Source organism: Neovison vison, chromosome 3 (genome assembly GCF_020171115.1).
Source record: "Neovison vison isolate M4711 chromosome 3, ASM_NN_V1, whole genome shotgun sequence".
Taxonomy (NCBI): Eukaryota; Metazoa; Chordata; class Mammalia; order Carnivora; family Mustelidae; genus Neogale; species Neogale vison.
In genome coordinates, this window is record NC_058093.1 from 212,638,333 (window position 1) to 212,918,896 (window position 280,564).

General features: G+C 50.2%; 10 protein-coding genes across 23 annotated transcripts in view; 4 read left to right on the top strand and 6 right to left on the bottom strand.

Moving 5' to 3' along the window:
- The window catches only part of LOC122902001 (carbonic anhydrase 15-like), a 3,081-nt gene extending 2,275 nt beyond the window's left edge, over positions 1-806 (top strand). For all 4 annotated transcript variants that reach the window (XM_044241050.1, XM_044241047.1, XM_044241049.1 and 1 more), the window contains 3 exons: positions 85-151; positions 268-434; positions 539-806. In XM_044241050.1, the coding sequence (XP_044096985.1) occupies positions 85-151; positions 268-434; positions 539-763 (459 nt within the window). In that variant the 3' untranslated portion in view covers positions 764-806. The remainder of the gene's footprint in view (positions 1-84; positions 152-267; positions 435-538) is intronic.
- A 1,118-nt stretch (positions 807-1,924) lies between these two features.
- On the bottom strand, positions 1,925-2,635 carry LOC122903620 (protein FAM246A-like). Its single transcript, XM_044244410.1, has one exon. It carries the CDS (start codon positions 2,633-2,635, stop codon positions 1,925-1,927), a length of 711 nt encoding a protein of 236 aa, XP_044100345.1.
- A 39,525-nt stretch (positions 2,636-42,160) lies between these two features.
- On the top strand, positions 42,161-57,493 carry ZNF74 (zinc finger protein 74). Of its 2 annotated transcripts, none has more exons than XM_044243741.1 (5): positions 42,161-42,646; positions 42,990-43,075; positions 53,644-53,770; positions 54,201-54,299; positions 55,448-57,493. In XM_044243741.1, exons 1-5 carry the CDS (start codon positions 42,613-42,615, stop codon positions 57,088-57,090), a joined length of 1,989 nt encoding a protein of 662 aa, XP_044099676.1. In that variant the 5' UTR covers positions 42,161-42,612; the 3' UTR covers positions 57,091-57,493. The 2 variants fall into 2 exon arrangements, with proteins under 2 accessions (XP_044099676.1, XP_044099677.1); XM_044243742.1 differs by having other exon boundaries at positions 54,204-54,299.
- Positions 57,494-76,959: 19,466 nt separating this feature from the next.
- Positions 76,960-88,908, bottom strand: SCARF2 (scavenger receptor class F member 2). The gene is made up of 11 exons (XM_044241051.1): positions 88,739-88,908; positions 83,806-83,864; positions 83,600-83,701; positions 82,884-83,403; positions 82,536-82,754; positions 82,254-82,382; positions 81,530-81,633; positions 81,334-81,451; positions 81,005-81,120; positions 79,492-79,644; positions 76,960-78,676 (listed from the first exon to the last, which is right to left on the bottom strand). Exons 1-11 carry the CDS (start codon positions 88,906-88,908, stop codon positions 77,769-77,771), a joined length of 2,598 nt encoding a protein of 865 aa, XP_044096986.1. The 3' UTR covers positions 76,960-77,768.
- Positions 88,909-92,700: 3,792 nt separating this feature from the next.
- KLHL22 (kelch like family member 22) lies at positions 92,701-128,458 on the bottom strand. Of its 4 annotated transcripts, none has more exons than XM_044243744.1 (7): positions 128,430-128,458; positions 122,485-122,750; positions 112,622-112,787; positions 108,790-109,508; positions 102,638-102,830; positions 95,684-95,917; positions 92,701-93,654 (listed from the first exon to the last, which is right to left on the bottom strand). In XM_044243744.1, exons 2-7 carry the CDS (start codon positions 122,709-122,711, stop codon positions 93,289-93,291), a joined length of 1,905 nt encoding a protein of 634 aa, XP_044099679.1. In that variant the 5' UTR covers positions 122,712-122,750; positions 128,430-128,458; the 3' UTR covers positions 92,701-93,288. The 4 variants fall into 4 exon arrangements, with proteins under 4 accessions (XP_044099679.1, XP_044099678.1, XP_044099681.1 ...); XM_044243743.1 differs by lacking the exon at positions 128,430-128,458 and adding an exon at positions 123,761-124,015; XM_044243746.1 differs by lacking the exon at positions 128,430-128,458 and adding an exon at positions 123,024-123,203.
- An 11,988-nt stretch (positions 128,459-140,446) lies between these two features.
- Positions 140,447-208,279, top strand: MED15 (mediator complex subunit 15). 2 transcript variants are annotated; one of them, XM_044243747.1, is made up of 17 exons: positions 140,447-140,574; positions 164,811-164,898; positions 177,335-177,386; positions 179,121-179,150; positions 180,744-180,956; positions 188,901-189,142; positions 190,233-190,559; positions 191,657-191,785; positions 203,290-203,426; positions 203,524-203,651; positions 203,864-203,998; positions 204,085-204,148; positions 205,026-205,092; positions 205,595-205,755; positions 205,861-206,027; positions 206,509-206,607; positions 207,282-208,279. In XM_044243747.1, exons 1-17 carry the CDS (start codon positions 140,507-140,509, stop codon positions 207,416-207,418), a joined length of 2,244 nt encoding a protein of 747 aa, XP_044099682.1. In that variant the 5' UTR covers positions 140,447-140,506; the 3' UTR covers positions 207,419-208,279. The 2 variants fall into 2 exon arrangements, with proteins under 2 accessions (XP_044099682.1, XP_044099683.1); XM_044243748.1 differs by lacking the exons at positions 140,447-140,574; positions 164,811-164,898 and adding an exon at positions 177,005-177,096.
- Positions 208,280-208,903: 624 nt separating this feature from the next.
- Positions 208,904-214,402, bottom strand: LOC122903180 (coiled-coil domain-containing protein 74B-like). The gene is made up of 8 exons (XM_044243749.1): positions 214,144-214,402; positions 213,247-213,288; positions 212,168-212,224; positions 211,238-211,418; positions 209,813-210,002; positions 209,655-209,734; positions 209,491-209,562; positions 208,904-209,331 (listed from the first exon to the last, which is right to left on the bottom strand). The coding sequence occupies exons 1-8, from the start codon at positions 214,400-214,402 to the stop codon at positions 209,193-209,195; spliced, it is 1,020 nt and encodes a 339-aa protein (XP_044099684.1). The 3' UTR covers positions 208,904-209,192.
- Positions 214,403-234,173: 19,771 nt separating this feature from the next.
- Positions 234,174-256,399, bottom strand: SMPD4 (sphingomyelin phosphodiesterase 4). 4 transcript variants are annotated; one of them, XM_044243750.1, is made up of 20 exons: positions 256,269-256,399; positions 253,862-253,945; positions 252,351-252,437; positions 251,589-251,731; positions 251,373-251,448; positions 250,697-250,805; positions 250,537-250,589; positions 249,879-250,030; positions 248,020-248,152; positions 245,454-245,525; positions 242,143-242,229; positions 239,472-239,617; positions 238,655-238,745; positions 237,871-237,971; positions 237,347-237,510; positions 236,723-236,928; positions 236,184-236,417; positions 235,815-235,946; positions 235,556-235,684; positions 234,174-235,460 (listed from the first exon to the last, which is right to left on the bottom strand). In XM_044243750.1, exons 1-20 carry the CDS (start codon positions 256,341-256,343, stop codon positions 235,131-235,133), a joined length of 2,604 nt encoding a protein of 867 aa, XP_044099685.1. In that variant the 5' UTR covers positions 256,344-256,399; the 3' UTR covers positions 234,174-235,130. The 4 variants fall into 4 exon arrangements, with proteins under 4 accessions (XP_044099685.1, XP_044099688.1, XP_044099686.1 ...); XM_044243753.1 differs by lacking the exon at positions 256,269-256,399 and adding an exon at positions 253,621-253,691 and having other exon boundaries at positions 253,862-253,926; XM_044243751.1 differs by lacking the exon at positions 242,143-242,229.
- Positions 256,400-257,348: 949 nt separating this feature from the next.
- MZT2B (mitotic spindle organizing protein 2B) lies at positions 257,349-265,166 on the top strand. Of its 2 annotated transcripts, XM_044243756.1 has the most exons (4): positions 257,349-257,552; positions 257,764-257,912; positions 258,831-259,010; positions 264,905-265,166. In XM_044243756.1, exons 1-4 carry the CDS (start codon positions 257,389-257,391, stop codon positions 265,060-265,062), a joined length of 651 nt encoding a protein of 216 aa, XP_044099691.1. In that variant the 5' UTR covers positions 257,349-257,388; the 3' UTR covers positions 265,063-265,166. The 2 variants fall into 2 exon arrangements, with proteins under 2 accessions (XP_044099691.1, XP_044099690.1); XM_044243755.1 differs by lacking the exon at positions 258,831-259,010.
- A 1,373-nt stretch (positions 265,167-266,539) lies between these two features.
- LOC122903183 (tubulin alpha-3 chain) lies at positions 266,540-270,915 on the bottom strand. 2 transcript variants are annotated; one of them, XM_044243758.1, is made up of 4 exons: positions 270,689-270,915; positions 269,652-269,828; positions 268,663-269,343; positions 266,540-266,894 (listed from the first exon to the last, which is right to left on the bottom strand). In XM_044243758.1, the coding sequence occupies exons 1-4, from the start codon at positions 270,803-270,805 to the stop codon at positions 266,598-266,600; spliced, it is 1,272 nt and encodes a 423-aa protein (XP_044099693.1). In that variant the 5' UTR covers positions 270,806-270,915; the 3' UTR covers positions 266,540-266,597. The 2 variants fall into 2 exon arrangements, with proteins under 2 accessions (XP_044099693.1, XP_044099692.1); XM_044243757.1 differs by having other exon boundaries at positions 269,652-269,800; positions 270,685-270,915.
- Between the last annotated feature and the right edge of the window lie 9,649 nt (positions 270,916-280,564).

Consider the following 280,564-nt stretch of genomic DNA (forward strand, 5'->3'; position numbering starts at 1 on the left):
TACAGTCTCCCCTAGATCCCTTTGGAGTTCCCCCTTTGAGACCCGTCTACTTGGAGCCCCTCTCACTTGGAGTCTCCTCCCCAGGAGCAGGACACTGATAATGCCAACTTTTCCGCCCTTGTGTCGGGCCTGAAGAACGTGTCTCAGCGCGGTGAGGAGCCACAGGGTCACGGGCGGCAGGGGGGGATGGGGGGCGGTGGTGGTGTCTCAGGGGTGCTGGAGGTGGGGACTGGCTGCCTCCAATCCCACCTCCCCTCCCCTGCCCAGGGGCCTCGGTGAATCTGACATCCACCTTTCCACTGGCCTCGCTGCTGCCGGGTGCCTCCGGCCTCTTGCGCTACTACCGCTACGCAGGGTCACTGACCACACCTGGCTGCCAACCCGCGGTTGTCTGGACCGTCTTCGAGGACCCGGTCCCCATTGGGCGTGCGCAGGTGGGGCCTCAACCTCTTCCCTGGGCAGTGCTACCCTCCTCCTCCCTGCCTCCTGAAACCCCAGGCCACCCACGTCTTGATCTGTCTCTGCCCCAAAACCCCAGGTGGCCCAGTTCCAGACTGTGCCCCAGGCCGGGCTCCCTGGCTCAAGCCCCACACCACTCAGGGAGAATTTCCGCCCACAGCAACCTCTAGGGGGGCGCAGGGTATCAGCCTCTTTCGGTGCCTCCATCCGTGCAGCAGCCTCGGTCCCCACTGCGTTCCTAGCCCCTGTGCATGGGGCTCTGCTGAGCCTGGGCCTCAATTTGTGGCTCCGGCAGGACCCCTAGGAGCCAGATTCAACCCCTTCCCACAATAAACGATGCAGAGTGACCTTGCCCTCACGTACCTTGCGGGGGGTGGGGTGGGAGAGCACTGCCTCTCCCACGGAGCCGGCATTCCTACCCTAAGCCCACTGAGGCCTTGGTGTGCTGCACAACAGGGAGACCCCTCAACACCCCGACTCTACCCCATCACAGCCAGTCCCAGCCAGCCACCCAGAACGTGGAGACCTCCTCTGATTCCTCTAGAGGGAGAAGCTGCCCCCATTTCCATGGAGAAAAACTAGCAGGTCCTAGAAACACCACCTGCTAAAGTCTTTAGACTACACATTTTATTTTAAAAAACAAGCTGGCTGACCGACCCCTCTGTACGGGTTAAACAGTGACTTAAACGTACAATTCCCTGAGGCCAGGAGATGAGAAGCTTCTGCTGCAGACTGTGGTAGGTGAGTGGGTCCTGGTAACAAGGACAGCTAGTGAAACTGAGCCTAGCTGATAATGGGAGGTTAGGTTGTAGAGACTGAGCGTAGGGCGACACTTTCTGGAGAGCCTGTGGCGAGACTAGGTGAAGGGTTAAGTGTCCTTGGCATCACCATCCACAGCGAAGCTGAGTCGCCACTGTGTCCAGGCACTACTGTGCAGTGACAAGCTGGGTACACCAGTAGAGTGAAGCTGGCCAGGGTCGGGCTGCCCTCCAGCTCATGGCCTGTGGACTGCGGCTGCACATCTGCGCAGCATTGTCCTGAGTGAGGCTGTGTCCAGGTGATAATGTCCCAGCCACCCACGTGCCCCTAATGTCTGCTGAGTTAAGTGTGGGTCACACATTATCTCAGTGCTTGGAGGCCCAGCCTTGGGCCCAAGACCCTTAAGAAAAACAAACAAAAAACAAAAACCCCAGAACTGAAAAAACCGGCACCCTCCCCTGAGGCAGACCCTTCTGCAGGTTTAAGGCCAAAAGGGCCTCCGCCCCTCCTCCAGCCCGGACTGGGTCTCAGGCGCAAAGCCGTCTGCACTCCCCAGACCTGATCCCCGGGAGTCCCCAGGCTCTTCGCGTCCGGATAGCTACATCCCAAGGCCGGAGCTCTAGCAGACGGCGTCTGAGGCTCCTTCTCCATCCACGAGGTGCGTGGATCTGTCCCGGGTCCCGGTGACCCCCGGCGGGGTCCGCCCTCAATCCCCGCTGCCCTGCGCGGCCCCGGGCGGTACCGGCGTCTTCTTGAAGTTCTTCCTGGCCGGGGCCCTGTTCGCGCCGCCGTCCGCGGGGCCGTCCGGGGTGTCGTTGGCGGGTCTCGCGGCCGCGGCCAAGGCATTCATGGTTCCGAGCGCCCGCAGCAGGGCTGGGCCGCGGGGCACGGCGCGGGGGGCGGCGCGGGGCTCCCGGCGGGCGGGCGGCGGCGGGGGCGGCAGCAGCTCGCGCAGGGCGTCCAGCTCCGCACGCAGCTCCGCGCGCAGCGCCTCGAGCCCCGCGCCCAGTTCGGCGCGCACAGCCGCCAGGCCCTCCTGCAGCCGTCGCTCGCTCACCTCCAGGACCCCCGCCGGGTAGGTGGCCCCGCCGCGCGGCTCTCCGCACACCGAGCACACCGAGCCGCTGCTGCGCGCATCCGCTCGCCCCGCGGCCCCAGGCGCCCGGGCCTCCCCCGCCGCGGCCCCCGCGCGCTCCACCAGCCTCAGCAGCCGAGGCTCGTCGGCCCGCGCCGCCGCCTCGGCCCGGAGCTGACCCCGCAGGCGAGCCAGGCGACCCGGGGCGCGGGTTTCTTCAGGGCCCGGCCCGTTGGCCTGCGGCCCGTGGTCCCGCCGGCGGCCAACGGCCCGTCGCAGCGCCTCGCTAGCGCCGTATGCGGTGCGCGCCTGGACCCACGGGCGCCCGGGTTCCGCCGCCATCTGCGCTGCAGCCGCCACCGCCAGCGGAGCCGGGCCTGGTCGGGAGCCCCAGCCCGCAGCCTAGCGACCGCTGGGGCCCCGGCGACGCTCCGTGGAGAGGGGCCCCCGGGACGGGTGTGGGAACGACCGAGGCCTCCGGGGATCTGGCCTGGCCCGGGGAACTCCGGTAGGGCGGGGGTGGAGGGGGCGGGTGGATGGAGACCCAGGGGACCCCGGCGGGGCAATGCAGGCAGGCTAGAGTGTGCTGGCCTTGCTCACGGGGACTGCACTTCGCTGGGTTGAGCCCCTAGGACTGGTCTCTGGGCGGGGGGGGGGGGGGGGGGTGGACAGGACGTGGAATGAGGCTGCAGAGAAGTCCAGAAGACCATAGTCAGGAACCGGGCTCTCACGCTCTACTCCAAACCACTGACCCCATCGCAGTCAGGGGACGGCAGCAGCGGTTATGGTTACCCAGTCCTCCTCACTCCCTAGAGCCCCACTTCCATATCTTAGTCCAGGCGGATATTATCCCTGCCACCGCCACACCCCCACAGCTGCAGGAACCCATCCTCCTGGAGGGCACCCCCACTCAAGCTCTTCAGGGGTTTGGGTGGCTCTCTGCTGTGCCCCAGTCCTCAGGGACCCGCTGGATATCCCACCCCACCCCCACTGTGTTCTAGCCATGTTGTCTTTACCCAACAACCTCAACCCCTCTGGGCCTTTGCTCAGGCAGTTTCTCCTGCTGGGAATGTCCCTACTCCACACCATTTCCCTGGTGGCTCCCACTCATTCCCCCCCTTCGGGACAGCCTTCCTTGGCCACCCCAGCCCCCAGCAGGTGACTCAGGACCCTTGCCCCCAACTTTAAATGGCTCTGTTTTCTGTCCACCTGAATCCACAGTAGGGTCCCTGAGCACCGGGTGACTGGGTCACTGAGTTCTCAGAGGTACCAAACACACGGGATGTTGGATGCCAGAGTAGATGAGTGAATGAGCCTGGGGTTGTGGGTCCTGGGTAGGGCAGGGCCTCTGCCCTTCACCCTAATCAGCCCATGCACCTCCTCAGCCTGGCATTCAAGACCCTCGTAGCCATCCGTGCTGACTTTCTTGTCTCTGCCACCTTCCCCCCTTGTGCGGGCAACTCCTCACTGCTGTACTCCGCCCTTCTTCACTCCAGTGCCTTCACCCCTGCACCTGCCTGGGTCCATCACAGGGTCATGGACAGGGTCATGGATACCGTGGGTGGTATCCCTCTGCCCAGCATGTTGTTCTCACCAAACCCTAGGGGCTAGTTAGCAAATTGTGGGGAGGAAGGGCCTGGCATGAATCCAGGCTGGGCTGGGAGGGAGATGGCAAAGTAACCACTGGGACCTGTGTCCCCAGAGCCCACAGGGGCCTCGCCACTATGTAGCTCTGTGCCCATGTGTGTGTGATTGAGCCAGCCAACCCTGTTCTTTTACAGCCCTGGCCCCAGGCCACCATGAAGACTTCTGGATCCCCTCTGTTGATTGATTGATTGATTCATTCATTCATTCATTGCAGCCTCTCTCGAAGGTACATATGGAGTTGAGAATGTGGCACTCCATCAAACCCCACAGGACCCACCCATTCCTGCTGAGTCACTTGATCCCCTGGGACCTCCAGCATCTGGTTCTGCTGGTCCCTAAAGCCTCATTAACCATGCTCCTGCTCCCCTCTCCTCAGTAATTAAAATACTGCAGACAAAAATGCCCTGGATTTCTTCCCCACGCATGCTGGAGTTAGGCTGTGTGACCCAGGGGCTCTGCCTCCTCTGAGCCTCACTACAAAATGAAGGAGGCAAAAAAAAAAAAAAAAAGAAAGAAATGAAGGAGGCCCCTACGACCCGATCCGTGGTGGGGGCACAGCAGGGAGGCTGGGAAAGGCTGGGGCGGGCCGGCGGAGGGTGGGAGGTGGAGTGGTGATCATGGACAGTCTTCAGATTTGTGATGGGGTGTGGAAGGGGTGTGAAGGCTGGGCCTGGGCTGCCAAGGCACACAGGGGCTGCAAAGTTTTCTGAGTGTTGAGGCTAGTGGAGGGATGTGATAGGAACAGAGCCTTTGCTGTGAAGAGCCGATGATCCTGCAGGTGGTCCAGATGTGAGGTCATGGCTGGTGGCAGAATCTCCCAAAGTCATGGCTATGGGGCAAACAGATTGCACAGGAGCAAATGCAGACTGGGAAGGGAGGCCCCGGGGACCCTGACCAGCCCTGAAGAGGGCTGCAGAGGTAGGTGTTGGTGAGGGTTGAACAGGCAGCTGTGGTCAACATGACCCTGAGCCCCTGAGGTCAAGTGCAGCAATAGTCAAGAAATGGGTTGCAGTGACCCTACCCTGAGCTTCACAGGTGGAGGGGCCAGCAGAAGCTGAGGAGTGGAGGGGAGGGGATAGACTGGGGAGTCCTTGCCTAGGCTAGTTGGTCAGAACAGAAGCAGCTTCAGAAGGAATGGGGCAGGAAGCAGGAACAGAGCTACTGACTGGGCCAGGGGGACTGGCACACAGGCCTGTTTTCTGGTTCTTCTGCTTTCTAGAATATCCTCACAGCCCAAACCTGCCCGGCCCCCTGCACAGAGGAACTGAGCGGGACCCAGGGCAGGGCCCAACTCCTTCCCCACTCCAGCCCCCTCTCTGTGCCCAAGGCCAGGGCCAGGTCTGCTGGGGGTGGGGAGGCTGGCTATGACTGTGAGAAGCCACCAGCTCTGGGAGCTGTCCCCATCTGGGCTCTGTGCCTTCAGGTGGCCCCTCTGCACAGGCGCGTTAGGAGATTAGCAGGCTTGACCACTGATTAACTCAGGGCCTGGGAGGAGGGAAAACCCTGGGGCTCTGCCTCTGTCTAGACAAGGAGGGGCAGCTGAACTACCTCACCTTTGTCCTCTGTTGCCATTAAATCCTGGCAGCCACCCAGAGAGGAGGTCTTATTGTCTAAAGCCCAAGGGCAGTGGGATCCAGGAAAGACTTCAGTGGGCAGGGCCAGGTGGGCTTTGTATGTTGGAGGGGGCAGGGGAGCCTCACAGTCGTCATGGGAGCGTCTGGCAATGCAGATGCCCAGGTCACCTCCTCGCCAACCCTGCAAGATAGAACTGAGTGTGACCTTTCAGGGCATGGTGGTCTTTGTCTTCTTCCACGACTGTCTGCACACCAAATTCCGGCCCAGCCTCATTCTCAGTGAAGGGGGGCACATGGAGATACAGATGGGGGTCCCTCTGCATTGGCCCTGAGGGTCTCTGTGGGGAGGGGGACCCCCCAGGAGAGCGAGAAGTGTGTTCTTCCTGAGCCACCAGCCCTGCTGGGAGGAGAAGAGGCTAGCCTTGGGACTGGGCCAGGAGTGGGCTGCCACTCGCCTTTCTGGTCACGGACCCTGGCCCTCGTCATGGACTCGAGAGCCTAGGTGCCCACCCGTTCTCTGGGCCAGCTGGGCTGCTTGCTGTGGGAGCCTGACTGACGAGACCCCCCCCATCTTGGCTGGGGTCTGGGCCTCAGCCCCAGGGCTCTTCGGAAGGGAAGGCTGTGGTCCCTTTGGGGTCCTGAAGTATGGGCCACGTGGTGGAGCTTTGGGAGACTAAGGCCACAGCTCTGGCTTGGGTTGTTGCTCACGACACCATTCCGGGCTAGTTCGTTCTGCCTCGCAGAGCTCTGGTGGGCCCTGTTGCCTTGCTTCCATGTCCCCAGCCGTCAGCGCCCAGAAGCAGTCTTTGCTGGCCAAGAGATGGTGAGGGGGGCCGTGGTGACGGACCCTGGGAGGTAAGCAGGGTACATGGGACACCTGTGGCCTAAAGGGCAGGTCTGAGCTGCCGGTGGCTCCTCCTTTTAAGAAAGGGCCAGAGGGTCCGGGGCTTCCTGTGGAGACTGGATTTGGGCACACTGCCCCTGAATGCCCCTTGGCTACGAGGCACTGGAACTGTTCTCTGGCCTCCAGGTGGCTCTGGCTACCCAGGCGTTCCCTAGGAACGGTCTTGGGGGGCAAGGGGCTCTACAGGGGACAGCCCATTACCCAGTAATGACCTTGCCTGACCTCAGTAATGAGCTCATTACCTGATAATGACCTTGTTTGCCTCACCCTGGCGTCAGCAGCCCTGGAGTGTCTGGTCTGGGGTGGCTCTGACCAGTCCAGACCGTGGCCTTCCACCTCCCAGCCCGCCCCAGATGGGGCGTCAGGCCTGCCAGCATCTGTGTGGCCTGCAGGCCCAGCCTGGGCTCCCAGTTGGACCAGTCTGGCTTCGTGACCATCCCCAGCTGCACAACCTGGGCGAGTGAACGCTTTAACCTCTGTGCCTCACTGCCTCACTCACAGGTGGGACAAGAGGGTCTGTGTGGAACAGAGTGAGGAGAGCCGCTCTGAGGGACACAGGGTTTTTCAGAGGCTGTCCTTCTGCCCGCTGGCTGGGTTCTCCACATCAGGACCATGTGACCAACCTCTGGTCCCTGGGATGGCCCCTTCTCTCATCATTCCTAGTAGAGAGGAGTATGAGGACATCTGAGGGCTGGGTCCCCTCACCTCCCTGTGGCCAGAGGGCATTTCTCTGTCCTCCTATCTCTTCTCTTAGCAGCACCGAAACAGCCGGCTATGCTCTCCTCACACTTCCTGGTGACCCCAGACCCTGGCAGACACTTCTCACTCCCATGCCCCGCATCTCCAGACCCCCAGACCCCCACTTGCCTCACTTCTCCAGGCCTTGGGTTTTGCCATTGTCTTCTCAGGGGGAACCTGATCAACCCAATTCTGATTAGGACCCACCACTACCTGACATCCTCCCCGAACTCCCACCTCACTCCTGCGAGAGCCTGGGATCTTGCATGCCCCCAGGGTTTGGACCTGCCCCTTCAGTGACGTGCTTTTCCTTGTTCCCCATGCCAGCACCCCCTCTCCCCACCCCACCCTGGGCCTGTGCACATCCAGCTCCCTCCGCCTCAGGGCAGAGTTTACACGGCCTCCTAGAAAGGCCTGTCCTGACCCAGGGTCCCTTCTCCATGCTATCCTTGCAACTGCTTACCAGGCCCTCGGCAAGCTTTGCATTTCCTCCCAGAATGTGGGGTCTCTGGCCTCTGTCCTTCTTTGGGGTTGACTTCCAATAGGGCAGGGACACCCCTGCACCTTCCAGAAAAGTGCCTGGCACAGAGTAGGCACGGCATAAATCTACTCTCATTGAGTAAAGCTGTCTGCACTGGGTTTGGCACTGAGTAAGCACTGAGTGTGGGCCTGGTTGTTTCCAGGCCTGCAGGGCTGGGAGTGCTCATGGCAGGCCCAGCTGGCAGGGCTGGCTGTGTCCCTAGGGTCCTTTGCCTGGGATGGCCTGAGGAAGAGCAGGGTTGTCGCTCAGCTCAATCCTAGGGTTTCCCCACCCCACCTGGAGTTGGCCCTGGCCAGGCTCTCTGCCCTCAAACTCGACGTGCCCCAGTGTGGGGAGCTGACAGGGGAGGGGATGAAGAGTATACAGGTGATGGGGAGGCTGGTGTCAAGAAGCAGGCCTGGGCTGCATAGTGGGGATGAAGTTGGGAGTGATATCCATGCAGGGAGGGGGTGTCAGGACTAGGAGAGGATGGACTGGGGGCCCTACGGGAGCGCCCATGTCACAGGAGGGGAGGACTTACCACTCCCCACCCACCCTACTGAGCCGCCTTTGAGTCCTTTCACGACTCTGGCGTGAGGGAGGGAAAGAAGGGAATGCGAGTATAGACCGCTTCCCAGGACTCAAACCAGGTCATATCAGACATCTGTGTACACCTGTAACTAACACACACATCAAGATCTTTCTCTTCCACCTTCCTGTCTCAACATTGTTTGAAGGAGATCAATTTTCTCTTTATTATATGTGTAATGTCATGAACAACATACAAGATACCCTGTAACATGCGTGTCTGCTAAAGGCATCACAGCAGAACAGCCATGAATCAACTACCCAACCCAGGAACGGCTCCAGTGCCAATGACTCCTCTCCTTCTGTCCAAAGGCAACTGCTGGGCTGAATTGTGTATTTCCCTGGCTTTTATTTATAGATATATCTTTTCACGTATGGAGGTATCTCTACACAGTGTGTCATCTGGTTTCGCTTATCTTCGAGGGAAGTAACAATGGCCTGATACTGCGTGTGCTCCTGTGGGTCTGGCCTTCTACACATAACATCACTTCTGACATTCATCAGTTTGCTGGGATGGAGGTGATGGTCATTCTTTTTCACTGCTGTATAATACCCCACTTGGTTCATGCATTCTCCTGTCAGTGGCTATTTGGATCATTCATGTTTTTTGCTGTTACTAACTGCTTCTGGGCACATTTTTGTACCTGTCCCTTGGGACCCATAGGCAAGAATGGCTCTGTGAAATGTTTGTTCATGGCTTTTGCCCATTTTCCTGTTAAGTTGTTTTGGCTTTTTTCTTATTGAATTGTAAGGGTCTTAATTTGTAGCATAGAGCACATATTTTATATGGACAGGTGGATTTTTATATTCGTGTTCACTCCTTATCTTGGCCTGTTCAGGCTGCTATAACAAAATGCCATAGACTGGGTGGCTTATAAATAATGGAAATTTTTTAAAAATTATTTTTATTAACATATAATGTATTATTTACCCCAGGGGTACAGGTCTGTGAATCATCAGGCTTACACATTTCATAGCACTCACCATAGCCCATACCCTTCCCAGTATCCATAACCCAACCACCCTCTCCCTACCCTCCCACCCCCAGCAAGCCTCAGTTTGTTTTGTGAGATTTAGAGTCTCTTATGGTTTGTCTCCCTCCCGATCCCATCTTGTATCATTCTTTGATTCTCTATCCCCCACAATCCTCCACCCTGCCTCTCAAACTCTTCATATCAGAGAGATTATATGATAATTGTCTTTCTCTGATTGACTTATTTTGCTCAGCATAATACCCTCTAGTTCCATCCACATCATTACAAATGGCAAGATTTCATTTATTTTGGTGGCTGCATAATATTCCATTGTATATATATACCACATCTTCTTTATCCATTCATCTGTTGATGGACATCTAGGTTCTTTCCATAGTTTGGCTATTGTGGTCATTGCTGCTATAAACCGTCAGGTGCATATGCCCCTTCGGATCATTACATTTGTCTTTTTAGGGTAAATACCCAGTAGTGTGATTGCTGGGCCATAGGGTAGCTCTCTTTTCAACTTATTGAGTAACCTCCATGTTGTTTTCCAGGGTGCCTGCACCACCTTGCATTCCCACCAACAGTGTAGGAGGGTTCCCCTTTCTCTGCATCCTCACTAACATCTGTCATTTCCTGACTTGTTAATTTTAGCCATTCTGACTGGTGTGATGTGGTATCTCATTGTGGTTTTGATTTGTATTTCCCTGATACCAAGTGATGTGGAGTACTTTTTCATGTGTCTGTGGGCCATCTGAATATCTTCTTTGCAGAAATCTCTGTTCATGTTTTCTGCCCATTTCTTTTTTTTTTTAAAGATTTTATTTATTTGTCAGAGAGAGAGAGGGAGAGAGAGCGAGCACAGGCAGACAGAATGGCAGGCAGAGGCAGAGGGAGGAGCAGGCTCGCCGCCAAGCAAGGAGCCCGATGCGGGACTCGATCCCAGGACGCCGGGATCATGACCTGAGCCGAAGGCAGCTGCCCAACCAACTGAGCCACCCAGGCGTCCCTCTGCCCATTTCTTGATTGGATTATTTGTTCTTTGGGTGTTGAGTTTGATAAGTTCTTTATAAATTTTGGATATATCCCTTTATCTGATATGTCATTTGCAAATATCTTCTCCCATTCTGTCAGTTGGCTTTTGGATTTGTTGACTGTTTCCCTAAAAGCTTTTTATCCTTATGAAGTTCCAATAGTTCAATTTTGCCCTTGCTTCCCTTGCCTTTTGCGATGTTCCTAGAAAGAAGTTGCTGCAGCTGAGGTTGAAGAGGTTGCTGCCCATGTTCTCCTCAAGGATTTTGATGGATTCCTTTCTCACACTGAGGTCTTTCATCAATTTTGAGTCTATTTTTGTGTGTAATGTAAGGAAATGGTCCAGTTTCATTCTTCTACATGTGGCTGTCCAATTTTCCCAACACCATTTGTTGAAGCGACTGTCTTTTTTCCATTGGACATTCTTTCCTGCTTTGTCAAAGATTAGTTGACCATAGAGTTGAGGGTCTATTTCTGGGCTCTGTATTCTGTTCCATTGATCTGTGTGTTTTTGTGCCACTACCATACTGTCTTGATGATGACAGCTTTGTAATAGAGCTTGAAATCTGGAATTGTGATGCCACCAACTTTGACTTTCTTTTTCAACATTCCTCTGGCTATTCAGGGTCTTTTCTGGTTTCATAAAAAATTTTAGGATTATTTGTTCCATTTCTTTGAAAAAAATTGATGGTATTTTGATAGAGATTATATTAAATGTGTAGATTGCTTTAGGTAGCATAGACATTTTCACAATATTTCCTCTTCCAATCCATGAGCATGGAACCTTTTTCCACTTCTTTGTGTCTTCCTCAGTTTCCTTCGTGAGTACTTTATAGTTTTCTGAGTACAGATTCTTTGCCTCTTTGGTTAGGTTTATTCCTAAGTATCTTATGGTTTTGGGTGCAATTGTGAATGGGATTAACTCCTTAATTTCTCTTTCTTCTGTCTTGCTGTTGGTATATAGAAATGCAACTGATTTCTGTGCATTAGTTTTTTTTTTCCAATTTATTTATTTTCAGAAAAACAGTATTCATTATTTTTTCACCACACCCAGTGCTCCATGCAAGCTGTGCCCTCTATAATACCCACCACCTGGTACCCCAACCTCCCACCCCCCCGCCACTTCAAACCCCTCAGATTGTTTTTCAGAGTCCATAGTCTCTCATGGTTCATCTCCCCTTCCAATTTACCCCAAAGCACATACCCTCCCCAATGTCCATAACCCTACCCCCCTTCTCCCAACCCCCCTCCCCCCAGCAACCCACAGTTTGTTTCGTGAGATTAAGAGTCACTTATGGTTTGTCTCCCTCCCTATCCCATCTTGTTTCATGGATTCTTCTCCTACCCACTTAAGCCCCCATGTTGCATCACCACTCCCTCATATTAGGGAGATCATATGATAGTTGTCTTTCTCCGCTTGACTTATTTCGCTAAGCATGATACGCTCTAGTTCCATCCATGTTGTTGCAAATGGCAAGATTTCATTTCTTTTGATGGCTGCATAGTATTCCATTGTGTATATATACCACATCTTCTTGATCCATTCATCTGTTGATGGACATCTAGGTTCTTTCCATAGTTTGGCTATTGTGGACATTGCTGCTATAAACATTCGGGTGCACGTGCCCCTTTGGATCACTACGTTTGTATCTTTAGGGTAAATTCCCAGTAGTTGTGCATTAGTTTTATATCCTGAATTCTTGTATGAGTTCTCGGATTTTTAAAGTGGAGTCTTTTGGGTTTTCCACATAAAATATCTGCAAAGAGTGAGAGTTTGATTCCTTCTTTGCCGATTCAGATACTTTTTATTTCTTTTGTTGTCTGATTGCCGAGGCTCAGACTTCTAGTACTATGTTGAATAGCAGTGGTCATAGTGGAAAACCCTGCCATGTTACTGACCTTAGGGGAAAAGCTCTCAGTTTTCCCCCATTCAGAATGGTATTCACTGTGGGTTTTTCATAGATGGCTTTGATGATATCGAGGTATGTACCCTTTATACCTACACTTTGAGGAGTTTTGATCAAGAAAGGATGCGGTACTTTGTTAAATGCTTCTTCAGCATAAATTGAGTTATCATATAGTTCTTGTTCTTTCGTTTATTCATGTATTGTATCACATTGATTGATTTGTGGATGTTGAACCAATCTTGCAGCCCAGGAATAAATCCCACTCGGTTGTGGTGAATAATCCTTTTAATGTACTGTTGGATCCTATTGGCTAGTATTTTGGTAAGAATTTTTGCAACCCTGTTCATCAAGGATATTGGTCTGTAATTCTCCTTTATGAGGGGATGTTTGTCTGGTTTGGGGATCAAGGTAATGCTGGCCTCATAAAATGAGTTTGGAAGTTTTCCTTCCATTTCTATTTTTTGGAACAATTTCAGGAGAATAGGTATTATTTAATTATTTAATTAAATTATTTAAAGAAGTTTAAATGTTTGGTAGAATTCCCCTGGGAAGCTGTCTGGCCCTGGGCTCTTGTTTGTTGGGAGATTTTTGATGACTGCTTCAATCTCCTTACTGGTTATGGGTCTGTTCAGGTTTTCTATTTCTTCCTGCTTCAGTTTTGGTAGTCTATAGGTCTCTAGGAATGCATCCATTTCTTCCAGATTGTCAAATTTGTTGGTGTATAGCTGTTCATAATATGTTCTTATAATTGTTTGTATTTCTTTGGTGTTGGTTGTGATCTCTCCTCTTTCATTCATGATTTTATTGATTTGGGTCCTTTCCCTTTTCTTTTTGATAAGTCTGGCCAGGGGTTCATCAGTCTTATTAATTCTTTCAAAGAACCAGCTCCTAGTTTTGTCGATTTGTTCTACTGTTCTTTTGGTTTCTATTTTATTGATTTCTGCTCTGATCTTTTTTTATTTTTTTTATAAATCTTTTTTTTTAAGATTTTATTTATTTATTTGACAGAGAGAGATCACAAGTAGGCAGAGAGGCAGGCAGAGAGAGAGGAGGAAGCAGGCTCCCCACTGAGCAGAGAGCCCGATGCGGGACTCGATCCCAGGACTCCGAGATCATGACCTGAGCCGAAGGCAGCGGCTTAACCCACTGAGCCACTCAGGCGCCCATTCTGCTCTGATCTTTATTATTTCTCTTCTCCTGCTGGGTTTAGGCTTTCTTTGCTCTTCTTTCTTCAGTTCCTTTAGGTGTAGGATTAGATTGTGTACTTGAGAACTTTCTTATTTCTTGAGAAAGTCTTGTATCACTATATACTTTCCTCTCAGGACTGCCTTTGCTGTGTCCCAAAGATTTTGAACAGTTGTGTTTTCATTTTCATTTGTTTCCAATAATTTTTTCAATTCTTCTTTAGTTTCCTGGTTGAGCCATTCATTCTCTAGTAGGATGCTCTTTAGCCTCCATGTATTTGAGTTCTTTCCAACTTTCATCTTGTATTTGAGTTCTAGCTTCAGAGCATTGTGGTCTGAAAATTTGCAGGCAATTATCCCAATCTTTTGGTATCAGTTGAGACCTCATTTGTGACCCAGGATATAATCTATTCTGAATTATGTTCCATATGCACTAGAGAAGAATGTGTATTCTGCTGCTTTGGGATGGAATGTTCTGAATATATTTGTGATGTCCATCTGGTCCAGTGTATTATTTAAAGCCTTTATTTCCTTGTTGATCTTTTGCTTAGATGATCTGTCCATTTCAGTGAGAGGGGTGTTAAAGTTCCCTATTATTATTGTATTATTGTCAGTGTTTTTCCTTGGTTTTGATATTAATTGGTTTATATAATTGGCTGCTCCCATGTTAAGGGCATAGATATTTTAAATTGTTAGATCTTCTTGTTGGACAGATCCTTTAAGCATGATTTAGTGTCCTTTCTCATCTATTCTTATAGTCTTTGGCTTAAAACCTAATTTATCTGATATGAGGATTGCCACCCCAGCTTTCTTTTGATGTCCATTAGCATGGTAAATTGTTTTCCACCCCCTCACTTTAAATCTGGAGGTGTCTTTGGGTCTAAAATGAGTTTCTTGTAGACAGCATATCGATGGATCTTGTTTTTTTATCCATTCTGACACCCTATGTCTTTTGATTGGGGCATTTAGCCCATTTTACATTCAGGGTAACTATTGAAAGATATGAATTTAGTGCCATTGTATTGACTGTAAGGTGACTGTTACTGTATATTGTTTCTGCTCCTTTCTCGTCTATTACTTTTAGGCTCTCTCTTTGCTTAGATGATACCTTTCAATATTTCCTGTAGTTTGGTTTGTAGTTGTGTGTTTGCACCTTCTTTTAATTTTTGTTTGTCCTGGGAGCTTTTTATCTCTCCTTCTATTTCCAATGACAACCTAGCTGGATATAGTATTCTTGGCTACATATTTTTCTCATTTAGTACTCTGAATATATCTTGTCAGTCCATTCTGGGCTACCAGGTCTCTGTGGATAAGTATGCTGCCAATCTAATATTTCTACTATTGTATGTTACAGACCTCTTGTCCCAAGCTGCTTTAAGATTTTCTTTTTTTAATATTTTTAATTAACATATAATGTATTATTAGCCCCAAGGGTACAGGTCTGTGAATTGCCAGGTTTACACACTTCACAGCATTCACCATAGCACATACCCTCCCCAATGTCCATAACCCCACCACCCTCTCCCTACCCCCCTACCCCCAGCAACCCTCAGTTTGTTTTGTGAGATTAAGAGTCTCTTATGGTTTGTCTCCCTCCTGATCCCATCTTGTTTCATTTGTTCTTTTCCTACCCCCCAAGCCCCCAACGTTGCATCTCCACTTCCTTATTTCAAGGAGATCATATGATAATTGTCTTTCTCCGATTGACTTATTTCGCTAAGCATAATACCCTCTAGTTCCATCCATATAATCGTAAATGGCAAGATTTCATTTCTTTTGATGGCTGCATAGTATTCCATTTTATACACACACACATATGTGTGTATATATATGTATATACATATATATATACCACGTCTTCTTTATCCATTCATCTGTTGATGGACATGTAGGTTCTTTCCATAGTTTGGCTCTTGTGGACATTGCTGCTATAAACATTCGGGTGCACAGGCCCCTTCGGATCACTACATTTGTATCTTTAGGGTAAATACCTGGTAGTGCAATTGCTGGGTCATAGGGTAGCTCTATTTTCAATTCTTTGAGGAACCTCCATACTGTTTTCCGGAGTGGTTGCACCAGCTTGCATTCCCACCAACAATGTAGGAGGGTTCCCCTTTCTCCGCATCCTCGCCAGCATCTGTCATTTCCTGACTTCTTAATTTTAGCCATTCTGACTGGTGTGAGGTGGTATCTTATTGTGGTTTTTATTTGTATTTCCCTGATGCCGAGTGATGTGGAGCACTTTTTTATGTGTCTGTTTGCCACAGGATTTTCTTTTTGTCACTAAGACTTTTAAGTTTTACTATTAGATGATGGGGTGTGGACCTACTTTTATTGATTTTGAGGGGGATTCTCTGTGCCCCTGTATTTTTGATGCTTGTTCCCTTTACCATATTAGGGAAATTCTCTACTATAATTTGCTCCAATATACCTTCTTCTCCTCTGTCTCTTTCTTCTTCTTCTGGGATCCCAATTATTCTAATATTGTTTCATCTTATGGTATCATTTATTTCTCGAATTCTCCCCTTGACGTCCAATAGTTGTTTGTCTCTCTTTTGCTCAGCTTCTTTATTCTCTGTCATTTGGTCTTCTATGTCACTAATTCTCTCTTCTGCCTCATTTATCCTAGCACTAAGAGCCTCCATTTTTTATTGCACCTTATTAATAGCTTTTTTAAATTTCAACTTGGTTAGATTTTAGTTCTTTTATTTCTCCAAAAGGGGATTCTGTTTCTCCAGAAAGGGATTCTCTAATATCTTCCATGCCTTTTTTTTTTAAAGATTTTATTTATTTATTTGACATATAGAGATCACAATTAGGCAGAGAGGCAGGCAGAGAGAGAGGAAGGGAAGCAGGCTCTCTGCTCAGCAGAGATTCCGATGTGGGGTTCGACCCCAGGACCCTGGTATCATGACCTGAGCCGAAGGCAGAGGCCTTAACCCACTGAGCCACCCAGGCGCCCCATTCCATGCCTTTTTTGAGCCCAGCTAGCACCTTGATAATCATCATTCTGAACTCTAGTTCTGACATATTACCAATGTCCATATTGATTAGGTTCCCCAGCCATCAGTACTGTCTCTTGTTCTTTTTTTTTTTTTTTGTGGTGTGTTTTTCCACCTTGTCATTTTATCCAGATAAGAATATATGAATGAGGGGCCCAGGTGCCCCAGTTATTAGTTAGTTAGTTATGAGACAGAGAACACACAGGCAGTGGGGAGGGCAGAATGAGAAGCAGACCTTCCCTCCCCTGAGCAGGGAGCTTGATGGGAAGCTTGATCCCAGGACCCTGAGATCAGGACCTGAGCTGAAGGCAGAGGTTTAACCAAATGAGCGACACAGGTGCCCTATGTAGAATGGATTTAAAAACACGATCCAACTATGAGTTGTCTATAAAGGACTCAATTTTGGTTCAAAGACACAAATAGGTTGCAAGGAAAAGTAGGGAAAAAGATATTCCCTGCAAGGGTATAACCAAAAGATAGCTATGTGACTACACTAACATCAGATAAAATATACCTGAAAACAAAAACAAAAATTGTTACTAGAGACAGGACATTATATAATGGTAAGAGAGTCAATCCATCGAAATTATGTAACAATTATAAACATATAGGCAATATATATATATATACCTAACAATAGGGTCTCAAAATACATGAAGCAAAAACTGACACAGTTGAAGGCAGAAATAGACAATTCAACAATAAGACTTGGAGGTTTCAACACCCCACTTTTACTAATGGGCAGAACAGGGGCACCTGGGTGGCTCGGTGGGTTAAAGCCTCTGCCTTTGGCTCAGGTCATGATCCCAGGGTCCTGGGATCAAGACCCACATCGGGCTCTCTGCTCAGCAGGGAGCCTACTTCCCTTCCTCTCTCTCTGCCTGCTTCTCTGCTTCTGGCTGTCAAATAAATAAATAAACTCTTTAGAAAAAATAATGGGCAGAACAACTGGACAGAAGTTCAGCAATGAAATGGGACACTTGAAGAAGACTAGAAAGTAACTAACCCTCATAGAAAGCTATAGAATGCCCTGCTCAGTAACAAAGACCTGTCTTCTCATGTGGACATAGAACGGTTTCCAGGATAGACCATAAAACAAGGAAAACAAGGTTTCATACATTTAAAAGAAATGAAGTAATAGAAAGTGTGTTCTCTGAGCACAAAGAAATGGAATTAGAAATAATGGAAAATTTGGAAAATCCACAAATATGTGGAAACTAACCAACTGCTAAATACCCAGTTGTTCAGAGAAGAAATCACAAGGAAAAGTAGAAAATATTTTGAGGGGCGCCTGAGTGGCTCAGTTGGTTAAGCATCTACCTTCAGCTCAGGTCGTGATCCCACGTCAGGCTCCCTGTTTGTCGGGGAGCCTACTTCTCCCTCTCCTTTTTTCTTTTTTTTTTTTTTAAGATTTTATTTATTTATTTGACAGACAGAGATCACAAGTAGGCAGAGAGGCAGGCAGAGAGAAGAAGGAAGCAGGCTCCCCACTGAGCAGAGGGCCCAGTGCACGGCTCAATCCCAGGACCCTGGGATCATGACTCCAGCCAAAGGCAGAGTCTTCAACCCACTGAGCCACCCAGGCACCCCTCTCGCTCTCCTTCTTGATCGTGCTTTCTCTCACTATCTCTTTCTCTCATATAAATAATAACATTTTTAAAAAGGAATATTTTGAGGTTAATTAAAATGAAAGTTTGGGATGCCTGAGTGGCTCAGTCAAGTTTCTGCTTTCAGCTCAGGTGATGATCCCAGGGTCCTGGGATAGAGTCCCCTTTTGGGCTCCTTTCTCAACAGGGAGCTTCTTCTCCCTCTGCCTGCCACTTCCCCTGCTTGTGCTCACTCTCTCTCTCTCTCTCTCTGACAAATAAAATCTCTAAAAAAATGAAAATTCAGGACACCTAGGTGGCTCAGTAGGTTGGGCCTCTGCTTTCGGCTTGGGTCATGATCTCGGGGTCTTGGGATCAAGCCCCACATCGGGCTCTCTGCTCGGAGGGGAGCCTGCTTCCCCCTCTCTCTCTGCCTGCCTCTCTGCCTACATGTGGTCTCTGTCTGTCAAATAAATAAAATCTTTTAAAAAAAATGAATGAAAATTCAACATATCAAGATTTAATCAATGCACCAAAAGCACTGCTAGAGAGAAATTTTTAGCTATAAGCACCTACACTAAAACAGAAGAAAGCTCTTTTTTAAAAAATATTTTATTTATTAATTTGACAGAGACACAGCGAGAGAGGGAACACAAGTAAGGGGAGTGGGAGAGAGAGAAGCAGTCTCCCTGACCAGGGAGACTGATGCAAGGCTTGATCCCAGGACACCAGGATCATAAACTGAGCCAAAGGCAGACACTTAAGCCTGAGCCACCCAGGCACCCCTCTTTTCTGTTTTTTTAAGGAGTCTCCATGCACATCATGGAGCCCAATGCGGGGCCTAACTCATGACTCAAGACCTGAGCTGAGATCCAGAGTTGGATGCTTAACCAACTGAGCTACTCAGGTGCTCCAAAAGCTCTTCCTTTTTAAGATTTTATTTTTTGAAAGATTTTCATTTATTTATTTGGCAGACAGAGATCACAGTAGGCAGAGAGCGGGGGGAGGGAAGCAGGCTCCCTACTGAGCAGAGAACCTGATGTGGGGCTCAATCCCAGGATCCTGGGATCCTGACCTGAGCCGAAGGCAGAGACTTTAACTCACTGAGCCACCCAGGCGCCCCGAAGATTTTATTTTTAAGTAATCCCTACACCCAGAGTGGGGCTTAAACTTACAACTCTATGATCGAGAGTCACATGCAGACTTTTAAATCAGCAGCATAAACTTCTATCTTATGAAACTAGAGAAATAAATGCCAACTAGAACCCAAAAGCAAGCAAAAACAAGAAAATAATATGTATTACGGTGAAAATAAATGAAATAGAAAATGGGAAAACAATAGAGAAATTAATGAACCCCAAACTGGGGTCTTTGAAAAGATCAACAGAATTGGCTAAGAAAAAAGAACACTCAAGTGACTAAAATCCTCAAAATGAAAAAGGGTACATTAATACTGGCCAATAATCAAATAACTTAAATGAAATAGACTAATTTCTAGAAAGACACAAACTACCAAAACTGACTCAAGGAGAAATAGATAATCTGAATAGACCTAAAATAAGAGGTTGATTTAGTGATCCAAAAACTTCTTTCAAAGAGTACACTTATCATGAGCACCGAGTAATGTAGAGAAATCTTGAATCATATTATACACTGATACGAATATAACACTGTATGTTAATTATACTGCAATACAAAAAAGTAATAAAAAAAAATTAAAAACTGGAGAAGAAAACGTGTCCTGCAAACATAAGCCCAAGACAAGATGACTTCACTGGTGAATTCTACCAAACGTTTAAAGCATTAATACCTACACAGTCTCTTCCAAGAAATACAGGGGAGGGAAACGTTTATCAATTCATTGTATGAGACCAATATCATCCTGATACCAAAGTCATCACAAAAAAGAAAACTATAGATCAATATCTCTTAATGAGTATGACGAGGGGTGAGAGGAACAGGGCACTATCTTCCCAGAATGTCTCTTAGCTGATGGAGGGAGGGAGAGATGTTTAGTTTAACTGGTAAATGAGTATATTTATATTAAGTAAGTATGGATGTGTTATATATTATAAGGAAATGTGTATGATTTTAAAAGAGGCAACAGCACTGGAAAGAGGTTTTGAACTTGCAAGGACACATTGTCAATGGATCCGTAGAGGGCTTTGTGCAGCTTTCTTTGACAATAGGGGTAAACAAGTGAGGAATCAACTTTCTCTTCTCTCCAAAACTTGAATACTGAAACCTTGAGGCCTCTGACTCCTGATACTGTATTTGGATGTCCAGAGGTCAGAGTCTCCTACTCCTTGGGGCCTATCCTCCTTCATTCATGTTGTAAAGGACCCAAGGGCAGAAGAACGGAGGCAGAGCCCTGGGCTCACACATGCCACCAGCCCTAACACTTGAGCCTCTTGTCTTTCCTGAGCAAGGTGTCAGGATTCCAGGCCTGATGTGATCACCTGGTTGGAGCAAGGCTGGTTGTCGTGGATGGTATGAGGGACATCCATAGGGGACTCTCTCCAGGTGGGAAGGAGTCCTGGGTCCTCACACACAAGGCTGTCCAGCAAGCCAGTGGCTTCTAGACATGTGGCCACAGAACCTTCTCCCAGGGGAAGTCGGGGCTGCTTCAGGAACACTGAATTGGCTCAGTCTTGCCTCTGGGTGCCGCTTTCAAGCATGAAGCTTCTCATGCTATTTTCTCTTGTTCTTCAGTGCACATCCTATGCTCCCTAATGGTGCCTCTTCTAGACTGCATGTTGCTTCTCTTGCATTTCTATCAAGTGCCTGCTGTCATACATTTGCTCACTCATTTAACTATGCTCTCATCTCTTGGTTTTTGTGTTGAGTTGGGCTGTGCCATTCTCTCTGCCTTCTCTTAGTTCTTCCTCGTACAATTCTCCTTTCCACTATCTATCTCTTCAGTTTCCATGGCCCCAGTTGTCACCCTTCAATCCTCCATGAAGAACTGTTTTTTTTAAGATTTTATTTGTTTATTTGACAGAGAGAGATCACAAGTAGGAAGAGAAGCAGGCAGAGAAAGGGGGCAGGAAGCAGGCTCCCTGCTGAGCAGAGATCCCGATTCAGGGCTCGATCCTAGGACCCTGGGATCATGACCTGAGCCAAAGGCAGAAACTTTAACCCACTGAGCGACCAAGGCACCCCCATGAAGGGCTGTTTTTAGTCTTTGCCCCCATCTATTAAACTTATTGGACCCTCTGTAACCACTTTTTATCCCTGGCTTACTCCTTGTGCATACATCACAATGGCTTTCATTCTCTGTGGTTAAAGTTCCATAAGTAACTCATATAGATTATTATTTGAAAGCTATTATTAAACTTACACATTTTACAATTGCTTTATGCTTCAGTTTCTCCATAGAAGTTTCTTCCATTACAGAGATTCTGCATTTATAATTTCTTTCAGACCAAGAAATAAGAACTCAAACCAAATATTCAAATCTGAAGCAAATTATTTCTGAAGATTTTCCTCCATGAGATAGCAAAAAACTCAAGTTAGATGGCACTTTGTATTCCCCATGTGAAATCTCAGATCTTAGTGACTACTTAGGGTGTTGCTGGAGATTTCACGTGGTAAGTGATTGTCATCCGTAAGAAAAAGCCTCATTCAGGAAAATGTACTTAAATGTAATGACTTTTGGGGGAGACTTTAGTCTGAAACCAAACCTTATTTCAGGGGAGCATATTCCTAAAGGTTACATGGTGCTTAACTGTAACATGACAGAATAACTTCATACAACCCAGAACCTAATTAATCAAAAGAGAAGCTATAGAAGTGAAAAGCCTTACAAATATAACAAATGTGGAAAACACCTCAACTGCATCACATATCTTACTCAAATTCAGAGGCATATTGGAACTTCAGAGACATACTGTCTCATAGCAGAGATAAAGTCTACAGTTGTAATGAATATAGGTAGACATTCAGTGATAGTACACCTATGTATATACATATACTTATGTGTGTATGTATTTTGTTATTGAAGTATAATTAACATATAGTGTTACATTGGTTTCAGATGTACAACCTATGGACTCCACAATTCTATACATTACTGTGCTCACAATAAATGTAGTCCAATCTGTCTTAACCGTGTTATTACAGTATTACTGACTATATTCTCTATGTTGTACTTTTCATCTCCATGACTTATTTATTTTACAGCTGTGTTATCATGATATTACTGACTATATTCTCTATGCTGTGCTTTTCATCTCCATGACTTATTTGTTTCATAGCTGGAAGTTTGTATGTCTTAATCCCCTTCACCTACTTTGCCCATCCGCCTACATCCCATCTCTCTAGGAACCACCAGTTTATTTTCTATATTTATGAGTCTATTTCTGTTTTTTTTCTTTGTTTTATTTTTAGATTCTACATATAGATGAAATCATATGGTATTTATATCTCTTTGTCTGACTTATTTCACTTAGCTTAATACTCTCTAGGTTCATCCATGTTGTCTTAAATGGCAAGATCTCATTCTTTTTGATGGCTGAGTAATATTGCATCATATATATATGTCATATATATATATATATTTCCTTCATCCATTCATCTGTTGTTTCCATGTCTTGGCTATTGTAAACAATGCTGTAATAAACATAGAGGTGTGTACATCTTTTTGAGTTACTGTTTTGTTTTTTGTTTTAATTTTTTCAGTCTAGTCAACACATGACATTACATTAGTTTCAGGTGTAGGTGTGAAATCTTAAAGAATTAAAGTTAAAGAATGTGAGAAGGCCTTTAGTCATACCTTTACACCTAATTAACATCAGAGAATTTGCATTGGGGAAAAGTTCTACAAATGCATAAATTGTGGGAGATCATTCATAGGGATCATACCTTATACAACACACATTCAGAGAGACACCATATGAGTATAACGTAAATGAACATCATTCAGCTGGGACTTATCTCTCATCCTACTTCAGTGAGTCCTACTGGGGAGAAACCCTATGAATGTAATGAATGTGAAAAAGCTTATAGTCAAAGTACTTACATCATGTGACATCAGAAGATTCACACAGAATTGAAAGGCTATTATTGTTATTATTATTAAAGAGAGTGTGCACACTTGGATGCAAGTGGGTGGGGGGCGCTAAGGGAGAGGAAAAGAGAGAGTCTTAAGTAGGCTCCATGCCCAGCATGGAGCCTGAGGTGGGGCTTGATCTCATGACCCTGAGATCATGCCCTGAGCCGAAATCAAGAGTCAGATGTACAACCAACTGAGTCACCCAGGCACCCTGAAAGCTTATTAATACAATCAGCATGGGAAGGCTCTTAACTAAAGTACATATCTCACTCTACACCACAGAGTTCATACTGAGGTAAAACTCTATCAGTGCCCTAATGTGGCAAAGTCTAAAAATTGTAGATCATCCTTTATTCAACATAAGAGGATTCATAGTGGAGAAAAACTATTTGGATAAAAAAAAATAGGAAAACTTTTACTCAGAGCATTCAGCTTATTTTATATCTGAGAATAAATGTGGGAGAGAAATCCTATGAATGTACTGAATACAACTAAGCCTATAAACATAGGTCATAGCATCCTCAACTTAAGAGGATCCATACTGGAGAAAAACCCTTTGAATGTAATGAATGTGGGAAAATTTTATGATGGAATACACATCTTACTCAACACCAAGAATTCATACCAAGAAAAACCTTATAAATGCAATATGTGATACGTGGTAAACCTTTTAGTAGAAGTATACATCTTAATCAACATGAAAGAACTCATACTGAAGAGAAAACCTACAAATGTAATGTCTGTTGTAAATTCTTTGGTCAGAGCGCATATGTGACTCAACATCAGAGGATGCATACCCAGGGTTGGGGAGACCCTATGAATGTATGAAATGTGGGAAAGACTTCATCATTAAGTGCTACCTTATTCAACATCAAGGATTCATAAAAGAGGAAGATGGGGGGGAATGGGATAACTAGGTGATGGGCATTAAGGAGGGCATGTGATGTGATGAGTACTGGGTGTCATAAGCAACATGAATCATTGAACACTACATCAAAATCTAATGATGTACTATGTTAGCTAATTGAATTTAATTTTTTTAAAAGGGGTAAAACGGACTTAATATGAAAAAATATGAGAAAAAAGTCTTAATATGCCAAACATAAAGAAATTCAGACAAGAGAAATTCAATAAATACATTTAACATGAAAAATATTTCAGCTACAATGCAAACTTTTCAACATCAGTAGAAGATCAGTTCAAGAGAGATATTCTATGAATAACAATCATGAGAAATACTTTAGCCGTAGTACGTTATTTACATGACATTATCTCTTTCTATAAATTTATAAAATATTGCAGTGAATGTTTATCTCTTACTAAATATTAGGTAATAAACACTGGAAGAAAGTACAAATAGCATATTTTCACCACAAAATTAATCAATAAAGTGAGCCCTCTCTCCCAATACTTATAATTAACGTTCTAGAAAAATGTAAAAATAATGTATATGTACCTTGATATTATCTAGAAACAACATTGCAAAGGAGGAGGTAGTTTAATATTACAAATCTGATGCCCAACTTTTTATAGAAGTAACTTTGGTAAATATTAAAACTGGCATGTCAGAGACCTATACCATACACCTCTCTAACATTAATCTAAAATTAATTACTCTAGTCACTACAGTGATCAATCCAATTGTCTTGAATTTTCCTCAAAATTACACTGTACTACATTAGGTTCTTTCCTATTCAGTAATTCCCAAATTATGCTGCAAAAATTAGAGAAGGGATTTTTTGAGACAATTTAATTTGGATATTTTTCTTTGAAATTGTCCTTTTGATTTGATACATCGGGAATTGCCCCTTCTGTTTTTAAATGTTTACTATTATGTTTAACAAACACAGGAATTAAAAATCAAACATCTGAGGCACCTGGGTGGCTCATTTGGTTAAGTGTGTGCTTTCAGCTCAGGTCATGATCCTGGAGTCCCAGGATAGAGCCCAACTCCGGGCTCCCAGCTTAGTGGGGAGCCTGCTATTCCCTTTCCTTTTGTGCCTCCCCTGCTCCTTCTCTCTTTTTCTCTCTCTTTTTCTCATAAATAAATAAATCTTTAAAAAATAATAAAAATAAAACTTCCTCTTTTCCAGCTGTTTGAAGGATGGGATGAGTTTCTTTTCTTTTCTTTTTTTTTTAAGCTAATCAGGTTAGTATTAGTAAGTGCAGCTCCAAGAAATCATTATGCAAATTTAATGAGACTTAATAGCTAAGATTCCTTTACTGCCCTTATTGGTTCCCTTATTACTTGTTATTTAATAAAATCAAAACCCTTACATCTACATTCAGGAAAAACAGTTCTCTTACTCATCGGAGGACTTTTGTCTTTTTTTTTCCCAAGATTTTATTTATTTATTTGACAGACAAAGAGAAAGAACAAGGAGGAGGAGCAGTAGAACAAGAGGGAGACGCAGGCTCCCCACAGAGCAGGAGCCCCATGTGGGACTCGATCCCAGGAACCCAGGATCATCTGGGACTCGATCCCAGGAACCCAGGATCATGTCCTGAGCTGAAGGCAGTCAGTTAACCAACTGAGCCACCCAGGCACCCCTGACTTTTATCTTAAAAGTAACATACTACATGGTTGTTTTTCCTTTATCAGCTTTTAAAAATTAATGACTATGAGTTACATAAGAGAAATTGATAAGACCAATTTTCTTAACTCATACCCTGGATTTTATGCATCCAAATGGACGGTATCCTTCCAAATAGCCAACATTAAAGGTTCTGTGCTAAATCCTGGGTTATTTCCATTGTTCAAAATGCCTGAAATTCTCTTTATTTTGAAATATCCCTGAAGTAGTTTCCTGGCCATGCAGGGAAGCTAATGACACTTAGTGCTCTGGATGCTTTCCAGTGGTGCTTTCAGGCTTTGCTCTGCATGAGTCTCCTACACTTTAGCTACTCAGCTGAGGACACTTGAAAAGTTTCATTTTTTTGGTATGAGTAACAAATGAATTCCCCCCAAAGAGTTAAGCATGACCCATGGTGAACCCCTGGTAGAGTTGCCTCAGTCATCTCAGGCAGCCCTAACAAAATAACACAGATTGTGTGGCTTAAACAACAGAAATTGCTTTTTCTTACAGACTTGGAGGCTGGAAGTCCAGGATCAGGATGCCAGCACAGTCAGATTCTGGTGAAAGAGCTCTTTCTGGCCTGCAGACAGCTGCCTTTGTACCATGTCCTCACATATTGGAGAAAGAGAAAGCTTTGATGTTCTTTCCTCTACTAATAAGGGCACTAATCCCATCATAGAACCCCAACCCATGATTTCTTCTAAACCTAATTATCTCCCAAGGACCCCACTATCAAATGCCATCATACTATTGGCGAGGCCTTTGACATATGACTTTTGGAGAGAACACAAACGCACAGTCCATAGCTGGAGTGCTTCATCTTGTCCATGTCAGAGATGATTAGCCCAGATACATAGATTCTTAGTGACTTGTTGACATCACAGGCACAGGTGGCTGGGCCCCGAGGGTGTACACCACCATAAATCAGATTGCCACGTGTCCTGAATAAATGAATAACTAACGGACAAGATTTCACTAAGCCCACATCTTCCAGGCACTGGATGCATATTGTCACTTCCTTTTGGCCATAAATTACAGGGCGAATATAGTCTTTTCCAAACAGTATGACATAGGGCTTATCATTTTACTATGAAAGTGTTTCTAAAATTTGATAAGTAAGTAGTGAGGGAAAATGGTGGTAGAGTAGGAGGACTTTAGGCTTACCTCATCCCACATATACAACTGGATAACTACCAAGTCATCCTAAATACCCCCAGAAATCAACAAGAAGTCTGGCAGAACAAACTCCACAACTAAAGGTGGAGAAGAGGCCACATTGAAGAAGGCAAGAAGAAGTGCACAGTCATGGTTTGGGAGGAGAACAGATCATGACTCCGTGGTGGGGAGCGAGCTGTGGTCATGGAGAAGGGTGGAAGAGAGACTAGCCCATGGGAACGCAGTGGGAAAATGAATCCCCATAACAATTGTCTTGGAAAGCTAGAGGGGCTGATTTCATGACTTCTAGCAAGCAGTGGGACTTAAAGGTTGGAGTTTTTAAAGATCAATGGGCTTGGCAGGGTTAGATCCTTGAAGGCATTGCACTGCTCTTGGGGAGAAGGCAAGCAGACAACCCACAGATATACAGCATGGAAACAGTGATTGGAAGGGCACCTGGGGCACAGAGTGGGAAGGTTAGTTGCTTATCTCAGAATGTGTCCCAGAGAGACCATGTTCATAAAGAGACCCCTCTTGGAACAAAGGAACTGTCCCATACCAGTTCCCTCCCCTGCCTCTCAGCGTAAACACAGGGCTACCTGCAGGAACCAGTGCATCACCAACACTTGCTACCTCACTTACTTACACCAAGCCCCGCCCCCCCAAGTGGAATCATGCTTCCCACTCATGTTTGCCTCAGTCCCAGTTTGGTGGGCCCCCTCCACCAGAAGACTGGCCCAAACCCCTGTCTACACCATTCCCAACCAGGGAGTTTTGTAAGGTCTCGGTTCTGGTGGCAGTAGCAATAGACCAGCACAAGCAGATCAGAACACACCTAGCTAAATGCACCATATTCAGGCCAGGGACAAAACACTGCCTACAACAGGCAAAGAGAACCTCTGTAGATGACTGGCTGAAGGAAAAATTGGCCAGGGCCAAAGAGCAGAGCACACACAGCACACATTGGAGATACTGCCTAAAGTGCCAGACCCTGGAGAACAGGCGACATTACACAGCAGGGTACTACAGGACCTCTCCCTCTTCTTGTGTTCCCTCTCTTGCTGTCTCTCTCTCTCTCTCTCTCTGTCAAATAAATAAATAAATAATCTTAAAAAAAAAAAAAAGACATTGCCCTCAAGAACAGTAGCTATAACTGATTTTCCTAACACAGAGAAATAGGCACAGAGGTTAGACAAAAGAAAGACAGAAGAATTAGTCCCAAATGAAAGAACAGGACCAGAGATTTATGTGAAACAGACGTAAGTAACATACCTGATAGAAAATTTAGAGTAATGATTATAAAGATATTCACTGGACTTGGAAAAAAAAAGAGTGGAAGACACAAGTGAGACCCTTAACATAGAGTTAAGGAATAACATAGCAGAAATAAAGGGCTCAATAAGTGAAATAAGAAACACATTTTTTAAAGAATTTTTTAAGAGATTTTATTTATTTGTCAGAGAGAGAGCACAAGCAGGCAGAGTGGCAGGCAGAGGCAGAGAGAGAAGCAGGCTCCCTGCTGGACAAGGAGCCCGATGTGAGATTCAATCCCAGGACCCTGGGATCATGACCTGAGCAGAAGGCAGAGGCTTAACCCACTGAGCCTCCCAGGCGCCCCTAAGAAACACATCTGATGGCATGAACAACAGGCTGGGAGAAGCAGAGAAAGGACTTAATCACCTAGAAGACTGAGTAATGGAAGATAATGAAGCTGAACAAAAGAAAGGAGAATTATGCAAAACAAGAATAGTCTTAAAGAGCTCAATGACTCCATCAAGTATAATCACATTCACATTAGAGGAGTCCCAGAAGAAGAGAGAGAAAAGGGGGCAGAAAATTTATTTGAAGAGATAATACCTAAAAAATTCCCTAATTAAGGAAGGAAGCATATCCAGATCCAGGGTGTACAGAGAACCCCCAACAATATCAGCAGAAGCAGATCCACACCAAGACATATTATAAATAAAAGAGCAAAATATACTCATAAAGAAAAAATTTTAAAGCAGCAAGATGAAAGAAGACAGTTACATACAAGGGAAATGCCATAAGGCTATCAGGGAATTTTCAGCAGAAAATTTCCAAGTCAGAAGGGAGCCAGTCAAGGAACTCACAAAATAAAAGGATGTAAAACATGACAGCATATACCTAAAATGTGGGGAAGAGAAGAGTAAAGAATGGATTTGCACTCAAATGACCATCAGTTTAATATAGACTATTATATGCAGAAAATGTTACATACAAAACTAATGGTACCCACAAATCAAAACCCACTAAAAATATGCAAAGAATAAAGAGAAAGAAATCCAAATATATAACTAAAGAAAATGAGCAAACCATGAAAGAGAGAATGACAAGAAATGATTGGAGAAAATCTTCAGAAATAACCACAAAACAGGTAAGATAATGGCAATAAATACATATCTATCAATAATAACTTTGAATGTAAGTGGACTAAATACTCCAATCAAACAAACAAACAAAAAAACACAGGGTGACAGAATGGATAAAAAACCAAGACCCATCTATATGCTGCTTACAAGAGACCCATTTTAGACCTGAAGTCACCTGCAGATTGAAAGTGAGGGGATGGAGAACTATTTATCATACAAATGGATATCAGAAGAAAGCTGGACTATGGACTCTGAAAAACAGTCTGAGGGGTTTGAAGTGGCAGGGGGTGGGAGGTTGGGGTACCAGGTGGTGGGTATTAGAGAGGGCACAGCTTGCATGGAGCACTGGGTGTGGTGAAAAAAATAATGAATGTTTTTCTGAAAATAAATAAATTGGAAAAAAAAAAGATGATTAAAGACAAAGGAAAATTAAAAAGAAAAGGCCCATTTTAAAGAATGTTTTAAAACATTATTTGGACAGCAATAGAAGCGAAAGCAGAATGACATAATGGAACGGCAGATAGTTTATATGGCAGCCCTTTGTGTACTCGGGTGGATGAATGTTTTTAAATTAGTTTTTCGTGGACATGGGGAGTTAGAGAGGAGAAGGGAGGTGGGGGAAATTGGAAGGGGAGGTGAACCATGAGAGACAATGGACTCTGAAAAACAATCTGAGGGGTTTGAAGGGGCAGGGGGTGGGGTTGGGAGGTCGGGGTACCAGGTGGTGGGTATCATAGAGGGCACTGCTTGCATGGAGCACTGGGTGTGGTGCAAAAAGAATGAATACTGTTATGCTGAAAATAAATAAAAAATAAATTAAAAAAAAACAAAAAAGAAGAAAGCTGGAATAGCAATGCTTATATCAGACAAAATAGACTTTATTTTTTGAATATTACTTATTTATTTTAGAGAAAGAGAGCATGTGAGTCAAGGGAGGAGCAGAGGGAGAGGGAGAGAATCTCAAGTAGACTCCCTGCTGAGCACAGAGCCCAATGCAGGGCTCTGTCTCACCACCCTGAGATCACAACCTGAGCTGAAATCAAGATTCAGAATGGCTAAAATAAAAAACTCAAGAAAAAACAGGTGTTGGTAAGGATGTGGAGAATGCAAACTGGTGCAGCCCCTGTGGAGAATGGTATGGAGGTTCCTCAAAAACGTTAAAATAGAATTACCCTGGGTGCCTGGGTGGCTCAGTGGGTTAAGCCTCTGCGTTTGGCTTAGGTCATGATCTCAGGGTCCTGGGATCAAGGCCTGCATTGGGCTCTGTGCTCAGCAGGGAGCCTGCTTCCTTCTCTCTCTCTCTGCCTGCTTCTCTGCCTACTTGTGATTTCTGTCTGTCAAATAAATAAATAAAATCTTAAAAAAAAAATACACATTCTGTTAAAAAAAAAAAAAAGAATTACCCTATGATCCAGCAATCCTGCTACTGGATATTTACTCAAAGAATACAAAAACATTAATTCAGCAGATACACGCAACCCTCTGTTTATAGCAGCATTATTTACAATAGCCAAGATATGGAAGCAGCCCAAGTGTCCATGGATTGGCGAATGGTTAAAGAAGACGTAGTATATATACACAATGGGATATTATTCAGCCATTTGCAATGACATGGATGTAGCTGGAGAGTATTATGATAAGCAAAATAAGTCAGAGAAAGACAAATACTATATGATTTCACTCATATGTGGAATTTAAGAAACAAAACAAATGAACAAAGGGGAAAAAGAGAGACAAACCAAGAAACAGACTCTTAGCTATAGAGAACAAACTGATGGTTATGGGGGGAGGGGGTATTTGGGAGGAATGGGTTAAACAGGGGATGGGGGTTAAGGAGTGCCCTTGTTGTGATGACTACCGGGTGATGTGTAGAACTGTTGATTCACTATATTGTACACTTGAAACTAATATAACACTGTACGTTAACTAACTGGAATTAAAATAAAAAACTTAAAATAAAATTTAGTAAGAAAAATCACCAGTAGATAAATGGGAAATTCATAATGTGAGCAGAATTCACAAAAGGGACAACTTGAGTGGATATCAAACATGATTATGGGGCATTAGTGAGAGTGTTGTAAAAGGGTCAAATAAACCGATATTCTCTATCCAAAAAGTGTTTCTCTGAAACGCAAAAATGATTTATGCAAAAGCTATTCATCGGAGCCCTATTTACGGTAGTTCAAAATTGGATCTAACAATTTGGATCTAACACTAAGAGCACATCTAACTGTAAGAGAGTGGTTAATATATGTATTAAACCTTCGGACATACAGATATTAGAATGTCCTAAGGCTGTCACTAGAAATTACATTTAGGGACCCCTGGATGGCTCAGTCATTAAGCATCTGCCTTCGACTCAGGTCATGATCCCAGGGTCCTGGGATCGAGCCCCGCATCGGGCTCCCTGCTTGTTGGGAAGCCTGTATCTCCCTCTCCCACTCCCTGTGCTTTTGTTCCCTCTCTTACTGTCCCTTTCTCTGTCAAATAAATAAATAGAATCTTTAAAAAAAAAAAAAGAAATTACATTTACTAAGAGTAGGAAATGACAAAAAATGGCTTCTAGGCCAAATTGATAGATTATATCATTGGACTCTGTTTACCTCTTCAGTCTTCTGTCTGCCTTGCCAGACTGGCTTTCTTTTCCTAGAACATGCCCCCCTCATCCTCTGAGGATCTGCATCCCTCTCCTTCATTTTATTTAGGCCTCCGTTTTGCCCACCCCGACTAACACCTCCTCCCTCCATCAACTCTTTTGTTCCTCTCTTAAGTTCCCCTTACCTTGTTTTTCTTTCCTTGATAGCACTTATTTAACCTGACGCTAAATTGTTATATTTGTGTTTATTTGTTGTCTCTCCCAGGCAAGAAGCTAAGCACATGAAGACAGACAGTTGACCAACTCGTGTCTGCCATGCACATCACAGGTGTTTGGCGGGTCCTTGTTCTGTGCCCTTTTCTTGCTGAGTTAGGAGTTCTTCACAGGTTCAGGATATTAATCTTTTCTCCTGTGCTGTGATATTCCCCAGTTTATCATTTGACTTTTAAATTTCTGTATGGTTCTTTTAGATCCGCATACATTTTAAGTTCAAAAGAGTCTTTTATTCAAGAAATTCCTGTTTCATCTGAAGATAACATAAATAGAGGTGCCTGGGTGGCTCAGTCCTTAAGCATCTGACCCTGGCTCAGGGCATGATCCCAGCATCCTGGGATGGAGCCCTGCATTGTGCTTCCCCCTCAGCGGGGATCCTGCTTCTCCCTCTCCAGCTCCCCTGTGCTTTTGTTCCATCTCTATCTCTCTCTAAATCTTTTAAAAAATAAAGGTAACATAAATATTTGTCATTTGTCCATTTAACACATATACTTTCTTTTGTCCATTTAACTTTTTCATCCGTGTGTGCTTATAATGTCAGATACAGAGTTTCCCCCTGAAAATATAACACTTCTCATTTATGTTCTGTTTGAGAAATTCTTCCTGTCTGTTCACCCATCTATGCACCCATCCAGTGTGGCTCTTATTACCACTATCTTTGATGAATTAAAATACCACCATACTCTTTTCATTTATTCTTCTCAAAAATTTTAGAATCAAATTATGCATCATGACAAAAACATTCCTATGAATTTTATTGGAATTGCTTTATATTAAATTTTAAATTAGGAAGAATGATGACCTTTTCTACAGATTTATTGCTACTGTTTATTTGGCTTCTCTTTAGAGTTTGTTAGTAAGGTTTTGTAGTTTTCTTCCTATAGGTCTTGCTCATTTTTTGGTTAAGATTTCTATTACTTTGTGTGATAAAGATGCCTGAAGATGTTAGTTTCACTCCTCCTGTTATCGCTGTTTTTCTTGCTGTCTTTGGACTCACTTGACCAATACAATGCGGTGGAAGTAATTGTTTTTGGACTTCAGAGATTAGGTTTTTAGAAGACTTGCGGGGGGAGTCTTTTGGAATGGTCGCTCTTTAGCGCCCCCTCTTGGAAACCAGCCATCATGCGAGGAGCCCTGCCTCCCGGAGAAGCTCTGAGGTGATGAGCGACCTGCCCACAGTCTCCACGGAACTGCAAGCTGACAGCAGCATCAATCACCAGTAACGTGGATGCGCCATCTGGGAGGTTCCAGCCCCGTAGAAGCCCCAGAATCTGCGAGCTGACGTCGTGTAGAGCAGAGACCTGCACGGTCCACCACAATTTTGTCAGAAATAATGAATCGTCGCCTTGAGCTGCTAAGCTTTTGGCATGATTTGTTACACATTAGTAGAGTACTAATAGAGTTAGGGGTTTTGTTGTTGTTGTTTTTTACATTTTTGGTGCTATCGCAAATGAAAATACTTTTCTGCAATGTTTTACAACAGGCATTGCTGGAATATATATATATTTTAAAACCTGTTGTTTTAGGTATTTCTTTACTAACTGGCAAACTCAAAGAGTTATCCAACTAGGCGCGCCTGGGTGGCTCAGTGGGTTAAAGCCTCTACCTTCCGCTGGGGTCATGATCCCAGGGTCCTGGGATCCAGCCCCATGTCAGGCTCTCTCCTCCGCGGGGAGCCTGCTTCCTTCTCTCTCTCTGCCTGCCTCTCTGCCTACTTGTGATCTGTCTGTCAAATAAATAAATAAAATCTTTAAAAATATACAAATAAATTTTTAAAAACTATCTATATGTAATCATTTTAAGATCATCATCTTGGAGTTTCTAGTTACATAGTCACATATTTGAAAGCATAATTCTGCTTCCATCTTTCCCAACATTAAACTTCATTGTTGTGTGTTTGAGTTTTATTGTGGGCATTTGAAACTTCCAAATAATAGAAAATGATAAGGATTTTATCCAGATTTTCTAATTTACAGCTTTCATGGAAATTCCTCTAGTGTTTTATCATTAGGATAATACTATCTGCTGGGTTTTTTTTTAAGCTCCTTATTTTTTTTAAGATTTTATTTATTTATTTGACAGAGAGAGACAGCAAGAGAGAGAACACAAGCAGGGGGAGCAGCAGAGGGAGAGGGAGAAGCAGGCTCTCCACTGAGCAGAGAGCCCAATGTGGGGCTCGATCCCAGGATCCTGGGATCATAACCTGAGACAAAGGCAGACGCTTAATGACTGAGCTGTCCAGGCGCCCCCAGCTGCTGGTTTAAAATAGATATTCTTGGGGTGCCTAGGTAACTCAGTTGGTTAAGGTTCTGATTCTTTTTTTTTTTAAGATTTCTATTTATTTGAGAGAGAGAGAGAGAAAGTGCATGGGCAGGGGGAGGGGCAGAGGGAGAAGCAGTCTCCCCTCTGAGTGGGGGCTGGATATGGGCCTTGATCCCAGGACCCTGGGATCATGACCTGAGTCGAATGCAGATGCTTAACCAACTGAGCCACCCAGATGCCCCATAAGCATCTGATTCTTGATTTTGGGTCAGGTCATGATCTCAGGGTTGTGAGATTGAGCCCCAAGTCGGGCTCACGTGCTAGGCATGGAGCCTACTTAAAATTCTTTCTCCCTCCCCCTCTGCCCCTCTCAGCCCTTTCAAAAAAAATAGATATTCTTTTTCAAGTTAATAAAACATCCTTCAATGCCTGGCTTACTAAGAGGTAGTCTTTTTTTTTTTTTTTAAGAGAGGTAGAGTGCAAACAGGGTGGGGCAGAAGAAGAGTGAGAGAATCCCAAGCCGACTTGCACTGAGCACAGAGCCCAACCCAGGCTGATCCCAGGACACTGAGATCATGACCTGAGCCAAAATCAAGAACGAGATCAACCTACTGAGCCACCCAGACACCCCTACAAACCAGTCTTTTAAAATCAGGATTGGATGTTCAATTTTATCAAATTCTTTTCTAGAATTTATTGAGATGATTTAGAAATCAAAATAGAGAAAACAGAATACCAAATGATGCTACACTATTTGAATTATCCAAACATTAGTGGCTGAAAACAGATGGCATTTTTTTAACCTATGAATCTGTGGGTCAGAAATTTGAGCAGGACTCAGCGGGAATGGTTTGGCTGCATTCAGCCAACAGGTGGGTAGAGATAGAAGGGCTAAGTCATCTCATTCACATGCTGGAGCCCAGACTAGTTATTGGCTAGGACTCTAGTTCTCCTCCATTGGCCTCTCTTTTTCCATGTACTCTCTCTCTCTCTTTAAGTGGTTTTTTTTTTTTAAGATTTTATTTATTTATTTGACAGACAGAGATCACAAGTAGGCAGAGAGGCGGGCAGAGAGAGAGAAGGGGGAAGCAGGCTCCCTGCTGAGCAGAGAGCCCGATGCAGGGCTCGATCCCAGGACCCTGAGATCATGACCTGAGCTGAAGGCAGAGGCTTTAACTCACTGAGCCACCCAGGCGCCCCTGTACTCTCTCTCTTAATATGTGGTCTTTCTTGAGCAATATACCCTGCACTCTATAAATTTAGAGCTGAACATTCTGTTGATCAAAGGAAGTCACAAAGCCAACACAGGTTCAATAGAAGAGGACATAGCCTTCACCTGTGTAGAAGTTTAAAGATGGCTACAAATTCTTTGAGACCATTCCCTTTGAGAGTTGAAGTCTCTGTGCCCTCCTTTTGCATCTGGAGGGCTTCAGTGCGTAGATATAGTAGAAGGGATGCTATGTGATTTTGAAGGTGCCATCCACCTTCTGCCTTGTTCTCTTAGAATGTTCTCAGTTCTGATGCTTCCTGTCATGTTACTTCCTCTCACGCTGTGAGAAGCACAAGCCCAGGAAGAGATCCTGCATAAATTCTCAATTGGGAATTCCAGCTGAATCCAGCCATTGAGGCATTCCATCCCAGACTTCAGCTACATGTGTGAGGAAGCCTCCAGCCCTCCGCTCCTTCTTTGCTTGAGTCACTGCAGCCATCTGAGTCATGCTTACTGAAACTCCAGGAGTTGTGGGTGGAGACAAGCCAGCCTTCCCATGCTCAGTCCAAATTCCTGACCCAGAGAATGCATAAGTCTCCTTCATTGACGGTTTTACACCAAGAAATTGAGGGTGGAGTGTCCCTGTAGCACAAGGAAGCAGAACAGGATTTGGTATCGGCAAGCAGAGTGCTCTCTTAACGCATGAGACAGAGAACATGTGACATTAAGCTGGGGATTGAGCAGTAGGCAGAAGCATGGTGGACCTGGAAGGAGCTACAGCTCAGGACTTGAAGGAAAGCAAAGAATGTGTAATTGGAAGCTGGAGGAAAAGGTATCTTTATTATGTAGCGGTAGGACATGTAGGAAAACTGTCACCTTGGCAAAGTGGAAAATAGTAAATATACTGTTTTGTATAAAATGAAATAAAATAAAATGAGTTCATAAGATGGACTCATGGATCTGGCTAAGGCAGTTTTCAGGAAGTGTTGGAGGTGCTGCCTGGCTTCTCGCTGTGCACAACAAAAGGAGAGAGGACAGAGTTGGTAAAGGAGCCACTTGGTTTTCAAGTAGCCATTAAGAGGAGACATAAGTGTCCCAGCCAGTTTTTCCACATCAAAAGTGTCTCAAGGTAAGAAAGATCCTCAGATCAAATCCTCAGATCAAATCCATTGGGGCGCCTGGGTGTGGCAGTCACTAAGCGTCTGCTTTCGGCTCAGGTCATCATCCCAGGATCCTGGGTTAGAGTCTCACATTGGGCTCCCTGCTCCGCGGGGAGTCTGCGTCTCCCTCTCCCACGCCCCCTGCTTGTGTTCCCTCTCTCGCTGTGTCTCTCTCTGTCAAATAAAACAAATATATTTATATTTATTTATATATTAATATTAATATAGTAATGATATATTAATATAACATATAATTGTATAATATTAATATATTAAATATATTTATAGTATCTCTCTGCAAATAAATAAAATCTTTTTTAAAAATAGGAGTCATGTTGAGATTTCTAGGTGTTTGGATTTTATCTAAAAAGTGGATTTAGGGGCACCTGGGTGGCTCAGTGGGTTAAGCCTCTGCCTTCAGCTCAGGTCATGATCTCACAGTCCTGGGATCAAGCCCTGCATCGGGCTCTCTGCTCATCGGGGAGCCTGCTTCCTCCTCTCTCTCTGCCTGCCTCTCTGCCTACTTTGTGATATCTCTCTCTCTCTCAAATAAATAAATAAATTTTTTTAAAAAGTGGATTTATTAGTTGATACATAAGACACCCATGAGGTTTTTTTAAAAAATGATGTAATTCTGATAGTGGTTTGGACTTAACAGGACATAGAAAGAACAAAATGAAAAGATGTTTTTGGATCCCCAAACTTCTATGGATAGAAAGCAGGCTGAGAGAACAGCTGTGACCTGAGGCTATTTCCTATGGCAAAGGAAGGATGACTCAGGACAGAACCCAAGCTGCAGGGAATCAGTCCCAGGGAACAGGATTGGACCCTAATCAAGAAACGACAACATGTGTTCAGCTGGATGTCAGAATCCTTATGGTCCTCTGGTCACTATGGTGAGTGTCACATCCCATTCTTTATCAGAATGGTACTGTTGACTGCATTTAACCCGTGCCTGTTCCTCCATCAAATGCCGGGTGGTAGAGTACAGCTAATGCATCTCCTCCATTTGTAGGTCTTCAGAACAAGAGAAATCACAAAGTCAAACCAAGACCTGCACCTGAAGAACTTACCTGCCCCAGTACCTGATTTGGATACTGGATTTAGATTCTGGATCTTGAACCTGAGCCCAGTGCCATAATAGGATAAGACTTGGTGGGGGGGATTTGCAAGGCGGGGAGTGTATTTTGCATATGGGAAGAATGAATGTAAATACTTTGGTCTGAGAGTAAACTGTGGTTTTTAAAAAATGGCCACAGGCTTTCTGACAAACCTCACACTGAGAGGTGGATTCCATCATTCCCTTTGAATCTAGAATGGTTCATGACTGCTTTGACCAACAGAATATGGTGGGAGTGATTGGGTGGCTCCCAAGATTGAGTCATAAGAGTCTGTGTGGCTTCTTGGGACACTTGCTCTCTTGCAGGACACTCTCCAGAACCTGGCCACCATCCTGGGAGGAGCCCACACCACATGAAGAGACCATGATTAGATTCTCAGGTTGAGGGTCCAGACTGAGCCCCAACTTTGAGTCTTCCCACCAAGGTGCCAATCATGCCAGTGATAAAGCCTCCAGATAATTCCAACCCTCAACCATGAAGTCACCTCGATCTATGATCGTCTACCTGCCTGAGACCTCAGTCTGCTCACAGTGGAGCAGAGATGAGCCACCAGGCGCCAGCTTAATTCCTGGCTCACAGAATCCATGAACACAATAAAATGGTAGTTGTTTTACATCACTGAATTTGGGGTGGTTTTCTTATAGCAACAGAACGCCCTCCTGCAGGGGGGTGTAGCCTCTACATACGGAGATAGGAGGAATTGTTGGGAGCCGTCTTACTGCTAATCACCCACAGAGCTCTTTGGGGCTCAGGCTAGTTTAAGACAGACGCAGTTTACTGTGGGGGTTCAAGAGAGACTTGCAGAATTCAAAGGCAGGAAGTAGAGTCAAGGTGCTTGAGGGCTAGAGCTGAAAATGGGGCCTGCAGGAATTCGGGCTGTGCTGACCTGCTCTCTCTGGCACTGTACAGGTCCTCCTTCTCCAAGTGCCCTCCTTGTGGGAGCCTCTAATGAGTCCTGGCCCCACAGTCCTCTAGGACCCTCAGTCCAGCTGGGCACACTGGCTGCTCCCATCAGAATTCCCAGCTCATGGAGGATTAGCTTGGGAACCAGGCCTGGCTGCCTTTGGCTCCCAAAGGCAAGGCCAGGCAAGGGAGGGTTCCTCTGGTGGGGCAGGCATTCTATAGAAGTGCTCTCTATATCAGTCATCTGGATGGGCAGGGATATTTTTGATCAGGAAGAAATAAAAATAGGCATTGTTAGCTGGTAATTACTTTTTTGGGCCTTTCCTGCATGTCTTAGATAACTAACCCTTTTGTCCAATCTTTATTCCTTCCTCCCTTCCTTCCTTCCTTTCTTCTCCCCTCTCTCTCTTTCTTTGTTCTCAAGTTGCTCCCAGGGAGAAGGGGAGTAGAGGATGAGTTTCTGACACTTTCACTGGACTTCACTGGTCCTTGGTCAGCAAAGCACTGGTCACCATACTGGGAGGAGCCCACACCCAGCATCTGGAACCACACAGCACCACTGGGAGACCCACAGTCAGTCACACAGGCACACATGAATGCACACATTCACAAGTGCACACAGATGGTCACACACAGAGGCACACTTTCATCACAGAGGCACACTTTCATACTTAGACATACACACACACACACAAACACACATAAACACACCTGCCATCCAGGCAGTTGCTTCTTTTTTTTTTTTTTAAGATTTTATTTATTTATTTATTTGCCAGAGAGAGAGAGAGAGAGAGAGAGCACAGGCAGACCGAGTGGCAGCAGAGGCAGAGGGAGAAGCAGGCTCCCCGCTGAGCAAGGAGCCCGATGTGGGACTCGATCCCAGGACGCTGGGATCATGACCTGAGCCGAAGGCAGCTGCTTAACCAACTGAGCCACCCAGGCGTCCCCAGGAAGTTGCTTCTGATGAACACTGGTTCTGCCCTTGGCAGGAGTATAAATCATCTATAGCCATGTAACAAATTAACTCCAAACTCAGCGACTTAAAACAATTAACAGTTATTATTTCACACAGTTTCTGTGAATCAGAAATTTGAGGGTGAATGATCCTGTGAGATCTTGGCTTTAGGCTTTTCTAAGGGAGTTCTATTTTGGTTTTGCCCCATAGCCCTTAACATTGGGCTATATCTTAACCTCTAAGCCCTGCACCCTCTGGGATTCCAATGGAAATCTCCAGGTATTTAATAAATTCTTTGGTGAGAATTAAATACCAGACTCTGTTGAACTCTTCACTCAGCTTTTTAGCCCTCCAAATGATACTTAGAGGAAAGCATCCTGGGAATTGTATGCAGTTAAGGAGTGACTCAAGAATTTAAGGGGAATCTTTATGCAGATTTTGAGGTTTATCCCTATTTGGCTATCCCCAAATTTCTGGATTTTTTTCTCTCAATTTAGAACTATTCTCCAAGGCCTGAAGCTCTGGCCTCTGTATCATCAGCCCATTATCTGCCTGAGATCTATCCCTCTGTGCAAGTTTGTAATTATTACTGGCAAGAGGATTAGTCTGATACAGGCTACCTGTAGAGATACTTGGAATAGGTATTTGGGTTCTAACATCAAACAGTAATATAATAAGACATTACCTTAAAGTCTTTAATATGTTTTGGTCTTTAAAATCTTCCAATCTTAAGTGCTTTTTATTTTTTGTTGAGGTATAATTGACATATTATAATATATTAGCTCCAGGCATATAACATAGTAAGTCGACATTTGTACATTTGTACACACTGTGAGCTTTCTGCTTTTAAAATGGTATATAGGGGCACCTGGTTGGATCAGTGGGTTAAAGTCTCTGCCTTCGGCTCAGGTCATGATTTCAGGGTCCTGGGATCAAGCCCTTAATCTGACTCTTTGCTCAGCAGGGAGCCTGCTTCCTCCCTCTCTCTCTGCCTGCCTCTCTGCCTACTTGTGATCTCTGTCTGTCAAATAAATAAATAAAATCTTTTTTAAAATGGTATGTATACCCATATTTCTCTGGAACTCCACATGGCCCTGCTAATCAGCTCTCAGGATTTTACATGGATGACCCTAAGGAGTCAGAAAGTAACCTAGGACATCTCTTTATCTAGTGAGAGTCTTACACTACCTGTTCTCAATTAAATGCCTTTCACAGTTCCAGAATTCTGCCTGTACCCTGTCATCCACCTTCTTTTTTTTTTTTTTTTTAAGATTTTATTTATTTATTTGACTGACAGAGATCACAAGTAGGCAGAGAGAGAGGAAGGGAAGCAGACTCCCTGCTGAGCAGAGAACCCGAGGCGGGGCTCCATCCCAGGACCCTGAGATCATGACCTGAGCTGAAGGCAGAGGCTTTAACCCACTGAGCCACCCAGGCGCCCCTTCTTATTTTAGTGGGGACACATCCATGTAGCTACTGTCTTGTTACTTTTCAGGACTGGTAGGCAGAGATATGGGTGGACAGAGCACTCAATACAGTGTTCCTGGGATTGTACTCATTTACATACATTCCTGGGATTGTACTCATTTACATACATTCACCCAACCAGATTCATGAGACCCACAGTGACATAAATATGTATACAGGGGCATAGACTCACAAATATGCACACACTGATGAGCACTGTGGGTATACACAGACACACTGAGTGACATACAGTGGAACATGCACAGTCATACTGGACCTGTGATACCCAAACACAAACCAGAACTGTGAAGAGAACAGACACACACACACACACACACACACACACAGGTTTTCAGATTCACCTGCACAAGACATGTACACACTGCCACACACAGATACAAACAAACACACCTAGATCTGTAAGACCCATAGAGACACAAATACATACACAGGTTCAAATACATACACAAGGTGTATACTCGCATATTATCCAGCCCCGTAGTGCAACAGCCACTCACCGCTACCTTCACAGATTCACAACCAGGTCTGTGAGATTGAGGTGCACACAATCCCACAACCACTCAGTTTCCTGCCCTGGGGTTGCTATTGAATGCCTTTCCTGCACTGGGCACAATTTGCTGGTACTAAGCGAGAAAACTGTGGCCAAGCCTACGTTGGGTGTCAAGGTGGGGGTTTGAAAGTTGCCAGTCTGCATCCCCTCTGCCCCATCCCAAACAAGCTCTCAGTAAGAACCTGGTAATGAACTTTCTCTTTGAGTTACTCGACGGGGTTTAAAGCCCCGTTCCGTCCCACATAAACACACACACACTGAGATACAAGCACCTTTCGCAGCAATGGGTGCGAAGGAGAGTGCGGCACAGCCCGAGCCCTTGATAACTGTACCGGGAACTACATTTCCCAGAAGGCTCTGCCACGCGGCCATTTACGTCCGGGCGAAAGGGCGTCTCCGGGACCCCGCCCCCCTCTGGAAAATGGAATCCGCGCCGGCGCGACGCAAAGGCTACCGGAAGTTGTAGTTCGCATCCGGTCCGCGCAGACGCACTTTCCCGCGGCGTTTGCCGGGGTTATCCTTTGTGGCAATCGGTCGGCTTTTGTGGGAGGCTGGTCTGCTTGCTCGCGCGTCCTTCCGACCGTCCGTCGGTCTGTCCGTCCGCCTCGGGGCCTGTCTGCCGGCCACCCTGTGCGGCCGCTGCTCCTGATGGCTGAGTCTGAGGCCGGCCCGGGTCCCGGCCCACAGTGTCCCGGGCGGAGTAGGTTACGGGCTGCGTGGGGCGCGGGCGGTGGGGCGTGAGCGCAGCCTGGAGTGTGGGGCGCTTGCTGAGCCTGCCTGACCCCGACCTTGGAGTGGGGGGCCGCGCGCGGTGACCGTGCAGCAGGGAGTGCGTGTGCGACCCCCCGAGACTCCCCTTCAGGCTGTCCCTGAGCCCCAGGAGCAGGACCCGCGCCTCTGGGCCTGGCCTGGGGCCCAGGGGGCTGCAGAGCCGCCCACGCATCCGGGGAACGCTTCCGAGGGGCGCCATGGAGACTTCTGCCCGGAAGTCCCAGGAGACAGGTACAGTTGGCTCTTCTAGTCACTGGGGCTGTGGACTTGCACTTGAGACTGACAGAGAGGTCAGGCTGGTTTCCCTAGCCGAGTCAGGCCTCCTGCCTCTTCACCGTGCACACCCGGTTGTTTCCACTGCTCCAGCATCCTAAAGAGGAAGGGAATGGCAGTTGTTCCTTCAGATTGTGCCCGATATTGGGGCTCGCTTCCCACCCAACCTTGCGGGGGGAGGGGGCGGTTCCTGACTCCTCTCTGGTCCAAGCCAGGGGTGGAGTGGGCTTTAGCTCGGGCATGCACCTGGTGGCTATAGGCTATGGCTAACAGCCCCTTTGACTCAATTTCTCCTCCCCAGCTCTGTCCTCTCAGGAGCCTGCTCTTACCCACAGAAAAAATGTAGAGGATAAATTGGGTCAGGGTCTCCCGGAAGCCAGGTCCAAGGTGAGTGGTTGTCTTTTCTTCCTGCTGAACATCTCGTTCTTTATGAAGAGGGTTGGCATTTTCCCCCTGCCCCGGATCTTCAGTCATCCAAAGACCCCTTCGCCAGGGCTTCTAAGCTGGGGGCCTGCTGTCCCTTCCTCAGGAAGTTCTGGGCATGGGAAGAGCTCCAACTGAAGAGAGTCCAGGTGTGCCCTTAAAGTGAGTGTCCCTTCCAGCCTCCTTCAGCCCAGAGTGGGTGGGTCATTTGCCCAGCACTATAGCAGGAGCTCTGAGGAGTGGTTTTAATGGAACCCAAGCACGTAGGTGACAGCTCACATGAAATCACTTCTGTCATCTCCCATCCAGACCTAGGGGATGGTCCTCATCTGGGGGAGTTTTCTGGGATGGAATCAGGTAGGGGAGTGAAAGTGCTGAAGGAAGGCTGTGTTGCAGCACCAGGGTAAGAGCAATGGCAGGTGGTGCATCCCCGTGTCCTTTTCCTCTGTGCAGTGACCCTGTAATGGGGCTGTCAAGGAAAAACCTGGAATTTTAGAGGATCTGGGAGCCCAGCAAGGAGCCCACTTCCACAGCTAAGTAGGGCCCAAATCCCTCTTTTCACAGACTTTGGGTTTTGTTTCTCATTTTGTTGACCACCTACACCATCCTCATCCCTCACAGTATTTAAAAGGATACAGATGATAAGAGGAGTTTGCAGTATTGAAAAAGTCTGGGGTGAGGGTCCTTTGACTCAAGATTTTGTGATTCTGTTTACCGCCCATTTGAAAGGGGTCTGATTACAGAAAAATAGGAATAACTATAAAACACATTATGAGATATGGCTAGTTTCTGTAATGTGTTAGAATGCTCTGTGTTCTAGCGAACACTCAGGAGACATGTCAGTCAGATGTGGAACATGATCTTTGACAGACCATAGATCAAAAAACTCAAAGGCGGTTTGGGACAACTGAGGAAACTTGAAAATGGATTTATCTTAGATCATCACTAAATTTTTTGGGTGTGATGATTCCACTGTAATTGGGCAAAAGAATAAGATATTCAAGTGTGAGATGTCATGATGTCTGCAACCTACCTTCAAATGGTTCAGCAAAAAGTGCATGTGCATGTCTGTGCATGTGCTTGTGAGTGACTACCTCAAGGTATTACCCTTCTTGTGCACAGGTGTTATTCCTAAAAGATCAGCTTCCTAGATCCTTGAGTAACTGGTCCTCGTCTCCTAAGTACTCTTCTCCCATGGCAGTCCCACTCAGACTCACAGTCAAGTGTTCTGCTTTCCTGGGACATCCCACGCAATCTGTCTGACTTCCCCACTAGTTTTATTTATTTATTTATTTTTAAAGATTTTATTTATTTATTCGACAGAGGGAGAGAGATCACAAGTAGGCAGAGAGGGTGGGGGGGGGAAGCAGGCTCCCTGCTGAGCAGAGAGCCCCATGTGGGGCTCAATCCCAGGACCCTGAGACCATGTGACCTGAGCCAAAGGCAGTGACTTAACCCACTGAGCCACCCAGGCGCCCCTTCCCCACTAGTTTTATTCCCACAGATCTGCATTTGATTCCCATACCTACCTGCCCCTGGGATTTCTTTCCTATCCTACAGAATGAAGATGCACGGGACATGGGCTTCTCACAGGGGGAAGTGAGAAATGAGAAGGCCAGTGCAAGGCTTAGATCCTACCCGGCCCTTGCCACTTGACACCCCCCACACTGAAGCCATGTAGCCTCTGATAGCCCTCTTTCTCCAACCACATTCCGACACCTCTGGAGCTTTGTTTCTGCCCATGTTTTTCCTTTCCTCTGCCAATGCCATGACCATGATGCTTCATTCTTGCATGCCTCAGTCACGGCATGTTCTCAGCATGGGTCATCACCCCCACCTCCTCATCTCCCTGAAATCCAGTGGGGTTTTTGGATCACATTTATTGAGGTATAATTTGTATACAGTAAAGTTCTCCGATTTTAAGTAGAGGATTTGATGAGTTTTGGCAAATGTGTACAGTTGTGTAATCAGCACCACAATCATAGCCTAGAATGTTTCCATCACCCAAAAAGTTCCCTCATGCCCCTTTGGAGTCAGCCCTCTCCCCCAACTCCTTGGCAACCACAATTTTGTCTTTTTAAGAATTTCTTATGGAAATATATCGTATGTAGTCTTTGGTTTCTTTCTTTCTTTCTTTCTTTTTTTTAATTTTTTTTTTTAAATTTATTTTCAGCGTAACAGTATTCATTGTTTTTGCACCACACCCAGTGCTCTATGCAATCCGTGCCCTCTCCAATACCCACCACCTGGTTCCCCCAACCTCCGACCCCCCGCCTCTTCAAAACCCTCAGATTGATTTTCTTTTTTTAAAGATTTTATATTTAAGTAATCTCTACACCCAATGTGCGACTCGAACCCACAACCCGGAGATCAAGAGTCACTTGCTCTTCTAACTGAACCAGCCAGGTGCCCCACATGGTCTTTGGTTTCAAATTTCATTCAGTGTAATGCTTTTGAGTTCATGTCTTTATGTGAATCAGTAGTTTGTTCCTTCCTTTTTATTGGTGAGTAATATACTACTTGTATTAAGTTTACAAAGGTTGCCTTGCCAAAGTCCGATAGATGGCTTAAACAACAGAAATTTATTGTCTGGAAGTTCAAGATCAAGATGTCAGCAGGTTTGGTTTCTTCTGAGGCCTCTCTTCTTGGTTTGTGAAAGTACCTTCTCCCAGTGTCTTCACATGGTCTTTCTCTGTACATGTCTGGCTCCAAATTTCCTTTTTCTCAATAAGGACATCAGTCCTGTTGGTTGATGGCTCATCATAATGACGTCATTTTACCTTAATTATCTCTTTGAAGACCCTATCTCCAAGTATAGTCATTTTTCTGAGGTCCTGTGAGCTAGGACTTCAGCATGTGAATTTGGAGGGGTCACAGCTCAGCACAACACACCACAGTAAATGGGTATTTACAGTTTGTTCATTAGGGGACATTAGGTTGTTTCCAAGTTTTGGCTATTACAACTAGCCAAAATTAAATGTTTGAGTACAAGGATAGACATGTGTTTTAATTTCTCTTGAATGAATATCTAAGTGGAATTGCTGAGTCAAATAGTAAATGTATATTTAATTAGCAATTTTATTGATCATTTCCAAGAGCCATCTTTTGATTTCATTGATTTTCTCTATTGCTTTTCTATTCCTATTTCATTTATTTCAGATCCTTATTATTTCTTTACTTTTTTTGGTTTCTTAAAGTTGAAACTCAGATACTGATCTTGATCTCAGATTTGTCTAAAGACACCTTTCTTCTTTTTTCATGTAGCATCCAGTGCTATAAATTTTCCTTCTAAGCACTGCCTTCTACATCCCACAAATTTTGTATTGTATTTTCATTTTTATTCAGTTCAAAATAGTTCCAGTTTGGGGTTGTGATTTCTTCTTCAACCACCTATGTTTTAGGAATGTGTTGTTTGATTTCCAGATATTTGGAGGATATTTTCTAGGTATCTTTCTATTACAGATTTCTAATTTAATTCTGTTGTAGGTAGAGAAGGAATGTTCTATGATTTGAATTTTTTCAAATCTGCTAAGATTTATTTTATTGCCCAGAATGTGGTTTATTTTTGTAAATGTTCTGTATGCACTTGAAAAGAATGTACCTTCTGCTTTTGTCAGCTAGAGTGTTCTGCAAATGTCAATTAAGTCAAGTTGAGTGATGTGTTAATCAATTGTTCTGTAACCTTACATATTTTCTGCTTATGTGTTGTTTCAATTATTGAGAGAAATTACTGTTGAAATTACCAAGTATAACCATGAGTTTGTCTATTTCTCTTTAGTTCTATCAAGTTTTTGCTTTATTTATCTTGAAGCTCTGTTAGTAGGAACATCTATATCTAAGATAGTTGTGAGCTCTTAATGAATTGCTATTGTGATTATGACCGTCACATAACTATGTAATGATTATTATATAACAGCTTTTTTTGTCTCTGATGACGTCCTTTGCTTTGAAATCTGTTTTGTCTAATGTTCATACTGCCGCTTCAGCTTTCTTTCGATTAGTATTTGCAGAGTATATCTTTTCCCATTCTCCCACTTCTTTAACAGTTTTTTTTTTTTTTTTAAGATTTTATTTGTTTATTTGACAGACAGAGATCACAAGTAGACAGAGAGGCAGGCAGAGAGAGAGAGAGGGAAGCAGGCTCCCCGCTGAGCAGAGAGCCCGATGCGGGACTCGATCCCAGGACCCTGAGATCATGACCTGAGCCGAAGGCAGCGGCTTAACCCACTGAGCCACCCAGGCGCCCCATTCTCCCACTTCTAATCTACCTTTCTCTTTGTTTTAAAAGTTGATTTCTGATCCCAGAAATCAACTGAGTTGGTTGGGCATCTTCCTTTGGCTTGGGTCGTGATCCCAGGATCCTGGGATTGAGTTCCACATCGGACTCCTTGCTCGATGGGGAGCCTGCTTCTTCCTGTGCCTGCTCCACCACTGCTACCCTCCCTGTTCGTACTCTCTTTCTGACAAATAAATAAGTAAGATCCTAAAAAATTAATTTAAAAGTAGGTTTCTGTACCTGATGTATGGTTGGGTGTTAATTTTTAAATTCAATTTGACAATCTCTAATTTCCAATTGGAGTATTGAGACCATTCATATTTAATATAATTACTGATATGGCTGGATTTACATCTGCAATTTTGTTACTTATTTTCTAAATGTCTTGTGTCTCTTCTGTTCATTTCTCCCTTAATGCAGTCTTTTGAGGTAAACAAATACTATTTTTTTTAAGGATTTTATTTATTTATTTGACAGACAGAGAACACAAGTAGGCAGAGAGGCAGGCAGGGGGGTGGGGAAGCAGGCCTCCTGCTGAGCAGAGAGCCTGATGTGGGGCTCCATCCCAGCACCCTGGGATCACGACCTGAGCCGAAGGCAGAGTCTTTAACCCACTGAGCCACCCAGGCGCCCCCACAAATACTATTTTAGTATACTCTTAATTTCTCTGATTTTATTAACTTGTTTTTTTCCTTTTAGTTGCTTTATTAGATGCTGGAGTGAATTTTACTTTGTTGGGGAATTTCTTAAATATTTCAGGAATTTGTTCTGGGATGCAGTGAAATTACTTAGTATCAGTTGGATCCTTTCAAAGCTTGCTCTTTTTAGGTTTTGTTCATGTAGGGCCAGAGGGGCCACCTGAGTGGATCAGTTGGTTAAGTATCTGCCTTCAACTCAGGTCATGATCCCAGGGTCCTTGGATTGAGCCCCACATTGGGCTCTCTGCTCATGGGGAGCCTGCTTCTCCTTCTACCTGCTGCTCCCCCTGCTTGTGCTCTCTCTCTCTCTCTCTCTCTCTGTGTGTGTCAAATAAAATCTTTTTAAAAAGGTGGAGCCAGAGAAATCTTTAGTCTTGGGCTAATTTTGTCAGACCACTGATGCGCTCCTCTCCTGGGGACTTTACTCAGTGCCGAAAAGCAGGAGGATATTCCTCTCTGGCTGGTCCGAACATAAACTACTCCCATACTTGTGTGAGTTTTAATGGTTGTTCTGCCTTCTTCTTTCTCATGTTTCTTTTCCTGATTTGGGGTTGTTTCTTCCCAGGCACATGCCTGTCGGTCCGCAGTATCAAGTGGATCCAGAGATCTGAGTCTGTGAAACTCCCTCTCCTCTGGCATGTTGCCCTAGAGATTTAATCTCCTGGACTCTCTGAACCCTGTTCTTCTTCAGCTTGGTGAGACCACAGGCTCATCTGGGTTCCACCTGCTCACACAGCAGTCTGGAAACTGCTTTCGGGTGGGCAGGGGTTGGTTGTAGGGCTCATTTTGTTTCCCTTCTGTCAGCGGTCTATGTTCTGAGCTGCAGCTTGTCCGGTGTCTTGAAATCAATCGTTGTTTTATATGTTTGGCCCAGTTTACTAGTTGTTTGAGGTAAGAGGGCAAATGTGGTCCTTGTTACTATTTTGTGTCTGGAAGCGGAACAGGAAACCCAGTTTTGACCAGGCTGCTGCTTCAGTCCTCCAGCCCACACTCAGGAGCTGTTGCCCCTCTCTCCCGCCTTCCCTCTGTCCATCCTGCTGCAGAATACAAGGATCCGGACCTTGGACCTGTCTTCCCAGTCTGGCCCACAGCGGCACCCCATACCGCTCCTCCTGGGACGCCAGAGCTCCGAGAGCATGAAGTCTCAGGACACACACCTCAGCCACCTCGGTTCACTGTACTGCTGAAGCCCAACTCACCCCATTTCTGTGCCCTTGGCCTCTCTGCTGTGGTCCACCCCTCCTCTAATGCCTGAGACCACAGACATCCCTGTCACGATTCTGGACGCGGCCCAGTCTGCTCTTTGTTTTCTCCTGACTCATGGGGTGGGGGCGGGTTTCCAGCCTCTTGGTATGCGCAGCCAGTGGGTAGGAGATGGTAAAGTGCGGACTGACAGATGCTGGGTCCTTTCCTTGGTACCCAAGACTGGCATACTTCTACCCCACTTCCTTTTCTTCTCGACATCAGGGGGCCCCACTGCTCCCAGTCCTTTCGCTAGCTGGAGAAACTGAGGCTTGGGCAAACTAGGTGTCTAGACCAAAATGGTACAGCTAACCGCTGCTCTGCTTTTAATTCCTTCTAATTCGAAAAGTAATTTTTTAAAAATTTATCAAGCCGGTATTTGCTTTGTAACAAAGTCTCACAGTACAGTCTATCACTAATCTCCTCCCTTCCCCGCACCTGTGGTCACAGTCCCCTGAGGCAGCCAGTGTCCCCAGTTTTGACATTGACTCCCATACCTCTCCCCTTGTTCTCATACTCAGACTCCAGCATACATAGGCTTAAGCATGTTGTTTTAAAAATGGGATCATACTGTATACATTCCAGTGCTGTCCTGTGTTCAAGTTGACATGTAATTCACATACCATAAAATCCACCCTTGGCAAGCATCCTGTTCGGTGGTTTTGAGTGCATTCATGTAGAGCAGCTGTCACCACAGTCCATTTCCTTACCCAAAAAGAACCCCCGTGCCCATCAGCAATCACTCTAGCTCTCAGCAACCACTCATTTGCTTTTTGTCTCTATTTGCTTATTCTGGGCATTGCACATAAATGAGATCATATAGTACGTGGCCACCTTCTTCTGGCCTCCTTCACTTAGTGTAACATACAACGCATGTCTTTGGCTTTGTTGGTTGGTTGGTTTGGGGTAAGTACAGTGCTGCGATATCCTACCTTGCCTTGGCTTCCTTATGTGCAGGAACTTTTGTTTCTGTAGTATAAGTACCCAAAGGAGTGTAACAGTTCCCACTCCTGACAAAAATGCTTCCTCATGGCCGAGATCCCAGGTTTTAATTGGTGCTACTCTGATGGGAACAACGCATAACCTTATTTTTGTTTTGATTTCCATTTTCCTGACAAGAAATCATTAGTCCTTGTATAGTCTGTCGGAAATTTGCATTTCTTCCTCTTTGAGTGGCTTTTTCTTTTTTTAAAAATGTTGAAACATTTTAACAGAATAACAACTTTCTGTGCACCTGTTTTGCAAAATTAATGTCTACCTTTTGTCATATTTGTTCCAAATCCTTTTAAAAAACAAAACATTGTGGGTGCCTGGGTGGCCCAGTGGGCCCCTGCCTTCAGCTCAGGTCATGATCTCAGGGTCCTGGGATCGAGCCCCACATTGGACTCTCTGCTCAGCAGGAAGCCTGCTTCCCCCCACCCTCTCTGCCTGCCTCTCTGCCTACTTGTGATCTCTGTCTGTCAAATAAATAAAATCCTAAAACAAAACAAAACATAACATTGCAGGTAAAGGGAGGATCTCCCTCCTCTCCCGCCCTCCTCAGTCTGTGACAGTTTCAGAGGATGGTGACTAACAGCAAACACCATAGGGCACCTGCTGTCTGCCAGGCCCTTGGATAAGCACTTCACACGTAGTAGTAATTCGTTGAATCCTCACTGTGATGCAATGACATGGACGATTAGCAGATGAGGCAACTGAGGCACCCCCAACTCATAGCTAGTAAGAACAAGATGGGGAGCCCACCTGGGCCACTAGGCTCAGAACCTGTGCCCTTATCCAGCAGACAGCGGAACTAGATGCACATCGGAGTATTTGTAATCTCCACGCGGGACTGCCGGGCATCACGCCGGGCATGGTTCCCCTCAGGCTGCCTTTGTAACCACTCCTGTGCTCCCAAGAGCTCCCCATGGACAGGTTCCTCTGCCATGCTCATTTTCACTGCTGCACGCTGTCCTGTTGTATATTCATCCCTCCTGATGGACATTCAGCACGTTTCCAGTGTTTTCTCAACCACCCTAGGCTGGGTAGGAATCTCACAGTGGCCTTTCAAGGTGCAGGGAATACATACTGTCAGCTTTTGCTAGCCATAGTAGAATATGTTTTGCTTTCCAAAATGGATGTCCCCCTTACACCTGCCCAGAGGTGTAAGACCATCCCATCTCCCTGTGGACCAGCCCACACTTGGTATTTGCAGGCTTGAAACATTTTGCCTCTCTTCTGTGTGCAGAACGGTATCTTTCTGTTTCATTCCGTATTTCGGGATGTCTGGTATGATTGAGTGTCGCCTCACGGGCTTAGTGATTTGCCAGTCTTCTGTGAATTGTCTGCTTATATGCTAGGCCCATTTTCTTTTTTTCTTTGTAGTGATTTGTCAGTGTTGCCTGCAGAAAACATGAACTTTCAGGGCACTGGGGTGGTTCAGTCAGTTAAGCAGCTGCCTTTGGCTCGGGTCATGATCCGAAGGTCCTGGGATCGAGTCCCACATTGGGCTCTGTGCTCAGTGAGGAGTCCCCTTCTCCCTCTCACTCTGCCCCTCTGCTCACTCGTGCTCTCCCTCAAATAAATAAATAAAATCTTAAAAAAAGAAAAGAAAAGAAAATGTAAACTTTCGTGGAGCAAATGTAAATCTTCCCCTCCTGGTTTCCACGTTTGCTATCATGCCAGCCAGGGACTTGGAATTGTCTCCCAGAAGCCTCCACATTTAGATCCTTGCTGTAGCTGGAGTTGTATTTTGTGTGTAGTACAAAAAGGGGCTTTATCTTTCCTCCTGTTTTAGGTTGGCATTTGTCTTAGCTCGGGTTGCTCTAACAAAATGCCAGTGACTTGGCAGCTTCAACAGAAATTGATTTCCTCACAGTTCCGGGGGCCAGAAGTCTGAGATCAGGGTGCTTTCGGGGTGCGGTTTGCCGCAGCTCTCCACCTGGCTCTCACCGTGCTCTCGGGTGGTCTGTCCTCAGAACTTGCCGTGGGGAGAGAGATCTCCTTTGTCCTCTTCTCAGAGACCACCAGGCTTGTCAGATCAGGGCCCACCTTTATGACCCCACATAGCCTCATTTACCTCCTAAAGACCCTGTCTCCAAACACAATCACGCCGGAAGGGAGGGCTTCCACATAGGAATTTCAACGGGACACAGTTTAGTCTACGGCAACATTGAGAGCTATCTAAAAGAACACTTTTAGAGCTAAAGGTCAAAGCTCTTGTGACCCCAGAGGATGTCCCCTCTCTTCCCAAGACTGTCTGATAGCCATCTCAGGGCTTGAAATTCCACACCCCGGTGTATAACCATGGGTGCTGATGCAGACCCAGGGTTTCCAGAGAAATGTGGTGACCCCTGGGAGTTTGGCCGCATGCCAGTCACTCCCAACAAACAGGGAGATGGGAGCCAGGCCTCCCCTGTTTGATTTATTCTTCATTCTTATGTCTAATGTCGTGCCCTGTCTACGATTTAAGCCAGACTCCCAGGGCGCCCACATCTTTGAAGAGCGAACCACCCTTGCCACCTTAGGTCGGCACCCTGATAGGCTTTGAGAGCTTATTTGCTGGCAAGGGGGACCCAGGGTGGGATTGGAGTGTGGAGACCAAGAGGAGCATTGGGGATGACAACCTGGGGACTCTAGAGTGGGTGAGGAGCCCTATCAGCAGAAGAGCCTGGGGTTCTAGAACAGGAGTGCATGCAAGTGTCAGTGACCCAACAGGAGTGCATGCAAGTGTCAGTGACCCCTGCCGGGGAAGGTGGAAGCAGGTCAGTACCTGGGTTCAGGGAGGGCAGGGGAGCAGGGTTCCCGTGGGAAGGTGTGGGAGGCAGACAAGAAGAACCGAGAGTGGCTCCCTTGGTCTCTTGTTTACAGAACTTGCTGATAAGTATGGTTTCCTTCCTTAGGGTGTGATAATGGCTTCCTCTCCAGAGTAGGGTCCTCTTGTGATGGTGAGATTTCAAGAGGACTTCTGGGTTCTTTGGACTATTCTTTCAGGTTCTTAAGTTTGACATTCTTAGCCATGGGAAGCATAACATTTTACCCAGAACTTAACAGCAGCCTCCAGCCCAACAGGCACCTGGACCCAGGCTGGCCAGGTCGCTTGGCCCTCCCAGTCCAGAAGGCCAGGTCTGCTTGGCGATTCCTGGCCCAGGCATGCTGTGTATGTAGGGCTATATGATAGATGGGGCCCCATAGCACCTTCCATCCTCAAGAGAGGGTCCTCAGAGGTTAACCCTTCATCCCTAAGGTCCTCAATTGACATGTGGCTTGCTTGGAACCATGAACACAGTCCAAATCATTCCTGTCCTGGGTGAATGAGAATGTGCTTGTTCTTCCAGGAATCAGTGACTTTCAAGGATGTGGCTGTGGACTTCACCCAGGAGGAGTGGGGCCAGCTAGACTCCCCTCAGAGGGCCTTGTACCGTGACGTGATGCTGGAGAACTACCAGAACCTTCTTGCCCTGGGTAAGACAGTTCCTTGAAGCCCAGTGCAGTCTGGCCACTCTGCCATGCCACAGGTATTACCAAGCCTCCCTGTGATACCAGCCCTGGTGCTAGCCCTGCAGGATGTGGGGGGTGTGGCCGCTACACTCGTGTTGGGGCTGGACAGTGCATGTCACTGTCAACGTCTTTGCCTGAGGTGGGGCTGGTCCCTGAGTGGGCCAGAAGAGAGGGAGGGGGCGGACAGGGGCCTGAGAGCCCAGCCTGCCTGGAACTTTCCAAGAGAGACTTGGCGGGGGGGTTTCAGTACCCATGGGGTCCTCAGAGCACACACATGAGTTTGGATTCTGTGTGTAAGAGGCCCCCATCCCTGGGGATGGCACACATCTCGCGGTGCTGGGTCACGGACAGCCATGCCCCGGGGAACTACTGCACAACTCTTTCTCCCTGCAAGCAGGACCCCCAGTCTGCAAGCCGGATGTGATCTCCCACCTAGAACGAGGCGAGGAGCCTTGGTGGATGCCCAGAGAAGTCCCTGGAGGGTCTTGTCTAGGTGAGTGGGGGACACAGTCGGAAGGATGTGTAGACTCCTGCCTCCCAGGACTACCCCCCACCCCGCCTCCTTGTGGTCCTGCTTCCCTTCCTTCCTTCAACACACACAGAGGACCAACTGTGTTGGGGGGAACCATGCTGGGAATACAGTAGTGAGCAAAACAGGCAAAGACATCTGCCTTCGACTGGTGGGAAACAGAAATCATGTCCATGTCTCTGGAAACATCTCACAAGTGGCACTTGTTGGATGGACAGAGGTGGGGAGTCTGCTTGGAACTGGGGTTCAGGGCCTCCAAGAAGAGGGCAGAGTCAGCGTGGGAGTATGGGGAGGTGGGGATCACCATTCACAGAGGTGGCTCTGAGGGGGACGGCCCTCCAGGGATGTGAAGCTGACAAGAGACAATTGAGCTTTTATTTTTTTTATTTTTTATTTTTTTTTTTTTAAAGATTTTATTTATTTATTTGACAGAGAGAGATCACAAGTAGGCAGAGAGGCAGGCAGAGAGAGAGAGAGGAGGAAGCAGGCTCCCTGCTGAGCAGAGAGCCCGATGCGGGACTCGATCCCAGGACCCTGAGATCATGACCTGAGCCGAAGGCAGCGGCTTAACCCACTGAGCCACCCAGGCGCCCGAGACAATTGAGCTTTTAAAGAAACATACATATGTGTCAGGGCCAGAGCACACACTTACAGTGGAAGCGTTCAAAGGAAAAACCAAAGAGAGACAGTCTGAGGGCATTCTTTTCCCTTCTGGCACTAGGGAGAATTTAGATGTAATTACCATTTCTGGATTGTGTTTACCCCGTGTTCACACCTAGCCCCAACCTGATTCCAACACACAGCAGTATCAGTCCATGTCTCAATAAGTGAGTTCTGTCCAACTGCCAGACCCCGTGAGCCCTGCTCTGTCCCTCGCCCCCTGGCTTGATATGGAGCTCCCCATCTCCTTTTCCTCCTCCCCGTTCGTGGGCTTATGGCCCATCTCACTCAGATGCATGCCCCTGGGCTCTGCCTCTCAGGTTCTCATTCGCTCTGGCAGTGGCGTGCCCTCTTCTCTCTGTGTTTATCCAAACCCCCATCAGACCTCAGTCTGGACTCTAGTGCATCGCCTCCGCCAGCTTACAGAAGATTGCATTTCCCATTTCTTATAGAGGGGGAGCCCGGGCCTGGGGTGAAGGACAAGTCATGTCAACAGCAGGGTGTTTACAAGGAAGAGCCTTGCCAGGAGCCGATCACCAAACCACTGGGGAGGTCCAGCGTCCTCAGCTCCAGCGGCAGCGAGTGGGCCAGCGAGGGCCTGGCGGCTGCTCCAGGAAGAGGCGAGGCTATGCTGCGGAGGCTAGCACCGGGCAGCTCGGGGCACATTCCCCCAGAGGGGCGCTGGCACAGCTGCAAGGCATCTGAGGATTTCCCCGCTGGGTGCACTCTCTTCACCCCTCAGACCATTCCTGCAGAAGGAGGCCCTCCTGACAGGCCCACCGCAAGCTTCCAGTCTGGTGGACGGAGAGGGGGCCCGGGGAGAGGCCCTAGCAAGTCCAGTGACCACGGCGAACACCCACCCTCGAGCGGGCGGCGGGGAGTGGCGGCGGGGGACGGCGTGTTCGTGTGCGGCGAGTGCGGGAAGGCCTTCCGCCAGAGCTCATCACTGACGCTGCACCGGCGGTGGCACGCCCGGGAGAAAGCCTACAAGTGCCACGAATGCGGCAAGGCCTTCACGTGGAGCACCAACCTCATCGAGCACCAGCGCATTCACACTGGGGAGAAGCCATTCTTCTGCAGCGAGTGCGGCAAGGCCTTCAGCTGCCACTCGTCGCTGAACGTGCACCACCGGATCCACACGGGGGAGCGGCCCTACAAGTGCAGCGCCTGCGAGAAGGCCTTCAGCTGCAGCTCGCTGCTCAACATGCACCTGCGTGTGCACACGGGCGAGAAGCCCTACCAGTGCAGCGCCTGCGGCAAGGCCTTCAACCAGAGGACGCACCTGACGCGCCACCAGCGCATCCACACCGGCGAGAAGCCCTACCAGTGCGGCGCGTGCGGCAAGGCCTTCACCTGCCACTCGTCCCTGACCGTGCACGAGAAGATCCACAACGGGGACAAGCCGTTCAAGTGCGGCGAGTGCGGCAAGGCCTTCAGCAGCCGCTCGCGCCTCACCCTGCACCAGCGCATCCACACGGGCGAGAAACCCTTCAAGTGTGGCGAGTGCGGCAAGGCCTTCAGCTGCCACTCCTACCTCGTCGTGCACCAGCGCATCCACAGTGGGGAGAAGCCCTTCAAGTGCAACGAGTGCGGCAAGGCCTTCAGCTCCCACTCCTACCTCATCGTGCACCAGCGCATCCACACCGGGGAGAAGCCCTTCGACTGCAGCCGATGCTGGAAGGCCTTCAGCTGCCACTCGTCGCTCATTGTGCACCAGCGCATCCACACCGGGGAGAAGCCCTACAAGTGCGGCGAGTGCGGCAAGGCCTTCAGCCAGAATCACTGTCTCATCAAACATCAGAAAGTCCACTCCGGGGAGAAGTCGTTCCGATGTAACGAGTGCGGAGAGATGTTCGGCTGGAGCGCCCACCTTGCGGAACACCGGAGAAGACACAGTGAGGAGAAACCCTTCAGCATCGAGTTTAACAAGCACTTACTGAGCACCTACTATGTGCCGGGAGGCCTGCTGGGCACAGGGGACGCGGGTGTGAGCAACGTGGACACGATGGATGCCCTAGACGTGGCAGAGCTCCTGTGTGCCGTGCAGCCCCCAGCCGGCAGGACATCCCCGCTGGGCAGCAAGCCTGGAAATTAGCGTGGCATGCCTGCCCCTTGGCCTTGCTCCTTCCCCAGAAAGGGGAAAGCACAGCAGCTGAGATACATACAGCCCACTCAGGCCTCTGGTTTAGAGACTGGCCCTGCTGCCTGTGCCGATGACCCATGCACTGGTACCACTCTCTCAGAAGTCATCACCACCCCAGGAAGCGCTGCACTGTAGGAAAGAGGAGCTGAGGGCCATCTGAGGGTGTCCCATTGGCCTGCTTTCCTTAATGGGCTTGCAAGACACTGGGTCTCTCCTGCAGGCAGAAAGAAGGTGTATTGATCATTGTGTCCTCAGACGGGCTCCTGGTATGATCTCGATCAGGAATTTCCTTTGTATGTTATGTTTAGAAGGATAATGATAATAATAAAAACAAACAGAAGAATTATTAACAGTATTCCAAGTGGACAGTAGTATATTCCAGGAGGGGAGAATGATCTCAAATGGTAGGGGTTTAGGAAAAGGCAGATTTCCTGGACTCACCTCGCTGCAGCAGCTCTACAACAGAGTCTTCTGGTAGCGACAGCTCTCCGTCTCAGGAGCACAGCCCAGGTTCGGAGTAGCCAAGTCCTGACGTGCCAGCATCGGGCCTGGCCATCTGGTCCCCACTGGGAAATGGTGAGCACACAGATGGATGCTCGGCGTCCATCCAGGGCCTGGTGCTGGGATAGATGTGTCTAGAAGCGCACCTACTCCTCGAAGGGCCTTCCTCTGCTCCAGGGAGTTCAACTCGCTGGCTCAGTCCTGCGGGAGGAAGCCCTCCACGGGACCTGTGCCCGTGCTCTCTGCAGAGGTGAGTGGGCTTCATCTGGAATTAATGTTCCTTCCGCTCAGTCCTAAGCAAGTCTAAGCTGCTTTCTCAGTGATAATACTTTACATTTATATAGAGAGCTATAGTTTATGAAGTGCTTTTTAGTATACTTTTTAAATTATGGCAGCAAAATAACCACATTTCGGGAAATGTGGAAGTCAGGAAAAAGGCCCCCCGTAATTCCTAATAAACTGCATTTCGCACTTTGATACATTACCTTCTGCTTGTTTCAAAGTGGATTTTTACATTACTGCAAACATAGTGTATATATCATTTTAATCTTTTTTTTTTTTCCACCTTAGCTGCATAGCAGACTTTTTTCCTCACATCACTGAACTGTCTGGAGTTGTAATTCCCAATGGAGGCATAGGATTCTATTATATGTTCTTTTGTTGGATGTTGAAGTTATTTCCATGTTTTCACTATTATAGATCATTTCACTGTTCTGAACCATTCTTCACAGAGCATCTTTTAGCATTTTCTTAGATTTCTAAAAGTGAAAGTTTTGTGATAAGGAAATAACCTCAGGAACCATTTTTTATATGGTTTTGGTGGTGTGTAAAGTCACACCATTTCATTATGAAGAGATCAGCCAGCAATAGTGCTCAGGTGGGAGTGTCCCCTGTGCCGGGGAGACTCCAGCTCAAAGCTGGGTGTCCAGACAGTCTTCATTCAGGTCACGGTGACCACACAGTGGTGCTCCCGGACCCCTGCCACTCCACCGCAGCCCTCCAGAGTGTGCAAGCGGACTCCCAGGGCTGCATCGTGGCCATCATAGACCCTACATGACAAGTAGGAAAAGTCCTATTGTACAGCTGCATTTGTAAAAGACAAATACAATCTGGGCTTAGTTCGTCATCATCACACTCTCCTTCTAATTTCAAAAGAACTTACAGTGAAAACATCTCTGCAGGGCCCCGGACACCGCAGCTGCTGTCAGCCCTGCAGTGAGTGCTTCTGTGTACTCAGCTAAGTGGCGGCTTATCATCTCCGTACTTTGCACCTTCAATGGTGACTGAGGCTGAATATTGAACATGCTGTGATTCTTGGTCTTTCATCTTAAAAATGATTTGAAAATACCCTTCCCCCTCTTCATTGGAGACTTGATGTTTTTCTTTCATTTACATGTAAACTTTTTTTTTCCTGACTATATAAGCAATACGTAAGTGCTGAAGAAATTTGGAAAAATAGAAAATTGTAAGAAAATACCCCTTGGTATCAGTTCATAGGCCACTGCCAGAGGTACACTTACTTCTGTTTTTTTTCTGTGCTCATATAATACGCCTTTGCTTGTAAAGCAAAACTAGATTCATTCTTTGGGTGTTATTTCTATCTTTTTCCATTTAATGTTTTATGATGAGCATTTTCCACACTACAGAATATTTTTCAGAAACATTGATGTTCCCATTGTGGCATGATCGATCTATTCCTTTATTGTTGAACATCATTATCTGTACTTATAAATAATTCTGGAACATAAGCCCATTTGGCCCTTCAATCATTTCCTCAAAATAAATTCTGAGAAGTGGAGTTCATGGGCAGAGTTCACAAACCTTGCAAAGCTGTTTCTAGGTCGAACCCAGCATGACATTCTTAATTCTCCCACATGGACCCCAAGAGCATCCTTTTCCCTGCACCCGTGTACACACTTGGCATCATGTCCACTTTTTATATTTACCATTTTGATACATCAAGAGTGTTATTGGTTCATGTTTTTTTACCTTTTTCTTTTCTTCATATGAATTGTCTAATTCCAGTCTTTGTTCTTTACACCACACACACAAAGCACATTGGCACATACCTTTTTATCTTTGTTACCACATTTTTAATGCACAGAAATGTTCAGATCCTGTGCAATTGGTCTTTTTGTCTTTTTCTTAGTATTTTTTCCTTGGCCCTTAAAAAGCCCCTTCTTTAGATCCTTTTTTGGTTCCATGTTTTGCATTTAACTCTTAAATCTGTCTGTTTGGGATGTAACTTCCAGGGTCCCTGCATCATTCTAGAATGGCATTCTTCACTGTCCCTTAGACTTCTCTTTTCTGTTTGTAGCTTCATAGTTCACTTTATATGTAGTCAAACTGACCAGGACAGTATTTTCAGTAATTTTTTTTAAAAAGTTTAAAAAAAATCTGTTCTTCCAGATGACCCAGGATTCTTTTTCTCAGAGCTCAACCTCTTCTTTTCCCTGCATACCTCACTGGGATCTTTTTTTTTTTTAATGATTTTATTTATTTATTTGGCAGAAAGAGAGCAATCACAAGTAGGCAGAGAGGCAGGCAGAGGGCGGGGGGGAAGCAGGCTCCCCACTGAGCAGAGAGCCCGATGTGGGGCTCGACCCCGAGACCATGACCTGAGCCAAAGGCAGAGGTTTAACCCACTGAGCCACCCAGGTGCCCCTCCTCACTGGGATATTGATTAGAATTAACTAATGTGAGCGCCTGAGTGGCTCAGTGGGTTAAGCCTCTGCCTTCAGCTAAAGTCAAGATCTCAGGGTCCTGGGATCGAGTCCTGCATTGGGTTCTGGGCTGGGCGGGGAGCCTGCTTCCCCCTCTCTCTGCCTGCCTCTCTGCCTATTTGTGATCTCTCTTTCTGCCAAGTAAATAAATTTTTTAAAAAGAATTAACTAATGTGTGAAGAATTCCTAAGTTCTATGTAATACTCAACCTTCATATCAAAGCCCCAGTCATTCAAATCTGCCTCTAACCATCAGGAAGGCTGTATAGATTTTCTTTGTAGGTCTTCTTACATACATATTCAATACATATGTTTATTCTTCAGTTCATTCTGATTTTGTGGGATTTTTAAGTGGAGCCTTTCTGTTTTATATAGGACAACTATTGATTGTATGTATCTTTTTGTATATTTATTTTATATCTAGCAACTTCATTGAATTAATCTAGGTTTCTAACAACTTACTATTTTATTGGACTTAATCTGTCATATAACCTGGAAATAAAAAGCTTGCCTCTCCTTTTCATATAGATAGACTTTTATTTTCTTTCTTTTTAAAACCCATGTTGGCTAGCACTTTCAGAGCAGCACTCAGTGCTGGTGGCAGTAGTCATCTGTGGCAGATGCTATTTGGGGTAGGGGCCAATGTGTGTCACCCCAAAACATTTTGGTCTCTAAAGACTCTGTTACAGCTGGGGTGACCACATGGCCCAATTCTGAACAGCAAGGCTCAAGTGGAAATCTGCTAAGATTTGGGAAAAGTCTTTGCATTCCTCCCTCTCCCCTGCTTCCTGCCTGGAACTTGGATACAATGCCTGGAGGTGTTGTAGCCATCTTGTAACCATGAGACAATTGAGGACAAAAGTCACATGTAGTGGAATGGAAAGATAGAAGGATTCTAGACCTTGGATGAAATTTTTGAGCAGCTGTTTCAACCCCCAACTTCCAACTTCCTAAATTCCTGTTGTGTAAGAAAAAACTATTTCAGTCAATTTGTCATTCCTCATAGCTGTTTCATTCCTCACTGGCACGGCATCTGGGTCTTTATTTTGACTTGAAGGGAGACAGATCTCCTCTTTCACTATTAGGTGAAATGCCAACCGTTGGCTTTGACTGCTTGTTTACCATGTTAATGAACTATCTTTATAGACCTGATCTGCTAAGACTTAAAAAAAATCAGGACTGGATACTGATTTTTACCAAACTCCTTCTTGGCATACCTCAAAAATGATTATATGGGTTTCCTACCTTATTATGGAGATATAATTGGATTTATAAAAAGACTTTTTAATGGGCACCTGGGTGGCTCAGTTGGTTAAGCAACTGTCTTCAGCTCAGGTCACGATCCCAGAGTCCCGGGATCAAGTCCTGCATCGGGCTACCAGCTCCACAGGAAGTCTGCTTCTCCCTCTGGCCTTCTTGCCTCTCATGCTCTCTCTCACTGTCTCTCTCTCTCGAATAGGTAAATAAAATCTTTTTTTAAAAAAAGGCTTTTAACATTCTATCTTCTCTACTAAAACCCCTTTCTCCAAGAGTGCATTACCATTTGCTACACATGAACTCACTTCTCTAGGGCTTTGGGTGCAACAAGCAGAATTGTTCAACAGGGAGCCCAAGATTTCTTTGACAGACAGAGATCACAAGTAGGCAGAGAGTTCAGACAGAGAGAGAGAGAGGAGGAAGCAGGCTCCATGCTGAGCAGAGAGCCCGATGCGAGACTCGATCCCGGGACCCTGGGATCATGACCTGAGCTGAAGGCAGAGGATTTAACCCACTGAGCCAGCCACCCAGGCGTCCCCAAGATTTCATTCAGATCTCGCCTAGCAGTGAACAACCTGGGATAGGAATTCCTCCTGCCCTCCGCAGGAAGCGTTGCCCCCAAATTCAGCCCCTCTCAGTGGCTAGGCACCACTGCTAGGATTGTTCTCCTGCTTGCTCAAAAAAGAAAAAGATAAAGTGGAGATAGGGTGCCTCCTGGAGAACATGGCATGGTGACTGGGATGGAACCCAGGAAAACCCAATTTACAGGGTGTCTGCAAGGAGATGCACCAGATGCTATCAATTTGTGGATGATGTTAGGGCTTACTTTTAACCTGAATTCGTTAGAACAACAGATACTTATTTTGTAACTAGGACAATGAGCAATTTCCGCTTTGAACAAGAAAATATAGGGTCCATAGCTCTTCATGTAGCTCCTCTCCAGAAAGACACTGTTGTTCCTATCCTGACCAAAGCTGTGACGTGACCAACAAAAACAGGAGGGAGAGCCCAGGAGCACCCATTTGGTCCCAGTGGAGCCCAGCCCTCCAACCCCGCGCTGGCAGCAAGCCTTGCTCCTTGCAGGTCTACCTCCAGGGAGGCAGTGCCAGTGGGAGCCCCAGGCAGAGACCACCAGCTAAGAGTGAGGGTAGTGGAACAAAAGACAGAGTCCGTCTTCACGCCACAATGGCACCAGAGGTCCAAGAGGCTGTGCTATTCAGGATGAAGGCCATGAAAGGTGACAGGAGACCCCAGGTAGGGTTGTGGTTCAGGTTGCATTTGAGGGGTTAGGAATAGGATTAAGTTTAGGGCTGGGGTGGGAGTTGGGGTTAGAATGAGGGTAGGCTGGAATGCCTGGGTGGCTCAGTCAGTTAAGTGGCTGCCTTCGGCTCAGGTCATGATCCCAGAGCCCTGGGAACAAGTCCCACATCAGACTCCTTGCACAGAGGGGAGTCTGCCTCTCCATCTGCTTGCCACTCCCTTGCTTCTGCACTCTCTCTCTCTGACAAATAAATACATCTTAAAAAAAAAAAAAGAAAGAAAGAAAGAACTAGGGTAGGCTATTTTTCATGCCACAAATATGTTTTAGAACAAGAAAAAGGATGCCTTGCTCATGCCTCCGAGTGTGGGAGACCACTCAAATTGCACCGCCAGGTCCGTAAGTCCCATGGACCCATAATTACTCATTTGAGGACTACAGATGTACAGCCAATCAGCCCATCTCAGCAGAAGTTAAAGTTAATTCCAAGCCAGTATCACTTAGGCACAAAAGCCAACTGGCACCTTTTCATACTCTAATTGTGTACATTCTTTCAATAAAATTTTGAATTTCCAATTGAGTCAAGTCAGAAATGTCTGTTTCCATTTCAGTTTCCTCGCCTTACAGAATCATTTTGGGGTGGTTATGGGGTGTGCTCCGGGGGTCCTCTCCCCTGATGCTGGTAGCCTATACCATCCTACAGAGAGTCTAATCAACATCACCAGTATTAGGGTGCACCCAACGGCAATAATCACCCCATGGCTTAATTGGCCCTGGGGTGAACCTGGGAGCAGAGAAGCCCTTTCGCATGTTTATCTGCAGCTGTAAGAGGACTCATAGTCACTGTGCGTCCATTTGCAATGATCCCCATCAAGTTATGTCAGGGTCCCCAGGACCCGCTCAGGCTTGATGATATGAAAGAAGGATGCACGAGACTCAAAAGCAGTTGCCATTGATTATCGTGGAAGGATACGGACTTAAATCCGCAAAGGAAAAATGCAGGTGGAGGCAACAGCTAGGAGAAACCAGGCACGCAGTGGAGTTGCATCGGGGCTATGCTTCTTTCCCAGCAACCCCGTGACCACATGGGCAAAGGCTGCCAACCAGGGAAGCACAGCAAAGCCTTAGCGGCCAAAGGCACACAGCCACCCACATGACGGACTCCTGCCTCTTGGACTCCAGCTCCTGCCTTCCCCTCCCGCTCCAGAGCAAAAATACACATTGACAATAAATTGCATTCTTGGCGTAAACTTCTCTGATCAAACCAGGACACGGAGCCCAAGGCCTCAGGCACACACGAACACTTTGACCCGCAGAATAGTCTAAGGGCTCAGAGGTGATCTGAAAAGAGGCCTTTCTGTGGGATATGCAGGGTCTGAGCAACCCAGGCCCACGAGGTCAATGCTTTCCTGCCCAGGTATCCTCGGGCCCTGTAGGAAGACCCAGGGGAAAACACGTGGGGCCATTTTTCCTAAGAGTTTGTGCCCTGGAATGCCTTGCCCATTTTCACCTGTGGTACTAAGAATCGGGATCTCCACACATAGAGCAAAGGAATTTCGACCTCGAAGCGTCACAACGAGCCAACTTCTCTTAAGACTGCGGCCCCTAGCACATCATCTGGGGACCGCTTGTCCTCACAGTGCCCTCTGTATGGTCCCAGGTCGCCCAGGGTATCAGCACCTTATGGGAATGGGAGTCACTGCCCCTTGAGTCACACACCCAATGCTCACAGAGGAAGAGACCTTCCCCTGACCCTTTCTACTAGAGGAGAAACCCTCCCCAACCCAATCCTACATGGAGGGCCCCAATCTTGTACCCTTCCCCCCAAATGTGACTCAGGTCATAAATCTATAATAAAGACTCTGTGGGAGGAACCCCTGGTGGAGCCACGTGCCACCAGCTGCGGTTTGTACTCCATGACCAAGAGCATGAGAAGAAGGATCTAAGAAGGTGCCAGCCACTCCAGCCTCAACCATCCTGGCCGTGAGGCAAATATTTCGGGGTCACCCACAAAAGCGTGATAGACTGACCCGAGATCAATAGGCCAGATGTGGATACTGGTGACATCACACACAACAGGAACATTTGAAAGAAAGCTTGTTCATCACGCAAGGGATTCGTGGAGAAGAGGTAGGCAGGCATAAGCCCCTCCCACCGAGGGAGCATGGGACCTTCATACTGGCTGGGGCAGGGGCACTAGGGCAAGTTCCCAAGTGGGGGTGTGGGGGGTGGTCCTGAGGTTTAATGTTCCACGGGGACAGGAGGGAACGGGAGGGCCTTTGTATCAGCGGGCCCTGATGTAGGGCAGAAGGGAGGGTGAGTCTTGACCGCCGTCAGCAGCAAGACATCAAAAATGGAGTCAGGCTCTATTTCAATTCACTTCTGATGATACTGTAATTTTTTTAAATGATTTATTTATTTGAGACAGAGTGTGTGAGCAAGGGATGGGGAGGGACAGAGGGAGAGAGAGAGTCCTGAAGGTTCTCAGTTGAACTCAGAGCCCAAAGAGGGGCTCGATCCCAGGACCCCAAGATCATGACCTGGGCTGAAATCAAGAGTCAGCCGCTTAACCCGCTGAGCCACCTAAGCGCCACAAGTGATTTATAGTAAGAAATACATAGTCGGTCTTTGTTCCCTTTCCAGGTACAAGGCTCCTAAAGCTGTGTTTCTAGGAATTTCCTAAGAAATGAGGACCATAAAGGTGTCTTATGTTATTGAGGTGATCTGAAGATGAGGGCTGGTTGCCAGGGGAACCAACCATAAGACGACAGGGCTGGAACTTTCCATCCCACCTCCCAGCCTTCTGGGAGGGAAGAGAACCTGGAGATTGAGTTCAATCACCAAAGGCCCATGATTTAATAAATCATGCTTAGTTTATAAAACCGTTATAAAAACCTCAAAGGACGGGATTCAGAGAGCTTCCAGCTGAGGAAGCCATAGAGATTCGGGAGAGAGCAGCACAGTCCAAAGGGCCTGGAGGCTCTATGACCTTTCCCCATATCTCGCCCTGTGCATCTCTTCCATCTAGCTGTCCCCGAGTTATATCCATTTATAATAAACCAGTAATCTAGAAAAGAAACTGTTTTCCTGAGTCCTGTAAGCCGCTCTAGCAAATTGACCCAACCCAGGGAAGGGGCTGCAGCAACCTCGATCAGAAGTCCAGGTAATAACCGGATTCATGATTGGCATCTGAGATAAGGGCAGGGGGCAGGACTGAGCCCCCTGATAGGACTGAGCCCCTAACCTGTGGGATCTGACACTACTTCCAGGGAGAGAGTGTCAGAACCAAGGTCATTGCTTGACAGAGTTGGAAAAAACACTCAGAAGCTTCATGTCTCATCAATGAATGCATATGCCATCTCTCGTTATTGACTGAGGCTGAATTTGTTCAAATATAAAGAGCCATAAGCTTATACAGAAAACTGGAGTGAGGATGAAAAGGCCTTGTAAGACTTTGTATATTCCCTCCCCGAGACCAGCAGCAGCAGCCAGGAGAAATGTTGGTGGGTGTTCTTGGCTCAAATATCTGAGTGATGTTATTAAAAATATTTTTTAAAAGATTTTATTTATTCATTAGAGAGATGGCAGGCACAAAAGCAGGAGCAAAGGCAAAGGGAGAGGGAGACGCAGACCTCCCACTGAGCCGGGACCCTGACTCAGAGCTCGATCCCAGGGCCTGGAGATCATGACCTGAGCCGAAGGCAGATGCTTAACCATCAGAGCCTCCCAGGCACCCCTAAAAATATTTGTTAAAGATGTATTTATTTATTTGAGAGAGAGCAGGGGGAGGGGCAGAGGGAGAGAATCTCAAACAGCCTCCAAGCCAAGCACAGAGCCTGACCCAGAGAGGCCGTGGGGCTCAATCCCACAACCCTGAGATCAAGACATAAAATCTTTAATAAAATAAAATAAATTCTATTTTGGGGCACCTGAGTGGCTCAGTGGGTTAAAGCCTCTGCCTTCAGCTCGGGTCATGATCCTGGTGTCCTGGGATCGAGCCCTGCATTGGGCTCTCTGCTCAGCGCAGAGTCTGCTTCTCCCTTTCTCTCTCTGCCTGCCTCTCTGCCTACTTGTGATCTCTGTCAAATAAATAAATAAAATCTTTTTTAAAAATTCTATTTTTTAAAAAAACTTCCCCTGATGCCTTTCTAAAGGGCCTGATGACACCATAACCCAATGGAGATCATTGTAAAACGGACCAACATTTATCAATCGTGCTAAAGAGCATCTCGGTTCCCAGGTTAGGCCTGGGCCCTTAAAGTCAACAAGGAAGGAATCACCATTGGTGGAGGGAGTGTCCTGCCACTGGTGATACTGCCTGCAAGAGGCAGCCCACAACCATGAGCACATCCTAAGGGAACTGTAGAAGCTACAGGGTATGCCTTAAGTATATCCTAAGACCACACACACACTGTGCAAGGGGAGAAGTTTTGCCAGCAGGCTGGGTCCAAGAACCCACAGGGGGACCCTTGGACCAGCCGCCGAGAGGGTCCTGGCTTCACGCAGGATGGAAATCAAATACAAGCCAGCAGGAGGTAAGAGCCAAATTTATTGAAGATAAAGAGAGCGCACATAGAGACTGAGCATCTGGGAGACGAGGGACGGAAAGAAGCACAAGCCTCATCTTTCTTTGGGGTCTGGGACCTTTTTTTTTTGCAAATCATGGTCCGAAGCGTGAGTCTTCTCAGGCATCCAGGAACTTGTTAGAACAAACACAAGGGCCCAGGTGTTATTTCTCAGATCTAGGGGGTCTTGGCGACGAGATGTCGAGCACTGGATGTCTGGGACGCACGGGTGATGGCTTTGTCTGGTCATTCTCACCTGGTCCATCCTTAGACATTATCTGTTCTGGAGAAATCGTGAACGCCTTGTCCCTTACAAGGACATACACTATTTGTATTCTGAGGCCTGTGTCAAGTGCAGTTGCAGGTCCCAGCAAGAATAGAAGCAGGAACTGGGAGCAAAAAGCAGGTTCTTATGGAGTCCTTCAGTTTCCCTGTCACAGAAGGAGGAACTGAAACAGAGGTCTGTGATTGGGTTCCATCCAATTTTCAACATTTAATAAACAATTTTGGGATTTAGACCAAGAAAAGAGCACTGCCTGGCTTCTGCACTTGCTTATATTTTTTTAAAGATTTTATTTGTTTATTTGAGAGAGAATGAGCATGAGAGGGGGAAGGTCAGAGGGAGAAGCAGACCCCCTGCTCAGCAGGGAGCCTGATGCAGGGCTCAATCCCAGGACTCCAGGATCATGACCTGAGCTGAAGGCTGCCACTCAACCAACTGAGCCACCCATGAGCCCAGCACCTGCATTTTATACTGGTAGTAACTTTTTTTTAAAATTTATTTATTTGACAGAGAGAGATCACAAGTAGGCAGAGAGGCAGGCAGAGAGAGAGGAGGAAGCAGGCTCCCCGCTGAGCAGAGAGCCCAACGCGGGACTCGATCCCAGGACCCCGAGATCATGACCCGAGCCGAAGGCAGCGGCCTAACCCACTGAGCCACCCAGGCGCCCCACTGGTAGTAACTTTAACCGCAGCCAAGGTGCCCTGACTGGCCAGCAAATCTCATGACCACCCCCCAAACTAGTAATTTGTTATATGGGATCCACTAGACTCACAGAAACGGACGCATCTTGGCCACCCTTCCCAGCGTTTGTGGCCATGACCTTGGCACTTCCCTTGCTTGATCAAGTGGGTGCATCCCGGAAACCGGCCCGCCCTACTGTTGCAACCATTGATGCGCGTGTCCTCACCCTGTGGGTACTTTGGGGAGGGGATGCCAATTATTGAAACAACCCAGCATATTTCAAGGGGTACATGATTTTACTGGGAGCCCAAGCACTGTTGAGCAGATATTGTGTGTGTATGTGTGCATGTGTGTGCATGTGTGTGTGCATGTGCATACGCACATGTGCGTTCAGTCAACCTCTATTTATGAAAATGTGCAACCAGCCCGATTTGGCCCCTGGACTGCAGCCTGACAAATCCCCCTCTGGACCAACGGCTTACATTTGGAGGTCAAGATGGGAAAGTATGGCGGATAAAATGGACCGATCCCAAAGATGCTGGAGAAGAAATGTTCTCAACACAGATGCCTAGCAGTTATTTCTCAAGGAAGGGTCTCGAAGGTCTCAGAGCTCCTGTTGCTGAGTCAATGACCACTCCTAATGAGGCCCCAAGCAGCCTGGGGTCATTGAAGAATGCCCCAAGACTTGGTCTTCTCATCCCATGGCACCAAACCCTCCAACCAAGGAAAGAGTCCATTTCAGAATTTCTATGCCTGACCCAAAGTACCACACCTGGTACTGGCAACTTTCCAACATAGGTTTCCCCAATAATCAGATTTCAGACAAGACGCCAGGATGAGGGTGCCTGGCTGGCTCAGACAGTTAAGCATCCAACTCTCGATCTCTGTACTCGGATGTTGATCTCAGGGTCATGAGTTCAGGCCCTGAGCTGGGCTCCACTCAGGGCATGGAGCCTACTTAAAAAAAGAAAAGGTCTTTATTTTAAAAAAACAAAACAAGAAAAAGACCCCAGGAGCTCCAGGCTCTCTCTCTCTTTTTTTTTTTTTTCAAAGATTTTTTTCATTTATTTGACAGGCAGGGATCACAAGCAGGCAGAGAGGCAGGCAGAGACAGGAGGAAGCAGGCTCCCCGCTGAGCAGAGAGCCCAATGCGGGGCTCAATCCCAGGACCCTGGGAACATGACCTGAGCCGAAGGCAGAGGCTTTAACCCACTGAGCCACCCAGGTGCCCCCAGATTCTCTTAAAACAAGTTATAAAGACATCTGTTTTTCTCTCCCCAAACCTAAATCTTCAAGGAGTAGGACCCCCACTGTGGCCCCTGAATCAGGCAACCACTCCAGCCTTGTTAGGGACACAGCAAGCCCCTGGGCCCTGGCCACCACAGGAGAAAATTTTGCCATACAAACATGGTGGCCTGTTGCTCTGCGCGCACCAAGCATTTTTTTTGGTCTTAACTGCTACTGTTCCTGCAGATCCCACTGAATTTAAAGCCGAAATTCCTTATGTCCTCTAGGACATTATCACACATGAAACGGAAGGTGAACAAGCTACCTTATTATTCCAGTGATTCCGGCTTCCTTTCCCCCAGGATTCCCCACTATGGGATGGAAGTTCTAATTGGAATAAAATAGAAAATTTGCCCTTACTAGTAACCTTACCAGATTGGACCTGAGGATTTGCCTGGACCCTTAAAATTGCTTAATATGGCCCAGTCTTCTTCAAAACAGGGACTTCAAGGATGAGACACATTACATAAGGTGTATTGAGAGAAAGTCCCGCTCTTTCTCCATTTAACAGCCCAATTTAGTAATAATCTGGGCCCAGGACACAGCATCTCATTGTGGGGGCCCCACCTGGCAACACCACAGCAGCTGCACTTAGTCAACCTGTTTGGGCTTGTCACTGGGCTGCCACAGTCAGCCACTAGGTGGCACCATCGGTCCATTTCCACCTCCACCCCTTAGCAGCCTGGAAGCTGGTCCCAATGGTTGTTCTAAATTCACCTAGGAGTCCACCTGACAGAATATGGCAACACATGTCCTTGGAATGGCCATTGTTAGGTCTCTTGAATGAATGCCCCAGGCTCACACTTCACCTCTCAAAATGCATGTCAGACCATTAACAAAAAGCCATGAGAAGCAACCAAGATGTGCTCCAGTAGGAGAATGGGCAAGTAAACTGCTGTACCTCCAGCAATGGAATATTATTCAGCACTAAATTAAAAAAAAAGAAAAAGGAGCTACCAAGCCATGAAAAGACATGGAGGAATCTTAAATGCATATTACTAAGCGAAAGAAGACAACCTGAAAAGATTAACTAACTATAGGACATTCTGGAAAAGGCAAAACTGTGGAGACAGTTAAAAGACCAGTGGTTGTCAGGGGTTAGGGGGAGGCAGGATGAAGAGCCAGAGCACAGGGGATTTTGAGGGCAGTGAAAAATACTCTATGTGATACTCTAGTGGCGAATATATGTCATTATACTTTTGTCCACAGCCATACAATGTGCAACATCAAGAGGGAGCCCAAGGGGCGCCTGGGGGCTCAGTCGTTAAGTGACTGCCTTCAGCTCAGGTCATGATCCCAGGGCCCCCCCCCCATCAGGCTTCCTGCTCAGCAGGACCCTGCTTTCCCTCTCCTCCCTGCTTGTGCTATTTCTTGCTATCTCTATCACTCTCTCTCTCTCAAATAAATAAATAAAATCTTTAAAAATAAATAAATAAATCTTAAAGAAAAAAAAAAAAGAGGGGCGCCTGGGTGGCTCAGTGGGTTAAAGCCTCTGCCTTCAGCTCAGGTCATGATCCCAGGATCCCGGGATCGAGCCCCACATTGGAGCAGAGATGCTCCACGGTGAGCCTGTTTCTCTCTACCCCACCCTGACTGCCTCTGTGTCTACTTGTGATTTCTGTCTGTCAAATAAATAGATAAATAATCTTTAAAAAAAAATAGTGAGCCCTAACATAAAGCGTGGTCTCTGGGTGTCAGTGTAGGTCTATCATTATAACACATGTCCTATTTAGTGGGGGATGTTGCTATTGGAGGAGGCTGGGGGGCAGGGAATATATGGGAAATCTCTGTACTTCCTGCTCAGTTTTGCTGTGAACCTAAAACTGCTCTAAAAAATAAAGTCTATTTTTTTAAATTTTTTTTTAAAGATTTTATTTATTTATTTGATAGAGAGAAATCACAAGTAGGCAGAGAGGCAGGCAGATAGAGAGAGAGGGAAGCAGGCTCCCTGCTGAGCAGAGAGCCCGATGTGGGACTAGATCCCAGGACTCCGAGATCATGACCTGAGCCAAAGGCAGCGGCCCAACCCACTGAGCCACCCAGGCGCCCCAAATAAAGTCTATTTTTAAAAGATGGCAAATCAAGGTGGAAAGGAAAACCCTCTGAAATATTTGACCACTAAAATATTAACTTTAATCTATTATGGTATACAGAAAACTGAAGGACTAAGTCTGTACTTCGTCTTTCTATTATTAAACCATGTTCTACCACTTAGCTCTGAACTTGGTCTTGGAAGGCCAAAATGCTGAACATCTAATTCAACATAATTTCTGGCATCCTTGAATTCCTGACTGAATGAAAGTTCCATGGCTGTAAGAAATTATCATTAACTCTAATCAGCTGAACTCTGTCAATAATATTCTTAAGCAAATGCATTGGCTTTTTTTGTTTGTTTGTTAATACTGGCATAGTCACAAATAGATGAACATCGAAGTTTTAACTCAAAGTGGAACAGGGGCATGTGGCTGGCCCAGTCAGTGGAGTGTGTGACTCTTGATCTTGGGGTTGTGGGTTCGAGCCCCACATTGGGTGTGACTACTTAAAAATTTTAAAAAATATTTTAAAAGAATGAAGTGGAATAAAAAGCCACTGGAAGGCACCTGGGAGGCTTAGTAGGTTAAGCATCTGCCTTCTGTGGAGGCCATGATCTTAGGGTTCCAGGGATGGAGCCCCACATCGTGCTCCCTGCTCAGCCAAGAGTCTGATTTTCCCTCTTCCGCTGCCCCTCCCCCTGCCCATGCTCTCTTTCACACATAAATAAATAAATAAATACCAAAAGAACTGTGGAACTCTGTCCCCACGAAACAACTCCTTATTCCCCTTTCTCCAGCCCCTGGCACCACCGTATTCTAGCTTTATGAATTTGACTACTCTTGGTGCCTCATATAGATTTTATTTATTTATTTGACAGACAGAGATCACAGTTAGGCAGAGGCAGGCAGAGAGAGAGGAAGGAAAGCAGGCTCTCTGCTGAGCAGAGAGCCTGATGCAGGACTTGATCTCAGGACCCTGAGATCACGACCTAAGCCGAAGGCAGAGGCTTTAACCCACTGAGCCACCCAGGTGCCCTAGAACTTCCGTTTTTATTTACTTATTTTTTATGAAGATTTTATTTATTTGACAGAGAGATCACAAGTAGGCAGAGAGACAGGCAAAGAGAGAGAGAAGCAGGCTCTCTGCTGAGCAGAGAGCCCAATGCGGGGTCAATCACAAAACCCTGAGATTATGACCTAGGCCAAAGGCAGAGGCCCAACCCACTGAGCCACCCAGGGGCCCCAAGAACTTCCGCTTTTAAAGCCAAATAACTTTCTGTTGTGTGGCTGGAACACGTTTTGTTTATTCACTTACCCATCGATGGACACTCGGGTCGTTCCCACGTTAACTGTAGTGACACTGACCCCCTTCTTGACTAAACCAGGTGACCTCAGCTCTGCAGCTGCACTCCTCCTACACTGATGTCACCCAAAGATGGACTGTGCCTGATGATGACTCCAAGTGTCCCATCCATGCTTCCCTGTGCCCCATCAGATGTCTCCTCCCCCTAAATGCTCTTCCTCCCCGCCCCTCCTCTGCGTAGGCCCTGACCTCTGCAGACACCTTCACCTACTTTTCAACTCTTGCTGTGCCAAGCCTCTACTCTCCTCACCCCACCCTGCCCACCTCTGACCTCTTGGGAGGCATTGCCAAGCATGTGGGCAAGCCTCCCAAAAGCACACTAGCTGCTGGGTGTGTCAAAAGCACCTGTTCGCTTACCTCTTCCTATCACAGCCTCTCTGACTGCCCTTAAGAAAACCTTCAAGACAACTCTCTCCATCTATGACTGGCCACATCTCTAAACTGTCTTCCCAGAGGATACAAACTTTTAATTGACTTCGGCTCAAAACAAATAGACAAACAGGAAAAAGTAGCAGAAACCAAACCAACTGGTCAGATCATGAAACAGAAGGAATCTGGCACCCCAAATCAATGAAGTCCTCAAAAAGGAATCAAAATCAAATTCTTGGTGTGCTTCCAATAGACCTGAGCCCAGAGAGCGTGAGACCAGAGCGGGGGTCCCTTTGGCATCTGGACTGCTGGTCAACAGTGGCACACGAGGGATCCTAAGGTCTCTCCAGTCTGCACCAGTCAGGGCACCAGAACCTCGAGAGTCGGGGGGAATGTCTCAGACCATGAGGGAGACAATTTCATTCAAGCTACAGCAACAAGAAGAAAGTTCATTGACGAGGAATGTCCACAGGGAATGGACGGGGCTTGGGTTTTTCTAGAAGCAGGTAGACAAGGGAGTCATGAGGAAGAGTGGGAGGGTGTTGCATGTACAAGGGCAAAGTGGACTTTTAGAGTAAGCCATTTCTTGGAGTACAGAAGGATGGGATTTCTCAAACATCCTTGCTTTTCTGGAGCCGGGGCTCAGTCTGTCCTGATGTTCTGTGTGTCTGATTGTGTGCTTGCGTGTTTGCCGGATGTGAGCGGGCCTCATATCTGTTTCTAGAGGAGCGGGCTTTTGTGCATGAGTGTTTGTGTGTCTGTGTGTGTGGTGTCTGGTTGGGGCTGGGGGGCTATGTATGGCTGTTAGAGGCTCTCTGTATACTCCCGTATATCTGTTTGCTGTCGGGTGTGTGTTTTTCTTGGTGGGTCTGTCTCTGTGTTTGCCGGTATCTAGTGATGTGTGTGTTTATAAGGTGTACCTCTCATTGGTTGTGTGAATTGCGTGTGTGAATGCATGTGTGTTGCAATTTGTGTGTGTGTCACCGTGTTTCTGTTTGGTGGTGGTGTGTGTGTCTGTGTCTTGGCACGCGTCCCCCTGGGTGTTGCTGGTGGAGGCTGTATGCCATTGCTGAGGGAGTGTCTCTCGGTGCTTCTGTGGGTCTGGCAGGGTGTGTCTCTCTCAACGCTTCCATAAGTTGGTGGCGAGTGTTTTGGTGTTACAGGGTTGTGTGCCTGGTAGTTTCTTAGGATGTATGTGTGAGTTGCGGTGTCTCTGTCTTGGTGCTCCCGTTTCTCATGGTGTATACATTGTGGACTGAGTCTCTTTCTACTTCTGTGCCTTGGCTGGATTTCATGGTTGGGACTTCCAGGGGGAGTATGCTTCCTTGTCTTCCTGTGGGCTGTGTGTGTGTCTCTGTGTGTGTGTGTACTGGCAGATGAATGTCTCTCTGTTACTTCGGGTCTTGCTGTGTGTGCATATGTGTCACGATGTGCGTGTTTGTCTTGGTATTTGTGTGTGTGTGGCGGGGTGTGTGTTTGTAGCTTGGTCTCTCTGTGATGTGAACTGCGTCCCCATCTGAAACCCAGCCTGGCTCGGGCCTTCTCCAGACCCACATTCCTCCCGCTCCTTTGTGCTCTGTGCTACAAAAAATATTTGCGTTTTCCACGACTCATAATTTTTCCTCCTCAATCGCTACCAGATGTGGGTCCTGTGGTCCCCATCCCCATGGCAACAGAGGTTCCAGCAGCCGCGGTTCCCTTCTGTGGCGCCTTCCTTGGAAGCTGGCACTGCCGGCAGGCCTGAGGGGGTGGGGAGGAAACGGCTGTGTGTGTGTGTGTGTGTTGGGGGGCTGTTTGTTGAGGGGTCCTGGCAGTTTTCTCCCCCAGCAGCTACCAGGATCATCCTGGTAACTTTCTTGGCCTGGTTCCTGCCTGGCCTCCAGGCCACAGCATCCTGCCCGCAGTGGGGGGCGGGTGGCAGAGGCTGGCTGCTGTATGGGGGATGACCCTTCTCTGTGAGGCACCCACTCTGAGGGGCTCCCGTCTTGGGCCCCTGGAGGGTTCCTGTGGCCCCAGGAAAGACCCCATCTATGTGACCACTCAGGTCACCCCCACACTGTGCTGACCCAGACTGCTGGGAGGGGGAGGGCTAAGAGCTACATTTTGGGGGCCAGGGAGTATCAACGTGGGCTTCCCTGGGGGGTAGGGGGTACAGAGCAAGCCTGTGGCCTCAACCCTGCACCACCCTCCCCCACCATCCTCGGTCACTGCTCTGTGTTTGCTGGGCCCAGCTGGGCATCAGTCCCTCCTGGGCAACCTTAAGCCCGTGTTCTCAACCCCAGCAGCAATAGAGGCAGCCAGCCACAGGGCCACGGCTGGAAGGGTGCCTGGCTGGCTAGAGGGAAGCCTGTGTTCCATGTGCAGCCCGACCAGGCCAAATGCCAGGACGATGTCCATGCAAGCCACATCAGATGTCCCGCCCATGGCATGAGGCCATCTCCACTCAGGTGGCTGAGCCACTGTATGGGTCACCGAAGTTGACATTAGTGTGGTATCTGGCCAGAAGTCAAAAGACTTGCAGGGCAAGATCCCTGAGCTGCTAGCGTGGTCAGACCCTACGCTACGCTGGGGGTTGCAGGGGAGGGGGCCAGGGAGTTTGGGGAGATGATTGGAGGATCTTCGCATTATCTCCTGATTGAAACTGCTGGGCATCCAGATGGAAAGAGACCTACTGGGCAGAGGCAGGGGGATGGGAGGAACCCAGATGGACAGAAGCCAGTGGGTACCCTAGAAAGATAAGGCTTTGTAGCCCAGGAAGGTCACTTGGGAGACCTGCTGGAGGGCCAGAAGCCATGAAGACCTGGGGGTGGGGGTGTGCAAATGGTCACAGATAGAAGGCTGGGCCAGAGTAGGGACTGCCTGCCAGGCCAGCTAGGGCTCGGGGCCAGGCATGCTCCCTCCTCTCTTCCCCCCCCCCCCCCCCCCCCGCCCCCTCAGCCTCCCTCAGCCCTGCAGGGAGGGCGGGTGAGAGTTTCCGGCTGAGGACAAGGAGCCCATTGAGGCAGACAGCGGGGCTCTGTGCAGGGCCAGACCATCTTGTTTGTGCCTGAGGAAACCGGCTGGAGCTGTGCCTGTGGCCCACTGCCCCCTGGCCCTAGCCTCTGACCTGCATCAGCCACACCAAACGCTTGGAGCCCCCAAGTGTAATAGCAGTGGCCCGGGGGAGAAACACGGGTCAGAAGCAGCCCCAGACACAAGCTCCCTGTAGCCAAGGGACTCCACCCTGTCTGTTCTGGCCCATCCTTCATCCTGGGCTGCCGGTGGAGAATGGGCCGAGGTGGGTGTCTACTAAAGCTGATAAATAAATGATGGGCCAATGGACACAACCCGCCTCCAGCGCAGTCCCAAGAGCCCCACACCTGGGCTTCCAGGATCTGCTTAGGTAGAGGACTCTGGTGTGTGAGCGCCCACTGGAAGAGGTGACAGGAATTCTTGGAAGGAAGATCCTTCCTTGCCCGTGAAAGGGCAGATAGGAAGCAAGCAAAGCACAGGAGGGGAAAAAAAAAAAAAAAAAAAAAAGGCACTTTAATAAGAAAGCTTTGGCCAAGCCCCTGCCGGGAGGAGCCCATCCTGGGGCACCCGGATGGGGCGGGAGCAGCCCTACCGGGGGCCTATAAATACATCTCCTCAGACCTCTGGAGTCGCCCCTCGGATTCCCGCGGCATGTGGGGCGGTGGGAGGCCATCAAAACCAGCTCGACAGCTGAGGGGCCAGGGCTAGGGAGGCTGGGGTTGGGGGCGCAGGGAGGGGAAGTGGGAAGGGGGACAGGCCGGGCCCAGGGGACGCTGAGCCCCCTGAGGAGCAGAGACCAGCCCTCCTCCCCAGGCTCCAGTCAATCAGATGCCCTGGGGCCTGGCCAGTGCAAGTAGCCTTCGGCTACGGTCAAGGAAAGAGGCCACTAGCCAGAGGCACCAGGCCCTGGCCAATGAGAGGCAGCCGAGGAAGAAGTGCTTCTGGCCTCAACCAATGAGGAGGTACCCCAGCACAAGTGCACTCTGGGCCAGTTCTTACTGGTCTCTCGGCCTTCGAGACCCTGGGTAGTCGGAGCTCTCCGCCAGTGGGAAGGGAATCGCCTGCTAAGCGCCTGTCAGGCCTCAAAGAATAGAATGGGGTCTTCCCGCCAATGGAGGAGCCGCCGCTGGAGCCTGAGCCAATGAGACGCAGCCTCCCGCCAGGCTGCTCCCGGCGAGGTCCCGGGAGGCCGTCGTGGCCGGGTCGCCGCGGGGCTCGTCGGGCGGGCGCGGAACGCGGGGTGGCAAGCAGCGCTGCTAAGCCTGGGGGACCTGCGGGCGCGGCCGGGGCCGTCGCCTGCTACAGGGTGGGTGCGCCCGCCCTGCCCAGCTCGCCCGCCGCTTCCCGGCTCTTCTTACGCGGCGGCTTCTGGATGGGGGTCTTTTTCCGGGGGGTGTCGGGCGCGGGCACGGCGGCCGCCACCTTCTCCGGCCCCGCGGCCTCGGGCGCAGGGGACGCGCGGGCCGGCGAGGCAGGCAGCACCGAGCGCTTGGCTTTCTGTGGCGGCGCCGGCTTCTCTCGCGGACCCTGCGCGCCGGGAGCCCCTTCGGCGCGGCCCAGGCTTCGAGTCTTGTCGCGCAGCTCCGCGGCGAGCATGGAGGCGGCCTCGGGCGCGCTGCGCGGGGGACTGCCAGCGTCCGTGGGCTCCGAGAGGCCAGGGCCGCGACCCCGCGCCCGAGCCCTAGGCGGCGATGGGGAGGCGAGGGCTGGCCCCTCCTCCGCCAGCCCAGGGGGCCGTGGCGTGGGGTCGCGGGCCCTGGGGCTGCCAGGCTCCTCCGGCCGCGCCGACGTGTCGCTGGGCGTCCGTTTCCTCTTGCTGGGACTGGGCGCGGCCTCGGGTCCCGAGAGTGGCGGTGAGGGCGCACGGGCAGCAGCAGCGGCGCCGTGCTTGCCGTGGATCCAGGACACCTTGGGCTTGGTGGCAGGGTCGGGTGGAGGCGGCTTCCTGCGCTCGGGAGACGGCGAAAGCGACATGCCCCCGGCTTCGCCCCGGGCCCGGGCCGGCCGGGCCTCGCGCCGAGCCACCCGCGCATACAGCGCCCCGCCAGGCCCTTCCACGCTCGACGCGGACCGCTCGCTGTCAGAGGACGCGGGGAGGGGAGTCGCCTCCTCTGCGGACGTCGGTGTGGTCACCGGCGCCGGGGATGACGCCAGCGCCTCGGTAGGGCCCGTGGGGGCCTCCGCATCCCGGCTCTCGGTTGTGGTCTCTGAGGAAGGAAGAAGAGCTGACGATCAGGGCCTCCACAGGGAGCTCAAAGTCCAGCCTTAAGGCAAAACCCTCACCTTCCTCCTCCTCTTCCCCACCCCAACTGATGCTCGGTTGCCCTGGCATCTATACAAGCTTTCAAAAGTCATACCAACCACAAACTTAGTAAGCCCCCAGGGTGTGCTGCCGAGTGCTGAGGGGTAAGGGGGAACATTCCTGGGGCTGAAGCCACAACCTTGGCCTGGCCTCATACCCTTCCCCCACCACATTCCCAACCTGGGGGCCGCATCATCAAATATGACCCTGGAACACCTCCAATGGGATTCATTATTCTTCATTAAGAGATAAGGGCTTTTAAGGCTCAGAGAGTTTAGTCACCTGCCCAAGGTCACCCAGAGGGATAGCCAGGGGAGAAGAGAAGCCACAGCCAGAAAACCAGCCAGCCAGGCTCCTTCCAGATGACTGTGGGCCAAAACTTCAGGCAAAAGTGTGCCCCATATCCCATAGGCCATCAGCTCCTATCACGTTTGCCATCTCCCACCCAGGCCCAGAAACTCCTCTAGGGATGGCCTCCCCAAGAAGTGACTCTGGGCTGTGGCTAGAGACAGGAGAGCCCACCCACCTCCCCAGACCCTAGCCCAGTCTAGCTCTGAGCAGCACAGAACCCCACTCAGTAGTCTCAGCTGTGTCCAACCCCCAATTATGAGCATCGCCACATCCTTCCTCCCCATGCCGCCTGTCCCTCAGAGCACGGAGATCTTTTCAAATGGAACATTTCACTTGCCTGGAGGGAGGCCCAAGGAGAGCCGTACTCACCCTCATGGGGTACGCAGTACACCGGGCCCTCATCAGTGGTGTCAAAGGAGGAGAAGGAGGCCCGGGAGGACCATGATGGCGAGGGCTGCTCCAGCCCTGACGGTGGCTCCAAGAAGCTACAGTTGAGTGTATTATCCAGGTCGTGATGGGCCACTGGGAAAGGAGGGAGGCACAGCTGCCAGGGGTCCCCACCCTGTCCCAGCCTGCACCCTCACTAGCTCTGCAACAAATGCTGGAATAACTAAGACCAGCCCTACCCTAAGACTGGGGGTGGAACAGGCAATTCAACAGGCAGAGGGACACTAGACCAGGATGGGAGAATGGTGGAAGTGGGCTAGTAAAAAAAAGAGAAGGGGGAACAACGTAGTCAGTGGTGCCAGACTAGGGTGTGCAGCCAGGCAACTGAACAAGGATGGGCTGAAGTGTTGGAAATAGAGGGCCAGAGAGAAACCGTGGCTGGGACAGATCATCAGGGCCTCTGAGCCATGTTCAGACCCTGCCCTGTAGGATCCAGGGAACCTCAAAGCACTTTTTCAGCCCAAATGTGCAGTGGCAAGGCCCCCCTTGGCTCAGCCCATCTCAGCAGGCTGAACCTTCAGGCCTAGCCTCCATGAACACAGACCCCCACAAAGGAGGAATCTCAGAGGCTGGCTGGCCTGTCCCCTTTTATGCTTGGGATGTGGGGTCCAGCCCCCACACTTTTGTCCATAGATCCCACTCTGCTGAGTGGGCCAAGGAGTTTTCTCAGCTGTCTCCATCTTTTTTTTCCCAACAGAGAGAGAGCACAAGCAGGGAGAGCAGCAGGCAGAGGGAAGGGAGAAGCAGGCTCCTTGTTGAGCAGAGAGCCAATGATTCCAGGACCCCAGGATCATGACCTGAGTGGAAAGCAGACACTTAACTGGCTCCCCAGCTAGTTCCATCTTTACCTCTCAGGAGATGAGACTCCCCTTCATCATCAGAAACAAGATGAAGAGGGAGAGTCCACTCCTGGTATGGATCAGTGCAGAAAGAGGGAGAGAAGCACCTTCCTCCCATCTGGAGTCCTGACCAGGGTGCAGGAGCCAAGGAACCAGCCTGCCCACCATCCAGAAAGCACTGCAGGGGATCCAGGCGGCGGGGGTGGGGGGGTGCTCCTTGTAGCAGGGTTTCCATGCACAGGTCCCACCCACCACCACCGCCGCCGCCCCCGCCGCCCCCGCCCCCCACCCCCAGCCGGCATTCACCTGCAGCTACCCACCAGGATTTACAGTGCACTCCTACAGATCGAAGGGGCTTTGCCCACCAGGATGTCTACACACTCCAGATGCAATCACTCCCACCCACGGAAACAGGGCCCAAACCTTCTCCCCACACCTGCCTCTACACCTAGGACTCCCGCCTTCCTTCCCCCGGCTCGCCCGCATCAGAAGCTCCTCTTTGCGTTCCTCCCCAGCCCACCCACGTCAGCACCCAAGGCCCCGTATGTCCTGCATCGGGAGGTGCTCCCCCAGAGACCCCGTGCCGATATCCTTACCTACGACCTTGGGCAGCTTCTGCCTCCGGAGCGGGATCCGTGGCAGCTTCATGCTGATGCGGCTGAAGCGACCGCACAGTCGCTGCGGCGCCTTCTTCCTCCCGAGCGTGAGCTCCCTGCGGGGGCGGGGCCTGAGTAAGGGGGCGGGGCCAGGATGGGGCTGTGGGACCTCCGCGGGAGCCCTGACTCAGGAAGGGCGGGGCCTGGGCTAAAGTTAGGCTTGCCACACTCCCGGGCGGGGTGGGGCGGGGTCCTGGAGGAGGGCGCGCGGCGCCACCGACAGGGTGCGGCCCGAACTCTCAGAAGAGCCGGACCGCTTCTGTCCTCACCGGCGCGCCGGGTCCTTGCCGCGGCAGGCGCAGCAGCAGCCGAGCAGCGAGAGCAGCAGGCCGAGGAGCAGAGCAAGCAACGCACCCGCTCCCATCACGCCCTTGCGCTGGTTGGTCTCTGTGGGAAGGCACCGGGGTCAGCGCGGTTGCCGACACCCCTGGCATCCCCCTCAATGGGATGCCCCCCACGACTCACCTAAGCGGCAGGCACCAGTGACTGGGTCGCACGAGTCCTCGTGGCAACTGCAGGCCTGGGCGCAGTCCACGCCGTGAAGTCCAGGCGGGCATGTCAGGTTACAGCTATGGGGGCACGGGGGTCAGGGAGGGCCACAGCAGCCCTCCGTGATGCCCCTCGCCCTCGCCCCTGCTGCCAGCCAGCCCCGGTCCCAGAACCGAGCTCTCCACCTCTATTCTCTAGGGTTCTCTAGGGTTTGATGCCCACCACCACCACCGGGCATACACTGGATGATCAGTGTTTTGGAAAAGAATGTGCAACAGCACAACCAGTAGGATGGGATCCGGGGGACAGGACCTGGGGTCACTCGGCCTCAGCGTCCATTTCTGGGGCTGACTCTTGGGTGGGTGAGAAGACGGGCTGCCAGACCACTCATGACTGTAAGTGGAGGTCTCTGCACTTTCTGCACTAGCTGGGGGTCACCTCAACCCTGCGGTCCTCCGAAGCCCATTGACCACAGGCTGAACTGGTTGCCAGATCCCGCCAAACGAGCCGGCTCCACACCACGGCAAGAAACTGCCCCCAAAGAGCCTGACGGCTCTCCCTTGCTGCGGTAAGAAGACCTGGGCTGAAGGGCAAGCCTGGGTCTCAACCAGTCGGCCACCATTAGCAGCACCTGGGGGTCTGGCTGGATCCCTGGGACGTGTACTAACTCCTAACCCCCAAAGGGGTCTCTGGCACTCACTGGGGCCCGTGGACGCCGGGGCTGCACAGGCAACGCCCCGACTGGAAGTCGCAGTGGCCGCTGCCGCAGTCGGCGCACACAAATGCACAGTCCTCGCCGTAAGTGCCATTGCTGCACTTGGTCTCGCACCTCGGAAACGCGGAGGAGGGGGAATCAGCGGAAATGGCAAACGAACCCAAAGCTCGTAGTGCCCTCCGCGGACAGCATTCGGGGATTGGCCGGGCGTTCGGGGAAGGGGAGCTGCATGCCTGGGACACATTCGGGCACGGGCGGGTTGCTCACCGGTCGCCGATCCAGCCCGCGTTGCAGCGCGTGCATTTGCCAGTGACGTGGTTGCAGGCATGCCCGTCGCGGCAGGGCGGGCAGCGGTGGCTGCAGCCCTCGCCATAGAAGCCGGTGGCGCACGGCTGGTCGCACTTGGTGCCGTTCCAGCCGGGCTCACAAGTCAGGCAGCGGCCCTCGGCCACCGTGCAAGGCTGCTGGCCTTTGCACTGGCCGCATCTGGGGAAGGGGCGGAAGGCTAGGCGGGGCCCAGAGCCGCCTCACCCGCCCCGCCCCCCCTTCGGCGCCTCTCCCCGCCCCCTTCGTCCCCCCCCCCCCAGTCTTCCCAGGTCGGGGGCCCGCGCTTACCGGCGGCGGCAGCCCAGGCCGTAGAAGCCGGCTGGGCACGGCTCCCGGCAGTACTTGCCCCGGTAGCCCGGCTCGCAGGCGCACGTGCCGTCCACAGGGTGGCAGCGGCCGCGAAAGCACTGGCAGTAGCGCTCGCAGCGCGCGCCAAACGTGCGCTCGCGACACTGGCAGCGGCCGCTCTGTTGCTCGCACGGCGACGTGTTGCAGGCGCACTGATTGTTGCAGCTGCGGCCCCACCAGCCTGCGTGGCACAGGCACGCGCCCGTTTGTGGGTCACAGCGCGACGTGGCGCTGCAGTAGCACGCGCTGGCGCACTGCGCGCCCCACCAGCCGGGCTCACAGCGACACGCGCCGCTCCGCGGGTGGCACACGCCATGCTGGCACTGGCACGCATGCTCGCAGCGTGCGCCCCAGCGCCGCGCGTGACACGTACACTGGCCTGTCACGTCCTCGCACTGCCCATGCGGGTGGCAGATACACAGCTCTTTGCAGTCGGGGCCCCAGAACTGGCGCGGGCACTCTGCAGGGGCGGGCAGAGAGGGGTGTCAGGCCAGGGTGCTGGCGAGGGAGAGAGGATCCCGTCAGAACCTTTCCCCAGTCCTGCTCTCCGCCTTTTGGGGCCCCTTCCCCATGCTGGATCGCGTCTCCGGGTCAGATCCCTCCCCATTCAACGGCCCCGCCCCACTTCCCAGCCCCCACCGGGGTCCTCTGCTCACTCGTGTCGCAGTTGGCACCAAAGTAGCCATGGCGGCAGCGGCACTCGCCCGGGCGCACGCACACTTCGTTCTCCGAGCACGTGGAGTTGCCCTCGCACACCGCTGCGGGCAAGAGGGGCCTGAGCTGCCGCGTGCCCTGCCCCCACACTGTTCCCTCCTCTCCGTGTCCCTGCCCGCTGCCCAGGTCCCCAGGGTGCCCCACTCACCGACCCCACACTCGTCGCCCTGCTGCCTCCAGCCAGCGCAGCACGCAGGCTCCTGGGAGCTGCAGACAGAGAAAGGACTCCTGAGCCCTAGCTCCAAGCCCCTGTCCCTGCTAGGACTCACCGGCAACCTCTTCCCCACCCCCCACAGGAGGTGGTTATGGAGGCCCTGCCACACCAGGCACTGATGGAAGTTCAGGAGACTCCCAGCAAATAAGACAGACTCCAGCCCTGCCCAGCAGACACTGGGAGGCAGCAGAGGGCACACCACTGAGGGATCTAACCTCCAAGAACTTCTCAGCCCCCTCTAGGAGGGGTCTTCCCTCCCCTCCCCATTCCACCAGACTCCTCTGTGACACCACCCCTCCCCAACTAGGCCTGAGGAAAGAGCCCAGGTGTCTCAGAAGGGACTGGTGAGAGATCCTTGAGTCTCCAGGAGCTGCTTAAAGGTGGCATTGGTGGTGGTGGGGACCCTGCCAGATGGGTGTCAGGATCTAGATGTGACATGACCTGGCCAGCAGGGACAGGTAGAGCCAGAGGGCACATATGGGTACCCAGTTGGCACGATGGGCAGCGTCTGATAGAGGTGTCCATTCGGTGGAGGGGCAGGGCACACCCAGGGAGTCCTTCATGACAGCAAGGAAAGCAAAACGTGAGGGGTCCAGCGCACCAGGGCAAGACTTGGGATGGAGGGAGGAGATTAGAACACCTACTTATGTGTTTGAAAAATCTTGTTTTAATTTTATTTGGTTTTACAAGGTACGTGGTGTTATCTCTGCAGGAGGTAAATAACTTATGACTCTTGCATTTCAGGGTAGTATTTGTGCCCAAATTCTGGGCACAAAAGTCTGCAGGCCCTGTCAGAGTGGTGCCTACCACTGGAGAGTGTGTGCGGGGCCGGGGGAGCCAGTGGTTTGAGATGGAGTGTGCCCGGATTTGGGGAGCAAAGGAGCCTGAGAAGGAAGAGACAGACACTCAGGCTGCAGATTCAAGGGTCCCATCAGACCTAGAACTTCGCCCAGATCCTAAAGGCACATAGCAGCCATTCATGGTTCAAAGGAAAAGGAATGTGTTCCTTCAGAAGGGTCTGATCTGAACACCTGAATGTGGTATTGGAAGGATGTTGGAAAGAGGCCTGAGACCCTGGTGGGTGGAACTGACTGGGAAGGGAAAGACGGCAGGTGCCCATATCATGCCCCTCAAAATGCCGCCTGCCCGGCCCCCCAGCCCCCAGCAGAGAGCATCACCACACCCTGGATGGGCCCCACCCAAACAGTTTGATTCTCCTTCAGGCCAAAGATGAGGAACCTAGGTAATAGGACCCATGAAATTCCAAACTGCAAGAGGGTGGACCCATCTTCTTTTCTACAAATCAAACAGGAAACCAGGCGCGAGAACACAAAGCAGGCTTGGCCCCCACTGTTGATTCCAGCCACCGGACTCGTGGGTGCCAATCTGTGGGTAGAGCCAGATCTGCCAGCCTATCACCCTCCCGCCCTTTCTGCCTGTTCTGAACCCAGGTCTCTGCGTGGAGAGCCTCTGCTGCTGTCCCTCCTGTAGGCAGTCTTGCCAGATGGCCAGCTGGGATGATCCTAGAAGCACTGACCACTTTCTGCCCTGGTGACATGGCTCTGTGGTTGGGCGTCTGCTTTTAGGGCCCCACAAAGTTGGATTTGATTCCTGTGTGACTTTGGGCCCAGAACTTAACCTCTTTGACTTTCAGACTCCTTGTTTGTAGAATGGGGTCCAAGGGTTTGGAGGGAGGATTAAGAAAGCGAAGATGTCAAGTGTTTGGCTCGAACTAAGAGCTCAGCCCAAGGCTGTACCCTGCTCTCCAGCCCATGCTGTGCAGGTTCCCTGGTCCCACCTCCCCGCCAGCATGGCTGGCACCTAGGCCCCACCCAGCAGAGCAAACACCCTCTACCCTGGGCAGGACAGAACTCATGTGGGTTCAACAAGAACACGAGGATGAGACTGTGGGATGGCTGCCTTTCCTTCTGGAAGGGCTGACAGAGGGGGCCAGGCTGGGGTCGCAAGCCTACCTACCCTCTTAAGAGCTTATAGAAGTAGATGAGGAGAAAAATGGCCTGGCCCAGGGGACAGTTCCCACACTTGAGCTCTAAGTTAGCAAGACCCAGGGGAGCCAAACCACAGGCTGGGCCAGGTCCCTTAGCAAGCATGCCTTGCTTTGGGCTGTCCCCTCTAGAGATCATTGTCATTGTGAACACAACTGCCCTGATTCAAACCGTGTGACCTTGAACCTGACCATGCCAATGCAGCAAAGCAGCCTGGGAGAACTGCTCACTGTGCCAAAGTCCCCATTCTCTCTCCGATCCAGCCCAGAGGCCCCCGGCCTACCATACCACTTGGGATCCCATACTTCCCTGTTCTCCTCCTTCACCCCTGCCCCTGGACACCCCTCCTCTGGTTTCTGTCCCCCTCCTTGGCTCTGTCGTCTCCTCTCCTCTTGCCACTCCATCAGGAAGCTCCCCAGGGCCCATCTAAATGAGGTGCTGAAAATGCTCAGAGCCCCCCAGTGAGGCCCACCTCCTCAGCCTGAATGCCTAGCCTCCCCCACCTGTAGCCTTCCCACCTCAGGGAATACCATCCTTCCAGGCTGGGAGCCTGAAACCCCAGAGGCCTCAGCTCTGCAGTGACTGAGACAGCACACACCTGATTCATGGAGAAACATGCACCCTACCTTCCAAACTGGATCTAGGATGGGACGAACCACTTCTTGGACTACTCTGCCCCAGCCACCCTCATTCTGCCTGGTTTTCTCCTGACTGACTTCCTACCTGGTTCCTCCTTTTACCTTCCTGAGCCAAGTTCATCTGCCACCTGGCAGCCAAGCCTATTCAGATCTCACCCCTCCTCTGTGCATGGGTTCCCATGGCCCTCAGAGCAGTGGGCAGGCCGGCTCTCATTCTTTGGCCTCTCCTCCACCATCCCTCTCCCAGGTTCTGCCCGGGCCCCAGGGCTCTTTTCTGGGCTTCCAGAAGCCCTTGGCACTTAGAGCCTTGCCCCCAGACACCGAAGGGCTCCACCTTCCCTCCTTCAGATTTCTGCCCACTCACCACCCCTCAGTGGGTCTCCCCAGATCACTCTAAAGGATACAGCATTCCCCAACTGAACCCCACCTCGGCAGCACTCGGAATGTCAGATGACTTGCTGTAATCTCTTCCACTGTGGGGACAGCAGTATTTGTCTCAGCTGCTGTTATCGCTGCACCAACCATAGGCCTGGCACACACATAGTAGGTGCATGGGATTTCACGGGCTAAGTGTATGTTCCCCTCTTCGGTTCTCCTGCCATTGGGGAAAGGAACCCCTGGAGATGGCCTGGACCCTGGGTGGGCGGTGGCCAGAGGTGGCTGTCCTTCCCATAAACCAGCTCGCCACTCCATGAGTGGGGTGCCACAGCAACAACCCCATTTGACAGAGGCAGAGACAGGCCCAGAGAGGTTAAGCGATTTGTCCTGGTCTGCACGGGTGGGGAGAAGTGACACCAGGATCGGAAACCCAAAGGCCGTGTCTGGATTGCTGAAACAGGCCGCCTCGTGGGGAGGTGCCCGGGCAACCGGATGCGGACGCGGGAGCGAAGGGTTCAGGCTCCCGACAGCTCAAGCCTGTTGCCACCGGATCCCCCAGCGCGGAGCCCCATCGGGGAAGGAGGGTTGAGGCGGAGAGACAGAGCCCGCAGCGATCGCGCCCTCCCCCTCTCCAGGCACGGCCCCGCCCGCCACTGCCACTGCATTCCTGGGGCCGGGGAGGCCCGGGAGGCGGCGGCGGCGTCGATGTGAAGCAGATGGCGGGCCAGGCCGTCCCCCGCCCCGGAGGCGGGGCTCGCAGTGGGGAGGGGTCTGCGCGCCTCGGGATCCGAGCTCGGAAACCCCGCGCGGCCCCTCGCAGCCCCTTGTCTGCGGCGACCGCCAAGCCCCCGGACGCGGCCTCCCAGGGCCCTGCGGCTCAGGACGCCCCGACGGGACGCAGCCTGGGGCCCAGTGGCCGCCTCTCCAGCTTCCCGCCCGCCCGGCGCCCCGCCCGCCCCCACCGCCCGGGCTTGAGCCAAGGCACCCCCACAGGCCGGCTCCCTGGCCCCGGGTGGAGATGCCCTTGACCTCGCTGTGGCCTCTGACCGGCCGACCAAGTCCTCGGACCCCTGCGCCCACGCCTAGCGTCCTGTCTTCCACTCTTTTCCCTCCCCGCAAGGTCTTCGGCCCGCCGCTCTCCGACCCAGTCTGCCCACTGCCTGTCCCACGCTGGCTTCCCCAGCCGGCACCTCGTGGAGTCCCACGTCTGCGCGGCCCCTCCGAGCACCCAGTATCCCCACTCGGGATTTCCATATCTGTCGGACCCCAGTGCACGTCATTGTCCTCTCGAATCCTGCTTCTGGTCCACTCTGAGCGCAGGCTCCTCAGTGCCCACCTCTATCACCACCCTCTTCCCACCCGCGCCTATCTCTAAGACACAAATTCTTCTTTCCGAGTCTCGTCAGTCTCAAGATTTGCCGGCTCCCACCTCTCAGGAGCTCTACTCCATCTCCACTCGACCCTCACCCTCCCTGCCGGCTGGAACCACACGCGCGCCCGGGGCCTTTGCAAATACCCTTCCATCAGCTTGGAATGCCCTTCCCCAACTTCTCCCTACGCCTTCTCAACCCAGCCCAAGCGTTCCTTTTTCTAGGTCTGAACTCTCAGACACGGTATGTCACTTCGGGGTGCCCACTGCACTCCGTTCTCTCCTCGTCTGACTTCGCGTCTGGGGTATCCTCGGATGCACCGTCGTGGCCCGGCGCCCAGGCTCGGCCTGGAGACGAATCGGCGAGGGCGGCGGAAAGGACTAGAGCGTTTAGCTTAGGAAAGTCCCGGACGCCCCCTTCCCTCGGCCCCTAACGTCCCCTTCGGCCCCTTCTCCCAGCCAGGCCGGGCTCCTACCCGGGCGCGCGGCACACGTTGCGGCCGCGCGGGTTCAGCTCCTGGGGTGCCGCGGAGCCGGGCAGCAGCCAGAGCAGCAGCAGCAGCAGCGGCGGCAGCAGCGGCGACGGCAGCTTCCCGGCATCCCGGCGCCGCGCCGGCCCGGCCCCCCGGGGCCCTGCGCCCTCCATGAGGCGCGGGGCAGGCGCGGGGCGGGCGCGGGCGCGGGTGCGGCCGCAGCAAGAGCGGCCGGAAGCGGAGTGCGCGGCCGGGCGGGGGGCGGCAGGAGGGGCGCCGGGCCGGGCAGGAAATTCCACATCGGCTCCCTGATCCCGGGCCAGCCGCGGCCGGCCAGGCGGCAGCGCCCGCCCCGCGCGCCAGACCCCACCCTCCGGCCCCGCCACCGCCCCTCCGCGCGGCCCCCGCCCCCACGCGGCCGCTCGCAAACTTGGGGGCGAACTTGGAGTAGGCCCGCGGAGTTTTGGGAGAGGGAGGGGCCGGGGCGAGAGGGAGGGGCCGCGGCGGTCCCGCCCAAGGAATCCCCTGCCCCCGAGCCTTTCCCCTCCCTTTCCAGACACCCACCAGAGAAGTCACCCCCGCGCGCTCAATGCGCGGCCAGGCCCGGGGCGGGAAAGAGGGTGGGGACGAGAACGCGACGCCCCAAAGTTCCCCCGGCCCGCTGTGCCTCGGAACCCGCCCGGGAACCCGCGGACGCCCCAGATGAAGGCCGCAAACCGGCCTCCGCTGCCCCCCGCGAAGCCCTCGCCCTTGTAGAGCTGGGCTGTGGTGTTGGCTCCTCAGGCTCACTTGGGTGAAGTCAAAGCCTGCAGAAGACACTCGAACAAAATGCTTGGGTCGCTTAGGGCTGCACCTGAGACCTCGGCAAAGGGTGTCTCCCCAGAAGGTAGAATGGCCCAGCAGTGGGCTGTTCGTGGAGGGAAATGCAGATGGGGGCAAGACAGAGGAGGCGGGAGTACTCCAGGACTGAGAGACCCTGCAATCCTCCTCCAGTGGTGAAAGGGGAGTTTGGGAGAGACATTCTACTTGAGAAGGCTGTTGGATCACCAGAGGTAAAAGTCCAGAAGGTGGAGGCTTGGGGGATCCTGCATCAGGAAGAGTGGGGTGACAGCATAGAGCAGCGCAGGGGCAGTGGGGGCAGGGGAGCAATGTGGAGAAGAACAGGGCAAAAGGGGACAGGGAGGAAGAACTCTGGGCCTGGGGAGCTGAGGAGTTGGCAGTGGTCTGGGACACAGACCCAATCCCAGAGACCATGGAGCGGGAAAAGGTGGGCAGGCTGGGGTATGGAACAAAAGGGGGAGCATCCAGATCCCAGCAAAGATGAGCTTGTCTTTTGCAGACTTGGGAGTTGGTGGGAAGACCTTGCAGGGAGAGAGGGCACCTGGGCTCTCTTGGAGAACAGACTGCATACAGGCTCCTCAGAGGAGAGAGAGGTGGTGTCCTTCCTCAGTCACGTGGAGGTGGTCAGAGTGGAAGGGGGGCTGAAGGAGGGACTTGGAATAACGGCCACTGAAAAGCCCAAGGCTGTGGACAACACCAGACTGGCTGGGCCAGAAGCCTGTCCAGAGTAGGCTGGTGGAGGAAAGGAGAACAGGGAACTTCAGAGGTGAGGGCCCCTCCGTCAGCCATGCTGGTGCAAGAGGGAGGTCAGCGGCAGGCAACAGCTGGGTGGACTGGAAGGGGAAGCTGATGGGGTGCCTGGGTGGCTCAGTGGGTTAAAGCCTCTGCCTTCGGCTCGGAAGGGGAAGTTGAACCCCTGAGATCACAAATGCAAACACTTCTGGGGGACAAGTAAACAGGCTAGCCACTTGTGGGCAGCTCTGCCTGGGCACGGCCCTGACACGGCCCAGGCTCTCCCAGCCTAGGGGGCCCCTTTCAAGAGGCCCCCCCTTAGACTGTCACCAAGAGGGGCCAAAAGAGGTCCATGTGGCTGCCCAGCTCCTAGCTTTAGAAGCACACCCCCCAGGGCTTTGGGCACTCACCCCAGCTGGATTGAGTTCATGGACAGGCACCTCAAACTCCTCACCTTCTTTCCCTTCCTTCAGAACGGCTTGCCACCCCAAATTGTCTCCACTGTGAAGGGCACCAGCTGGATGATGCCCCCCACTCCATGCCAACACCAGGACCTCACAAGTGTCCCAAATCTCTACCTACCCCATTGGCGTATCACCCAGAGCAGCCCTTCTAATCACATCTGGCTGCCCCCAACGGCTTGCAGGCCTGTCCCCAGCCTCATCTCACTCAAGATCCACAGTGGTCCTCCACCTGTGTCCCATCATAGCCACCTCCCAGGTGATGGGAAGTTCAGGGGTGAATGCAGGGCCCATGTCGGTCCCAGCCACTGTCACACCCCAATCAGGAGGACTGAGAAGTGCGGGTGAATGACCGATCATTCAGGCAGCTGGCCACGTGCCAAGTGAATACCATGATGAGGAAGCTGTGGGTTCACAGGCACCCACAGATGACTAACAACCACACATATGCTCTATGCGGGTATGGAGCCTGGGCCGACTGGTTCCAGCCATGATGGCTTCCCCAGGGGGCCTTGAGAGGGTGAGGATTTGCAGGCAGAAAGGAACGAGCACCCAGCTGAGTGAAGGCATGAGACGGGGCCTCTCTGAGAGGCTGCAGGCTGTAGAGCCCAGGTTGCCCAGGTCCCAGACAGGTGTTGGGAGGGGAAGCCATGAAGGCCTCCAAGCTGCCTGGACAATGGCAGGACTCCTTTCAGGGCTCGTGTCTAGTCCAACCCATGGTCCACAGGACCTCACAGACCCTTCTTCCCCACCTTCCAGAGCAGAACTCTTATAAAGCCGTGGCCGCACCTAGAAGGCTGCAGGTGGAGGGGGATGACACCAGCAAGCCTGGGACACACTGTGGGGCGGGGGGGCATCTCTGGTGCTTCTCCTTCCCAGGGACTCTGGGGTCTGTAAGAACTGCTGTCCCGGCCTCAAGGTACTGTGAGCCCCCGAGCAGGGGAGAGGACACTGAAGAATGTGGCTACTCTGTCCTGTTGGAAGTGACCCACTAGGCTCAGCACTGGGATTGCCACCCAAGCTAGAAGTGCACGATGTCACATAGGGGTTAGGGAGTGGGCGCCTATTCTTGAGGGGTACCCGAACCCTGAGAGAGAGGAAGATCATACGCATGGCCCTGAGGGGCAGGCAGCAACTTCCACTGTCTTTAGGGCATCTGGGCCCTACCTCTTCCTCCCATCAAGCAGCACACACTGTCCCTCTGCTCTCCTCCATCCACGACAGAGTGCCAGCTCCCACAGGCTCTGGGGCACAGAAAGAAGACGCCGATGTCCCTGCACTCTGCCCAGGAGACTGGGGAAGTGACGGTTCCTCTGCAGGTTGCCCCCTGCCGTTGGGAGTTCACAAGAGCAGAGGCTGTGGCTGGAGGAGGGGAGGAGGTTCAGGTGGAAGGTCAGCTGCGCAGAAGCAAGGGAGGGGCTGGAGGCCAAGCCCACTCGAGGGTGGCCCCAGAGGTTGCCATCTGCTGTGCCACCACGACCCTTGAGACCCCATGCTAAGAACTCAGCTAGTGAACCTATAGGAAATGCAGCTCCCCTTCCCACCCCTGCCACACTCAGATCCAGCAAGCAGGGAAGAGCCTATGGTGAGCGGGTCTCCCTCCCCAGGCTTGGGGCTGGGCTTTACTCAGGGCCACGAGATTGCTCACCAAGCTGGACTGAGGTTCAGGGAAGAGCACCTCACCAGAGGTGGTGTTGCAGCAGGCTGGGTGACCACATCTCAGCAGACCAGGGCGGGTTTCCAGGTTTCCCAGTAATAGCCTGGCTAGCTGGGGAGGGGCGGGGGGGGGTGGCGGTGGTTGAGAGGGGTACTGTGTTTTTCCCTCAGATGGGGGCTCCTGTCCTGCCACTGCCACTCAGCAGCTCTGGGCCCACAGCCTTGCACCGGCTGTGAACGGATGGTGAGGCTGCGGCCACAGGAACACAATTCACACCTTTTGTAAGATGATTTATTTCATTTATCAACAACATGGGGTCAGAAAAGCCCAGCTGTAGGAGATCTTTTTATTACTAGAGCCAGTCTTGGGCAACTCTATGTATCTCCTTTCCCTTTCCAGGCCTTGGGAGCTTGCAGTAGCTCAAGCCTCTGAATGCTAGGCAGGCGACGGGCTCACTCCACCACCTCCCTGCCCACGGAAGGGGGTACGGTGTGCCTCGGCCGCCTCACCCACAGGGCCAGTCCCCAGGTCCCTTTGGAGAAGGGTGCCCTCTCAGCCCAGCAGGGAGTAGAACCAGGCACTGGGGAGTCCAAGACAGCTGGTGGCGCCATGCCCCGTCCAAGCTGAGGAGGAGCGGGCTCGGTAAACTCTCCAGAGAACCAGAGCCCTCCGCAAGCATTCCCATGGTAGGGCGATCACAGCCACGGATCTGCAGAGCTCCACAAATAACCGCCGTAGACTGGCAGGAAGGATGGGTGGCAGGAGCCAGCAAGCACACGGAGCCAGCAGGAGGGGCCGCTGGGGGGCCCCTGCTGCTCTGGGAGCTCCTGCCACCTTTCCTTCGGACACCAGGTGCGGGAGCCCTAGTCCTCGCTCGAGTTGTCAAACTCCTCCCAGTCAGACACGCTCATCACCTCGGAGGCAAAGTCCGGGTCGGCCTGGCTGCGGTCGGGGGTCCCACGAGGCGGCTCGAGGAGCAGGGAGCGAGGCAGGGTGAGTACGCAGGCTGCCAGGCCCGAGATGGAGTTGTCGAGCTGCGGCCCCTCCTCCCAGCAGTCCTTCTCCACGTCGTAGATGTGCACATAGCCCATGCGGCTGCCCCGGTTGTGCGAGCGGCCACCCAGCACATAGATCCTGGTGTCCAGGACAGCAATGCCAGGCTCGCCGTGCCCGGCTGGGAGCGGGCAGACAGATGACCACTGCCCAGACGTGCAGCTGTAGCAGGCCACCTGCAGAGCCAAGGTCAGAGTAAAGCGGGGCACCTGCTGGAACGGGGCTGCCAGGCTGCCCTGGACCAGCCGGGCAGGACAGCACTCCCGGCCAGGCCCTGGATTCAGACCAAGGCTAAGGGACACAGCCAGGCTGTGTGCAGACCCGGCTCCTCTGGAGGAGAGTCTGGGGCCAGCATCAGAATGTCCTGTCTCCCGGCCAGGCTGACCTCTGTCCTGCCTCCAGGGCCCTCAGCCAGCCGGCGACCCCAGATGTGCCACACCTCCCCGTGGGCACGCTGTTCTTCTCTAAGGTCTGAGGTTCTCTCCCCTCCACAACACTGAAATTGACCAAAGGCACAGACCCCAGCTAACTCCCTCACGACACCCAACTCCAGGGGGAAGTGCAGATAAAATGTGGAAGGAGTTAACTCGCTGACTAGTGATGACCACCAACATTCTCACATCTCCAAATGTCCCCTGGACAGTAAACAAATACATGGGAAAATGTTCCACCTACTCGTAATCCAAGAAATGTGAAAGACGGGTTAAATTTGTCCCTGACAACTAGCAGCCACTGGGGGAAGAAAAACCACAAGACCCATTGCTGATAACTACGTAAGGAAGCCACCCATCTGTGCGTTTGTCTGATAATCTAGGAAAGCTATTTGACAGTAGCTTTAAGAGCCATAAAAAATCTTATCTTTTTGGCTTAATAAGCATCTTTGGTTCTCTATCTGTGGTCAGCAGAAAAATGACCCCCTCAAAGAAGTACATGCCCTAGATCTCTAAACCCTGTGTTACTTTACATGGCAGAAGGGACTCTATAGACATGCTTTGGGGTATGGACCTCAAGGTGGGAAGGTGATTCTGGACTTGCCAGGTGGGCCCGTCTAATCGCACAAGTCCCTGAGAGCAGAGAGGGAAAGTCTACCAGGAGGGAAGAAAAGTCAGAAGGACAACTTGCCGTTCCTGGCTGAGGATGAAGCGGCCCCATGCCAGGAATGCAGAGGCCTCAAGAAGCCAAGAAGGGCCTTTACCCGACAGCCAGCAAAGAAACAGGGACCTTAGCGCCACACATGCAGGGAACTGAATTCTGATAACCTGAGTGAACAAGGAGTCAGATTCTCCCATAGGGCCTCAAAAAGGACAGATGCCCTGAGGACACCTGGATTTTAGCCAAGTGAGACCACATCACACTTAGGACCTACAAACTGTAAGAATACACTTATATTGTTTCAAGTTATTAAGCTGGTGGTGATTTGTCATAGAAACAATAGGAAAGCGACCCACAAGAGCCCAAGGGTTCTCACCGCTCAGGGCTGTTAAAACAGATGGCTGAGTCCTGGCCCTACAGATTCCAATTCAGTGGGTCTGGAGTGGGACCCAAGAACCTGCATTTCTAACATGTTCCCAGGGATGCAGATGCTGCTGGTCTGGGACCACACTTTGAGAAGCAGAGCTCTCCCTTAAGAAAACAATCCAAAATGCCTGAAATGCACTACAGAGCATAACTTCTGTTACTCAGACCAAACCAAATGACACACCAAAGTGACGGAATTCTGCATGGCCACTGAAGTGGGCAGTGGCTATGGAAACTGAATATTAAACTGGAACTATTCAAAGGATCTGCAATGCGGTCATACTAACATTATAGTTAATGTTTTTAATAATGAAAACAAATGAAAGTACCCTGTCTGATACTATACTGGTCGATACATGTCATTGGTCCAAACCCAGAGAATGTACACCACCCAAGAGTGAACCCTTAAACTATGGGCTTGGGGCAGAACATGTCACGGTGGGTTCATGGGTTGGAACAAATGCCCCGCTGATGGGGGATGATGATGGTGGGGGAGACCACGTGTGAAGGGATGGGGGCACATGGCAAGTCTCTGCACCTTCTGTTCAATTTTACTGGGAACCTAGAGCTGCTATAAAAAATAAAGCCTATTTAATAAGGTGGCATATATGTTGCAATTCACCCTGCATCTGAAACAACTGGAGGGGATGGGAAAAGCACGTGCGTGGGCGGCCCAGCTCTGCTCACCTGGTGCACATCCCTCCGGTAGCCAGCATCATTATTGCTGCCCCCAATCACGTACAACTTGTCCAGGAGCGTGGCCATGCCATGCCAGGCCCGCCGCACGGGCCCATCAGCCAGGCTGTGCCAGGTGTTGCTGTCGGGGTCATAGCAGTGCGTCTCCTTCAGGTAGTCGTCCCCCCTGCGGCCGCACGTGACGTACATCTTCCCCTCCAGCGTGGCGCCCGCATGGGCATACACCTGCCACCAAGAGAACCAGGAGTGTGTGGGAAGGGGGCAAGAGGGCCATGACAGAAGGCAGCCAGGGGCCCTCACTCAAACCCCATCCCTTGTGGTGTCCCCAACTTCCACCTCACATTCTGCTGAGAACCCTCCCTGATTTGGTCTGAGTCACCCACCCTGACTTTACTCCAATAGGGGACAAGTCTAGGGACCCAGAGGTGACTCTGAGCTTCTACAAGGGGGAGAACAGAATCTTTGTCTTTCCCTCACCCCTCAAGGAGACATCTGCATGGGGTGGGGGGTGGGGGGGTGCTCAAAGCAATCAAAGCCCAGCTGTTAGAGCCAGACACCAGAGGAGACTGCACTTCCGAGAATACCTGACCCGCCCTCAGTGGCCTCCACCCCTCCCCCACTCCCAAAGACAAGCCAGTTCTCCAGGCCTGCTGACCCCGCTTTCACAATCGTTCACAAATAATAACTAACCATATGGCGAGGAAGTAAATGAGATGCAAAATCAAACACAAAGAACAATGCCATTTTAGTGATGGTTATGTGTGAAAGAAGAAAATACACCACCCTGCTTTTGATTTTGGTCCTCAGACCTGGGCGTGCACCCTGGGGGGGGATCCCCTCCCTGCCCAGCCACCTTGACCCTTCACCGGTTCCTACGGCATCCAGGACCTCCTCTCTCACACCCACTTACTCAACCCACCCCGAGCAAGGCCTTCATGCTGGGCCCTTAGCCCACAAGACAGAGCATTGTGTGTTTTGGGGGCAGAGGAGCCCCATGGGGCATGGAGGCTCCAAGGTTGGTGTTTCAGAGGCAGCCACTAACCCTGAGGCTGTGTGGTGATACAGCAGAGGGCTGGAGAGGTGGACAGGGGACAGAGCAGTGGGCAGGGCATAAACCAAGGCCTGGGTCTTCTCTTATCAATGGTGGGGACATGGGGAAGTTTTGGTAGTTTGGGTTCTTTTTTTTTTTCCATTAAGATTTTATTTATTTACTTGACAGAGAGAGAGAGAGAGTGCACAAGCAGAGGAAAAGGCAGGTTCCCCACTGAGCAGGGAGCCTGAAACGGGACTTAATCCCAGGACCCCGGGATCATGACCTGAGTCAAAAGCAGATGCTTAACCACTGAACCACCCAGGCATCCCTTGGGTTTGTTTTTTTTTAATTAAATTTTTCATTTTGAAGTAAGTGTAGATTCACACATATTTCTAAGAAAATACAGAAGCCATGTACTTTTTACGCAGGCTCCCCAATAACAGCCAGTACACCTCCAGCACAGTAGCACAGCAAGGATGCTGACACTGACCCAGTCAGGACACAGGACAATTCCATCTCCACTAGGATCCCTCCTGTTGCCTGTTTGTAATCACACCCACATCCCCCTGCCCCAGCCCCCTCTTTAATCCCTGTCCATCACCAATCTGTTTCTCCATTTCTATAATTCCGTCATTTCAAGAGTGTTATATGAATGGAATCACACAGCGCATAACCTTTTGAAACAGGCTTTCTGTGCTACCTCAGGTTCATATAGACTTGCTCATATGTGTCCATAGTTCGTTTTTATTGCTGAGTAGAATTCCACGCTGCGTATCTGCTACAGTTTGCTTAGCCATTCACCTGCTGAAGGACATTGGATTTGTTTCCACTTTCTGGCTGTTTGTGAACAGAGTTTTCATTTTTCTGGGATAAATGCCCAGGATGGCAACTGCTGGGTTGCATGGTAGTTGGAAGTTAACTATTTTTTTTTTTAAGATTTTATTTATTTATTTGACAGAGATCACAAGCAGGCAGAGAGGCAGGCAGAGAAAGAGGGGGAAGCAGGCTCCCTGCTGAGCAGAGAGCCCTATGTAGGGCTCAATCCCAGGACCCTGGGATCATGATCTGAGCCAAAGGCAGAGGCTTTAACCCACTGAGCCACCCAGGCAGCCGGGAAGTTAACTATTTAAAGACACTGTGCAATTCTTTCCCAGTGTAGCCACGCCGTTTTATAGTCCCATCAGCTCTGCAGTCTCGCCAGCACCGGCTGTGCCACTAGTTTTTATTTTAGTCATTCTGACAGGTGGGCTTCTCACTGTGGGTCTCATTTGGGCTTCTCTAATGGCTAATGACATCAAACATCTTCTCATGTGCTTATTTGCCATCTGATATCCCCCCTCCAGAGTTCTGATGACAAGTCCCACTTTTTTTTTTCTTAAAAATTTTATTTATTTATTAGAGAGAGATCACAAGTAGGCAGAGAGAGAGAGAGAGAAGCAGGCTTCCTGCTGAGCAGAGAGCCCTATGCGGGACTTGATCGCAGGGCCCTGAGATCACGACCCGAGCTGAAGGCAGCGGCTTAATCCACTGAACCACCCAGGTGCCCTGACAAGTCCCATTTATCGATTTTTCTTTTTATGACTCATGCTTTGGGGGTCAAATCTAAGTACTTGTTGCCCAGTACTAGATCCCAAATATTTTCTTCTTTGTTTCCCCCTAAGTACCACATAGATTTACATTTTACCCTAAGCCCATAAGCCACTTTAAGTTAATTTTTTATAAAGTATGAGACTTGGTCAATATTAATCTTCTTTGCTTACAGATTCCAACTGCTCTCATATAATTTGTTGAAAAGTTATCTTTTCTCCCTTCATTTGCTTTTGCACCTTTGTCAAAAATCAGGTGGGCCTATCTGTGCGGGTTCTCCTTGCTGCTGCACTGATCCACGCCTAACCCTCTGCCAACACCACAGTCGTGACTACTGCAGCCATGTAGTTAAGTCTTGAAATAAGGTAGACTGATTCTTCCCACTTTATTCCTTTATATTTTTTAAATTTAAGGATTATTTAAATTTTATTTAGGGGCGCCTGAGTGGCTCAGTTGTTAAGTGTCTGCCTTAGGTCATGGAGCCTTAGGCTCAGGTCATGATCCCATGATCCCAGAGTCCTGGGATCAAGCCCTGCATCAGGCTCTCTGCTCTGCGGGAAGCCTGCTTCTCCCTCTCCCCCTCCCCCTGCTTGTGTTCCCTCTCTTGCAGTCTCTCTGTCAAATAAAGATTTATTTGAGAGAGAGTGAGAGAGAGAGCATAAGCCAGTATGAGTCCATGTGAGAGACCACAGTGAGGATTTCAGTTTTTATACATTCATTGAAGTTTGCTTCCCATTGGTGCTACTGCCTATGAACTTCTTCACTTGTAAGTCTGAGATATATGAGGCAAAAAGGGAACACATAACTGTATGGTGTTGTTTCTCAGTTCCTGAGACCCCTAGCTAGACTGCCTTCTCTCAACCATTCTGAGGCTTAAGGGTTTTTGGTTTTTGTCTTTTTTTTAATGTGTATGTCCAGAGTTTTGAGTTGTACTTAGCAAGAATTAGGAGGAATACACCTACTCTAACTTCCCAGAAGTGTGAGTTCTCTGGGGAGGTTTTAAGTGAGAAGAGTTCCCTGCAGAGGTCCCACTTTTCTCCCCTGGACCACAGGAAGGCAGCACTCCACCTGCTGCTGGGACAGGGAGTTCATGGTCTGCTGGGGGCACATCAGCAATGCCAAACTGGTGGGACTCAGCACTATGTGGGTCCCTAAGAAATAGGTAAGAGAATGTGACAAACAGATGAGGCTGTGTGACAGACTTTTCCCTCAGTCATTTTCTATGTCTGACTGTGGGTTCTAGGACAGCAACATGGGCTACACACCTCCCTTCTCCAGGACCCGTGGGCCCCCTCAGGGGCCTCCTGCTCACAGGAGAAAATCTCCCTGCTCTCTGGCAGGTTTCCCTCCCTGGATGTCCCCCCCCCCCAGCCCACCACAACCCTCTTCTCATCCCTGTTCCTCTGAGCTGATCACAACTGCTCCCATGGCCAGCATACCATCATGTCCAGATAAATCCTTCACATTTCTATCTCCTGGCTGACCACTCCCCTGAGCTTGATTTTTAATGTCAAACTGACATTTCCCACTGGAATATTTATCATGATCTATAGGGAACCCTTCCTTTTCTTTTTCATTCCCAAACCCATCTGTCCTCTTGGTAGGCAGCTTAGCCATCCACCCACGTGCTCAAACCTGGAGCCTGGGCAAGACCTTCCATGATCTCTCCCCTTTCATTCTCTAACATCTGATCCATCAGCAAGTCTGGTCAGTTTACCTCCAAACTATGCCTTGAACCTGCCCAGCTCTCTCCTTCCCCACAGCCTCTACCCTAAGACAAGCCACTGTCGCCCCCACTTGGACCACCCAGTGGCTCAGGAGCTGCTCTTCTCCATCCTTGTCTCTTCACAATGCCTCCTCATGCCATCCATCTCTCTTTCTCAGATTGGGAATGCCCCATCCTGATCTGGGAACTCCTTCCTTCTCCCAGCAGCTGCTTTCGTTAGACCTTCGTCTAATCAACATCTCTTCAGATGGCCCCCCCCAAAGTCTTTTCAGATTAGTCCTGCCAGAGCCCCCTCTCAGGACAATGCTGAGCTTAAGCCTCTTGATTTCCTTCACCACACTTAGCACAATTAGCAATTACTTTACTGATTTGTTTAGTGGTTAAGAGTGGTCTCTCTGGGGCACCTGGGTGGCTCAGTCATTAAGCATCTGCCTTTGGCCCAGGTCATGATCCCGGAGTCCTGGGATCAAGCCCTGTGTCTGGCTCCCTGCTCAGCGAGGACTCTGCTTCTCCCTCTCCCTTTGCTGCTCCCCCTGTTTGTGTTCTCTCTCTTGCCGTGTCTTTTTCTGTCAGATAAATAAAATCTTTAAAAAAAAAAAAAAAAAAGAGTGGTCTCTCTATTAGGCTGTGAACACCATGGTCTGGAGGGGTACTTTTCTCATCTTTTAACACCACTGGATCCCCAGGGATTGGTATATGGTAGGTGCTTAATAAATAGTAGCTGAACAAATGAATGGTAAGAAAGAAGTAACATTGACAGGGGAGAACCCGGCTGAACGCCGAGGCTGCCCCTCTGTGGCCACATGGGAGAACTGCAGTTTCCAGACAAAGAACCCCTGGAGCCCAACAGCCTCCATTCCTACTCATTCCTTTAGGGAAGAGAATTCAGGGGTCCATCAGGTCCCAACGACCCCCGATCTTTCCCATGCAAAATCTCTTCCTTCCTCCAGAATGAGGGGAGGGAGTACCCCACTAGAGGCACTTCCTTCTCCAGGAAAGCGGAGGAGCAAGGAGCAGGCCAGCTTTCCCTGCCTTGGAGGAAACCCCCAGCCTCGGAGCCCTTGCGGGCCAGGGAGAAGAGCTGGACCCATCAGGGAGACCTCAGCCCCCTGAGGTAAAAGACTACAGCCTTGGGGGGATTGGAGAGGGGACAGAGATAAGAGGAGGTATGGAAAGAGGTTCAGAAAGGTAGGAGATCGGGGTGCCTGGGTGGCTCAGTGGGTTAAAGCCTCTGCCTTCGGCTCAGGTCATGATCCCGGGATACTGGGATTGAGCCCTGCATCGGGCTCTCTGCTCAGTGGGGACCCCCCCCCCACCGCCGCCTGCCTCTCTGCCTGTGATTGCTGTCTGTCAAATAAATAAGTAAACTCTTTAAAAAAAAAAAAAAGGGCAGGAGATCTTGTGGCAGAGCCTGGACAACAGCCCCACATGTGTGTCCTCATGCCATCCTCTGCCTCTAGAGTGCCCAGGGATACCCCTGGATACACATGATCTTTAAAAACAAGCAAACAGGGGCACATTGGTGGCTCAGTGGGTTAAAGCCTCTGCCTTCGGCTCAGGTCATGATCTCAGGTCCTGAGATCGAGCTCCGCATCAGGCTCTTTGCTCAGCAGAGAGCCTGCTTCCTCCTCTCTCTCTGCCTGCCTCTCTGCCCACTTATGATCTCTCTCTCTGTGTCAAATAAATAAATAAAATCTTAAAACAAAAAAAAAAAACCAAGCAAACAAATATGAAATACAACTTCTAAAGTGGTGTTTTGGCCTTTTCAAAGGCCCCACCCCCCAGGAAGCCCTTGAAGTCAGAGACTCCCATGCCCTCCTCTATCACAGTGTCCCTCCTGTCTAACATCTCTGAACACACTTCAGACCAGATCAACTATGCTGAGGGACAGACAAGGGGAAGGGACAGACAAGGGACAGACAAGGTTTTCGTCGACATTTGAACTACAGGATTAAAGTAGCTTCCTCGGGGGGTCGGAGGGGGCGCCTGGGTGGCTCAGTCAGTTGAACCTCCAGCTCTTGGTGTCAGCTCAGTCCTGATCTCGCAGTCATAGGATCCAGCCCCATGTCGGGCTCCACGATCAGGGAGTCTGCTTCAGACTCTCTCTCAAATAAAATCTTTATTTTTTTTAAAAGATTTTATTTATTTATTTGACAGAGATCACAAGTAGACAGAGAGGCAGACAGAGAGGGTGAGAGGAGGAAGCAGGCTCCCCTCTGATCAGAGAACCTGAGGCAGGGCTTGATCCCAGGACCCCGAGATCATGACCTGAGCCAAAGGTAGAGGCTTATTTACCCACTGAGCCACCCAAGAGCCCTCAAATAAAATTTTTAAGAAAAGAAAAAATAAAGCAGCCTCCTGGGATCAAGGTGGCGAGACCAAGATGGGGATGAAATACGGGGAACGGGATCTGGTGTGTACTTGGTGAGGTTCTCCCCAGGAGGCTGGCTGAACTCCAGGAGTCCCCTGCCCCAATCACAATGCAGAGTCTTTGGGGGTACCCACTAGTTCTGGTTCCCCAGCTTGGCCATCCACTCTCTCTGCACACCCTAGAAGGAAAGAGGGCAGGAAAAGGCCCCTCTGGGAGGGGTTTCCTTACCTCCCTCTTGAGCGGAGCCACGTAAGCCCAGGAGTTGGTGGCGGGATCGTAACGCTCCACAGCACTCAGATCATTATGGTAGTCGCGGCCAGCCACCGCATAGATGTACCTGCCCACCACACACACACACAGGTCGGCATGTTCCTGTTGCAGCGACTGGATCTGGAACCAACGGTTGTGCCTTGGGTCATACCTTTTGAGGGAACATGAGGGCAGTGCATCACTGATGGGCCAGAAAGTTTGCCCAGCAGGCCCACACCTTCTGTTCCACCACTGTACCCTGAACCCGCCACCCCCCAGCTGCCCCAACACACGGGCACATGCCCATCTACAGCCACACCAGCAGGCCACTACATGCCTGAACATGGGTATGTCTCTAGCACAGAGCCTGGAAGGCATGGCCAGGAGCCCATCTTCCTTCATCATCCTTTGCAAAAAGTCATATCCCCAAGCAGCAGCTTCATTACGAACTCCTTTGTGCAACTACCCCTTCCCACAGCTCTGAGAGTCCTCTGCCCTTCATCGGCCTTTGAAGGCCTTCATTTGCATACTCAACCCAGGCAATCGCAGCCTTCCTGGGAGACCCACATCACCCTTCACTTCATCCTCTGGCATGCTGGACCCACACGGCAAAGGCCTCCTAGCCCTCTCCAGCTGGCTGTTCACCAGTCCGAAAGGAAGCCCGTGCTCCCTCTGCTCACCTGATCCCACACTCACCAGCAAGCCCCCACTCATACCAAAATCCTCACCCAGCCTAGCAGCTGAGGCCCTTCACAGGCCAATCTACACACCTGCCTTGCCGGCACTCAGCCCTGCCCCACTCCATGCCGCAGGCCTGGCACTTTGCGGGACATGCAGGCAGGTATGCTATTTGGGTGAATACAGAGGATTATAGAGCCTTAAGTGACCAGGACCCTGTGGGCCCGAGCCCCAGAGTCCACTTTCCCCACCAAATGGAGTCTGGCCATTTTCTCCTGGTTGTCCACTCTGGTACCAGTTCTGAGTGCCTGCTTCTGCAGTCTCCTTCCTCAAGATCTCGTGCATAATTATAGCTGCTTTCAGATAAGTGGTTTTTGTTTCTCCACAGAAAGACAAACTCCAAGGGGATGAGCTGAACTTCAACTGGCTCATTAGAGAAGGAACAGAATTTTCTTTGGTCGGTGCCATATACGGTTGGTGGACAGACGGATTTCAACCTTTGCCTCAAAGCACGAGTGAGATGTGCTCTGCGGCTCCTCCTGCCTGCCTGCGCCTTTCAGCCAGCTCCTCCCTGCCAGCCAGGAATGGCAGGAAACAGGATGCCTCAGCGGCTGGGGCTAACAGGAGAGAAAGCACATGCGCACGGGTCACAGAGACCCAGGTCTGGGAGCTGGCCCGCCCCGGTCCAGCTGGGTGCGTGCAGGCATCAGTTCTCCCCGCTCCAGCATTCACTCAGTTTCTGCGCCTGGTGGAGGGGAGGGTGCTGCCTGCCTATGAAAGCTATCACAAGGACTCAGAAAGGACAATGCACGTGAAAAGGATCCTTGTCACACCGGAAGGGAGTTCGTAAAGGACTGGTTCAAGTCTGTATTCCTAGTCCTCATTGTAGCTCGGGGCAGATCGCGCACTGTCTGCTCGATGACTTAAACAAAAATTACCAACAGTGCAATCATTCAGTCATGGCTGGCCACCCAATGTGGATCAGGCATGGTGCTCAGTGCAGGGACCCTGAAGGGAAACTCCAGACAAGCACGCTTCTTTCAACTGTAGAGGTACAGAGAGGGTGATCTACCCAGAAGTCATGATCCACTGGATAGCAGGGGCTGGGAAGGCAGAGCTCTCTCACGGAGAGACCAGGAAGGGCCCGGGGCGAGCCAGTCCAAGGTCTAGCTGGAGACAGGCAGCAAGGCCATTCCAGGGGCTCAGCACGCACGGAGGCCCTGCCAAGTGACTGGGATGGGCGCTTCCCACTGCCTTTCCTGTACACGGCACTCATTCATGTACATGTCTCCCCCACCCCTATTTCTGGTCAACTGCAAGTCAGCATCTTCCACCAGAGTGAGATAAGACCCACAGATGCTTCCGCTTGCTTCCTTCTGGTCTCCTGCCCTCACAGCTTCCTCGGATGCATTCATGGATTTGTGGTTTCAGACACACACACAAACACAATACTACACACACACACAAACACAATACTACACACACACACACACACAAACTACACATACACACACTATACATCAATAATTTAGACGCAACCACAGTTGTGCTCACTTCTTATCTCTCCACTGTGTCCTATATTCCACATTTCCCATTTTATTGGATTTTCTACTTCATTGGAATAAATCCTCAAGTAATGTTTTTTCTAATAAAAAGGAGCTATATAAAGATATAAACAGTTTTAGTCACTTTAAGGCAGATTTTGGATCACCCTACTGCAAACTCAGAAGTGCAAGCTAGAGTCAAAAAGAAATGCTCTGAGGTCTTTGTGAAATCGGGCAGGCCATTTTTCTTCTGTGTTTCCACAACTTAAGCATTCCCATGCCTATATCCATTATAATCAAGGAAATTTTAAAAATATATTTTGAAATATGAATAGCCACAGAAATGCCTAAGGGAGAAAAAAAAGTTGCTATTCTAAGAAGGGTCCAACAGACCATGGGTGAGGTGGACAGTCAGCACAGGTTCCCCCATCTGAAAGCAGGGTGTTCCTTGGAAACCTTTCACCAAAAGCTGAAATGGCATAAAACAAAGCAAATACAATTAATTCATGTGGGGAAAAAATGAGAGTGTTTCCAGACCAAAAAATAACCGTTCTTAGGGCTTTTCTGATACCTTAGGTCACTGCTTGCTAATGGAGGCACAAAAGAAACAGATACAAAGCACAGATGCTCACAGAGTTCAAAGTGCTGGCCACTTGATGCTGAGATGCTGACTGTAGTTTCCAGGGAAGGGGCCCACTCTCACTCAAGGGTGCATGTTGCCTCTGTACAGGCTTGCTGCAAAACCAATGCCGAACACTATCTTCGCTTTTAATCTTTTTGTAAAAGCGAAAATCCTCCTTGGAATTCTACTAGTTAGTGAAAACAGGCACTAATGTAGGTCTTTCACAAGAGCAAAGTGGAGTAACGCAGACTTTGAAAAGTAGGGTGGAGTACAATACAATTTGCTCCAAGACAGATGACTTCTTACATGCAGGTTCTGGATACCAATGCTCTGACATAACCTGAGAATTCCCTAGCACCCCAAGTGCAAACCCTAATTGCAAATTTTGTCTTCTTGTATTCTGAGAGTCTGTAGATCTAAGGCTCATAAATTAAGGAATGGGAGAAAGGAAAGAACCAAACTCTTAGACCATTCCAATTAAGATCCATCCGGCAGTTTTAGAAGTCTACGAGGAGACTGATGGAACTCCCACCCTGTAAAGGTGACAGACCCCAGGGTCCTGCTCACCACCCAGGCAGACATGGCACCCCAACCCCTTCACAGTGCCTCCCCTGCCAGGCAGATCTCACCCACCCCACCTGCCACGATGACCCAAACTTGTCACTGGAGTTTGAGGCAGCGGTTATCAAACATTGCTACCGATACTAGCATTTTCCAGAGTTTGGCTTGGGAAATTTACACTGGTCCTGAGTGAAACTGATAGCAAGTCAGTAAAAGGGCAGACCAAGGGCAGACAGCAGCCCCCGCTGTGGAAAAGCCCCACAGCCTCCCTGTGGGCACACAACCACCCCACTGTATGATAAGGACTGGTGACCACAACACCCTGGAGAGGTCTGTTTTGCAGGTCTGTGGGTTGCTCTCAGCAGGGAGGTCTGGCCTTGGCCTTCCCAACGCGGAAACAGGCCCCTAAAAAAGCAGCTTTGAGGCTTTTCAAGGGAAGGCTGAACCTGGTGCTGCCACACCCACTGTGGAGGGTATTTGGTTAGGGAGAAAATGAACATATTGTTTCCTCCTTTCTGAACTCAGTCGGTCCTGTGTTTGACTGCAGTTGAGCTGCCAAGCTTTGGGTCTCTTCGGTTTAAAAGAGGTGATTGCTTCCTGGAGCCCAGAAAGCAGAAGGGGCTGGAGCTCTCTCCTCACAGTCACCTCATGCTCACTTCCAAGAGGCAAGGACAGGCCAGACCCCACCCCCACCCCCAAAGAAGGAAACATGAATGTGAACTTGGTCAGTACCTAACTCATAGCCATGCAAGCAGCTGGCACTCTCTCTTTCTTACCAGCTTTCTTTCAGCTTGCAAAAGATGGGAGACTTCCCACACATATCAAATCCCACACAATCACACCAAAGTACAGTGGAGGGGCCCTGGACATCTAATGGTAGCTGAGGCTGTGGGAATCTACCCTGATTCCTCTGTTCTGCCCCAAAAAGTGGATAGCTCAATAGAGTAACAGAGCCAGAAGCATCCTACAGTTCAATAGACTGACAGAGCCGGAAGCATCCTACAGACCAGGACAGTCCACAAAACCCCCTCTTTCGGGTTCCTGCACTCAATTCCAATGTGTGTGTTGGGGCAGGGAGCATGACATTTTCTCTACACCGATAAGCAATCCTCTGGATGCCAACTAAGCGTCCTACAATTCAACTCAATCCCAACGCTATCTACCCGGAGGTAGCATCAGATCCCACAGTACGATGGCTCACTCCACAGGCTGGTACCGCCCTACCCCAGCGTCCCCATTTCAGACACTAGTCACAAGCCCAGCCTGTTATCCACGCTTCTGACCTACCGGCTACCAATGGGAGGTTCCAGTGACCCCCTCCAGCCCACAATGCCAATCACAAGCACCAGGTTGTACCTCTGGCCAACTGGCCATAAATCAGAGATTCTCAAAACCCCCTTCCTTGGATTTCATTAATCTGCCAGAGCAACTCACAGAACTCAGAGAAACATTACACTTACCAGATTACCCATTTATTATAAAAAGATATAAACCAGAACGGCCTGATAGAAAGAGATACAAAGAGCAAGGTCTGGGGAAAGGGTAGGGAGCTTCCACGTCCCCTCCAGAACGGTGTGTCACTCTCCCAGCACCTCCAGACTGGGTGGTCACCAACCCTGAAGCTCTCCCAACCCTCTCTTTTTGTTTTTTTATGAAGACTTTGCTACATAGGCACACTTGATTAAATCACTGGCCATTGGCAACTGATTCAACAACAGGCCATTCTCCTCTCCCCAATGTCAGAGGGTGTGACTAAAATGCCAACTTTCTAAGGGGCAGGATTGGTTCTCCTGGGGACCAGCAACCCCTCACACTCAGGGGCTTCCAGAGTCACAAACAAAGTTCAAAGTTCTGGCCGCTTGATGCTAAAATGCGGAGTGTAGTTCCTAGGGAAGGCACCTGGAAGTGCCATTCTCACAATAACTCTCTTAACAGCAAAAGACAGAATCAGTGCTCTCCTCTTAGGAAATTCCAAGGGTTTTGGAAGCTATGAACCATGAACTGTGTATAAAGACCTAACAGAAAAAACATACATAGTACATCACACCTTCTGCTCTTGGAAAACTGCCTGCTCAGAAGACCTCGGGGGACCCCGAGCCCACCAACACCACTGACGCCAGGGCAGGCAAGGGTAATGAAATCTCACATGAGGCTCACTGATGCCTGTTGGCTTTTTCAGTTCCCTGGGCTGAGGACTCTATACTACAAAAGAGGGAGGGAGGACAGGAAGCCACTCTCCACCAGGGGCTGTGGTTAAGAGAGCGGAGCACAGCTGACGGGCAAAGGGAACCTGGGATGAGACATGTCAAAGCTGGAGAGGGCAAGACAGAAGGAGCAGCTGCCCTGCCCAGTGCTCCTGGCAACTCAGTCCCCTCCTTCCGAGGCCAAGCCTTGTCCAGCCGGTCCAAATGCATAGTCATTCACAACCTAGCCTCTCCCCACAAGACAGCCGGGTGTGTGACCCACAATGAGTGGCTTTGAGAAGACAAGAGTGAAAACATGCACGCCTGGTGCCTTCTTCCTTGCCTCATCGCGGCCGAACTCTCCAAATTAACCTGGACTTTATAAGGTGGTGCACCCCAGCAAGCCACAGACTAATTTATAAGGCTAGTGCCTCAGCCCTCGCAGAACCCCCCCCACAAGCAGCCTCTGAGCCCGCAGAGCCTGTAACTCACATACGACAGCATCACCCACAGACCATACCGCAGCCGAGCACCCTCGCCTACCTCCAGCACCGGGACTCGGCGCGGAAGCCCTGGACATTGTTGTCCCCTCCGATCAGGTACACAAAGTTGTTGAGCACCGCGATGCCCTGGTTGGACATGCGGGGGGCCAGGGAGGCAGTGAAGTGCTTCCACTCTCCCAGCAGGGGGTTCAGGTACTTGGCCTGGTCGCTGAGGACAGTGGATGGCGTGGAGTGAATGCCCCCGAAACCCACGACGCACTGGAAGTCCGAGCGCAGCTCTGTCTGAGGGCCCTGCAGGCTGGGCTGCAGGCTCTCGTTGCGGTGGTACATGAGCGCGCTGGCCACCGTGTCCCTCAGCGGGCTGGGGTCCAGCTTGTCGTGCAGCCGCTGGAGGACCTCAGCTTCCATCAGGGGAAAGCGCACTGTCTCCAGGAGCTTGGGGGGCTCGTGCAGTGAGATCTGGTCGGCCTGCACCTGCTCCAGGGTGTAATGATAGAGCAGGGCGCCCTCATACACCTCAGTCTCGCAGGAGACCTCCAGGCGGTTGCTGCTGAGGAGGGAGTAGACCTTCTCCAGGGGAAGCTGGCGGTACTTGTCAGTCCGAGAGAAGGCCACAAAGTTTTTGAGGATGTAGGTGTCCAGCTGCTCAGTCAGACGGCTCAAGTCAAACAGCTCCGCCAGCCGGTAGACATCAAGGATGTTCTCTTCGTCTACCCAGGACATGAGGAAATCACAGCAGAAATGGATGATCTCTGGGATCTGTGAAGAGAACAAGCCCCATTCGAGCCTGGGCTGGGAATAGTGTCTGGGTGAGGGAGACAGAGGATAACAGCCATTGGCTACAGCTGGCCCCCCACCGCTGCCCCCAACCTTTCCTGAAGTGGAGGCGTGGCGCTGCTGTTCTCCCCCAGCTCTAGAGGCGACTGGGGCTCACTGCAGACTGACTGGGTCTAAATCCAGGCTTGGAAGAGATCTGTGGCACGTTCTTAACTGCTCTGAGCCTCGGTTTCCTCCTCTATAAGTGGAGAGGAATAAATTGAAAATGAGACTGTACCCAGGAACTATCTGGCACAGAGCGGACCCTTTCAAATCAAAAGTAGTGAATCTCCAGAGAATCAAGAGGCAGCTCAGCGGCCACCACATCAGCCACCCCTGCTCTGGAAGGCACCTGGGAACCCAGGCTGTCTACAAGTCATCCAGCTCTCTTCTCCCCCGCCCCCCCCCAACAACTGTGGGCTCAGCCCAAGCTGCAGCCCCAGGGATGCCCACCCCCTACCCCAGTAGCGGGGCCCTGAACCCCCCAGGAGCTAGGAACTGTCAGCAGGGCATTTCAGATGCTCACCCAGCACCCTTCCTGGGAACCCCACTCAGTTCTTGAAAGGCTAGAAGCCATCCTGCCTGGGGAGAGACCTGCATGACTCTGGCTAGCACAGGGGCCCCAGGTGGTCGAAACCTGTCCTTTTCCAATCATGCAGAACTGGTGGGTTGAAAGGAGGGCAAGACGGAACAGTGCTGAGGTGGTAGCTGAGAAGTGAGCCACAGGCTTAGAGGCCAGCCTGTGCTGAGACAATCAGAGCATGGCCGGGTGAAGGAGATAGAGAGGAGGGCTCTAGGGAAAGCTGCCCAGGCATTGCTAAGTTGTTTTGGAAAAGAGGATTTTGAAATTGCTCTAAAAATGGGAATACTTCACTCATCATCAACAAATAAACCAGTACACATAAAGTAATTCTGCTGGTATGTGAAGCTTAACAATAAACGTGTAAAATCTTATCTTTATATTTTTTCTCATTTCAAAAACACTCCGTGCTTTCCAGATCATTAGCCAAGAGCTGAATGGAAACCTGTGAAGTGCCAGGCATGTGTCTGCCCCAGATGGAATGTCCCCGTAGGGCTCTGTTAGGTCCTGGAAGTCTTCACTTGACTACCCATTTTCTCTCTTGCCTGGCACTTCTGCTTTGCCTCTTCTTCCTAAAATACTACTTCTGATCTGTCGCGGGCCAGGACACTGACCAGGTTCTAGGGAGGAAGTGTGAGCAAAGAGCCCTCAGTGGGCATGAGAAGCAACTTCTGAAGAACCCAGGGGCCATGTCACCCTCTCTTTCCCATCCTCACTGTCACAACAGGGGGTGTCCTCTGCTAGGGAAGCTTACAGAGGAATCACCCCAGGCCTAGCAGTGCAGGAGCCCCATGAGAGGCCTGGAAGGAGCTCTTTCTGGGGGTTACCCTGTGATGACAGTCTTGCCGTGATTCAGATCCAGGTCTCTGGGGACACCAGGAACAGTGTGATCCTGAGCTAGGGCCAGGCACAGTACAAGGGGAGCACGTGGTCACTGGCTACATGAATAAACATGACCATGGTGGGCCTATGGACTTGGAACTGTAATACCAAGTAAGACTTGCTTTAAACACATTGCATAGAAGCCCACAATGTTAAAAATAAAACCCCCAAAAGCTGAGCTGCTCGAGGTAAAGCAGAGGCTCTACATCCCGTGCTGCCCCCACAATGGCCTCGGAAGTGCTAACGTGCTCAGGAACACTGGCTCAAGTCCATCTACTTATTGCATATGGCAAGCCAGGGTCAAACCAGCCCAGCAAGCAGAGGCTGTCGGGAGCCACGCTGGCAGAACAAGAACAAGATGGCGCATGTGCTTTTGAGGAACTAAGATGTGATTGGCTGACAGCTTATGTAAGAGGTGCATGAACACTGCGTGACCCTTAGGTGGTGGAAGGGAATGATCATGCGCGCGCTGCATGTAAAGGCTGCTCATTGGCTGTTGCAAACTGTATATATATGCGTGAACTTCCGTGTAGGAGAGGAGCGCGGGGCCCCGGGAGCAGTGGACCAGCATGGGTTCCCGGTGCGCGCGGCAGAGACCCCCGGGGCCCCCGGACGGGGCTGCTTCGAGCGGGGCGTCCCAGGGACAGAGCTGCCCCCAGATTGCGGCGCAGGAGGAGAGGCTATGAAGAGAGCGCAATAAAGAAGCTTGCCACCCTGTGTGCCCCTGGGTCGTTCTTGATGGCGAGTGCGACAAGAGGCCAAGTGCCCCCCACCCCCGATCTGAGAGAGACGGCACAGGGAACTGCTGGGGCCCTGCCGCAGTGTGAGGGCTCCAGACACCCCTGAACAGCTTTGCTTTCCCGACTTGAATTTTTGCTGATGGCCCCAAATGTGTTCTGACCTGAAAAAAGGTCAGGAAAATGAATTCAGCATAGCATTTCACTTTCACTTTCAACAAATGTAAGATGAGACGTCTCTTCAGCCACATGAGACCATCTGACAACGGCTCCTGAAAGCAAAGGCACGTGCAGGCCCAGCCCTTGCGTGACTGCACCAACGCCACCGAGGTCACACAGCCTTCCAAAACGTAAGTCACGCTGTCAAAGCCTCAGAAAACTTTCTGAGTTCTGTAGGAAAACAAGTATTCAAAATTCAATGACAAAAACGAAAAGTAGTTTCAAAGAGACTGGCAAGGCCAAGTGGGGTGGATGAGCAGAAAAGGCCTGGGCAACTGTGGGTCAGCTCGGCTTCATCTGACACCAGGACACACGGGACATCACACACCTGCCTCAGGGTTGGCCTACAAGTTTACATGTGGGATCTTCTCAGGGACGGGGAGACCCAGGCAGAAGGAAAGGAACCAGCAGAAGGGCAGAGGGCAAAGGAGCCTGGGCCTGGAGGCATTTGGAGCAGCTATGGTTTGGTGCCCAGGGCTGGCTGAGCCGTGCACCACCCTCAAGCCTCTGCCCTACCTGCAGTCTCCTTTGCTGCCTGGTACCCTCACCTGCTGATCCCCCTCACGCCACTGTCCGGCAGACACCTGGGGATTACCCCCTGGGTAGGGTCTGCTTTGCTGGAGCGAGGGCAGCCTCACCTGCAGCTGGCAGGCGGCGACCAGCGTCTCCTGGACATTGCTCAGGCTGAGCTCCAGCTCAGAGGTATAAATGAAATGCAGGATTTGGCACATGGCATTGTAGGACACGCCGTGGATCAGCACCTCTTCCTGCTCCATCTCCTTCAATCCCCCAGCAAACATCCCTCTGCAAAGTAAAAACATGAAAAAGTGCTGTCATATCAATCTGTATCAATCATAGCAGCGTCTGGGTGGCTCAGTCTGTTTCCATCTCTTGATCTCAGCTCAGGTATTCATCTCAGGGTCATGAGTTCAAGCCCCATAATGAGCAAATCAGTATCAATTAGGATACCAGCCCAGCCTGCAGAGAGCAAGGGGGAGCAGGAGGCAGACTGACCCAGCAGTGATGTGCAACAGAACAGTGGTTCGCTCTGAGCACTGAGTCTTACCACGGAAGGTGCCCACCAGCTCCTGATCAAGTTTGGACAGCCATACTAGAAATCGCTGTCCGCATTTCACGTGCTGCAGGGTGTGGCACCTGAGACTCCTGGAGCCAGGGACAGCATCTGGCTTGCTTTCTGCTGCATACACAATACACTTCCTGGATTACACGCTGCAGCCCAGAACACGTCATGAATGAATGGATGAATGAATAAATGGGAAACAAGTCATAAAAGTCAATCCATTCAAAATATACTGAGCACCTAACTAAATGCCAGTACCATTTAGAGTCAAAGGATTAACTGTCAAGTCAAGTGGTTAAGACTCCCACTTACAAGGAATTTGATGCTAGGAAGGACAGCAAGTAAAGAACAAGGGATTTCTGAGTGCGGAAATGCTAGGAAGAAGCACAAGAGGGTGTATGATCTAGGAACACCCGGCTGGGAGAGGGGGAGCAGGGAGAGAGTGCAGAGGAGCAGGGATAGGCTGAGACAGGGCTGGATGGCACCTCACCAGCCAGTGGATGGCATTCCAGGCGGAGGAGACAGGAGCTCAAGTCCTGGGGCAGGGATGAGCTCAGTACACAGGCAGCCAGGCCAGCGCAAGGAGGAAGTGAGCAGGTGAGTCAGGGCCAGATCCTGCTTCCCCCAAGTCAAGACTGAGTCAGGACTGAAATCCAAGCATAATGAAGCTCTGTCAGCGAATTTTACCTGGGACGGTGGTGTGAGCAGACTTTTCAGGCAAGAGGGTTCCTGCAGGCCTGGGGAGGGCCTGGTGGCAGGGAGAACATGTTGAAGGACTGAATCTAGAAGAGCACTGGAGGAACCAGGGCCCTTTGGCTGGGTTAGCTGGGCTGACAGGGACTTGGGAGGAAAGGGGTCAGAGAGTGAGGTTGGAGGCACCATCAGTGAGATGCCTCCGAGGCATCCCGGGAAGCCAGTTAATAGGCTGTTCAGGGCGAAAGAGCAGGGTGGTCAGGGGAGGCAGCAGGGCTGAACATGACAGCTACACAGAGAGGGAAGAGTAGTTTTTTTACATTTTGTTTATTTTTCAACTAGGTAATATATATAGCAGTACAAGACTTAAAATACACAGCAAGGTGAAAGTTTTCCTCTTGCCCTCCTCCTCTGCTCTGCTCTAGGCCATCAGTTGCCCTTCCCAGGGCAGCACCACACCCAAAGGCAGTCCATGTACTCTATATTCTACGTTACACTGTAATTTAACAATGCATCTTGGAAATGGCTCCTTAATGGTATACACAGCACTGCTCCTCTTTATGTAAAGGCTACCATGGTTGATTTAACCTACAGCGCAATATACCCAGGTTACTTTTTTTTTTCCTTAGAGAGAGAGAGGGAGAATCCTAAGCAGGCTCCATACTCAGTGCAGAGCCCGACGTGCGCCTCAATCTCATGACCCCAAGATTCAGCTGAGATCTAAATGAGCCAGCCAGGCACCCTTTAAAGTGCCATTTCTATATTCTCTCTCTCTCTTTTTTGAAAATTTTGTTTATTGGGACGCCTGGGTGGCTCAGTTGGTTAAGCAGCTGCCTTCGGCTCAGGTCATGATCCCAGTGTCTTGGGATCGAGTCCCATATCGGGCTCCTTGCTCAGCAGGGAGCCTGCTTCTCCCTCTGCCTCTGCTGCCACTCTGCCAGCCTGTGCTCTCTCTCTCTCTCTCTCTGACAAATAAATAAAGACATATAACCTCTAAAAAAAAAAATCTTTTTTTAAAAAAAAGATTTTGTTTATTTATTTGACAGACAGAGATCACAAGTAGGCATAGAGGCAGGCAGAGAGAAAGGGGGAAGCAGACTCCCCACCAAGCAGAGAGCCCAATGTGGGGCTAGATCCCAGGACCCTGAGATCAGGACCTGAGTCGAAGGCAGAGCCTTAAACCACTGAGCCACCCAGGCACCCATCTATATTCTTTTTTCAACAGTCCAGGCTCTTTGTCCAATTTCTATTAGACTCTATCTTGTCAATTTGACGAAATCTGCCCATTTTCGAATGAGTAGAACTTTTTTTTCTACCTCAGATCTTTTGATTTTATGATGCATTTTGCCATGCACCAAGTCTGACCCCAATGAGATCAAAGTCTTACACGTGAGGTGCACTGGTGGGGAAGTCGGTGCCATGTCTGCCCTGGCCCCCAAGACTGGCCCCCTGGGACTGTATCCAAAAAAGGTTAGTGATTTAAAAAAAAGGTTAGTGATGACATCACCAAGGCAACCAGTGATGGGAAGGGTTTGAGGATTACAGTGAAACTGATCCTTTAGAGCAGACAGGCCTGGATGGCTCCGCTGGTTAAGCACCCAAGTCTTGATCTCAAGAGTTGTGAGTTTGAGCCCAGGTTGGGGTTGGAACCTACTTAAAATTTAAAACAAACATAGAACAGACAGGCCTAGATTGAAATGGTACCTTTTGCCTCTGCCCTGATTATCAAAACCCTCAAGGAACCTCCCAAGAGAAAGAAAGAAGCAGAAACACATAAAGCACAGTGGAACTGTCACTTTTGATGAGGGTATCAACACGTTAGCCAGAGAATTCACTCTCTGGAACCATTAAAGTGATCCTGCTGTGGCTTGCAATGCTGACCGGCTGCTACCCTCAGGACATAAGTGACGTCAACAGTGCTGTGTGTAGTGGAATGCCCAGTTACTTAAGAACTACAAAGGAAAATATTTCAATAAAGGATCATTTGACAACAACAATAAACTGTTCCACCTGAAGTTTATTTTGGTACAACATGAGAGCCAAGGGGCAACTCTGTTTCTTGAGAGGGCCACCCCATCATCTCCTTCCCCAAGTTGGGATGCCCTCTTTGCCACACACCAAGTTTCTGGCAGGCCTGTGTCTGTGTTCAAAGTCACTACTTCCCCAGTAATGTTCCCACATCTCTTCGGCCACCAGAAGCAGACTGGATTACTGCAGCTCCATAACATGAGTGACCGTAGGGTAGGGCGAGTCTCTTTTTATTAGCTTCTCAGTAACTTCCTGGCCATTGCTTGCTTTTGAAAATCTGGACTTTAGAATCAGTTTGTGCAATCCGCCCATCCCCCCCATAAAGTCTCTTGGTATTTTTATGAGGAATGCATTACACATACAGACTGATGCAGAGAGAGCTGGCATCTCTGTGATGGACACGATGGGTTCTTCTATCTCACAGGCCAGCCTCTGTGTCTCTGTGGAGATCTTGGAGGTCACCTGCTCACAGAGCTGGCACTGGCATGTCACATTTATTCCTACACATTTTATTCCACATGCACTCCCTCAGGGTGCTCTCCTGTGCTCTGTGGTACACTGACTCTCTGAGGTGTCCTTGCAATGTGTGGACCTTGACTGGATCCTGAATGAAGAGGGTAAGAAGGAAGGAGACAAAATATATTTGGGGGACAATGAAGAAAATGTGAATATGGACTCAGAATCAGATAAAATTATGGAATGACTATAAATGTTCTGAGATTTACAATATTCTTACAGATAAAGTAGAGAAAGCTCTTATTCTTGGAAGTGCAATGAAGTATTTCCAGATAAACTGTTATATCCCCAACTTACCCTGAAGCAAATATGCAAAATGCTAACTGATGAATCTAGGGGAAGGGCACAGGCTATTCACTGTCACTGTATGGATCTTTCAGCTCTTCTATAGGACTGCCTTTTTTTTTTTTTTTTAAGATTTTATTTATTTATTTGACAGAGAGAGAGAAAGAGCAAGAGCACAAGGGCAGGGAAAGGAAGAAGCATGCTCACCACTGGCCCTCTCAAGAAACAGAGTTGCCCCTTGGCTCACCACTCCCCGCTGAGCAGAGAGCCTGATGCAGGACTCAATCCTAGGACCCTGAGATCATGACCTGAGCCAAAGGCAGACGCTCAACCAACTGAGCCACCCAGGTGTCCCTGACAGCTTTCAAAATAAGAGTTAGGGAGGGGAAAAAAAGGTTGAAAGAAAAATAAAATATATATCCACCCCTTTTGTTTTTGCTGTTTTAACCAAAAATGGATGCCTGGTGCCTGAGTGGCACAATTAAGCAACAAACTCCTTTTTTTTTTTTTTTTAACGATTTTATTCATTTATTTGACAGAGCACAGCAGGGAGAGCAGCAGGCAGAGGGAGAGAGAGAAGCAGGTTAGCAGAGCAGAGAGCCCAATGTGGAGATCAAACCCAGGACTCTGGGATAATGACCTGAACCAAAGGCAGACGCTTAACGACTGAGACACCCAGGAACCCCAAGCACCCCAAGAGCTGAAACTCTTTGTTTCAGCTCAGGTTGTGATGTCAGGGTCCTGAGATCTAGCCCCATGTCAGGCTCTGGGCTCAGCATGGAGTCTGCTTGAGATTCTCCCTCCCTCTCCCCCCCCATCCCCATGCACCTGCACGCTCTCTCTCTCTCTCTAAAATACATAAATCTTTAAAAAAAAGGGGGTGGTGGTGCCTGGGTGGCTCAGTGGGTTAAGCCTCTGCCTTTGGCTCAGGTCATGGTCTCAAGGTCCTGGGATCGAGTCCCACATTGGGCTCTCTGCTCAGCAGGGAACCTGCTTCCCCCTCTATCTCTGCCTGCCTCTCGGCCTACTTGTGATCTCTCTCTCTCAAATAAATAAATAAAATATTTTAAAATTAATGAAAAATTAAATTTAATTTAATTTAATTTAAAAAAAAAGAAGTAGTCCATACCTCATAACCATTAGGATGGCGACTACCAAAAAAACCCTGAAAATGATAAGTGTTGCTGAGACTACAGAGATAATGGAACCCTTGTGCACTGCTGGTGGGAATGTAAAATGGTGATAGCTACTATGGTAAACAGCACGGAGACCCCTCCCGCACCAGCATGAATACACTTCACTACTCAGCTGTACACTAAAAAACAGATATAAGATGCTAAATCTTACCATGTGTTTAAGATCACAGCAGGGCACCAACAAAGTAGGTGGAGAGCATGAAGAGCACAGAACACTCTGCAAGAAGGGCTGCCTCTGCTGCTAGGAAACCACAACTCAACTCCAGTGAGTGCCCTAATGGGGGCCAAGTATGTTTCAGAATTCAAAAGGTTTCAACTGGAGAGACACAGCACCCATGCCACATATGATGTCACACCCCTGCAGGGTCTGGGTCTGTATCTCCCATCCAAACTCATTAGTATTTCCAAAGCAAAATGTAAAAGACATATACTAAGTAGCATAAAAATAAAATCAGTCTCATATCAGTTTAGGGCAGGCTTTGTTGTTTAACAGATTGGTACCAAAATTTAAAAAACAAAAACAAAAACTGGTGAAAATATGGCAATGTGGCCGAATGCAGAGTTCCCCATCCCCCCACAAAAATAAGGACTGGACAGCTACCAACTAACAAAAACAGCTCTAGGGGACCCCCTGAATACACTTACAAAGTTTTAGCAACATAGTGGAACAAAAAAACAAAACAAACAACTTTCAAATTTCAGAGCTTTGGGGGTTTCAGAATTCTAGACTAGTGTTTACAAAAAGAAACAGTATAGGGATGAAGAGTAACTTTGAAAGAGTTACCATGGTGAAGGAGTGAGGTGGGGAGGTGACGTGGGAGGGCAAGGGGAAAGTGGTGCTTTCAACTTTTTTCACCAATTCAAAAAGTATACTTCAAAAAGTATTTTAGGGATGCCTGGGTGAGTGCTCGCTTCGGCAGCACATATACTAAAAATAGGGATGCCTGGGTGGCTCAGTCAGTTAAGGGTCTGCCTTCAGCTCAGATCATGATCCCAGGGTCCTGGCATCGAGCCCCTCATTAGGCTCCTTGCTTTGGGGGGAGCCTGCATCTCCCACTGCCTGCCCCTCCCCCTGCTTGTGCTACTGTCAAATAAATAAAATCTTTAAAAAAAATTTTTTTTTGAAGACCTTTTCTCTTTCTCTGCTCTGAAAGCGTAAATGACATTAGAGTCTGTTCATAAAAGGATATGACTCCAGGACATGTCTAGGCGTCATGTTTTTGTGGAGAATATAACATTCTTTTTCAGGGGTGAAGTTCTGTCAATATATAATTTCTACAAAATATCAAGTTTATCCAAATTTTCAAAATCAAAGTATCAATTATAGTTGACTACCTTTTAATTCACAGTACGGAAATGAAGGAGAGGTCTATGACCCAGAGAGACCACATATAGGACAGAACACTTATGCCCCCTGACACACAGAGGCAGGGAGCACAGGAACCAGCACAGCAGAAGTAGATAGGGCAAAGCACGAGAGGGTCATGAGAGCCAGAAGATTAGTACAGTGGATAGTTATTACCACATATGAAAAAAGACCCAGGGCGCTGGGGTGGCTCAGTGGGTTAAAGCCTCTGCCTTTGACTCAGATCACGATCCCAAGGTCCTGGGATGGAGCCCTACATCGGGTTCTCTGCTCAGCGGAGAGCCTACATCCCCCTCTCTCTCTGCCTACTTGTAATCTGTCAAATAAATAAATAAAATCTTTTTAAAAAAACAAAAAACCAAAAAACCCAAGATGTACAGTTTAGTCAATCCCTAAGCCTAGCACAGAGTACACACCAAAGGAGGATTCCTGCAGGGGGTACCTCCCAAGACAAGGGCGATCCAGGGCTATGCAGCTCTCCGTCCCCAACAGGTCAGCAGCCTCCTGCAGGGAGGAGCCAACCCTGAGAGCCAGAGGCTGGGAGAGGGTGCAGGACAACTACAGAAAGCTTCCCGGAGGAAGAAGTACCTCAGCTGGGCCCAGAAGACAACACTGTGGCACAGGAAAGGCAGAAAGCATTGCAGAGTAACAGCAAAAGCAGAAGCAAGAAAGCCTGGCCATGTCTGCCCTAGGTCACCACCGGTCATGCTCTCTATAAACTCCTTCTGGAGAACAGGAGGTACTTTTACCATGAAAAAATACTTCACTTGAGAGGCAACTGGGTGGCTCAGTTGGTTGGGCAGCTGCCTTTGGCTCGGGTCATGATTCTAGAGTCCAGGGATCGAGTCCTGCATGAGGCTCCCTGCTCAGCAGAGAGCCTGCTTCTCTCTCTCCCTCTGCCTGTCACTCTGTTTACTTGTGCTCTCTCTCTGTCAAATAAATAAATAAAATCTTATTAAAAGAAAAAAAAAACTTCACGGGGCACCTGGGGGGGCTCAGCTGGTTAAAGCCTCTGCCTTTGGCTCGGGTCATGATCCCAGGGTTCTGGGATTGAGCCCCACATCAGGCTCTCTGCTCAGCAGGGAGCCTGCTTCCCCCTCTCTGCCTGCCTCTCTGCCTACTTGTGATCTCTGTCAAATCAATAAATAAAATCTTTAAAAAAAAAATACTTCACTTGATAGTTCCTAAAATCAAAAAATGAGAACTTGGGGGTCTGACTGGCTCAGTTAGTAGAGTGTGCGACTCCTGATCTCAGGGTCATGAATTCAAGCCTCACAATGGGAACAGAGATTATTTTAAAAACAAACAAACAAAAAACAGAGGCACCTGGGTGGCTTTAGGTTAAGCACCTGACTCTTGCTTTTGGCTCAGGTCATGATCTTGCAGTTGTGGGATCGAGCCCCACATCAGGCTCTACGTTGAGCACAGAGTCTGCTTCAGATTCTCTCTCTCCCCTTCCCCCTTTGCCCCTCCCCTCCCAGTCTCACTCCCCACTCCCTCTAGCTCTCAAATAAAATCTTTAAAACAAAAACATACAAACAAAACAAAACAAAAAACCCCTAAGGACTATAACCAATACTTGAAGTTGAAACAATGAAACAATAGGCTGGAATGGGAATCAGGTGGCCGTGGCTGGGGCTCATTCCTGAGCCTCCTTTCACCAGGGTACAATGAGGGCAGTGGCACTAATTCTTCTCAATGTGCCAATGGCTGGGATGGGGTCATGAAGGAGGCCACAGAAACTCCAAGGGACCAAGAATCCATGGCTGGGCGGGGGCAAGGAGTGGGGGAGGAGGAAGGTCAGAGGCTTAGGCCCTCAATATGAAAAGGTGTGGTACACCTGAGTGGCTCAGTTGGTTGAACATCTGATTTCTGCTAGGGTCATGATCTCAGGATCCTGGGATTGGGCCAAGCGGGGTTCTGCACTCAGCGGGGAGTCTGCTTCTCCTTCTGCCCTCACCCCCCAGCTCATGCGTGAGCATGCTCACACTCTCACAAATAAATTCATAGATATAATCTTAACAACAACAACAAAAAGGATGAGAAGGTGTGGGTGAGAAGGTAGGTGGCCAGGGAAGGGGCACAAAAGGCACAACTTCATATATCATATGATTGTGTGGACAATGTATACACACAACTTGACCACTTGTCCTAGGCCCCAGCACCCACAGGACCAGAAGCCTGATGACCAGGGTTCATGTGGGCTTTTAGTTAGCATTATAAGAACACCACTGGGGGGTGGGGGGAATGAAAGACTAAGGCATAAAGTGCCAGTATCTTAAAAAAGGTGTGTATGTGTCTTTGTGTGTAAAGAGAAAGCAAATATGGTAAAATGTTAATAACTGGTATTCAGGTGTTCATAATATTATTCCTCCAACTTTCCACAGATCTGAAATTTCTCAAAATGAAATGTTGGGGAAACCAGAGTAAATAGAAACAAAATCTATTTTATACCAAGATACAGAAAATTCATTTTATAAAATGCAACAGGACAAGTCAAGTCAAGCATGTTGTCTCTTAAAAAAACAGGAAAAAAGGGGGCGCCTGGGTGGCTCAGTGCGTTAAAGCCTCTGCCTTAGGCTCGGGTCATGGTCTCAGGGTCCTGGGATCGAGCCCCACATCAGGCTCTCCGCTCAGCGGGGAGCCGGCTCCCTCTTTCTCTCTGCCTGCCTCTCTGCCTATTTGTGATCTCTGTCTGTCAAATAAATAAATAAATCTTTAAAAAAAAAATAGGAAAAAAGAGGGGAGCCTAGCTGGCTGGGAAGAGCATACCACTCTTGATCTCAGGGTTGTGAATTCCAGCCCCACCCATGCTGGCTTGAGACTACTTAAAAGTAAACAAACTTTAAAAAAAAAAAAAAAAATGGAAAAGAGAGAACAGGTCCCAGGAAAGCTGAAAGAAAACCAGATTCGAGGGCACCTTGGTGGCTCAGTCAGTTACGCATCTGCCTTGGGCTCAGGTCATAATCCCAGCGTCCTAGGATCCAGCCCAGAGTCAGGCTCCCTGCTCAGCGGGGAGTCTACTCCTGCCTCTCCCTTTGTCTCTCTCTTGGCTTGTGCTCTGCTCTCTCATTCACTCTCTCTCTCTCAAATAAATAAAATCTTTAAAAAAAAAAAAAAAGGTAAAAAGAAAAACAGATTCAAAGACCCCTCTGTCCCACTCAGTGTTGGTGAGTCACTACGACAAGCAGTGGGAGGAGCTCCGGCAGAGCAAGGGACTTGGCAGCTTCCGACTGGTTCTTCCCACCTGGTCACTGCGGGTGCCAACACAAACTCCTACTGAAGCCAGGATTGCCTGTGTTACTTTACTTGTGAGAACATGTGCATGTAACTCACCTGAAGTAATCACAGGACGCAGCCAGGAGGATTCGATGGGCCTCAATGTGTCTCCCCTCCACCACCAGGACAACATCAAAGAGGATGCCACTGTCCCGGAGAGCCAGCAGCCCCCGGAGCAAGGCCTGGGAGTGCTGTGCACTCCGGTAGGTGTTGTTGACACAATGCGGGTGTGAGGGCTGCACAGGCAACTTGCACAGCTGAGTGAACTCCTGCTCTTCCGCCATCCTGACCACCACACCAGGCCTCACCGCTGCGGCTGTCAGCTGGCAAGACAGAGGAGACAGGGAATAAGCCAGAGAAGCAACACCACACAGTGCACAGGCTGGCCTAGTGGCACCTGCTGCTGATGGCACTTCTGTTCCCTCCACCAGCTCACCAGTGCTTCCCCTGTGGTCTTAAACCCACGAACTCCCTCTCCCCACCCACTTCTCCAAACTTGGAGCCTCCTTCCTGAAGTCCTGTGTCCCTTCAAGATTCTGAGGGGTTCCAGAGACAGACTGACTTCAGTGGGGGCCCCAGCCCTACCATGGACTCACCACATGACCAACCTGAGTCTCAGGTTCCTCAAATGATAAAAGTGAAATAAAAGCACCCCACCTGTTGGGGAAATCTAAAATTGGTGAACAATGAATATAAAGCAGCAGCACAGACCAGGTTCTCAAGAGCTCTTCCTCTCTCCCATTCAAAAAGGATAAAACCGGGGCACCTGGCTGACTCAGTCTGTAGAGCACGCAGCTCTTAATCTCTGGGTTGTGAGTTCGAGCCCCAAACTGGGAGCAGAGTTTATGTTAAAAAAAGGGAGAGAGAAGGGCACCTGGGTGGTTCAGTCGGTTAATCATCTGCCTTCGGCTCAGGTCATGATCCCAGCGTCCAGAGATCGAGTCCTGCATTGGGGTCCCTGTTTGGTGGGCAGTCTGCATCTCCCTCTACCCTCCCCCCTGCTCGTGATCTCTCTCTCTCAAGCTCTCTCTCAAATAAACAGATAAAATCTTTAAAAAAAAAAAAAAAAAAAGAGGGGTGCCTGCGGAGCTCAGTCGATTAAGCATCTGTCTTCAGCTCAGGTCATGATCCCAGGACTCCCTGCTTAGTGGGGAGCCTGCTTCTCCCTCTCCCTCTGCCACTCCCCCTGCTTGTGCGCGCGCTCTCTCTCTCTCTCTGTCAAATAAATAACATAAATAAAATCTTTAAAAAATAAAATAAAAAATAAAAGAGAGAGGGAGAACAAAACTGGGTTCCCTCACATAGGAATGGATGCATAAAAATGACAACAGACCTGAGTGCTGGCCAGGAAACCCAGGGAGGGTCCAGGACCTGTCTTCTTTTACCAAGATTCTGAGAGTCAAGCACAGTAATTTCAACTACAGCTGGTGCATTCAAGATCATACGCAGCATGTTTTTGGTTCAAGGTTACTTTGTAATAATTGAGTATGTTCAAAACATGCACAATGATTTGAGTGGAAGCCTCAGAAACCCAATCAGTAAAATAAACCTACCTCAAACACACTTTGGCAGTGCATTCTAACTCAGAGGGCAGCCAGTCCTGCACTGCACTCTGGGGCTAAGCTAAGCACTCTAGCCGCAGCACTGCCATCTAGCTAGTAAGCGGGAGCCCAGGAGTTACCTGCCACACTGCCTGTCAACATCTGCCTTCACCACTTAGGCCATGCCACTATGCCCTGCCCCAAATTAGTTTCTTCTCCAATTCCCTGTACTGTATCTTTAAGAGAAAAAAAAAGAAAGGGGCACCTGGTTAAGGCAGTCAGTAGAGCACAGGACTCTTTATCTCAAGGTTGTGAGTTCAAGCCCCATGTTAGGTGCGGCGCCTACTTAAAATTAAAAAAGAAAAAAGAGGGAGGGGAGAGAAAGAAAAATTCTACTATATAACTTGCTAAACTGGGGTGCCTGGGTGGCTCAGCTGGTTAAGCATCTGACTCTTGATCTCAGCTCAGGTCTTGATCTCAGGGTCGAGAGTTCAAGCCCCGCACTGGGCTCCACGCTGGGCACAGAGCCTACTTAAACAAATGAAAAACAAAACAAAACAACAAAAAAAAAAACCCTGGCCAAAAAGAAGAGGGCTCTAACCTCACTACTACAGCTTAGGAGCACACCTGATTGCTTTGGACTCTCTGCCACTTCCCATCCAACATGCTCCATTCCTCAGTGTACCTCCTGGATTTGGGACCTTCACCCACCATAACCACTGCTTCTTCCGCACCCTGGACTGCCTCACACACAGACAGCAAGGGCCAAGGGGTAGTCCCCATTAACCATCTCTCTTGACTCGAAACTCTGCCCCATGGCAATGCTCTCTTTTCTGATCCCTTTGGCCAACACACTCTGCCTCAGCCCACCCCTCTTTCCCAAGAATCTACCCTATATTCCCAAATGCACCTCCAGCTCGATGCCTAATCCAGCCAGCACCCCTCCCCACTGGTCTAGCTTTCTTACTCCGTACAGCCATGATTTCCACATCAGAAATCTCATGGTTTCAAAGATCTCTTTTCCTTTTTATACCTGTGTCTATCAGACCCCCTCGTTCAGATTCCATCTCTCCTATCTCAGATGCCCATCCACGTATTCTTCCGCAGCCACCACTCTGGGTCAGACCACAGCAATGACACTCCCAACTGGTTTCCTTCCTCCTGCTCCATCCTCCCCAGCTCACCTGCTCAGGCTGCAGGGGGTCCCCAAATGCCCAGTATGTATACCACCTGGCTTAAGAGCTGGCTCCTTACTGCCTTCTGCTTAGGTCTCCCCCACAATCTGGCTCAAAATGATCCTTTCCCTTGTACCTTGTCACTAGCCCTTAGACCAAAAGGGACACCGTTGGGTCATCCTCTAAACACCATCAGACTCCCTCTTAGACCGGACTCTTTACAATACCATATTGGTCAAGGTCTAGTTCGATCACTTCTCCCTCTGTCACTGTATCAAGAACACAATAGGCATGCTCCATCACAGAAGCTGGTCTCTCCACCCACCAGCTAGAGCTTTATCTCACCCACATTGCAAAACTCCATGGCTGTTTGTACCACTTGTAACCACATGACTGTGAGCACGTAACTCATTATCTCCAAGTCTAAGCTTCCTCCTCATTACCACGACCACCAGGAAGTCAAGAGAGCCTCCTTCTCTAAGGGTGGAAGTGGGGACTGACTGCTCCAACAGACATCAATCCTTGGTGGGTCCCCACCCCACATCAGCGCTTCTGCCCCTTTGGGAAGGGATCCATGGCAGCTACACTTACTATGGAGTACAGAATGCATTAGGAGAAGGCTGCCCCCTTGGGCAAACAAACCACATTTACCAAGCACAATTTAAGGAACTAATTAAGCTAGGTGCTGAGGGTGGTGTGAAGAAAACAAAGCAATTCCCTGCTCTGACAAAGCATAGCTCAGAGTGCAACACATTCAAGACCATGCATCAGAGCCTCCTTCATAAAACAAGCATTGGCCACGACCAAAATGTCCATCCTCAGAGGAATGTATGCCGCAACACAGTGAGCCAACAGAATACTAGACAACAGCTAAAAATGGGCAACCTAGGGGCACCTGGGTGGCTCAGTCATTAAGCATGTGCCTTCAGCTCAGGTTATAGTCCCATGGTCCTGGGATTGAGCCCCACATTAGGCTCCCTGCTCAGTGGGAAGTCGGCTTCTCCCTCTCCCACTCCCCTTGCTTATGTTCCCTCTCTCACTGTGTCCCTCTCTCAAATAAATAAGTAAAATTTAAAAAGGGGGGAGCAAAATAGAACTCAAACTATAGTCATCAATGTGGAAAAATCTCAAAGGCTTGCAAAGGGGGAAAAAAAGCACACTGCAAAATATGTATAATACAAAAAGTTTGAAATTACACAACAAAATACTGTCCAGTTTTGCTTATAGATAGGTGTTACAGTAGAACATAGCATAGGCACATTAAAGGAATTCAGGATCATGATTTTCTCCAGGAAGGAAAAAGGGAATGTTTTATTTCCTTAAAACAAACAAAAAAACAAAGAAGACAAAACATTAAGATCTGATTGGGAGAGATGATAACTTTTCTGCCAGCATAAATTTTTTAAAAACTAAATTCTCAAACTTATTTAATATGTTCACATTCAAATTCAAAAGGCACAGAAAGGTATGTTATGAAACTTAAATTTTCCTCCCACTTATGCCCTAAACAGATCCTCTCCCAGAAGAAAACTACATTCTATCTCCCCTGGTAGGGGGCATATACAGTTTCAAAGACAAATCTGTAAATCTACACCATTCCCCCCTTCATTAACTTTTGCATATGAAAACTTAATATCCCTCCCACAGTCCATTGTATGGATAACCACATGTTACTTAAACAATCCTTTTCAGAGACATCTGGGTTTCCTCCAACTATTTGCTTTTGCGAACAGTTACACTGAAAATCATTTAGATATGCCACATATGCAGCAGTTATCTGAGAAAAATTATCTTGATACATAACTGCAAGATCATGCTAATTTTAATGCTTGTCATTTGAATGCATACTGCCAAATTGCCCTCCATAGAGGTTATAGTAATTATTCTCCCACCAGCCAAGTATGGAGAAGCTGGTTCCAACCACTATCTAGCTCAATCGCATTTCTGTTTAGTCTTTGTTGACTTAGATGAAAAACAGCATTCACAGTGCAACTATGTTTGTGTAATTAACAAAATTTCAAAAAATAAATTAAGTTAAATGCAACACTCCTTTTGTGATTCCTTTCCCATGAATGTTCTGGGGAGTTCATTTGGCAGCATTTTCTTTCTCCTATTTGTTTCACAGGGATTACTCTATCATCAAGTCTTTCCCTGGATTCAGTTCCCTCCAGCTCCATAACATTTCTGATTCTACTCATCACAAGCAAGGCCCCTCCATTCTGTGCTCTTCAAAGCTTTTGAGGGGAGCAGGAAGGAAGCTTTATGTCCCAAGTAAGTACAAACTTAAGGACGTAAAATGATTTTTTTTATTAAGTCATGGATGAGAGTCAAAAGTATTTTTGAAGAATTTTCAACTCAACACCATTTACTGAGCAGGCACCCCTCAGTCCTCTGAAGCGCCCCAAAACATTGTCTGCCTTCAACGAACCCCAATCCTTGGCAGCACGAAGGTCTGCAACAAAGGGAAAAGGGACAGTTGGGAAGAGGAGGGGAGGGAGTAGGTACTAATTTCCAGAATGGGGAGCCATCATAGGAGTGCCAACTCGGATGCGCTCTGGAATGAGTCTTCCAGAAAGCTGAGTTGGGGCATTTTGGCGCGCCAAACCCGCGGTTCAGGCCCGGGGCGAAAAGGACCCCAGGCATAAGGCGATGGCGACCCCGCGACTCTGGCCCGCGCCAAGACTGGAAGTAGTCAGAACCCGCGGAGGACGCTTCGGGACCCGGAGATTTTGCAATGACAGCGCTATCTCCGGCTTCTCTTTGGAAACCGCGCGAGCTGGCGAGGTTGGACTCCCTCGGCTGCAGCCCGCGGGCCCCCCGAAAACCCGGCCCCGGAGAGCTGCTGAGGAAACTGAGGCTTGCAGGCCGAGGTCCAAGGTCACACCAGGTGGTGGCAGTCCGACCCGCCCCACCCGCCTGTTGCAGGACCCGCCCGCGCGCAGAAACGAGGGTCGCGGGTGGGAAGGCCGCGCTCAGCCCCGCCCCGGGCGGCAGGCAGCCCAAGAGCTAGGAGGCTGGCGGGCCTGGCAGCCGCGCGGAGGTCCGGTATCTCTGCTAGCGCCAGCTCCCCGCCCAGCCGCGCCCGGGGGTCCCGCCCGCCGCGCCCCCGCCACGTCAGGCCGCGGGCTCGCCTCAGGCCGCCACTCCTGCGTCTCTGGGCCGCGCCCGCCCCTTCGTCCCCGCGCCCTCAGGGCTGCTCGACGGGGCTCTGTTGCCGCCCGCCGCCCGCCGCCCACCACCCGCACTCGCTGCCACCCGGCCGCCCGGCCCGCGCCTGGCAGCTCACCTGGTGCCGCCGCAAGCTGAGGCCGCACTCGCCGGAGGCGGGGGCGGGGCGGGCGGGCGGCCGCGGGGCGGGGCCTCAGCGAGTCACGTGGCCGCGTCGCGCAGGCGCTAGGCGGGTGTAGACGGAGGCCGGGGGGCGCCTCGCTGGAGGGCTGGGGGAGGGGTGTTAAGCTCTGGCAGGAGGAGGGGCGCGGCCCGAAGCTTCTCTTCCGCGGGCGAGCTTCTGGTCTCTGCTCAGCCAAGAAGAGCTCCAGCCGCCTGGTTGACCTTGAATCGCTGCACCTGGCATAGCTCCCGGCACCTGGCGGGGCTGAACGAATGAATGAGTGAATAAATGAAGCAGTGCCTTTTGGGAAGGGTCACGCCCTGTAAATCCAGTTCTTCCGTCCTTCTCTCGTTTTCTCTCTCCTCACTTATTCATTCCCTCCCTCACTCATTCCTTCCATCCATCCATCCCTCTTTATTCCTTTATTCCTTTCCTCATTACCTCTCTTACTCATCCCCTTATTCATTCCATGTAACTCATTCCCTCCTTTCCTCGCGGTCCTATTAGCTCACGGTGCTTCTGCCGATCGCCTGCCCTCTGCTGGATGTTGGGGAGAAGAGAGAAACTGCCAGTGTGAAGGGGTGGCTGAGATTCTGAAGTAAATCCAATTCCCATCCCAAAGGGCTGAGTATTCATTTTCTACGCCTCACCTGCAAGAGGATCTTGTCTTCCGAGGCTCATTTGTAATTGCCATGTCCAGCCAGAGGTTCCAGCCAGCAGAACTTCCTGATAGATGAAGTCGCGGGGTCCTACACTGCTGTTTTTTTTTTTTTTAAAGATTTTTTTGTTTATTTGACAGACAGAGATCACAAGTAGACAGAGAGGCAGGCAGAGAGAGAGAGAGGGAAGCAGGGCCCCCGCTGAGCAGAGAGCCCCATGTGGGACTCGATCCCAGGACCCCGGGATCATGACCTGAGCCGAAGGCAGCGGCTTAACCCACTGAGCCACCCAGGCGCCCCTTTACACTGCTGTTTTTAAGAGTCATTGTGGAGTGTGGGGGAACTATGGGGGGAGAGTGTGGCTAGGAATAGCTCATGGTTAAAAAAAGGTATATGGGAATGAGGAAGAAAGTAAACGAAACAGAAGCACTGTCCTGGCTGATCCCAGAGAGCTGCCCTAGGTCCAGGCCAGGGCCAGGAGAATTGGACCAGACTCCAGGACCAGGCGTTCCCAATGGGAATGGGCTTCTGGGAAGACTCTGGAGGAGGTACCCTCCCCCCCAGCTACATAACAGATGAGAACTTTTGGGGAATGAGAAAAGCATTCCAGGAAGGGAAGTGTCAGCAAAGGCATGGAGATAAGAGCCTACAAAATGAGTAGTCTGGAGGCCACCAGAAATTTCTGAGTCTGAAGTGTGCACTGGAAAGCAGACCCTACCTTTGGAGGTACAGGTGGATGTAGCCCTAAGGTCAGCCTTCTGCCAGGCCTGGCAGATGCCAAGGTGGGTTACAGACTGGACTAGAGGGGGGAGGGGGGCTGAATATGGGGGCAAAAGTGAAGCTGTAGCCTCAAGTGGGCATGGAGAGGAGACAGGGAGGTACGGGTTGGAAACCTGGGAAGGAGACAAGTTCCCCACTACACGTGAGTAATGGGTGAGGAAGAGTGACCCCAAGAGATGGTGGGGAACAATGAGGCTCTCCCCTGACAAGGAGATTGGAGGACATCTGCAGATGTCCAGAGGTAAAGTCATGGACATATCATACACTTCAGCCGGAGGTGATGCACTGAACCAGAGCAAGTATGAGGAAAAGGAGAGTGAGTAGAGGACAGAGCACAAGTCGCATTGGTGTTCCTATGGGTTCCAGGAACCCATAGAGGAGATGGGAGGAATAATTTCAAAGGTCTAAAGGGGCTAAGTGTGAGGGTGGCCCCAGAGGTGAGAGGCAGTATGTTCACCGGAATCCTTTGGAGTTCCAGAAGCCAGCCTGTGGTGACTGAGGTATGAAAGCAGGAAAGGACAGGAAGACTGCAAGCTGGGTCTGGAGTTTAAGATGAAGACAGATGGGACCACAGCTTGAGAGAAGAGACCAGAAAGAGCACCTTCAGGGTGGAGAAAGGAGCTGCAGGGTGAAGGGGAGAAGGCCAGGGGCAAGGTGGGGTGCTGGCCAGGACTGAGAGGACAGGACATTTCCCCTGTCTTCAGAGATAGAGGAACCAGCATCTCAAAATATACCCAGAGTAAGTCAGCAGCATTCCCACCAGAAAATTCTAGAGGAGGGGAGTGGCAAGAAAAGAGGAGGCCCCAAAAGCTATGGTGTGCAGGGTCTTCTGGTGGCCTCCCAAGGAAGTGTTTGCTTTCCCCTGAGCGTACGAACTTCTGCCTGCTCCTTTATGGCTATATTCCCAGAACCTAAAACAGAGCTAAACACAATAGGTTCTAAGTAAATAAAAGTGGAGGGAATTGGAGAGAAATAAGAACCTGAGAGACTGGTTAAAGAACTGATAGAGAGGGGCACCTGGGTGGCTCAGTGGGTTAAAGCCTCTGCTTTCGGCTCAGGTCATGGTCCCAGGGTCCTGGGATCGAGCCCCGCATTGGGCTCTCTGCTCAGCGGGGAGCCTTCTTCCTCCTCTCTCTCTGCCTCCTCTCTCTCTGCCTGCCTCTCTGCCTGCTTGTGATCTCGGTCTATCAAATAAAAAAAAAAAAAGAACTGATAGAGATAATGGAAGACTTTCCAAGCTTCGACCCAATGGAAGATATTTCAAAAGAAAAGCCAAACTCACCTGCCTGCTACACAATCTGATCACAGACATCTTAAACAAAAAACAGTGGAGGAAACGTTTGCAACAAACTTGAGAGCAAGTGGCAAATAGTATATAAAAAAATTCGTACAAGGGGTTCCTGGGTGGCTCAGTCCGTTAAGCGTCTGCCTTTGGCTCAGGTCGTGATCTTGGGTTCCTAGAATCCAGACCCCATCAGGCTTCTCTGCTCAGTAGGAAGTAAAGAGACTTCCCTCTCCCTCTGCCCTTCCTCCCTGCTTGTGTGCTCGCTCTCTCTCTCTCTCTCTCGCAAATAAATAAATAAAATCTTTTTAAAAAATTTATACAGGGGCACCTGGGTGGCTAAGTCATTGAGCATCTGCCTTTGGCTCAGGTCATGATCCTAGGGTCCTGGAATTGAGCCCCATATTGGGCTCCTTGCCCAGTGGGAAGCCTGCTTCTCCCTCTCCCTTTCCCCCTGCTTGTGTTCCTGCTCTTGTTGTCTCTCTCTCTCTGTTAAGTAAAAAAATAAAAATCTTTTTAAAAATTCATACGAGGGGCACCTGGGTGGCTCAGTGGGTTAAAGCCTCTGCGTTTGGCTCAGGTCGTAATTCCAGGGTAACTGGGATCAAGCCCCACATCAGGCTCTCTGCTCAGCAGGGAGCCTGCTTCCCTTCCTCTCTGCCTGCCTCTCTGTCTACTTGTAATCTATGTCAAATATATAAATAAATAAAATCTTTAAAAAAATAAATAAAAATTCATACAAAACAATAAAAAAGATACTAGGATTCCAACAGATAAGTAGAAATGGACATGAATGGATAATACTCAGAAAAGAATATACAAAACATTTAATATCTAAGATCATCAACATCAGTGAAAGTAAAAAAAAAAATCAGTGAATATTTTTACAACATATATCACAGACAAAATATTATTATCCAGCACAAGCAGGGAGGAAGGGCAGAGGGAGAGAGAGAAGACTTCCTGCTGAAGCCTGATGGGGTCTGGATTCTAGGAACCCAAGATCATGATCACTTCTAAAAACTGATAATTAGTCAATGGTTAAATATCTGGTAAAAGATACTTACTAGAAACTCACAGAAAAGGAAGTCCCAGTGGATATAAACAAAGGAAGTCAAGTTCAATCTCATTAATCATCTGGAAATGCAAATAATACACCACATTTTCATACATTGTTAAAGAAAAACTCATTCTGAGACCTGTTAAAAAGGAAGGAAGACCATTCAGGAAGCCTATTGTAACAGGGGTATGTCAGTAGGGTGAGAGATCGGGCTGAACCCTGAATACAACAAAGACAGCTGGGGATTTATAGCTAAAGAGCAACTGAGGGGGTCAGCAGATGTAAGATTATTAACACTAGACATCAGAGAAGGGGGATTCTTGCTAAACTGTCCCTAACGGGGTTATCAGAGCTGCGGGATGAAGAACTTGACTAGATTTCAAAGGTGGGGGGGTGCTCCCTGAACTGATTTAATAGATTTACTTTTGTTGTTGTTGAAGACTTCATTTATTTATTTGACCAAGAGAGTCACAGTGAGAGAGGGAACGAACAAGCAGAAAGAGAAGCAGGCTCCCTACAGAGTAGAGACCCCAGGATCATGACCTGAGCTGAAGGCAGATGCTTAACGACTGAGACACCAACGCACCCCTAGAATTCTTTGTTAAGACTGAACTAGACAATGAGGCGCTGTACACACAGCCCTGATGAGAAGATAAATCGGAACAGCTAATTTGGAGCATACAGTGTTTTCAAAATTTATCTGCAAATTCTTTGACTCTCCTCCCTTTAGAAGGTAAAGAAAGGCCAATCCTCCTCCCCTTGAATGTGGAATGGGCTTAGTGACTGGGCCTTCTGAGGAAGAGAATGTGGCAGAAGAAAAAGCCTGTGCTTTTGAAGGCCAGCTCTTAAACGGTGTTGCAGCTTCTGTCTTGCTCAGTCTGTAGGAAGTGAGCCACCATGTCACAGAAGCAGCCCTAAGGAGAGACCTCCATGGAACTGAGACCAGGCCAGTACCGACTTGCCAGCCAGGCATGAGCTGCATGGGAGGCAGACCCTTCAGTCTTAGCTAGGCCATAGTCTTCTGAAGTCCCACATCTGCCTGGAACCTCGAGAGACATTGAGCCAAGATCTGGCTAAACCTCCGCTGAATTACTGACCCATAAAAAACAGTGAAAGATAACAAATGTTTATTAGTGTCTTTTTAAGCTGCTTGGCTCTGGAGTCATTTGTTATGCAGCATCATTAGATAACTAATACCCTAAAACAACTGGAAGTAGCTATTAACACTTATTTATTTTCTACATAAGATAGAAAATAAAGCCCCAATGATTTTATTTTATTTTTTCCCCAATGATTTTATTTATTTATTTATTTAAAGCCCAATCTCCTGCAGAGCAGGGAGACCAATGTGGGGTTCCATCCCAGGACCCTGCTATCATGACATGAGCTGAAAGCACATGCTTAACAACCGAGCCATCCAGGTGCCCCTACAATTTTCTTAATAACATTTTCTTTTCTCTAGCCTACTTTGTTATAAAAATAATGTATATAGTAAGTATAACATGCAAAATATGTTTATTGACTGATTGCATTATTGGTAAGAGCCCCAGTCCACCCTAGGCTGTCAGTAGTTACTCAAAAATTATATGTGGATTTTCAATAGTGTAGGAGTTGGCACCTCTACCCCCTGAGTTGTTCAAGGGTGCACTGAATAAACATCCTGCCTTTGACCTCCTCAATTCCATTCTCATACACACATAATCAACAATAATTTCTTAATATCACCAAGTAGTCAAGTGATCATGTTTCCCAATTATCCTACACATGTCCTTCTTTGTTGCTTCTTTGGGTGTTTGTTTTTTAATTTCTAATATATATATATATTTTTACTAATATATATATATATTTTTTAAAGATTTTATTTATTTATTTGACAGAGAGAGATCACAAGTAGGCAGAGAGGCAGGCAGAGAGAGAGGAGGAAGCAGGCTCCCTGCCGAGCAGAGAGCCCGATGCGGGACTCGATCCCAGGACCCTGAGATCATGGCCTGAGCCGAAGGCAGAGGCTTAACCCACTGAGCCACCCAGGCGCCCTCTAATATATTTTTTTAAGTAGGTTCCACACCCAGCATCCAGCCCAACATGGGGCTTTAACTCACAACCCTGAGATCAAGACCTGAGCTGAGATCAAGAGTTGGATGCTTAAATGCCCACAATAGCCAAACTATGGAAAGAACCTAGATGTCCATCAACGGATGGATAAAGAAGACGTGGTATATATGTACAATGGAACACTATGCAGCCATCAAAAGAAATGAAATCTTGCCATTTGTAATGATGTGGATGGAACTAGAGGGTATTATGCTGAGGGAAATAAGTCAATCAGTGAAAGACAATTATCATATGATCTCCCTGATACGAGGAATTTGAGAGGCAATGTGGGGGTTTTAGGGGGTAGGGAAGGAAAAAATGAAACAAGATGGGATTGGGAGGGAGACAAACTATAAGGGACCCTTAATCTTACAAAACAAACTGAGGGATGCCGTGGGGAGAGGGGTAGGGAGAGGGTGGTTGGGTTATGGACTTTGGGGAGGGTATGTGCTATGGTGAGTGCTGTGCAGTGTGTAAGCCTGACGATTCACAGACCTGTACCCTGGGCTAATAATACATTATATGTTAATTTAAAAAAAAGAGTCAGATGCTTAACCAACTGAGCCACCCAGGTACCCCTTAGCTTTTGTTCTAGTTTTTGTTGCTTTAAAGTTTATTTGAATCAAGATCCAAACAAGGACCTCACACTGCATACAGTTGGGATACCTTGAAAGTCTCTTTCAATCGCTGGGTTCCCTTCCATCTTGTATTTTCCTTCTTGTTGAAGAAACCAATTCCTTTGATCTGTAGATTCATCCAGACTGAGTTATGTAGTCTATAATGTGATTATTGCTGGTGGGTATGTAAAGTGCTCCCTTCTTAGAAAAAAGGTAAAAAATTGTAAAAAATTATGAGATGGGCCCTTAAGGAAAATTTCATACTTCAAGGGGGTACTATGCATTGATTAGAACACACTCTTCTCATCTATCAGATTCCAGTCTTTCCTTGCCCTAGCTGATTTACAACTGTACAATGTAGATAATAGCAATGCAAAATAATTCTTGTCCGTAGACATGCAAATCATGCTGGAGGGAGATTGAATTGATTTCCCTTCCCCACTGTAGGAGAGGCCAGTTTTGTCTCATTTACATATTCCTTATAATATTCCCCAATACTAAAAGCTGGTAAGATATTACCAGCTTGCTTGCTTGCTTTTAAGCTTTATTTATTTATTTGAGTGGGAGAGAGAGAGCATGAGCAGGAAAAGCAAAGGGAGAGGGAGAGAGAATCTCAAGCAGACTCTGCAGAGCATGGAGCCCGAAATGGGATTTGATCTCATGACCCTGAGGTTAGAGCCCTGAGATCACAACCTGAGCCAAAACCAAGAGTCAGACACTTAACAAATTGCACTACCCAGGCACCCTGTTTCCAGCTTTCTAACCAGTGAGTTAGTATCTGCATGAAAACTATGATTATACCAATTTTTATTTTATTTTTAAAAGATTTTATTTATTTATTTGACAGAGAGAGAGAGAGAGAGCACAGGCAGGGGGAGTGGCAGGCAGAGGGAGAAGCTGGCTCCCCACTGAGCAAGTAGCTGGAGGTGGGGCTCGATCCCAGGACCTGGGATCATGACCTGAGCTGAGGGCAGAGGCTTTAACACACTGAGCCACCCAAGCGCCCCATACCCTTTTTTTTTTTTTAAAAAAAAAAAAAAGATTTTATTTATCCATTTGACACACACAGAGAGAACTCAGAAGTAGGCAGGGAGACAGGCCGAGAGGGGGTGGAAGCAGGCTCTCTGCTGAGCAGAGAGCCTGATGCGAGCCTGATGCGGGGCTCAATCCCCGGACACCAGGATCATGACCTGAGCTGAAGGCGGAGGCCCAACCCACTGAGCCACCCAGGAAACACTGATTATACCCATTTAAAAAAAGATCTTACTTATTTATTTGAGAGAAAGAGAGAGAGCGCGTGTGTGTGCCCTTGGGAGTTCAGGGGAGGAGCATAGGGAGAGAGACAGGCTGACTGCACTGAGCACTGAGCTAGTTGTTGGGCTCGATCTCACAACCCTGAGATCATGACCTGAGGTGAAACCAAGAATCAGCTGCCTAACTGGTGGTTAGGTGATCTAATTCTACCTATTTTTTTTTAATTTTTTATTTATTTATTGGACAGACAGAGATCACAAGTAGGCAGAGAAGCAGGCAGAGAGAGAGGAAGGGAAGCAGGCCCCCCGCTGAGCAGAGAGCCCGATGTGGGACTCGATCCCAGGACCCCGAGATCATGACCCGAGCCGAAGGCAGCGGCTTAACCCACTGAGCCAAAGGAAAAACCCTTTAATCTGTATAATGGGTGGAATTCTATCAAATGTCTGAGCTTTCAAAAGTATGTCCCTGGGACCCAGGACCCAGGACCCATGTCTAGTGCCTAGGCTGAGGAAATCTTCTGCAACACTAGCAGAAATCTGTGCACAAGCATGTTTGTTACACCTTATCTGTAACAAGAAATCAAACATTCAGAATATAAATGTCTAAGAACAAGGGAATGCATAAGATACGACAGATTTCATAGATCAGTATATAATACTTTTTTTTTTTTAAAGATTTTATTTATTTATTTGACAGAGAGAGATTACAAGTAGGCAGAGAGGCAGGCAGAGAGAGAGAGGAGGAAGCAGGCTCCCTGCTGAGCAGAAAGCCCGATGCGGGACTCGATCCCAGGACCCTGAGATCATGACCTGAGCCGAAGGCAGCGGCTTAACCCACTGAGCCACCCAGGCGCCCCAGTATATAATACTTTTATTAAAAGTGTATTTTAGGGGCCCCTGGGTAGCTCAGTTGGTTAAGTGTCTGACCCTCGATTTTTGGCTCAGGTTATGATCTCAGGGTCTTGAAATCAAGTCAGACTCTGCATCCAGCATAGAGTCTACTTAAGATTCTCTCTCTCTCCTTCTGCCTCTGCCCCCATACCCTGCTTGGGATCTCGCCATCTCTCTTAATAAATAAATAAATTTAAAAAAAAAATTGTATTTTACACAGGTTACAATTGGTCCTATATAGATTTGTCCATAATGTGGTTTTATAATCTAAATTATAATTAAAATTCCCATTGCTAAAGGGTTCTCTATACTTGGGGATATGCTTATGCTATGATGTTAGGTTTACAGTACAGGATCAAATGGCATCTACACCATAACTTGTATTTTTTAAACTAAGGGGAGTAAGGAGAAAATGATAATTTATCAAAATATAAACAATGGATGCCTCTGAATGATGGGATTTATAATGTTTGGTCCTTTCTCAAGTTTCCATGTATTACTTTTAAACAATTTTTTAAAGGATTTTATTTATTTATTTGAGACAGAGAGATACAGAGAGAGAGAGAGAGCGAGCGTGTGCACATGAGCAGGGGGAGAAGCAGAGGGAGATGGAGAAGCAGACTCCCTGCTGAGCCAGAAACCTGATGTGGGGCTCGATTCCAGGATGCTGGGTTCATGACCTGAGCCCAGGGCAGACGCTTAACAATCTGAGCCACCCAGTCGCCCCCATGTATTGCTTTTAGAAGAAATAATCACTGCTGCTGCCCACGCAGCACCCCCTCCGCCTCCGTCCACACTCAGAAACGATTGCACGCCCTAGGCTAAACACAGTAGAAGGGTTACATTGGGCAGGTGCTAGGGTGGAAAGATGGGCAGGTGAGCACCATGCCTGGAGTGAGGAGGGGAATTGGAGGGGACTTCAAGTGCAACTGAAGGGAGACAGAGGCTTAAAGAGCATGTGCAAGGCTCCCTAGAGGGAAGGAAGTTTCATCTGCCTCAGAAGCTTCCAGCTCCCAGCTCCCAACTCCTGCAGAGTTCAGGATGGTATTCACAAAGTGTGACTAGTGACAGGATCCAGCAATGACAAGGTACTGTGCAGGAACTAGGAGGGCAGAAACTTAACCATCCTCAAGTGATATGGGATACGGGTCAAGCTTGGGCATAGCTTCAGCATCCTTCCCCCTCAGGGTCTAAACCTACCCACTTTCACACTGGGGGCCCCAGGAGGGTCTGCAGGGTTTGAGAGAGTGCAGATCCATTTCAGGACCCACCTTCCATTGGACTTCTTGTTTCCGGGAGTCTAGGAGGTCTGTGGCTATCTCTACATCCTCTCCTTCCCTCGTCACCCATCCAGATTCTAACTGAAGACCTTTGCCCTGGGAGTCACCACTTCTGGGCCAAAAACAAAGGGACAAGTAGAGATAGAGCTCTGGAGCAAATATCAAAGGGATATCCCTTAATTTTATTGCAATGACAAATTCTTGACAGTCAGTCTCCTGGCCTCTGTCTGTCTATGAATCTGTGTGTCTATGGCTCTATCAGCTTTCCAAAACCAGAGTGCAGATGGGGAAGAGATGTCCTGGGGACTCTATTCACATGCTCAGTGGGTTGGACATGATACAAAGTCCACCTTTTTCTTCCAGAGCCTCAGGGAATCTCATTTGCCTGAGGGTGTGACAACGAGGACTGGTTTTGCCGATGAGGTTGTGGGACCAGTATTTTCCTAAATTGATGAGCAGAATGTGTGGGGCCAAGGATCTAAATAATAAAATGCATCTGAAGCCGATATACAATATAGGATACACTATAGTCACAGCATTGGAAAGGTACTTAGAAAAGTATTTAGATGTCAACCTAAAAATGGGCAAGCTGGCTCAGTCGGTGGACCATGTGACTCTTGTTCTCGTGGTCATGAGTTCAAGCTGTATGTTGGGTGTGCAGCCCACTTTAAAAAAAAAGTTAAAAATGTGCAAGAGAGTGGTTATGGTTGTACAATCTTATGAATATATTAATAATACTAAGTAACAAACAGTAAATTGTTTAGTGTAAAAAGGTGAATTATATCTCAGTTTTTTTTTTTTTTTAACATGCAAGAGGGATATAGATAGGGTGATCTATCATGTCAGTTGGCCTGGGATTCCAGGGGATTGCAGGGATGCAGGACTTCCAGAGCTAAAACCCAGAGAGTCCCATGGAAACCAGAACAAGTGGATCATCCAAAATACAGAGTTTTAAAAAATTATTTTTAGGAGCTTGAACAGAAAAGTTTGAAGATGTGAAAAGCTCTTCTAGCAACACAAGACCTGAAACACTGTGGGCAAGAGGGGCCCCTCTGGGAAACCTGCTCACATTCTCTCTCCCTGTACTCCAACCCGCCACACCCCAAGCTCCTGTCTGGGATACTGAGCCACTGGGTGTACACAGCCTACCCTGGGCTTGGCACTTATAGGCATCAGTAGAACCCATGTTGGCGACTGCCTACATGGCACTTGTGTACCATTGGTGCTTAGGATTTTTGCCACCTACCCCTCACCCCAAACCCCTAAGGTGCAGACAAGGGCCACATAGATTCCATCCAGCAGAACTCTTATCCTCCTAAAATTATCCTCAGGCCCCCCTACCCCTTTGCATCCCACCTCCAGCTCACTTGCCTCCACCCAACAAGTTTGTGGACTTTGTTCAAACAGGACATGGCTTTTGGGCCAAGCAAGACTGCCCATGTCCGGAATTTAATAAATGTGGCTTAGACTTCTTATATCACCACACCCTACAAAATACAGTGGGATATGAGATTCCAAAAGTCTAGTGGAGAGAAGCAGTGAAAAAAGTCTATCTGGTCACGCTGTAGATGTGACGCTGTAAGGTAGTGGCGGGAAAGCGGAGCCTAGATCATGTTGGCACAGTACTTGGCCCACAGTAGGTGCTGAGAAATAGTTAATATATAAACAATCTCTCCATGGCATCTGCTGAAGATTGCTAGCAGCTTGGCCGAAGGGTGCAGATCTCGTGGAGTTGGTAAGGCTAGCACACAATAGGGTCACACGAAATTCGGGTGGCCAGCGTGGGCCTGCTATGGGCAGTATCAGGAATGCTACGAAGCCATGGCTCTCCCACACCTGTTCTGGTCAGCCCCGAGTCCCCATCCCCCGCGGCATGAGCGCTGGGAGAAAGGCCAGGGCTCGGGATACTCCCGAGGGGAGCCACGGAAAAGTCTCCCCGTGGGGCCCGGAAACTCCATTTCCCACGGGCCCATGCGCAGGACGCCATTTCCCACAATTCCTGCTCGGCTTCCGGCGCGGCGGAGGAGCCTCCGACGGCTTCCGGGTTTGGGCCTGGCGCTGCGGTAGAGGCGGCGGCGGCGGCGGCAGAACGGGACGCGGGCGGAGCGGAGCGACCGGCATGGACGTTTCGGGGCAGGAGACCGACTGGCGGAGCGCCGCCTTCCGGCAGAAGTTGGTCAGTCAAATGTAAGTAGGGGCCGGGCTAGAGGGCAAAATCTCCGGACCTTCCCCTCAGCCCTTCCGCGCGCGGAGGGCGAGGCCGGGGTCGGACCCGCGGGAGACCTAGGGCGATCGGACCCACTAGGGCCTGGGGGCGCCGAGAGGCCGAAGTCTCCCGGGACTCTTGTGAGTCCCGGGCGCCGCTGAGCCCTTGGCTGTCCCTTCCGTTCCTGGCTGATACAGACTGTTCGTTAGCTTTCCCGGGGCCGAACTCTGCAAACCAGCGAACCCTGGCTTATGAGTCATCGTCCTGAGCGTTCTCATTCGTCATTTGTGTGCTTTGGTTGCAGACTTTCCCCTGCTTTGAATCACACTGAATTCGAAAAAGGAAAGGGGCAGCCCGTGGCGGCTTTAGCAGATGTGGATGTTTTGTGATTCGTCTTTGGGAAAAGCGCATCAGAGTGAGAAAAAGAGATTGCAGGGGGGGAAGGATGGAAGATGAGGTTGGTAGGCTAGGTACTTGGGACTGTGGGCGGTGGGGGATGGAGAATCAACGGGTATCCTGTCTCCCCCGCCCCCCAGTCCAGCCCCAGTGTGGATTTTGCGAAGGGTGGCAGGAAGAGGCTGTCAGGAAGCAACCGTCCGTTGGGAGGAGGGAGTGAAAAGCTGGTGTTAATACCTCTTCCCCGCAGTTTAAGCTGCTGAACCCCTCAGTGCAGGGGGTGCCGGTGCGCTCTAGGCTTCACCTCGTGGAACTCCAGCTCCTCGCCACCCACTGCTTGTTTCATTTAGCAGTCTTTTACTGAGCGCTAGCCACAAATTTGAGAGAGCCCCTGCCCTCAGGAACCGCACTACCATAAAGAAGCAGTTACAGTATAGTCTTTCTCCTAGAAAAAACTGACAGTTTTCTTGAGCAGGGCAGAAGGAGCCTTCTGGAGTAGTAGGTGGCTAATAAATTGAGCCTTAAAAAGACAAGTAGGAGTGTGAGAGGCCATCATTCCAAGCTGAGTAGTAGGGAAGTTTGAGCTCTCACTGCACTGGAGGACATTGCTATAGGCTGAATTCTGGGGATTGAGGAGAAAGGAGGTTCAGGAGATGGTAATGGAATGAGGGTGAGCAGGTGCTGACATGTCAGTGGTGGGAGTGCTGTGCTGAGGAGTTGGCATGTTGCCTGCTTTGAGGTAGTGAAATGCCAGAGTTGGGAAGATTCCCGGAGTCCTTGGAGGTGGATCAAGAATAGAGTAGAGAGGGGCGCCTGGGTGGCTCAGTGGGTTAAGCCGCTGCCTTCGGCTCAGGTCATGGTCCCAGGGTCCTGGGATCGAGCCCCACATCGGGCTCTCTGCTGAGCAGGGAGCCTGCTTCCCCCTCTCTCTCTGCCTCTCTGCCTACTTGTGATCTCTGTCTGTTAAATAAATAAAAAAATTTAAAAAAAAAAAAAGAGTAGAGAGGCCAAGTTAGGCCATTGTGAGTTTTGAACTCTTGGGGTTTGGGGACCTTTCATTTTTCATCCCTGTGTTCCTACTGCTAGTTCACTGCCTGTTGCATTGGTCCATAAAATGGTTGTGGAATGACCTACTAGTCGGCAAGAGATTATAAAGGCCTGCACTAGACAGTGGTGGAAACTGAAAGAGGAAGACCACTCCAGAGAAAGGGGAGAGCAAGCATAGAGAGTCCTTGATGACTAAACTAGATGCCGGGGGTGGAGTGCAGCAGCGTGGAAGGAAGGAAGTGGGATGGAATGCTGGGAAGCTTCTTAGTACAGTGGAAGGCGTGGGGACTGTGGAGTTGGTGGCTCTGGGCACTGATGTGGAATAGTCTGGGGACAATTCTGCAGATACTGCAGAATCAGTGAACATTGCGTTTGGTTTTTTGGGGAGGGGGGGTTTGATCCCCTGGAATTGTCTATAGATGAAATCTTTTTTTTTTTTTTGAAGGTTTTATTTATTTATTTGAGAGAGTGAGAGAGTGAGCACAAGCAGGTAGAGGGGCAGAAGGAGAGGGAGAAGCAGGATCCCAGCTGAGCAGCAAGCCTGACTCAGAGCTTGATCCCAGGACCCCGGGATCATGACCTGAGCCAAAGGCAGATACCCAACCAGCTGATACACCCACCCATGTGCCTCCATAGATGAAATCTTGAGGTATAGCCCATTTCAGGGCTCCCCAAGAAAAGCCTTCAGGGCAAAGATTCTTCTTTGGGTTTGGGGAGACCAAAGAACCAGAAGAATAAGTTGCCATCAGAGGAAATTGGGGAGGGGGGAGAGTCAGAGGGCAGGAGGGCAATTGAAGAGTCTCTGGGTGTCAAGGACTGACTGGATACTTCATAATTCAGCTTCTTTCTGCTTTTGGGCAAGCTAGATTCTTTCCTTTATTTGCCAGATTGCTGCTTGCGTATCAGTTTTTCTCTTGCTGCATAACAAATGACCACAAATATAGTAGCTTAAAGCAACACAGGTTTATTACCTGGAAGTTTCTGTAGATGCAGGGTCTAGGTGGACTCAGCTGAGTCTTCTGCTTAGGGTCTTAGAGGACTGAAATCAAGATGTTGGTTAGGTGTACATTTCTTCCTAGAGGCTCTGTAGTAGAATTTGCTTTCAAGCCTGTGCAGGTTATTGGCCAAATTCAGTCCATGCAGTTGTAGGACTGAAGTGTTTTTGTACCTTACTAACTCTTTGTCAACCAGTGGCCCGTGTTTGTTCCTAGAGACAGCCTGCATTTGGTCTCACACTTTCTGTGTGGCCCCTTTGGCTGGGTTCTTTGGCTATATCTTTCAGACATCAGCCAAGAAAATTCTCTAGTAAAGACTCAGGTTAGATTGGGTCCACTCAGATAATCCAGGATGATTTTCCTGTTTTAAAGTCTGTAACTTTTATTCTATCTGAAAAGTCCCTTCTGCCATATAATGTAGCATGTGCCTGGGTTCGTGGGATTAGGGCATGGACATCTTTGGGGAGACCTTCTGCTACCCCTGCTGGGATAAGCAGTTTCAGAGATTGTCTGCCTGACATGATGTGGTGTTCTCAGTTCTCAGATTTGTCTGTTTTCTCTCCAGGGTTCACTTTGAAAGTCTTGATTCTTGGTGCCTTGATTTGTTGTGTGCACAGGTTTAATTCTAACTTCCCTGATATTTATGTTGTTGTTTGAAGGTGGGGTCTTGGAAATGTTTTGAACCCAAGTAATTTGTATAGATAAGGGAGTAAAGAAAGCATAGTGAAGCACTGGAGAGTTTCAACAAAAGGAGAAGCATCTGATAGCTGGTTCACTGTCTCCACCCGGCTCTTGAGTATCTATCAAGAGAGAACAGTGCTTGGGATCGCAGGCCCAATCCTCTAGCCTCTTGGCTACCATGAGAAAAAGCAGTTTTTATTTGGAGCTGGTTAGGAGAGACCTCGAGGGGACTCTGTATAGCCTCCTTCTTAGCCCTCCTCTACCTGCCCCTCATCTGGACCCATCCTGGACTGTTGCCTCCCCCTCGCTCACTGCTGCCCTGCTGAAAGCCTGCTGGTGGCTTCTCTTAACATTAGAACAAGACTCCAGATGGCCCACCCTCCCAGTCCCTCACCGTGGCCTGGCCTAGCCACCTCTTCTCAAACCCCCAGTTTGCTCCTGGTCTTTCAGTTTCTTGAACATTCCAAGTTTCTTTGTTTGTTTGTTCTTTCTTCCTCCCTGCCTTTTCTTTACGCAAGTTATCGTCAAGTCGGTTCTCAACAATGGGTAGACTTCCCTCCACTACATTTATCACCAGTTTCTCTTCCTTTGCTTTAGATGTCTGCTTAAATAACAAATACTCCAGATCCTTTTCAGCCTACCCTGACTAAAGTGGGTCACCCCCTCTGATATGTTAGATCTCAGCCCCTTGTAGTTTCCCGTAGGACCCCAGTCCCATGAAGTGTGGCACCATGCATATGAAACACTTGTCAAAGTGTGTAAGAGGAAGTCTTTTCCTGAGGGCTGTATGTGCCACCTCTTGTACAACAGTGGTCTTCTTTACCTGTGCCAGCGTGCATTGTGAAGCTCTGGAAACCCCACTTTCTCCCCTTGTTAGCCAAGTGACCGTGGGCAGGATGCCTAACCTTTCTGGATCATCTTCCTCATCTGTGAAATGGCTGGAGTCCAGCTCACATGGGAAGGTGTCACATGGAGTCTGTGTCACAGGGAAGGGGTGTGTGTGTGTGTGTGTGTGTGTGAGAGAGAGAGAGAGAGAGATATGAAAAGATCTTCACCTGAGCCCTAGCAAATACCTCCTTCTTAAATTCTTATAGGAGTAGGAGCCTTGGAAGGTGAAGGTGATACCCCCAAGCCTAGTTAGAGAACTTGATGACACTTGAAGGAGCCCGTGGGGAGGGTAGTTGTGACAGTGTTGGTGAGTTCAGACCATCTCTTCATTGACCATCCATTCCCCCCGCAGTACTGCAGGAGAAGCCCCCCACCCCCTTTGAGTTCTCAGGCTGGCCTTTGTGGGCCTTGAGCCTTCCTGGGGGGGATTGTTGGGTTAGTGTTGAACACGTGTCTGGTCTATAGGATCCTGGAGAGCGAGCGAGTATCTGTAGTAGCTGGCACTGCACCTGAGATAGAGTGGGAAAGCAGTGAATGAATGAAAGGACTTCGTCAATCCATTCTTCCCATTCTTTTATATTTTTCTGCCATCTTATTCTTGAGACTTTTATGCCTCCCACCTCTCAGTACAGCAGATTGCACATATAGACTTGAAATAAATAAATGTCTGTTGGGCTGAACAGATTGCAAGGGGGAGGATATCCGGGGGATGGAGGGTGGAAGGGCAGTGTGGATCAAGGCTCTACCAAGTTCCAGGAGATCAGGAACCATGGAGCAGAGTCAGGGCAGGCAGGTTAGCCACCCCTTCTGGTGAAGCCCGCAAAGATGTGACCTCCAGGTTGGGACCTAGGAGATGCCGAGCTCTCTGCCTGGACTATAAGGAGAAAATTGAGTGCCTTTATCTAGAAACATAATGAAACAAAGCAAAAAAGACACAAAAAAACAAAAAACAAAAATCCATAAGGAAAAAGAACAGGTAACTGAACAGCAACTTCCAAGGGCCAGGAGAGGCCTTAGGACAGAGGGGAGCCTGAAACTTGCATGTCTAGATTCTGCCTGTGGGTTATGTTCTTTTTTTTTTTTTTTTTAAGATTTTATTTATTTGAGAGAGAGACAGAGCACAAGCTGGGGGAGGAGCAGAAGGGGAGGGAGACTTGGACTCCCTTCTGAGCAGGGATCCTGACATGGGATCGATCTTGGGACCCAGGATCATGACCTGAGCCCAAAGCAGACACTTAACCTACTGAGCCACACAGGTACCCCGTGTGGGTTATGTTCTGTCCTCCAAGCAGATGTGAGGGAGTCTTGGCTGAGCCTTTTCTGTGGCTTATTCCACTCAGGCCTCCGAATGGCCCTGTGCCCTGCTAGTGTGATTCTGGCCCTTGTTTTCCAGTGCAAACTCTTGAGCCGCACTGCTTTCTTCATTGCCTGATTGGTAGCTAAACAACTGGGCTGGCTTGCAGCCTTCTGTGTATAATCCACCCCTATACGTCCATTCCCTGAGGCCAGGGGCCCATCTCTCTGACCGCCTTCAAGCCTTAGTGCCCCTGATGGCAATCAGGAAGTGATTGTGGAGCCATTGACTTTAGAGTCCTGAACCTTGGCCCTACTGCCTCTTGACCAGAAGTGACAGTGACCTGAGGGGATGTGGGCCCTCATCTGCTCAGGGGTCAGAACTTTCTCCACAGCAGCAACGACAGCAGCTGACATGAACCCCCACTGCAGGCGTTGACCTGTGTTAGCTCATTGACTTCCCATTTGCGCTGTCACTCAATGTATTTGTTACTCCCATTTTTAAGATGAAGAAACTGAGGTGTAGAGGAGAGGTCACTGTTGCTATAGTTATACCCTGCTTGTTGGAAATGAATGCTTGCTGAACCACAGCAGGACAAGAGAGGCAAACTGCCTTTTAATTTTAGAAAGAGAGGTCGTACCTTTTAGAAGTAGAGGGAAATGGCAGCTGGACATTAACCCAGGCCAAGTGCCAGTGGGCATCCTTCTGGCAATTTGAGCAACTCCCTGTGGGTGAGGGGGACCCAAACAGTGGCAGAAGGGCTAGCCAGCAAGCCTCCGATGATCTTTGGCTTCCGCACAGCCTATAGAGAGCCTCCTGACCTCACCAGCTCCCTTTTTTAAGAGACCCCACCCACCTACCACACCTGCAGCCGTTATAGCATTCCTCACCGGAAGTCTTCCAACTCTTACTGCCGCTTGTAACAGGGTGGCTGTTGTTAGTCCAGGCTCTGTGTGGGGCATTCCCTGGTGGTCACATAATCATCTCCCTGTCACTGTCACTTTAAAGCATTCCTCAGGGCAATAATGTTGATTACATACCAGAGGGTACATTTTTTAAGGAATGTAATGCATTTTAAAAAAACTCAAAATGGAAAATTTGAATCCTAAAACCAAGTAGAGTAGTGGTTTTTTTTTTTAAAGATTTTATTTATTTATTTGACAGATCACAAGTAGGTAGAGAAGCTGGCAGAGAGAGAGGAGGAAGCAGGCTCCCCGCTGAGCAGAGAGCCCGATGGCAGGGCTCGATCCCAGGACCCTGGGATCATGACCTGAGCTGAAGGCAGAGGCTTTAACCCACTGAGCCACCCAGGTGCCCCCCAAGTAGAGTAGTTTAAAGACTCCATGCCCATGTATCCACATTCAGCTTCAAGCTATCAATTCTTGCTTCATGGACTCCACCCCCTGCCCCCAATTATGTTTTTGCTGGCAATGTTTGAGTGGCCGCCCACCAACTGTGGGTTCCACTCTGAGCCTGATTCCTTCCTCCAGGGTCTGCAGCCCCTTGTACTAGCTGCGTGTGGATCCTCAGAAGAGCCCAGCTCTTCTTTGCCCTGGCTGTTCTGCATCCTGTTTGTTTCCTCGCCTGAGAGACCCATCCCTCCCATGGCTCAGCATTGCAGTCCCATCCCACTCACCCTTCCAGGACACGAGGCCACCCGCCACCTCCCTCCTCTTCACATACATTCTGTGAAGAGTTACCATTTTGCACTTGAATTGTTTGAACACTCATTTCCCCCGGTCTGAATCCCTTGTGGGGAATCCCGCGTCGCAAGGAATGCTGTGGCAAGTGGATTCCCGAGCAGCTCCAGAGGCCTGTTCAGTCCCTGTGGTGATACTGGTTTAACCTAATGGGTGTTCACTTCAGAGTTGGAGAAAGTCTTTTTTTTTTTTTAAAGAGTTTTTTTCCTGGGCACCTGGGTGGCTCAGTGGGTTAGGCCTCTGCCTTCGGCTCAGGTCATGATCTCAGGGTCCTGGGATCGAATCCTGCATCGGGCTCTCTGCTCAGCAGGGAGCCTGCTTCTTCCTCTTTCTCTCTCTGCCTGCCTGTCTGCTTGTGATCTCTCTCTGTGCCAAATAAATAAAATCATTTTAAAAAAAAGAATTTTTTTCCTTTTATTTTAATAAGGGTTTTTTTTTTAAAGATTTTATTTATTTGACAGACAGCGATCACAAGTAGGCAGAGAGGTAGGCAGAGAGGGGCAGGGAAGCAGGCTCCCCGCTGAGCAGAGAGCCTGTTGCGAGTCTCCATCCCAGGACCCTGGGATCATGATCTGAGCCGAAGGCAGAGACTTTAACCCACTGAGCCACCCAGGTGCCCCTATTTTAATAAGTTTTATTAATTTAAGTCATCTCTACACTCAGTGTGGGGCTCGAACTCATGACCCTGAGGTCAAGAGTCCCATGCTCTTTTGACTGAGCCAGCTAGGCACCCTAAGATTTTATTTATTTATTCATTCATTTTGTGGAGCCCAGTGTGGGGCTTGAATTCATGACTCTGAGATCAAGACCTGAGCTGAGAGCAAGAGTCGGATGGACACTCAACCAGCTCAGCACCCAGGTGCCCCTTATTTTTAAGTAATCTCTATGCACAATGTGGGGCTCGAACTTACAACCCCAAGATCAAGAGTTGCATGCTTTTCTGCCTGAGCCAGCCAGTTGGCCCCCCAAGTTGGAGAAAGTCTTAACACCATGGGAAGACACAGGCAAAATGACGTCCTCACAAGCTGCTACCGGAGGCACATAAATGAGGCCATTTTTCTGGAAGGCCTTTTGGCAATGCTGTTTATTCCAGTAAGCTTAAAATGTCTACTTCCTTAGGCATTTCCTCCAAGGCAACACTCAGAAGAGTGTTCAGAGCCTGTTTCCGTGAGGATGCTCATATTCACATCAAGTCAGGAGTGGGACAGGGGGACATAAGCCAGCAATGGAGCTCGATTAGATTTGTTGTGGGAGCTGGAGAGGGCAGGTTCAGTGCTGTGGTTAAAAATGACATGGGGAAAAAAAAAAAATGACATGGGAGGGGTGCCTGGGTGGCTCAGTGGGTTAAAGCCTCTGCCTTCAGCTCAGGTCATGATTCCAGGGTCCCGGGATCGAGCCCCACGTCTGGCTCTCTGCTCTGCGGGGAGCCTGCTTCCTCCTCTCTTTCTGCCTGCCTCTCTGCCTACCTGTAATCTCCTTGTCTGTCCAATAAATAAATAAAATCTTAAAAAAAAAATGACATGGGAGAGGGGTGCCTGGGTGGCTCAGTCAGTTAAGCTTCTGACTCTTTTTTTTTTTTTTTCTTTTAAAGATTTTATTTATTTATTTGTCAGAGAGAGAGGGAGAGAGAGCGAGCACAGGCAGACAGAGAGGCAGGCAGAGGCAGAGGGAGAAGCAGGCTCCCCGCCGAGCAAGGAGCCCGATGTGGGACTCGATCCCAGGACGCCGGGACCATGACCTGAGCCGAAGGCAGCTGCCCAACCAACCGAGCCACCCAGGCGTCCCAAGCTTCTGACTCTTGATTTTGGCCCAGGTCATTATCTCAGGGTCCTGAGATTGAGCACCGTGTCAGGCTCCCTGCTTGGTGGGGAGTCCGCTTGAGTTTCTCTCTCTTTGGCCCTCCCCCTGCCCTTGCTCATGCATGCACTTTCTCTCTCTCTAAAATAAATAAATTAGTGTCTTCCAAAAACCAAAAAATGACATGGGAGGGACACCTAGCTGGCTCAGTTGGTGGAGTGTGCGACTCTTGAACTCAGGGTTGTAAATTTGAGCCCCACTTTGGGTGTAGTGATTACTTAAAAATAAAATCTTAAAAAAAAAAATGACATGGGAGATGTTCTATAACCCGTCAGTGTTCAGAAGAGCAGGTTAGCAAGCAGAACACATGGTCCAGAGTGAGGTGTTTGTTTGTTTGTTTTTTAAGAGAGAGAGACTGTGAGAGAGAACGTGAGAGGAAGAAGGTCGGAGGGAGAAGCAGACTCCCCATGGAGCTGGGAGCCGGATGCAGGACTTGATCCTGGAACTCCGGGATCGTGACCTGAGCCAAAGGCAGTTGCTTAACCAACTGAGCCATCCAGGTGCCCTGAGTTTTTTCTTTAAATTAAAGATTGTATTTATTTGAGAGAGAGAGTGCACAGACAAGTGGGTGGAAGAGCAGGGGAAGAGGGAGAAACAGACTGCCTGCTGAGCAGGGAGCCCAACTCGGGGTTTGATCCCAGGATCCTGGCATCATGACCTCAGCCAAAAGTAGATGCTTGACCAACTGAGCCACCCAGGCGCCCCTGGAATGAGTTTTGTTAAATAGACACTGTTACCTGGTTATCTGAATAATTTTCATTTTTTGGTAACTTTCTGAGTACACGTGTATTTTTGTTAACAATAAACATATGTTCCTTTTGTAGTCAGAAGTCTTGAAGAAGAGGTGGGCCCTGTTTGCACATGAGGAGGAGGGAGCTGTGGCCACAGATAGCTACCATAAGGTGGAAAATCACATGTGCTCTGCCTTCAGGGTGGGTGTCCTCCCTCAACAGGTCCCTGAGTGCCATCACAGCCTTCCTAAGATAATTCTTTTCTTTTTGCCCCTGCTTGGAAGCATTCTCCTTTCAGTCTGAAACTGTCCTTCCAGATGGCCTTCCTGCATGCTGGTATGAGAGCCCCAGCCAGATGCTCCTTCCTCCATGCCAGGCCCTCTGATTTCACTCTTTCCTGTTCTTTCTCTTCCCCATTGGAGGTTTGGCCTTGGCCTCATCTTCTCCTGGACCCTGATGGCTCAGCTCGTGGCAGTTTTTTGCTGTTTTTATACTCATTTTTTCTTTTCTTTTTTTTTTTTTTTTTTTGCCTTGCCAACAATATTATAAATTCCTTGAGTGTAGGACCTGATCTTACACTTCTGTATCTCGTTGAGCTCCTGGCATGGTGCCTTGGCTTGGATAAGAGATGCATCATAATCACAGGTAGGGTGGTGGAAAACAGTGCTGGCTTCTTCTCTGATGGCCTTCCAGGGCTTTCTCTCATCAGTGCTCCTCCATATTGAACCACTTCTCATTCAGAGCCTTTTTTTTTTTTAAATGGGAGACATTTATTTGAAGATTTGAAGACAGGGAGTCCACAGTGGTTATGAGGTGGTTCTCTTTAACAGATAAATAAATGAATACCCAGTCCTGGAGAACAAAGAGGCTACACTAGAAGCCCAGGTATAACTATCTTGAACCCCGCCCTGAGAGGGAGATGCTCCCTTCCACTTTAACAATGACTCTCTTGCTAACCTGGTGGGGGTTAATAAAGATCACTGATCGAATGGATTAAGTATCTTGAGGTGGAGTAGCTGTTACTCAGGTCAGTGAGTCCTTGGAGAGGACGTTTGACCTCTGGAAGTCCCCATTATCCTTACTTTGAGCTTTTTTTTTTGCGACTGTTCCAAACATGCAGAGTCGTAAGGATGGTATATGGTACTAAATCCCTCTTATTTACCTGTGCTCTCACACACGTCTTGGTGCTCGTACTTGGCAAATAGCAGCCGAGTTCTGTCTTGCTCCCTCCTCCGTCTGGACCCTGTTTCCTCTTAGCGCTTGGCTACACAGGCTTCTCTGCCTGGGACTCTGCTGGAGGTATGGGGAACAGGAGTGACCCGGCTCCTGGTTAGCCTTTGACCAGAGCCACTTGCATCCAGTCCAGGGAGGGAAGTCTGGAGGTGTGTAAGAGGTGCTTGTTGGTTAAGAGGTGGCTCTTGTGCCTCCTCACAGTCCTTCTTTCTGCTCCCCACCCCTTTCCAACTTTGCTTCAGTCCTGGGGCACCTGCTGACTCAGTCGGCTGTCTGTCTTGGGCTCAGGTCATGATCTCAGGGTCCTGAGATCAGCCTCCGTAGGGCTCCCTGCTCAGCAGGGAGTCTGCTTCTCCCTCTCCCTTTGCCTCTCCCCTTGCTTGTGCGCAGGCTCTCTCTCAAATAAATAAATTAAAAATCTTAAAAAAAAAAAAGAGCCAGAAAAACTTTGCTTCAGTCCTCATCAGAGGTGGTGTTTGAGGAGGTGATCTAGCCACTCTGTGTGGAACAGAGCTCCTGTTGTAAGGTAGAAAGAATGCCAGCTTTGCCTTGAGAAGCTGTCTATGATGGATAACCCTGGGCCCCAGGCTGGGGAGGATTCATTCCTATGAAAGTGCAGAGGGAATCACCTCCAGGTGCTCTTTACTCATAGTTCAGGCACAAGGCCATTCCAGCCCAAACCCAGGGATGGAGTGGGCTTAGGAGCTCTGGTTGTCTCACATGAGAGTTTTTTTTTTTTTTTTTAATTATTTATTTATTTTAGAGAGTGTTTGTGCGTGCACGTGCATGAGCTAGAGCACAAGCCAGGGAGGGGCGGAGGAAGAGAGGGAGAGGGAGAGAAGCAGATTCCCCTCTGAGCATGGAGCCTGATGTGAGGCCGGACCTTAAGACCCTGAGATCATGACCTGAGCTGAAATCAAGAGGTGAAGGCTTAATTGACTGAGCCACCCAGGAGCCTGGTGCTTCTTTATATTAAAGTATAAGAAACGCACCTCAGTGAATGACACGGGACTCATCTTCAGCATGGTGCCACCAGATGAATGTTTACTCATGTAGATGCCCCATAGCAATAGCCCAGGCCTGTGTCTGGAACAGGCCTGGAACTGTGCAGGCTCCTCCTTGTGCTTCAGCCAGTACAAATTCTGCTCCACTCTCCTGGCTTCTGGGCCGTGGAGACATGTGTTCTTAAATTTCCTGTCATTGGAGTCATAGCGTGTCTGGCTTCTTGCGTTCAGCATCATGTCTGTTCAGTGGTTCCTGTTTATGCCATGTGTTGTCTGGACATGACTCCACCCCGGGTTCCTTTCCTATCCTATGCCTGATGGACATTGGGGTTAATGCTAGTTGTTGGTTATGGGAAGTCAGTGCCAGGGGTGTTTGGGGGTCATGTCTTCCGGTGGTATATGCACTTAGTCCCTGGGCCGCACATTGAGGCTGGGTTGAGGGGTGTGGCCTGAATTCAGCAGAGCTGTGTCCGCCTAACAGTTTTCCCAAGTGGTAGGTACCCATTTACATTCCTACCAACTATGTGGGGGAGTTCCTCTTGTCAGCCATCCTGGCCAACATCTGGCATTGTCAAGGGACCTGCCTTTAATAACAAGAACCCTTGTTGGTTTTGAAAGCACCCTCCAGTTTGAGACCTACTGGGTGCCATGGCAGTGGGAACAGAGAGGGTGATTGAGGAGGGAGAGAGCCTGTACAGAAAGCAGCTTTAGAATTTGGTGACTGTGTGTGTGTGTGTGTGTGTGTGTGTGTACATGCAGGAGGAAGGGAGGAGAGAACCACAGGTATGCACCCTGAGGGAGATGGACTGTGATCCTTTGCTGCTTCTGAGGGGTGGGGTACCAGGTGATGGTTTGTGGAGTGTGTAGGGGTGTCAGCCCTTCCAAGGAGAGAGTCCAGCAGCCGGGGATGGTGCAAGGAGAAAACCTGCAAGGGCAGTCAGCTGCAGGAGTGACGTGGGTGTGGGTGGCAGAGGAGGCTGAACTGAAGGCCCTGGTGGCGGCTGTGGTGGGCACCTCAGATGTGTGGAGAGACTGGGGTAAGACAGTGTGGGCACAGGAAGCCAGTCCCAGCAGCTTGGGCCTGCCTCTGTCGTAGGTTCCGGTCCCTGTGTTCAGGACTAATGGATGCAGCATTTAATTGCTTTTCAGAAGACGTTGTAGAGGATTTCAAAACAGGAAGATATTTTCGGTAGTAGTTGTGCCATAGATAGCCATTGGTTACAATTTGATTTTTGCCTTCCAGTCCTGTTTCAGTGGATAGGTACCTTGATATGTATGTATTTTAAATATGTAAGTACATGCATATACCAGTATTTTTGAAGTGGAGTTAGATTCGAGTTCAGTTTGAGTTTTGGCTTTTTCACAGCACAGATTGCGTTTGTCTCCTGGGGTATGACTGGCTGGGACCCGTGTGCTTATGTCCCTGGTTCGTGCACAGCATGGACACAGCTGGGCTTCTGGCCAATGGGACTCTACCCATAGTTGGGCTCTATCTCGGTAGTGAGGGACTGGACTGCTGCGAGAGCAGATTTCTTGACTTTTATTGGGTTGCTGCCCTCCAGAGAACCAAGTTTCTTCAGGCTGGGGAGAACTCTGCAGACGGGGGGACTCAGGGTGCATGGTCACTCCCTGCGTGACCGCCAGGACGGCCTCACGGTGGGGCACTCTTAGGGGTAAGCCCCCTTCAGGCTACTCTGAACAGTCATCCCGCATACTTGACAGGAGCATTTTATTTACTATCTTGTTAATAACAAGTTCCATTATGGCCTTTTCCAAACATTCACAGAGGTGGAAATATAAGAATGATCTCTCAGGTACTTGGGAGAGTTAGCAGCATACGTCCAGTTTCAGCCATCCCTCTCCTCCCCCTCCTGGACTATTTTCAATCACATTCCAGACACCATATGATTTCAGCTGCCAGTCCTTGAGTGCAGATCTGTAGAAGATAGGGCTTTTCTCTCCACCAGATACCACAAAATCATGTGAGATAAGCATTTTAATAAATTCTTGGGCTGGCAGAGAGTGTCCTCACTGCATGGTTGCCTGGTGGTGAGTGAGATGTGCTGGGGGCTGGAACTGGGGTTGCCAGTGTGGTCTCAGCCCTGGAGCCCAGAGGCCAGCACCTGAACAGGGATCTTAGGGCCTCTCGGCTCCTGGTCCTGTGGAGGGCAAACCAGCAGATTGGAGTAAATGACAAAGCTTGTGTCATCTTCTGAACCAGCTCAAATAACAACATGCCCTTTTAAGGGCAATGGTATTCTCTTTAGTAGTTCTTCCATTGATCTAGTTCTTTGGGGATTGAGAAATCTTTTTTTTTTTTTTTTTAAAGATTTTATTTATTTATTTGACAGAGAGAAATCACAAGTAGACAGAGAGGCAGGCAGAGAGAGAGAGAGGGAAGCAGGCTCCCTGCTGAGCAGAGAGCCCGATGCGGGACTCGATCCCAGGACCCTGAGATCATGACCTGAGCCGAAGGCAGCGGCTTAACCCACTGAGCCACCCAGGCGCCCGGGGATTGAGAAATCTTAAGAGCAGAATTTGGAGAGCTTGATCAAACCAAGAGGAATGCGAAAAGAAAGTGCTCTCAGTCTCTTGTGTTTGTATGATTAAGAAATTTCTTTCTGCAGGACTAAAATACTCTTTCCTACATGTAGGTGGCTGGTTCAATTCTGAAATACATATTTTTATCTGGTTAGAAAACTTTATGTTTCTTCAAAAAGTCAGAGAACCAGAATGCAGAAGGGTGCTGACAAAGACGAGAAAGCAGTCACAGTCTGGGATACAGTTTGGCAGACATGCTCACGGCTGCCTGTGAGGTCAACAAGGCCCACTCCCTTTGAGGCCAGGTGTTTACATTGGTTGCTCTTGGGGATTGAACAATTGGTGTCTGGTCATTTCCTGCCTCTGAGATGAAAGCACGTGGGGTGCTGGGGCAGTAAATCGCTGCTGGGGAACCGAGAGAAGGGGAAACCAATGGAGACTCGGAGGCTGCTCTGGAGCTTTCTAAGGACTCTATGAAGGGAAGACCCACCGAAGAGTCCTTTGGCCAAGGGCCCACTGGGGCAGTGGTGGAATGTGTGGTAGACTTTTCAGGATGCTCCAGAGGTCAGAATTGCCAATGAGGTATGAGCATTCTGTCTCCAGGTTGCCTAAGTCTGGAAGGTTTAGAAAGGTGAAGGAGGGGCACCCGGGTGGCCCAGTGGGTTAAAGCCTCTGCCTTCAGCTCAGGTCATGATCCCAGGGTTCTGGGATTGAGCCATCACATCAGGCTCTCTGCTCAGCAGGGAGCCTGCTTCCCCCTCTCTCTCTGTAAGCCTCTCTGCCTACTTGTGATCTCTGTCAAATAAATAAAGTCTTAAAAAAAAGAAAAGAAAAGAAAGAAAGGTGACGGAGACCTTTTTTTTAAAGCAGTCTCTAGGCTCCAGATGGGGCTTGGGCTCCTGACCCTGAGATCAAGTGTGGATGGTCCTCTGCCCACCGAGCCAGCCCTGCACCTCTAGGAGGCCTTTGTTAACATACAGCACTCACTAAGTATTTCTCTATGGCACACTTTTTATATGCATTTTGTCATTTAACTTTTAATTCTTATTTTATCAAAGTAATATATAGATACATAAAAGTCAAGTAGTGGTTTAAAAAAAAAAAAGCCTGGGTACCTGGGTGTCTCAGTTGGTTAGGCCTCCAGCTCTTGATTTTGGCTTAGATCATGATATCAGGGTCTTGAAATTGGCCTTATGTTGGGCTCTGTACCCAGTGGAGAGTCTACTTGAGATTCTCTCTCTCCCTCTGGCCCTCCCCTAGTTCGTGTGCTTGCTCTCTCTCTTCTCTCTTTCTAAAATAAATAAATAAAATCTTCAAAAGCAAAGAAGAAAAAAAAAAACCCAAGAAACCGTGGTGGGTCTCCATTCGCCCAGTCCTCCCCTGTGACTCTGCTCTTTCTTCTGGCCTGTGCCTGTGATTCTGAGTAATGTGCACATGCTGCTGTCTTGGGTCATCACGTTGGTGAGTTTCTTGAATTATGTATTGACTTTCTCTGTAGCTCCCTCTACATAGCCATTATCTCTGCTGCTTCCTGTTCTACCAGTATTTTACCTCCTGGGTAAATCTGTAAGGAATACTTATGTTTTATGCCTAACCAAATGTTACTCTACAGACGACCTTTGTGGCATGCTAGTAGTGACAAGGTTTTTTTGTTTGTTGGTTGGTTTCTTTTCTCAAGAATAAAATGGCCTTCTTAAAAATGTGCCCAGTTTTCTGTGTACTTGTGGCTGACTTTTCCTGTACCTTCCAGGAAGGTATTAGCTATCCTCTGTGCTGAGTGCTGCCAGGCTGCCTGTCAGCTCTGGCTCTTTCCCTGGGCCTCCCTGCTGGAGCTCTCAGGGCACAGGCCAGGGGCTGCCTTAGTCTCTCAAGATGCACGGCTCTGGGGCTAGGTTTCTGGTTTTCTGTATTTCATGGTATCTTAATTTTGGTTCACTCCTTCATGCCACTAGCTTCTTGAAGAAGAACTCAGTTTCTAGAGACCATGTCCATTTGGGTGCATGGGGGTTTCTGGGTCGGAAATACTTCATCAAGGATTGAGGAGCGCGTCCCGCTGCTTTTTTGGTTCTAGTGCTGCCGCTGAGCAGGCCCAGCGCTTTTCCCAGTGAGCTGTGGGATTTCTTGCCTCACTCCCAGAGCTCCTGTCCAGTGCTGCAGGGAAAGTTCCTGCGAATCAGGTCACAGGGAGCCGTGTTTCCTTCGCTCCCTGTGTTTCCTCTGCCCCCTGTGTCTGAATGTTGACCCCTCGATCTTCTTCTAATTTATCTTTTATCTCCTGTATCCATCTCTGTTTTTTTTTTTACTGGACTCTCTGGGAGATTTCTTTAGTGCTATCTCTGGCCTTTTGCTGCTGACATGCTTTTACTTCTAAGAACTCTTTCTTTGCTTTCTTTTTTTTTCCTTTCTCTCTTTTTATTTTTGTAATCTGACTTTCTGTTTTATAGAATCCTGTTAAATGGATGCAGTGTCTTATCCCGTTGGAAAATAAAGATTGTTTTTTGGCATCTTTTCGTGTGGGGTCTTCATCTGCCATGAGAGGGTGTCTGGGAGCCCTTGGTTGGCAGCTCACTCTAAGAGAGGGGCATGGGGAAGACAGGTGGACACTCTGAACACGAGGGGCTTGTCCACCGCCAGCTTCCCCGGTGGACATAGCTTCCCCACATAGCTTCAGTTTCTGGGTCTTTCCTCCAGAACATGGTCTTCCAAACACTGGGCTGTAGGGTGAAGGCTTGGGTGCCACACTGGAAGAGGCCACAGGTGGACAGAAGGGCAGGAGGGTGGCCCTCAGGAGTTAGTGTGGGTCTAGACACTCAGTGGCCACATAGTCTGCTTCTTTCGTTAGCCTCCTGTGCCTTCTCAGCTGGGTGGGTTGAGCCCCTCTAAGTCGAATAATTCTCCATTTTATGTTTTTCCAGAGAATAAATCTCTGGTGTTTGTTAGTGTGGAAATAGTTACCCAGCAGTGTGAAGTGGAGGAGGGGATGCTGGGGGAAGGCTTTCACCCAGGAATCTTTCTGTTTACCCTTGGTCCCTGAGTGCCTGGCACGCCCGGTCCAGAGCCTTGCGAAGATCTAGGGCTATCACTAGATTGGCTCTCAGCCCTCCTTACTGTCACTTACTTAGGATTGTGCTTTCTTGGTTGGCTTGCCCTATCACCACTGGACCATCAGCGTTCCAGATTCTAAAATGCTGTTGTTGGAGCCATCACTCCAGTCCTTCCTGGCTTTGTGAGTTTGTGTTAAAGAAAAACAAAATCCTCCCTTTTCTGTAGTTTTAGTGGGGTTTTGAGTTGCAGCAAAATAAGACATGCAGGTTCAGTTTTTTATGCCAAACTGGAGGTTCATATCTCATTTAAATTTATTTTTAAATGAAATTATTGTAGGGAACATATTTATTTAGACTGTGGCTTAGGCTAGCTTAATTTAAGTCAAAGCTGTGTTTCCTGCTCAGGGCCAGTGTAGTGATTTGCTTTCCTTCTGGTCTGTCTTCACTTCCTGGCCCTTCTCCTGGTGGCAGGCTCACGGGCTTCCTTGGCACTGGGGGAAAGCAGAGTCTTCGGACTAGGCCTCAACCATGGCAATGCTTGGACCCAGCTGGTGTTTAGAGAGGGCAGAACGGTTCTCTTTTGTGCTGGCCTGAGCTCTGCTTTACCAGATATGGCGTATTCCTAGGCTGTGCCGCAAGTGCTGAGAGCTTACTCAAAAACATACGGGGTCATTGCACAGGCATGGGGTGCGGGGGTGAGCGGTGGGTGCTGCCATGAGCACCTGACTGGGAAGCAAGGACCTTGTCTCTCGGGACATCAGGGATGGGCTTGAGTTGCCGAGGGCCTGGGGTATCAGGGGCACTTTCTCCTTATCTCTTTGGTGGATGTTTGGTTAAAAATGTGGCAGGAATCTTTTTGAACTTGGCAAGGTCTTTTTCCCTCTATAGTATCTACTTTTGATAGTGTGCTCAGGAAAGCCTTCCTCAGCCCGGTATTACATAACTGTTCTCTTGTTGTTGTCTGGTACTTTTATGATTGGGGCGTTTACACACCCTGGGCGAAGTGTCACCTAGGCAAGCTTCCGAAGTCCTGTCCCAGGTGGGTGAACAGACTCTTTGCACACCCAGGTGCCACTTCATCTGGAAGTTTCTCTTGTAGGGTGGGGTGAGGCAGAGTTGGCAAAACTCCTGCCCCATGAGAGGTCAGCTGCTTGATGAATGTGTGATTCTCAAAAGAGGAGAGGCTTCCTTAGGGCAGAACAAAAACCTCACACAGATGAGTGAGCATCCTGTCCACCTAAGGCAGGAGGGTGTCTGTGACGCAGAGAGGAAAGAACCTTCCTGGTTTAGATAGCAGCAGGAGACCAACCAGATGGCCTTGCTCTCCTGTGAATGCAAGCACATGTTCAGCAATGGAAAAGGAGGTTGAACCTGGAGAAGGGGCGGTGTTGAGGAGGGTGCTGTCGGGAGAGGTGGGAAGGCCCCTGGGTGTGAACCCCGGCCCTTTGGAGTGGAGCACAAAGGGAGGTGGAGCACAAAGGGAGGGTCCGGCAGCTGGAGGGCAGGGAAGGCCGCTGGATACTTCCCATCAGCATACCTGTGCACAGGCCCTTTCTGAGAAGTGTTTTGGCTGCTGGGCACCTTGAAGGCATGCTTCCATGTGGCTCAGCTTCAGGGGGACAGCAGCTCTGCCTGAGGGAGCCGCCTGCACTTGCTGCTGTCATCTGCTAGGAAGGGGGCGACACTAGCGTCATTGAACGTTGGAGGTATTTTGGGATGCAGTCTTACTGCGCAGTTAGGCAGACTGTGCTCTGATTTCTGTAACGCACCCTACTGCTTCCTATGTGCCAAGTGCCTGACGTCGTTAACTACTATAATCTTCAGACCAGCCCTAGGCAGTGAGGACGGAAGCGCAGGGTGATACCTTATCAGAGTCACCAGCTGGGGGCTGGAGTGGTGAGGGGCAGGCTGGAGCATTACCGGACTTGGAGCTTAACACCCATGCATACCTTCCTAGAACACACAGTTTGCTAGTTCTTTGGCTTTATCCTGCCCAGATTCAGATTACAAAGACTGGGAACCAACTCCAGGTGTTGAATTGAGGTTCCCAATCAGGGGATAGGGTAGAGGTGAGGCAGCAGAGCAGGCCAGATACTGGACAGGAGTGCTGCAGGCTGGACCCAGGCTAGGCTTGTCCTCACACCCTGGCCTCTCCTGTGCACCTCCCTTCATCCTGGCCACAGCCCTTTCAGAGAGCTCCTTTACGAGGAACATGTGGGGGTGGGGGTGGAGAGCCTCTCCCAAGACCCAGAGCTGGCGAGTGGCCAGGTCGGAATTTGAGCCTTGGTCTGTGTGAGGTCTGTGTGATTCTGGAGCCCAGGCCCTTCTTCCTCTGTCTGCTTCCTGCAGATCCAGTGCCCGGCACTTGGCCCGCCCCAGCACATACCTTTCCCATCACCCTGGCCTCTGCTGCCTGGACAGACTCGCTTGAGTCCCAGTTTCTCCTCTACCTGTCACGCTGATTCTTGGTTCTGCACATCAAAATGCATGGCATTACCACCCCTTGTGTTAAAAATAACCAGTTATTTGTCTGGTGCTGATTACTGCTGTTGCATACCAGTCCCTGCTCTCAAGATGTTTGTGGGATGGCAGGGCCGACTGACAGGGAGCCAGCAGTTCCTGCAGGAGGTGCCGCAGGTATGGCCAGGGTGACCACAAGGTTACTGTGAGGCAGAAAGTTGGGTTCCTGGGTAGGAGCACGATTAGAGGGCCTAACAGGCTGGTGCAGTGGTTGGGCATCAGCATGCTTAGCAGCAGGACCCTGGAAGGGGGAGGGAGTGGGCTCCATGGCTGTCTGCGTTGCTGGTAAGGAGCAAGGCCCTTTAGGCAGGCAGGGACATAGCCTGGGCCACTTCCCACTCTCACTGTCCTGTGGCTTAGGGCACTGGCGGAGGTGGTGGAGGTGGAGACAGAGGCCCATGAGGAAGGACCACCACAGGAACAGTGGGAGATGGGGTGAGGGTTTGAACTTCAAGGAACAGAAGTCAGAATTGGGAAGTGAAGGAGGGGTTTCCCAGGTTTCCAGTGTGGGCAGTTTGTGGACCTCCTCCGACAGGGCCTGTGGGATGGGTCAGGTCCTCCCTCCGAGACTCAGGTCTAAACCAGACACCAGTTGAACCCTGACCAGGCAGACCGGTGTAGCCGTGGTGGCCAAGAAGAAGCTGGAGCTGGGGAGCTGGGGAGCCTGGCTTGAAGCAAGGGGCCACGTACTTTGAGCCAGTGTCAGTCCTTCATCCATCTTAGAGGGTTGGGCACATCCAGGCAGAGGCCAGCAGACAGGCCCTCTGTTATGGTGCTGGTGCCTTCCTGGCAGCCTCAGGTTTGGGGACAATGGACTTGGTATTGGTAGGATGTGTCAGGATAGCCCCAGTTAGGGTCCACCCTTGTGAGCTGACCCTGGTTTTGCTCCCTGACCTCCCCTGACTTGGCAGGCCCTTGTATTCCTGGCACTGATCTTAGGCTTGCTTGTGTGGGCAGAGCTCACTAGGACTTGCTGGTTCTTCTAAGCTGTTTCTCTGAGGCTGTGACCACCACTCTGTCTTTAGGGCTGTCTTTTCGTGTGCTAGTTTGCGTTTGTTTAGTGTCGGTTGCTGGAAGGGGTTTGTTTTCTGAGGCTGAGGAATGGCCATCAAGATCCAGCTCTTCCTGTAGGCATCCTGGGGACAGAGCAGAGTGGCTGGTCCTGCATCTGTGTGGGGCCTGCCCTAAATGTGGGGCTGGGACCCACGACAGGCTCATGCAGTAGGCATGTTGGTCCTTGGTGTGGAAGGAGGGAGGGACACCACCCCTAAGCACTGATGCAGGAAGCTCTTCTGTGTGCAGTTAGAACCACATAATGGATGGGAGCCTCTGGCAAGATGCTGAGTTAGCTGAAAAGGAAAAGGACAGGGCCTCCTGGAGGAAGATGTGGGAATGGTCACAGGGAACAGAGCTGCCTGGTTTCATTTTTGCCTCATCTTCTGTTTCGTGGAGCGTTACCTGTAGACTAGAAACAGGAACAAAAACATTCTGTAAAATATGGTTTGCAGAACTGAAAACAGTGCTCACAGCACCTGTTCATTCTTCAGCCAACAAACATGCAGGGCCTCTTTGGGCAGGCATTGTGTGCAGCAGTAGAAGGGACACGTGTGGGAAATGGGCACGGTGCTGTCTCGCAAAGCCCTGGTGCCTGGCCTAGGAGCGGCCTTCCTCCTTGGTCCCATAGCTGTGTAGCCCCTTCAAGGACATTTATCCCAGGTCTGTTTCCGCTTGCTCAAGTGTGTATTCTGCCTCATCAGGATGGGCCCTATTCTGGCCTCCTGTCCTGACAGTGTTCCTCAGGCTCTTTCAGTCATGTAATAACCAGTGCCCCCGCTCTCTGTGGACCTGGATGGGAAAGGGCTCCTTCTCCAGCACACCCCCTGGCATCTGTGCCTTAGGGCCTCAAAGCTCTTAAGCTGGTGTCTGTGTCTTGTCTCTGGGGACTGTGCCAGGTGTTTTTACTGCAGTCAGGGTTCATAGAGTTTGTGTGGGGCTTGTGAATCTAAGGACTCCATCAAAGTGCCCAGCCAGCAGCTCAGTAAGGATGACATTTAGCCAGCCTGGAGCCTGCCTAAGCCATGGGGGATTGCTCGTCTTGGGCACAGAGCCCGTCTGCATAACTGAGTACTGTGTCAGAGCCCTCAGCCCCGTTCTCTGCCTTTTTGTGTTCATACCTGGGTCCTGGCTCCACCTTCTACCCATGGCCTCTCCACTTGTCCTCAGCCAGCCTTCAGCATGTCCCATGGGCTAGCAGGTGCCCTCTTGGCTGTATCTGCTGCTTTCTCCTCCATTGGTCTGTAGCTCTGTGGCCTTCAGCCCTGGCAAGCCTCTGGGGCAGGGTTTGCCTCCCACTGCTCTGGGAAGGTGGGGAAGGGAACAGGTATGGCCCTGGGAGACACAGGTGAGGCATCCTTCTGAAAGCAGGTTTGCTCTATCACTTCTCTTGTCGGAGATGCTCCGTGACTTAGCCTGACCAAGTGATGACTCTTGATGTCTGTATGTGGACGCTTGCCTTAACGCTGGCTAGGTCCTCTGAGCCTGGCTGCCTCGCATCCCCACGAGTTGGATTCCGCGTTGTCCTCCTGCATTGTTCCTTTTGCTCTGCTCTTGTGGCCCTGATCACATTGCCCCTCGTGCGCGTGTCTGCTGCATCTTGGTTGCCTCGCCAACAAGAACTTGCTGCTTTGCCTCTGTGCAGCTTGAGGAAGCAGACGGGGTAGAGACTATGCACTCATGTGTTTAATGAGTTATCCAGCAGTGTGGTGGGGCAGGGTCTTTTTACGTTTCTTTACACATTAATACAGATTTGTCCGAGTGATCCTTTCTTTAAGGATCACAAACATAACCATGCAACCCAGTTGCACACTGATGAGTATCCTGGGCTTGGTGGGTTGGTTGGTTGGTTTGCTTGTTGGTTTGTTAGAGTAGTCCGAAGGCTGTCGAGCGCCAGCTGGACTGGGCTTGTCTGATCCTCTTGGGGTGAGGCAACAGAGCCCTGACATGCTCGTTGGTTCGTTCGTTCGTCAGCACGCCCAGCTCTGCAAAGAAGGGAGGCTGCAGACGGGCCAGGCCCTGAGATCCAAGCCTGACATGCCCCTTCCTTTCTAACAGACACACACATGTTCTTAGCTTTGTGTGTGTTCGGCAGGGTGTGTGCTGTCTTTCCCGGGGAGCTCAAGCTCAGCCGGTGTGCGTGGCTGCATCCTAGCAGAGCATCAGCTGGCAGACAGCGTAAATAGCCTTCTGTCTCTGATTGGACAGGTTTTGGCAAATGTGTGTTTTTTTGGTTTTTAAGATTTTATTTATTTATTTATTTATTTAGAACGTGAGTGGGGGAGGAGCGGAGGGAGAGGGAGAGCATCTCAAGCATACTCTGCACCGAGGGTGGAGCCTGACCTCAAAACCCTGAGGCCATGACCCAAGCCAAAATCAAGGGTCAGGCTATAACTGACTGAGTCACCCACGTGCCTATTGGCAGATGTGTTTTTAAGTCCTTTCCAGATTTGTAAGGTTTATCTCCTTGGTCCCACTTGGAGAACCTGCACGTCCCACATACGGACCTTTACTATGGGGCACCTGGGGGACTCAGTTGGTTAAGCATCTGCCTTTGGCTCAGGTCATGATCCCCAGTCCTGGGATCCAGTCCTGAAATGGGAGCCTGCTTCTCCCTCTGCCTTCCGCTCCCCCTGCTTGTGTGCACATTCTCTCTCCCCCACCCCGTGACAAATAAATTAAGTAAAATCTTTGGGGAAAAAAAAAAAGAAAAAAAAAAAGGACCTTTGCCTTGGGAGGGACTATGAGTTGACATTGCATGGCCCCCTACTTTTACAGAGGAGGAGACTGGAGCTGGTGTCCCACTGTTCTTAATGCCAGCCTTGGGCGATAGTGGGGACACCCAAGCCACTCAGAGGGTAGGAAATAGAAGGTGCTGGCTGCTCAGCTATCTGCGTACACCTGATATTGTGCTGGTTGTGAGCAACTCCTAGGGCCTAGCTCCTCTCATCCTTCCTGCCAGGGGTAACTGCTTTGCTTTGTGGTGTCTGCCTTTCTTATTTCTTCCTTCTCATAGCTCTTCCCCCTTACCTTGCTCAGCCCACCTTTTATTGCTCTGCTGAGCAATAAATGCTCAATTATATGCCTATCCCGGACCTTAGCAAGGCTGCTATGCTGGGGGACAGCGTCTCTTCCCCCCAGGGGCAGTGGCTGAGCAGGGCCTGTTGGCCAGGAACCCTACAAGAGCAGACTAACAGGTATGTGTGAACATCTCTTTTTATTCTGTATTACAGTGAGGATGCCATGAGAAAAGCTGGTGTGGCCCACAGTAAATCCAGCAAGGATATGGAGAGCCATGTGTTCCTGAAGGCCAAGACGCGGGTAAGGCCCTGGTGGGTGGAGCCCCAGGCAGAAGGCTCAGGGGCTCAGGAAGGGGAGGGTGCAAGGAAGGCTCTGGAAGCTCCCTGCAGAGTGAGGGCGGGGTGGCCACTCACTGACTGACCTTGGCACTATGGGCTTTATTGCAGCATGCTGTGGGTCTTCCCATGGGTCCATGGTATAGTTATAGGGAGGGTACTCTGGGGGACATGCAGGATGCAGGCCCAGCCTTGACCACAACACTGTTGCCAACACCCTCCATTCATGGTCAGCTCCCAGGAATCTTGTAGGATGCTCATGGAGGTCCCAGCTGCTCCTCTGAATAAGAGTGCTCCCCACGGGATCCTCACTAAAGGCCCGCAGGGCCCTGACACGTGGGCCCTAAGGTGTTCCTTTCGTGTTTTGTTAAGTGCTAAAGGTGATGCTTGTGGGTGTTGAGGCCTTGAGCCTAGGAGTGTCACAGGTGGAGTAATGGGGAAGAATTTCTGCCTTGTGAGCTCTCATCCTGGGCCGAATGCCATGGGCTTCACATGACCACCTCCTTTCATTGGAGTGTTCTCCCCAGGGCAGAGCTGTTTTAGTAGAAGTGGAGCAGAATGGGCACAAGGAAGCCAGCGGCTTGCGTAGAGTAATCCAGACTGTGCAAGGGGGTGTGTGGCTGATGCCCGGGACTTTTCCTCTTCACGGCACCTGCCCTGCCTCGCTCACACATCCTGACAGTGCAGGCTCTGGCTGCACTGGGTCTGCCCTAAGCACTATGTGCCTGAGTGTGGTGTTGGGAGTTCTAGGACATCCTTGCGTGTCAGGAATTCAAAGCAGATCCTATTTATGGCCCTTGAGGGGATACTGGTTTGGATAAACCAACTGTCAAGACATAGAGATCAATTCAGGAAATTAGGGCATGGTCTGAGTGTTTAAATGAGATGGACATTTTTCAAAATGGAAATAACAGAGTCATCAAACTGCTGGAGAAAGCAGTTTCCAGAAGAGAAACCACCTGCATGATCTGGTCTTAGAGGTTAGAGCACACAGGTGTGTGTTTGTGACCACATGGAGTATAAGAAAGAGCTCTGAGCACTGAGGCGTGGGGGGTCTGCACTCTGGGTATATATGATAAACATCTTCTTTTGTTTTAATAACTTTATTGAGACCTATTTCATATACTGCACAAACTGCCCACTCCCCATTTTCCCGGCCGTAGGCCACCACTTCCTGATTTCTGTTGCTATGGATTTTCCTTTTCTGAACTGTTCATATAAATGCAGTCATACAGAAAATGTTGTTGTGACTGGCTTCTTTCACTTGGGATAGTATTTTCAAGTTTCATCCATGGACCGTTTTGTTGCATATAGTTTATTCCATTTTATTGCTGAATAATATTCTGTTGTATGGATATACTGTCTTATTTATCTGTTCATCAGTTGATGGTCATTTGGGTTGCTTCCGCTTTTTGGCTCTTATCAGTAATGCTGCTGTGAGGGTGCCTGGGTGGCTCTGGGTTAAATGTTTGCCTTCAGTTCAGGTCATGATCCCAGGGTCCTTGGATGGGATCCAGTCCCATGTTGGGCTCCCTGCTCAGCAAGGAGTCTGGTTCTCCTTCTCCCTCTGCCCCTCCCCCTGCTCATACACACACACTCTCTCTCTCAAATAAGTAAGTAATAAATAAATAAAAACAATGCTGCTGTGAACATTTGTGTGCAAGGGGCACCTGGCTGGCTCAATCATAGCAGTGTGCGACTCTTGATCTCAGGGTTGTGAGTTTGAGCACCACGCTGGGCATAGAGATTACGTAAAATATTTTTTTTTAAAAAAGGCAAAACAAAACCAACAACATGTGTAGAAGCTTTCCTCTGGCCCTAACATTTTCATTTCTCTTGGGTAGATACCTAGGAGTGGAGCTGTTGAATCCTATGGTAACAGAACACTGCCATACTGTTTTGAAAGCAGCTGTATCATTTTACGTTCCCACAAACAGGGTATGAGATTCCAGTTTCTCCATGTCCTTACCGATATTTGTTATTGTTTGTCTTTTTTATTTTAGCCATCAAAGTGAGTGTGAAGTAATATTTCACAAAAATTATGGTTTTGCTTTGCATTTCCCTGGCGACTAATGATACTGAGTGTCTCCATGTACTTGCTGGTCACTTACATATTTTCTTTGGAGAAATGTTTATTCAGATCCTTTGCCCATTTTAAAATTGAGCCTTTTTTTTTTAATTGACCAGAAGGGTTTTTAACGCGTTTTGGATATAAGTCTCCTATTAGGTAATGAATTTGCAAATATGTTGGGGGGGAATGGGATGTTATGACTGGTTTTGTTAGTATTTGCTTAGAATTAAAAGGACTTTGATGAGGGCTTATTTCAACTTTTGAAATGCAAAACTTGTTGGTTCGGCATTGTTATCTATTGTTTGATAAGGAACTACCCTAAAACTTAATGACTTGAAGCAATAAATTATTTCTCCTGATTCTGTGGGTCATCAGCTGGGGCAATGGGAATTGCTGGGCTGACCCTTCTGCTCATCTCTGTGCGAACTCCCATGCAGCTATATTCAGCAGGCAGCGGGGCTGACCTGGAAGGTCCGTCAAGGCTTTCCCTCCTGTATCTGCACATCAGTTTCCTGACGTGGCCTCCATGTGGTGTCTCCAGCAGTAAAGTGTGCACTTCCTTATTACTATATGGCAGCTGGCTTCTGAAGAGGAGGGAGCAGAAGCTACCAGTCCTCAGAAGTCCTAGACCATAACTCTGATATAGCAGGTCCTAAGGGCAGTGGGAATTGCCACCTTTTTTTTTTTTTTTTTTAAGATTTTATTTTTAAGCAATCTCTACATCCATTGCGGGACTGGATGTAGAGATCCTGCCCTACTGCCCTGAGATCAAGAGTCATACACGCCCCCGACTAAGCCAGGCGCCCTTCACCTCTTTCTTTTGATGTGAGCTGTAGGGTGTTTATACAGAGAGGCCAGTGATTGTTGGTGGCCCTCTTGGAGATTGGCTATCATAGACCCTGTCCTATCATCTGGGGTGCCTTCCATCCCAAAGAGAGCATCGAGCAGCACAACAGCTCCCTAACCATCTCAGCCTTTGCCTTGCTCTAGCCCACACTCTGAACCTTAATGATGGCAGTCCTGTTTCCTTTGATCAAGCTGGTTCTAAATCCCTAACTCCAAAGAGGAGAGGCCCCAACTATTTGGAAGATAAGTGTTAAGTATTTTTAACAGGTGTTGGAAATTTCCTGTCTTTTTTTTTTTTTTAAACAGAGACAGACCTACTGCTTGGGCACTAGCATAGTCTGATTGTCTGCTGCCTAGCTTTTTACCGCTGCTTAGGCTCCTCATAGAGCTGGGTGCCAGTCAGTGCAGTGAGGCCCTTCTGTGAGGACTGGCCGGATGGCAGCCCAGGCACTCTTGTTGACCTGCCCTTCCCATCCGAGACTCCATCAGAACAACTGTGAAAGAATTGAAGAGGTGGGACCGTAGAGCAGGGAGAAAGACAGGGAAGAGTAATTTCTCTGTTTCTGGATTCTAGGAGGGGCTGGGAAGTGTAAGAGGCCACAGGGAAGGGGCTGACCTTCCTGGGGAATCCTGGCAAGCTGGCAGGTCCAGAGGTGTCCACCCTGAAGGAAACTGGGGTGCTAATGGATACCTCAGGCTGCCTAGTGTATACCCCAAGGCCCTGTTGGGTATGCTTCATGTGTGAGCTCCTGTGATCCCACATCAGCTCTGTGAAGCAAATATGGTACCACTGTCCCCAATTTCAGAGAAGGAGGCTCTGGCGTACGGAGACTAGTTAACTTAACCAGGAGGTCACAGATCTGGGTGGAGCTAGAGCCGGGAGTGGAACCCAGATGGTCTGGTGTCACCACACTCAACCACTTCTTTTACTCCCTCTCATCTCTCAAAGCAAAAGATACCCAAACAGCCACTTTAATTCCTTAACACCTTTAATTCCTACAGATGGGACTACTCCCTGCCTAAGGGAGGCTGATGGAAGCAAAAATAATTGTGCCTGGGAATGGTGGGTTGTTGTGAGAGTGACATCTCCACAAAAACTTGAACCAGCCTCTGAAGGTTCGGGAAGATGTGGCATCCCCTGGATGAGAGCACAGTCAGAGGTCCCGGAAGCTCTGTGGCGGTGCCTACAATGGTAGTGTGTAGTGATGCTTACTAAAGCTGGGTGCATTTCTGAACATTTGCTCATTACTTGATTGTTTTTACATTAAGCCTCTAAGTTAAACACTCATCTGCTCTTTTGCATTTAATACAGAGTAAACCATTACTGGTTTACAGTGTGGAAAGGACTGGTATAGAACTAAACCCCGACTTGGGAAGCCAGAGTGAAAAATGGGAACCAGGGAGGCTGTGAGCATCAGATGTAGGAAGCCACCTTAGGATCTATCAAAGAGGTGGGCCTGAGCTGAACAGCCAGCCCCTGGAATAAATAAGGACAAGCACAGGGTGGGAAATTAGGATCAGGCACAGCCGTGCGTCCAGCAAGGGAAGGAGAGGATGTATATCTGATGAAAGGAGGGGTTTTCCTTCCTTCATCCTTTTTAAGGGACCTCACAAGTCTGGAGTCTGGCTTTAACTGAACTTGAACATACCTTCTAGTATCCCTGTTTAATCAAGAGCAGCTATTGGACCACCCAAGAATTCAGGCATTAGAAGCCCTGCATCTTAGAGCTGAGAAAAGCACAACTGTGTGCACTAAAAAATGTGAACACATGGAAAGACTGGCATTTTCTTTCCTTTTTTCTTTTAAAGTACGCCTGAGCCTACGACCCTGAGGTCAAGAGTCACTCCACCAACTGAGGTAGCCAGTGCCTCAGGACTAGCATTTTTTTAACAGTTGCTAACATCTGCTAGGAAAGCCTGGCTTGGTGTAGCTGGTTCATGAGGAAGGTCCAGTAGGCATTGCTCCTTCCCTCCGTTCTGTCTAAATGTGTGACAGTCAGGACTCCTGCATCATCCTTAGTAAACATACTCTTTCTGCAGTTCACTGTCTGTTCATTGCTTGGTTTTCACCAACTGTATTTGCTGAAGCATATATTGAGGCTGAGAGAAGTACACACTTTGGCTAGCCCTTGTGACATTTTCTCCTGTTTACTGGTGAAGAAACAGACGTAGGGCATGTCACTGGTAGCATGGGGAGCTAGCTAGCTTGTTTACTTGCTTTTTTTTCCTGTTATTTTTATTTTTATTTATTTTTTGTTTTGGGTTTTTGTTGTTCCTTTTTTTTTTTTTTTCTCTTTTCAATTTTAAGTAGCCTGCATGCCCAGTGTGTGGCTTGAACTCATGATCCTGAGATCAGGAGTCACATGTTCTACCGACAGCCAGACAGTTGCCCCTCTGTCTTATTTTTATAAATGTAAGCTGGGTAAGAGACCACAGGCATTTGTTTTATTACTCATTTTTTGTGTGTCTAAAATACTTCAGAATATATAAGAATAAAATGTTAAAGTATATGACTTCCAATCCAACACTTAATGAAGGCCTTTGGTTGCCAAGAACACCGGCTTTGGAGTACCTGCTCTAGGATTTGATACATTTTTCAACATGTGAGGAAAACTTTCAAACAGACTTTGTAGAAACTAACAAACTGATGCTAAGGAAATTCAAGGGACCCAGAATACTCAAAACAATCTTAGAAAAGAAAATAGTCTGAAGACTCCTACTTGTGAATTTTTTTTTCCTACTTGTGAATTTTTAAATGTCCTGCAAAGCTACAGTAATCAAAACCATGTCAAACTAGCATAAGGATGAACATACAAATCAGTGGAGTAGAATTGAGAATCTACAAATAAATCTTTGTGTTTATGGTTAATAGATTTTTTTTTTAAAGATTTTATTTATTTATTTGACAGAGATCACAAGTAGGCATAGAGGCAGGCAGAGAGAGAGAGAGAGGAGGAAGCAGGCTCCCCACCGAGCAGAGAGCCCGATGCGGGACTCTATCTCAGGACCCTGAGATCATGACCTGAGTCGAAGGCAGTGGCTTAACCCACTGAGCCACTCAGGTGTCCCTAATAGATTTTTTTTAACATGGGTGCTGAAAGAGTTCAGTGGGGAAAACAGTCTTTACAACAAATGGTGCTGGGAAAACTGGATTACCATATATAAAATACTGAGGTTGGATCCCATTTTCACACCATATACAAAAATTAACTCAGAATGGATGGAAGGCCTAAGCTGAAGAGGTAAAACTATAAAGCTCTTAGAAAAAGTTGTAGGCATAAATCTTCGGTGACCTTGGATTAGGCAACAATTTCTGACATATGACACCAAAAGAACAAACAGCAAAAGAAAGCCTAGGTTAGTTTGACCCATCAAAATTAAAAACTTAAAAAAAAATTAAAGACTCTTGTGCATCAAAGGACATCATCAAGAGAGTGAAAAGACAAACCATGGAATGGGACAAAATATTTGCAGATTATTTATCTGTTAAGGAACTGGTATCCAGCATATATAAAGAAGTTCTCCAACTCAACAATAACAACAAAAAGCGTAATTCAAAAAATAGCATGAAGGACTCTATCAGATATATCTTCAAAGAAGACATACAAATGGCCAAGAAGTACATGAAAAGCTGCTCAGCATCACCAGTCATTAAGGAAATGCCAATCAAAACCACAGTGAGACACCACTTCACACTCATGATGCCTGAAGACCTTGGAACCTCCTACGTTGCAGCAAGGAATGTAAAATGGTGTAGACGCTGTGGAAAACAGTGTGATGATTCCTCAAAAAATTGAACAACTAAAAAAAAAATAAAATAAAAAAAAATTGAACTACCAAATGTCCACAAAAACTGGCCCACAGATACTCATAGCATCATTCATAATAGTCAAAAAGTGGAAATAACCCAAATGTTTATGAGCTGATGAATGGATAAACAGAAGGAGGTATATCCATACAATGGAATGTGATTTGGCCATATAAAGGAATAAAATACTAATACATGCTATAACATGGATGAATCTTGAAAATATCATACTGAGTGTAATAAAATAGTCATAATGGTCCATATTATGCAACATGATTGCATTTGTGTAAAATGCCCAGAATAGGCCAGTCTTTAGGGACAGTGTATTAGTTTCCTATAGCTGCTATAACTAATTACCAGTGTTTGGAGGCTCTAGTGTCTGGGCTCATGGCTTTGACCTCTGGGCCTGAAGCTCTGCCCTTGTAGTCATCTTTCCTTTTCTTGAGGAGTAATGTATGTTTGCAGAGTCATTTTATCAGCCTTTTTCCTGCCTATAGCATTTTGGGAATCTGACACCCTTCTTTGATTTTAACCAGTCTCTCTCCTTTTCAGGCCAATCTGTCAGTGTTTCTGCTGGTGTAATACTCACAAGCCTTTGTGGGTCTCCCATGCATCTGATGGGATCCATGCCATTAGACAAGGGGTTTCTCCACCGATCTTTTCTGTGTGATTTCATCCCTGCCTTTGGCTTCTGTGAGATGATTCCCAATTGAGGGGTTTGTGAATTCTGTGTCTACTCTTTTTGGCACTAATAAAATTTATGTCCTGCCACACCTTGGCCTTTTCTCCAGGAGCACATCTTCATAACAGTGAATCTCCTCAGTTTAGCTTGATTTTTTTTTCCCCCCAATTAGGATAGCCTAGGAGTTTTCCAAACCCATCAAGTCCAGGTTCCTTTTTGCTTACTAGTTCTTCTCTCAGTCTCTCTGGTCTCACATTTTACTCTGAGCAGCAAGAAGCTAGGCCATACCTACAACATTTTGCTTGGAAGTCTACTCCCCCAGCTCTCCAGATTCATTGCTTTCAAGGTCAGTTTTTGCCTTCCACACAACTAGGATACAATTCAGCCAAACTTCTGCCACTAGATAATGAAGCTTCTCTCTGCATCAGTTTCCAATGACATGTTCCTCATTTCCTCTGAGCCCTCCCCAGAAACACCTGTAACATCTTTCCACCAGCGTTCTGGTTTTGATGATACACATGTGTTCTCAAAGATGATATGGGGCTTTCTCTGCCAGGTTCCTCAGTTCCCTGTGAATCCCAGGTAGCAGAGTCTTTGGCATGCATGTTTCTACCAACAGTGCCCCCTGTTGCCTGACTTCCTCTTTTCTACCCCTTAATTCTTGAGAACTAGGTGTTAGATGGGAAGAGCCCAGGGTTGCCGTGGTGTCATGAACAAGAATATGTCTGAGGTGGGGCTCTGTGTTCATAGTTTGCTGCAACACCACAGTTTGCCGGGAGTTCAGAGAGTGACAGCCTGACTCTTCTCCTAAAAAGTTCCCGCATCCACTTGTCATCTGATGGTACCACCATTTAATTGGGTGTCGCAAAATGGTCAATTTTCTGGGTTTCCTTACACTTTTATTAGAAGGAATTTTTCTGCAAAGAAGGGTTTTCTTTCATCAACCAAGACTCCTTGGTTGCTTGAAACAGCCTCTTCTGGATGACCAGGAATGCTTTCCTGTCCATTGTCCCTTTGTAGCCCAAGGACTTGGTACCCTTGTTTACCCCTAGGGGTGATCAGAAGAGCTTGGGAGTGAGGTTGGGTTCTGTTCTGTGAGTATTATGAGCCTGGGGGCTTTCCATCATGTGTGTTTCAGTCCATTGCAGTGGTTCATTTCGATGCTTCTATGGTCCTTTCCTCACCCAGGGGCAGCCCCCAAGCACCCCCTGTCCCCCTTAGGGTCCCTTATCATGACTCCTTTCATCTTTTGCAGCTTACTTGCGTCTTGGTCCCGGAATGGGCCATTCCTCTATGGAGCCCTGGTTCCTTTATGAGGGTGAAATGGTATTTTGAGCATGCGGTGTGGGCACTGGTGCTAATGGCTTCTGCACCTAATTGTGAACAGAGCTAAGAAGTAATACGTTTTGGTGGCAACAAGCAACAACTTCAAAAACCCCATAATTTCACACTGATATTTCCTGTTCCAATTTAACTTTATAGGGTTTTACTTTCGTTTTAAACGTGTATCCTTTCTCTTAATGTGAGTATCTTTGCTTCTAATATCATTAGCATAATTACTTGCTCTACTCTAAAATACTTTTGGGGAACGCCTGGCTGACCTCAGTCGGAGGAGCATGCAGCTCTTGATCTCGGGGTTGTGAGTTCGAGCCCCACAATGGCTGTAGAGATTACTAAAAACAGTAGATAAACTTAAAAACATAAAATACTTTTGAAATGAACGGACTAATATTACCACTAATACTGGTAACAAATAATAACAAAATGTGGAATGAAGGATTTCTTTGCAGCTCTGTTAGTCCGTAAAGTGTATCCCTTCCACTAAGAACATCCAGTTTTCTGTTTTGTTTGCTTTTTTGTTTTTTAAAATGGTCACTGACAAGGGTTTTTTTCCCTCTGTGATTCTGATACCAACTTGATAGTTTTGAAATTTTAGGAATTTTTTTTCTTTTGGTTTAGTTCTCTGTTGTTTGATTAAAAAAAACGTACATGCTTCCAATGTGAAAACCATATAACAAGGTGTGAAATCTCATTTTCAGCCCCATCCCTGATACCTCTGGGGGTAACTGTTTATCTCCGATTTTCCCTCCCAACTTTGTTTTGCAGATACAAGCGCATATATATATATTCAGATTCCCCATGTCTTAGACAAAAGGTAGTGTACAGCGTGTAGTGTGTGGTGCCTGGAATTTTCTATGGATCCTGTGTGTGTCCCTGCTCCTGCTACTCTCTCCACATCCATGTGGAGAGGCATCCTTCACTCTTGTTGTTGGGCCTTCATGCTAGTCTTGCACAGGTTAGGCAAGGGTTTAAACTATAAAGCTTTTCCCCACATGTTTCTGTCTTCTCATTTGCATCTGCCTCAGTAGGTGGTTGGAAGAATTGAATGCATTGATACATGTAAAGGTTTAGAATTGTGCCCAGCACCGTGTCAAGTGCCAGAGTGTTAGCTGTTACTACTTTGGTCTGGTGACACCCATCCTCGTGTTGTAGCTGTGACACAGATTTTTTATGTTGAGTGGGGGAGATGGTCAAGACTGACTGAAGGTAAGGGATGGGGCAGTCCCAGAGAGGTGGGTTGCCTTGGAGCAAAAGAGGGTAGCAGACCCTGGGAATTCTCACATGGGGGCAACTCAATCAGGATTTCTCACTTAGGGGCCAGGGAAGTCAAGCAGCCCGCTCTGGGGGACATGAGAGGGGCAGTCTCGAACTCTGGGGCCTTCCGAGGAGGAACACTGAGACTGAACACTGCACTGCTGCAGATATGCAGCACTCAGCTCCCAATGGTTCCTGGGTGGCCAGGCCTCTGCAGGAATCTTGGAGATTCATTTAATGTGTAAGAAAACCTCTTGGAGGCCTTGGGACTAACTGCTTCCTGTGCCCATGTCTCCTGTCACTGGTCACATCCCTCCCTCCACCCCTCTACCCCCAGACCTCATCATGCTGGCCTGTTCTGGTCCCTAGAGCTTCCACTCTCCCCATCTGGCAGCGGTTGGCCCCAGCTGGGAACAGACCATGCTGACCCTCCAGGTCTGGGCTCAGGACTAGAGTGCGGCTCTGAGCAGCCTTGGGGACATGTTCCAAAGCTCCATTTTTACTCTATCTTTTGTCTGCATGAAAGTATCTGGTTGCCTTTCAACCTGTTTCCTCATTTTATCTTTTGTGGAGGTATAGAAAACTCTACAAATTATTTTAAGGTATCCCCAGTGTAACTGATGGCCTATGGCCTTAACAAGACAGCAGAAATTGACCTGCCAGTCTCCCAATCCTCATTCCCTTGTACTTGGCCACCTCATTTCCTGAATTTCCTTCAGGCCGCCCACCTTCCTTGCTCCTTGCTCATCACACCGCTGTTCTTTAAGGACCAGCCTCAGCAGGTGACTCACAAGCTGGAACCCCAACTCGAGGGAGCTTCCTTCACCCCTAGCCCATTGTCTTTCCTATCAGAAATTGGGGGGGGGCAGTTAAATATTGGGAGTGTTTTTTTGTTTTGTTTTTTGTTTTTTTTTTTTAAAGATTTTATTTATTTATTTGACAGATGGAGATTACAAGCAGGCAGAGGCAGGCAGAGAGAGAGGAGGAAGCAGGCTCCCTGCTGAGCAGAGAGCCCGATGTGGGGCTCGATCCCAGGACTGAGATCATGACCTGAGCCGAAGGCAGCGGTTTAACCCACTGAGCCACCCAGGCACCCTAAATATTGGGAGTGTTGACATACCTCCTAAGTGTCCCTTTTCTCCAGCAGAGGCTCACTGTCCCTCTTCCTGTACCTACCCCCTTTGCATGTGCTTAGCATCCCGGCTTTGCCTTCCCCTCCCCTCATGTTTGGGTCTGCTGATTCCCCTGGCCAAAAGAGAGTGGTGGGGTGAAGTTTGGAGGTAGATGAGGAGTAATGAAGATTTACAAGGTGTGCTTATATTTTTGTATTCACCTGAGACCACTTTTCCCTGAAGGAAAAGTAAACCCAGTAGGTTTACTGTCTGTGCTTGGGCTCGCTGGCCTGTGTCCCCGGAGTAGTAACACTGCAGGTGATGTGGTTTGGTCCTGGGTTGTGGGGGGTGTCGTCCCTCAGTCTGCTGCCGAGTAGACTCTCTTGGTGTTGCAGTGACTTAGGAAGGAGGGTTGTGGGAGCAGGGCAGAGAGCAAAGGCTTTGCCCATGCAGGGATGCCTTGCTGGAAGGATGGGCTTTTCAAGCGGGGGGAAGGACGGTGCAGATTCTCTGGAATAAGATTTTAACTCACACATGCCTTCCTTCGTTGGCCACAGGACAGACTCAACAGTGGTGATCTCCCCAAAACCCCTGGGAGCGGGTGTCCTTGGTTACAGAGAGGACAAGCGGTAGAAGGCAGGTCCTGCGGTGCAGTTCCAGAAACCCAGCAGCTGGAAGAAGAGGGCCCTCACCAGTGGCTTTTACCTGCCACCCTTGGATGGCCCTGTGTCCTCTTCCTTGCCTGTGCAGTAAATTCAGATTCACGCAGATCTCGGAAAAGCTCAGCCAGGGGCGCACATCCAGATTTGCATGCAGGCACGTCAGCAATGAGAGAGCAACAGGCCGGCTGGGTATTAAAAGCGAAAGTACTTGGATACAAATAGTGCAAAGACAAAAGCGGCCCACCCATGCCTACTGCTGATGTGCCTTGTGACCTCAGACTGGCCCCTCATCTCCTCTGTGAAAGGAGGGGTGCCTGAGCTGGCTGGAGGCCCTCTTGGTTGAACGTTTTCCCCAGGCTGGAAGGAGCAGCAATTTGATGCCTCTCGGTATCCGATACTCTTGGCTTTTTGTTTCTTTGTGCTTTTTGTTGGCCTGCGGTAGCTGAGCACTGACGGCTCTTCTCTGAGAGATGGATTCCAGAGGAGGCCGAGCCAGGCTGGCCGGCAGCCTTTCAGGAAGAACCCTGTGCTTGGTGACACTGCCGTGCAGAGGGGGATGGGAAGGGGCATCACACGACTTCACTTCTTCATCTGGGATTAAATTGCTTCCTGTTTTTACTTTTAGGATGAATACCTTTCTCTCGTGGCCAGGCTCATTATCCATTTTCGTGACATTCGTAAGTAAAAATTTACATTTCTGGGTCGTTTTGATGGCCAGGAGGGGCTGGCCCTTTCTTGGGACAGTGGGGGCTTTCTTGGCCACAGTGCCTGTGGCAGAATATCTGTTTAAAAAGCTCCTGCTTTCTGGGAAGTTCGACATTGCTTTGCATTTGATTCTATTTCCCATCCACTCAGAGCCTCAACCTCAAAAATGCTGATTTTGGCAAAATTGAAATGCTACCCTCCAAGTGGTCTGGACTGCTATTTTTGCTTGTCCATGAACATCTCCTTTTTCAAAATACTGTTGCTTTTGTCTCTAGGCAGTTCTTAAATAAGCCAGGTTTACCCTGGAAAAGAATCTTCCTTCCCTAGGAGTTGGTTTTGTTGACCCGTGGGGGTCTGACCTGTCAGGCTGAAACTTCCTGAGTCTTGCCTCTTGCTCCGTGCCCTGCAGAGGGTCCCCTGGCGCCTGCTGCATTCCACCCCCTCTGATTCACAAGGTCCTGCTGGCATCGCTGGGGTGCTGTGAGCCCAGCCTGGCAGCAGCAGTGGCTCTTGAGAAGTACATGTCCTTGCAGACTAGGCTCAGGGGTCATGGTGGTCTTTTGTGTGTTAAACGTAAGCATGGAGATCTCGGAGTATTCCTGGATGGGCGGTCACAGTCTCTAAGGGAAACCAGGTTGACAGGGCCGTTGAGGTTTCAGCCAACAGCGCCTCCTGCCTGCCTGCCTGCAGTTCTGCGACTACAGGCGCCGGGGGAGGGGGGGATGCTGTGGACACCGCCTGTCTGTGGAAAATGCACTTGGCATGTCCAGTGGTTTCTACTCATGCTTGTAGAGGTGGCAACAGCTTTAGTCAATAATTTCAGACAAGAGGTGACGTTGCAAACCCCAGAGTCCCTGTGTGACCCATAGGTTTTGCTTCTTCCCATACTGTTATTTTATGAGAGTGGCCAGCCAGGTGAACTTCGCTTGATTCTACTTTCTTTGGCGTGTTTGGTAAGGTCCTATGGTGTTTAGAACAAATTATTAGAACTAGAAGCCTGGGGAATGAGCAGCCTGGATGAGATGCTTTGGCTGGTCCTGCCAAGGGGCTCTACTTGTTGGGGCTGGGCTGTCCTGGTCTGTTTGGGAGGCGGCCCTGGCATAGTAGCGCACAGCCCTGGGGGCCAGGAATGTCCCCTGCCCACTCACCAGCTACAGCTCATCGCCAGTCTGGGGAGGAAGGCCCTGTTGCAGTGCTTGTCCCCCAGGTGGCTAGGGGCAGCTGTAGCTCCGGCTTCTGGCCAGCCTTGGACCGACTCACTTTCCTCATGGAGAAAGTAGGGATGCTGCCTCATCAGGGCAGGCTCAGAAAGGTGTTGTGGAAGTCTCGACACCATTCTGGACCCATCGTGGATCCCTGTAGCTCTCGTGTTTGTTGCTCAGGGCCCCACTGAGAGAGCCTGCACCCAGGAAGGAGAGCCAGAGTAGGCTCACAGCAGGCTTCTGCCTGGGGGGCAGTTTTCCAGGGCTCTGGGTTGACCTTGGGTGGTTCTGTACCCTCTTCCCTCATACCCCCTTGAGTGTCAGCTCTGCCAGGAGTGGACACGTATGCATGCACGCATACACACTCAAGATATCTTTTACCTTGTGTTTAGTTTTGGCAAATGACCTCTAGGCAAATGCCTACAAAGCTGACTTACCCAGGAAATACGTGGTTATGTAAAACTTTGTTTACTCTGTGTTTTGTTTTTGTTTTCTTAAATACAGATAACAAAAAATCTCAAGCTTCGGTCAGTGGTAAGAGTTTTTCCTGTTTGAATTAAAGTTGTATCCCAACCTTGGGCTTGGGGTGGCAAGAATGTGATTATGGATGCTGCATGTGCCTGGGTTAAGCTGTTTTTAGAGGATCAAGTGCACACAAAGAAGAGCTCTGGCTGGCGGGGAGAACTGTGAGCCACGCCCAACCCTCCGTGCTTCCTCTTCCTGGCCTGCTGCAGTCAGAGAAGACCTCCCCATCCCATGTCACTCAAATACTGTTTTTGTCTGGCAAAAAGATGATTGAAAAAATTACAATCATGGAGACTTACCCAAAATTTTGAGCTCCCTGGAGGAGAATTATCATGGTCTGTTCACTATAATAATCTGTAGTAGTATTTTTTTAGAGAGTAGCTGTGAGATCACTTCCTCAAGTTACAAAGTTTCTTTTTAAGTTAAGAATTACTTTTTTTTTTAACTTCAAGACTATCACACGGGAACTGTGTTGATTCAGCCCTGGTCTTGCTGATCAGGCTGCCAGCGAAGGGGTTTTGTGAATCCACAATGGCCAGCTGAGCTCTGATCTGTCAGGAAGGGAGCCAGTCTGGCACGCTGTTTCTCTTACCGCAGGCAGCCCAGCTGTAAATGCCGGGTGCCCAGGCTGGCCTCAGCCGAGCTGGCAGCCCTTGTCTGTGTGGACCCCCATGTCTCTGCTGGGCTCTCCCGGGCATGTGCAGGGATTGTCAGCCAGGCAGGGCTGGGTGGGATAAAGAGCACACGACCAGGAAAATGTCTGGGTTCTTGGCCTTGAAGTGTAGGTTCCTTTGGCACCTGATTGTGCACAGGGCACTCTACACTGGCTGGGCCATACCTTTTTGTAGGAAGCATTTACCATGACTTGACATTGTTTTGTCAAGAGTCTTGGGCTCCTTGTTCCAGGTCATAGCATCGCTCGGTGAGTGGAGTCCACTGCTTCCTGGCAAGCATCACTGTGCCTCATCTCGTGGCACTCTGTGGGCCCTTCCCCCATCCCTCCTGCACACCTTAGCTTGTTTCAGTGTGGTGTCCTGAGAACTCCTTAGTGGAGTCCTGCACAGACTTACCAGATGTGGGCGGCTGGAGTGCAAGGAGGCTTGTAACTTCCCTGAAAGAACATCTGTCTGTGCCCCTTCAGTTCTCTGGCCCACAGGGTTTTTCTTACCATGAAGAGGGACCTGCTGTCCTTTGTTGTCCCTGGGGTTACCAGCTGTGTCTTCCCCAGCAGGAGGGGTGTACAGTCAGGATGGGTGGGGGCTGTTACATGCCTTCAAGGGCTTGTTTGTCCCTCAGCATTAGGACCTGGCACAGGCCAGGCTACGGTTTGAGATGCGTTCCCTGCCCAGGAAGGCTCACGATCCAGGAGCAAAGACATTCATATTGGCATTTGGGCTCCTGGGGTGTGATGGGCAACTGTGGGCCCAGAGGCTCCTGGGACAATGGCCTTTTACCGCTCGGGACTTTGAGGGAGTCGTGCCTGGAGGTGGGGGGAAATGTGTGCTCTGTGAGGCCTCATAGTCTTCGGAGCATTATGGTTCAGCAGGCACTGAACTGAGATGCTGAGTACGGCTGAGATGCTGTGCCCTTGTGTTCCCACAGACCCTATGAATGCGCTGCAGAGCCTGACTGGTGGGCCCGCTGCAGGAGCAGCTGGAATCGGCATGCCTTCGCGGGGCCCAGGACAGTCACTGGGCGGGATGGGTGGCCTTGGCACCATGGGGCAGCCGATGCCCCTCTCAGGGCAGCCACCCCCCGGCCCCTCAGGGATGGCCCCCCACGGCATGGCTGTTGTATCTACAGCAGCGCCACAGAGTGAGTACCGTGCTTTGCACAGAGCCTGCCAGTTTGTTTGCAGGTGATGTGCATTTTATTCCTTTGCTCAGGATGGTATTGAGACAAGCTTGAAGAAACGCCCAAGTAGCTCTTTTTATCTTTGCTGTGTATGGAGAGAAAAAGTTCCAAACCTTCTTCAGGCTGTCAGAGGGTTAAGTAACATCGAGGCCCTCCTCCTACCCCTGAGCAGGAGTGGAGGCCTCAGAGGACGTTGGAGTAGTCTGGGATTCCATCCAAGGGGCTGTGTTTTGCAGCTGAAATAGTCACAGTCATGTCTCAGGCTGTTGTCACCCACAAAGCAGTGCTGTCAGCACCCCACAGTGCCCAGAAGGCCCCCGTCTCAGGAGCCATTCCTTCCAGTGCTGCCCTTGCCCGTTGGCCAGGCTTCCCTTCCCTGAAGGCGGTGCCATGCCCTCCTTGTGCTGCTTTGCAGGACCCAGTGCCTTGGCCCCTCCATCCAGCTACCCCAGCTGGGAGTGAGTTATGTGGCGCAGGTCTCCCTTCCCAGTTCATTCCCGGGCCTGTCTTATTGGCTCTTTGATTTTCATAAACGGCCATTCAGTGCTCGGATTGTATTTCAGTACTGCGAAGTGCTTTGGTACTTTTCTCCCCTTTGTATTTATTTTTATGTATGTATTTTTTGAAATACTTTAAGAGTCACAGGAAGTTGCAGAATGGCATAGAGAGTGCCCATGTGCCCCTTTGCTCAACTTCCCCAACACTAACCTCTTAGTAACACATTGTCACAACTGAGAAATGAACGTTGCGATGATGCTGCCAACTCAGGTGGCCTTTCTTCAGATGTTGCTGGTTTTTACATGCTTTCTTGCATGCGAGCTGACGTGCGTATAGTTCTGTGAGATTTTATCACGTGTGGCATCACCACCACGTCAGGTGTAGAACTGTTCCATCCCTGGTAGCAAGCTGTTGTGTTCTCTCTTAATAATCCCACCCTCCCTCCAATTTCGAGCCCTGGCAACTGCTGATCTGTTCCCCATTGCTCTAATTATGTGACTTCACAAATGTTATATCAATGGAATCACATGATGTTTGACATTTGGAGACTGACTTTTTTCCACTCAATGTAATGCCTTTGAGGTTCTCCAAGTTGCATCAGTAAGATCATTCCCTGTTCGTTGTTGAATTGTATTCCATGGACAGGGGTATACCACAGTTTCCTTATCCATTCACCCTTGAAGGACGTTGGGTTGTTTCCAGGTTTGAGCTGTTACAAATAAAGCTGCTGTGACCATGATTCACATACAGGTTGTGACGTTTTGATGTATTTTTCTGACGCATCGGTCATAGTAACCCTCCGAAGAGGGCAGTGTATCTGTGTCTGCTTTGCCCGCTAGAGCTTGCGGGGGAGCCCAGGCTGCCTGACCTGAACACCCCCGTTCTTTGTTGGCATTCCCGGTGGGAGTGTCACTTTGCTCTTCACAGAGGTCATGTGCAACCTCATTCCCATCCACTCCTACACTGGAAGCCTCCCTTCTCGGATCATCATTCTCTTCTCCTTACTGACGTCTTGCCATCTGACGCTCATCTCTTCAGTTGAGTGTTCATCTCCAGCTCTCATGTCCCCTCTTCTCTAGTAGCGTACCCAACACACAGGCGGGGGTGGCTCATGGAAGGGTGCCCAGGAGAAGTACCGGTTCTGGCTCTTCTTTTATGTTATTCTCTGGTTGAACTGTCTTTTTTTATCACAGACTTAGATTTTATAATGAAAAATAGTTTTAAAGTGTATGAGTTTAGAATGCTACTGTTATTTGCCTTGTGGTCTCCCTCCAGAGACTGCGTCAGTACCATGGCAGAGCTTGGGCATCCTGCCCACACCCTCCCCAATCTAATCTTGGCCCACATCCTGTTTTCAGCTTCTGAGGGACCTGGTCTTCTGTGTAGGTGGATGTGGGTTCTCTACTTCCATGTCCCACTGCTGCTTTTTAGAGTCGCTCCCTCTCTGCCTTGGACCTCTTGCCTGCCCAAAATAGGTGTCATGTCCCTATGGGCATTTGTTACTCCCTTCTGACAGTTTCTCCATATGCCACTGTGTGATTGAGAAAGCGTCAGGGGAGGGCCTGGGTCAGAGGTTTTGCTGAGATTCTACAAGGATAGTCCAGGGCACGCTGTGATAGTCTCCAGGTGACCTGGATCAGTCATGGAAACCACTGCTGTAGGTGAGGCTGGGGGCTTGGCTACAGCAATAGAAGGGAGACTTACTTGTCACTATACATTTCTGTTCCTCAGTGACTTTTATATCATGTGCCTGTAAAACCAACTTTGAAAATAAGGCCTGTTTCTGGCTGTTTGACAGACTGGATGCTGAGCAACCATCCTCCTTCTAGACAATTAGATCCTAACTGCATTTTGGATTGTTGGGCCAGCAGAAGGTAGGGGGGTTTGCCTGCTATGCATTGGCCTGCTGCAAGATTGGGAAAAAGTAAGTCTGGCATTCCTCTCTCTAGCAGGATTGGTGCTGGGGCCTTTGGCATCGCTAGCTCCCCCAGAAGCAAGGGCACATTGGAGGACAGTGCCCCCAGTTTAGGCCTGTGGGCATTGCAGATTAAGATCAAGCAGTGAGCACACAATCAAAGACCAGGAGGCCTGAAAGAAAGCAGAGGCATCATGAGGAGGAATGGAAACAATAAACAGATGTGGAGATGCCCAGACCATACACATAACCATTGTTAGGTATGGGTTTGGCCTGATTAAATAAATAAAGGATGGACTTCCAAATGAACAGGCATTGTGATGCCTGGTGGAGTGACCAAGGAGCTTTGAGAAGGAACCAGGTAGAGCTTGTAGAAAGGAGAAATAAAAATTATTGAAACTAGAAAGTGGAGATGAATGAACAACAGATGAGATACAACTGAAGTAAGAATTTATGAACTGGAGGTAACATTGGAAGAAATTATCTGAAATGGAGCCCAGAGAAGGGGACATGGAAAAATAGGAGGATAGGAGATGCAGAGGATAAGGTGCATCTGGCTGGGTCAGGTCATGATCTCAGGGTCAAAAAATCGAGCCCCATTCTCAGCAACCCTCCCCCCCCAAAAAAGAAATGCAGAGGATAAAATCAGGTTCTAGCAACTAATAGAAGGACCAAATGGAGAAGACAGAAGCACACCAGCATGTGAGGAGATGGTGGCTGGAAAAGCGCCATGGGCCTGTGTAGGATAAATAAGGCATGCATGCCTTAACCTGTTTTGGGGAAACCACAGAACACCAAAGGCCAGAGGAATAGCTTAGAAATAGCCAGTTGCTAGAAAGGAGCAAGAAGTAGATTCAGTGGACTTGGTAATGGTGTCAAGAAGAGAGCAGGAGGTTGTTAGAGCCCTGGGGAGAGAGCTGCCAACCACAGTTGTGTGCCAGCAAAACTCAAAAGGACTAGGGAAGCAGACGTTTTTGATGAACAAAGCCCGAGAGACCTTCACTCATAAGGCTTTTTATTTGCTCACCATTTCCTCTTCCCTCTCAGAAAGTCCTTCCTGTGATGCCAGGTGTAAAAATGGGAGAAGAAATGGTTTTTGTGTAAGGTAGCAAGCGTGTGTGAATCTAAACCAGCGATTCTCGCCTGTTTTGTACACTGGGAGATATTTGTCGATGTTCGGAGACATTTTGGATGTCACAGCTGTGGGGGTGCTCCTGGCATCTAAAGTAGAGGCCAGAGATGCTCCTGAACCTCTTAAGTGCACAGGATGGCCTCCCACAACACAGAATTGTCTAGCCCAAATTGTTGGTTGGCACAGGGTTCAGACTTCTTGGTGGTTTCTAAACAAAAATTACCTCTATGAGATAATAGTGCTCCCAGCTAACTACACGGATGTGCTGCATCCCAGGCGCTATTTTGAGTGCTTTAACAGGTTTCTAATTCTTAGTGTGTGTATCATCTCTTTTTCCACAGCGGAGGAGGAGACTGAGGCGCAGATCAGTGACAGAGCTGGGATTTGAATGCAGGTGGTCTGGGTCAGAGGCTGTACCCCAGCCATTATTTTGTGCTGCTACATAAAAATTTTTTAAATTGGGGTGCCTGGGTGGCTCAGTGGGTTAAGCCGCTGCCTTCGGCTCAGGTCATGATCTCGGGGTCCTGGGATCGAGTCCCGCATTGGGCTCTCTGCTCAGCAGGGAGCCTGCTTCCCTCTCTCTCTCTCTGCCTGCCTCTCCATCTACTTGTGATTTCTCTCTGTCAAATAAATAAAAAAAAATCTTTAAAAAAATTTTTTTTAATTATGTTTATTATTTTAAAATTTTTCTTATTTTTTAAAGGATTTTATTTATTTATTTGACAGAGAGAGAGAGCACAAGCAGGGGGAGAGTCAGAGGGAGAGGCAGGCTTCCAGAGCAGGGAGCCCAATGTGGGACTTGATTCCCCAGACCCTGGGATTGTGACCTGAGCCGAAGGCAGACGGCCAACCAACTGAGCCACGCAGTCACCCCAACTTATTTTTTTTATTTTTTAAAGATTTTATTTATTTATTTGACACAGAGGTCACAAGTAGGCAGAGAGGCAGGCAGAGAGAGACAGGGAAGCAGGCTTCCTGCTGAGCAGAGAGCCTGATGTGGGGCTTGATCCCAGGACCCTGGGATCAGGACCTGAGCAGAAGGCAGAGGATTAACCCACTGAGCCACCCAGGCGCCCCTCAATTTATTTTTTTTAAATATTTTATTTATTTATTTATTTATTTGAGGAGGAAGAGCATGAGTGGGGGCAGAGACGGGGAGGGAGAAGCAGGCTCCCTGCTAAGAGCAGGCAGCCCGATGCAGAGCTCGATCCCAGGACCTTGAGTTCATGCATGACCTGAGCTGAGGGCAGACACTTAACAGACTGGGCCACCCAGGTGCCTCACTTTTCTGCCTCTTAATGTATGTGTCCTTGGGGGTGTAAGAAGATAAACAGGGTCCAAACTAAGTGGAAGTCAGGAAGTGTATCCAAGGTTGGCCACCAGGTCTGTCATGTGCATGTGGAACCTACTTTAAAAAACAGAGTGTTCTGAGGTTCTTGTATTTGGGAAAGATGTTAAAATATGGGTATATTTTATACTTGGTTAAGTTAAATATGCATGATGGAATTGAAAAAATAATTGTTTTAAAAAAAGGAAAAAGTAACTGCCAAAGCAATAGAAATAGTTTATAAATCCTAAACGGATAGGAAAAAATGGAGTAAGAAAAAATAAAAAATCCAAATGACATGCAGAATTCATCCAACAAAAATAAAATCCAGAGGGCACCCGGCTGGTTGTCGGTGGAGTGTATAACTCTTAATCTCAAGGTTATGGGTTTGAGCTCTGTGTTGGCAGTACAGATTACTTAAAAATAAAATCTCTAAATGTATATATATATATATACATATATATATATATATATATATATATATATATATATAGTCAGAAAAGGAGGAAAAAATTTGTCATTTATACCTCAGTAAAGCTGGAAAACAAAAAAATGGAGGGAAAGAAGCTTAGAAAAGGGAAGACATACAAGCTAAGTTGAGAAATACCAGCAATCGCAGTATATGTGAGTGGACAGAATCTTCCTGATACAGGATAGGAAGTGTGAGATTGGGTATAAATGAAAGACAACAGTACCGCTGTATTATCTTTAGAAGAAACCCACCTAGAATTTAAGATACGGAAAGATTTTAAGATGGAAGGTGTATTGGGCAGCTCCTCCTCTCAGTTATAGATAGTTAAGCAGACAATGTGCATTTAGCAAAAATTGCAACAGCATCGTCATCTAGGCATGTGGATGGAACAGATATACTTGCAAGAGTAAACCACAAAGCAAGTCTCAATGCTCTGAGTAGCTCTGCGATACACACAGCATATCCTCTCCGTCAAAAAGAAGTCTGGGGGGCTCCTGGGCGACTCAGTGGTGAGGCATCTGCCTTTAGCTTGGGTCGTGATTCCAAGGTCCTGGGATCGAGCCCTGCATCAGGCTGCGTGCTCAGTGGGAGTCCTGCTTCTCCCTCTCTCACTCCCCCTGGATGTGTTCCCTCTCTTACTGTATATCTCTTTGTCAAATAAATAAAATCTTTTTTTTTTTTAAAGTCTGTAAGGAAGAGATAAATTTAAAAATTCATACACCAGCAGAATGGCCAAAATAACACTCCCAAATGCTGGCAAGCATGAGAAGAAACTGGATCACTCATACATTGCTGGTTGGAATGTAAAATGGTTCAACTTCTTTAAAAATTAAACATACACCTCTGCAGTCGTGCTCTTGGGCGTCTATCCCAGAGGTGTGAAAACTTAGATTCCCACAAAAACCCGTACATGAATGTTCGTGGCAGCCTTATGATAGCCTGAATCTGCGATCACTTCCAAATGTCCTTTATGGCATGAATGATTGAACAGAGATACCCGTACCATGGAATACAACTTGGCAGTGAAAAGGAAAGAAGAGCTACTGATACTCATTAATTCCTGGATGATCTTCAGGGAATCATGCTAAATGAAAAAGCTGGTCATCTTCTAGAGCTGCCACTCACATAATATTTTTGAAGTGACAAAATGTTAGAGGACAACTTAGTGGTTGCCTGGGGTGACCAAGGGGGTAACACTGGGTGATGCTGGGGGAATCCCTGTGGTGTTGGAACTGTTCACTATCTTGACTCCTATATGGCTGAATCTGCCCAGGTGAGGAGACTATAGAGCTTCATATACACACCCACACAAATGAGCCTACATTCTGATTGTGTGGTGATGTTACAATTTTGTAAAATGGTACTGTTGGGGAAACTGGATGAAATGTACAAAGGATCTCTCTGGAGTATTTTATTTTTTATTTAAAGATTTTTATTTATTTATTTGACAGCGATCACAAGTAGGCAGAGAGAGAGGCAGGCAGAGAGAGGAAGGGAAGCAGGCTCCCTGCTGAGCAGAGAGGCTGATGCAGGGCTCCATCCCAGGACCCAGAGATCATGACCTGAGCCGAAGGCAGAGGCTTTAACCCACTGAGCCACCCAGGCACCCTTATTTCTTTATTTTAAATAACAAGTTTATTGAACTGTAATTCACATTCTTGTGGCTTACGCATTTAAAGTGCAACATTCAGTGATTTTTTTTTTTTAAAGATTTTATTTATTTGAGAGAGAGAGCAAGTATGGAAGCACACAAGCTGGGGGAGTGGCAGGCAGAGGGAGAAGGAGAAGCAGGCTCCCCGCGGAGCAGGGAACCCCACATGGGGCTCAATCCCAGTACCCTGGGATCATGGTCTGAACCAGAGGCAGATGCTTAACTGACTGAGCCACCCAGGCGCCCCAAGTTGTGATTTTTAAGCATATTCACACAGTTGTGCAAGATTCAAACACCACAATCAATTTTAGAACATTTTCATCACCCCAAAAGAAACTGCACCACAGAAAATCTTGTAAATGTTTTTTCATATCAGTATGATGCATAACCATCAAATGGTGGAAACAGTCCAGATCTCCATCAACTGATGGGTGAATAAACGAAATGTATCCATATTGTGGAATAGTATTAGGCAATAAAGAGAAATGAAACTCCTGTGCAACCCTGGTGGACCTTGTAAATATTTTGTGCAACCCCGGTGAACTTTGTAAATATTACTCTCAACAAAGGAAGCGAGTCACAAAGACCGCACACATACTGTGAGATTCCATTGATAAGAAATGTCCAGAGCAGGCAACTCCATAGAGACAGAAAGCTCAGTGGTTGCCAGACGCTGGGCCTCTTGGCCGTTTGAAAGGCTTCGTTGGCCCTTTTCTCTCCTGTCGTCGGAGTGAAATTCAGAATAATAAGGCCCATAATCAACGCAGACGCTGCCTCCCTGCGCCTTGGGCGGTCTCTCCCGAGCGGAGCATCGGGCTCCCCCCCCCCCGGGCTCCCCCCCCCCCCCCCCGGGCCTTGTGCCCGCCCTCCCCGGGCGCGCGCCCCGCCTGACTCGCCGCTCTGCCTCCAGCCCAGCTGCAGCTCCAGCAGGTGGCGCTGCAGCAGCAGCAGCAGCAGTTCCAGCAGCAGCAGGTGGCGCTGCAGCAGCAGCAGCAACAGCAGCAGCAGCAGCAGCAGCAGCAGTTCCAGGCCCAGCAGAATGCCATGCAGCAGCAGTTCCAGGCCGTGGTGCAGCAGCAGCAGCAGCAGCTCCAGCAGCAGCAGCAGCAGCAGCAACACCTGATTAAATTGCATCATCAAAACCAGCAGCAGGTACTAGGTGCCCCGGCTCCCGTGCTCAGCCTCCCTCCCCCTCCACCCCCCACCTTGTGGTCCTGGAGCCCTGGACACGCACCAGTCACAGCGCTGGGTGCAGGGGCCTGGAGGCGACCACAGCTCCTCGTGACGCCCGGCACCCGGGCTTCCTCTGCTGGGGGTTTCCCGTGGAGCCAGGGGTGAGGAAGAGAGAGAGGCCTTAACTTGTCAGGAGGGCGCTGGGATGGCACAAGGAGGGCCTCTCTGTCAGGCCTGGTGTCTGGCCGCGGGCCTACTGTGTGCCGGGGTGGGGGGCACTGGATCCTTGAAGGCTTCTGGGTGCCAGCAGTTCCTGTAGGAGTTAACCGAAGCAAGAAGTGAGAAGAGCACCCCAAGGTGCAGGAATGCCTGAGCCGTCCTGTGAGCATGTTGTCATTGAGTACTCGCATGCCTCCTGTTTTGTCTCTGAGTGTTTTGGTGTCTGGACACAGCTCGAACCAGACCTCATCTCTCCCGCGTGTCACTTAGAAGCTCTGCTTTTTAGAAACTGTTTTCTTCTCCCGTGGTTGGCAGGCAGCATCTAGATGTATTAAAGCATCCATTGTCAGATCTGCTCTTGGTTGAGGGAGGGAAGACCTGAGGGGAGCTCTCCCCTTGCCCACCGTCTCCTGGCCTTGGCGTACTGCCTCTGGTTCCCAGCAGCCACCATCCTGGGTCTCAGAGGCCGCCTCCCCCAGAGCTGATTGTGGTCCTCAGTCCCACTGTTCTCATCATCCTGGAAAGCAGAGGTGGGCTATCTTCCCAAGGCTCATACTGTTGCCCACTTTAGTGACCAAACAGGCATCCCTGGGGAGGCCTCAGAGGTCTGCAGCCACCCAAGCGTTTACCCCCAGCTTCCATGGGTTACTTCTAAAACCCTCTGGATCCTTCCCTCGCACCTCCATTCTCAGACTCAGGTGCGGCCAGTGTCTGGTGGCCAGGACGTGGGCACACTCTCAGCGTGTTTCCGGAGTCCAGCGAGGGCAGCCCAGGCAGGCTCCCCTGGCCGAGGCTGACACGGAGCCCAAAGGCTGGTGGGGTGACCGAGTCTGGCTCCTTCTGCCCATAGATACAGCAGCAGCAGCAGCTACAGCGGATGGCACAACTGCAGCTGCAGCAGCAGCAGCAGCAGCAACAGCAAGCTTTGCAGGCCCAGCCACCGCTCCAGCAGCCGCCGATGCAGCAGCCCCAGCCTCCCCCCTCCCAGGCCCTGCCCCAGCAGCTGCAGCCCATGCACCACCCGCAGCACCACCAGCCGCCGCCGCAGCCCCAGCAGCCACCCGTTGCTCAGAACCAGCCATCGCAGCTCCCACCGCAGTCACAGACCCAGCCTCTGGTGTCCCAGGCTCCGGCCCTCCCTGGACAGATGCTGTATGCCCAGCCACAGCTGAAACTCGTGAGTACCGTGGCTTGTGGTGGGCCGCAGCCCTTCTCCTGGTACAGCATGTGGCTGGCAGCTCTTTCTGGGGCTCCATGGCTAGAACCTTCATGACCTCTTCAAGCACTGGGCCATAGGAGGCTCTTCCCCATGCCAGCCTCAGCAACCAGCTTGGCAAGGGAGTGTGCATTCCAGGAGCTACTGGACCCTGCACGGAGGCACCCCTGCTGCTGGGCAGCTGTGTTCTTCCAAGCAGTCTGTCTAGTGTTGGCAGCAGCCGTGCATGGCATTTTAAGACTTGGTGATCAGGTGGACAGCAGTACACATGTTCTTGCTGTGAGGGAGGGTATGCGGCCTCGGTGAGCGTCACGGTGGTTTGCTAAATAAGAATTACATTATGAGCAAAGATCCCTGTCATTAGCGCATTTTGAGGAAACGTGTTAATAGAAAATAGTGTTATTGTCAGTCTTGTTACATATCACTGTACAAAAGCAAATGCAGTCAGTGACATTTATACAGAGGACACAATATTGGCCTCAAGTTGGGGAACTATTTTTTCAGCTCATTTCCTTGGTTTTCTTGGACTTTGCTGGTTTTGATTTATTGAGTGGAGTGAGAATGGGCCATGCTTTGAACTGAGTGGTGGGCAGATGGGAGACCCAGAAGGCCAGGCTGGAAGGCTGGGAAGGGTCGTGAGGAGCAAGGTATGGTCACACGTGTTACCTGGGGACCAGCCCTGGTTTCATTTGAGGATTAGGGGCTTTAAGTGGGGCTCTCACAGACCGTCCACATGGTTGGCCCAGAGGTCGAGTAGGCTGGGCTTTGCACTTGGCCTTGAGAGCCATCGGTTTGCTTGCAGCAGTAGGTGGTAGTGGTGGTGGCTGTATGGTGACACCCAGTAGGAGGGTCACGCTGCTCATCATAGTCAGGGGAGGTGGGGCCCGGCTCAGAGCCAGGCTGGATTGGCACATTTCTAATGAGATAATAGGGGTAAGGCCAGCAGGGTGACATCAGAGCCAGCGTAATCAGGATGACCCTGTCCCTTCTCAGAAGCTTCGAGATTCAGAGCTCCCGCAGAGGTAGTGTCCAGATCGTATTCTCCCTTCCTCCTTCAGGTGCGAACTCCTATGGTGGTGCAGCAGCCGCAGGTGCAGCCCCAGGTGCAGCAAGTACAGCCCCAGGTGCAGCAGCAGACAGCGGTACCGACAGCGCAGGCCTCCCAGATCGTGGGCTCTGGAGTGCAGGTGAGGGCCTTTGCAGCCAAGGGCTTCCGTAGTTGCTGGCAGGTGCCTGTCCATCTGTGCGTGGAGCTGGATGTCGGGCACCCTCCCATGAGGGACCTGATTGCATCACGGGCGGTCTGGGAGCCAGTGTCCTCGAGGTGGCCAGCCCGGTCCTATCTGAGCCCCGCCACCTCTCTTCAGACACCATCCAGCTTCCCCCTTCCCTCCTTCTCTGAGAACATGTGTTGGAGAGGATAGCTCTGTGGTCTCAGCTTCGCCTCAGCTCAGCGCACAGGGCCGGCAGTCGGTGTACGGTGGTGCTCTGGAAACAGAAGAGCACCCCCAAGATGGTACCCGGTGCCGGTGGATGGCACAGGCTTGTGCTGCAGCTCCTCGCCCAGCTGGCTGCCAGAGCTGGCCCCCTGTGCTGAGAGGCATAGCTGAGGCCCTCCGTGCCCACCCTCTGTGTATTGGATGTCAAGGGGGCAGAGTAGGCCTTGCCTGGCCTTTCCTAGCAGAGGCCAGATCCTTGTTGGTGTTTGGGGTTGCAGATCGGGCCTCATGATTTTTCCACAGACCCCACCCCCCACAACCTCCGCCTGCTGGTGCCAAGAGGGGAGACGTCTAGTCTGGGATCTTGGTTCTTTCTGTCTCCACCTGGCAGTGGGAATACTGGCTCAAGAGAGAGTGTTGGCTTTAGACAGAACAGACCTGCTAGGTGCCATGCCACATGTCCAGGTTCTGCCCCAAGCTGGGCTGTCCCCAGCACTGCTGTGCGCCTGCCCTGCGCACTACCTGTGGGTCAGCCCAGCTCCGTGGCCGGTAACAGCGCATGTTGAGCGCTTCTGGGATACTGTGTGTTCTGTTAGTGTCTGATGACATCTCATGATGGAGGTGGCTCAAAATTGGTCTGGTCCTGGCCACATCGATCCAGTCCATGGGAAGCTGCCTGAAGGGACGTGTGCCAGCATAGGGACCTGACATGTTTGCATGTAGCTAAGCCCTAAAGCAGATGTGGTCTGTGACCTAAGGACCCCACACTGAGCCCGTGTTTAGGGCTGTTCTTCTTGGTGGTTACCCTGCTCTGCTTCTGTTGGAGGACCCAGCCCAGCCAGCATGAGAGCTTGACTGCGGGCTCAGTCACCTCTAGAGTAACCTTGATGTGTAACCTTCCCCACTCAGTGGAGTTCTGTTAAGGCAGAACTAAGGTGGGCCCCGGATTCTTTTTTTTCGGTGGGGACACTGGGAAGATGGTGGGACTCTGATAGCTGGGGAGGATGAGGGGGTCATTACTTGAATGTTTGTGGGAGGGTTTGCTTTTATGGGGCATGCGCCTTGATGTTTTTCAGGAGTGATATCTGCCTCTCAGGTGTCACAGATCAACCTTAGGGAGCAGGCGAGAGGCTCTTCCCTGTGCTTTGTGGCTGTATGGTGGGATTCCCAGGTGCTCGTGGCAGAGGGAGCTTTTTTTTTTTTTTTTTAAGATTATTTATTTATTTATTTGACAGAGAGAGAGATCACAAGTAGACAGAGAGGCAGTCAGAGAGAGAGAGAGAGGAGGAAGCAGGCTCCCTGCTGAGCAGAGAGCCCGACGTGGGACTCGATCCCAGGACCCTGAGATCATGACCTGAGCCAAAGGCAGCGGCTTAACCCACTGAGCCACCCAGGCGCCCCCAGAGGGAGCATTCTTGAAACCCAGCCATGCACAGTGTGCCCTTCTGCTGCTCCTCTCAGCCCAGTGGCCACACCCTCAGGGCCTCTGTGGCTGGTCTGTCTCAGGGTTCGGGCCTGCCTTGCTGTGTTGTTCTAGTAGCAGCAGGGTTCCTGGGATGTGACAGACCTTCCCCAGAGGCATCTTTGAATTCATAGCCTTCCTTTGCAGCCTGAGTTGGCCCAGTGGACAAGATAAGGCTGCAGATACTCTGATGCAAATACGTGATTTTATTTGTTTATTTTCTTTTTTTAAGTAGGCTGCACATCGAATGTGAGGCTTGAACTCACAACCTGGAGATCAAGAGCTGTATGCTCTACTGACTGGGCCAGGCACCCCGACCCAAAAAACCTTTTTTTTTTTTTTTTTAAGTTTTATTTATTTATTTAGGGAGAGAGCATGCACACACTAGCATGGGGGAAGAGCCAGAGGGAGAGGGAGAAAGAACATCCCAAGCAGGCTTCACACCCTGTGTAGAACCTGATGCAGAGCTTGATCTCACAACCCTGAGATCATGACCTGAGTCAAAACCATGAGTCAGACTCCTAACCAACTGAGCCATCCAGGTGCCCCCTGACCCAAAAACTTAAAAAAAAGTGACTTTAGGAGACAGAAAGCTGAGGGACATACAGAGAAACATTGTAGCACAGGACAGTTTGGTTTTTTTTCCTTTCTAGTTCTCTTACATCATTGAGGTCATAATGGGCTGTACATAGGATTTTATAATGGCTTCTTTCCTGTTCTCATTACTGCAGAAGTAAACAATTCTGTAAACTTTTTTTTTTATTTTAAGTAGGCTCCATGCCCAACATGGGGCTTGAACTCACAACCCGGAGACAAGAGTCATGTGCTCTGCTGACTGAGTCAGCCTGGAGCCCCTCTCCTATAATTAAATACCCTCAGTCAATGTTACTTTACACTGATGGCCTATGAATGTATTTTTATGTCCTTACTTAGTGTCTTGTTCTTGGACCCTGAAATGATTTCCAGTTTTTTGCTGTTTAACTGATAATGCATGTCCTGATGCATAGCCGGGTTCTAGTGTTTCTGTGAGAGAAGTGCTGGGGCCAGGGCCCTGAGCACGCAGCCCTCCGTGCCTGGTCTTTCCAGGCAGAGCAGAAGAGAGGCGCCCCTTCACACTTGCCAGTGCTGAGTCTGACAGGTAACTAGGGCTCTCAACCTGGGGTGAAGGTTAGTATTCTGGTGTCCCAGGAAAATTGGTGAGCCCTGAGCCCAGGCTGTTTTATCTGACATTACTTGTGTAAATGAAAGATGATGTCATCATCACCCATAGTGGGATGTACTAGAATATGACAAGAAATGCACTAACTTCCTTTTCTCCCCTAAACTTTATCTGTGACTGTAGATAAACCCAGAACACAATGTGTCTCCGTTTCTAAAAATACTGAGGCTTTTGTCTCTTAACCTTCTATTCTGTTAGTATATGGAAATTTAGCTACAATTCTCAAGTTACAAAGAATTGTCCTCAAAGCACACTTCCCTGACTTGTGTGCAGGTAACCTGCCTGCTGCCTGGTGATCTGGCACCATGCCTTGGTGCACTACTTGGACCTCGCTCTCCTCTTCCTGGGCCCTGTTGCCCCGTGTCCTGCAGGGGAGCAGGCCTGTAGCCTGCACGGTGGAGTGTGAATTCCTTTCTGAGTAGAGGTGTGTTGGGAGTAGTGAACATTGATGCTTGTGAGAATGCAAGGAGTTGCTGGTTGTTGGCTGTGGGGCTCATGTGATCCGGTAAACACTACCGATGTCTTTTCCATTAGGATTTGTGGTTTTAAAAAAAAAAAAAAACGAACTTGCCCTCTCAGGAGTTCTCAAGTTACGAGAAAAGCAGTCAGTGGCAAATTAGATTTAAGCTTTTCATTCTTTATTACTTCAATTTTTTCCTGGAAAAATTTTCCACCTCCCTCATCCCACCTGACTGATTTCTCAAGGCCTTTCTTCCCCTTGAGGGGGCGCTGCTGAGTTGCCGGTGGGCTCCTGTGAGTGCAGTACTGGTTGTAAACAGACACTGTTCACTGCTGCCCCAGCTGACCACTAGAGAGCCAGTCCCAAGGCCCCTTGCTTTCGGCCCCACTCTCTGCAGGCCGTAGGCCCTCCAGGGGAAGATATGCCTGTTTCCCTGAGTACCCTGTGAGTGCTCGCACACCCCGCCAGTGTCCCACTTTGTGTCTCACGGGCTGGTGGGCTCCATGGGACTGGGCCCGAGTTTTGGCAGACACCGGGACAGTGGCTTCCTGGCTTCCCACTCTGGCAGGTTCTTTGTTGTGTGGCTGGAGGGGCATCCACTCCCCAGCCCAGCAGGTTGGCATCTGCTGCTGCTTGTGTCACCCCCAGTGGCTGCTGCGTTGTGACCCGTGGGTGTGAGTGTGGAACAGGCATGTGATGCCAGAGGCTTCTTGGAGGAGCAGGCCTTTGTCCTGGGTCAGAGCGCTGTCCCTGGCATACCTGCCATAGGGACTGAGTGGCCATCCAGGCCGCCCTGGTCTCAGGGACCAGCTTACAAACCTCCCATGACAGAGGTTTTGGTTGGGGTTTTTCTTGGATCTGCTTCCTTTCTGCACCCAGCCCTGCTGTTTTAGTTGGTTTCATCCTAACGCTTGTGAGTGCATGTAGACCCTGCTCTCTAGGGCCCAGGTGCAGGCTCCATTCTCCGACTCTGAGCCCAGAGCTAGGGTGCCAAGGCCACGGGCGACCACCGGGTTCCCATTAGCACAAGCCAGGCCCAGACTCACAGCTGTGCTCAGCCTGACCCGGTACCCATATGCTTCTAGAAGTATATGTGGATGAGGAGAGCATTTCCAGAGCACGCTGGAGTTCTGGAGTCTGCAGTCATCTTGTATGCTTAGGACAGACCTGACTCGCCGCATCCTTTGAGAGGTGCACCTGGGAGGTACAGAGTGCCAGGCTTCCCTTGCCAACCCCGCTGTGACTGTCCTCACAGAAGGAAACCAGTATTCTGAAAGCTGCCCAGAGGCCTGAGGAGAGGAGGGTGGTTTGAGTTCAGGCCCTCAAAGGCATTTTGATCAGCCATTTTGACTCCTGAAAAGGAGAGGTGCTGCGAGCTGGCTTCTGTGGACGCTTCTGTTTTAATGGTGGTCAACTTCTCATAGTGACTTTAGTGGAGGGCTCTCTTTCTGAGTCTGGCACCAGAGCCTAGTCTCCCAGAACCACCACCGTGGCCCATGAGATTGGGCCCTGAGGGTTCTGTGGGCTCATCAGCAGATCAGAGGTTTTTGGTTTTTTTTTAAGATTTTGCCCATTTATTTGACAGTCAGAAATCACAAGTAGGCAGAGAGGCAGGCAGAGAGAGAAGGGGAAGCAGGCTCTCCCCCGAGCAGGGAACCCGATGCGGGGCTTCATCCCAGGACCCCGGGACCATGACCCGAGCTGAAGGCAGAGGCTTTAACCCACTGAGCCACCCAGGCACCCCGATCAGAGGTTTGTTGAGTGCAAACCAACAGCACAGAGAGGTCTGGAGGCAGCATTCTTGGAGGCTCCAGTGGGCTCTGGATGTGTGCATAGGCCTCAGTGTTGTGGGCGGGGACCTCTAAGCCAAGCTGCTCTGAGCCCCAGAGATCCCTCACCCTTGGGCGCTCCCTGTCTCAGAGGCTGCACACCCCTCTCCACTTGCTCACACATTGTTTTTCTTGGCGGGATCACTGTTTTCCCTCTGACCTCAAGATGATCTCCACAGCCTTGGCCTGAGGTGGGATGCATGTAAGAGCCCAGTTCCTGCCCACCAGCCCCCTGCTACCACGCAGTCAAGCTCCACCCCTTTGGGCAGATAGCCCTCAGCACAGGTGTTTCTGGGGCAGCACCGAGGGCCCCCAGGAAGCTCAGGGTCCTCTGAGCATCTTCGTGAGGCCTGTCGTGATTGCAGCTGACTTCCTTCACTGTGATTTTCAGAGTGACCTACCAACCTCAGGTGAGCTGGGTTTGGCTTATGTGGTGCAGGAGTGAATACCTGGGTTTATTTTCATTTCAGTGTTTTGGATAGTTTTGGTATTTTCACTTGCTGGAGAACATGGGAGCTAACTTCCTTTTGAAGAAATTTAATGTTTTGGGGTGCCTGGCTGGCTCAGTTGGAGAATTTGACTCTTGATCTCAGGGTCATGAGTTCAAGTCCTACCGGGGGGTAGAGTTTACTTTAAAAAAAAGTTTTTAGGGTGCCTGGGTGGTTCAGTGGTGTAAGCCTCTGCCTTCAGCTCAGGTCATGATCTCAGGGTCCTGGGATCGAGCCCCACATCGGGCTCTCTGCTCAGCGGGGAGCCTGCTTCCCCCTCTCTCTCTGCCTGCCTTCTGTCTACTTGTGATCTCTCTCTGTCTATCAAATAATTAAATAAAAATCTTTAAAAAAAAAAAGTTTTTAAAGTTTAGTGTTTTAGATAGTTATGGTGGGGTCTTTTTTGTGGTAAAATGAAACCTAAGGTAAGCAGAGAGGCTGGCTTTCTTTTTTTTTTTTTTTTTTTAAGATTTTATTTATTTATTTGACAGAGATCACAAGTAGACAGAGAGGCAGACAGAGAGAGAGGAAGGGAAGCAAGCTCCCTGCTGAGCAGAGAGCCCAATGCGAGACTCAATCCCAGGACCCTGAGATCATGACCTGAGCCGAAGGCAGCGGCTTAACCCACTGAGCCACCCAGGCACCTGAGAGGCTGGCTTTCTTGAGCTGTGCTATTGATACTATATAATCACCAGCCATACATAGGTATTCACTTTAAAATTAGTTGAGATTTAAAAAAACTAAAAATTCAGTTTCTTAAGTTGAAATTCAGGGGCGCCTGGGTGACTCAGTGGGTTAAGCCTCTGCCTTCGGCTCAGGTCATGTTCCCAGGTCCTGGGATCGAGCCCTGAGTCGGGCTCTCTGCTCAGCAGGGAGCCTGCTTCCCCCCTCCGCCGCCAGCCTGCCTCTCTGCCTACTTGTGATCTCTCTGTCAAATAAATAAAAATCTTTAAAAAAAAAAAAGAAAGAAATTCAGTCACATGTCAAGGGCCCAGGGTGCCATTAGGAAACCAGTGGTTCCTGTAGTGGACAGCACAGATTATAGATCAAGTCCGTCTGTTGTGGTGGAAAGTTCTCGGGCACTATGCTGTTCTACAGTTTACTGGGTGGAGTGTAGAATTTACTACATGAGCTCCTTTCTGGGTGTCCAGAGTCTTCTGTGTGCATCACACTTTTTCAGAGAGCTGAATTTCTGGCTCTCCCATTACCGTATGGCATCTGGAATTCTTCCGTGGCATAGTCATTTAACAGATTGTTGTCATGTGCATTCTGTGGACCAGGCCCTTTTCTAGGACTTGGAGAATAAAGTGGTAAGAAAGTTCCCTAGTCTGATGGGCTTCCCATTCTAGTGGGTTTGCTGTGCACACCCCAGAGTTGCCACTACTGTAAGGTGCGGTTCCTCCTGTCAGGCAGCCGCACCTGTAACCCTAGCAGATGGGCCTGCCCTTCCCTGATGGCCCGTGTGCAGGCACCACTGTTGCCACCCAGGAGCTGTGCTGTCCGGGCAGGGTAGTCATGGGCTGCCGGCCTCAGGCCCTGCGCCACGCCACCACCGCCACTGAGACAGGGGCAGGGACCTTCCTGAGGCCGAGGCATTGCCATTCGGCAGCGTGGTCTCTTGTAACCCTTCCTGCCTCCTGACCCTAAAGAGTTGCCCCAGATGTGCCAGTAGCAGTTTCTCACTGACTGGAGTGTGAGTTCTTCGGCACTGGCCTCCCTTTTGGTAGTCATTGCATGGTGGGAGGCAGAAGTGGCTGGAACGTGCTGGTCAAAAGGCCTTCTGACAGAGCTCACTGGAGGAGCGAGTTTGTGTGGCAGGACGGTGGGTCCATTAACTGAGGTGGCACGGAGGGCTGGGCGGCGCGGAGCCCGGGCGCAGTTCCTCATGACCTAAGGCTGCATGGGGTCCTCCACACGACCCCTTGCTCGGGGCTCCATCCCTTGCTGCCTCAGGCACTGCTGGCCCCGTTACCTGCGCACCTGTCACTAGTGAGTGTTCCTGTCCTGGTCCCTTTGATTCTCAGCTCTGTGACCTTGAGTTGCTTGTTTTCCTCTCCTGCAGCCTCTGGCTCGGTATCCATCAGGTATACTGAGGTTGGGTTGTTGGGTGTGGGGGAATGACCTTGGCGTCAACACGCGGCACTGATTTCCATAAGAATATGTCCCTAGCATGGTGAGTGTGTGGTACATGCCAGGCCTTGAATTACTTCTGTCTGTGGACTTGTTCGTCCTCAATGCAGTGGGTCACAGGTCACGCATTTAGGAGAACTCCCTGTTGTCACCCCCCTCAGTGGAGGTAAATGTCCGCCACTGGGCCCCCGGCAGTGCTTCAGGCCAGAGAAGCCACCATTCCCTGTAAAAGGGGCCCAGATGCTCCATTAAATCCTTGGCCCAGGCTCCACAACTTCCTTTTTCCCACCCTGGCCTCTTGGTGGGGTCCTGGCTTCGAGGGTCAAACCTGCCCCCCACACCCTGCCTCCCTCCACCCCTGCGCCAGCGCAGGCACACTGTGGTCATTTGGCTGGCTACAGACCTGGGTCCAGAATCAGTGTGCAGCTGCTCTCGTGTCTGTGTCTTGCTGATCGCGTCCCTTCTGAGAAGAGCATGCTTATTCTGAAGATGCTTCCTTACAGGTCAGGGCTGCCGCTGCCGTCCTATGGGTACCCCAGCGGAGCCTTTGGCAGCCGGCTGCTCCAGGCCTTGGAGTGAGGTGCTTCAGTGCCTGCAGCACCTGTCTGCCTGATTCCTTCCTTGTGACAACAAACCGGGGTCAGGAGAACAGGCGAACTAGAAGGCCTGTTCTGTCAGCCTTTCAGGAGAGGGGGCTCTCAGACACTCTCTGCCCCCGGCCCTGCAGCGTGTCCCATGGCTGTGTCTTCAGACTGGGGGAATACTTCATGACCCCGACGCCCATGACAGAGCAGGATTCTGTGCTGGACACGTGCTGGATGCAGTGCCCTGCGTGGGGGTCCAGGGGTGCAGGGGTGACGTGGGGTCCCTGGCAGTGTGAGCAGGTGGTGCCACTGTAGGGTCCATATTCCTCTTTGCTCTGGGGACACATCACGTACAGGGTCCAAGAGGTCAGGAATGTTCCAGGGATGTCTGGTTATGGGTTGTCCCGAGATGGCTACAGGGTATGGTGCCACCAGCGTCCCCTGAGGTATCTTCATTGCACTTAGCTCCCCAGATGAGGCCTGCTGCCCTGCTGCCCAGCATCCTGGCCCCGCCACTCCCCTGTGGTTTGGCTGTGTCCCCTCTGCTTGAAACTTGCCTTCCCCCACTCCTGCCTTCAGGCTGTTGTGCAGGGTCTCTTCCCAGACACTTGTCCTTGCTCCTTGGGAGAGTAGATGGTGCTGAGATGCCTGAACTCTGCTAGCCGTGTGACCTTGAGCATGTCCCTTCTCTCTTAATTCCCACTTCCCCTGTGTGATATGTAGGTGACAGTGAGCGGGTACATTAGTGTCACATGGCATGTGCCAGCCGTTGTGACCGCCAAGCCTGTGCCTCTGGCAGAACATGTGTGGGGAGGGAAGATGCGGAGCTAGGGCAGTGGTGCCCCGCTCTGGGGGGCTTCATACATCACTGGAGGGGCCCAGCTGTCTCGCTCCTCTCTGCCCCAGCATCAGCTAAACGGAACACAAACCTGAAGCCGGGGGGGGGGGATCTCTGTCTTCTTAGCCACTTTGGTTGGCCATTTTTTTCGTGACAGAGGCCTTCAGGTTGCGACTCCTCGTCCTGCGTGTGTCTGTGGCATCTCAGGATCTGGGAAGCCTATGAGCCCTGTGCTGACTGGTGAGGGGATCCTGAAGGCCTGGGAAGGGGAATGTGTGTGCTGCCAATAGAATCAGGCGTTTTTCCAGAGGCACTGTCAGATGTAAAGAGATCTGGATTGGATGTCGAAAGCCTAGGGGTTTCCTGTGGTGGCCTGGAGAGTGGCCTGGGGTAGCCTGTGGCTCAATGTAAGAGACAGGCTCGTAAGAGGAAGCAGAAGCGTTGAGCTTGTGCCCAGGCCCGGGGCAGGCTGCTTTTGCCTGTGTCTTGCAGACTCTAATGCCCAGGGGAGCCATGTGTGCTCCATGGAACCCAGCAGAGGGTGTGGGGAAAGTGCCCTGTTTCCTGTGGTCACAGTGCTGAGGGTGCCTTTTAAGATACAGCTTCAGACATTTAGGTGGGAAGTGAACTGTGCAGTGGCCTTCCCCTTGGCAGTGGCTTTGTGCTGGTCATGGTGCCCTCACATGCCTCGTTTCCCTTGAGAGAAGCACCAGCTTTACACTACAGACAGGAGCTGAACACCTTCTAGAAGGGACATCTGCTGGAGCAGAAGCTAATAAGGCTGGGGCTCTTCCCTGGGGCAGATGCAGGTGGGTGAGGCAGGAAGAGGGCACATCAAGAGGCAGTTTCAGGGGCACAAGGTGGTGTGTGGCAGCAGGTTGGGGAGAGGGAAAGGGGAGGTGACAGCGGGGCCTTTGTAGGAAACCACTCCAGGGGAGTTTCCAGGCCTCGCAGGCTGAGCCCAGGGTGTGGAGGCCCTAGGCCTGTAGTTCTCCCTCCTTGGCACCATCTGCTTCTTGGCATGGGCTCTTCTGAGATGGCCTGTTCACCTTCCTAGTCCTGGGAGTTTGTTGGTCCTTGGGTGGATTCTGGAGCCTCTTGTCCAGTGCCAGGGGCATGCTGCCTGCCCTGGGACTCAGCGTAGCCCAGCACTGAAGGCAGGCCCTGCCTAGGAGAAGCCTGCTGCACTCAGTTCAATTTAGCTGCCCCAGGCCCTGTTTCTGCCCTCGCTGGCATCACTGTGAATCACCTGGGACCTGTTGCTTCACTTGTAAGAACAACCGGGCCTAGCAGCTGGAGGCCTGAGCTTACATGTTCTTGCCCCCGCGCCCATGGCAGATGAGTGTGTGGGAGGGAGGCGCAAACCCCCGGCCCCAGATGGCACGAGGGTCTAGAGTACCCTGAGACAAGCACTGGGCTCAGTCTGCAGAACTGGACAGTCCAAGAGTTGGGGGGTTATGGATTAGGCTCCAGGAAGCAGGGGGGCTCAGCATGTAGGAGCTTGACTAGGGTGTGGGAGGAGCCCTCTCCGCTGACCCTGGGAAGCCCTGGAACTAGCAGGGAACTTTGGTCTGGTTCTTGCCGGGCCCTTACGCCACCGTCACCATGTCCTGGGCGAGGCAGGTCTGCTCGCTCTGCCAGTCAAGGTCTGGCTCCACCAGACCGAGGGTCCTCAGGCCACACGTGCTGGCAGGGGCTGACACAGGGGCCACTTTGCTCCCATTAAACATGAGAGAGGCTCCCACTGTGCCCTGAGAGCTGGGGGGAGCTCATGGAAGCATGTGGGAAGCTGGTCCCATCTGTCTCAGGGCGGGGTCCTCATTGGCACCTAGAGGAGAGCAACACAGGCCGGGAAGGCCAGGCAGCACCATCCAAGGCCATAGGCCTTCTCTGGCTCCCCTATCTGTCAAACAGAAATATGGGGATGTCCTGTTCCAGCGCAGAAGCCTATGGACCTCATGGTCTCCCTGCCAAGGAGCAGGAGCTGCCCAGCCAGGGCTTTGTGCCAGCCACTCATCATCGTGGACTTGTGTGTGTGGATCCTCGGGGTGGGGCCCTGTGCCCGTGTTGGTATTCATGGCGCAGGGTGTCTGAAAGAAGGGGTATTTGGGTGAGGCTGAGAGGGTGAGGGGGCTTCTGTGTGCAGATGGGGTCTGTGACAAGGGGATGGGGGTGGGAGTGAGGGCGCAGCAGGAGTGAGAACGTGTGGCAGGCGAGCAGGCTGAGCCCCCTCCACTTCCAGGTCAGCCAGAACAGCCTCACCATGCTGTCCTCGCCGTCACCGGGCCAGCAGGTGCAGACCCCACAGTCGATGCCCCCTCCCCCCCAGCCATCCCCGCAGCCTGGCCAGCCCAGCTCGCAGCCCAACTCCAACGTCAGGTAGGCCTGGCGGGGGTGGCCCTCCCCACCTGTCTCCCAGGGCGGGCCCCACCTTGTGCCCCAGCTCACAGGTGCACCTGCTTTTGTTTTGCTGCAGCTCTGGCCCTGCCCCTTCCCCTAGTAGCTTCCTGCCGAGCCCCTCACCACAGCCCTCCCAGAGTCCAGTGACGGCCCGCACCCCGCAGAACTTCAGCGTCCCCTCCCCGGGACCTTTAAACACCCCCGGTAAGTCGGGTCGGGGTTGGGTGTGATCCAAGGCCCAGAACCCATTGTGTAACCCACACACAGACCTGCAGGTCAAGGGGCTGAGATTCGCCCCTCACCATCTGGAGGCCTCCGCTTATAACAGGGTGGGTGAGCTCTAGATCCCCACCTGGAGGGTTTGCAGAGCCCGGGCTTGTGGGTGGGAACTGCGCTTACCATGTCATATCCTGCAGTGAATCCCAGCTCAGTCATGAGCCCAGCTGGCTCCAGCCAGGCCGAGGAGCAGCAGTACCTCGACAAGCTGAAGCAGCTGTCCAAGTACATCGAGCCCCTGCGCCGCATGATCAACAAGATTGACAAGAATGAAGGTGCGGCCGGCGCTGGGGCACAGCATGTTTGGGGATGGCGGGGGGATAGCCCAGGCACGTGTCTTAGTGGCCCCTCTCTGTCCCAGACAGAAAAAAGGACCTGAGTAAGATGAAGAGCCTTCTGGACATCCTGACAGACCCCTCTAAGCGGTGAGCTTTGCCTCCAGGCTCCTGGAGGAAGGATGGCACTCTGCCCACATCCGGCTGCATGGTTGGCCCAGCCTTGAATGAGCGTTTAGTGGTGATGTGGAGTTCAGAGAAGGGGCCTTAGGGCTCCACTTACGTTTGTCTGCTGAGGCTCCAAGCCCCTGGCCCCCTACCTTTGCGGTGCCCCTGATTTACCAGTGGCCTTTGGCAAGTGACTTCATATCAGTTAGCCCATCTGCAAAAAGGGGCAGCTGTGGCTCACTCAGCTTGGCTGGGAAAAGGAAACAAGACGACCCCTTGAGAAGCACTTGTAAGGCAGTGGGGCACTAGCTTCTCGGCACACACGCCCATGCTGGTCAGTGCCAGGGCTGCTGTGAGCACCAGAGCTTGGTCTGCGGTACAGGACTGTGCATGTGGACTGGCCTTTGGATTTGTCCCTCTCCCTGCCTCAGCTTAGTCTGTGCTCCCTTCTAGAAGGGCTTCTCTTTTCCATTTACTAGACAAAATGCTGGAAACAGCAGAACTAGGCCTCTTGGATCTGGACCACCCTCCAAGCCCTCTTGGATTGATCCTCATTGGAATTCTACGGCTGGGGGTCAGGGGCCCAGCCTCTGTCCCTCCCCACTGACCCATTACATTTATGCCCTGTTCTGCCAACCAGGATGGGGCCACTCCTGAGGACAGGACAATCTGTCCTTACACTTTGCGTCTAGGAACAGCTGGTCAATGGCTGGGGCTCCTGTGGAGGCTTGTGCTGGCCGAAGCTGGCTCTGTTCACACCAGAAGAAGCCAGGCGGGCGGTGGCTAGAATCGGCACCCGAGAGCCACCAGCGCGCCATCGTCAAGCATGGAGGGTCAGCCACATCCCTTCTCCCCACAGGTGCCCCCTGAAAACACTGCAGAAGTGTGAGATTGCCCTGGAGAAGCTCAAGAATGACATGGCAGTGGTGAGTGGGACACCACGGCCTGGTGGTGTTCAGAGGGCCGCAGGCATCTCTGAGGAGACTGGGACTCACCCCACAAGTGGGGAGAAGTGTTCACAGTCAGGAGTGGGTAGAGGGGGCATGCCACTCAGCCTGGGGACCTCTCCCAGGAGTCTTCTTCCAGGTCAGGTCGGCCTTGGGGAAGGAGAGCATGTGTGCGAACATGGGAGAGGTCACCCTCCGGCTGTGGTCCTGTGGGTGTTCCCTCCATCCGCCAGGTTCACAGACTTTTGTGTACGCTCATCTCCACTGTCTTGTTTCCACACGAGGCCAAGCCCTTGGGGGGAGGGGCCTCAGGGGAAAGTCAAAGCCACAGAAGGCAGGCGAGTGCATCTAAGATAACTGTATTTATCTCTTGGGGGCAGAGGTGGTGGGGAAGCTGTGAAAGTCTGGCTGTGAGGTTGAGGACCTCAGGGTCTAGAAAGCTTCCCAAGAGTGGGCTGCTGACCCCACTGTCCTGTCCCAGCCCACACCCCCGCCGCCTCCGGTGCCGCCAACCAAACAGCAATACCTGTGCCAGCCACTCCTTGATGCTGTCCTGGCCAATATCCGCTCACCCGTCTTCAACCATTCCCTGTACCGCACCTTCGTGCCGGCGATGACCGCCATCCACGGCCCACCCATCACGTACGTGTAGCACAGGGCTCATGCTCGCGCTTGGCAGTGGGCCGTGGGCTGTGGGTCGTGGGCCACAGCCTAGCCCCATGTGGTGACCATAGCTGCCTCTTCCAGAGCCCCGGTTGTGTGTACCCGGAAGCGTAGGTTTGAAGACGACGAGCGGCAGAGCATCCCCAACGTGCTCCAGGGGGAAGTGGCCAGATTAGATCCTAAGTTCTTGGTGAATTTGGATCCTTCTCACTGCAGTAACAATGGCACCGTCCACCTGATATGCAAGTTGGGTGCGTACCAGGGAGGCGGGGCTGGTGCTGTGGGAGACTGAGTCCTAAACTCCAGCCCCAGGGTTCTGCCCCTGCCCCTGGCTCCAGAGTAGGCCCAGCCCAGGCCCACCTGCCCCATCGGGACTCGCACTGTGCCTCCCACAGATAGGCACACACACACCGTGGCCCGAGGCCCACCAGCCCCACATCCTTCTGGATCCTCCCACATACCTAGCCTAGGATGTGCCCTGAGGGCTGAGCCTGGAGCCCCCACACTCTCACCTCTTACCCCTGCTGGGGAGGCCCCCTCCCTGCCTTCTAGGTACCAAGCCTGAGGTCCTAGGGAAATGTGGAAGCCTGGGAGTCAGAGTGACCTCCAGACTTTGCAGCAAGCCTCCCCAGAGCCTTTTGGGATTCGAAGAGCCCTTTTCGGATCAGGGCTGTGAGGCAGGGCAGGTTGAGGCCTTGGGCCGGGTCACAGGCACAGCTGCATGTGTTGCAGATGACAAGGATCTCCCGAGTGTGCCGCCACTGGAGCTCAGTGTTCCTGCTGACTACCCTGCCCAGAGCCCACTGTGGATCGACCGGCAGTGGCAGTACGGTGGGTGAGCCGCGAGGACAGCCGTGGTGAGGCCTTGTGGCTGCTCTCTCGGGGCCGTGGCGGGACGGGGTTGGCTCCAGGCAACTGGGTTTCCTCCGGGCTCCCACAGTGGAGCCCACTCCTCCCCTTTCTCTTCCCCTTTGTGGACAGGAGTGGGTTGCCCAGAAATCACTTGGAAAGAAAGGGGTCTCTGTCTCTATGGTGTTCTGTCTGCCTGCAGGGCAGCCATGTGTAGTGGTGAGGAGTGAGCAGGCCCATCCACTCCTGGGGGCCTCTGCAAGGCCGATAGGGGAGCACAGAAGGAGCTAGGGTTCGTGGGGACCCATCTGGGTGACATGGCTGCAGACCAGAGGCCCAGAGAGAGCCCTGTTGATGGGGACCAGTGCCCCTGCAGCTCAGAGCTAGTGTGGGGGGCTGGGATCCCAAGACTGCCCCTGAGTGGGGGTCCTGGGCTCCAGACCTGTCTACACTGTAGTTCTCCACTGATGCGTGGGCCTGGGAGGGGAGCCCATCAGCTACCCCACTGTGTGAGGGAGATGGCACCCCTGCTCACGTTGGCTGGGTGGAATGCCCCAGATGATAGCCTGTGTCTATGGGGTAGCCCATTCACAGAGAGTTGCTGCATGGCCCAGCATCAGGCCCAGCACCGCTCATGGCCCACTGCTCTGTTGCAGACGCCAACCCCTTCCTGCAGTCGGTGCACCGGTGTATGACCTCGAGGCTGCTGCAGCTCCCCGACAAGCACTCAGTCACAGCCCTGCTCAACACCTGGGCACAGAGCATCCACCAGGCCTGCCTCTCAGCCGCCTAGCCACCCAGCCGCTGGGGACCGCAGCGAGAGTCAGCGGCCTCGTCAGGGCCACAGAGGGCATGCACCTCGAGTCGGACATTTCTAGGTGTTGGCTCCCTTAGAGAGCCTGGGCTTAGATTAGCTTTCCTGCTTTTATCTTCTGCCTTGGGGACTTGCCAGACATCCTCCCACACTTGTACATGACGAGGGCAGGTGGCTGTGGGGCTGGCTGCATCAGTGATGGGGTTGGGACATCCCCCAGGGAGTCAGACATGCCACCAGCCCTGTGTGCTCCTCCTTGGGCTGCTGTCCCCTCGGCCTCTCCAAGGCCTATGTCCTTCCTCAGCACGGGGGAGAACTCAGGGTCTTGTTAGAGCCTCTTATGTGTGTGCACCAGAAACACATCCTGTTCCTGTAAGGGAACATGGGGAGCATAGGAAACCCTGAAAACGCACACAGAATTCTCTGGTCACAGTTTTAGGTTCAGACCCTGCCTACCGTGGGCATGTGGGGTAAGCCACAGGGAAGCTCCTGCATCCCAGGGTGCTGGCCGAGTCTCAGAGGGAAGGTTGGCCTGCAGGTGGTTGCAGATCCCCTGCGGTCGCCTGGGCCTCATACCTCATGGCATTCTCCCTTCAAGCCATGGGGGTCTGCTCAGCACTGTGGGAGAGCCTGGGGAGCAGGGGCACCTGGGTGGATCCTGTCCCTGGCACCGTGCCCACTCTGGGGTCAGGGCTCAGAGCCGTTCCTGAGAGCGAAGAAGGCTCCCTGACAGGGCATCAGCCCGCCAGCCCTCTGGTGTTGAGAGGGTCCCCCTTTTCTATGTGCACTACCATGTCATCTGTGGTTCTTATAATAAATTTATTATTCCTGTGTTTGTCATGAATTTGTCACTGTGTCCCCTCCCCTCTGAAAGTCTGGGTACTACTGTCCAGTGAGGAACATTGTCAGGGCTGAGCCCAGTTCCCTACCTTGGGGATGGCCATGGAGATCCAGATCTTAGTTCCCCCTTTTTTGGGTGTCAGGGCCGTAACCTCACCCAGGTTTCTGGCTGGGTTCCTGCTGCCAGAAGCAAGACGAGGTGGAGATGAGTGCTGAGGAAATGGGCCTGGAGCACAGCCCTGCCAGGGACAGGTGGACGCAACACTGACTGCACCCATGAGCTGTGGTTGTGGGGGCCCTTAGGGGCAGGAGTATCACCGGGTGGGGCCCCAGAGCCCCGGAGAGGGCCACTTCCGAGGCGCCGTGGCCCTCCGTGTTGGAGGGAAGGCCCGGCAGGATGGCGCATCAGCCGTGTTTGTCAGCCTGGAAGCTGGCCGGGACCAATGGGGAAGAAGGCGTCTCGCCCTGTGCGCAGGGCCAGGAACCCCCCTGCACACTTGCCCGCCCTGGATGAGCCCGGAGTCCCAGGCACCCCCGGCAGGCCCCTCCTACTGCAGGGAGCAGAGCTAGGGGCACAGAGCAGGGCAGTGATGCCCAACAGCAGTGAGGGATGAGACACACAAGTGGAGGAACGAGCTTTATTTCCAGTCTTCAGCGGGGTAGGGTAATACTTCTTTCATGTTTTCATGTAAACGCAGAATAGCAAAATACTGAGCAAGAAAATAAAGTTTCCCAGTTCTGAGACCAAGTACTTTATCTGCCACGAGTTTCGTTTATCTGGAATTTCAGTTGGCCTAAACGTATGAGAATTGTCTGGAAGTGCTATCTAGAGAGGGTGAGGATCTCCAGCCGGGGGGTTGGTCACGGGCCTGGCCGAGAGCTGCTGTGCAGGCGCAGATGGGCGCCACTGGCCTCAGAGCACCGAGCGGTGCAGTCGCCGGCTCTGCACCACCTGCAGCCTCTTCTGCCGCTCAGCGAAGTTGCTCTTCAGGGTCTGCTTCAGCGCCGGCAGGATGGAGCGCTCCGCCATGGGCATCGGGCTCAGAATCAGGCTGTTTGGGCAGAGGGTGGGCACTGCAGAGCCCCTAGGAGTAGGAGCCCAGCCCAATGCAGCCCCAGGCAAAACACGGAGCCATCTGGGTCCCAGTCTCTTCCACACCCCATACGGGGTTTGGAGGCCACCTCAACCTCCCCCTGCCAGTGCAACTCACCATTTCTTGGAGACGCCCTTGGTGGGGACCTTGGGGAGCTGCATGGCTCCTGGGTGAAGGGCCTCCTGGTCCCTGGTGAGGGAGGAGTCAGCAGTGAGCCCCAGAGGAGAAGACCTTGCTGGGGTAGGGTGGGATGGGGTGAGGGCTCTGAGGCTCTCACTCACTTGGGAGAGCTGGGCCCAGACTCCTCAGGGGCAGCCTTGGGTCTCTGATTCTCTTCCAGGAGAGCCTTGAGGTGTTGCAACTGGAAGGCAGGGAGAAGAGGGGCAGTGGGCAGGCTCTTCAGAGGTGGCGAGGGGCAGATCGGGGTCCCGAGCCTCACCTCTTGGGCCTGCAGGAGGTTGGCGTTCCACAGCTGGCGGATGATAACCTCACATTGCTGAATTGTGGTGGGCTTGCGCAGGTATGGAGGCAGGCTCATCGCGGGGGGCTGCTTGCCCTTGTGCTGGTTGCCTGCCGTGGAGCTCGCCACTGCACTGGAGGTCTCCCCTTCTTCCTCTCTGGAACAGTCACTGCAGCAGCCTGGAGCTAGCCTGCCAGGCTTGGTCTAACCACCCCCCACCTCTCTTCTGGGCACCACCTGCTCCAGCCTGAGAATGGTGTGGGGAGGAGGGGTGTCCACACAGCCTCCTCAGGGACTGGGTCCCTTCTGCTGACTAGGGTGCTCCCGGCACCAGGTGGGGGGTTTTCGGTGCCAGCTGGGACCTGGGTCCATCCCTTCCTCCTCTCTCAAGGTGCCCTGAAGTTTCAAGGTGGTTCAAGCTGCGGGGCCACCCTCAGTCCTGACCCCCACACCTGTGATTCTGGTTGAGAGAATCTAAGGACTGTGCTGAGAAGCGGAAGCCTGCTGGTTGCCCTACCCAGAGGACAATGGGATCTCCGTTTTTGGATGCAAAGTCCAGGTTCCTGGGGTGCCTGGGTGGCTCAGTGGGTTAAAGCCTCTGCCTTCGGCTCAGGCCATGATCCCCGGGTCCTGAAATCGAGCCCCGCATCAAGCCCTCTGCTTATCGGAGAGCCTGCTTCCTCCTCTCTCTGTCTGCCTGCCTCTCTGCCTACTTGTGATCTGTCAAATAAATAAAGTCTTTAAAAAAAAAAAAAAGTCCAGGTTCCTTGCTGCTTTCCAGGGCAGTCCCAGAAACTCAAGTGTCAGCCTGGTCTTGCTCTGGCCTGCCAGCTCTGCGCCTCACAGAGCTGAGCACACTTCCCCGGGTGAGCCCAGGAACCTGACTTACTTATTCCCCGACTTGGTGAATAGCAGGGTAATTTAAAGGCCAAATCAGGGCACCTGGGTGGCTCAGTGGGTTAAGCCGCTGCCTTCGGCTCAGGTCATGATCTCAGGGTCCTGGGATCGAGTCCCACATCGGGCTCTCTGCTCGGCAGGGAGCCTGCTTCCCTCTCTCTCTCTCTGCCTGCCTCTCCATCTACTTGTGATTTCTCTCTGTCAAATAAATAAATAAAATCTTAAAAAAAAAAAAAAATAAAGGCCAAATCACTTTGTTCCATTTCTGTGAGAAAACGGTTTTGGAGGCTGCTGTTGGCATCCTCGTGTGGGCTTGAGTCAGCATAGAGACCCTGCAGACCCCCTGGGGAAAGGGGGAAGGCAGTGCCCACTAGATGGGCAAGCCTGGAGCAAGTCTGCGTTCACCGGCAGACTGGCCCATTTGGAAGGGCTGAGCAGCTGGCTGGTGGCAGAGTGTGAGCTTGGTAAATGGAGCGCTGGGCCCACGGGGTCTGGGCGAGCCCTTACTTGGCCGGCCCCTGCATCCCTGGGGCTTTGTCCAGCTTGCTGTTGTGGAACAGGGCAGCAACTGGGGTCTCTTCTTCCAGGTCCATCTTCTGGGGAACATCAGCTTTCGAGTCTTGCCTCTTGGAGAAGCTGAGCTGGGTCCGGGCCTTGCCTTGAGAGTTGGCAGCAGCCAAGGCGGTCACTGTGGGCATCGAGAATCCGCGCCTAAGTCGCCCAGGATCAGCCATGTGTGCCCATGGAGTGCCTGTCCCCTGCCTCAGTTTCCACCAAGAGATGGTAACAGAGCCCCCATCGGGGGGCTGCTGGGAGATCCAAACCCAAGGGTCTGAGGTTCTGTGAAAAGCTGGCTCCATGTAGTCAGGGAAGGCCAGGGCTGGGGGTGGCCCCACAGCTGTTCCCTGACTCTGAAGCAGTGCCCCATTCTGGGCAAAATGACACTGAGTGGGAGGTCTGGGACCCAGCCTGTGCCAGTGTCCTTTCCAAGGACAATGCCTACTGCCTGCCTGGGGCCCACAGAGGAGGGGCAAGGGCTGCTCCTTTGCAAGGACGCCTGGCCTGAGGAAGGCAGAGTGGGAAGAAGAAGCTATCAGCCCTTAACTCTGCAAAGAACACCACAAGCCCAGAACTCCAGGCGGAGCCGCCTCTCCCCACCCCCAACCTCTGCTTCCTGCCTGCTTGGTGGGGGGTCCTAATGAGCAGGGCTTTTGCCACCCCTCCCTGGAAGACCACTTAGTGAGGCACAGAGGCTCCTCTTTCCGTATTTCGGGGGGCGTCTGCCGTAGGGCCTTGTGCCCCATGTTGGTGTTCACTCCCTTTGTAGCCAAGCCCATGGGGCTTTCAGTGCCCCACATTGGCCATTGGGCCCAGGGTCCCCATGAGGCATGTGTCCCTCCCCGACCCTGAGCTCACAGAGGGTGCTGGCGTGCTCACCTGATGTCGAATTTGAGACGGACTTGATGGAATGAAAGCTGGAACTGGAAATGCTGCCTGTGGGAGAAGGCACAGGGTCAGTTGGAGATGGCAGGAATGCCACTTCCATCCTAGTGTCCCCAGATGCTTCTGTCCCCGCTCCTCTCCATGGGTGAGGGGCCCGCGGCCTGTGCCCGCCTGTGTGCTCACACAGGGCCCTCCCCAACTCTGGTGAGGCAGAGCCAAGGCCGGGGAAAAGGCGATTTCTTGAAGGGCCATCCAGAAAGCAGTGGGCTTAGGCCCAAAGGAGCCCTGAAGGAGGATGACCTCTTCTGAGGTCCCACTGGGGTCCCCTGGCATCTCCGCACTGGGACCACCAACAGGCCCCGCCACTTGCCGAGGACAGCTCACCGGAGCTGCTCCTCCCTGTCGGAGGAGGGCCCACCACCCCACCATTCTCTGTGTCCCCTAGAAAAGGAGCCCTGGACACCTCCCAAGACTGGGGCTCCAGGCTAGCACCACCCAGACTGGGCCCCAAAGGTAAGTGGGGAGAGCAGGCTGGGCTGGGGGACACGCAAAGTGAATGGGCTACTATCAGGATGAGGAAGGGCAGTGGGTAAGTGGCTGTGGGTCTCTCCATCTCCACTGCCTTCACCCAGCCCTCTTGGTCACTGTGGAGATGGGCAGGGAGGCTCCCTGAAAGGACTGTGCCTTCCTAGTACAGAGCCTTCTGCCCTGAGCCCAGAGGCCCAGGGCTGGGGCTGCCCAGTGCTTGCCAACCTTGCAGAGGGAGCCTGGGGCCTACCATAGCCAGAATCCAAGTCAGAATCCATCAGAGCAGCAACGCTAGGGAGGGCAGCTGCTCTGCCTGTTTCCCTGCTGCCCAGACCTTAGGCCTTGGGATCCCCGAGAGCCCACCTCTGTGCTTCAGTGCACAGTCACCCAAACCATGGCTGGGGGCAGTGGCGTCTCTCCAGGTCCCCCAGGACCCCTCCTCACTGGGATAGGACAGTGCAGCTAGCTGGGTGAACACAAGCAACCCAGGGGCTGCTCCAGACATCAATAACTTTCCATCAGCCACCCGAGGGCCTCATTCTTACCTTTCTTTGGCTTCTGACTCATTATTAGCTTGTAATGGAGATCTGAAAGCAAACACATGCTTCGGTCATTTCTGAAGCTGCTGCCAGTTTGAGAGAAGAGGTCTGCCTTGTCCCGGGTGCTCCCCTCCTGCTGAACCCCTGAGAGACTTCACACATGACCTTGACTCAAAACTCCTTATGTCAAGGGGAGGTGGAGTCCTGACATAATGGGGACCCCTTGATCTCATACTGAGCACTTCAAGTGGACAGCAGGAGAAGGGTGGGGAGAAACTGAGGTAGCACTAGGTGCGTGGGGGAGAAGAGATCCAGCTAAAACATAAGGGAGAAGAGAGAGGGAAGCAGAGTAAAAGACAGGTTCCGCTTCAGGCCTGGCCCATGGGGGTGAGGAGCCACAAGCAGGGCCAAGTTAGGAAGGCCTTGCCCTGAGGAGACTCCTGTACGCGGGAGAGCTGGATGGTGCCGGGCATAGAGGCCCTTGATTTGGGGGCATTTAGGTTGTGAAAATCATTGAGCTGTATGCTCGCACTTTTTACTTCCACAAAAAGTTTTTTTTTTAAACAGGCGGGTCTGATTCCTAGAGACGAGACTGCCACCGGGCTTACTGTGGGAAATGCCATGGACAGGCTGCCCTGCCAGATGGCTAGATGGCCCCGACGCATCCCGACCCCCAAGACCACCCTGGTTTGGGGCCGATGGCGGGGGAAGGGAGTCCAAGCCCCGCATGGCAGGACCCGGGGTTTGACTTGCCGCCCTGTGTCTGTCCTCCTTAAAACCCTGCGTGTTCTAGAGTCCACGCGTGTTTCCGTGCTGGAGGCACCCGCGGGCAGCAGGTCTGCGTCCCCCTCGGGCCCCAGCGGCTGTGGGTGCCCCAGGCGCGGCCCCGCCGCTCGGACTCACCCTTGTTCTCCCGCTTGAGGTACTCGATCTCCTCGTGGAGCTTGACCAGAGTCTCAGAGTGCTGCTGCTGCAGGAACTGCAGGCTCTTCTCCAGGTCCACGACCCGCTTCTGCGCCTCGCTGTGCCCAGCCTGCGCGCCGTGCTGTCCGGAGTGCTGGACGACCGCGGGCTGGCGGGGGCGCGGGCGCGACGCGCCCCGAGAGCCCGGGATCCCCGAGCTGGGGGGCCGCTGCCCGGCCGCCGCCACCCCAGCGCTCATGTAGCCGCTGCTGCACGCCCACTCGGTTGCTGGGCTGCCACAGCTTGGCGCCGCGTCGCCATGGAAACGGGCGCGAGCGAGGGGGCGGGGCGTGCGAGGGGCGGAGCTGTTTGTGGGGGCGGGGCTCGCGTCAACGTCCGCCTCAGCCCTAATAACCTGACTTAAAAGGTATCCGCCTTTAGGGTAGGTCTTAATTTTGTATGCTTGTCTTAATAGTTCACTTTCTGAATGGATGCTACGGATTACAGATTGAGTTTCTACTTCCAGTAATTACAAAATGCTCTGCTTTATGAAATGTGGACAAAATATATGAAACCACTGCCTGAAAGCACTGGAGAAGAACAACAAGCAGACAAAAACTAGACGGAGGCAGCAGCTCTTGAAAGAAAAGCTGCTTTGGGGGCGCCTGGGTGGCTCAGTCATTAGGCATCTGCCTTCGGCTTGGGTCATGGCCCGGGTGTCCGGGGGTCCTGGGATCAGCCCCGCATCGGGCTCCCTGCTCAACAGGAAGCCTGCTTCTCCCTCTCCTACTCCCTCTGCTTGTGTTCTCTCTCTCGCTGTGTCTCTCTCTGTCAAATAAATAAATAAAATCTTGAAAAGAAGGAGAAGAAGAAAAGAAGAAGAAGAAGAGCTGCTTTTCCGTGAGGGTTCTCTCTCCCAGACCTCAAACAGGAAGCCACAGGTCCAATGGCTGAAGAGGCAGAGGATGGGAACACCACCGCAGCTGGAAACCCAGGGGGCAACGCTGGGAAGTTTGGAGCCTCTGCGGGTGAGGAGCTGGAAGCTGTAAACTTCAGGTATGTGGCTGGCCTCAACTGCCCACGTGTGGGCAACAATTCCAGGGACTCCAGGGAAAGACTAAGAGTGGAAGGCCAAAAGCTGAGGAGAGATTCACTTGCTATCAGTTCCATGGATGAGTTTGAAGTCTGACAGAGGAGCTTGGTAAAGGCCTCAGTTTTCCTTCTAAACCCCCAAAGGGCCACACCTTGGGAATGAAGACTACGTTCTAGAGATGAGATCTGCCCTAGAACTAAGGGCAAAATCAAAATATATCTGCCCTCGTGAAACTTAAAGCCCAGCCTCCATAAGTTTGGGGTGATGTTCCGTAATTCAACCACCTGAAGAACAAAACTCAACATTCTTCAGAGAATTACAACAGAACCCAGAATCTCTGCGCCATATCATCCATGATGCCTGATATAAATAATAAATACTGAACATGCCAAGAAACAGACAAATGTGACGGAGTCAAGAGAAAAAATTCAAAAAAATATTCAGATGCAGTCAACAGAAATAGATCTGCACATAATTCTAGATAATAAATTTATAAGAAAGTACTTTATACTAAATATGATTAAAATCTACAGAAAAAACAGATGGCTGTAGTGATTGATCATGGAGAGATTTTAAACGATTGATACAGTAAGTATGGGGAGAAGGGCGCCTGGGAGGCTGAGTCGGTTAAGCCACTGCCTTCAGCTCAAGTCATGATCGCAGAGTCCCAGGCTCCAGTCCCACATTGGGCTCCCGGCTCTGCAGGGAGTCTGCTTCTCCCTCTGACCTTCTCCCCTCTCATGCTCTCTCTCACTGTCTCTCTCTCAAATAAATAAATAAATAAATCTTTTTAAAAATAAAAATAAAAAGTAAGTATTGTGGGGGTGTGGGGGGGCAGTCCAGATACAAATATATCTGGACTTCTAGTTTCCTGGCCTGGCACTGGAAATCAACCAGCTGAAAAACAACAAGTCTTCTTAGATCCTTCAGAGAACTAAGATCATAGGACAAGTTTTGCCCCAAAATTGGAGAGGCAGGCAGGCAGAAACAGAATCTCAGCTTTCTGGAGCAGAACCCTCTCCATAGGAACCACTACTAGGGAAGGAAGATCCAAACTGTAATTGATGTATTGCTGGTGTGGCTCAGTGTGGAAAAGTTTGAAAATTTTAAAAAATACAAGGTGGGGGGGGGTCCAATCTTAAGGGATGCTCTCACCTTTGTGAGTTTGACCTTCATGAGAATGCCCTCAAAAGAAAGTAGGATGGCCCTAAATGCCAAACCGGACCTGGAGAGAATGAAATACCTCTCTAGCCCCCATCTAGCCTTCCCCTTTCTCCACACCTTTCCACCACATCAGTGGGGCTCCTGGATAAAAATGGGATACTAGTGAAAGAATTGCTCACCTCAGACCTAATTTAAAAAGAAGTTTCTAGGAAAACCCAAAGATACCAAGATAAATTGAAGGCCCCTGAGGAATATCTTGCCTCTGACACTTATGGCTATGGCAAACAATGAATATGGACTAAACCCTAGCAAGGTAAATATGAAATTTCACACTAAAGGTCTATTTACCTCAGTTTCCTCCACATGATGCATCATGTCCAACTTTCAACCAAAAAATTACAAGGCATACTAAAAGACAAAAAACACAGTTTGAAGAGACAACAAGCATCAGAGCTAGACTTGGCTCTGGCAGAGATGTTGGAATTCTCAGATTGGGAATTTTAAAAGCTATAATGAATGTGCTAACGGCTTTGATGGAAAAAGTGGCCAACATGAAAGAACAGATAGGTGACATAAGCAGAGAGATGGAAACTCTCAGAAGGGAGAGGAAATATGAGAAATCAAAAACACTGTGACAGAAGTGAAGAATACCTTTGATGGGCTCAGCAGTAAACCTGGACAAGGCAGAGGAAAGAATCAATTAACTTGAAGACTTGTCAAGAAAAACTTCTAAAACTGAAGTGTAAATAGAAGGATGAATGAAGAGAACAGAAAAGAACATCCACAAATTTTGTGACTATTATGAAAGGTGTTGCATAGGCATACTGGGAATACCAAAACGTGAAGAGAGAAAGATACAAAAGAAATACTTAAAACAATAATGACTGATAATTTCAAAAAATTAATGAAAGAAAATCACAGATCTAGGAGTTTTGGGGAACACTAGGCAGAATAAACACATAAAACATCTAAACTCCTAGGCATATCATATTCCAACTAAAGAAAATTAAAGATGGAGAAAATCTTGAAAGAAACTGGAGGAGAAATAAAACACCCAAACAAACAAACCCTTACCTATAAAGAAGCAAAGACAGAATTACATTGGACTTCTCAGAAACCATGCAAACGGTGAGAGAGCAAAAGAAGATAGTTCATGTGGAAAGAAAAATGCCACAAACCTAGAGTACTGTATCTAGCTACATGTACCTTCAAAAGTGAAGGAGAAATAGTAAAGACTTTCTCCATTTCTTTGTGTCTTCCTCAATTTCTTTCATGAGTACTTTATAGTTTTCTGAATATAGATTCTTAGCCTCTTTGGTTAGGTTTATTCCTAGGTATCTTATGGTTTGGGGTGCAATTGTAAATGGGATTGACTCCTTAATTTCTCTTTCTTCTGTCTTGTTGGTGTAGAGAAATGCAACTGATTTCTGTGCATTGATTTTATATCCTGACACTTTACTGAATTCCTGTACAAGTTCTAGCAGTTTTGGAGTGGAGTCTTTTGGGTTTTCCACATATAGTATCATATCATCTGCGAAGAGTGATAATTTGACTTCTTCTTTGCCGATTTGGATGCCTTTAATTTCCTTTTGTTGTCTGATTGCTGAGGCTAGGACTTCTAGTACTATGTTGAATAGCAGTGGTGATAATGGACATCCCTGCCGTGTTCCTGACCTTAGCGGAAAAAGTAAAGACTTTCTCGAACAAACAAAAATTGAGGAACTTCGTTGCCAGTAGTTTTGCTTTGCAAGAAATGTTAGAAGAAATTCTTCACAAAGGAGAAAAATGACATAGGTCAGAAACTCTGATCTAAATAAAGAAAAGAAGAGCTTTAAAGAAGGAATAAGTAAGGTAAAAAAAATGTTTTTGTTTTCATATTCTTCTTTTTGTAAGATTTTATTTATTTGTCAGAGAGAGAGAGAGCAAGCGCACAGGCAGACAGAGTGGCAGAGGGAGAAGCAGGCTCCCTGCTGAGCAAGGAGCCCGATGTGGGGCTCCATCTCAGGATCCTGGGATCACGATCTGAGCCAAAGGCAGCCACTCAACCAACTGAGCCACCCAGGTGCCCCTTCTTTTTCATATTCTTAATTAATCTAACAGATAACCCAGGTTGTTTAATCATAGCAACCATGCATTTGGTAATTATAGCTTATTAATAAGTGAAATGAATGACAGCATTGTTATCAGAGATGGGAGGGTGAAATTGGAAATGTTCTAAAGTTTTGCACTACCATGAAGTGGTAGGTGTTATTCTAAAGAGAACTTGGATTCACTGTAAATGTATAATCGAGGGCAACCACTTAAAATAGTTTTAAATAAAAAGTGTAATTGATATGTGAAGGGAAGAGAGAAATGGAATAATATAAAAGGCTCAGTTAAGGGGAATCTGGGTGGCTCAGAGGATTAAGCCTCTGCTTCGGCTCAGGTCATGATCTCAGGGTCCTAGAAATGAGCCCCCACATGGGGCTGTCTGCTCAGCAGGAAGCCTGCTTCCCCCTCTCCCTCTGCCTGCCTCTCTGCCTACTTGTGATCTCTGTCTGTCTGTCTGTCAAATAAATAAATAAAATCTTTAAAAAAAAAAAAGGCTCAGTTAAAGGAACACCTGGCTGGCTCAATTGGTAGAGCTTGCAACTCTTGATCTTGGGGTTGTAAGTTTGAGTTCCATATTGGTGTAGAGAGAGTACTTAAAAATAAATAATCTTAAAAAAAGAAAAAAAAGGCCCAGTTAAAACCAGACAAGATGGGAAAAGAATGGAAGAGGAAAAGAGAAACAAAGAACAACGAACAGAAAACAGTAACAAATATGGTAGATAGTATTACAACTATTTAACAATCATATTAAATACCAATGCCATAACTACACCAATTGAAAGACACAGACCATCAGAGTAGATGTTAAAAATGAGGCTTAGGGGGGCGCCTGGGTGGCTCAGTGGGTTAAAGCCTCTGCCTTTGGCTCAGGTCATGATCCCAGGGTCCTGGGATCAAGCCCCACATCGGGCTCTCTGCTCAGCAGGGAGCCTGCTTCCTCCTCTCTCTCTCTGCCTGCCTCTCTGCCCACTTGTAATCTCTATCTGTCAAATAAATAAATAAAATCTTAAAAAAAAATGAGGCTTAGGGGTGCCTGGTTGGCTCAGTTGTTAAGCATCTGCCTTTGGTTCGGGTCATGATACCAGGACCCTGGGATCAAGCCCCGCTTCAGGCTCCCCGCTCAGTGGGAAGCCTGCTTCTCCCTCTTCCACTCCCCCTGCTTGTGTTCCCTCTCTCACTGTGTCTCTTTCTGTCAAATAAATAAATAAAATCTTAAAAAATATTTTGAACTAAATGAAAATGAAAATACAACTTAATGAAATGTGGGAGATACAGTTACAGTGGTTTCCAGAGGGAAAGGGATACAGAATGGATAAAATATATTTTTTAAAGATTTTATTTATTTATTTGACAGAAACAGACCACAAGTAGGCAGAGAGGCAGGCAGAGAGAGAGAGGAGGAAGCAGGCTCCCTGCCAAGCAGAGAGCCCGATGCAGGACTCGATCCCAGGACCCTGAGATCATGACCTGAGCCGAAGGCAGTGGCCTAACCCACTCAGCCACCCAGGCGCCCTGGATAAAATATTTAAAAAATTGTTTTTAACCTTGAGTTAGGGAAGATCTTCTTAAATAAGATAGGAAGCATAACAAAGAAGACTGATAATTCTGACTTTATAAAAATTTCCTGTGCCCAAAATTTAAAAAACAAATAACAGACTTAGAAAAAATATTTGCAACATACATAAAGGAGAAAAAGTTAATATCTAGAATGCATCACTGATTCCTATATATTAAGAGACAAACAATATAATAACATAAAAGTTAACCCCATAAAGTGATTAAGGAACAAGTGAATGAAATCATGTTCAAGAGAAGCTAGAAAAGAAATGGGGGTGTGCCTGGATGGTTCAGTGGGGAGTCTGCTTCTTCCTTTCCATCTCCTTCTCCCCCTCCCCCTACTCCTGCTCTCTTCGTCTCAAATAAATAAACTAAAAAAAAAAAAAAAAAAAAAAAAGATGGTATCAGGCACCTGAGAAAGGTTTACTTCTTATTTTTTTAAAGATTTTATTTATTTATTTAATTTATTTCTTTGGGACCAAATTGGAGGGATTTTGCATTTTGGTGGTTTGGATACAAAACATTGATTTATTGAGTAAAATGGATGATGTCTTCAAGCATATTTTCCTAAAAGACAGGCAAGCCAGATGGATGTTCATTTTCTCTTTTTTCCTTTAAAATTTACATATTGCTTTAATAAAATTAAGAAATAATGAAGCTCTTTTATTTATTTTTTTAACGATTTTATTTATTTATTTGACAGAGAGCACAAGTAGGCAGAGAGGCAGGCAGAGAGAGAAGAGGAAGCAGGCTCCCACTGGGCCACCCAGGTGCCCCAATGAGGATCTTTTAAAATCTACTATTATAGTGGGACACTTGGGTGGCTAAACATCTGATTAAACTTCTGATTCTTGATTTTGGCTCAGGTTCTGATCTCAAGGTTGTGCATTCAAGCCCTGCACTGGGCTCCATGTTGGGCATGGGGTCTACTTTAAAAAAAAAAAAAAAAAATCAGAGCGCCTGGGAGGCTCAGCCGGTTAAACATCCACCTTCGGCTCAGGTCATGATCCCAGAGTCCTAAGATTGAGCCTCGTATCATCTACCTGCTCAGAGAGGACACTGCTTCTCCCTCTGTCTGCCGCTCCCCCTGCTTGTGCTCTCTCTCTGTCAAATAAATAATAATCTTTAAAAAAAAAAAAATCGGTTAGGGACGCCTGGGTGGCCCAGTGGGTTAAAGCCTCTGCTTTCGGCTCAGGTCATGATCCCAGGGTCCTGGGATCGAGCCCCACATCGGGCTCTTTGCTCAGCAGGGAGCCTGCTTCCTCTTCTCTCTCTGCCTCTCTGCCTACTTGTGATCTCTGTCTGTCAAGTAAATAAATAAAATCTTTAAAAAAAAAATCGGTTACAGAAAGGCTTCAGTCTTCCCTGCCACTATTCACAACTCCCCAAACATAAACCCTACATATCCGGACACTCTTTCTTCTCCATAGCTTTCAATGATGTGCTTGGCTACCATTTCTTGATTTATCAAAATGAGCCACACTCACTGGCTCCCTGTTCTTATAGATGAGGATTTATCTCACTTGTATCACCCAAACCACATTCCAATGCAGTCCTATTATTATTCTTAGCTCCTCTCTTATTTATATTTGTAATCTTACACCTTCATTTTTGGTTTTATCTTACTTGGCAGCAAATGAAGTGTAGCCACGGACTCATGAAAGCGTGATGTTGTCAATGCGTCTGTTTGGAAGTCACTGGTCTTACTGTGTTTCCTATCGCTCTCAAGCCTGCCCTGATAGGATGGTGGAACGAATTTAGATGAGCTCGTTATGGTGCCCGCCGGGTGCAGTCACTGTGTGGAGCTGACATTATGTCCCGTGAGATGCAAGACGTGCTCTAACCAGGGACTAATGTAGAGTGAAATTTCCCCATAGCAAAGATACCCCAAGATTTCAGGAATCAAGGGGTAGAAACGGGGGTGGCTCCTTCCACTGTTACTAATCTAACGACCTACGGTAGAGTATTGGCTTCCCATCCCCAAGACTTTGGGTTCTGCTGGTTGCGAGGTCTTGGTTCCCAGGGATGGGAAGGGACACACTGGTCCTACCGAACAGGAGGCTGAGACTGCCACCTGGTGACTTTGTCAAGCAAATAAGAGGGTTGCCCTACTGGTTGGGATGACTGGTCTTGATGATCAAGTGTAGATGGGTTTGCTACACAGTGGGGGCAAGGAAGAACACCTGGCACCCAGGAGACTCTCTTGGTAATCTTACTTAGTACTCCCACAGTCTGTGGGAAAGTTACGGAAAACTGTAACAACCTAAAACAGGCACAGAACCTAAAGCAGGAAGACACAGAAACATCAAGAATAAAGATCTAGGGGCGCCTGGGTGGCTCAGTGGGTTAAGCCGCTGCCTTCGGCTCAGGTCATGATCTCAGGGTCCTGGGATCGAGTCCCGCATGAGGCTCTCTGCTCAGCAGGGAGCCTGCTTCCCTCTCTCTCTCTCTGCCTGCCTCTCCGTCTACTTGTGATTTCTCTCTGTCAAATAAATAAATAAAATCTTAAAAAAAAAAAAAGAATAAAGATCTAGGTCACCCCACCATATTACCCCATCACCATCCCCCAAAATATGACCGGCTAGGGACAGGCAGAACAGGTGGTAGAAGAAGAGCAGTCACGTCCTGTGGCCAATCTCAGAAGCAAGCGTGCCAGCAGTTAAAGATGTCCTTTGTCTTTTGTACCTGCTACTTCTCTTTTTCTCCTCTCTCATTCTCTTGTTACCTGATAGTATTAATGTGTAAGTCATAATTTTTTCTATATCTCAATAGCAGGTTATAAGAGGGCTCCTGGGTGGCTCAGTTGGTTAACAATCTGCCTTCGGCTCAGGTCATGATCCCGGAGTCCTGAGATGGAGCTGCACCTCGGGCTCCCTGCTCATCGGGGAGCCTGCTTCTCTCTCTCCTACTCCCCCTGCTTGTGTTGCTTCTTGCTCTCTCTCAAATAAATAAATAAGATCTTTAAAAAATTAGTCGGTCATAGGATAGCAGAATCAGGGGCACCTGGGTGGCACAGTCAGTTAAGTACCTGGCTCTTGGTTTCATCTCAGGTCATAGTCTCAGGGTGGTAGAATCAAGCCCTGCATTGGGCTCCATGCTCAGTGCAGAGTCTGCTTGAGTTGCTCTCTCCCTTAGCCCCTCCCCTCCCTCTCTAAAATAAATAAATCTTTTTAAAAATAAAGGATAGCAGGATCAGAAAAGAAAGCAACATCCGCTCACGGATGGATAAAGAGGACCCTGGGGTTCCTGTTTGGGTTTGACTGTAGGAAGGAGAGCTGAATCACACAGTGTGATTTCTGAGTACCTTTACTCAGAGGTGAGATGTGGAAAAGGAGTCATTTGGACACCAGGCTGACAAAAGGATAGACTGTGCTGGGTTCACTGTTAGCACAACCACCATTCATTTTTAAGGCTGAGAACTATATTTTCCAGAATCTCCTTTCCTATACTGTTTTTTTTAAAGGTTTTATTTATTTATGAGAGAGGAGGTGGGGAGGGACAAGCAGACTCCGAGCTGAGCGTGGAGCCCAACACGGGGCTCAATCTCAGGATGCTAAGAACACAACCTAAGCTGAAACCAAGAGTCAGATGCTTAACCGACTGAGCCATCCAGGTGCCCCTCCCATACGATTTTGGGGTAGAGTAGGCCAGAGAGGAAGTCATTTGTGATTTGGAAGATGAAGGTGAATCAGTTACAGGCAAGTGTGTGGGTAAAAGAGACTCACAGAGCCTTCCTGGAGCGTTACCCTCTTCATCACTGAATTCTGAGATGAGCGGTAGAAGCTTCTCCAAGATTGTGAAGAACCTTGATGCTTCAGGCTGAGATCCCTAGCATAGCTCCTTTGAACTTGAAGACTCATAGCTCCCGTGACCTCTGCTCCTTAGACTCTTCCAATGCTCACAGGAGCTCCTAATTCTATACTAAATTCCTGTCATGTGGGGCGCCTGGTTGGCTCAGTGGGTTAGGGCTCTGCCTTTGGCTCAGGTCATGATCCCAGGGTCTTGGGATCGAGCCCCACATTGGGCTCCCTGCTCAGCGGGAAGCCTGCTTCTCTCTCTCCCACTCCCCCTGCTTGTGTTCCCTCTCTCGCTGTGTCTCTTTCTGTCAAATAAATAAATAAAATATTTTTAAAAGAAAAAGAAGGGAATATAACGGTACCACACTACATAGCTCATCAGTGAACAGTATTTACATCATCCTAATAATATCAATACTAGTTATTAATTTCACCAGAAATTATGACACACTGTGGAGGAGGGGGTCATGGGTGAGTGTTGGGGGAGATGGGGAGATGAGTGGGTATTTTTGTAAGGGGGATGATGATGATGATGTCTTATGTTCCCTCAGACGTCAGTAAAGGATATTTAAAATAAGGAAGAAGTAAGAAATGAGAAAACATTATTTTGAAATACAGAGATAGGGACTCCTGGCTGACTCATTTGGCAGAGAATGCAACTCTGGATCTCAGGGTCACAAGTTTGAGCCCCAGGATAGGGGTAGAGATTACTTAAAAAAATAAAATAAAAAAGAAAGCTGGAGATAAATGTCAGAAAAACAGTTTAAAGAGTTGAAAGGATTGCTTGTAGGAGGCTGGACTGCTATTGTTTTTTCCTATACTCTCAGAGCACTATTTGACTTTTTTTAATTAAAAAAATTTTAAATTAAAATCCAGTATAATTAAGAAACAGTGTTCTAGGGACGCCTGGGTGGCGCAGTTGGTTGGACGACTGCCTTCGGCTCAGGGCGTGATCCTGGAGTCCCGGGATCGAGTCCCACATCAGGCTCCCAGCTCCATGGGGAGTCTGCTTCGCTCTCTGACCTTCTCCTCGCTCATGCTCTCTCTCACACTCTCTCTCTCTCAAATAAGTAAATAAAATCTTAAAAAAAAAAAAAGAAACAGTGTTCTATTAGTTTCAGTGATTCAACAGTTCTATACATTATTCAGTGCTCCTCACCAGAAGTGTACTATTAATCCCCTTCACCTAGTTCACCACGTCCCCACCCACCTCCCCCTCTCTGGTGACCACCAGTTTGTTCTTTGTATTTAAGAGTCTGGTTTTTGTGGGGGTTTTTTTGTCTCTTTTTTTTCTTTGTTCGCTTGTTTTTTTTTTTGTTTGTTTCTTTTTTTTTCCTTTTTTTTTTTTGCAAGAGAGAGAGAGTGAGAGAGAGAGAGCATGTGAAAGCAGGGGGGAGGGGCAGAGGGTGAGCAGGGAGCCTGATGTGGGGGTTGATCCCAGGACTCTGGGATCATGACCTGTGTCAAAGGCAGACCTTTACTTACTGAACCACCCAGGTGCCGCTGAGATTTTTTTTAACTTACTTCTCTGCACCTTGTTTTGTCAGTAAATTGGAAATGTAATAACACTTGTCTGGCAGAATTTATTTCAAGGATGCAGGGAGATGATGCATGAGAACTCTAAACACTTTTTACATGAATACAAAGGAATGAAAGATAAGAAAGCTACCTCCAGGGCGCCTGGGTGGCTCAGTGAGTTAAGCCTCTGCCTTCAGCTCAGGTCATGATCTCAGGGTCTTGGGATCAAGGTCTGCATCAGGCTCTCTGCTCAGCGGGGAGTCTGCTTCCCTCTCTCTTCTCTGCCTGCCTCTCTGCCTACTTGTGATCTCTCTGTGTCAAATAAATTTTAAAAAATCTTTTTTAAAAAAAGATTTTTAGGGGAGCCTGGGTGGCTCAGTGGGTTAGGCCGCTGCCTTCGGCTCGGGTCGTGATCTCAGGGTCCTGGGATCGAGTCCCGCGTCGGGCTCTCTGCTCAGCGGGGAGCCTGCTTCCTCCTCTCTCTCTCTGCCTGCCTCTCTGCCTACTTGTGATCTCTGTCAAATAAATAAATAAAAATCTTTTTAAAAAAATAAAAAAGATTTTTATTTATTTATTTGACACATAGAGATCACAAGTAGGCAGAGAGGCAGGCAGAGAGAGAGATTGGAGGAAGCAGGCTCCCTGCCGAGCAGAGAGCTGGGTGTGGGGCTCAATCCCAGAACCCTGGGATCATGACCTGAGCCAAAGGCAGAGGCTTTAACCCACTGAGCCACCCAGGCGCCCCAATAAATAAAAATCTTAAAAAAAGAAAGAAAGCTACCTCCATTGCAACCCCAAGATGTGGCTGGAAAGAGAGTGGCAATTTTCCCATTTGACATTCTTTTATATAAATAAGCAGATAACTCCTATTATAAAAACATTCCCCCATGAGAGGCAACAGGCCTCCGACTGGCAGGACATTCTCCTGTTTCCTGACTCAGCTCCGCACAGAGATGTCCGATCTCCATTCATCTACGGGCTGATGCAGGTGGAAAAGCAGTTGGAGAAAGAATATGTAAGATGCGTGCCAGATTCTCTCATCAGAGACTGGAATGGCCATGGGCCTCGTTCAGAGCGACTGAACATCCTGGTTTGTCTGGTTACCCTGGTCATAGTCCCTTAGATTGCAGGCATTCATTTAGGCTAAAAATACAGGACAAAATGCTTTAGGTACCACATGGGAAGAGGGCAAACTTGTTACGCTGCGTGCATTTTAAGAGATTAGGTTACAGGGGCTCCTGAGTGGCTCAGTCATTATCTGCCTTTGGCTCACTTAGGTCATGATCCCAGGGTCCAGGGATGGAGCCCTGCATCAGGCTCCTTGTTCAGTGGGGAGAGCCTGCTTCTCCCTATCCCTCTGCCCATCCCTGACTCCCGCTTGTGCTTTCTCGTTCCCTCTGTCAAATAAATAAAATCTTTTAAAAAACGAGAGAGAGAGAAAGAGAGATTGGGCTATATTCTTGATGAAACAAAAGACATGTGTGTGTGTGTGTGTGTGTGTGTGTGTGCCTAAAGCAGGTAAATGAGATTTCCCCCCTTTTCTCTCAAAAAGATCATCAAATCTGCTCAAACGGCTGCCCAAACTCTTCATTGTGAGCCTATATTCTCAGGGTATTGGCATAGAAGAAACAGCTTTAGACTGGAAAATATTAAAGTGAAATGTTGCAAAGAAACCTCGTTTAGAAAAGCACACAAGGCTAGTTCCTGGGGGACGTGTTAATTTTGGCAAAACATTTTTTTTCTGGTACCATTTGATCAACTGCTGTGTCCCCCCCCCTTTTTTGTAGATGTATGTATTTGAGAGAGGTGGAGCACAGTGAGGAGGGGGTGGAGAGAGATGGAGAGAGAGAGTTTTCTTTTCTTTTTTTTTTTAAGATTTTATTTATTTATTTGACAGACAGAGATCACAAGTAGGCAGAGAGGCAGGCAGAGAGAGATAGGAGGAAGCAGGCTCCCCGCTGAGCAGAGAGCCCAACGCGGGACTTGATCCCGGGGCCCCGAGATCATGACCTGAGCCGAAGGCAGCGGCCCAACCCACTGAGCCACCCAGGCGCCCCGGAGAGAGAGAGTTTGAAGCAAACTCCACACTGAGCCCCATGTGGGGCTCAAACTCATGACCCCTGAGATCACAACCTGAGCTGAAACCCAGAGTCAGATGGTGCTACCCAGGCGCTTCCAGTACGGGCCACTCTTTCCAAGTGATTGTCAACATGGTGAGCCAAAAGATTCACAACAGTTCAGACTTTTTTCTATATCGTGAAGGGAAATTTAAATGGTGTTTATTATGGTATTAGCTCCACCGGTCAATCCAAATCTCTTGGAATCGCTGAAGAAAAAACAAAGGTGGACCTTTGAGCAACGCAGGGTTCGGGAGGCTGCATGCCAACACCATGAGCAGTCAAAATCCACATATAACCCCCAAAACTTAGCTACAAATATCCTATTTTCTCTGTCTCTCTCTCTCCCTCTCTCTTTTTTTTTTTCTAGAGAAAAAGTTGGGAAGGAACAGAGGGAGAGGGAGAGAGAGAATCTTTTTTGGGGGGTACAAAAAAGGTGATTCTATTAAAGCATGGGGACAGAACCCGTGGGCAGGAAAAGGTGTTGCTGAGAGAGAGAATTTTTTTTTAAAGATTTTTACTTTATTTATTTGACAGAGAGAGATCACAAGTAGACAGAGAGGCAGGCAGAGAGGGGGAAGCAGGCTCCCCGCGGAGCACAAAGCCTAATACGGGGCTTGATCTCAGGACCCTGAGATCATGACCTGAGCCGAAGGCAGAGGCTTTATCCCACTGAGCCACCCAGCCGCCCCGAGAGAAAGAGATAATTTGTTTTTAAGACATTATTTATTAATTGTCAGGGAGAAAGAGAGAGAGCAACAGAGGGAGAAGCACACTCCTTACCAAGCAGGGAGCCTGACACGGGACTTGATTCCAGGACCCTGGGATCGTGACCTGAACTGAGGGCAGACACTTAACCAACTGAGCCACCCACAAGTCTTGAAAGGAGGGACCTTAAGCAGGCTCCACACCCAGCACAGAGCCTGACACAGGGCTCCAACTCACAACCCTGAGATCACCACCTGAGCAGAGATCTGGAGCTGGATGATTAACTATCTGAGCAAACCCCGCAGGAGTCCCCAGAATATTTCATTTTTAAAAGATTTTATTTATTTATTTGACAGAGATCAGAAGTAGGCAGAGAGAGAGAGAGAGGGAGGCAAGTTCCCCGCCGAGCAAAGAGCCCCATTTGGGGCTCGATCCTAGGACCCTGAGATTATGACCTGAGCTGAAGGCAGAGGCTTTAACCAACACTGAGCCACCCAGGTGCTTTAGATTTTATTTTTAAGTAATCTCTACAGCAAAGGTGGGGCTCAAACTGACAACCCCAAGATCAAGAGTTGTATGCTCTACCATGCAACTCGATCGCAGGGTTGTGAGTTCAAGCCCCATGTTGGATGTAGAGCTAACTTAAAAATAAAATCTTAAAAAAAAAAAACAAAAATCACAAGGAAGAGAAAATACATTTACTGTACTGTATTTCTATAAAAAAAAAAAAAAATCCACGGGGCTCCTGAGCGACTCAGGTGGTTAAGCATATGCTTTCAGCTCAGGTCATGATCCCAGGATCCTAGGATCAAGCCCCGTCTTGGGCTCTCCTCTCATCGGGGACTCTGCTTCTGCCTCTTCTCCTCCACCAACGTGTGCTCTCTCTCTCTCCCTCAAATAAATAAATAACATCTTTTTCAAAAATCCGCATGTAAATGGACCTACACAGTTCAAACCGGTGTTGCTCAAGGATTAACAGTACTCCACTAAGCCATCAATGCGGAAAGTGGGAAAGTGTCGTCAGCACACTAGAAACAGAGAAATTCACAAAAGAGGGCAAGCGAACAGAGTCACATTTATGGAGTAATGAGGCTAGAGGGAACCTTACCCAAAATAGGTGCAAGAGAGAACTTCCGCACAAGTGGAGGATGTACCCCAAGGGGAATGAAAGTTGCCAGGAGAGGCTCCAGGGAGAATCACCCACTGATTCGTTAGGGCGTTGCTCTCAGAGAAGCTTGGCCAGGTTCACACTGGGCTGAGCAACAGACAGCGGTGACATTTACTGTCAGGATGAAACAGACACTGTGGGCTCGGGATGGAGAGGTCAGTGAATAATGTTGCTATGAACATTGTGTAATTTTCAATTCTCTCAAGTTATACACCTAGGAGCAAAATTGCTGGGCCATATGTTTCCTTTTGGAGGAATTGCCAAAAAATGTTGCACCATTTTACAATCTCACCAGCAACGTGTGAGTGTTCCAGCTTCTCCACGTGTCACCAACTCTTACTATTGCTTGTCTTTTTGATTATAGCCATCCTAGTGACTGTGAAGTAGTATCTTATTGTGGTTTTGGTTTGCATTTTCCTGATGACTACTGGTGCTGAGTATCTTCTTTTCTTGTGCTTTTTGGCCCTCCATATATCTTCCCCAGAGAGACCGCTCTTCAAATCCTTCACCCATTTTAAATTTGGATTGTTTACCTTTTTATTATTGAATTCTAAGAGCTTTTTGCATATACTTTTTTAAATTAAAAAAAAAGATTTTATGTATTTGACAGACAGAGATCTCAAGTATGCAGAGAGGCAGGCAGAGAGAGAGGAGGAAGTAGGTTCCCTGCTGAGCAGAGAGCCTGATGCAGGACTCGATCCCAGGACCCTGAGATGATGACCTGAGCCTGAGGCAGAGGCCCAACCCACTGAGCCACCCAGGTGCCCCAGAACTTTTTGCATATTCTAGTACAAGCACTTTATCAGATATATGACTTGGAAATATTTTCTCCCACTCTGTAGGTTGTCTTTTCACTTTGAAAGTGTCATTTTGTCTGTATAAAATTTTAAAATTTTGATAAAATCCATTTACGTATTTTTTTCTTTTGGCATTTATACTTTTGGTGCCATAACTAAAATACTATTGACTAATACAAAGCTGTGAAGATTTACTTCTCTGTTTTCTCCTAACAGCTTTATAATTTTAGGTCTTCTATCTGGGTCTATGATCTGAATGATCGGTCAGGTCTCTTTCAGTGCAGTGATCATGTTTTTCCCCAGTGATTTCTGTTCAGCCTTGGACTGAAGAGCCCCTTCCCTTTCAACTTTTCTACTCATGTAGAAATGAATTCATCCAAGTCATTTACATTGTGATTCCTGAGGTGTTAGGGGCTGGATGTGTATATAATAGGAATAGTATTTGCTGGGGGTCCCTGGATGGCTCATTTGGTGAAACCTCCAACTCCTGATTTTGGCTCAGGTCATGATCTGAGATTTGAGAGATTGAGCTCCATGCTGGGCATGGAAGCTGCTTAAGAGTCTCTCTCTTCCTCTGCCTCTATCCCTCCCACTCCCTCTCAAAAAAAATAGGTATAGTATTTGTGAGACGTATTTATTGGGCAGCTGCTGTGTATGCACGTGGTGCTGGAGCCAGAAAGATGAGTAAAATATACTCGTCTGCAAGGAGCAAACATGCTAGCCAGAGATTCATTCAGAAGTATTTATTCAGCACTCCGAAGTGTCCAGCACCAAGCAAGTGGTAACTAAATCCCTCTTCACTTTCATTTGCCCAGTGGTGGTGATGAGTACCAAGGAGGGCACTAAATCCAGCCCAGGAGGAGGGGAGGTGGAGGCAAGTCAAGGTTTCCTAGAGGAAGTGATGACTGATGGCCTTCCGGGAAGGGAGGGAGTCAGCTGGCTGAGGAAGGATGTGGACCAAGCAGACCCTCAGAGACCTGGCCTGAGGAGCAGACTGTCCACGTCAGCTGGGGGCACCACGCTGTGTGGGGTGAACACAGCAGTCATCCTACCAGAAAGGTAGGGTGCAAAAAGTGAGTGCCCGGCTGTCTGGAGCCATCCCAGGCAGAAGGCTCTCTTCACCCACTTTACTGCGTAAAGTCTATGTGGCCTGGCACACAGACCCTTAAACGAAGAGATGTCAGATGCACCAAGTCAGAGCCTCCCAGGTCATGTTCTGTCGAATACAAGATGCCCATGTCCGCTGTGGGAAGTCCACAGTGCTCCGGAAGGTTTGGGCAGCTTTTCACCTGTGCTTTGAGTGCACACCGGGAAATGCCATGTTGGCACTCGGGGGGCATGGGTGCCAAGTGGCAGGTCTCCTAGGTCTGATTCTCCCTAAAGAGGCTGCTCTCTGAGAGGTGAACACAGCTGGCTGAAGGAAGGTGGCTGCAGATGTGTAATGGTGAGATGACCCAAAAGAGAACCTTGACCTTCCCCCACTGCCCATTTGTTCTGAGTGCGGTAAGCCCTTAGCTCTCCTAAGTGCCAGCCTTTTACAATGGCTGGAAGGCATTTGCTCCTTTCTCTGGCTTCTTCGCCTCCTTCTGACCTCTAAGGCAGTAGTGACTCACGGGGGTGCCAGGGTGGCTCAGCAGGTTAAGTGTCTGACTCTTGGATTTGGCTCAGGCCATGATCTCACAGTTGTGAGATGGAGCCGCACATCAGGCTCCACACTCAGTGCGGAGCCTGCTTGAGACTCTCTCCCTCTCCCTGCCCCTATCCCCGCTCTAAAATAGATCTTAAAAAAAAAAAAAAAAAAAGGCAGGGTTGTCTAGGTGCCTGAGTCAGGTCATGATCTCAGGGTCCTGGGATTGAGCCCCAAGTGGGGCTCCCTGCCCAGCAGGGAGTCTGCTTTTCTCTCTGCCCTCCCCCCGCTTGTGTACATATGTGCTTTCTCTCTCAATAAATCAAATCTTTTTTTAAAAAAAACAGTTGCAGCTCACGTGGATATTAGTCACTGGCTGTTCTCATAGCTGGAATATCAGTTGGGACAAAGTCGGAATTCTTAAGAGGGAGAGGTTGGGAAATCATTTGATCTATTTTGGTCATTAGATGTTTGAGAAAATTATGCTAGGAATTCTGGTTTTCAGAGGCAGACAAAGCTAGCTCAATTTTTAAAGTGAAAGCTACACGAGTCCCCTCATTTCTATCGATATCGTCGTATTATCACCGAAGCCTGGTCATCCAGAGGGTCTGACCTACTCTTGGACATCAGAGGGAGTCAAGTACTGGATTCCTCCCAGATCCAGAGCTTCTGTCCTTGGGTCACTCACACTGAGCAATGAGAGTCAGCCACCTAGGGCACCTGGGGTCAGGGGTGGGGCTGGCTGAAGCCTTAGGCTCTGATGGATTTCGTGTCAAAAGGCAGTGGGGTCAGTATGGGCTCCTGGGAACCATGTCCAGAGGGGCTGGTTTTGTCTCAGAGGCGCAGATCTCTAGAGCATCACACAGCTGTGCTTCCTGCACCCAATGCCACCAGCAGGCCCAGGGCATGCGGTCTGAGGTGTCTGTTTGGTCCTCTGGCAGCAGAGGGGGTGAAGGGGTGAGCAGGCACGGCAGGGGCCATTTAGCAGGTGAGGCTCCAGGAGGCAGGAGTGAATGGGCAGCAGGAACCATGATGTCTGACCCCCGATCTAGACCCTGTAGCCTCTGCCCTCAGGTTTCATTCACCCTTTCCGTGTGCTGCAGACAGAACTGCTACCCCCCTACCCCGGTGGCCCCCGTTCCCCCAGCTGGGATTCCAGGGCTCCTCTGCCTCTACTCGTCCCACAGCCTTTTCTCAAACTGCACAGTGAAAACTCTTTGCAAACGAACTTGGGGTCCTTGTGAAGGCAAGGTCTCCCTTGCCCTCACCTGGAACAGCAGCCACCCAGCCATGGGCTCTGCTCCTGCAGCAGGAACCACAGAGCACCATGGGCCGTGCTGACCTTACGCCGCCTGCTCTCTGGGCATCCTCTCCCAGGCCCTGACCACAGAACCAGCCCCTCCTTGACCTTCATTATGGCTGCTGGACTGCACTGGGTGCCCAGCACTCTGCAGGGTGCACATAGCAGGCGGCTGTTTCGGAGTTCACGGATACATGGGTGGAGCGTTCCGTTTTTGCTTTAGAGTGTTGGAGAATGTTTTCAGGTGGAAACAAGGCACAAGAGAAACATGGACGAGGGAAGCCATGGAAATGTGGAGGGTGATGGGGACACCACATCCCCGGCAGCAGGGTGGATGTCATGGGAAGCAGCGAAGGCCTTGTGGTCAGACAGTGCCAGTGACATTGGACCCCAGACCATCATCTCTATGTGCTCACATCCCTTAACAGGTCTGGGGACGAAAGCCACTCCTCTGTTACCATTGAACTTGTAGAAATGATGACCTCTCATTTCCACCAATCTGACAAAAGCAACTATCCCATCTAGGGATAAGGGGACATGGGACACGCGTCTGGCTAAGCACCTGAAACGAGACTGGTGGGGGCATACACAATCCTCTGAGCTTCCAGAAGCCACAGAAAATTTGACTCACATTCCAGGACTGCTTTTCATATCCAGGCCAACTCTGATACGCTAAATGGAAGACAAAATTCTCCCAGCTTTGAACCAGCTCGGGCCTGTGCTGGCTGAGGGCGACTCCAGGGAGTCAGCACTCTGGGGAGCCTGCCGTTTGCCATCAGGGCCCCCTCACTGTTCCCATCTGCCTTGGTCTGTTGCTGCTGTAAACAAACCCACGGGCTGGACCCCTGGGCAAGGACTGCGGTGCTTCCCAGGTCACTGACATCCCCAAACCAACTGAGGGAACAGTAAGGGCGACTGTGCTGGGACCTGAGCCCCAGCACCAGAAGACTTAGGAGCCCAAAGAGGTTTTATTCAGATCTATGGTCAGTTACAAATTTGGTTTGATTTTTGGTCACAGGCCCCAGAATGCCATTATTCTGAATTTACATCAAAATGTAAAACTTGATATTTAAATAAAAACAGAAACAGAGGCTTGGTTTAAAATCGTTGTTCAGATGTTTTCTCTGGTGTGTCACCATATGATGAACAAAAGTGCCTGAGTCCCTGTGGGGATGACTGCTGACCATGAATGTGTAATTGAACATTTAAATGTCATAAAAAAGTTAGGGCCTTTGCACCTGATTTTACTGAAGATACAAATAATCCTGTGACCATCTTTGGTTGCAGACCAGACGCTGCCCGACTCCCATGGCCCTGCCGCATCCTCTCTGCCCCTGGGACATGTGCACCCATCCTGGCTGGGCAGTGAGGCTGGGCCACCACCAAGTGACATGTTTAATAGCACGGGGGCGAGGAGGGAGGCAGAGGTGAAGCTCCATCCCACTAAGCATCTGTTCTCCTGGAGGGTCTTTTCTCCTACTAGGTGGAATCGGATGGCCCAGCGTTGGAACTGCCGGGAAGGTGTGAAGAATGACCCTCACTTTGCCAAATGTGATGGGAGAACCTTGCTTTATAGTCAGGAACCAGAACCACCCTCTTAACTTTCTCAGGAGCCTCTAGGGTTTGGGATTCTTCTCTGGAATCAGAGGCTGAGCTCCCGTCCTGCTGTCACCAGGGAAAGGGGACTTGCACCACCCTGCCAACCTGACAGATGGCAAGGCCCCATCTGGGGAGCACACAGCTCAACCCAGGATGGTCAGAGCAGAGAAAGGCCTCGAGTGCTGTGTCACGGCAGGGCCTGGGGCTGAGGGGAGCAGGGAGGATCGAGCAGCCGGGTCCGCGGCTGTCCTGTGAGACTAACAGGCCAATGGATGCCACGCTCGTCCTCGCCTGGCCTGGCCCGGCCCACACCCTCCTTGTTTTAGCCTCTCTTACGCATAGCTCCGTGGCTGCAGGAAAATGACCTGTTGCTTGGAGGTGACCTCCAGGCCCAAGCGAGGGGCTACATGTCCCTCCTGCCGGCCTAGCCAGGGTCGTGTGTGGCCTGAGGTCAGAGCTGGTGCAGCTTGCTTCGCTCAGTGAGCAGCGTCATGGCCACAGCGTAGAGGAGGTAGCCCAGCACAAGGAGCAGGGCACAGGTCAGGGGCCCAACGCAGAACAGGGAGGCTACGAAGAAAGCTAGAAGCAGCGACAGCAGCGTCCGGTAGCTGCCCAGGAAGCGCAGGCTGAGCCTCGGACCCCGGGCCCGGCTGGCTGCAGACCCCCGCGCCACAGGGCTCAGCAGGCGCCTGCCTGCCAGCCCGGGCTCTGTGAGATGGTAGCGGCAAAAGCTGCCAAGGAAGTCGGCCCGGGCACACAGGGCTGCCATCCGGCCTGCAAACTGGGGCACAGACAGAGACGTGGGGGAGTTGGCGTGGGCAGGGCCACGCACTCACCCAGCCTCTCCACGTGGGTGGCCCTGCCCCCAGCACTCACCCTCTGGTTTATGGCGGATGACAGTCGGAAGAGCATGCGGACCAGGCTAGCGATCTCGTAGCTCCGGATGGGCTGTAGCTCCAAGTCCCCCTGGTACTCGATGTCGAACCTCCGTAGCCCATTGATGATCTAGAAGCAGGACGAGAAGTGAGCCCCAGGGGAGACCCGGCCTGAGTGAGCAGGCCCACAGACACACCCATGTGGAAATTACAGAAGCAATTGAGGGGATGGGAGGAGCCGTCCGGGACACGGCCCTTACCTGGTAGCGGCCCAGGGGTGTAAGGATGAGCCCATCCTCTCCCACGATGCAGTCTGGGAGCTGCTTCTTCCCATTCTCATCTTGTGTCGTCCCCAGGGCGAGCGTGAGCTGGGCGAGCTGGGCCTCACTGAGCTGTTGGGGCAGCGGGGGTGGGGGGGTGAGGAGCACTCTGAGGGGGCTGCGCCACATCCTGCTCTCACCTCCCGGGTGGAGGAAGCGGACAGGGCTACATCCCTGGGCCTCGAACAGTGAGCACAAGTGGACTAAGACTTGACATCGACAGTACAGGCTATGCCTCCCGCGGGCTCCCCCAGGGGATAGGGGCACAGGAGCAGACACCAGGCAGGGGACAGCCCCCAGAGCTCGTACTCGGAACATCTGGCACAGGTACTCCAGAGCCTTCTCTAGGTACTCGTCAGTCTTGCGGACGCTGTCTTGCCCCATCTCGTCCAGGTCGTTGGCTGGGTAGCAGCCGTTCGTATCTGTGGAGTAGAAGCCCAGCCACGACAGGAAGGGGCGGCCGGGTGTGCTCTCCCCACACTGGTCAGAGATGGACTTGGCGGTCTGCTTGGCCTGCGTGATAAGCTGAGCCAGGCGCAGGACCTGCGGGGCACGGGGTGGGGGGCAGGTCAGCCAGCCCAGGTAGCCCCCAAGAGGCTGGCAGGCAGCCCTTGGGGAGCCCTCACCAGGCCAGGAGGGGGCGAGGCGTTTTCAAGACCAAGACACGCACATTCTAAATGTGAAAGCTTTCCAACAAATGTTGTCTTTATTATCAGAAAAAAAATCAGACCTTGATGGAAAAAAGGGCAGGAGAGCATCATCTAGGCAACACCCAACCTTCTGCCTGCCCCAGCCCCCGCTCCCACAGCTTCTGGACAGCTGGGGGGCCCAGGGGAGCCCCAACTCACCAGCGTCCGGACCTCAGGCCCAAACATCGGGGTGTACTTGCAGTCCTGGCCCTCCAGGCTGTAGACGTGGCTCTTCACCTTAAAGGAGGTGTCGGTGACGGCCGGTGGCCACGAGGACAGGAAGCTGCCCGTAAAGGGGGACGCTGTGAAGAGTCGGTGCTGGCGGTGTGGGATGACGAGCTCAGGCTCCAGGAACAACTGCTCCCCTGGAAAGCACGATACCAGTCCGGTTGCAGCTTCCATGGCGCCTAGGGAGGTTCCCGAGGGACAGGGGCCCACCTCCTGAGGCCCCTGCAGCCCGACAGTCTCCACGGGAATGCTGACGTTCACGAAGGAAAGCCAGAGAAGCTAGTGCCCGACAGAGCCATCTGAGATGTGACAGGACCCCAGACTGCTTCCTGATGCCCTGAACTCTGCCTCCACTCCCTCCAGCGACCCCCCAGATCCCACCTAGCATGCTGGGCCTCAGGGAAGGCACAGTGCTGCCCACCTCCGACCTGTACCCCGTCACCGTGCACTCAGAGCCCCCACGCCACCGAGGCTGGGCTGCTCCAAGCCGGCGAGGCCCATGCAGTCTCTGTGGGTCCCTTTCTGAGGGCTGCTTCCTGCTGGCTAAGATCTTACCTTTCTGGATCATCTCAGCCAGGTTGGGCTGGGCAAAGACTTTGGCCACTCGGAACACCATGAGCGCGTTCTTGGGGCTGACCAGGTCAGTGCGGAGCGCACGGCTCAGAAAGCCCACGAAGAGCTTAGTGTACATAAGCAGGTTCTCCTGCACAAAGGGCGCCCTGGGGAGCGAGGCGGTTCATCAGGGGCTACACCACCCTGATCAGCGGTGCATCAGCGGCTACACCGCTACTCTACTCCCCGACCCGGGCTCTTCCCGGGTTTCTGGACTCTCCCCAGCCACAGCCTCCAGGTGGGTGAGGCCCTTCCCCAGAAGACAAGGGCTCTTTGGCAGGCCGCAGAGGATGGAGGGTATCAAGCGGCGACGTGGGGTGCAAACACACATGTGAGTGGAGGGCAGCAAGGGGACAGCGTGGAGAAGGGCCACCAGCTGTTTCCATGAGAGAGCAATCCTGGGGCCCAGTCAAAGAGGCGGCAGCCTGTCCCTCCCAGCAGTGGGAGCATGATGGGCCGGGGCTCACCATCTCTCTGACACAGCCCGGGGCTGGCAGTCGCTGCTCGGAGCCGGCTTCTCAGGTGCGTACCTCCAGGGCTGCAGGTAGCTCAGCCACATCTCCAGAACCTGGCAACACACTCATGTGCTGAGGGCCTCGCGGCCGGCAATCTGGTAGGCTGTGGGTCTGGGGCTTTGGGCCAAATCCTCAGGTGGCCTGAAGCCCAGCCCCGGGGAGGCAGCCCCGTGGGTGAGCAGGAGGGAGTCTAACCGTGGGGCTTCGGTTCCTGGTAGAGGAGGGTGGGGTGGCCACCAGGTTCTGGCCTCTTCCCACCTACCTACCACCCTCAGAGGGCCCAGGAGGGAGCTTCGCACACCCTCCCGTGAGCTTTATTTTTTTTAATTCTTATTTTGTTAGAACAATTTTTTAATGTGCACATAGCAGACACACAACACTACGTTAGCACCAGCCCCTGTGATGCTGAGCCCTCCTGCCAGCCTTCTGGAGGCACGGAACATGGAATGCTTCCCCAACCAAGTGGGTCGGGTGCAGCTCAGTGAGGCTGGGAACCCACCCAGCACGGACACCTGGGGTCAGAGCCTGGGAGGACAGAGCTTTTCTGTACCCGAGGGTTGGTTTTGGAAATTCAAACAACCAGAATGCGATACCCCCCCCACCCCCCGCCGTAAGGCCTCCTCACCAGGCCTTAGCAGTAACAGCTGACTCCCTCCTGCGTCCATCCCACAGGGACCTCCACCACCAAGCACACACAAGGCAAGGGCAAAGGTGGAGAGATGGGGCTGACACTCACGGCTCTGAATGATGCATCCAGGGGCCAGTGGCCAAAGCAGTGCTGCAGGAAGAGGTAGAGCTTCTGTTGTACAAACCTTGGGACAGCAGCCCTGCAGGGGAGAGGAGGGGGAAGGGGCCCCTCACAGGTGAGTCCGGTGGCTCTGGTTTGCAAGGGCCAGCCCTGCCAGGGTAAGCAGTGGGCACCCCCTGGAAGTAAGGCCTCCAGTTTCTGGCCCCATTTTTCAGAAGAAACCAAAGTTCAGAGAGGTTAGGTAATGTCCCAAGGACACACAGCACACACGTGGATGACCTAGTGAGGCTCCCGTGACCCCCCCTCTGCTTGGCTCACCACATATAAGTCACCTACTCTGCTGGCCCCAGTCAGCCTAGGAATCGGGCCACCATCCCAGGCCTTCTGATGGAGGAAGAGGAGCAGAGAAGATGGTGAAGGGGATGGTGCAGCACAGAGCTCAGTCTCCAGTGACCAAAGAGCCACTTGGAAGCGAAGAGGTTCCCAGCCCACTGGCTTTCCTGGGCATTCCGAGGAACTCCTACTCTGCCCGCCACCAGGGAGGAGGGGACAAGACTGGGCAGCAGCAAGATGGGGCCTTTCCCTGGGCAGTCCGGCTCTTTCGACCAAAGATGCTAGGCCCCAAAGGAGAGGCCCAAATGGGGGTGGGGAGAAAACCCCAAGGTGCTTTCCCACCTGGCCCACCCTGCAGATGCCTTGCAGGCTGTCCCTCACGCTCTAGGGACAGGTCACAGTGGGCAACGTGCATAAGGGATGAGGCAGTGGTAGCCGGGGTGTGGGAGCCCCACGCACGGCCCGTACCCACCGTTTGAACTCCTCCAGGGGGCTGGTGGCGTGGGAGTGGGTGGACGGAGAGACCTGCTCGGGCTTCAGGCTGTTGGAGAAGGCGTGCAGGTGTTTGAGCAGCAGGCGCACCACCAGCACGTGCTCCTCGGTGGGCGTGAATGACTCCTAACATTGAGGGGGGCGCGGTGTCAGGAGTCAGGCCAGAACCGTTTCTTCCACCATGGGACACATGGGCCACCCCCCTGGGCCCTCCCTGTGCCTTACTGGCTGGCCCTGAGGCCCACTGAGAGCACCATAGCCTGCACAGGGCACCCACAGGCCCAGGTGACATAGCCCGTGGCTCAGTAAGCCTGCACGGGGAGTGGAAACACACCTGTCAGGGGCTTCGCTGTGGGCTTCCAACCCCTTACTGTACCCTCCGTGGCTGACTTGGGTCACTTCTGCCCGCCCCCCTCCTCAGGGATCCCCTCCTGGCCAGCCCAAGGAGGACAGCAGGGGCAAGGCAGGCTGACATCCTCCCCATCAGATCTAGAGGGGTCTCCCGCCGGCTTCCTGGGTGTGTGGAGACGGCTCCCTGGGGCCCCTGGCTTCCCATTTCAGGCAGGAACACTACCCAGTACCTTCTGCTGCTGCAATCCCCACCCTTTCATCCACTCCCTGTCCTGGACCCGCCAGCTGAGGGCTTGGCCAGGGCAGCCCTTCCCCTTCTATTGCTGACGGATCTGTGGTCAGCATGACCCCCAAGACAAGAGCACTCTTGATCTTGTGGGCTGAAGCTCCAATTCCCAAGTTCACGTAGACTCTTTAAGACTCAGGCCTGAGAGGACAGGCTGCCTGTTGGCTGTTCTGTGACGGAGAACAGGGTGGTCTTCCGACTGGTAGAGGACAGCACCAGCGGGCCCCCCCACCTGCCGGCTCCCAGCTCTGGGGTGCCCAGACAGGCATGCTCCTCTGCCCACACCCAGCACCCCCAGGGCCCCTGGGGCCTCCACAGACTGGATGGACGAGCTTTCGGAAGCCTAGTCCCAATCCTGAGCAATGCTGCGGCTGGCAGAGGCCATGTCTCCTGGCACAGCCCGGGCACCCAGCCACCGCCGCTGCTCATGGCACTGTCCTCTCAGCTCTCCCCGCCACGATCTGCCTGCACGAGCCCAGGCAACACAGCCCACAGCTCAGGCTGCCCGCACAGGGAGCTACGGGGCTTCGGGAGGAGACCTGCTGCTACTTCTCGTATGTTTACATCTTTGTGTGATGAATTTGCATCATTTGAAGAAAAAAGCGTAAGACACTTTCCTAATGATGAAAGCAGGAAGGCACCGATGCCAGGCTGTAGCCCCCTCCCCAGGAGTCCCTGCCTTTCTCATTCCTGGTCCCTTGCCAACCCCACCACTGTCTCCGTAACAGAGAACAGAGCATCTGCGTTGAACCGGAACTGCGTCCCCTCCTCCTCTGCACAGGCCCTTACCACTGCACTGGATGTCCCTTGGGCTATCTTCCTGCTGGGGGAAGCCAAACCTTTCTTCCGACCTCCCCTCCCCTGGTCAAGAGCCAACTTCCCATAGGAACCTTGCCACAGCTGTACGTTGCCTCCTCCAGCTGCATGTCCTTTAGGGACATTGTCCTAAAGCCCGTGACATTTCTCACTGGGCCCAGCCCTTAGCTAAGCAGCCCCTCCTGCTATGGACATTTATCCAAGGATCCTGCTGTTAGCCAAGTGAGACCTTCCCTGACACAGGCCTGAGTGCTACCCGTTTCGGTGCTTGGCCCACCTCTGCCGGCCCTCCTGGGCCATGTTCTTCCTTCCACCCAGCAGCTGCTGCTTCTGGGCGAGGATCCTGTGTGTGCTTACCACCCCATCCCAGGAAACCTGATTTCTCATCTTGTACTCAAGCATCAGGTTAAATATTATTGCGTGCTCCCAAGGGGAACTGGATAGACCCCTGGCCTTGAGCATGGATCTAGACGCCTGTTTTCGGCCCAGAATTCCTGGCCTTCACCTCATGAATCAGTGAGCTACCAGCCTCCATCAGCCCAGAAACAGCCTGCAGGTCTGAATTCCACCTACCAACCTCAAATCTGTCCACACTGGTCATCTCTGCCTAAAGCAGACCCGTCTCCAGGAGGCTCTTGTCCACTCTGCCCACCTCTGGCAGTGCGCACAAGTCCACAAGAGGCCAGAGCCCAACGTGCTTAGGGATCGACAGCCTCTCCCGGCTGGGGGGCGGAGCCCCTGTCCTCCCCACACCTTGGCTCACAAAGGCTTGGGGTTGGCCGAACCCATGCCACTATGAGCCCTGGGGCCTCCCTGTGCTCAGTCAGTTCCTGAGCACCAGGCCCACACTATGGGTGAGGAGGGCCGCTGCAAAGGCCACACTGTTTCCACTCCCTCCAACCAGGGCCAGAGAAGCCACCAACTCCCAAGAGCTTGCAAACTCCGGTTGGCTTGGGGCTTGGGTGGGCAGATCTGGCAGCTCCACGCCCCCAAACCTGCACTAGTTTGCCAAGCTGAGGGCCAACGCAGGCTAGAGAGGACACTCGTCATGATCCCCAACACACACGGGCCTGGCTCAGTTTGGAACTGGTCTAAGTCACCCCTGCCGGCCCCTCGCTTTACCACTGCACTGTCATGCGCTCCATGGCTCACACCACAGGGCAGGGGTGAAACGCAACAATAGGAGAGCAGCCAGTACTTGGTAGGCGTGAAGGGCCTGGAGGCTGGGTTGGGCAGGGCTGTGGAGGGCGCTGGAGACACTGAGTCGGTAGTGCAGAACCTCCAGCTGAGAGACAACAAAGCAGAGAAGCCGAGAAGAGGCAGGGAGGGCGGAGGACAGGGCAGGGGCAGGAGGGGAGAGACCGGGGAGGGGACAGTAGGGAGAGAAAGACAAAAGTGAGCCCAGAAGTTTAAGGAGAGAAAACAAAAAACAAAAACAAAACAAAAGCACATCAGTGACAATCCATACAATCAGAGCCCCACAGCCTCAAGCCAGTGGGACACCACCCTCTCAGCAGCCCAAAGGGGTCCTGCCCAGTGGGCAGCCCAGAGCCAGGCCGGAGGGCTGCTCCTTCACCTGCCAGGCATAGACAGACTTAAGGACACTTGGGCAGTCTCCTCCAAGTCACTGGGCCTGAAAGTCCTTCTAGCTCCCTGAGGTCAGCCTGACTTTCCTGCCAGAGGGGCCTGCCCTCCCTAACCCCTGACTCCCATGGCTATGGCATGTGCACTCTGCACCCTGCCAAGATCCTGGGAGGCTTGCTGGGACACACCACCAGCCACCCTTTGGTGTCCCCGAGGCTCCAAAAAGAAATTTTTGAGGAGCCCGTTCCTAATGGAGACTCCTCTGCTCAGGGAAGAAAAATATGTCATTTATTGGACTTCTCTGGGTTGTCCCAGAGAAAAATTTACCAAATTGACACATGATGTGGTCAGTTCCTAGGAGTCAAAGATCTAATCTGTGGCCCCTCCTGAATGGTTGTCTCTGTGGGGGCTGATTACCAGTGTGGCACAGAAGCAAGCAAAGCTCAGCCCACCAGGCCTGACACCCTCTGCACCCCACATCCCGGAAATCGTTAAAGATGGCACAAACACTCATGGGTTCAAACTCTGGGACACCCATCTCTCCCATCTTACCAGGACTCCCCAACTCCGGACTCACAGAGCCCTAAGAATCTGGCCATGGCCACACACACCCAGAGGCAGCTGGAACCCGAGGCTGGGACAGCCTGGGACATGGGGGATGACAGCTGAATTGGCATAGCTGTCCGCCCCCACCCCCGCTATGACAAAGCCTGCTAAAGCAGTCCCCTTCAGCCAAGCAGAGTTCAGAGCTGGCCTTGGCACACATCCTGCCCGGTGAGGGCCACGCTTTCCACTGAGAACCACGCTATACATAGGAGAGGCCAGAATGCGGGTGCCAGGCCTTTAGGAGAAAGGTGCAGCCAGAGACACGCAGAGCAAGGGCAGGAAGGAGCACAGCAAGGAGTGGGCTGCACTTCAAGGCCTTCCTCTGGGCCAGACCCTGGGCTCAGCCGCAGCTCGGTGGGAATCAGAATACATGGTTCCCCTGCTGGGGACCTGCCCAGCCTAAGGAACACCGGGCAGGCCCCGCAGTGGCCTGTAGAAGTGTGTGGACTTCAGCAACCATCTGCTTCTCCAGAAGCCCTGCTCAGTAAGCTGGGATGGGGCAGAGGCCCAGGCTCTATAGAATGGGCATCCACTCTGGACCCAGGCTGCCTGTCACCTGGGAGGAGGTGGGCTGGAAGCACCACGGGACCTCTTGGAGCTGCACTTCCTGCATCTCCAACGTCAGGAAACAGGGACCTCAAGGCTAGGACTCCACATGGCACAGCCCAGGCCAGGTAGATGATAAGGAGCCTCGGATGAAGGAGATGTCCACAGTTGTCTTTTTCCACTTCCCAGGTTTACTTAGGTTTTGTGTTCAGCCTCAAAAGGAGGCAAAGAACCCCAAACAAACAATAAAAAAAACCACAAACCCTCTCCAGGTACCTGGTGGGGGTTTCCCGGTTGTTCTCCCACTATCAGCCATTCTGGGCCACTCTCACCTGCCCTGTGGTCTGGCCAAGAGGAAGCAAAACGTGGGGAAGAAGGGGAAGGCCCTCCCGCCCCAGCAGGTACGGCCCACCACTCCTCCCAAGTAAGACAGCCTAGAGAACCTTTGTGATTGGCAGATCTGCTAACAATCACAGCGAGTGTGCTTGCGCTAGCTTGGAAGACAGAATGAGCATCCCGGAAGGCAACGCAGCAAAGCAGCCTCTGCCTCTGCAAGACCAAGCCACATGCACAGGGGCTGAGTAAGGCCCTTGGGACCCGAGGGGGAGGCCCCCAACCCCCGACTGCCGTGCACCAGCCAGGAACATGCAAGTCCACCCTGGAAGCGGGAATGGCAGCACAGGTCCTCAGGAACGCGAGAGGCCCAAGAGGGAGTCCTGGCTTTGCCGCCGTTCCATGTGGTGCCAAGGACAGAGATCTGAGGTACTCTGCATTTTAAGAAAGCAGCAGTTGGGGGCTGCTCCCCAAACCGGTACTCAGCGGAGGGCAGGGAAGCAGAGCTGGTTGCCGAGCTCTGCCAAGACTCTGCAGCAGGAAAACAGTTCCAGCTCCGTGCTGGATTCGCAGAGGGAAGGTCACAGGCCACCCGTATGAATTTCTGGGCCAGACTCTTAATTCTTAAGGAATCTCTCAAGCATTCACACAGAATGCTTTTTTTTGTCTGGCACTGACAAAAGTGACGTCTAAGAGGCAGCCCAGCAGCACACAGAAGCCATGGACGGCACACCTGATTACAGGCCAGTGCTGCTCCCGGCAGGGCCCCGGTTTGCGTGTTTCAGGCTTTTTTGTGCAGTGTGACCCTCAGTGCCCTGCCGCCTCTTATTAAACGGACAGAGCTGTTCTACCCTGACAAGTCCAGGGGGCAGCTGGCCCTGGGCATGGTGACCCAGGGAAGGTTTCGGGGACACAGCTGCCTCCACGCCTCTGCGAATGAGCATGCTGCCCTGGGAGGGAAGGAAGGAGGAAACAGGCCAGGCCTCATGCAGGAAGGCGTCAGATCTCACCCACTGCACAGAGGGCTGCCTGCCGCTGCTCTGGAGGAGGGAGAGGCAGCGTAGGGACCAAGGGGAGCGAAGTCTGCCCACCTCGGCATGAAAGCAGGAGGCACCGTGACGGCAGAGCGGATGGAGCCAGTTGTGACTCTCAGAGGCACTCGCTGACTCTCCTACCCCCAGAGCACGAGCACCACAACCTCATCCATTCCGGCTGCCGGGGTGGGGGCTCTGGAAGTAGCATGAGGAGGACCCCAGAGATTACATGCCTCCAGCCCTCATGGTGGGAGCCCACCACAGAACCAAACCTGCCTACTGCCCAGCACTGGAGTAAGGGGTGGTGGTTGAAAACCAGCGCCTGAAAACTAGCTGAGATTAAGGACAAGGTGAACCAGGCACACCAGGGCCAGAGCAGACAGGACGAAAAAGCACAGCAACGTACCTTGGCATGAGGGGACTGCATTTTTTGGTACATCTCCAAGGAATAATGATGAAGCCACATTTCAACAAAAACCTGCAAGAGAGCACTGGGTGGTTAAATGATTTTCATTTAGGATGTTGTGACCATTCAAAGGGTAGTTTTTTTCAATAAACAGTGCTGGGAAAACTGGTCATCTGCATCCAAAAGAATGAAGTTGGACCCTTACCTTCCACCAGAAACAATAAATAATTCAAAATGGATCAGAAACCTACGTGTAAAATCTAAATCTACAGAACTCTCAGAAGAAAGCGTGGGGAGAAGGTTTTACGACATTGGCTTTGGCGACCATTTCTTAGCTAGGGCTCTAAAAGCACAGCAACAGAAGAAAACAGGTAAATCGGACTTCATGAAATTTTAAAAATTTTTGCGCACAGAAGACACCATCCAGAGTGAAAAAGACCACCCACAGGATAGGGGAAAGTATTTACAAATTGTGTATGTGAGGAGGAATTGATATTCAAAATGTACAGACAACTCCTACAACCCACCTACAAGTAAAGAAAGCCACTCAATTAAAAGATGGGCAACGGACTTGAACAGATATTTCACCAGTTGACATACAAATGGCCAATAAAGACAAGAAAAGACGCTCAACATCACCAACTATAAGGAAGTGCAAATCAAAAGCACCGGGAGATACCACCTCACATTCACTGGGGGCGGGGCCTCTAATCAAAACCAGAACATCATGAGCGTAGGCATGGCCGCCCAACGCTTGGTGGGAACATTGCGCTGCTGGTGGGAATGTACAACACAGCAGCCGGCAAGCATTAAGCAGAATTACCGCGCAATCCAGCAGTTCCGCTTCAGGGTATAGACCCAAAAGAGTTGAAATCAAAGTATCGAAGAGATTTCTGTAAACCCGTGTTCACAACAGAACTATTCACAACGGCTAAAATGTGCAAGCAACCCCAGTGCCCATCCAGAGATGAATGGAAACAGAGAAAGTGGTAGATCCATATGACACAGCATAACTGAGCCTTAAAAAGAAAAGAAATTTGGCAACGTGCTACCACATGGATGAACCTTAATGGCACTCTGCTGCGTGAAACAAGGCAGTCATAAAAAGCTTAAGTATTTTATGGTTCTGCTTCCATGAGATTCTAGAGTAGTCAAAATCGTAGATGCAGAAAGCAGAGTGGAGGGGGCCAGGGGCTGGGAAGAGAGGGTATGGGAAACTTCTGTTTAATGGGCACAGTTTCAGTTTTACAACATGAGAAAGTTCTAGAGATTACTTCCACAACAATATGAACATGTGTAATGCTTCTGAACAGCATACTTAGAAATAGTTCAAATAGCAAATTTTATGTTGTGTATTTCACTGCAATTCAAAGGAATTTTTTCGTCAATTAAAAAAAGAAAAAGCAGGGGCGCCTGGGTGGCTCAGTAGGTTAAGCCGCTGCCTTTGGCTCAGGTCATGATCTCAGGGTCCTGGGATCGAGTCCCACATCGGGCTCTCTGCTCAGCAGGGAGCCTGCTTCCTCCTCTCTCTCTGCCTGCCTCTCTGCCTACTTGTGATCTCTCTCTGTCAAATAAATAAATAAAATTTAAAAAAAAAAAAAAAGAAAAAGCATTAGCGTTCTGGTCCAGGAAACAAGCCTTCAGCATTTCTTCCCCAAAAGCCTGGGTCCTGGCCACCAGCCCTCCTCACGGGCTGGCAAATCCCAGAGTCCACATTAGCTGGGACCCATCTGAAAGACCAAAACCCCTCTGTGACCAGGGACAATGAGTCCAGCCATCTGATCTCCTAGTGCTGTCTCAACAATGACAATGCTGAAAGTGCTGCAGCCCACATATCAGGAATTATGTACAAGTCAGGAAGGACAGAATCCCATCTTATCCACCTGTCAGGCTGCCAGTAAGTGATGCTCCTGGCTACCAACTCTGCTGCAGAGTTGAGTGTCAGAACCAGCTGAACCTCTCCATGGTGTATCTGCAAGAGACAGCCTGGCCTGGGAGGTGGGCAGCACCGCACCCTGGGAGGGAGCCAGCCCAAGCCTGCGTGAGAGGCTGGAGCCTGCTCGGGGGCAGACAAGGGGCCCTACCGCCTTCCATGTGGATCCCCCAACCCGAAAGGGATAGGGGCTGCCGGCCAACCAAGGTGAGAGGCTTTGCAAGCCTTCTCCAGCCAGTGTTATAAAAATGCTACAGGGGCAGGGGCTGCATATCCAAATGAGGGTGATCACAGGAAACCTCTCCAGCAACGTGAGAGCAGGTCGGAGACGTGCAGTGTGGGGCAAGCCTTCATGCGGATCCACTAGAAACTGAGCAGCATTCACACCACCACGAGAAAGACAAAACTCCAAGGCCAGTGAATCCTGGGATAGAAAGCACTACCAGTGACATTCAGATTAGAGGGGTGGGCACATTTTCTCTAGTCTGATTTCTACATGTCACAGCAGGAAAACACCAACAATTCAGAGGTGCTCTCAGGCTGAGAACGGTGTTTGGCCTCTGCCCCCTGGGCAGAAGGTGGCCAGGCAGTTTATCTGGAAACAGAAGACGTAAAGAGCCTCCTCATTCTCACCTGGAGTAGTGTCTCGGACCTCCAGATCTCATGGGAGGCGGGGTCTGCATTCACAGACGTCTGATGAGAGACATGTCGCTTCAGGAGGCTGGTGTGGTGGAGGCCATAGGAAGCGAAGGGCATGGCTGGTGTCCTGAGGGACATACAGAAACAGGCCTTCGTTAGGGGCTCCTGCCGGCACAACCAGTGGCGATCTGAATGTGAACATCGGTGGCAATAGAAGCCACTACCACCTGCTGAATCACAGGACGGCCCCCAAATCCATATGGACATACACAATCAATGAGCGGGAAAAGACTTCCCTACTGCAGAGCGTGCCCTGATCAATGTAAAGGGATGAAAGCAGACAATCGCCCTTAGGCAACCAGCCTATTAATAACTTCTTTGGCCGGCAATAATCAAGGGACACTAACACTGCTGATAATCACACAGGCTCAGTGTTATCTTCCCAACAGATCCTTCTTGCTAATTAACTTGGCACAAAGTACCCACTTAATTTTACAGGAGGAAAACCTGGCCAACACGCCCCTGGCCCAGTGATCAGGACAACATCACCAGCACACAGACTCCACGGCTGCCAGGCCTACTCGCTACAAAACACCAGAGAACTCAAAAGGAGGGCATTCTGCACACCCCAGTCCAGCTGGCTAGCAGACCCTAGAAAGATAGCCAGGGCAGCCCAAGTGGGGTCTGAGGATGAGATAGTGGCCTGGCAGCAATGCTGATCTGATCTGGATAAAAGTGCAGTGGCCGTGTACGAGAATGCACTCACTTTTAGGAAATATATTCCGAAATGTTAAAAAATAGCAGGCATCATGTCTGTAACTTACTCAAATGACCCAGAAAAAACACATACAGATAGAGAGTAAAACAACTCAGAAATGTAGGCGAAGGACCTTACTGAAGTTTTTTGTTATTCACGGCAAGTCTTGGGTCAGAAATTCTAGATTAGAATAAGCCAACAAAACTGGGCCTGGAAGCCTGCCTCTGAGAGGGCGTGAACCTGGCCATCCTGGGTTCCTCTCAGCCGCAGCACTACCAATGCCTGGGCAGCCTCTCCCCCTTCCACACCCCATGTTCCCCTTTCAATCCCCTTTCCTTAGGGGCATTCCTGTGCTGGCAGGAAAGAACCAACCTCCCTAGGAAAAAGGTCCACCAGCAAGGCTGAGGAGGGTAAAGAGCATAGGGGTCAGCTCTATGGGTCACTAGTGTCACCCGGGGAGAGGCGGCCAATTGGTTCCTAGCTAAAGGCTGCCCATGGCCTCAGTTCCCCCTCGTGCTGAGGCTGGCTGCGCACGCCCTTCCTGCACACGGTCCAGCCACAGCCCAGCCTGCCTGGATGGGCACAAAAGGCTCTTTACCCCAGGGTCTCTGGCTCAGGCCAAGACCTGGTCTGACAGAGTCCTCCTATTCTTATTCCTCCACATGTCAGCTCTGTGGTGACCCACCTATAGGCCCTTTTTCTCCAGCACCACCCACTCAGTGCCATTGATCAGCTTTGGCAATACTGCTTCGAACAACACTGCCACCACTTCCCTGTGGGGCTTGGATGCCACATGTAGGGAGGGCTGCTAGGGGGAGAACACAGCCCACTCTGAAACCAAAGCCAGGCCTTGTCCATAGGGCCATAGGACCTGCTCACTGAAAACCCAGGCACGGACGTTGTCCTCACCCTGCCCTCCTCCGGTCCGTGCCAGGGCTGTTGGGGTTGGGGCACTCTGAAGAAAGAGTGGCACTACTGTCCCTGTGAGTAGTGCCTGCTGCCCAGGCCATTCCCCTGCAGAAGGGCCAGACTTTACAAGCTGGCCGCAGGGATGGGGCACCCCAGGCCAAGAGGCAGGGCAGCCAGAGAGCCTTACCTGGGAGCTGGTGAGGGGCTGGGCCCCCCAGGACTGGAGGAGAACGGGGGGAGCACACTGCCTTCTGTGGGCAGGAACCATGACAGGTACCGGTCCACGAGGATGAAATAGGCACAGTCTGAAGTTCTTATGTGGAGAGCCCCAGGGAGTGGCTGGAAAAGCAAATCTGAGTTGGTATGTGGCTCTGGGTGCCACCCCTGGCTGCGGACCCCAGCAGCCTCAGGGCTCAAGTCACTGCACATGAGCTCTGGACATAGGCTACATCCCAGGGGCCAGACCAAAGCACACTGGGCAGTACCAGGAGATGAGTCTCTCTCCCACCCCGGCCAGGGGGCCTGACTAGACCCCAGAGTCCTTTCAGCATGCAAGCTTCCTGGGCACCTCTGCTCTGCCCCCCAGCAAGCACTTCCCATAGGAAGCCCCCCCAACCACCAACTGGGGTGCACAGGTCACCCTATGTTGCCTGTCAAGTGTGCCCACCGGCCTGTCATCCTAAGTGAGGATGGTCTGAAGAACCAAGGCTGGAGGAGGATGCAGAGGAGGAGCCGGAGAAATGAGGTGAGAAGGGAGAAGAAATGAAAGGTAAAGAAGTCCTAGGCCACAGCCCCCATCCCCGGGGGCTTCGGAAAAAAGCTGCTCAGGGGCACCCCTCTTGTACCTTTTGAGTGATGAGGCTTAAAGCAAAGAAGAACATGTAGTACTCGAACGGATCTGATGGCAGCGTCAGGAGGCAAACGGGCAGGGTTATCGGGCCACCCCCAGCACTGTGTCCCAAACCCCCTTGGCCTCCCCAGACCTGTGGGGCTGACAAAGGATACTGAGGGCCAAGTGGAGGCCAAGACCCCCTGTCGGGGGGAACTGGACCTTGTTGTGGTACAGAGGGCTGTCAGGGAGCACGCGCTCCTGGATGGACGCCTTCACGGGGCCCTATGGAGACAGGGCGTTGGGCTTATGGGCAGGCTCCACAGGGCACCCCCACGTGGTGCAGCCTCTGGGAAAGGCTGCTGCGGGGGCGACCAGCACACGGACCCTGCCTGGGGGAACAGTGCTATCCTCCCGGTAGCGCTGGAGTAAGAGGGCCTCCACTCAGAATTTCTCATGCTATCCTCAGGAAGACCCTCAAATACCAAGGGCAGCAGATGTGTGAGTTTCTGAGCTTCGTCAAAGGCTTCATGTTCCCCCTCTTCTTTGCTTCCCATACCCACGAAGAAAGTCACCCCTCAATTTGCCCCTGAAGGCTGCAAACTCAGAAAAACAGAGTAACTGTCACACAACCCTACCTGCCACTCAGCCAGGGACAAACCAGGTCGCATTGTGCCTTCTCCTTGAGCAAATTCGGGAATGATGCCCCCCAGACCCTGAGCAGACACCATGGTCTTCTCCTGCCCACAGCCGCAGCCCCCCAAGCCCAACCCCACCCGCACCACTGCAGCCGCTGTGCAGGGCGCTCTGTCCTGAGCCCTGAGCATGGTGCTCGTCCCACAGTTTACTCACAGGCAGGTAGGAGACAGGAAAGTCAAACTTATAATCTTCGGCCTGAAGCTTATAAACCAACTTCATCATTGGGCCACTGACCATGAAATTAAACCAACAGAAAAAGGGCAATGAACTGTAAACCACCTTTCTTCTTACTTTGAGAAATACAGTGTTTTAAGAACGGAATCACCATGAGGAAACATCCAGCCCCTCTCAGGTGACAAACCTACCTACCCGGGGTCTAGAAATTCCATTGCAATGCTGTATTCCACAGGACTCATGCGTCCCTGCAAACAGCGGAGGTTCCAGCCGAGAAGGACACCGTCCAGGCTGCCAAAAATGCTCTCCACCAGCCATGGGAAGATGGCGTGCAGCTCCTAAAACGGTGTGCAGGGGAGGCTTTGGGCAGGCTTGCTGAAGCCCAGTGCCCACTGCTGGGCTGTGTGCCATGCAGGCCTCCTGCCCAGCCCAGTCCTACACCCCAAGCTCTCCACCTTCTTCACTGAGTGTGTACACAAGAACTAGAAATTTCCAGGATGAGAATCCTTGACCAGGCTGGCTTCCTGGGCTTACACTTACTACTGTAATTCTGGGTAGGACTTAAATAAAATACACAATTTCAGGGTGAAAACCAGGGTTTCTCAATCTTTTGGGCTGAATACTTCTTTGCTGAGGTGGAGTGTCCTGTGCAATTTGGGAAATGTACCAGCATCACTGGCCTCTGTCCACTCGATTCCAGTAACACCCTCCCCTGTGTGACAACCAAAAATATCTCTAGACGTTGTCAAATGTCCTGTGCAGGACAGAAGCACCTGTGGCTTAGAACCCCTGGTGTACATGCTGACATGTTTAAATGTATCCATAAAGGTGACAATCACAATACTGGGTCACGCCTCTGTACAGAGCAGTGCTCAGAGTTGGGAATCAGGGGCCCTAAGAAGGTTTTTTCAAAGAGTATATGAGACATGACCCAAAGAGATGCTAGCAGAACTGTACCTTTGCTGGAAAATCCTCGATGACTTTAACCAAGTCTTGGCACCGCTGTGCAAAGGGCTTATTTATAGAGTCAGCTTTCAGGCTAGCCTAGAAGACAGAATAAACCAGAAAAATCATAAGCACATTCAGTTGGCAGCTTTTCTGCCAACTGGCTCGAATCAAAACAGAAACCTGAGTGAAAGGCAGGAGTCAGACACACCATGGGCATGGCTCCCCAACATCTTGTGAGTCAGGTCATGCGTGTCAGTGGCCTAAAGGATGCAACTGGGAGAGGCAGGGGTCCTTTGCTCTCCAGACAGCCAACTCTCAGGCTTCTTCCCTGCACCCTCTGTCAGGCATCCCCAGTTCCAGCAGGGTACTACACAATTTCACGACAGAAGTGACTTCCACCCAATCCAGAGCAGGGTCTCAGTTCCAGGGTCAGCCCCACAGCCAGGAGAGGACCCTTACTGTGTAGGGCACTGCTCACAGACCACAGAGTACTCCCTGAGTGTACACACACACAAACTGGAAATTTCCCTGTGATGACACAACTGTGATCATCAGTAAAGATGCCTGACAAAACAAGGGAGAGACCAGAAGCCCTCTTAACCAAGCAATCCGGTGTTCAGTAGATAACGGGCCAAATGAATTCATTACCTTAAGAAACAAGGCAGGCTAGAAATGACAGACGGTTTCAACCAAATGCTGACACTAATCGTGAAGGCATTGGACAGGCCCAGGAAATATTTAAGACAAGAAGGAAGGAAATCTATCCAAGATCATGGGGTGTGGATGAAGATCAGGAAAAAATGCCAGAATCTGAACCAAAACGGCTATGCCCAAGGAAATCGAAGGCCTTAGCCATCTCCAAATGAGGATGGTGTCGCAGTCAAAGATAAAGATTTGGGATGTTGTGTCACGCGCTGTGGGAACACTCCCTGCATGCCTGGCCTCTACCCACTGGGTGCCAGGAGCACTGCAAGTGTTGACTCTAGAAGGGTCACTAAGGAAGCATGTCCTTCTAAATGAATGTTTACAGAAAGTATCTTCCGGGAACTGAAATAAGGAATCCTCACCATGGCTATATGCCTCAAACATAACTTCCCAGCACCATGTTTAATGCTGAGAGTGTAGTCACGCCATTTTCTAAGGATAACAGCTGGGATTATTAGAATACCCCGTGAAGCATGTAAAGATTTACAAGATGCAAAAATTCTAATGTATATCCTTTCACATGAGCCTTCCCAGGCCCCAGGAAGTCATGAAAACTGAATTTGAATCAACTTACCTTGGAGGTGAGAAACTCATCTTGTAGGTGAGAAAACCAGGGCTCAGAGGTAGAGTAAACCCAATGTCCTGCTGAGTAGGGGGCAAATGTCAAGTCTAAGGATTCTAACCCCAGGCCAGCTTCCTTAGCATCCCCTCAAAGAACTACCACAAGACAGTTCAGGTCAGGGGAAAGAACTTGAAAGTCCCTGGGCTATAGAACTATCATCAGGCTGACGTTCCCGGAGGCAGGTGGTACTTACCAGCAGAAAGCTGGGCTGCTGCAGGTGAGGAAACGCCATTGCAACCTCTCGGGACCCGCAGACAACGGCCGTCTTAGGAAACCACTGTGAAAAAACAAAGGTGACATCTCAACGTCCGCCACACAACAGAATGTTACATTGCCTCACAAGGGCCAGGAGAGTATTTGTAGAACTCAACACACTCCGCACTGCCAAATGCCAGGTTTTATAGAAATGCCAGTCTAGGGGTGCCTGGGTGGCTCAGGGGGCTAAAGCCTCTGCCTTCGGCTTGGGGCGTGATCCCCGGGAGCTAGGACGGAGCCCCGTCTTAGGTTCTCTGCTCAGCGGGGACTCTGCTTCTCTCTCTCCCTCTGTGCCCACATTTGCTCTCTTTCTCTCTCAAATAAATAAGTAAAAATCTTAAACAAAAAAAGAAATGCCAGTTTGACACATTCCATTATGGCCAGCTTCAGAACCAAGCCTGCAGTGGCAAATCCTTGGTGACCCTTGTACAGCACTTGCTAGGGGCCACACCTGCATCTAGGATCCCGCCATATATTTCCTCATTTAATCCTCTGGGGTTGGCAGAATTTTCAAGACAGCCCTCCAAGATTCCCATCCTTGGGTATTCAGTCAAACGCTCATGTAAGGGTTATGAAGGAATTTGACAGATGAGACTGAGTCTCAAGGGGGTGGACCACAAGATACAGAGCAGTGCCAGTTGCTGGCCAGTAAGGAAACGGGGACCTTAATTGTGCAACCCGAGGGAACTAGATTCTGCAAGCAACTTGAGTAAGCTCGGAAAAAGATTCTTTCTGAGGGCTTTTAGGTAAGAACAAAGCCAACCAACACCTCCATTTCAATCTTGTGATATCCTAAGCAGAGAACCCAGTGGAGCCTGTGTAGACTTCTGGACTGTATTATTGTGAGATAATAAGCGGATGCAGTTTCAAGCTGCTAAGTTTGCTAAGGAAGAATCGAAAATATATATCCTCACAACAATCCTGCAAGGTCAACAGGGATAAAAAAAGAAGTGGAAGCAAAGAGGAGGTAAATCACATGCCCTCACTTAGCTGGTAAATGGCAGAGCCAAGATTCAAACACATGGACCTCTTAACACATGTTCCACAAAGACAAGTACGTCACTGTGCTCTACGAGAATGAATGGAATGAATGGAAGGGATCAGCAAGCGCAGCCGAGGGAGTTTTTGAGCAAGCCATCAGAAAATCAGGAGCAACTCTCTAGATTCCTATCTCTCTGCCCACCCAGTTCAGAAACTGAAACTATCCAGAAATGGACTGAACAGAAACAGAGACCGCTGAGTCCCACTGACGATGGTCTTCCTGGCACAGCTCTGCCCACAGCATGAGTAAGTGTCCTGAGATGGCAAATGGAAGTGCATGTGGATGAGGAAAGATCAGGTGCAGGGAAGCTGTGAGGCAGTGGAGGAACGGAGAGATGTGCATCTCTGTCTCTTGGCAATAGAAACAACCTCCTCGTTTTTTTCAATTCTTCATGACACTGGCTATCAAATTCAGTTTTAAGGAAGACCTAAAAGGCCTCAGTCCTGAACCAAGAGAATAGCGCGATAAAGATGACCAAAGTAAAATAATCAAAATAAAATCCTGGCCTGTTTGCAAAGGGCAGAGCTTTAGAGATGATGAGGTGGAAGCCTGCAATGGCATCAGCTCAAGGACTGAGGGCCAAACCAAGGAGTCTTTCCGGGAGAGGGCAGTGTCTCTTAACGCCCTGTTCTCTAACCCTGCCACAGCCAGACTCCTCCATCATACTCTTCTCCGCATGTACAAAGTGTTCTTTCATCCGCCACTTCACGGCCACTTTATTCAGTGGCTGCTTCGGATCTTGTTTTGAGGTTTCTTCTCGGAGTGGCAACACCGATCACGCCAAGCAAAATCACACTACTGCCACTGTTTCCCTCTGGCTGCTGAGAAGCAGAATATGCTCCCATTTGCCGCTCACAACTGCCCTGTGAAGTGAGCCTCGGAATCTCCATATTACAGATGAAGAAACTGAGGCTCAGGAAGCTCGACCCACACCGGGAAGAAGAGTCAGGTGAGAATCCACACTAGGCTCTTCCTCCCACATAGCTTGTTGAGCCCAAGGCTCCACTTTAACTCGAATCTCTCCCTCCTCCAACTCCGTTCAACGAACGTCAACCGAGCACCCACCAGGATGGGGTGTGCGAGGCGCGCGAGAAGGTGGCATGAGGGCGCAGCCCTGGAAGATGGCCATGAGGGCGCAGCCCGGCCCTTGGCTTCCCAGCCGGCCGGCTGGCCAGGCTCGGGGCACAGACACCAACGTCCGGCCTGAGGCCTACGGCTCGTGTAGGAACAGAGATGGCTTCGGCGGAGATTCGGGGTATCGCCGGGACATGAGACCGTCCCGCACGCGGCTCCCACCACTCACCTGTGGAACCCATAAACTCCCGCGCCTAAGGGAAGGAGACCGCCATTCGGCTACCCGGCGCCGAAATGTCGTCATCAAGCTGCGCCTGGCATCACGCCTCCCCTACCCTGGCGGGAAACGCACCTTCAACTCTGCGGACAGTTATCGCAAAAGGCGCATGCGCAAAATAAAGGTCGGCAGGGTTTAGGGGGTTACATCTTCGAAGGCGCGTGCGCAGCGGCGGCAGCAGTGTTCCTTAACCCTGAGTTCTCCGAATGCGGGAGCTGTAAGGAACGCGCGTGCGCGCAAAGAGAAGCTGTTTATTAGGGTCCGGGAGGCGCGCCCCCTAATGGGGAACCCGCGCAGAATAATTATACACCGCAATGACTGACCTTCCGACAGGCATTTATTGAGCGCCTACTATTATTTTCCAAGCACTGCGCTGGGTGCTGCTGCCCAAGTGAGAATGACCAATGAAGGCTGACTCTGAACGCCCAGAAATGTGTCTCTGCGGCCCGCCTCAGTATCCCCCATGCCTAATACATCTCCCTATTGTGGGACCACTGAGTGCAGCTGTCAGGAAAGTATTCTTGGGACTATGTTGCAACTTAGTAAGTTCATTCAAGTAGCACAGGGACAGGACTTGTAGGCAGAAACTACTTTTGCTGTATGAAGCTGGTGGTTATATGCTAAGTGTTCCAGGCGTAGGAACCGTTCAGGGAGTAATAGATCATAAATGTCTTCTTGGAATTTCTAGTCCTAAGGCTGCTTTCGCCAAGATTACTCCGTTGCTTATCCTTCAGCTCTCTATTAACTGTCTTTGAGATGTAGAGGCAATCATGCGACCCTTTAAGAATGTAGCAGCCAGTACTTATTTGATCCTTATCACAACTATTTAGGTTACAGGTCAGCTTTCGGGGCTAAAGATGAACATTTTTCTGCTTGTATCCCTTCTCATCCCGCAGGTAAATGGCGATCAAACGGCAGAGAGAAGACAAACCGGTCCCTGCCCTCTGAGGCAAGGCGGGGAGAGGAAGGGCCGGCGGGGGCCAGTAGAGGGCGCTGTGGGAGCGGCGGAGGGCGCGGCGGGGGCCGGGGCACAACTGCAAGCGCAGCGCTCACCTTCCCGCCGGCCGGCTACATGGCGGCGGCGGGCGCTGGGCCCGGGCCGGGAGCGCCCCCGGGGCTAGAGGCGGCTCTGCAGAAGCTCGCGCTGCGGCGGAAGAAGGTGCTGAGCGCCGAGGAGATGGAACTGTACGAGCTGGCGCAGGCGGCGGGCGGTGCCATCGACCCCGACGTGTTCAAGTGAGCGCGCGCGGGCGGGAGTGCGCGCTCGTCCCACCCGCAGACGCCCCTGCTCTCCCGCTCCTCACCCTGGGCCTTTGGTCTGGAGGAGACCTCCCGCCCTTTTCGGACCCCTTTGGGTGGCCAGAGTAAAATCGGTGTCCTGAGGGAGGTGGCCCTCCTAGGCCCCGGGCGAGGGGAGCTCACTGCCCACCACCTGTGTTCTCTCCAGGATCTTGGTGGACCTGCTGAAGCTGAACGTGGCTCCCCTCGCCGTCTTCCAGATGCTCAAATCCATGTGTGCTGGGCAGAGGCTGGCGGGCGAGGCCCAGGATCCTACATCCGTGTCTCTGCCCACATCGAACGTGCCCGAGACCCGAGGTCAGATCTGGGCCCGGTGCTCCATTGCCCCTACGGTTCAGGCGGTGGGTGGCAGAGGAGGGAAGTGGGCAGCGCCAGGCGCAATGCGGGCTTGGCCCTGAGTGGCCCAGTCCTACTGTGGGTCTTCTCCCCGGACAGCAGGGACCACCCAAGGGCTCCCCTCTTGGTGTCCTATCCCCAGCTTTGGCATCGTTGCTACCCTTGAGAGTGCACATATGCAGGTCCAGATCAGGTGGTTGCAAGCTGGGTGTCCAGGGTGGCCCAAGCAGGCGAGGCCTCGTCTAGGATTCTGTCTACCTCCTTGGCTAGAAGTGCTTTCATTCCACAAAGACAGGAACAACGTGGTTTGGGTTCCTGTTCTCAAGGTGTGTACAAGCCTCCAGAAAAATGCTGAGGGAGTGCGTCAGGCAGAGGCCTTCCTGCCCCCTCTTTGCTTGCACCCCACTGGGGCCCAGGTGCTGCTCAGGAATGTAGCCAGCTAAGCTTCCTTCCTCAGATCGCAGGACAGGGGTCCGCGTGGCAGCCCTGGGCTGCCCTAGACACATGGAGTGCAGAGGCCTGAGTGGGCACGGCACTGGGCGCAAGTGTCAGGGGCCTCCTCACTCTTGAGAGTCACAACGCAGGTGCTGCTAACAAGGGAGTCACAGCGGAGCTCCAACTGCATCCCCTTGGTGTGTCGCATCTGCTCCCAATTTCAGAAACACTCTGGATGCTTGGCCAGAAGCCCTCAGGCTCTCACAGACGTCCTGAGAGGGGGCTGGTGTTCGGGTTGGGCGCAGGCTGGGCCCCCATGGGGGGAAGTACCAGGGCCCTGGGTACCCATGCCCCCTGTCCTGAGAGGCCCTGGGCACTGGAGCGCAGGCTTCCTAACTGATCCACGCTCTGTCTACTCTCTTTGTGTCTCTCTCTGACCTCCAGAGGCCTCCTTTCTCTCTGCCAAGAACTGTAGTCCCCCTGCAAGGCCCTCCTTTTCCTCGGCCCCGCGGCCTGCGGCCTCTCCGGTTCTGCTCCACGGCCCAGCTGCCACGCACCCGCCTCTCTCTCCAGGGCCCCCCGGTTCCCTCCGGTTCTCTTGCTGCCTGTTCTCTCCTTTCGCAGGTTGCGTTTATTGGTTTATCTCTGGGGGTTGGTGCTCTTTCTTGTTTCTGTGGAAACTGCTGTGGCCCCAGATCAGGGGAGCTTGTTAAAGCAGCTTCGATGAGCTGCTAGGACAGGACCTTATGGGCCATTCCTGCCACACAACTTAGAAGCCGGGACGCGACTTCGTGGCTCAGTTTATTAGAGACAACCTGCAGTACTTCCAGAATGGGATCAGTGCCCTCCACTCCCTAGGGGCCAGCTCTGCTAGGTGAGACTTGTGCTCTGTGGAGGTGCCCTCACCCCAGAGGAGGACAAGAGGCAGAGGACCGGGAGCCTTTACTTTCATGTAGAGAGTAAAGCCTTAGGTGTGAGAAATGCCTTGGCCTCTGAGATGCCAACACCCGCCCGGGCAGGTAGTCTAGAGTATAACCAGTGATTGCCCTTTCCTGCCTGTTTCCTGAGGCAAGGGTACCTTCCAGGGATTGCCATGTGTGATGAGGCTGGAGCCCAAGCCAGAGGTGTGTGAGGGCCTGAGATCCCACAGGTGCCCTGGCTGTCCTCTCCATGTCCCTCTGCACATCACCCACCTTGCTGTTCTGGATGCTGCCTGGAGCTCAGGCTGGCCAGGTGGGGGAGGGCCAAGGGGCAGGTCCAGGCAGACATGCATAGACTACAAGGCTGAGTTGAAGAATCAGTGGACAGAAGGAGGGAGATACTGGGGACAGCCCTCCTCAATTGAGGGGGCGTTGCTGCTTGCTCACCCAGTGGCTGGGTGCCAAGCTGGCTCTCAGGGCTGAGGACTCAGGAGCTGTGAGATGGACAAGTCTTCCTTCCAGGGAGGGAGAAGGCTGGACCAATCAAAGGTGACAGAGATGGGAGGAAGCCAGTGTAGCTGGCCTTGCTGGAACAGCAAGTGTTAACCAGAATCAGAGTCCTGTTTCCCTGTAGCCCTTTGAGTTGGGGGGAGTGGGGAGGGCTCCAGCCAGAGGTGCAGGCCCTCTGTGGCAGCAGGCCTGAGCTTGGGGTTGCGGGGGAAGAAGAGGGGAGGGTAGAGTCAAGGGGTACTGTGGGTTTAGTACTGGGAGCACTGGCATAGAGGGGTTCCGAGGGTGGTGGGGAGGAAGCCCCAAGCACAGGGATGGGAGTGGTGTGCGTGGAGTGCTGGGCCCCATGAGGTTTTCTCAAGTGCTTAGGCCTTGGGTCTCCTGGGTTGGGCAGATGGCAACTGGAATATGAGGACACGGGCCCTGGGGAGATACCCAGAGAGGGGAGAGTGCAGCCTGGAAGAGAGTTTGGTGGGGAGGCACTGAAGGGGAGCTGGGCACATGAGAGGCCATGACAGGAGTGTATAGTGGCGAAGAGGCCGAGGCCATCAGAGACCCAAAAGCTCTGAGGCCACATGCACAGAATCTCTCCACACAGAGCTTGGGCAGGGTATAGGGGGGAGAAAATGAGGAGAGTCATCTGAGTGATCAGTGGGGGGCCTGTGGTAGCCTAGAGTTGTGATGGCGGTTTGAGGCTGTTGGGGTGAACTGGCCTTAGGTTTCCCATGGAATCGGGGTGTGGAGCTGCTGCAGACCGGGGGCTGGAGCGCCACTCGGGAATTCGATCTGGTAAGCTGCAACAGGAACGGCGGGTCATCTGGGTCCCTGTCCCCTGGCCATCCAGGTGGCCTGCAGGGACTGTCACTGATAACCTCACTCATTTCTGCCTTTACCAGGCAGAAAATGGAGAAGCAGAAGACCCCAAGAGCACACAGGAATAAATGCTTGTCTTGGTGGGGGTGTGGTCACTGAGGAAAAATAAAATGCAATGGAGTTTTCTCTGTTGAAGTTTAGGGAAACTATATATATATTTTTAAAGATATATTTATTTGAGAGAAAGAGCATGAGTGGAGGTCAGGGGTTACAGAGGTTGAGGGAGAAGCAGACTCCCCACTGAGCAGAGAGCCCGATGTGGGGCTTGATCCCAGGACGCTGAGATTATGACCTGAGCCAAAGGCAGACACTTAACCAACTGAGCCACCCAGGCATCCTGGGAAACTCTAAAAAGATGTTCCTCCAGAAAGTATAAAACTTTAAAAAGATGTTCCTCCAGAAAGTATAAGATGAAGTTTGGTGTGCAGAAGCCGTGAGCTTTACTCAGAGCTGCATTGTCAATAGGGAAGCCCTGGGCCCCCCAGGGCTGGGGCAGCTGAGACTCAGCGTGAGGTCAGTACACAGCAGATGGCCAGATGCCAAAGAACTGGCACAAAAAGAGAATACCTCACAAATAATTTTTATCCTGATTACATGTTGAAGTGATGACACTGCCTATTTTGAGCTAATTAAAATACCTTACTTAAACTAATTTCCTAGTTTTTTAACTTTTTAATGTGGCTCCCAGAAAATGCCACGTGTGGCTCACATTGGATCTCTACTGGACAGCATGGCTCAGGGACAATCACAGCGTCACTTTCCCCTAAACACTGAATCAGGGCTGCAGGTGCACATGCAGGAGGGGTCATTCCCCCCAGGAAGCATAGGCTTGTGTTGAAGAGGCGTGTATGCACTTCCACAGTACACGAGTCCTTGGTGTTGTGTGTGTGTTCTGGAAGCACAGATCAAGCCCCTCCTGTGTACTCGGCTGGAAGGGGCAGCAGGACTGGCTGCTGGGTGGAGACCTGCCTGTGGTAGCAGTGAGGGATGGTCCTGACCACTCACTCACCCCGGCCACTAGCCTTGCCAGCCAGCCTTGAGCATATACTGGGGCACCTGCTGTGCTGTGTTGACCCCCTGTTCTTTTCCTTCCTCACACCATGCATCTGGTGTACACTCACGGCCACTAATATTTGGCCTCACAGCCCCACTAGCCCATTTGAGCACAAGGGAGCACTGGCACCATGGAGAAAGGCCGCTCCCGGGGACCGTAGGCAGGATGGGAGCAGCAGCCCACATTCAGGCTGCTTTCTGTGACCCCTCGATCCCTCCAGCTCTGCAGACAGGGCTCGCAGGGGATGGGGAGTCAGGATCACATGGACCACACCAGAGGTAAATGAATGACACAGTGGGTCCCACCGGAATGAGTCAGCTCCCCGGCCGTAGGGTATGTGTTTGGGGTTTTGTTGTGACAGACATTTTAATCTTCAATGGTCATTGCCTTCAGTGGTCGTCTTCAACTGTCGGGGCCGTTCAGGTTTTGGGCCTGGTAGAGCATATCACCCCTCCCACCTTTGGCTGAACTCCATCCTCCATTCCCTCTGACCCTGATTACCCCATGCAGGGTCCTGGGGCAGATAGGACCAGCTCCAGAAAGTCTCTTGCTGGGCCCAGGGGCGCATGGCTGAGTCAGGCTTAGCAGAGCAGGTCTGACCACCAATAGGCCCTGTACACTGTTCTCCTGAGACCAGAATGTCACTCTCCCCAACCTCCCCAGCTCTGCATAAAATGAGGCCTGCATGGGTCTCCCCACTGAGAGCACGGGATTCCCAAAGGTTCTAAGAATTGCACAGAGCTGGATAAATGGTCTACTTTCATTGTTAGATAGTGCTCTTAATGCCTTTTATGGCTCAAAGTTACACCGGTGTCTTATTTCCAGAGATTATGAGCCTCATCAAGGTTAAAGATGAGCATTATTTGCTGTTTTCTCCTTTTTTCTCATCCTTGAGTTTCCAGACGGGCCCTGGTCACTTTACTGAGAGGGAGAGGAAGTTCCAGTGTGTGGTGTGCTGAAGAAAAGCTACATTCGGACTCAGGCCCACATCTGAGATCCACCTTGCCATTTGTCAGGGGTGAACTGTACTTGCAAGTCCTTCAGAAGTGCACCGAGCTGTTTGCGAGACACTCAAGTACCCCGGACTAGGCCGGGTGTTACAGAGGAGTCATGGCAGCCAGGCCCAGCCTGGAGAGGGACATGGCCTCAGAGTGGGCAACAGCATGTTGGGAACTGCAAGGTGGTGGGGTTCATGCATCCATAAGAGATAGGATCCTTGCCCCTTGACCAGTCAGTGGGGAGCAGATAGCAGCCATTTGTAACAGGAGAAAGGAAATATACGGTGACAGCTCTCTGATTTATGTCTTTTCCATGAGTCACTTGCAGGCTGAGTTGGCCTGGCTTCACCCTACCACATGCCCTCAGCCCTGGGTAACCTGTTATTACATCTTTGTTGAATCAACTGTATGCAAACACTTGAGTGTGAAGCCCAGGGTGGCAAAGCAAGGGAAAATCTGAGCTGTCAGAATTTCAAATGTGCCCCCACTGTCACCCTTTCCAGCCCACTGGGCAGCAGAGACGCCCTATTCTCTGGAGAGGAGCTTTTCAGAAATGCTCTGTAGGAAGGGGAGAGTGTAGTTGTGTCACAGAGCTGGGAAAGCAAGTCTGATGTCCAGGGTCTGCAAATGCAAGGGCCTCCCTTGTTCACCATGACAGACAGGGAAACAGAAATGACTTAATACGCCCCCTAAGAAACCTAATGGTGTCTTTTCTCCAAAAATCGAGAAGTCCCCTATGCAGGCTATTTATTAGATTACTAACTGACGTTGAGGTTGAGGTCAAACACAGGACACATACCCTGTTCAGAGTCTGCAGGGTGGACCCCACCAGACTGGAGAAGAGCCCTGGCCGATGGAGGCCCGATATGAGGGAACTGTGACCCAGTGGGTGAGCCTCCTCTCTGGGCACCTTTTGTCCCCTCTGGTGTCCTGTCAGTCTTATGAATGCTGTCAACACCCTGAGTCCAAGGAAGCCATTCCTTTAAAATAAAGCTCTGGCCCAAGCGTGGTTGCAGATTTTCCTGTCTTCACAAAAAGAGGGTAAGGTAAGTAAATTACAAGTCAGGAGCTATCTGCAGCAGTGGTCTCCCTCTGAATGTGACTACCTGTGGTCAGGGCGAGTCTCCTCGAGCACTCAACCCTCAGCAGGGGCAGGAACCCGGTCACGGGATCTGGGAGCTGATCTCAAGCGAAAGCGGCTTGACCACCAACTGTTTGCAAAATACTTTGAGGTAGGCAGGAAACGCCTGTGAAAAAGAGCTTCCAAGACCCAAATCCAAAAGCCTAATTTCCATTCTTTTTTTTTTTTTTAATATTTTATTTATTTGAGAGAGAGAGAGAGCGTGTGAGAAGGGGAAGGGTCAGAGGGAGAAGCAGACTCCCTGCCAAGCAGGGAGCCCGATGCGAGACTCAATCCCAGGACTCCAGGATCATGACCCGAGCCGAAGGCAGTCGCTTAACCAACTGAGCCACCCAGGCACACCCTAATTTCCACTTTTTTTTAATATATTTTTTTAAGATTTTATTTATTTATTTGATAGAGAGAGATCACAAGTAGGCAGAGAGGCAGGCAGAGAGAGAGGAAGGGAAGCAGGCCTCCTGCTGAGCAGAGAGCCCTATGCAGGGCTTGATCCCAGGACCCCAAGATCATGACCTGAGCGGAAGGCAGCGGCTTAACCCACTGAGCCACCCAGGTGCCCCCTAATTTTCATTCTTGAGGGTTGTACCTCCTGCACCATCACTGCAAGCAGTTGAGCTGTGGGCGATTTGGAGCAGGAGTGCCGGGGGCCAGAGGCAGCAGTCCAGCTGGTGAGCCCCCCTGGAGTGCTGGTAGCCGGCCGGGTCCCTTTGCTTTCCTGGGCAGGATCAACCAGCTGAGTTCACTTCCCAAAATGGGCCTTGTGGACTTCCCCATTGCCCCTTGTACTGCTTCTGTCCTAGGACCCGTGCTCCAGGGCTTCCTGTACTCTACCTAGGATTTCTCTTGGATGTGCCATCTCCAGGCAGCCCTCAGCCTCAGGGCTCAGGGCTGACAGAGGGTTCCTGGCTGAAAGGTTGGACAGAGATGTGCTAGACGTAATGTGCCAGGAACACAAATGTGGTCGACGTGGCAACTGTGGAGTCTGCCCTGGTTCCTAATGATTGTGTTCTGTGTCTGCTCAGGGAGAAACAAAGGCAGCGCGGCTCTGAGTGGAGGCCCAGCACTGGCAGAGCGCGGTGGCCGGGAAGGATCCAGCCAAAGGATGCCCCGACAACCCAGTGCCACCAGGCTGCCCAAGGGGGGCGGGCCGGGCAAGAGCCCCACACGGAGCAGCACCTGAGACGGGCAGACTTCTCATACCCCCCAGCTCTGGCCTCTGCCACCCTCCTAGCAGAGGCTATCTGGGCTTCCCCTAGTTCGTAATAAAGCTTTGTGAAAAACCAAGGGTCCATCCAAGCTGTTTTCTATCACCTTTTGAATATATTAAGACAAGGATTTAGAATCAGTTCTGCCTAGTGGGCCTGGCTGTGCTATAGCTGAACTAAGCAAGTGACTTAAACCAGTGATTTCACCCTCCTGTACCTTATTTTCAAATTGGAGAGAAAATATCTATACAGTTGGCCCTTGAGCAACACAAGGGTTAGGGGCACCAACCCCCTGCATTGTTGAAAAATCCAAATATAACTTGACTCCCCAAATCTTATTTACTACTAGTCTACTCTCAACAGGAAGCCTTACCAGTAATATAAGGTTGATTAACAAATGCTTTGTATTATATACCGTATTTCTTACCATAAAAAGAAGCTAGACAAAAAAAAAAAAAACCATAAGGAAAACACATTTACACTGCTGTACTATAAAAAATCAACGTACAATTGGCCCTGCACAATCCTGTTATTCAAGGGTCAACTGTATTCCTAGATCTTTCATAAATGGCCGTCAACACGTTTTGCTAAAGGGAAAGGGGCAGTGCTTTTGCTGAGACTTTCCAGGGCGCTCAGCTGCAAGGCCCTGAGCATGAAGGGGGGAGGCTGTCCTACAGGGTACCCTTACAATGCAGTCAAGGATGAACCGTGCTGTGAACCTAGAGCTGTAAGCTGTGGTTGCAAGCAAAATCCAGTTAAGACTCCTTCCCCCGCAACCCAGAATGTCCTCACCCTAGGGACGCCTGGGTGGCTCGCTCAGTTAAGCAGCTGCCTTCGGCTCAGGTCATCATCCCAGGGTCATGGGATCAAATCCCGCATTGGGCTCCCTGCTCAAGCAGGGACACTGCTTCTCCCTCTGCCTGCCACTCCCCCTGCTTATGTGCGTTCTCGCTCTCTGACAAACAAATAAATAAATCATTAAGAAAATAAAAGTAAATTAAAAAAAAGTGTTCTCACCCCACATGTGACCCACGGTGTTAGGGACTTTGTCAACATTCCCTTCCCATAGACCTCAAATGTTCAAACTCCAGTTCCAAACTCTTACCTGGTGCCATTAACAGAGAAGCCTGAAAAATGACAAGCACAACTGAAAATTGAACTCAGTTTTCCTAGAATCTAGGAAATTTCTAGATTCTTAGAATCTAGGAAATTTCTAGATTCCTAGAATCTAGGAAACACTGTTTCCCCTCAGGGCATGTCACATAAGCAGTGGCTCCTTACAGATGTGAGCAAGGCAGTACCCCACTCCTGCAGTGCAGGCCGGGACAGCTTTCCATGTGGCCCAGCCTTAGGGTCCCCCCCCCATCCCTGCAGGCAGAGGAGTGTGTACCAGCAGTGCGTCACAATAGATGTTTCATACAGAAGCTTTAATTGTGAACAACTGGGAACAATATGTGCTGCAGGGTGGCAGGAGGGGGCGGGGAGAAACTCCTGCTAGCCCCACTCCCATTCAGTATTCTTCCCCTTCTTCGGCCTCTGCTTCCACAGAATCCACACCCACCTCTTCATAATCTTTCTCTAGAGCTGCCAGGTCCTCCCGGGCCTCAGAGAACTCCCCTTCCTCCATGCCTTCCCCCACGTACCAGTGCACAAAGGCTCGCTTTGCGTACATGAGGTCAAACTTATGGTCCAGGCGGGCCCAGGCCTCGGCAATGGCGGTCGTGTTGCTCAGCATGCACACGGCCCGCTGTACCTTGGCCAGGTCACCCCCGGGGACGACAGTGGGGGGTTGGTAGTTGATGCCCACCTGCAAGAGAAAAGGGGAAGAAAGCAGTCTGTGAAGCTTCAGCCCAACCCAGAAATGGTGACTGCTTTCATGGAAATAAGACACGTAGTTGCCTTCCTCGTGCCAAGCAAGGTGTCAGGTGAGCAGGCTGTGGGTTTCTGGACAAGGACAATGGGGAGAAAGGAGTCCTGGAGCCGGCCAGCCTGGCTCAGGTCCAAGCTGCCGGAAGGGCTTTGTCCTAGCACTTGAGCCACATAAGGTACTCAGGTAACAGGACTGTTTCTTCTAAAAAGGGATACTGCTTTCTAGTCTTCAGATAAAATTTTCTCCATAGGCTTCCACTGATGGGGATTCATTTCTGTAGCTGAAACCTCTTCCACTCAAGTCAGAGTGCTATGGTTTTATCACGAGGGGAGATCACCCCCCCATCTCCCATCAAGGGAGTGAGCCTGTGCATCACAGGATGACAGGAATGCTGTCTGAAGTCCGAGGACTGTTGCCACCACTGCAGCCAGAGGTGGGCTATATGCCTGCTGAGTAGAAAGGGGGTGATATCCAAGACCTGGGACCAAAGGGGAGGCATTCCAAGTTTCCAAACCAGGGGACAATGTATCCCTGAGCTTTAGGCAGTGATACACAGGGTCAGTTAGAACCAGGCTCAGCAAACTTTGTCTATAAATGTCAAGACAGCACATATCCTAAGCTGGGCAGGCCACATGGTCATGGTGACAAATGCTAATTCTATCTGCAGCACACAAGCAGCCTCAACCACACACCAAAGAACAGGTGTGCCTGTGTTCACATAAAATTATTTACGATAGGTGGCTGGTCTGCCAATCATGCTGAGCCCTGAATGCAGAGTAGAAAGTGCTAGTTAAGGACAGTGCAGGGGCACCTGGGTGGCTCAGTGGGTTAAAGCCTCTGCCTTTAACCAGACAGGGTTCTGGGATCTAGCCCCACATTGGGCTCTGTGCTTAGCAGGGAGCCTGCTTCGTGCTCTCTCTCTGCTTGCCTCTCTGCCTACTCGTGATCTCTGTTAAATAAATAAAATCTTAAAAAAAAAAAAGACTCAGTGCAGTAAGCTCACCAGTAAGCTCACTGGTTCAGTGAGTTCTGAACAAGCAGAGATGGCATGAAAAGCAAGGCAGAGAGAAGCCCATTTTTCCAGGTAGAAAGCTTGACAGGGCTTAGTATTCAAGTATTGGACAAAGCTTCAAAGTGACAAGTTTCCTATCCTGTATCAAATGGAAGGTTGGTAAAAACTATGTGGAAGGCAAACTCAGGCCAAAATTGCTGAGCCTACCAAAAGAGAAATAAATATGTTGCCATTTTCCCCCAAAAATATTCATGGAACTTTTTCTTTAAATCAGATTGCATGGGACATTTAAATTGGGTTTAATTTCTATAAGCCTGTGAAATGAAGTAGATTTTAGCAACAACAGTGTTTATGGTAATGCCAATTTCAAATATCCACATAAATTATCAAAATGCCTTGAAAATTTCTACATTTCTAAATCCAGACTACATTTCCTCACACTGATTTGTCACCAAAAAAGGAACAGAGATTGTTCCAAAAATGTCCTATTCTCTTAAGAAAAATTCTCACCACAGATATATAGTGTGATAACTCAGGAAGTTCAAAAGGAACCATTGAATACATTATCACTCGGGCTAATTTATGACCAAAGGGCTGGCTGCCATGGAACGGGGGTATTCTCCAAAAAGGGCATGCTGTGCTGGGTCTGCTGCTGCTGACAGGTAAAAACCACTCTGCATCGCCCAGTCCTACCTTAAATCCAGTCGGGCACCAATCCACAAACTGGATGGTGCGCTTGGTCTTGATGGTGGCGATGGCTGCGTTGACATCTTTCGGGACCACGTCCCCCCTGTACAACATGCAGCAGGCCATGTACTTGCCATGTCGAGGGTCACACTTGACCATCTGGTTGGCCGGCTCAAAGCAGGCATTGGTGATCTCAGCCACGGACAGCTGCTCGTGGTAGGCCTTCTCGGCAGAGATGACCGGGGCGTACGTGGCCAGGGGAAAGTGGATGCGGGGGTACGGGACCAGGTTGGTCTGGAATTCCGTCAAGTCCACGTTCAGGGCCCCATCGAATCGCAGGGAGGCCGTGATGGAGGACACGATCTGCCCGATCAGACGATTGAGGTTGGTGTACGTGGGCCGCTCGATATCCAGGTTGCGCCGACATATGTCGTAGATGGCTTCGTTGTCCACCATGAAGGCACAGTCGGAATGCTCCAGGGTCGTGTGGGTGGTCAGGATGGAGTTGTAGGGCTCCACCACGGCCGTGGACACCTGGGGAGCTGGGTAAATGGCAAATTCCAGCTTGGACTTCTTGCCGTAGTCCACCGACAGCCGCTCCATGAGCAGAGACGCGAACCCAGAGCCGGTGCCGCCCCCGAAACTGTGGAAGATGAGGAAGCCCTGCAGCCCCGTGCACAGATCCGCCTGAGAGAAATCACAGACCGCGGGTCAGCGCCTGCAGAAGCCACACCGCCGACCTCCAGCGAGCCACGGTCACTCCTCTTTTCCTCTGCAGGACGCTACGCGTTCGAATCGTCCACAGCGCACACGCGGGACACTCAGAAGCAAAGCAAGGCGGACGTTAAGATGGATGGATGATGGACGCACGAAGCCACCCGTGAAGGAAGACGGGGACTCAAGATTCTGGCCTGGGGTTTGGCCAGAGTGACCTTGAGGTCCCCATCCCCACCCGCCCTCCCGTCCAGGGCAACGTCTGCAGGACGCCCTCTTACCAGTTTGCGGATCCGGTCCAGGACCAGGTCGACGATCTCCTTGCCGATGGTATAGTGGCCTCTGGCGTAATTATTGGCTGCGTCCTCCTTCCCGGTGATCAGCTGCTCCGGGTGGAAGAGCTGCCGGTAGGTCCCCGTGCGCACTTCATCTACAAAGAGGATGCGTGGGACGCGTGTCTTTCAGGCCTGTTGTTAACTCACCAAGAGGGAGGGATTCGCGGACCCGTTGCATCTACCATGCACATGCTGGGCCTTGGGGGTCAGCAGTGTCAGTGTCTCACAGGAAATGTCTCTCTGTGACGTGCAGACCACAGCTGCGATCTGTGGCCCTAGCGGGGAAAGTCAACTGGAGGTACAAAGTCTGACCGGTTCCCAAAGAAGGGAAAAAGCTCACACCTGCACACACGCGATTATTTCTTCCCAGCTGTAGCTACAGCAACAGTGTGCCTAAGAAGCCCTTACATATTAGACAGTCACCAGGTCAGCGTGACTTCTGCCAGGCAGTCCCGACAGGGCACCCTAGGTGGCCTGTGGCTCACAGACTTCAGGCTGGCATTCTGTCTCCTCCTGGGTGGCCATGAAAGGTGCGTCTCTGCAGCTCTCCCTGGCCACCACCTCAGGCTTCTCAGCTGGTGGATCCCAAGGAATGTTCTCTATTTACCTTCTGCGTCTAAGATGCAGGTCAAGACCCTTGTGCACCAGCAACACCTTGTGGGCAGCGTTAACGAAGGACCCGTGACCGGGCACCCTGCACCTTGGTCTACACAACCACCTGCCTGGGTCTGAGAGGGCCTCGAGTGAATCTATTACCAGCCTCTTTTTCCTGGATATTAGGTTCTCCTGCATTAGGAGCCTCGGTGCCAAAGACACCTGAAGCACTCACCCTGTAGTTTCTCATCTAACACAGTCACAGGCATATACTCGTGTGTCCCATCCTTTCTGGGGAAGGATTCAAAGGAGCACAGGGGATGTGGGTGGGGCTTTAGGGAGACTCACTGTCCCAGGAAAGCTGCCCAAGTGCCCCAGTACCTACCGACCACGGTGGGCTCCAGGTCCACAAACACCGCCCTGGGCACATGCTTGCCAGCCCCAGTCTCGCTGAAGAACGTGTTGAAGGAGTCATCCCCACCGCCGATGGTTTTGTCACTTGGCATCTGACCGTCAGGCTGAATTCCATGTTCAAGGCAGTACAATTCCCAGCAGGCATTGCCGATCTGGACACCTGCCTGCCCCACGTGGATAGAGATGCACTCGCGCTGGGAACCAGAACACAAACCTTGAGACCTCCTTGTTTTTAAGGTAATCGAAGCTATATGGCCTGGAAATGAGACCTAATATCATAAGTTAGTATTTGTAAAATATTCTGTTGTCTTTTATTTAGATTGTATTTATTTATTTGTCAGAGAGAGAGTGAAAGCAAGCAGGGGGAACAGCAGGCAGTGGGAGAAGCAGGCTTCCTGCTAAGCAAGGAGCCAGATGTGGGACTTGATGCCAGGACTCTGGGATCATGAGCTGAGCTGAAGGGAGATGCTTCATCCACTGAGCCACCCAGGTGAGGCTCAGTTGTCTTAAGATTTCCTCAGACATTATATCCCATGAGCTTTCAATAATAATTTTATATCTGAACACTTTTCTATCCAACATGGACAGACATACACTTAAACTGTGAATAGTAATAGAGTCACTATAATTAGTCTTTCAAGCCATCAGTAAGAGTCACTATAATTAGTCTTTCAAGCCATCAGTAAGTAATGTAACAAGTAGAAACCATGGCTTAGAGGGCACCTGGGTGGCTCATTCTTTAAGTGTCTGCCTTCAGCTCAGGTCATGTTCCCAGGGTCCTGGGATCAAGCCCCATATCCCGCTGCCTGCTCAGTGGGAAGTCTGCTTCTCCCTCTCCCACTTCCCCTGCTTGTGTTCCCTCACTCACTGTCCTTCTGTCAAATAAGTAAATAAACTCTCAAAAAAAAAAAAAAAGAAACCATGGCTTAGAAAATCAGACAAAATATATGAAATAACAGTTTAAGACTTTATTTATTTATTTATTTGAGAGAGAGAAAGAATGAGGGAGAGAGAGCATGAGAGGAGAGAGGTCAGCAGGAGAAGCAGTCTCCCTGCTGAGCAGGGAGCCCCATGTGGACTCTATCCCAGGACTCCAGGATCATGACCTGAGCCAAAGGCAATTGCTTAACCAATGAGCCACCCAGGCGCCCCTGAAATAACAGTTTAAAGTCACTGGACAAAAAGCAGCACAAGACAGTGATTCAAGCAATGTAAGCCTTAGCACTGCCCCTGAAGACTATGGGGAGTTTCCAGGCTGCAAAAGGGAGTAAGGGTGTGGTGAAGAAACCTCCCTGAATTGAGAGAGAATTCAGTGTTCAGGGAGGCCAAAGCATCTAGAAATGATGGTGCTAACAGTGGTGGGGAGAAAGCTGCACAAGGAGCCTTGAGGATGTCAGTAGAGCGTCCCACTTGAGTCTACAGCAGAGCGGCACTCAGCACCCGTGTGTGAGGGACTCCTGAGCTCCCGTCAGTCATGAAGGAAAGGCCTCCTAACTCACAAAGCACCAAAAGGAGTCCTCAGTAGTAGGGCCAAATGAGACCTATACTAAAGGCTGTTCGGAACTCACCTAAAGCTTAAAAGCACGCCTCAAAAGGATCAAATTATTTCTAGGTATTTAATAGCATCCCAGAAGCCTAAGAATAGTTAAGGCAATACAAAAAACAAACAAACAAACAAACAAAAACCCAAAAAACCAAACCAAAACAAAAAAACCCAAAGCAAAAAACATAAAACAAACCCTAACACCCAACAATTTAAAATGTATAATGTCAATCTAAACTTACCACGTATAAACACACACAGAGACACAGAATATATAACCATACATGAAAAGAAAAAGTAATCGATACAAACAGACTGAATTAGTCGATGACAGAACTAGCAGAGGAGGACATTAAAATAGCTATCATGTAGGGGCACCTGGGTAGCTCAGTTGTTTAGCATCTGCCTTTGGCTTGGGTCATGATCCCGGGGTCCTGGAATCAAGTCCTACATCAGGCTCCTTGCTCAGTGGGGAGCCTGCTTCTCCCTTTCCCACTCCTCCTGCTTGTGTTCCCTCTCTTGCTGTCTCTCTCTGTCTCTGTCAAGTAAATAAATAAAATCTTTCTAAAAAATTGCTATTACATATCCATATCTCAGGAAGGTAGAAGAGAAAATGAGGAGAAATATAAAAAAGACCTATATCAAACTGCTAATGATAAAAGGAATGCCTGAAATGCAAAATACACTGGATGGAATTAATAGCTGATTACATAATAAAGATGAAAAGATGTGGGGCGCCTGCATGGCTCAGTCGGTTGAGCGCCTGCCTTCGGCTCAGGTCGCGTGATCCCAGGGTCCTGGAATAGAGCCGCGTATCAGGCGCTCCGTGTATCAGGCTCCCCGTTTGTCGGGAGGCCTGCTTCTCCCTCTCCCTCTCCCACTGTTCGTGTTCCCTCTCTCACTGTGTCTCTCTCTGTCAAATAAATAAGTAAATCTTAAAAAAATAAATCTTAAAAAAAAGTGAAAAGATGTGCAGATAACATAAAAGTTCTAGAATATAAGTGAATACTTACAGCATATATGAATATACTTAATGTGACTGAATTATACTTAAATGGTTAAAATGGTAAGTTTGGTGCCATGTGTAATTAACCACAAAAAAAGGTGATACTCAGCTAGAAAAAGCAGCCGTATTGATACATGCAACATGGATGAATCTCAAAACAATTATAGTCTGTGAAAGAATTCAAACACCAAAATATGAACTCAATAATCCCATATATAGAAAATTCTAGAAAATACATCTAAGTAGATTAATAGTGGAGCAAGAGTGTCAAGAGGGAGGATTTTCAAAGGAGTAGAAGGAAACTTCTGGGGGTAATGGGAGTTTTTTTTTTCCTTCACTGAGGTGATGGTTTCATGGATTATCAGTAGGCTATTAAATGTTAAACCTTAAAAAAAAAAACACCAAAAAACCAAGAACAAAGGGAGAGCCTCAGCACTGTTAAAAGACTTGTTCTAGGGGCGCCTGGGTGGCTCAGAGGGTTAAGCCTCTGCCTTCTGCTCAGGTCATGGTCTCAGGGTCCTGGGATCAAGCCCCACATCGGGCTCTCTGCTGAGCGGGGAGCCTGCTTCCTCCTCTCTCTCTGCCTGCCTCTCTGTCTACTTGTGATCTCTGTCTGTCAAATAAATAAATAAAATATTTTTTAAAAAAATTCATAAATGTTAAAACCTCATCGAATTACAGAATTTATTTTATTTTATTTTATGACAGTGATAAGTCAATAAAACTAAAAAGAGGTAAAATAAAGACTTTGTCAGTCGTTTGAAAACTGAGGGAATTATAAGCAGATCATTACAACAAGAAATGTTAAAAGAATTTTACCAGACAGAAAGAAAACATTAGATGGAAAACTGGAACTACGCAAAGCAACAAAGAATACCAAAACAACTAAAGATTTGGGCAAACATAAAAGAACTTTTATTGAATTTTAAAAATAGAATCGAATGTTAAAGCAAAAACAATGATTTACTGTGGGGTTTATAGCTTGTATAAAATTAAAATATGACCCGCAGTACCAAAGAGGCAAGGAGGAGGAATGGAAGTATAGGGCTGGGACATGGTATTATAGCACTTAGGGGCAGACTGCGACAGACTGAAGATGTGCTCTATAACCCCCAAAACAACCACAAAGAAATTAAATGAAGTGGTATAACCACAAAGCTAATAAAAAAGATAAAATGGAATCATAAAAACAATCCAAAAGAGGCAGGAAGAGAGAGGAAAGAGGGAATAAAGAGGAGATAAACAGAAAACAAATAGCAACCTGGTAGATTTAAACTCAACCACCCTACTAATCACATTAAACAACATTACAAATTAAATGAAAATACCAGATTAACAGGCAGATTGTCAGAGAAAAAGCAAAACCTAACTATTAGCTAATTGCAAGAAGCCCAGAGATAGTTTCCAAAGTAAAGGATGGGAAATAATATACTGTGCTAAGGCTAAACCAAAGGCAAGCTAGAGTGGCTAGATGAGCAGGGCAGTTTCGATTTAATTTTATTTTCTGCTGACACTGGCTTGCTATTAGCATATGGACTGACCTTGTTCTGGCAGGAGGGAGTTAGGATGGATGCGAAGGGGCCGTCAGGTGTTCCTCCAAGCAGGTTTAGAGGAAACACCGCCCTGGCTGAGGCAGGGCACAAGGGCCGGGAGGAGTGCGCAGGCACATGGCAGGGCAGTCACATCGCTCAGGCACACGGGAACAAGGTGGTGAGCCTGGAGTCTTCCATTCCGCCACTCGCCTCCCGCTTCTCCAAGAGCACCACGGTGGGCAGGAACCCAGAGTGTCAAAGTTCCTGGTATTGTCCCTGGTGAGAGGGCTGCCTGGGTCACGCCTGGCTGGACAGCACGTGGCTCACAGGAGCCCAGGCAGAAGAGAGCACTCAGGCTGGTAGTGGACAGTGTGGGATAGAGCACGCCAGGACCAACACTGTTGCTTTCAAAGCAAAGAATTTTACTAAGGAAAGGGGGTCATTTCATAATGGTAAAGGGGCCAAATCGAGAGGAAGGCCCAACAGTCCACAGTGGTTATGTATCATCAGAGTCACCGCTTCTTGATACAGAACTTCGAAATGTACAAAGAAAAACAGAACTGAAAGGTGGGACGGTTGGCAAAGACTTCAACATTCTCTCAATAACTGAATCAGATGGAAATCGGTCAGGGCACAGAAGACCTGGACAACATCATCGACCACACAGACCTAAATTACATTAGAAAACACTCCACCCCCCACAGCAGAATACACATTCTTCTCATACGCACAGGGAACATTTGCCAAGCAGACCATATTCTCCGCCAACAGTAAGACAAGTCTAAACGAATTCCGAATTATTCAAATAAAAATTTGATCTGCAGCGGGAGGGGAGAGGAGACACCCCCTCCCCCAGCCCTGCTCCTCCCTCCCACCAGTCACAATCACCATAGCCCTGAAGAGCAAGACCAAGACCCTCAGCTGCCTCCACCCCCAGCACTCCTGGCAACAAGCCCAGATCATTGTAACCATGGGTATTATTTTCCCATCATCTAATAATGATCGCATTATAGTTCAGAAATCTCCAGCTAGGGGAGCCTGGGTAGCTCAGCTGGTTGAGTGTCTGCCTTCAGCCCAGGTCAGGATCCTGGGGTCCTGAGATCAGTCCCTAGTCAGGGTGTCTGCTCGGTGGGGAGCCTGCTTCTCCCTCTCCCTGCTGCTCCCCCTTCTTGTACTCTCATTCTGTCAAATAATAAATAAAATCTTTTAAAACAAAATTCTCAAACTACTTCAAGTTATTTCTAATTTCCTGACCCCACACTGTAATCTCCCAGCTTTTAGGACGGATGGTCTGAGGCCCCAAATTCTGCTTCTGGCCTTGTTTTTAATAAGTGAAAGACAAGGGACTATATCACAGCGAATAAGTCTAATTCTGATTCCAACCAGACTGCAATAGTGAGCCAAAAAAAAAAAAAATTACCTTTAGAGGCAGGGACAAATTCTCCAGAAGGTACTCAACTTTGTGATGAGGCTGAAGGATGCACAAAGTTGGATTTTAAGCAAAATTTCTGCTGCTGGGATTCCCAATAAATTCATCTTCAGACACAAACCCTTCTAATACACACAAAATACCAAGAATGGCCAACATATATTCACACCAACTTGCCACCACCTCCCCCTCCCCAGCGGTTTCCTAATCTAGTTTGTTCAGCTAAGTACTATGAATTTTAGTTATTTATTTTTAAAAATATTTTATTTATTTATTTGAGAGAGATCACAAGTAGGCAGAGAGGCAGGCAGAGAAAGAGTGGGGAAAGCAGGCTCCCCGCTGAGCAGAGAGCCCGATGCTGGTCTTGATCCGAGGACACTGGGATCATGACCTGAGCCGAAGGCAGAGGCTTTCATCCACTGAGCCGCCCCAGTACTAGGAATTTTAAAAAATCAAATTTCAGGCATTTCAAATTGAGAAGACCGTAACATATCAAGCAACTATGGTGGAATAGCTCTTCTGATAAATCATGATTCTGATAAATCATAAATCTTTGGACAAATCATGGTGTTTTCCTCTCTTAAGAGGAAGCCTTTGCTAAAAACAATAGCTCCTAAAAATGATGAAATGCGCAAATATCTTCTAATCTTGAAGCTTCCTTTTACCTGTATGGTAACAAGATACCTTTCCTTTATACTTGGAATAATTCACCTCTGCAAGGAATTTATTTGAGTAGCTTGATTTCATGCTGTGCAATGACCAGTAAGATACCTCAAAACCAACTTTTACAAAAGGAGAATGCAGAGGTTAGTATGAATTATTATATAGCTTGTATATATGTATAGTTGTACACACACACACACACACACACACACACACACACAAAGTTTGGAAGCTACCACAGTAATCGGCAGAGGAAACAGGATGAAGTCTCAGCCTCAGTTAACTGTGAACAAGTGAAACTTGAACTGGACCACGTGAAGTCCTGTCTGAAGACTGTTCTGGCTCCTCTCCACCTAAGGCTGTCCTCTTGGGCACTGCTTGTTCAGAAATACACAATGACAGAGGCGTTGGCTGGGTTCAATTGATGTGCAAACTATTAACGTGTTAATTCAACCAACTACCGAGTAGATCCATGAGCTGAGGATATAAAAATGCATGACTTAAAGGCAGAAGCTTAGCCTGTTGTAGGAAGTCAGGAATTCACATATATTGCCAATAAAAGGGCATCTGACAATATCTACAAAATCACAGCCATCCACTTCTGGCATCGCATATTCACCTATACCAGTAAGAAAGGGCACATGCACAGACTGGAAAAAAAATCCAAGTATCCAGCGACCCCAAACAGGTTGAATGATCTAGAGTCACACACTAGGATACTATGCAGCGGTAAACAACAATGCAGATCTTTGTAGGTGGATACAGAGGGCGCTGGATTTTTTCTACAATGCAAAAACAAGGTGCAAGACTATATACTGTGTGCTACTTTAAAAAAAAAAAGATTTTAGCGGGGGGGGGGGGGGGGGGGGGGGAAGCAGGCTTCCAGGTGAGCAGAGAGCCAGATGCAGGGCTCGATCCCAGGACCGAGATCATGAGTTGAGCCCAAGGCAGAGGCTTAACCCACTGAGCCACCCAGGCACCCACTGTGTGCTACTTTCCGTGCAAGAAAGGGGAATGTAAGCGTATCTACTGGTTTGCTTGGTTTTGCACTAAGAAAACTCGAAGTATAAACCAACCTGAATAAATAAATAAATAAATAAATACCTTATCTAATGAAGGAAGCAAGATTTTTCAGCATATATATGCGTTTTCTATGATCCTTAATTCAAGATGCTGTAAATACTGCCTATTTCTGTAAGCGCCCTCGTGAGCGCACAGAGTAACAGAGACAAGTCGGCGAATTCGAATGCAGCACCTAGTGGTGCTCAAGGAAGGAAGAGTCTGGAAGGGCGAGGGCAGCGGGTGCAAACCCCCGACCCGCACGCTCCTGGGTAGCACAAGCATCCCAGAACTGCGGCGTCAGGGTCACCCTTGCGCCCCACTGCCACCGGGATCTGCCCCCCAGAGCTCCACGGCCCCCGACACCCCCGCCGAAGCCTCCCGTCATACCATTGTGATTGCCTCCTGGTCGCTCGCCGGATTTCACCTCCTCTCAATGCAATGCCACGCGCCCAACTGCCTGCCCTCCACGCCGCATCGCGCGTCCTGATTGGCTCACTACTCACGCGAATGTCATTGGCTCTGACCACTTCAGGGGGTGAGTCCCACGTCGGTATCTAAATCGTGATTGAGTATTTTCTTGACCTGCGAAATCACTTTTGATTGGTCATCAGTTTGGGCGGGAAGCGGCGAAGGAAGCTTGTGGGAATGCAGAGGTTGAGTGTCTCTTGGAACATTGGCAGGAAGCTGCCAGGCTAATGCCCAATGAACGACTGTAGAGGGGTGGCAGCGGGGCGCCCCCGATTAGGGGTGGAGGCCATGCTACCGTAGTTTACATCGCCCGAGCCCCATATGTTCATCTGTAAAATGTAGTCTTCCTACATTTTTAGTTTCATACTTTTACAGGAGTATTGGAAGTGACAAGGGCTGTTAACGGTGAAGGGGTCTTGCAGTCTTAAGCTCGAGCAGAAACATTTTAGGGTGTTTTTTTTTTTCTTTTTTTCTTTAGCAGTCTTTTACTGATGCTGATGTTAATAACCTGGGCTGGAAAGAATCTTTAAGTCCTGGATCTCTCAGGGGCAGATGTAACTGGACTTCTGCAAGAAGAGGAGATGATGTGGACCACGTGATAGGTTCCCTGCGGGAAGTGGCTGGGGAACTCTAGGAAAGAGGGAAAGATTAGTTCTGCCTTCTAAGAGACAGCATTTATCTAGGTCTCAAAGAAAGTATCTCGAGTTTTCCAAGCAGCAAAGAGACCTAGATGGCGTGGGCAGAGAGGGCCTGGGGACAAGGAGGTCTGAGAGTTGCAAGGTTCAGCCAGGAGCACGCGGACTGTGGTGAAGAGGGTAGCATGGAAGGTTCTGGGTGGGGCCAGCATGACTGTGGCCAGACCAAGGAGTTTGGCTTTACTGGGTGGGTTGGAAACCAACCACAGGTGCAAACTGGATTGGCCAATTAGGGAGTGCATAAGACCATAGGGTGAGGATAGGGGCAGGAGACCTCACATTGCAGAAAGCGAAAGAATTACCCACCCACCCACTCACACACCTTAGTGAAAGGACACGCAGAGTTTGCAAGGTTCCTGGAAGGGAGTTTGATGCGCTAGATTCACTACCCCATTTTTGCTATTGCTCCGTGGGAGAGTCTGTATTTACCCTGCAGAAGAAAAGAGCCCCTTCTCCTGGTTCTTCTAAGTACTACCTGAATGAACTAGAATTTTCATATGGAAGACCGGACCAAAATGGAGTTAAATACTGAGAATATAAATAAATAAATAAATACAAAGTATGTATAGTAATATAAACATAGAATACATTATAATAATTTATAAATTAATGTAAATTTTTTCAAAAACATAGATGCAAAATGCAGATTTCCTGCCCTGCCTACCATTTCAAGGTCCGTTGAGGTATGAGGTAATGTTCACAATGGCACTTCAAATGGTCTGGGTTTGCAACATGCCCACCATGCATTCAGGGGGAACAGCTGTTCAGCTCCATACTCCTCCCTTGCTTGAGCAGATTTCAGATAGAATGTGGTGTGGAGACAAGAAGAATTAGTGTGTTGAGAAGCTCAATGTGGTGTACTGAATTAAGAACAGGTATGAGTGCCTGGCTGGCTCAACCAATGGAGCTTATGACTCTTGATCTCGGGGTGGTGAGTTTGAGCCCCACATTGGAAATGGAGCCTACTTTAAAAAATACAAAAAATTAATAAATACTTATTTATTACTACTTGCAGATTCCAGAAGGTCAGAGGTGCAATGGAGTGGTAACAGGATTGGGGTGTGGGACGAGGAAGGACAAGTCCTCTGTCTAGGGTCACAAAACATCAGGAGGTAGAGAGCAGGGTAGCAAGCACATTTTACTCATAGGGTGGTTAGGATGGAGGTCACTAAATTTTCCCCGGACTTAATTCTCAGTAAATATTTTTATGTTTTAGATATATATACATGTTTTAAAGATTGATTGATTGATTTTCACTAATTATTAACAATGACAAGAATCTTCCCATGTGCTTACTGGATGTTTGTATATTTTCTTTTTTTTTTAAAGCATTTTTTTAAAAGATTTTATTTATTTATTTGACAGACAGAGATCACAAGTAGACAGAGAGGCAGGCAGAGAGAGAGGAGGAAGCAGGCTCCCTGCCGAGCAGAGAGTCCCATGCGGGGCTCGA

What these genes read in the sequence shown, in the direction of transcription:
- LOC122903620 (XM_044244410.1), bottom strand. Translation starts at nt 2,635, where the DNA reads ATGGCGGCGGAACCCGGGCGCCCGTGGGTCCAGGCGCGCACCGCATAC.
- ZNF74 (XM_044243741.1), top strand. Translation starts at nt 42,613, where the DNA reads ATGGAGACTTCTGCCCGGAAGTCCCAGGAGACAG. An exon ending in CCGGAAGTCCCAGGAGACAG is followed by an intron (nt 42,647 to 42,989) that starts GTACAGTTGGCT and finishes TCTCCTCCCCAG; the next exon opens with CTCTGTCCTCTCAGGAGCCT. An exon ending in CCAGAACCTTCTTGCCCTGG is followed by an intron (nt 53,771 to 54,200) that starts GTAAGACAGTTC and finishes TCTCCCTGCAAG; the next exon opens with CAGGACCCCCAGTCTGCAAG.
- SCARF2 (XM_044241051.1), bottom strand. Translation starts at nt 88,908, where the DNA reads ATGGAGGGCGCAGGGCCCCGGGGGGCCGGGCCGGCGCGGCGCCGGGAT. An exon ending in TGGTGCCAACTGCGACACGA is followed by an intron (nt 83,404 to 83,599) that starts GTGAGCAGAGGA and finishes CCGCCCCTGCAG; the next exon opens with AGTGCCCGCGCCAGTTCTGG. An exon ending in GCGGGCTGGATCGGCGACCG is followed by an intron (nt 82,383 to 82,535) that starts GTGAGCAACCCG and finishes CGCGTTTCCGAG; the next exon opens with GTGCGAGACCAAGTGCAGCA.
- KLHL22 (XM_044243744.1), bottom strand. Translation starts at nt 122,711, where the DNA reads ATGGCGGAAGAGCAGGAGTTCACTCAGCTGTGCAAGTTGCCTGTGCAG. An exon ending in TGGCTCCGCTCAAGAGGGAG is followed by an intron (nt 95,918 to 102,637) that starts GTAAGGAAACCC and finishes TCTTGGTGGCAG; the next exon opens with GTGTATGCCCATGCGGGCGC. An exon ending in ACCGGAGGGATGTGCACCAG is followed by an intron (nt 93,655 to 95,683) that starts GTGAGCAGAGCT and finishes TTGGCTCTGCAG; the next exon opens with GTGGCCTGCTACAGCTGCAC.
- MED15 (XM_044243747.1), top strand. Translation starts at nt 140,507, where the DNA reads ATGGACGTTTCGGGGCAGGAGACCGACTGGCGGAGCGCCGCCTTCCGG. An exon ending in ATCTACAGCAGCGCCACAGA is followed by an intron (nt 180,957 to 188,900) that starts GTGAGTACCGTG and finishes CTCTGCCTCCAG; the next exon opens with CCCAGCTGCAGCTCCAGCAG. An exon ending in CCACCTGATATGCAAGTTGG is followed by an intron (nt 206,028 to 206,508) that starts GTGCGTACCAGG and finishes CATGTGTTGCAG; the next exon opens with ATGACAAGGATCTCCCGAGT.
- LOC122903180 (XM_044243749.1), bottom strand. Translation starts at nt 214,402, where the DNA reads ATGAGCGCTGGGGTGGCGGCGGCCGGGCAGCGGCCCCCCAGCTCGGGG. An exon ending in GAGTCAGAAGCCAAAGAAAG is followed by an intron (nt 212,225 to 213,246) that starts GTAAGAATGAGG and finishes CTTCTCCCACAG; the next exon opens with GCAGCATTTCCAGTTCCAGC. An exon ending in CGTCTCAAATTCGACATCAG is followed by an intron (nt 211,419 to 212,167) that starts GTGAGCACGCCA and finishes CGATGCCCACAG; the next exon opens with TGACCGCCTTGGCTGCTGCC.
- SMPD4 (XM_044243750.1), bottom strand. Translation starts at nt 256,343, where the DNA reads ATGACGACATTTCGGCGCCGGGTAGCCGAATGGCGGTCTCCTTCCCTT. An exon ending in AGCAGCCCAGCTTTCTGCTG is followed by an intron (nt 252,438 to 253,861) that starts GTAAGTACCACC and finishes TCTGTCTTCTAG; the next exon opens with GCTAGCCTGAAAGCTGACTC. An exon ending in TTCCTGTCTCCTACCTGCCT is followed by an intron (nt 250,806 to 251,372) that starts GTGAGTAAACTG and finishes CTGTCTCCATAG; the next exon opens with GGCCCCGTGAAGGCGTCCAT.
- MZT2B (XM_044243756.1), top strand. Translation starts at nt 257,389, where the DNA reads ATGGCGGCGGCGGGCGCTGGGCCCGGGCCGGGAGCGCCCCCGGGGCTA. An exon ending in GAACGTGCCCGAGACCCGAG is followed by an intron (nt 257,913 to 258,830) that starts GTCAGATCTGGG and finishes TCTGACCTCCAG; the next exon opens with AGGCCTCCTTTCTCTCTGCC. An exon ending in CCTGTTCTCTCCTTTCGCAG is followed by an intron (nt 259,011 to 264,904) that starts GTTGCGTTTATT and finishes GTGTCTGCTCAG; the next exon opens with GGAGAAACAAAGGCAGCGCG.
- LOC122903183 (XM_044243758.1), bottom strand. Translation starts at nt 270,805, where the DNA reads ATGCCAAGTGACAAAACCATCGGCGGTGGGGATGACTCCTTCAACACG. An exon ending in TGGACCGGATCCGCAAACTG is followed by an intron (nt 269,344 to 269,651) that starts GTAAGAGGGCGT and finishes GATTTCTCTCAG; the next exon opens with GCGGATCTGTGCACGGGGCT. An exon ending in GGTGCCCGACTGGATTTAAG is followed by an intron (nt 266,895 to 268,662) that starts GTAGGACTGGGC and finishes TTTCTCTTGCAG; the next exon opens with GTGGGCATCAACTACCAACC.